This window comes from Vipera ursinii (genome assembly GCF_947247035.1).
Source record: "Vipera ursinii genome assembly, chromosome: 10".
NCBI lineage: Eukaryota > Metazoa > Chordata > Lepidosauria > Squamata > Viperidae > Vipera > Vipera ursinii.
Genome location: NC_139520.1, coordinates 3,714,665 through 3,951,912, shown reverse-complemented (window position 1 = coordinate 3,951,912; position 237,248 = coordinate 3,714,665). Strand labels below are relative to the sequence as shown.

Here is a 237,248-nt window from a genome sequence, read left to right as displayed (position 1 = left end):
CCCTTCCTCCTTCCCTCCCTCCCTCCCTCCTTTCCTTTCTTTCTTTCTTTCTTTCTTTCTTTCTTTCTTCTTTCTTTCTTTCTTTCTTTCTTTCTTTTCTCCCCTTCCTCCTTCCCTCCCTTCCTCCTTCCCTCCCTCCCTTCTTCTTTTTTCTTTCTTTCTTTCTTTCTTTTCTTTCTTTCTTTCTTTCTTTCTTTCTTTCTTTCTTTCTTTCTTTCTTTCTCTTTTTCTTTCTTTCTCTTTTTCTTTCTTTCTTTCTTCTTTCTCTTTCTTTCTTTCTTTCTCTCTCTCTCTCTCTCTCTCTCTCTCTCTCTCTCTCTCTCTCTCTCCTCTCTCTCTTCTTCTCTCTCTCTCTCTTTCATTTTCCAGTAGTTAATTAACAGTGAGGAGATGGACTCTCTACTTTTTGGAAGAAACTTATCCCTAATGATTTCATTGGTTTCACAGACTGAGTACCTCTGACTTTCATGTTGGAACACATTTTTCCCTCTTCAGATAAGATTATCTCCTAAAGAACTCCCCGTTTGATCCTCTGGCTGGTAGCCATTCCCTTCTCTGGAATTGGCTGCAAGTTACTGCTTTCCTTCTCTTCCTTCTAAAATGTCTGTCTCCACTCTCAGCGATCAGCCCACAATCCCAGGCTGCCTTCAACCATTCTTCTTTACACGTCTTCCAAGAGGAACAAAAATAATCATGACATATGGAGTGTTTTCTAGGTAAAAGAACAAGATCCTTGATAAATAAAAGGTTGAAAATCTTTGGGAGCCACCATACAACATAGCTATATCTCAGTGACTGTCACGGAGCCAAGATACATTATTAACAACTACACATCAGAGAACTGGAACTAGAGACTGAAATATATCTTCTTCCACTTATAATATCAGGGAGTCCCACCCCAGACTATCAATCAGGACGTTCATTTTTCCGGAGCCTGAAATAAACTCTTTTGCAAGCAGGTCTTTTATAAACTGAAATCAAAGAAGCTGGTTTGAATTAAGCCTCTTGGTGTCCAAGTCATCCATGCTCCATGTACAGGTAGTCCTTGACTTATGACCACAATTGAGCCCAAAATTTCTGTTGCTAATTGAAACGTTTTTAAAGTGAGTTTGTCCCATTTTGAGACCTTTCTTGCCATAGTTGTTAAGAGAATCTGGCTTCCCCATTGATTTTGCTTGTCACAAAAGGGGGATCGCCTGACCCCCAGGACACTGCAACGGGTCATACGTACGACTCATTTGCCAAGCGTCTGAGTTTTGATCATGTGACCATGGGGATGCTGTGAAAACTGGTCATAATAAGTCACTTTTTCCGGTGCATTGTAAGTTTGAACACTCACTAAATAAACTATTATAAATTGAGGACTATCTCTAGGTGGACAAATTATTGCCCAAATTGGGCAGCTCTTTGCTACAAAGCAAAAACTCAGCCGAAACCGTTTCAGGATTTAGCCACACGTAGGCTCAACCGAATGCTGGTTGCCGATCTGTTGGGTCAGAATTGATTTGTGTCACAAACGCTGATAGGGTTGAAACAGGCAAAGCTGGCTTTTATCTCAAGGGATGTCCTTGGTTTGAGCATCTGGAATTTTAGCAAGTTCCAGCTTGAAGATCATAAAATCTTCAGCAGAATCCAACATACAAGGAAGGAAAGGAAATATATAACTAATGGCTCCCCTCTGCCCATTCACCACAATTTTCAGACAATCTGCCCTAGATGTTTTGCAAGTCCTGAGGAATCGAAATCTGTTTTCCTTGCTTCAGCCAGTTGTCCGTGGAAGAAAGCACAGGGCCAACTTTTGCTGATGACGCTAAACTAATGGAAAAATGGAAACTTTCTACATCAGTGTTAGTCAAGCTCAACAACTTTTAAGATGTGTAGACTTCAACTCCCAGAATTCCCTAGCCAGCATGTCACATGAATTCTGGGAGTTGAGGTCTACAGGTCTTAAAAGTTGTTGAGGTTGAGAAACACAGTTCTAAAGAAGAAGCGATTTCAAGCTTGTCTGGCTCTTGAGGAGTATGCCAGGAGCTACACTGCAAAATATGGATTGTGAGAAGCCTAAATCTGACTTCTGAATGCAATTTAAATACAATTAAAAATGAACTAATTAAAACCAATGGATACAATTACAACATGTGTATTTAATACTTACCCTACTATGATAGAAAACCCCTTCCTTCCTTCCTTCCTTCCTTCCTTCCTTCCTTCTTCCTTCTTCTTCCCTTCCTTCCTTCTTCCTTCCTTCTTCTTCTTTCTTTCTTTCTTTCTTTCTTTCTTTCTTTCTTTCTTTCTTTCTTTCTTTCTTTCTTTCTTTCTTTCTTTCTCTTTCTTTCTTTCTTTCTTTCTTTCTTTCTTTCTTTCTTTCTTTCTTTCTTTCTTTCTTTCTTTCCCTCAGCAATCTTTTAGGACATTAAAACAAAGATCTGGAACTCTGATCAATTTAAACCAAGCAAAAGAAATGGTTTCTGCCAGTGATTTGTTGCTAGTGCTGTCCCAAGCTAGAGCATTTTAGTTCCTGCAGCTTCTGCTGAGAAGGGATCTTGTGGGAAAACAAGTCTGTAGGTTGGGGAGGGGTACAATTGTCCACTTCCGGGAACTGCCAGCAAAGCCATTCTCTTGCGACACAAAGGAGTTGCTCCCTCTGGCCTGATCTTCACACGGCTGACAGCTCACACACATGGCGGCAGGACGCAGGAGAAAGCTCATGACATATGTGGGGCCTGTCAGCTGGGCCCTTCCATGACACATCCAGACAACTACCCCACCGCAAACCAAGGACGGGGATTGGCAGTTGTTATTCCTCTCAGGAAACAACGTGACGTGGGAGGAGAAAAACTTCCCCACTTGCTACCCTTAAATTGTCCTGCATTAAAAGTGGATGGACAGAAGTCACCCCTTTGTCACTCCAGCAGAATAGAGCTTAACGGTGCAAACTATGCTGGCCAGCTTTCTGCTGACTCTAGGAGGAAAGTCAAAGGAGTCTCAGCCTTTACTCGCTAACCTACCTTTATTAGAAAGCATAAGCATTTGTGAGCCTTCTGATAAATGCATTAGCTGGCAAAAGTGCTACCACTGATTTGGGGCCACCGCAGAGTAACCGGCCTCTCTTCCCGCAGTGCCTCCGAGCAGTAGAGGAACACACATTCACAGGCAGTGAAGAACAACCCATGGGCCATCGTGGCTTGGGGAGCCAGAGAAGGAAGGAGAAGACCTTTACGTCCCCTGGAAGGATTCTGCAACGGTGAAAAGCTCCGTTTTCTCGTCCTAAGCTTGTTGACGCCTGCAGTTTTGCCAGATTTGCGTCACCTTCGCAGAGGCCTCCCTGCATCCTTTTCCAGATCTTCTGCAGCCTGCACCGACAGGGCGATTTCTAGAGAGAGCTCTTCCTTTCAGACTGTCTGGGGCCAGGAAAACCCGCTTGCTAACTAGTTATGAAAATCAAGGCAACTGCAAGAGCTGAGATGCCTATCACGGGCAATTGTGTAGCTCACCCAAAGGAAAGGATTTGCGCCCAGAAGCCCAGAGTTTCACTCAGATCCCTGACTCCAGGGCTTCATTAGACTCAAGGCTCCTGGGCCTGAATCAGCGCATCAGCTGATAGGGAAACCACAGCCTTCCAAAGAGACCGCTTGGGGGGGCGGACCCACGACACCGTAGAAAGCTGGGATGGAGACTGTAACATGGCAGGTGTTAACTCTTTCTTCGCTGGCTGTTATCTCAGGGAAACCCCTTCCTTCCCAAGCCCTGCTGAAAGATGACTAACAGGTAGCCCAGGCCCAACTGCACCTGGGGTGGCATATTAAGGGCAAGGCAGAAGGCCTTTTTTTAATGCTATACACACACATCTCGCAATGATACAATGCTCGTCACGTTCCCCCCGAAAGGCTCGCAGTTACCATCCGCCCATGGTTTGAGAGTCTTGTTTTTCTTTTAACCATGGCTAGGCATGGTTAAAACCAGGGCTTCCAACTGGCAGACGCAGCCTTAAAATCCAATGTCATCCAGCCTTTTGAGTGTCTCGGGGTTTTTCTTTCAATGGTGGTGGTGGGGACTGTTTTTGCAATAGTACAGGTAGTCCTCAACTTAACAACAAGTTGTTTAGCCACTGTTCAAAGTTACAAAGGCCCTGGGGAAAAAAGTGACTGATGACTGTTTTTCACACTTACGACTGTTGCAGCATCCCCCTGGTCGTGTGATCAAAATTCAGACGCTAGGCAGCTGACTCGTATTTATGATGATTGCTGTGTCCCGGGGTCATTTGATCCCCTTTTGCGACCTTCTGACATGGGGAAGCCAGATTCACTTATCAGCTGTGTTACTAATTTAACAACTGCAGTGATTCACTTAACAACTGCAGTAAGAAAGGTCATAAAACGGAGCAAAATTCACTTAACAACTGTCTTGCTTACCAATGGAAATTTTGGGCCAATTGTGATCGTAAGTCGATGATCGCTTGTAGCCATTCAAACTTTCATGTATTGTCAATTGTCTGTTTGTTTCATTTTGTTTTGTCCCTCCTCCGTCAACAAACTCAATGGACTAGATTTACATTATTATTATTTTTTTTCCTATTTCCAGCCTTCAGCTGCAAACCAGCCCCTTCAAGTCTGGGTTGACTGGAGTCTTGGGAATTGCCCGGGGCTTCATACATCACAGCGGTGAAATTTGAAGAGCACATTTTCACTGGTTCTATAGTATCACTAGCATACGTTCTTGAAAATAAAGATTTGTTGGAAAAACATAATTGAAAAACCAATCTTTATGATTCTATAATAATTAACTTTATAGACATATTGGCCAAAGTACAATTTTTTTGTACTTTTTGTATTTTTCTCATGGATGCCAAGAAACCTAAACAGCTTGTGTGCCCTCCTTTTGCCCCCTTTGTCCTTCTCCAGGCCATCCTTTGCCAAGTCAGTTATTTGGTCACCTTAACCGCAGCCACTGGCACAGAAATATATCCTTTGGCCTAACATAGTGATGTCACTGGAGTTGCTCTAGAACAGGGGTAGGCAACCTCGGCTCTTTTATGACTCATGGACGTCAACTCCCAGAATTCCTGAGCCAGCTGGGAGTTGACATCCATGAGTCATAAAAGAGCCGAGGTTGCCTACCCCTGCTCTAGAACATCTGGAATCAACACCTCCTCGTTTTGAAGGGGCTGGCCTTGCCTTTGTTTAGTGCAAGGAAGCAAAGGAGAGGGTCAGTGTCCTGCCTTTCACGACACAGTCCTTACTCCAGCACTCTGGCATCAAATCCTTCCATCCCACCCACAGGAAACATTTCTTTTTTCTTTCTTTTCCTTTAAACTTTCTTCTATCGTCAGCATGAAGTCCTCTTCTTCTGCCTTTCAGAAGGAGCTGAAGAATCTGTCCAACTAGAGAAATTTGAAGAAATTTTCCACTGATCATGAAACCGGGGGGTGGAGGGGGGAGAGAATTTTGAGAGATCGTCCGTGTCCGTTTCCAGGACATGGTTACCCTGAGGTAGGTCTCTCCAAGAAAGGCCCCTATCTGAAATCTTAGACTCTTCCTGCCTATATTAATAAAATACAGCTTTCTCTGATTTGATACCACCCCTCTTCCGTGTTTTGAAAGGCTCGTTGTAAGAAGACAGTTTTGATTCCCCTCCCCCCGGGTAATCTCTGTACTTTCAAGTCCATGTTGACCCCTGGAAATTACATGGAGGAGTCCCTGTATGTCTTAGGCCAGGGGTAGGCCACCTTGGCTCTTTTATGACTCGTGGACTTCAACTCCCAGAATTCCTAAGCCAGCCATGCTGAGGAGAAATGGAGAGGTTTCCATACTGAGCCATGCTGGCTCAGGAATTCTGGGAGTTTTTTTTTTTTTAAATTCCATTTATATCCCGCCCTTCTCCGAAGACTCAGGGCGGCTTACAAGCTTAGCAGTAGCCTTCATTCTATGTATATGCCTGCTTATTAGGGCTTTCACACACACCCCAAGCGGCATTATTACAAAGTCAGCTTAATTGCCCCCAACAATCTGGGTCCTCATTTTACCTACCTCGGAAGGATGGAAGGCTGAGTCAACCTTGAGCCTGGTGGGACTCGAACGTGCACTAATTGCAGGCAGCTGGTGTTACTTAAGGAGGCATTAGCCCACTGCTCCACCAAGTTGAAGTCCACGAGTCATAAAAAAGACAAGGTGGCCTACCCTTGGCCTAGGCCTAGGCCGCTTTATGACTCGTGGACTTCAACTCCCAGAATTCCTAAGCCAGCCATGCTGAGGAGAAATGGAGAGGTTTCCAAGCTGAGCCATGCTGGCTCAGGAATTCTGGGAGTTGAAGTCCACGAGTCATAAAAGAGCCAAGGTTGCCTACCCCTGGTCTAGAGAGATTCTCAATCATCCAGGTTATGGTTGTTCCAAAGATGCTTTTTCCAAAACGGCAACTGGAATTTCTTGACTGAGAAGCGAAATGTTTTCAAAGGAAAAAAATCAAGAAAGGCCACTTGCCTTTTGGAAAAAAGCCCCTTTGGGATGAGTCCCTGCACTTTTCTTGGCAACCTTTCCAGGAGAAACATTCCCTGCCACCTTCCTAGGCTTGAGAGAGAAGGACTGGCTCGAAGTCATCCAGCTGACTTCCCTGCCTGAAGAAGGACTGTCTGGAACTCACAGCTTCTCAGTTTCTATCAGGGCCTTTAACCGCCACACCACAACCGGCTTTCTCATCTGAGACAGCCTTAATTCCTGGTAACGACATGGACCAGTTTCTGCCCTTTTCCTGGCGACCTTGGCAGAACTGATTTGCCCTTGCCTTCTTCCCAGGGTTGAGAAAAGGCCTGGCTCAAGGTCACCCAACTGGCTTTGTGCCCAAGGCAGGATTCAAAGTCACAGCCTGACTCACAGGTTCCCAGCCTGCTCTGCAAAAGAGATGGCAGAAGTTTGCTTTTATTTTTGTTCCCTTCAAGGCAGTGCGGACAAGTCCCTGCAGTTTTCTTGGCAAGGTTTTTCAGCCCAAGGTCATCCAGATGGCCCGAGGTGGGACTAAAACACACAGTCTCCCAGTTCATATACCAGGACACAAACTGCAACACCAAACTAGCTCTCTCTCTAAGAGGCAGTACTAAGCTGGGGATTTGGGGATCCTGTCTCAATGACCGTTCCCTGAATCTTGGCGTCAGGACTGCCATCCTGCTGCCCCAGCCATGCTTCGCCAGATGCCAGTCTGCCAGATGCAACAGGGGGAGGGGGTTGCGGGGAAAGAAGGGGTTGGGATAAGGGGGAATTGAAACTACATGTCATGCCGCCCCATGAGAGCCCCCCCCCCCGCCGCTGCTCCAAGGTCACACCATGGAATGCAACACCCTCCAGCCCTCCAAGCCAGAGACTCTTACCAAAAAAAAATTGTTTGGATGTAATTGGGCAAGGGGACATAACCGGGGGGGGGGGGGGGAAGGTGGGGAGAAGGGAAGAGTTAACCAGGTGCTTTGGGAGCAAAAAATCAGATTCGGCTTTGCTACACTGTAACTCAAGGGTGTCAAACTGCTTGCCCATGGGCCGGATGGATCATGCCGAAACCGTGACCATCCCAGCTCCGGCAATGGGGGCCCTCGTGAGTTTAACAACCCTGCGTAGCTGTTTGGCTTTAGTAAAGTGTACTTTTGCTACTGATGGATCCAAGAGTCTTTCTTTCCTAACTGACCAAGTTGGGATGGCTAACACTTGGTATATATTCGGTCCACTGTCCTGTTGCCAAAATTAGCACTTTCCAAGAAGAGCATTCTAGCCCCAAACACCCTGCATTTGAGAAGGTAAACAACAATCCAGGAACCAGCCACTTGGACACGCATTTTGAGAACAGGACAGGCGTATTTCAACTTCAGCACAGAAACCCCAGGTGGGCAAAGATAGTCCTTTTCTCCTGCCGCATATCAGGATGAGAAAATGATTGCTTTAAATATAACAAGGAACCCACTCTGGACTGGTACGTAGAACTGAACAAGGTGCTTCCATCGTCTCACTCAGATAGACTGGTGTGTGGTCAAAGAAGTCAAAATTTCAGGGAACACCTGCTGCCAGCATCAAGTTCCCTTCGTCCAGTGCGCTCGCAGAGGGAGGGTCTTCTCAGGGTGTCGCCGGTAAAAGATTGCCGGCGGATAACACCCAGGGAGAGGGCCTTTTCTGTGGGTGCGCCTGCCCTCTGGAACCAGCTGCCCGTGGAGCTCAGGACTGCCCCTGACCTACGCTCATTCCGCTGGGACCTGAAGACTTGGCTCTTTGAGCTCTCTGACCCAGGCTGAGAATTTTAACTGGGGTTTTATTTTCAGGGATAATTTAATCTTTTAATTCTCTTTTAACTTTGTATTTTATATTGATGTGATTTTAAAATGCCCTGTAAACCGCCCTGAGTCCTTCGGGAAAGGGCGGTATATAAATCTAATAAAATCTAAATCTAAAATCTAAAATGGCAGCTGTGACAGTGACCGAAGCTCTGCACTGTTGTGAAAGTGACCGTACACTGCAGAAACCCCTACAAGCAGAATAAAGTTTATTGAAATAAAACATCCCTTTGGCTACTCTGTTCTTGGTTTTAACCTTTATTTATTTATTGTTTATTGTTTATTTATTAATTTATTAAATTTATAGGGCTCCCGTCTTACCTCAAGGTAACTCTGGGCAGCTTGTTGTTAATCTCTGCTAATTGTTGTTAAACATAATTTTAATGTTCTTGTATCTCTGCTTTATACTACTACAAGCTACCCAGAGTCACCCAAGACAGCGAAGCAGGCAGCTTATAAATTTAATTAATAAATAATGACATATAAGTAAAGGTAAAGGTTCCCCCGCACAAACATGCTAGTCATTTCCAACTCTAGTTGGTGCTCATCTCCGTTTCAAAGCCGAAGAGCCAGCGCTTGTCCGAGGACGTCTCCGTGGTCATGTGGCCGGCATGACTAGACGCCAAAGGCGCACAGAACACTGTTACCTTCCCACAATAGTGGTCCCTATTTTTCTACTTGCATTTTTATGTGCTTGCGAACTGCTAGGTTGGCAGAAGCTGGGACGAGTAACAGGCGTTCGCTCACTCTGTTACGTGGCACTCGGGATTCGACCCGCCAAACTGCCGACCTTCTGATCGACAAGCTCAGCGTCTTAACCCACTGAGCCACCGCGTCCCTAATGACATATAAATTTTACCAATTTCTCCAAGTGTATGTTCTTCCAGATGAAATGAAACTCGATAGCCTAGTCAACTTATAAAGAATAAATATTAAACTACAATGGGGATGAACGTTGGGTTGTTTATAAAGCGCTCTTAAAGGCACAGGTAGCAGGCTTGTCAAAAGTGATTGTTGTAGTAGGAGCTTCTCTGCAGTTCTTTTGAACCTTGTCCTATAAACTCTTAAGTCTCCTTTGCTTTCCCTTTAAGAAGCAGAAGCCAAGGCCCTGTTTTTCTTTATTCTTACTGTCTGCAGTGACAAAACACACACCAAAAGCATGACTGTGTGGAGAGTTTCTCCACCTCGGAAGGCAGGAGAGAGTGACAGAAGAGGAACAGCACAAAGTATTACGCAACACAACACAGGGAAGAGCAAGTGTACATTTGGTCATGAAATCATCGAGCTTTGAGCTTTTGCAGGGCTAGACCAGCCACTTGCATGTCCTCTGGGAGCAGAATAGTATGTATGCGTGCACATGTGTGTCATGGGACAGAGCACTGTGGCAGTTCCATACACGCACAGCTTGAAAGCTCCATGCAGTCTTTTCAGGCTGGCTCTGCAAAGGAAACCGGGGAGAAGGGAAGTCATCCCGAGCTGCTGGCTCAACTCTTTGCTCTCTCCCTGTTCGTAACCACTTCTCCCTCTTCCCCCACCCAGGGGCCCTGGGAGAGATAAGATAACTTCTTCTTTTTCTCCTTCAGGGGGTAATTTATCCGTCCTGTCTCCATTAGAGTTGGACCTGCTGGCGGAATGAAAAACACGCCAGAGAGCAAAAGCTTGGAAGGAAGGAGAGCGGGACCCCCCTCCAGCTCCCAGCAGAAGACCAGTTGCCAGAGGAAGCTCAAGCTGAAACTTTGATGAACCCCTGCTGGATTGGCGGCTAACGAAGACCTCCCAGTTGGGATGGTGACGGTGGCTGTTGTTGCTGCAGACAGTTTTTAGGCTACCCGGGGCAGATGAAGATCTCCATCTTGTCAACTTGACATAATCTTGGCAGGAGACCAAAGTGTAATCCTTGCAAGGTTCTCCAAGATATCATGATTCATGCTGGTGAAGCTGTTCCAAGTTTCCTCTCCCTGCCAGGTCGGAGTTTCCCAAAGGCAAATGATTGATTTTTGGGAAATGAGGTAAAACGAGATAAAAAAAATAAAATAAACGCAAACATGAGTTCTTCTTTGTACGTTTGGGGCAGAGGGAACTTCTCCTTCACGCCCATCTTGGTGTTTCCCTCCTTGTTCTCTCCTCCCTTCCGCGGGCTGGGGATGGCCTGCCACCCTCCCTCCCCCCCCCCCGCGGAGAGGACAGCCTGCGGCAGGGCAGCGCCAACCGTTAGGGCAGGGGCAGAAAGAGAAAGTCCTTAACCCACCCCAATGGCTCAGAGAAACAAACACAGAGTTCATTTAAAAAGCTGCAGACGTAAATGTAATAACGGGAAAAAACAACCCCACAATTAGAGGTAATCCTTGACTTACAACGGTTCCTTTAGCGACTGTCTGAAGTCACAACAGCACTGGAAAGAGTGTCTGATGACCCTTTTTCACACTTATGACTGTTGCAGCCTCCCCGGGATCACGTGACTCACATTTGGATGCTTGACAACAGGTGTTGTGATTCAGGGTCAGCCTGTGGGGTCGGCAGTTGGGTCGGACGACTCAGAGGAGGAGGAGGGGGGTGTTGAAGACCTTGCTGATGAGAGTCCTCAGCCAGGCTCCTCCCACTTGGTCACCACGGAGACCCAGCTGTGTGAGCCTGACAGCGTGGATGAAGATGACCCACAGCTGGCCCTGTTCAAGGACGCCCGACGCAGGAGGCAGTCAATTAGGGGTAGACAGAGGAAGGCAATGGGGCTTCTCGGAAGGAGGCAGAGAGAAGCCACGCCCTGAACTCTATATAAGGGGAATGTGTGGGAGGGCTGGTTTGCTGAAGGCAACCGCTTGGATTGTTCCTGTTTCTTTAAGCTCCTGTTTCTTGGTTTGTCTTGTTCCGTTTGTTTTTGTAGTAATAAATTTGGCAGGCGTAATTCCAGCCTCTTGCCTTATTGTAAAAGGGGTTGTCCCTGCCTTTTCTGCAGGGCCGGTAGCAGGCTGGTACAGAACAACAGGTTCATATGCCGGTATATATCAGCATTACGCAGTACTAATGTGTAAAAGCAAAAAGTTGAGACTGGGGTGTTTTTATCTTGTACTGTGCTAAAAAGAGTCGGACGTCAAGGCCTTTTCTTTCTTTTTTCTCCCTTGTACCTCACATTTTCTTTGCCCCTCCCTTTTTTCTTCCCCTCATCTCTTATTTCTGTTTTCTTTGTATTTTACATGTGAAAGAAATATAGTAAAAAGAGGCCAACTGGTTCATATTTGCGACGGTTGCAGGGCCCTGCGGTCATCTGACCTTATATTGTGATCTGACAAGCAAAGTCAGTGGGGAAGCCAAATTCACTTAACAACCGGGTTACTAATTTAACACCTGCGGTGATTCACTTCACCACTGTGGCAAGGAAAGTTGTAAAGTGGGGCAAAACTCCCTTAACAAATTTCTCACTTAGCGACAAAAATTCTGGGCTCAACCGTGGTCATAAGTCGAGGATTCTTGTACACCATTTGCTTCTGATTAGCTCATCACTCTTGGCGATTCTACGGGGCAGGTCTCTCCGCATCTTCTGATCCTGCACTACAGGAAGTCCTCGACTTACAACAGTTCATTTACTGACTGCTCATTTAAGTCATTGAAAAAAGCGAGTTATGACCATTTTCACACATATGACCGTTGCAGCATCCCCGCGGTCAGGGGATCAAAATTCAGATGCTTGGCAATGGGCTCATAGTTATGACGGCCGCATTCCTGGAGTCATGTGATCATCACCTTTTCTGGACCAGGCAAAGTCAGTGGGGAAGCCAGATTCAATTTACAACCGTGTCACTAATTTAACAACTGCAGTGATTCATTTAACAACTGTGGTAGGAAAAGTTGTAAAATAGAGCAAAAGTCACTTGACAAAGGTCTCACTTAGCAACACAAATTTAGGCTCAGTTGTGCTCATAGGTTGAGGACTACTTGGACTTCTTTGAGGTTTTCTGTGCTCTGGCTGGTACAAATATCACCATCATCACCATCCTCAATCTCCTGCACTCAGGCTGATGAGACATTATATCCGTGGTGGCGAACCTAGGGCACGGGTACCACAGGTGGCATGTAGAGCCCTCTCTGTGGGCATGCATGCCATCGCCCCAGTCCTAGGCCTTCAGCTGGGTTTTATAAAACGTTTTTGTTTTAGGCCTCCGCTGCCATGCGCAAAAAAATTTAATCAATCAATTTCAACTTCTCGGAGGAAAAAAAAATCTTGCAAAGTTGGGATTGATTGATTGAACTTTTTAGTCCCACCCAGTCTGCCATTACCACTGCAGCTACGCCCACTCATTGGGCCACACCCACCCAATGGGCCACGCCCACCCAATGGGCCACGCCCACCCGGCACCCGACAATACGTAAGTAGGTTTTGGGTTGCAGTTTGGGCAAACGGTCTCTAAAAGGTTTGTCATCACTGCATCTTATGCTACCCAATTAAGAATGGTTTAGCCCCAGGTTGATAATACAGGTCAGAGTCTCAGAGAAGAAAATGCTTAATTGCCTATCACGCAGATGCCTTTGTCAAATAAGGCTGGGTCAACCTCCATGCTCAAAGCACCACGATGGCTATTTGTCTCAAAACTCAGTTGTCACCCAGGAAGTCTCCACAAGACTATATGCACCGTGCTTTTAATGTGAGAATTGGACATTACAGGAAAGCTGGAAGTGCTTAGAAGGGCCCTGTTCGTTTTTGCTGGCCCAGAGTTCTGCAATAGGCATGCGCAAGGAAGCTCAGATTGGACCTGGTCAAGGCTAAGAGGTGACCCAAGACTTCCCAGGCTTCGCTCACCGACTCCTCCTCACCTCTGACCTCCCCCGTGGCTTGCAAAAGGTGGAAGTACCTTGCCATTTGTGGTTTATTTATTTTTTAAATTCATTACCCATCCATCTTACCGTGATGCTACTCTGGGCAGCTTACAACAATAGAATGGGAAAAAAGAGATAATAAACATGTAAACATAACAATAGAAAAAGAATAAAACAATAAAAATAAACAATGGAAGTACAATAATATGAAATTAAAAAGATGGGCCGCGGGGGAGCAGAAAACGCAGGGGGGAGGTGGGGTCAGGAGCCACCTCCAGTGATGTACTCCCCTATAAGGTCCTGCCTGCCTGCCTGCCTGCCTGCCTGCCTGCCTATCTATCTCTCTATCTATCTATCTATCTATCTATCTATCTATCTATCTATCTATCTATCTATCTATCTATCATCTATCATCTATCTATCTATCTATCTATCTATCTATCTATCTATCTATCTATCTATCTATCATCTATCATAGATGATAGATCTATCATCTATATCTATATTTATTCTATTCTATTATTCTATTCTATTCTATTCTATTCTATTCTATTCTATTCTATTCTATTCTATTCTATTCTATTATTATTTGTCTCTTATTATTCTATTCTATTCTATTCTATTATTCTATTCTATTCTATTCTATTCTATTCTATTCTATTCTATTCTATTCTATTCTATTCTATTCTATTATTATTTGTCTCTTATTATTCTATTCTATTCTATTCTATTCTATTCTATTCTATTCTATTCTATTCTATTCTATTCTATTCTATTCTATTCTATTCTATTCTATTCTATTCTATTCTATTCTAGTCCAGTCCAGTCCAGTCCAGTCTAGTCTAGTCTAGTCTATTCCTATCATCAACATTTATATGCTGCCCATCTTACTGATAAGGATTCCTGTTCTTTTGCAAATGCTAAAGCAGGGGTTCCCAACTGGGGGTGCTCACAGCCCCTAGGGGTGGGTGCAAAAAGTTGGCTTTTCAAAATTATAGTGTATATTCATAATTCATTGCCGTTATTTCAAACTTTTGTAAAGGGTGCAAGAATACATCAGAAGCGTTCTAGGGATGCGGGGTATAGAAAAGTTTGGGAGCCGCTGTGCTAGCGGATGCTGCAGGTAAGCTGCACCCGCGAGTCTCTTCAGACATTGTAGTTGGCCAGGTCAGTAACATACCCAACAGTTGCACTTCCCTGCATGCTAAGTCTGGTTAGTCTTCACCTTTATGGTTCAAAGATTGTTTGTATCCAAAAGAGTTCTTTCTGCAATTTGGCTGTGCATGTTTGTACAGACACAGCCAATCTGTATTGCAATGGGATTCTCAGAAACCTGCTGTGCAGTATTACTGTAGGAAGAACATTTAATCTTAGAAATGCTCCTAGTTTGTGTTTTCTTTAGGGGAAATCAGTTGAAATGGTGGTGCTGTACCCTGGCCAAATTCCAGGAATTCATGAGATTCTGGAGGACTTTTTATTGGAATCCAAGCCTGTTGTGGAGGCTGATAAATAAAAGTAAAGATACAAACACAGCATTATCAGCTAGGCTCAAGCAATTTCCACAAAGTGTGCAGGTTTTAAATAAACCAACCATGGCTATACTATCCAAGGATTGTTAAGAACTGTGCAGGCCTCAACCTGGGAGTCTACATTCAAAAATACAGTGCAGATAGCTTTGTATGATGTAATCCAGCATTTCCCAACCTTAGGAACTTGAAGATGCGTGGACTTCAACTCCCAGAATTCTCCAGCCAGCTATGCTGGCTGGGGAATTCTGGGAGTTGAAGTCCACGCATCTTCAAGTTCCTAAGGTTGGGAAACACTGATGTAATCTACAGCTATGGAAAGGAAAATGATCTAAAATGAAAAGCTGGAAAATCCTTCCTAACAAAGTTCTCCCATTTTTCTTCTTTTTCCTTGTTTCTTGTTTTTAAAACAGTAACTGTGATGGGGACCTTGGAGTCCTAGTGGATGATTACTCAAACATGAGCTAGCAGTGTGTGGTGGCAGCCAAAAAAAAAGCTAATACAATCCTTGGTTATATAAAACAGAGACACAGAATCAAAATCACTCGAAGTATTAGTACCACTTTATAAAGCCTTAGTAAGGCCACACCTGGAATACCGCATCCAGTTTTGGTCACCACATTACAAAAAAAGATGTTGAGACTTTGGAAAAAGTGCAGAGAAGAGCAACTAAGATGATTAAAGGTCTGGAGACGAAAACATATGAAAAACAGTTGCAGGGACTGGGTTTGGCTAGTCTCGAGAAAAAAAGGACTAGGGGTGACAGGATAGCAGTCTTCCAATATTTTAGGGTTGCCACAAAGAAGAGGGGGCTCAACCTATTCTCCAAAGCGCCTGAAGGCAGGACAAGAAGCAAAGGATGGAAAGTAATCAAGGAGAGAACCAGCCTAAACCGAAGGAGAAATTTCCTGACAATGAGAATAATGAATAGAACAGGTTTCCTTCAGAGGTTGTGGGTGCTCCATCACTGGAGGTTTTTAAGAAGAGATTGGACAGGCACTTGTCTGATTTGGTATAAGGGACTAGAAGACCTCCAAGTTTCCTTCCAGCTCTATTCTATTCCAAATTCCTTGAATATCATTTGGGCGTGCTCTCAAACGATCCTTTGCATTCACAATGACAATGGAATTGTTTGATGAAAGCTACCATATGCTTTCCATGCATGCTTCTATCCAGCCTGGGCTGATTAGAAAAGCTAAGCAGGCTGAGTGTTCAGGCTAGACCACAGACACTAATTCTGTACCTTTGTTGAGTAAAGGCTGGGCCCACAAAATCATCAGAAGTTGTTGTGATTCAGTGTCAGCCTGTGGTTCCAGCAGCTGAGTCGGACAATTCTGAAGAGGAGGAGGAGGAGGAGGAGGAGGAGGAGGGGTTTGGAGAGACTTTGGTGTCAGAGGAAGGTTCTGATGCACTGCAGAACTCTCAGCCTGGCCCCTCCCGTCTTGTTCCTCCTCAGATTCAGCTGTGTGAGCATGAGGGATTGGAAGAAGGTGATCCACAGCTGGCTCTGTTCAGGGACGCTAGGAGCAGGAGGCAATCTAGCAGAACAGAACAGAGGAAAGCAATGAGGCAACTCGGGAGAAGGCAATGAGAAGCCACGCCTTGGGACTGCTGATAAAAGGGGAAGGTGTGGGAGGTGCTGGTTGCTGAAGGCAACCCTTTGAAGAGCTTCTGTGAGAGTCCTGGTCTGTTATTCTTGTTTAACTCTTGTTTAACCTTTTGGTTTAAGTCTTGTTTGAACTTTTCGTTTAACATTTGTTTGAACTCTTTGTAAATAAATTTGGTTGGGTTTTTTCCAGCCTGTTGACTATAAAAAGGGGTTGTCCCTGACATTCAAACAGGGCCGGTCATAGGCTGGAACAGAACAGAAGATGAGTTGGACTCTGAGATGGATTTACTTACTCTGTAGGAATTGACAGCAACTAAGTCTAATTAGCCCAGGTGTGGAGGTTAGTGGGTTGTGTGAACCCACCCTAAGGAGGGCTGTCGCTACCACTTAGCAGCTCCTGCCCAACAGGGAGTTCAGAGGCCAATGCTTGTACAACTTGCTCAACCAAGTCCTTGATTTGATCCATTGTCTAGGTTTGTGCATTATATTGAAAGTAACTAGACGGGCTTATTTAAACCCCTAACCCACTCCCCCCTATTTTGACCAAGGGAATAACATGTGTGTGTGCAAGAACAGGGGCGGGGGCATTGAGGGGCTGGCAGGCTGCCTCTCATGTACCAGCCTTCCATAAGACACCACAAAAAGTGAGGCCTTCTTTTTTCCAGTCCTGCATTAACATTCATTTTGTGTGGGGAGGGGATTGGGGATTGGAGATGGAGTGGGATACCCCCTTGAAGGACCTGCTCCCATTTCCACCCATGGAACCAGGCCATGGAGCAGAATCACCTGTAAAGTTGTGATCTTGAAGAGCAGTCTTTCTCAACTCCAGCAATTTGGAAATGGGTGGAGTTCAACTGCTGACTGGGGAATTCTGGGAGTTGCAGTTCACTGTTCTTAAAAGTTGCTGAGATTGAAACCCACTGTTGTAGACCCCAGCTGGGCTGTAGACCCTGACTTGCACATCCTCCATCTGCACTTTGAACTGGCCTGCTTAGGCTCGCTGTGTGAATGTGGTCAAGGCACGAGAGCATTTCCTGATCCTTCACAGATGGTCTTGCCAAGGTGTTTACATTAGGAGCTCAGCTCTAAATCCCCTGAGCAGCTTCACTTGGATCAACATGGTTTCTCCTCTCCTCATCTGCCTTCAAAACAAGGAGTGTTGAATTTCAAGCATGCATTAATGAAATTCCACATCGCCCTGGTGCTTCTAAACAAAGCAATAATTTTACTACCTTATCAAACTCCAGGAGGCAGGTTGATTCTCCTCTTGGGGTGAGGGAAATATACACGGAATGTGTTTGTGCACCTGCATGGCTCTCTGGCTCCACTCCTTTGTGGTCCCAGGTGTTTATTAGCCATCTTACCTGATACCCCTCCGAAGAAGCGATAGGTGGCACTTTCAAGCTTTCACCCAACATCTCTCGGCAACTCTTTCAATGGGTGTATCTTCAATTTGCTCTTTAGATCAGAACTGTCGGGTTGCAACCCACTTATCCCAAATTAAACTGCCTCTGAGTTGCTGCTGCTGCTTCCTCACTCTCATCACATGCTCTTCAGGACTTGGTCTTCATCCATGGCCCCAAATCCATCACCGGAGCCAGTGTCTTGTCATGCTGTGTCAGGGTCAATCTGTCTGTCAGGCAGATGTTAGAACTATTAGATCTGGGATACAAAACTCCAAGTGACCACTAGATGGAGCAAAGAGACGTGTGGAGCTAAAGTCTCTTTGGTGCCACCTCGTGGTTGTCTAGGCTTCTGCAGCTCAGGTTTGGTGGCCCTAGAAGGCTTGGTTTCCAGGCATGCAAACCTATTGTAGGGAGTCATTAAAAAAGGCAGTCTAGAATATTTCCCCTGAAGGAGAAATGGGGTGTGTGTGTGGGGGGGGGGGGAGAAATAGGCAGAAACAGCCCCAGTTTCCCTTTCCCCAAGCAGAAAACAGCTTTTAGAAATGCAGATTTGGTAATTCATTCAGGAAGACTGGGACCATGAAGGCTGGAGCTGATGGGATCAAAAAAACAAAGACTCGTAAAATTTACATTCCCCCACCCGAATTCTAAGGACAGGACATGACCTTCAGGACATAACAGAATTAACCCACCACCATTAGAATACCAAAAGGGCACACTCAAGCTCAGGTCAAAGTGCATTGCACAGGGACACACACCTCAAATACAAGGCCTAAAGAAGGCATAAAAACCCACCCACTCTCAACTCCATTTGGCCAGCTGTCCCAGAACTGCATCCTGTTGCAGGTTCTGCTCATCAATAAACTGGGAACCTTCTTTCCTAAGTAGCCTCCATTTTTATTTCCAGTGTCTTAGACTCCATTTTATTTACGCCCAGCTTTGAACTGGACCTGATTTTTCTTTCAACACTATGTATGCCAGCCTGGGGTGGGAAGGTGAGAGTTGGCTGGAAGTTGTGCTTGTGTTAATTTCCAAGATACTTCTCGTGACCTCTTCCTGTTGCCCTTTCCACCACCTTTGAGGGGATGTCTTGGTTCCATGCTAATCTAACACTGGCAGCAATACTTTCCACCTTTGTGCTAGTTCAAAACTGACTCTGGATTGTCTGGGCCAGGGGTAGGCCACCTTGGCTCTTTTATGACTGGTGGACTTCAACTCCCAGAATTCCTGAGCCAGCCATGCTGAGGGGAAGGGAGAGGTTTCCAAGCTCAGCCATGCTGGCTCAGGAATTCTGGGAGTTGAAGTCCACGAATCATAAAAGAGCCAAGGTGGCCTACCCCTGGCCTAGGCCGCTTTATGACTTGTGGACTTCAACTCCCAGAATTCCTGAGCCAGCCATGCTGAGGGAAGAGAGAGGTTTCCAAGCTCAGCCATGCTGGCTCAGGAATTCTGGGAGTTGAAGTCCACCAGTCATAAAAGAGCCAAGGTGGCCTACCCCTGGGCAGATGACAGACCCTTATAAGGAGCACTGATTTAACCTTTTTCTGGCTTAGCACTGGTTTATTTTAAAGGGGAAACAAAGCTGGGTTTGGGGGCTTTATTTAGTTTCTGTTTTGTTTTGTTGCAACTCTCCAGAGCTTGTGAATGATCTATTTCCCACTCACTAGGAATGTTTTCATCTCTTCTGGGCACCCGCTTCCTAAGCTCATGGGGCCCCTTCCTTTCAAGAATCAAATTAATGGATCGGTTAAAATTCTAGTTGGTTGATATTTCACATTCCACTGTTGACAGATCTTTATACTGTGTTTGATTTCTGGAGCAGTGTTTCTCAACTGTGACAACTTTAAGATACGTGGATTTAAACCCTCAGAATCCTGTAACCAGCATGTTGCCCAAGGAATTCTGGGAGTTGAAGTCCACATATCTTAATAGGGAACGGTTGCTGGAATTGGGTATGTGTAGTTTAACGAAAAGAAGGGTGAGGGGTGACATGATAGCAGTCTTCCAGTATCTCAAGGGCTGCCCCAAAGAAGAGGGAGTCAAGCTATTCTCCAAAGCACCTGAAAGCAGGACAAGAAGCAACGGATGGAAACTAGTCAAGGAGAGAAGCAACTTTAGAACTAAGGAGAAATTTCCTGACAGTTACAACAATTAACCAGTGGAACAACCTGCCTCCAGAAGTGGTGAATGCTCCAACACTGGAAGTTTTTAATAAGAGACTGGACAGCCATTTGCCTGAAATAGTATAGGGTTTCCTGCCTGAGCAGGGTGTTGGACTAGATGACCTCCAAGGTCCCTTCCAACTTTTTTTAAAATTATTATTATTATTATTATTATTATTATTATTATTATTATTATTATTATTATTAATATTAATATTACTAAGGTTGAAAAACACTGCTCTGTGGTGAGATAGTTTATAGATGACATAAATAAATTGATGGATGTAATTTCAGGAACATGTGCAGTGATCTACAAAAGATAGAAACAGTCTGAATTTAACCCTGAATTTAAAATGGAATTCTTGGAGCTTTTTTGTTTGGTGGAATATTTATTCATTTATCCATTTCTTCTATTTATATAGCAACCCATTTTGCAAAAGAGGTCTCTTGGTGGCATACAATAAAAACACACCCTATAGCAATTAGAATAGAATAGAGCTGGAAGGGACCTTGGAGGTCTTCTAGTCCAACCCACCGCTCCAGCAGGAGATCCTATACCATTTCAGACAAATGGCTGTCCAGTCTGTTTAAAAAGGGCTGCTTCCAGGCTCCTGGGCCTTCCAAGCACCTGAGTCGGAATCAACACCTTTCTTAAGCAGAGGTGCTCAGTATGGCAGCTGTAATGGGCCATAACCTTTGAGGCTGGGGTCTGACCGACACAGAATACCGTGCAATCACTACTTCCTGAAACTTGGAAAATAAACGACTATCAATGACTCTTGATCATGAATCCGAAAAACCACACTAGCCTTATTTGCAGCTATGGCATGGGGCTGGCTCATATTCCTAGGGTCATATCCTGGATTGTAGATGGAGGACACAGTCCTGCCACCAATATTGAGAGAAGGGCCCTACGCAGACTTGGAATTAAAAGGCAGGTCACCATCTGCTCAGGTGGAAAAATGTTTGGAGCCAACTGCTGTTAGAGATCTTGGCAGCAGGCATGCATTCCTCTTAAATTGCCTTCACTGGGAAGACAAATTGGGCCAGAATCTAGTTACCTCCACATTGCCCCCATCTCCCATCAGAAGGAAAAAGAGCCTTTACCAATTATGTGGACCTTGTTACTAATTTCTTCCCTTGGATATCTGGCAAGGGGCTCGCTTAGAAGCCCATGGCATGATCTTCAACCTAATTTGAAGAGAACAAAGATTTCATGGGCAGACAGACAGGCAAGCTTCTCTCTCTTCTGTTTTTTGCTTTTTCTTTCGCTTTTTCTACCCTTGGCAGCATAGTCCCTGGGGCAGGCCAGCTGACAGCCAGACCAGCCTAGGCAAATGGGAGTGATGCTGGTTGAAAACAGGAAGCAAGTATAAGCCAGTTTCCTAGGTGCCAATCCTGGTAAGGCAAAATAATTCAAATCCCTCCCTTCCTTTTCCTCCCTTCTCCCTTCTTCCCTCTCTCCCTTCCTTCCTTCCTTCCTTCCTTCCTTCCTTCCTTCCTTCTCTCCCTGAGACCCTTGCTCAGAGGTGAGTTGGGGGGAGTCCCCACCCTGTGACCTCTCATTCTCCCACTGCTCTAATCCCAGATGGGGTCCCCCTTTGGGAAGATGGCACCATGCAACCTCTGAGGGAGCAAAGTCGAGAGCACCTGGCATCTTTAGTCATAAATCCGGCTAAAGAGAAACTAGAAAGACTTGAATCGCCAGAATGAACAACTGGCAGGAAGTGATGGGGAGGACTCAACGCCAAGAAGGAGCAAAGAGGAGCTGGGAGCGCCAGCCGGAAGTTGGGAAAGGCATCTTTTCATCGGGGACCCTCTCACTGCGTCTCCAAATGCGCAGCATGGAAGCCCCCTCTCTCCCTCTGCCCTTCCCCATTCCTGCATCTGGGGAAGGAGAAGCCACCTCCACTGCCAAGACTGTCCCTCATTGATCCATTTGACTGATGCTTGCCTTTCACTCAGGAGCAATAGGAGCCTCCCCAGCGTTGGGTCCCCTGGCTTGGCCCACAACAGCCTCACAAAGGACGTCAGGCTAAGCAATGTTTCTCAACCGTGGCAACTTGCAACTCCCAGAAGTTGTGGAGTTTGAAGTCCACGCATCTTCAGGTTGCCAAGGTTGGGAAACTCCGGGCCAAAAGGGAGGGATGGCCCAGGGCCTCCCAGGGACCCTCTTCGGGGGATTCAAACCTTCCCTCTGTTGCTTCCTCTGCCCTTGGGCAGAATGTGGAAAACCAAGGGACCCAGGAGCCCAAGAGGGATGCTTGGCCACCAGTGGGCTGTGGCCAACCAACAGCATCTCACCTTTTGGCCAAGCCTGGCCCAGAGCTGGATCTCCTTTTCAGGAGCCCCCCCCCCACTTTGAGGGAAACTTGCTCTCTATCTCCCCCCCCCCGGCTTTCCCTTTGCAGCACTTCCTGGTCTTCTTCCTGGCTTGTGGTGGTGGTGGTGGAACTTCCTTCTCTCTTCCTTCTCTCCTCAGGCTTCTGGCTCTTTAACGCAATGACGGAAATTTCTAACACACACACACACACACACAGGCAGCGAGAGAGAGAAAGAGATGAGCAAAGATCAGCAGACTAACTGCTGCTGTTGCTCCCATTCCTGTCACTCAACCCTCATTTCCAGGCCACACGATACCTGCGCTCTGCAATCCGGCTTGCCACGCTAGACTGGCTGAACGTCACTTGCCAGACTTTCCGTAAACCTTCCGTAAACCTCCCTTTCTTGGGAAAAGCTCAGTGACAGAGCTGGACGGAACAGAGAAACCAGCTTTCCCTTTTAGCAGTCTGTTTGGGATTGCAGTAATCCCAATGGCCCTTAGATGGCAGGGGAGAGTCTATTTTCTATTTTGTTTGACTGCCCCCCCCCCAGTGGCTGACTAGGTTTTTGCAGTTTGGATCTGCTATGCAGGCCTCTCTTAGACTTAGGGGGTCAACTTCTACAAAGCCTGGCTGGTGTTCTCAGTTCTGTACAGTCCCTGGCAGAAAATGTGCATGTTGGACTTGGTGAAGAATTCCAGGAAGGAAAGTTGGCTGCAGGGACTTGGTGAAGAACTTCTAGAGTTCCAGTGTATAATGCAGCCATTTTCCTTTTGCCTTGTCTTTCTCTCATAGTTCCTATTCACTTCACCTCTTCCTGGCAGGCCTGTGTCTTAAACCATTTGCTATGATTGTGTCAATCCAGTTGGGTTGCTTTGCACTATTCTCAGGTCTACCAACTAGCCACTCTGACCGGATTCACACAACATAACTAACCAAATTAGTTGATTTAGCTTAACTGCAAGCTCAGGGCTTAGTTTGATGGCTTAGTTTTCTATGTGGACTCGGTTTGCTGAGTTTGTGCATGTGTTACCTGTTGGTTGAATCCAGACAATCAGTGAAAGTAGGGTGAAAAACGAACTGCTCCATTTCCGCTTGGGATGCTGTCGGTGGTGCCCCCAGTCATTTGGGTAGGGTCAAAGAAGACAAAATGGCAGGCGCAGTAGTGCAATCAAAGTGATGCAAATAAAAACCAGGTGGAGGCCAGCCTCTCTTTTCCTACCAACTACAGCAGGGCTTTTCAACCAGTGGTACGGGTACCCCCTGTGGTACAATGGCACCTGGCAGGTGGTACGTGACCGTCCTAGGAAAGCGGTAGTGGAAGAGGGGAATGGCAGCACCGCACACGCCTGAGTGAGAGACAGCTGGAGCTGCAGGGCTGTCAGGGCTCAGCGGAAGCGCCAGGATCAGCGCCAGGCTCCAGCTGGAGCTCGGTGCTGATCCTGGCACTTTTGCTGAGCCCAGAAGAAGCGCCAATCAGCTGGAATGTTGCAGCATCTCCAGGGTCTTGTGATTTACATTCAGATGCTTGGCAACTGATTTATATTTATGACGGTCACAGTGTCCCAGGGTCATGTGAAGTGACCAAAACCTGCTGCAACCACCCAGCAGAGGGGGGGGGAATAAAAACCAAACATTCCCCCCACCCCTCCCCCGCTGCCAATCCTCAACAGAAATGCTCACAACGATGAAAACCTTGGACAGGAGGAAGAGCGCCGCCGGGCTGGCAGGCAGGTGTCTTGCTTGGCTGTGGCTTGGCGGGCACTTTTTTCAGTGCCATTGTAACTTCGAACAGTCACTAAGCGAACTGTTGTAAGTCGAGGACTACCTGTACTTCATCACTTTTTTCTTTTTCTTTTTTTTTTTTTGGGTCATCAAGTTTTTGACCCCTTGCTAGGCGACTGGTGGTACTCGGATATTGCCATATCCTAAAAGTGGTACAATGGGTGAAAAGGTTGAAAAGCCCTGAACTACAGAGCTCCTGAGTCCACACACACAGCCCCCCCCTTTTTTCCTCACCACTGCTGACTTCTGACAAGTTGCGACGATGTGCTCGGTCTGATGCCCTTTTCAGAAATCGGAGGTGGCGTTTCACTCCTTTTCAAAAAGGTGACCGCCCCATTGAATGACCACAATGCCAGCTGTCTTCTATGGCCCATTTTGATCCTTGGACAATGATCAGGGAACTCCCAGCACACTTTTTTCTGGCATAATATAGAATAATGCACATGCTGAAAGGAGCTTCCATGTCTAGGAGCAGTCTATGGGTATAAGGCGAAGAATTAGGAAGAGCCACTGGCTTCGGGCTCAGCCTGTCAGGTTCACAGAGGCCTTAGGAGAAGCTGCCGTGCTGATCATACAAGGATCTCGTTCAGAAGAACCATCAGCTTCATTCAAAGGAAAGGAAAAGGAAATGTTGCTGTTTTTGTCTCCTCTGAATTCCTGGAAGACGAAATAGTGGAACTTGTGCCTGTATGGGCTGTGTTGCCTTTTTTTCTCATCCTGGGTGTTGTGGGCTGGCCGTGGTTGTCTGGCAAGGGGCAGACGCTTGGCACATGCTAAGAGGCACGTCTTCTCTCTTAGTCATCTCTTGCCAAAAAGGGCTCCCGAGACTTGTATTTATACACTTGGTCCTCACCTCAGCTACTGTAACAGCAAGGGAACAAACCCAAACGCATAAATATTCATAGTTAAGCCCTATATTTGCATCTCAGGTTCAATTATCGGTGCTTTATAACATGGATGACAATGAGGATGAGGATGAAAATGGAGGAAGAGAAATGAGAAACGGAATCGGAAACAAGGAAAATGCAAAGGGACAAAATTTCAGAAGAGAATGCAACTCGCCACGCTTCTCCTTTTTTTGCAACTAACTCCAGCGTACGTTTAGTTTTGTATTTTAACAGGGGTTTTTTCTATGAGATTTCAAGTCTTTGTGGTTTGTTTCATTTAGCGTATATACCATTAGCTGCCTTGAACAAAACGATGCTACGCAGTTCTGAAAGTCAGTCTTTATGTTCAAAATTCAGACAGGCCAAGTTTAGAATATTTGTTATCATCTCTGCCACACAGATATTACTGATAATATTAGAAAAATGTAACAAATGTTGATATGCAATTGTATGTTTACCAACAACAATAAGAATTGTATTTGTTTTATGCGGAAAAATGGTTATTACCAGAAGAAGAAGAGAAGATGTACTGGTGGGTGTAATATTGGACTTAGTTGGAAGAAGCTTATATTGAGTCCCTTAGGGAGAAGGGCGGTATAGAAATCTCAATAATAAATAAATAAATAAATATGTACCACAGAATCACTATTGGACACAGTCATCACGTTGTCTATTGAGCACTTGTTTGTGAAAATAGAAAATTAATAAAACATTTATATATTTTTTTAAAAAAGAATGCTATGCAGATGGTCCTCGGCTTACAACCACAGTTGGGACCAGAATTTTGTTGCTAACCAAGGTGGTTGTTGAGCATCCAATTTTGCCATCGTTTTTGCCATGGTTGTTAAGTAAATCTCTGCAGCCGTTGAATGAATCACGCAGTCATTAAGTGAAGCTGACTTCCCCCGTTGCTTGTCAAAAGCCGTCTGGGAAGGTTGCAGATGGTGATCACACGACCCCAGGGTGCTGCCACCATTGCAAATATATGCTGGGTGCCCAGCACCCAAATTTTGATCACGTGACTACAGGAATGTTGCAACGGTCACAAGTGTTGCAAGCACCAGGTGTAAGTCACTTCTTTTGATGCTGTTGCAACTTTGGTCACTAAATGAATGGAGGATGTGTCATTTCTGCACCTGGGCAGCGCATGGGAGACACATCCATCAACTGAGGTGGGATGCCACCTGCTTCCATGAGTTGAAACATCTGCTTGAGAAGAACTGGACCAGCCCCCACATCTGTAACAACTGCCCATCTCTGCTACTTTGGGTCTTGTATCTGAGGAAGATACAAGATTTTATGTTGCACACTGTCATCCAGTGCAAGCTATAGTGATGTCATGTGTGCTATGACAACAGCACACAAGGGGTACCACACATACCATGTGCGTGATGCCAATTACTTAATCTGAGTCACAATGCATGTGATGTCACTTGTCCCTTGCCTCCCACGGAAATGCCCATTGCATGTTGTGTAGGTTGCATCAATGTGTTTTCGAATCCTGCGTTTTCCAAAGTGCAAGCAATGGTAGCCGAGGATTTTCTTCTGCAGCTCCCAATTTCTTTCAGAAAAGCCTCTTTTTCAAATTCTCCAGTTGGGACCTGCTCCCTGCCCCAGAACATCCAGAGGGCTGAGCATCGGCCCAAGCCCTGATCTTTCTCGGCTTCTCAGAAGAGTCTAGTGCAGGGGTAGGCAACCTTGGCTCTTTTATGACTCGTGGACTTCAACTCCCAGAATCCCTGAGCCAGCACGGCTCAGCTTGGAATCCTCTCCCTTTCCCCTCAGCATGGCTGGCTCAGGAATTCTGGGAGTTGAAGTCCACCAGTCATAAAAGAGCCAAGGTTGCCCACCCCTGCACTTCGGTGGAAAATGAGTGCCTTTGCACTCATTTTCAGATATCTCACTGAAGGCTGCTTGCCTGAGATGGGAGTTTCCCCGTCACTTAAAGGATGGGCGGGGGGGGGGGGCATGATAGCTGCCTTCCAGTAGTTGAGGGACTTTCACAGAGAAGTGGGGATCAATTTTTTCTCCAAAGCACCCGAGGGCAAGACAAGAAGTAACGGATGGAAGCTCATTAAAGAAAGCTCCAACCTAGGAGAAGTCTTCTGACAGTGAAAACAATCAATCAATGGAAGAACTTGCTTCCTGCAGTTGTGGGAGCTCCATCACTGGAGGTGATCAGAAATAGGCTGGACCACCATTTGACCAAGATGCAATAAGGGCCCCTGCCTTGAGCAGAGGGTTGGACTAGAAGACCTCCAAGGACTCTTCCAGCCCCATGATTCTATGTTCTAAAGGAGCAGCTCTTGTGAAGTGTATTGTGTGAATGGCCAACCTTTGGGGGGGATGCAGAGGGTCAAGGCACTTGTGAAGATGCACACTGGGCAGGGCTGCATGGAGGTCTTGAAAACCTGGAAGCGTCTCAACCCGGTATGTCTCTCTTGGACACACAAAAACTCAGGAGGCACTTCCTCAGCTTAAGGATGAAGGGACAACATACCACACCTGTGCTAAGCTTGGCTGAAAAGGTCTTTTGTGGCTACTATGTTATGCAGCTACTGCACAGTCCACTGGCCTTGTGGTTCAGTATGTTGTATGAACCCAGCCAATGGGTCAGTGCTTGAATCAGGTCAGCTCTCTGGTGCCTGCGCTTAGGTTCGTTATGTTGCGTGAGCCAGACAAGGGGGTCGATTCCCATTCTGGTTCATCCCTGTTTGAATGGAGTTGTTGAATTGATTAGTGTGGTACAGCAACGTTTCTCAGTCTCAGAAACTTTAAGGCCTGTGGGCTTCAGCTCCCAGAATTCCAAGGAAGCTTGCTGGCTGGGGGATTCTGAGAACTGAAGTCCGCGCCTCTTAAGAGTTGCTGAGGTTGAGAACCACCCCTGCAGAGCGTGTCAAAACTGGTCCCCGAGAATAATCTGGACCTCCGCCTTCTCTGCCTTCCACCTCCCTTCCCTTCTCCTTTTTGGCAGGACAGCCAGGACGGACGGGGGCCACGTTCTGGGGAGCGGTCCCAGCTCTACAAACTCCCCAGACCGATGGCCGTAGGGAGGGCACAGAGACCCGGCGTTCTCCCCTGGAACGCAGCTGCAGCTCTAAGAGAAAGTGGACTGACTCTTTATTTGGGACCACCCGGCCTGGTCCGTAGGAAATGCTCAAGGCTGCTAAGCTGATGGTTCCATCTTATTTAGGCTGGACACGAGCCCTGCTTACCCACGAGAGACACACGAAGGGACGACAGAGGGAGGCAGGCAGAAGAGCCGCAGCCTAGACAAGGGGTCCGATCAAGGCAATTTGAATGCCAAGGAAGAGGGGTGGTGCAAATGTCACACTGGGACTCTCCTTGTTTCCAGGAAAGTAAAAGTGAGGGGCAGGAGAGATACATTCAGATTTGCAAGATTCTGTTAACGTAACCTCACAGTCAAGGGAAAGCTGCTGCTCCTGGTTGGGCTTCTCCAATGGACTAAACCTCTTCTCAGAGCCAGCAAAGCAAGCAGAAAGGGAGCCCCCCCCCTTCCCACAGCAGGGTGGGGTTTGGGACAAGCAAGCAGCAGGAAGCCGAAGAGCGGCACCCTCTGTGCCACTGGGAAAGGCAGAACGATGCTTCTCCCCAGAGATCAGATCGGTCTCCACAGCCATTACAGGTGGTCCTCAACTTACGACTACAATGGAGCCCAAAATTTCTGTTGCTAAGTGAGACATTCGTTAAGTGGGTTTTGCCCCACTTTACCACCTTTCTCGCCACGCTCGTTCGGTGAATCCCTGCAGTTGTGAAATTACTAACGTGATTGTTAAGTGAACCTGGCTTCCCCCCATTGACTTTGCTTGTCGGAAGGTCACAAAAGGGAATCCCTTGAGCCCGGGACACGGTGACCGTCGTAAGTCTGAACCAGTCGCCAAGCACCTGAATTTTGATCAGGTGACCATGCGGATGCCGTAATGGTTGTTAAGTAGGAAAAGCAGTCCTAAGGCACATTTTTCCAGTGCCGTTGTAACTTTGAATAGTCACTAAGTGAACTGTTGTAAGTCGAGGACTATCTGTAAAGGCTGCAAGCACTTGGGCAACTAGCATTTGCTCACACCCCCGGCACCCACACTTGTGGTCGCCTGCCTTCTCTGCTCCTCCTTCTTTCTTGCCCGTCTACTGTAGACCTTGCATGATCTCAAAAAGCTAAGCAGGCTCAGGAGAGGTCCATCCCCGGATGGGCATCCGTCAAGATGCAACCCAGGGCTGGAAGATAGGAAGTGGAAGGTCCTCCATTCTAAAGGGCTGATGAGCCTCTTCCACCTCGCTGGTGAGAAAGGTGAAGTCACCAGCCTGGAAAAAAGAAGCTTCGTCTTGGGCCCAGCCTGGCTCCCACTTTCATGGGGTGGAGGAGATGATCAGGAAATCTTAGCTTTGATAGAGGAGAGGAAAGAAAGTAGAACCAAGTCAGCAAAGACACAAAACTTTAGCTGAAAAGCTGGAATGGGATTCTGGGAGAACACCAGGAGGGGAATGACCCGGGATAAGCACAGCGGCATAAAGAAGAGCAGAGCAGAGACAGGCCCAGGTCCAATGTCTCATTCTAAAGAAAGCAAAACGCACGGACTTCAGCAGGGAATGTGCCAAAAAGCGTAACCTTAAATATAACGTGCAGTTTTTAAAAGGTTTAAAATTTTGAAAAGGCACAGAAGTTCCAAGGGCAATGTTGTTTTCCAAAAATCCACCTGGAAAGGTCTTTCTCCCTCTCTGTTCTGTGCCTCAAGCACAGCAATTTGTTAACTTCATCAGAAGCAAATTAAAATGTTTATTCAAATCAAAATTGGGTCCTAAGCAGCAATTCAGCTGTTCTCTTCTTCCACACAGTCACTTGCAACCTCAAATTACTTATTTATACATGCTTTGGTATTATATGTACACCTAAGCCAGCTTTCAAGGCAGAAAGCTAACTTAAGCTTATGAACCTGAAACAGCCGCACTTGGCAAAACAGAGAAAACAACTAGAGAAGGATAAGCAAAGCAAAGAGCAGTTAATATAATTTAAAGCAAATTACAGAAGCCTACAAAAAAACTGCCTTTTGAACGGTTAAACTTAGCAAGAGGTTCCTTCTATGGCCTCTTGGGAGGGCCACACTGGCACCCTCTGAAAGAGTTAACAATGAGACACCTATGAAGCCTCAATCCCAGGACACGGAGGAAGAGACCCACGCCTGGAATATCTTCCAAAATACAAGGCAGGACAAGGCAGTTTGTTTAAGCGAACTAGCTATCCTATAAAACCCCTTTCTCAGCAACCAGTCCACAAATGCACATAAAACTTTATCCAGAACAAGTAAGGATAAACACGAATACCCTGAATAATATAAAGTGACTTCACGGACCGGCTAAGTCCCATTCAATACCATGGGGTTTACTTTAGGTTTAGACTGCAACAGAAGGCATTTGGGATGGCACATAAGCTCCTGCAAGACCTTCGGCTCACAGGGGAATCTGCAAACGACGGACAGGAAAATAAAGGTTTATGACGGAATGTTTGCATTTTATTTTGGGATTTTAAACCAGAATTTCTAAAATGGTCTTGCATCTTTGTTTAATCCCCCAAAATTCACCTTACAAAGAGAGTTTTCCCGGGTATTAATTCTTACAAAGAGGGAGGCAATGTTGGCACCTTGTAGAGTGAATATTAAAAAAAATTGGCACTTAGGTGAAGATGTCCATCCGTTGCACGAGCAACTTGAAAGTGCTGACTGGGAGGTGGAGTCCAAAAGGAGCTCAGCGGTCTCCCCAAAATGACCAGTGTGTGTGTGTGTGTGTGTGTGTGTGTGTGTGTGTGAGCACACCTGCAAATGCACACGCGTGAAGCCCTTCAAGGGCCCATCCTACGTAGGTTAAAGTTCCGCACCCGATTCCAAGCCAAGTCTCCAAAGTCAAGGAAACGGGCTGTACAAAAAGAGGAAAAGGTTGCCAAGTTTTTCCTATGGCTAAAGAGGGTCCTGGGGCAGCGTTAGCCTCCCCCGCCCCGGCTGCAGAGACGGCAAGGCTCCGAGCAATAAAATAAAAATAAAAATCACCACCACGACGGCAACTACACCAGACGCCTTTCACAGTACAGGGCGGGCGGGCGAGCGGGCGGCGGAAGAGAAGAAGCCAGCCGAAATCCCGAGCGGAGAAGCGGAGAGTTCAGTCCGGGCCGGCCGGCCCCCGGCTCTCCCCCTTCCCGGCCAGGCTTCAAGGTCGCAGCCGCGCCGGGCGCCGCGCTTCCCGCGGCCCCAACCTTCTGTCCGCGGCCGCCCGGAGGAGGCGGAGTTCGGGAGCAGTCGGGGAGCCCGGTCCTCCGGCCCGCGACGCCCGCTCAGGGGCAGCTGCCCATGGCCTTGACCAGCGAGCTCTCGGGCAGCTGGCGGAAGATGCCGCGGAGGGTCTCCAGCTCGCGGCTCAGCTGCTCGACGCGCTTGCGGAGCCGCTCGTTGTCGCTGCTCAGCTCCAGCACCTTCTGCTGCGTCTCGGCGTTGCGCTGCTTGGCCTTGTCGCGGCTCTTGCGCACCGCGATGTTGTTGCGCTCGCGCCGCACCCGGTACTCGCTGCTGCTCTTGTCCAGCGCCTTCTTGCCCTTGCCCGACGGCGCGGCCTGGAGGCGCTGGGCCGGGTGGGGGCCGTGCGGGCTGGGCGCGGGCGTGGGCGGCGGGGTGGGCTGCCCGCCGGGCTGCAGGTGCACCGTGGTCTGGGCGCAGTGCGCCGCCTGGTACTGGAGGTGGCTGCAGGGCGGGCCGGCGGGCGGCGGCGGCGGCGGCGGGTAGAGCGCGGCCAGCGCGGCCGCCTCCTCGTCCTCGTGCGGCTCCTGCTTGATGAGCAGCGGGCGCAGGCCGGGCAGCGGCGGGGCACCCGGGCCCAGCCGCTCCTCGGCGTAGCAGTAGAGCGCGCCCGGCGGGAAGCCGGCGCCCGGCATGCCGGCCCCGGCGCCCTCCAGCCCGGCCTTGGCGGCGGCGCGCTCCTGCTGCTGCTGCTGCTGCTTGCTGTGCTGGAAGAGGTCGGCCAGGAACTCGTCGTTGAAGGCGCCCGGGTCGATGTAGGCGCTCAGGTCGATGGACGTCTCGTGCTCGCAGATCTCCGGCAGCTCCGGGCCGGCCAGGTAGCCGAAGGGGCCGGCCGGCGCGGGGAAGCCGAGCGCGGCGGAGGGCAGGTGCGCGGCGGCCAGCGGCGGGCGCTGCTGGGGCGGGTGCGCCTGGAGGGCGCTGGGCATCGGGGGGCGCGCGTCCGCCTCGTAGAAGTTGCCCGGCTCCATCGAAGCGCTAAAGCGGGCCGCCGCGCATGGTCGGAGGCCGGCGGGGTCCGGTGGCGGCGGCGGCGCTCGACGTCGGGCGGGGCGGCTCAGCTGGCTCTGGGCTGCGGGAGTCGGGCCGGGCCGGCTATTTATACCTGCCGGCCGAACAGCGCCCCCTGGCGCCCGTCTCCTCCCGGCCCCGACGGTTCCTCCCCGCCCCACCTCCGGCGCCGCCTCCGGGCCGGCTGCCTGGACGGGCCCGTTGGCAGCGCCGCGCGGGAGGGGGCCGTCCCTGCCCGCTCTGCAGAGGCGCCGAGAAACGCCCTCCCGCCGGCGCTTCCCTGCCTCGCCTCTCCGCCCAGATCGCCCGCCGCCGCCGCCGGAGCCCCCCGGCCCGCTCTGCGAAAGCCCGCCGCCGCCGCGCCAAGACGGGGAAAGACGGGACGCCGCCCCCGGCCCTCGCGGGGCTTCTCCTCCAGCGGGCCTCGTCGAAGCTTCCTCTCCCGACCGCCAGCGGGGCCCTCCCCCCCCAGCGCTTCTGGTGCCAAGAGCCGGGCGGGGGGGGGGTGTATTGGCACGACCTGCCTTGCCCAGCGCCTTGGAGGTGGGCCAAAAGCACCTTTTCCCCTTCTGAATGACCCGGCAGATTAGGGCCGTCCCAAAGGCTCAGACACCTGGCAGCAAAGATAAGGAGCCTGGCAAAGGGTTGCCCAGAGGCCCAGGCGCCTTTCAGCAGAGCCCGAGGGAGGCGCATTGACGGGCAGCCTTTAAATAGTCCCTACCCATTTCGTTGCAAACTACAGGTAGTCCTCCACTTAACCAGAACAACTGAGCCCAACATTTCCGTTGCTAAGCGAGACGGTCGTTCAGGGAGCTTTGCCCCATTTTACGACCTCTCTTGCCGCAGTTGTTAGGCGAATCACTGCAATTTGCTAAGTTAGTAGCACGGTTGTTAAGTGAATCTGGCTTCCCCATTGGCTTTGCTTGTCAAAGGGTCGCAAAAGAGGATCACGTGACCCCGGGGGATGCTGCGACCGTCGTACATATGAGTCAGTTGCCAAGCATCTGAATTTTGATCACATGACCATGGAGATGCTGGGCTGGTCATAAGTGTGAAAAATGGTCATAAGCCCTTTTTCAATGATGTTGTAACTTCAATTGGTCACTAAATGAACAGTTGTAAGTCGGGGACTACCTGTATCTTTATGGCCAACATCATCATCAGCAAAGTAAAAGTATAGTTAAAAACAACACAAAGAGTAACAGCTGATTGGCTATTGGCTATTGAATAAATATATAAATCCCCAAGTAATCACCATTATATAATTCCCAGATGATAACTTCCAACTTTTAGTTATGACTAGTCCAATCCTACAAAGATGTTTCTCACAAGGCGTTCCATCACCCTTTCATCAAGGAGATGCACAGCCCAGCTGGATTTTCTCTGGCCACCTGTAGGTTGTGGGATTCTGGACCAGCCGCCCTCAGTGGTCCAGAGCTACCTGCGGAAGTGTCTCTTAGTGGCTTCGCCCTTCCCTCCCATCCGACCAGCAAGTTGGAAACTCGGAGAGCCAAGACGCCAGTGCCGCTTCTGTGTTGCATTAGTACCCCAAATGTTTTTTGGAAACAGAAAGAGTGCCCTCTATCTGTTGATGAGAGAACTCTCACATAAGAGTAAATATGATCTCTGGAGGCGTTCAGTTCATCAGCAGATGGAACAGAAATGAAGTGAAAAAAGTTCGAGGTGGACATTTTTGATCGCTGGACGTTTGTGGGATGGACCTTGTCAAGTGCACTGAAAAACTTCCACACTGAATTTCAGACAATCTTAGGGGGCTTCAAAATCACGAGAAGTGACAGTGGTACTATCACCACTCCATACTGCACTGGTGAGGCTACACTTGGAATATTGCATACGGTCCTAGTCACCATGATACAAAAAAGATGTTGGGACCCCAGAAAGTGCAGAGAAGAGCAACAAAAATCAATCAGAAGGGACCTTGGAGATCTTCTAATCCACCCCCTGCTCAAGCAGGAGTCCCTATATCATTTCAGACAAGTGGCTGTCCAGTCTCTTCTTAAAAACCTTGAGTGATGAAGCACCCACAACATCTGAAGGCCAAGAAGTTTGATTAATAAATGATTGGGAGACTAGAGGATAAATTGTTTGATGAACAGTCAAGGGAACTGGGTATGTCTAGCCTGTTGAAGAGAAGGACTGGGGTGATAGCAGTCTCCAAATACTTGAGGGCTGTCACAGAGAAGAGGGGGTCAGCCTATTCTCCAAAGCACCTGAGAGCAGGACAAGAAGCAATGGGTGGAATCTAGAGAGAGGGGGGGAGGGAGAGAGAAAGAGAGGGGGAGAATAGCTTTTCACCTGGAATTTGCCCATGATGGTATAAGGTCTCATATCTTAATCAGAAGGTTGAACTAGAAGACCTCCAAAGTCCCTTCCATCCATATACGTCTAAGTCTAAGGCAGTTTTTCCCCATGAGCTTTTCCAGCCTTTAGCCTGTTCCATCCATTCTAACTTTGAAGAGTGGTTGGGATTTCACCTGGGCCAGGTTGGACACACTAATCTCCACATATTGTTGATTATGTGCAACCAAGTTGACTCTTAGTGACCCATAGATTGATTTTCTCCATGATGATGCCTTGATAATTTTCTTCATAATGCTGATAAAGTGAACTCCTAGCCCCACAGGTTGACATCTAGCTTGAAGTATCTTACAAATCTTGATTATGTGACATCAAATCATTTTGGACTCATAGTGACCACATAGATTTTTCTCCAGGACCAACCTGTTGCTTCAAGTCTACCAATAGAGTATCATCCTCTTCTCTTTCCTTATACCTTTCCCAGAGCTGAAACTTTCTCCAGAGAGTTGGATCTCTGCATAGTGTGTTAAAAGTAGGATAGGTTGAGCCTGGTCATTTGTACCTCAAGGGAGAACTCAGGGTTTGATAGACTTGGTGAGTCATTGGTTTATTTTCTCAACTGTTTGTGATATTCTCAGGAATCTTCTCCAACACCAAAGTTTAAAAGTGTCAGTACTCTTCATCTCCTGCTTCTCCAGTGTCCACCTTTTGCTTCCATGGAGTGTCCCAGAGAAGACTATGCCTTTCACAGGGCTGATCTTCCTGCACTCCTGTGGCACCTAACAAAACATCCATCTACATCACTGCATATGCCCCCGTGGGGCATCTCAGTGGGATCCATGAGCCATATGTTCCTCTGTTGCTCTCTTTACAAGATTCCCTTGTACACCTATCCTGTTTACAAGATAATGTTAGAATAGAATATATCTGGAAGGGACCTTGGAGGTCTTCTAGTCCATCCCCCTGCTCAAGCAGGAGGACCTATCCCATCTCAGACAAGTGATTGTCCAGTCTCTTTTTAAAAACTTCCAGCGATGGAGCGCCCACGATTTCTGAGGTAAGCTGTTCCACTGGTTGATTGTCCGCACTATCAGGAAGTTTCTCCTTAACTCCTTAATTAATTATTTAGGGCGATGGTTGTGTTGATATTAGTACAGGTAATCCTCGACTTATGACAATTGAGCCCAACATTTCTGTTGTTAAGTAAGACATTTGCTAAGTGAATTTTGCCCCATTTTACGACCCTTCTTGCCTCAGCTATTAAAATGAATTACTGCAGCTGATGTAACCTGGTTGTTAAGTGAATCTGGCTTCCAATTGACTTTACTTCTGAGAAGGTCACAGCAACTGTCTGTTGCTTCTGACTTTTGGAGACAGCAACCGTCATAAATATGAGTCAGGTGTCAAGCATCCAAACTTTGATCACACGATCATAGGGATGCTGGAAAGGTCGTAACTGTGAAAACCAGTCATAAATCCCCTTTTTTCAGTGTAACTAGTCGCTAAACTGTTGTAAATCGAGGATTACCTGCACTGTGCTTGCTGGGCTGAATAATGGAAAGATGTTGGTGAATCAGGAACAGCTACAACGTGTGATCAAGAACAAACTGGACAGCCTTTAACAGCAGCTGCTGAGTTTTACACAAGAAAGATCAATGAACTGATTCAGGACAATTGGCAGATCACTCAGGGGGAAATTGCTGCCAATTTTGGGACTTTACAGGCATGTATGTGTCACATTATTGATGTTCTTTAATATCAGGTTCCTGCAAGATGGGTTTCTTGCATACTGACGGCAGAAATAGAAACCTCTGAGTTTATACAGATTTCTCACATTTTTACAATGAAGGTGGGAAATTTCTAGCACTGTGACAACAGATAAAATATGGGCTCATTGTTATGACTCAGAAATGCAATGTTGAGCACAGTTTCACTGCAAAAACATGTCAAAATTCAAGCATTTGCAGGAAAAACCATGGTTATAGTTTTGGGGGATGTAGCTGGCATTATTCTAAGGGATCTCCTTGAACTATCATCCCAGACCACTATACTGTGACATTCAGAATTGTGAAACAATGATTAAACAGAGTTTCGACACAAGAAGGAAAGGTGCTGCAACTTGACAACGCGAGGCTGCGCACTTTAGCCAATCAAGAGGCTTGTGATATTGGATCCAACCATTTGACCCCACCTGGGGTCCAATTCAGCGCCATGCAGCTTCCATCATTTCCCAAAACTGAAGCAATACTTCATGGGCATCTGCTGATTCAGATGAAGAAGTGGAAAGGACTACGGCTGAGACACAACTTAGTATTATTTCGTGATGGTTTTAAAGAAGCTTATCCACCATTGGCAGAACAGAGTAGAAAATGATGCGATTACATGGAGAAGTAGATGCAGGTAACAGAAGAGTTCATTTCAAATATTTGTCAAGCTACAAAGATTTATTATCATTAGGACTGCCATAGTGCTTCTAGCTCGCCTACAGTTGCAAGTGGGGGAGAGAAGAGCTTGGGATCCACAGGTGTTCCCTATCTTTGTGAAAGCCGAAGCCGCGGAGATGTTTTGGTGAACGGAAGCTTTCTTCTCATAATAATTGCTGGAAGATTAATTGGACAATTTGACCTGAAGTGTCAGAGAGGGAGGGAAAGTTTTACTCTTTTAATTATCTCCAACCATATTGCCAGAGCTAGCTTTCCTTCTATCGTACCAGTATGCTATGCATAATAAAATTTGCGTTAGAGATGGCCATGTCTCCAGTGTTTTACTTCGTTGAACTGTTCAGCCGGAACTTGACAATATTTTCGTTTCATTTATCAAAATACCCCTATTTAAACTAAAGTTATGGAAATGGGAGCATTATTTTTCATTCATCCTTCACAGACCTCTCCAGAGAGAGCTAGGTCTTTGCATAATGTATCTAAATCACGATAATCTGAGCCTGGTCATTTGCTCCTTGAACGAGAATTCTGGGTTGATTTGTTTGATGATGCATGAGTTTGCTCTCTTGGCCACCCACACTATTCTTTAACATCAAAGTTCAGTGGTGTCAATTATCTTCCTGTCCTGCTTCTTTAAAGTCCAACGTTCAGTTCCACAGAAGAGTCACAGGGAATACTATGGCTTGAACAATTCTGATCTTTTTTTTCAAGATATGGACACATCACAGCAGCTGAATATATTTTCCAAGGGCTTCGTGGCTGCTCTACCAAGTGTTGGTTTGTAATATATTTCTTGACTGCTTGTTCCTTTATTGTTGATGGTTGATCCTAAAAGGCAGAATGTCTCCACCAATTCAATATCTTCAGTGTTGAAGGTGGCATTTCGATTCCAGTAGTTCTTAGAGAAACAGAATGACAGGAGGTGTAACTACCTGTCCCGCGCAAACTGGGGTGGCAAGGAGCATCCTAAAGGAGGAGGCTGTAGTGGTGGTGGACAAACTTATGAAAACAAATTGGTCAGGAAGCTTAAGGCTTCCTCTTAAGCTCTGAAATGTGGCCTACTCCTGTGCCTGTGTAGTTTCTAAAAAAAAAGGAAAAGTTTGGAATGATAAAAGCATTATGAAAAGAAGCTGCAGAATCCCAACCCTGGCATTTGGACTGTTTTCAAAGATCAGCCGTGAGCTTTTATCAGAAGCATCGGCTGCTCTTCTTGCCGTTCCCATGGGATCTTTACTGATAACACCACTCAGCATGATTTTATTCTGTCAAAAGTATAGATAACTATATAGGTCCAAAGTCACAACTGAAGAGTATCTTTACGGTGGCCAAGCAAATGTCATAAAAACCGGCTATTAAGCTTTTCAAAGACTTTGTCAGACTAGAAGCTGGTGGGAGAAGAAATTGAACTAGTACTTACAAAATGGTTACATGTTATGACTCTAAGGTTGCACCCTGGACCTCAAGTGGAGGCTACAGGTTTAATGAGGGTGCTACATCATTCAAACAATGAAAAATTGTGGAGTACTAGGTGTAGATGACAGCAACAGTGTTCCTGCCAGGAAGCACCTCCTATGAAAGCCACAGGCTTGGTCAGATGTGGGATGTGTACTTGGAGACTCGGGGAGATATAAAAAAGATGTTGAGAAGAAAGTGTGCAGAGAGGAGCAACAATAATGATAAGGGATCCGGAGGTAAACCATATGAAGAAAAATTGAGGGAACTGGGCATATCTAGTCCTAATAAAGAGAAGGCTGTGGACATAGTATACTTGAATTTCAGTAAGCCATTTGACAAAGTAGACCACAACCTACTTCTTGGTAAGATGGAAAAATGAGAGATAGACAGCATCACCACCAGATGGATTTGTAACTGGCTGACAAATCGCACTCAACGTGTAATCCTCAATGGAACTACATCTACATGGAAGGAAGGAAGCAGTGGGTACCACAAAGTTCCATCTTAAGCCCAGTACTCTTCAACATCTTCATAAACAATTTAGATGAGGGAATAGAAGGGGAATTCATCAAATTTGCAGACTATACTAAACTTGCAGGAATAGCCAACACTAGAAGATAGGCTCAAGATCCAGATGGATCTTGACAGACTTGAACATTGGGCCTTATCCAACAAAATGAAATTCAGTGGTGAGAAAAGCAAGGTTTTACACTTAGGCAAAAAGAATAAAATGTACAGGTACAGATTAGGTTCAATAGCAGTAACTGTTAAGAGGGACAGTCACTTAAATATGAGCCAGCAGTTTGTGGCAACAGCCAAAAAAGCCAACACAATCCTAGGTTTCATTAAGAGAGGGATAAAATCAATATTTGGTATTAGTACCATTTTATAAAGCTTTAGTAAGACCACAGGGAGAATACTGAATCCAATTTTGATAACTATATTTTTAAAAAGACGTAATCTGGAAAGAGTGCAGAAGAGAGCAATAAAAATGGTTTAAGGGGCTGGAGGATAAAATATGTGAAGAACAGTTGCTGGAGTATCTAGTCTAGTGAAAAGAAGAACTACCGTAGGAATGACATAATAGCAGTACTCCAATATTTGAGGGGCTGTCGCAAAGAAGAGGGGGTCAACTTATTTTTCAAAGCACCAGAAGCAAGACAACAAACAATGGATGGAAACTAATCAAGGAGAGAAGCAACTAAGGAGAAATTTCCTAACAGTGAGGGCAATTAATCAGTGGAACAGCTTGCCTTCAGAAGTTATGGGTGCTCTTTTAAGTCTTTTAAGAAGAGACTGGACGGTCAATTGTCTGAAATGGTATAGGGTCTCCTGCTTGAGCAGGGGGTTGAACTAGAAGACCTCCAAGGTCCCTCCCAACTCTGTTATTCTATTATTCTGATAAATGCTATATCTAATAATCTCTTATCTCCTGCTCAGACTTGGCATTATGGTTAATGAATGCTGATCCAGCAAAAACTGTTTGGAGAGAGCCAAAACTCTCTCTCTGCTCCAATATTAGAATAGAATAGAATAGAATAGAATAGAATAGAATAGAATAGAATAGAATAGAATAGAATAGAATAGAATATAGAACAGAACAGAATATAGAATAGAATAGAATAGAATAGAATTGTTGTTGTTGTTAGCTGCGAAGTCGTGTCCGACCCATCGCGACCCTATGGACAATGTTCCTCCAGGCCTTCCTGTCCTCTACCATCTTCTGGAGTCCATTTAAGCTCACGCCTCCTGCTTCAGTGACTCCATCCAGCCACCTCATTCTCTGTCGTCCCCTTCTTCTATTGCCCTCGATCTTTCCCAGCATTAGGCTCTTCTCCAGTGAGTCCTTCCTTCTCATTAGGTGGCCAAAGTATTTGAGTTTTAGCTTCAGGATCTGGCCTTCTAAAGAGCAGTCAGGGTTGATCTCCTCTAGGACTGACTGGTTTGATCGCCTTGCAGTCCAAGGGACTCGCAGGAGTCTTCTCCAGCACCATAGTTCAAAGGCCTCAATTCTTTGGCGCTCAGCCTTTTTTATGGTCCAGCTTTCACTGCCATACATTGCAACTGGGAAGACCATAGCCTTGAATATACGCACTTTTGTTGACAGGGTGATGTCTCTGCTTTTTAGTGTGCTGTCTAGATTTGCCATGGCTTTCCTCCTGAGGAGCGTCTTTTAATTTCTTGACTACAGTCCCCATCTGCAGTGATCTTGGAGCCCAGGAAAATAAAATCTGTCACTACCTCCATTTCTTCCCCATCTATTTGCCAGGAATTGAGAGGGCCGGATGCCATGATCTTGGTTTTTTTAATGTTAAGTTTCAACCCAAGTTTTGCACTCTCCTTCTTCACCTGCAACAAGAGGCTCTTTAGTTCTTCTTCACTTTCTGCCATTAGAGTGGTATCATCTGCATATCTTAGGTTGTTGATATTTCTTCCAGCAATCTTAATTCCAACTTTTGATTCCTCTAGCCCTGCCTTTCTCATGATGTGCTCTGCATATAAGTTAAATAGGCAGGGCAACAGTATACAGCCTTGCCGAACTCCTTTCCCAATTTTGAACCAATCAGTGGTTCCGTGTCCAGTTCTCACTGTTGCTTCTTGGCCCACATATAGGTTTCTCAAGAGACAAATAAGATGTTCTGGTACGCCCATCTCTTTAAGAACTTGCCACAGTTTGTTATGATCCACACAATCAAAGGCTTTAGCATAGTCAATGAAGCAGAAGTAGATGTTTTTCTGGAACTCTCTAGCTTTCTCCATGAGCCAGCGTATGTTGGCAATTTGATGTCTAGTTCCTCTGCCTCTTCGAAATCCTGCCTGTACTTCTGGTAGTTCTCGATCCACATACTGCTGGAGTCTAGCTTGTAGAATTTTAAGCATAACTTTACTAGCATGAGAAATGAGTGCAATGGTGCGATAGTTTGAACATTCTTTTGCACTGCCTCTCTTTGGAATTGGAATGTAAACTGATCTTTTCCAATCCTGTGGCCACTGTTGAGTTTTCCAAATTTGCTGGCAAATTGAGTGTAGCACTTTTACTGCATTGTCTTTTAAGATTTTGAATAGTTCAGCTGGAATATTGCCACCTCCACTTCATTTTGTACTCCAAGGCCAAACTTGCCTGTTATTCTGGTTATCTTTTGGCTTCCTATTTTAGCATTCCAATCCCCCATGATGATAAGGACATCATTTTTTGGTGTTAGTTCTATAAGGTGCTGTAGGGCTTCATAGAACCGGTCAATTTCATCCTCTTCAGCACTGGTGGTTGGGGCATAGACTTGGACTACTGTGATATTGAATGGTTTGCCTTGGATTCGAACTGAGATCATTCTGTCATTTTGGGGATTGTATCCCAGTATTGCTTTTCCTACTCCTTTATTGACTGTGAAGGCTACTCCATTTCTTCTGAGGGATTCTTGCCCGCAGTAGTATACCTGATGGTCATCTGAATTAAATTCACCCATTCCTGTCCATTTTAGTTCGCTGACTCCTAAGATGTCGATGTTCAGTCTTGTCATCTCTTGTTTGACCACGTCCAGCTTTCCTTGATTCATGGATCTTACATTCCAGGTTCCTATGGAGAAAAAATCTTTACAGCATCGGACTTTCATTTCACCACTAGACACATCCACAGCTGAGTGTCCTTTTGGCTTTGCAGTCGCTTCATTCTTTCTGGGGCTACTAGTAGTAGCCCTCTGCTCTTCCCCAGTAGCATATTGGACGCCTTCCGACCTGAGGGGCTCATCTTCCAGCGTCATATCGTATTGCCTTTTGGTACTGTCCATAGGGTTTTCATGGCAAAGATACTGGAGTGGGTTGCCATTTCCTTCTCCAGTGGATCACGTTTTGTCAGAACTCTCTGCTATGACCTTTCCATCTTGGGTGGCCCTGCACGGCATAGCTCATAGCGTCATTGAATTATGCAAGCCCGTTCACCACGACAAGGCAGTAATCCATGAAGGGGTAGAATAGAATAGAATAGAATAGAATAGAATAGAATAGAATAGAATAGAATAGAATAGAATAGAATAGAATAGAATGATGGAGCGCCCACAATTTCTGGGGATAAGTTGTTCCACTGGTTGATTGTCCTCACTGTCAGTAAGTTTCTCCTTAATTCCAGGTTGATTCTCTCCTTGATCAGTTTCCAACCATTGTTTCTCCTCCTTCCCTCTGGTGCTCTGGTGAACAACCTGACACCCCCCCCCACCTTGTGGCAGCCCCTCAGATACTGGAATACTGCTATCATGTCTCCCCTATTTCTTCTTTTCTTTAGACTAGCGAAATCCAAGTTCCGCAGCCATTCTTTGTATGTTTTGGTCTCCAGGCCTTTGATCATCTTAGTTGCCCTTCTCTGAATTTTTTCAAAACTCTCAACATCTTTTTTGTGATATGGTGACCAAAACTGGCTGCAGAATTCGAGGTGAGGGCTTTATAAAGCGGTACTAATACTTCACATGATCTTGATTTTTTGCCTCTGTTTATACAATCCAGGATTGTATTAGCTTTTTTGGTTGCTGATGAACACTGCTGGGTCATAGTTAAGTGATCGTCCACTAGGACTCCAAGGTCCCTCTCACAGTTGCTGTTTTTAAGCCACATCTCGCCCAATCTGTACTTGTACCTTTGATTTTTCCTGCCTACGTGTAAGACTTTGCTTTTCTCCACATTGAAACTCATTTTGTTGCATAGGGCCCATTGTTCAAATTTGTCAAGATCTTTTTGAATACTGAGTTTGTCTTCTGGGGTGTTGGCTACTCGTGACACTTGGGTGTCATCTGCAAATTTGATGAGTTCTCCTTCAATTCCCTGGTCTAAGTCATTTATGAAGATATTGAAGATGTTCTGTACCAGCCTGCTACCGGCCTTGCAGAAAGGCAACCCCTGTACAAACAGCAGAGGCTGGAAAACGTCTGAGGCTGGAAAACGTCTGCCAAGTTTAATACACAAACAAACAACAGAACATGAAACAAGATACTGGAACTTTGATCCTCAAACGGAGCGGTTGCTTTCAGCAACCAGCCCTTCCCCAAACACTCCCTTTATTAGAGTTCAGGGCGTGGCCTCCCTGTGCCTCCTCCCGAGAAGTCCCACAGCCTTTCTCTGCTTGCTCCTGCTTGACTGCCTCCTGCATCGGGCGTCCTTGAACAGGGCCAGCTGTGGGTCATCATCATCCGCACTGTCGGGCTCGCGCAGCTGAGTCTACACCAAGTAAGAGGGGCCTGGCTGGGGGCTCTGCGAAGCCTCCAAGCCATCATCAGCAAGTTCGTCTTCAACACCCTCCTCCTCCCCCTCGTCTGAGTCATCCGAGTCATCCGACCCAGCTGCCGGACCCACAGGCTGACCCTGAATCACAACACTATCCCGCACCACAGGGCCCTTCCCCCGGGGCTGCCGATCCGGATGCGGTCGGGATGGGAATTGTTCGTGAAAAGCAGTCACCAACGCAGGGGCATGAACGGCGGTCACGTCTTCCCAGGTGAAGTCCTCCGGCCCGTAACCTTTCCACTCGATCAGGTACTGGAAATGACCTTTCAGCCAACGGGAATCCCTGATGCTGCCGACCTCATACTCGGGGGTGCTGCCTCCATCACGAGGTCCTGATGGGGGAGGTTCCGCTTGGCGGAGTGGACAAGCCGGTTGCTCGGGGACCAACAGAGACCGATGGAAGACGGGGTGCACGCGCAGGGAACGTGGCAGAGTTAAGCGATAGGCGACCGGATTGATGACAGCCTCGACTGGGAACGGTCCTAAATATCGGTGATCTAACTTCCTCACCGGCCGTGTGGACGGTAGGTTCCTGGTGGACAGCCAGACCCGATCCCCCACCGATAGTGGAGGCGTATCCCATCTTCACCGATCAGCAAATCTTTTGTAATCGGCCTTGGCCTTCTCCAACTGCCGTCGCACCAATCGATGGATCGCCTGTAACTCTGCCATGAAGTCGTTCGCTGCCGGCTCCGGTGAGTCCACGGGAGAAAGGGGGAAAAACCGGGGGTGATAACCCACATTGGCCAAGAACGGTGTCATCTGTGTGGAGGTGTGCTGCGAGTTGTTAAAGGCAAACTCAGCTATGGCCAGATAGTCCACCCAATTGTTCTGCTCCAGATTGACGTAGCAGCGCAGATACTGTTCCAGGATACCGATGAACTTCTCGGTTCCCCCGTCAGTTTGAGGATGATGCGCGGACGAGAGGCAAACCTTGATATCCAACGCATGCATCAACTCCTGCCAGAAGCGGGCTGTAAACTGGGCCCCCCTATCGGAGACGACTCTATCGGGGAGGCCGTGCAGCCGAAACACCTGTTGAATAAACATATGACTAGTGGCGCGAGCTGACGGTAAGCCGCGACAGGGGATGAAGTGCGCCATCTTGGTCAGCATGTCCACCACCACAAACACTGTCGTGAAACAGGAGGATGGGGGTAAATCCGTCAGAAAGTCCATGGACACAGCCCCCCAGGGTCTCCTGGGTGTTGGCAAAGGCTGCAGTAATCCAGGCGGGGCCCCTGTCGCTGACTTGGCCTGCCTGCATGGGATGCAGGAGGTGACATAAGACTGGACGTCGTGTCGGACTCGGGGCCACCAGAAGGTACGGGAGACCAGGTTCAGAGTCTTGAACAGGCCAAAATGTCCCGCTGCCGGGTTATCATGACACTGGCTGAGGACGAGTCCCCTGAGTGGCCCTCCCGGAACATAGAGCCAGTCACGATAATACAAGAGTCCATCCGTGACCGTCCAAGGCGAATCTGGCCCCACCTCCTCCTTCCGCTGAGCCACCCACGCCTCCTGCTGCTGTGCCTCCCGGATCCGAGCCCGTATATCAACCGGCTCCCGCACCGCAGCAAAAGACTCGACAGGGATCACTGTCCTGGGCAGAAGCTTGTCTTCCACTCGGGTATATTCGGGCTTCCTGGACAGAGCATCCGCTCTTTGATTGTGCCCGCTTGGTATGTACCGAACCCGGAAGTCAAACCTCGCAAAGAAAAGAGACCACCGGATCTGGCGTTGGTTCAAATTCCGAGCGGTCTGCAGGCTTTCCAGATTTTTATGGTCCGTCCGGACCTCGATTTGATGCCGCGCTCCCTCCAGATGATGCCTCCAGGCCTCAAATGCCGCTTTGATGGCCAGCAGCTCCTTCTCCCAGATGGTATAGTTGCGCTCCGAGGGGTTCAATTTCCGAGAGTGATACGCGCAAGGGAAAAGGGTACCGCTGGGCGTCGTTGCCTGGAGTAACACTGCCCCAATGGCAATGTCGGAGGCGTCCGCCTCCACGACAAACGGCCGTTGCGAGTCGGGATGCTTCAAGATGGGCTCCTTCATGAAGGCTTCCTTCAAAGCCTGGAACGCCTGTTGTTCTGGTGCGTTCCACTGGAACCGAGTCTTCTTCTGCAGGAGCCGGGTGAGGGGGGCTGTCAAGGCAGCAAAGCCAGGGATGAATGTTCGATAGTAGTTGGCAAATCCAAGAAGTCGCTGAACATCCTTCACGCGACGTGGGGGTTGCCAACTCTGCAACGACTCAACCTTACTCGGCTCCATGGCGATGCCCTCAGGAGAAATGCGGTGACCCAGGAAATCGATGGTCACCTGGTAGAACTGGCACTTCTCCAACTTGGCAAACAGCCGATGTTCTCGGAGTCGTTGCAGGACCTGACGGAGATGCTGATGATGCACTTCACGCAACGGGGAGTAGATCAGGATGTCGTCCAGGTAGATCACGACAAATTGGTCCAACAAATCCCGGAAGATGTCGTTCATAAAATGCTGAAACACAGCGGGGGCGTTGGTCAGGCCAAACGGCATCACCGTGTACTCAAAATGTCCATAGCGAGTACCAAACGCCGTCTTCCACTCATCACCCAGCCGAACCCTGACGAGGTTGTAAGCTCCACGCAGGTCCAGTTTCGTGAAGATCTTAGCCTCCCGGAGTCGGTCCAAGAGCTCGGGGATGAGGGGCAGCGGGTAACGGTTACGCACCGTGATGGCGTTGAGTTTCCGGTAGTCGCAGCAAAGCCGTAATTCGCCCAACTTCTTTTTGACGAAGAGCACGGGTGCAGACACTGGCGAGGACGAGGGCCGGATGAAACCGCGAGCCAAATTCTTCTCCAGGAAGTCCCGCAATGCAGCCAACTCGGGCTCCGACATGGAGTACAAACGCCCCACTGGGAGAGGCGCATCAGGGACTAAATCAATGGAGCAGTCATAGGGCCTGTGCGGGGGTAATTGATCCGACTCTGACTCACTGAACACATCAGCAAAGTCGGACAGTTCGGGAGGCAAGGAAACCCCTGGGGAACCCTCCACCTGGCCGGCACAGATATGGCGGGAGTGGTCCACGCACTGCAAGCTTGGGAAGGTGACCAAGTTCTGTGACCAATAGATCTGTGGGTCATGCGCCCGGAGCCACGCCAGTCCCAAGACCACGGGGAAGTGCAGATCTGAAGTGATGTAGAACTGGATGGCCTCCACATGGGAACTGATGGCCATACATACGGGTTGCGTGGCGGCCGTAATAGGCCCAGACAGGAGCACTCGACCATCGATAGTCTCCACTAACATGGGCGGATCCACCGGGCACTGGGGAACAGCCCATTTGGCCACAAAGGCTGAGTCCATAAAGTTTGTGGTGGCCCCAGAGTCAATTAAGGCATGGACTGGAATCCCCTCTGGCTTGCCAGGAAGGATCAGACGTGCCTCCAAAATCAAATGCCGTGGAGGTTCACAGGCACCATCGGAACGGCGTCGCTCGGTGTTGTTGTTGTGGGACGCCCAATCTATCACACTGTCTAGATCGGGCTCGGGGCGTTTGCCGACAGCAAAGTAGGGGACTGTCTCGGGGCAGGCTTGGTCACTGATTCCCGCTGACGCTTCTTTGGGCAAGAAGCAGCCAAATGTCCAGGGTCCCCACAGTAAAAACACAACCCCCCCGATCGTCGTCTGCTCATTTCCGTCACCGATAGACGAGACCTGGCGGCACCCAGCTCCATTGGCTCCTCCCTTTGGACTGGGGGCTCACGCACAACAGGGGCGGCAGGGGTCTGTGGGGTGGCACGGCGACTCTTTCGCTGCTGCAACCGGGCATCGATCCGCAGGCAAAGATGGATCAGCCCATTCAGGTCTGAGGGAATGTCCACACGGGCCAGCTCATCCAACATCTCCTCCGACAATCCATCCTGGAAGGCATCCACGAGCGCAGCCTCATTCCAGGCGGAATCCTGGCTAAGCAGCCGGAAATCGCTGATATAGCCCTGTAGGGGGCGTTGACCCTGCCTCAGAGCTTTCAGGCGTCGGGTAGCAGTCTGCGTCTTAATTGGGTCCTCGTACATTAGACGCATATGGTCACAAAACCCCACAAAGTTGTCCAACAATGGGCTAGGTTGAGCCAGCAGAGGCGTGCCCCAACGAGCTGCATCCCCCGAAAGAAGGCTTAACACAAACCCCACCTTATCCTGGTCAGTGGGGAAATCAGCTGCTCTCACGCTGATAAAGAGCTGGCATTGTCCCAGGAAAGCAGGAAACAGTTCTGGAGTACCTGTAAATTTATCCGGCATTGCTACCTGGCATTTTCTCCTGGGTGGGGGTGCAGCACGAACCTGTGCTTGCAGTTGAGCCACCTGAGCTGCCAGCAAAGTGAGTTGCTGAGTGAGCTGAGCATTCTCGGCACGTAGCTGCTCCATAATAGTTGTAAGGGGTGGGAGGCTGAAAGCAAACTGTTCTGTACCAGCCTGCTACCGGCCTTGCAGAAAGGCAACCCCTGTACAAACAGCAGAGGCTGGAAAACGTCTGAGGCTGGAAAACGTCTGCCAAGTTTAATACACAAACAAACAACAGAACATGAAACAAGATACTGGAACTTTGATCCTCAAACGGAGCGGTTGCTTTCAGCAACCAGCCCTTCCCCAAACACTCCCTTTATTAGAGTTCAGGGCGTGGCCTCCCTGTGCCTCCTCCCGAGAAGTCCCACAGCCTTTCTCTGCTTGCTCCTGCTTGACTGCCTCCTGCGTTGGGCGTCCTTGAACAGGGCCAGCTGTGGGTCATCATCATCCGCACTGTCGGGCTCGCGCAGCTGAGTCTACACCAAGTAAGAGGGGCCTGGCTGGGGGCTCTGCGAAGCCTCCAAGCCATCATCAGCAAGTTCGTCTTCAACACCCTCCTCCTCCCCCTCGTCTGAGTCATCCGAGTCATCCGACCCGGCTGCCGGACCCACAGGCTGACCCTGAATCACAACACTATCCCGCACCACAGGGCCCTTCCCCCGGGGCTGCCGATCCGGATGCGGTCGGGATGGGAATTGTTCGTGAAAAGCAGTCACCAACGCAGGGGCATGAACGGCGGTCACGTCTTCCCAGGTGAAGTCCTCCGGCCCGTAACCTTTCCACTCGATCAGGTACTGGAAATGACCTTTCAGTCCTGGGCCTAAGATGGAACATTGTGGTACCCCATTGCTTACTTCTCTCCATGTGGATGTGGTGCCATTGAGGACTACTTGTTGAGTACGGTTTGTCAGCCAGCTACAGTTGTATCTGGTGGTGATGTTGTCTATTCCAGGGCTTTTTAACCTTTTGACTGATTGTACCACTTTTAGGATATGGCAATATTCGAGTAACACCTAGCAAGGTGTCAAAAACCTGACCCTCCCCCCCAAAAAACCCCTGTTGAAAGTTGCAATTGCACTGAAATAACTTATGACCATTTTTCACACTTATGACCATTGCAGCATGCCCAGGGTCATGTAATTTATATTTGGATGCTTGGCAACTGATTCATATTTATGATGGTCACAGTGTCCCAGGGTCATGTGATCTCCTTTTGCAACCTTTTGACAAGCAAAGTCAATGGCAGGGCTGCTGGTGGCCAAGTGCTAAGATGGGACTTCCCTCCCTCCCTCCCTCCCTCCCTCTTTCTCATGCCCAGTTCCTTCTGAAGGAAGAATTTGGAACACCCCCCCCCATATTTTCTCTCTTCCATATATTCATCAAATGAGGAAAAGCATCCAGAAAGACAAACTGCTGAGTGAACTAGCTTAAAAAGGCACATTCCCCTTTAAGAATTAACTACTGGCTAGAAAGCAAAGTTAAGGAGCACGGTCCCACTTAAGGAAGAAAAAAAATGTAGTAAGTACTGTCTGCTGGCTAAGGCAGCCACCCCAAATGGCTTCATTCATAAGTAAAGGAATACTACAGGCAAAATCCATTCAGGAGAAAAATACTTCAAAATCCCTTGCAGCAAAACTTACAGCTAACAATAGCAGAGCAATAGAAGCTAACATGAGACATCAGACATCAGTTAAACAGAATTACCAAACACTCCTTAAGAACACAAAGCCCCCATTGCACAAATCCCAGAAAGTCACAAAAGTACATAAGAATCCTTCCACTCTCCATCTCCCTCCCTCCGTATCTCACCTCCAGTTGATGCTACCTTTCTTCATTCCTGTGGAGGGCAATCCCTCCTCTGCTGCATTCCTTGCCTGTTTGTTGCTTCCAGCACAGGTGGCTGCCACAGCAGTTGTAGATTGGCTCGTGGCCAGCCTGCTTGATCTCCTCTCCCCCTCCCACCCTCCTCCTTCCCCTTCGTGCAGCCAGAGCTGACTCCACCTTCTCCCAAGGCTGCTTCTTTTTTCTCTCACTTTCCTGCCCAAACTGCCTCCTTTTATAGCCTCTCCTGTATCCGCCCCCCTCCTCCTCCTTTCTCATGTGGGAGGGTGAACCAGAATTGAGCCTGGGGCCTTTGCCTCACCCCAGCCACTCTGCAGCTCCAGAGGACTCTCACAGTAAGTCCTTGCCTGCACTTGACTAGGCAGGGCTGCATACCACCTGCCACTCGTTAATGTACCACAAGTGGTACTGTACCACCGGTTGAAAAGCCCTGGTCTATTCCACCTTTTTCTAGCTTACCAAGGAGTAGGTTTTGGTCTACTTTGTCAAATGCCTTACTGAAATCTAGGTATACTACGTGCACTGAGTTTTGCTGGTCTATTAGTTTAGTAACTTTATCGAAGAATGAGATAAGATTGGTTTGGGATGATCTGTTTTTAACAAACCCATGCTGGCTGCTAGTTATGACTTTGTTTGCTTCTGAAGTAGATACAGCTAGATCTCTGTGAGATTAAACATTCTGTTAAATTACTCTTAAAAGTTAATTGTTAAGGTCAATTTAAGGTACAGCAGGCTATAATTGTCCTCCAGCCATGGGCTACAGTGTAGCTTTTGAAACCCAGAACTGGAAAAAAAATGGAAGTAGGGGGAGAAAACCTGCCAAGATGTTGTGCAGGGTTAAAGGGTAGAGATCGAAGGGACAACTATGGTCAGATGTAAGCTCTGGTGCAAAATTGCAAGAATCTATAAAGCTTCAATTCATTGTTCAGCATGTTCTTTAGGTCTTTTCAAAGTCCAAGAGAGGCCCAGGTGCAGCAGAATAAAGAACCATTGTACACAGACAAAGATTTGGTATTTTAGAAAAATCATGATCATAGTTGTGGACAGTGCTTTTTTTGTAAAAGAAAAAGGTGCCGGAACTCACACGTCATACAACCCACCTTGCCTACCCTACAATGTTCCATCCAAAAAAGGTGCCGGAACTCCGTTCTGAGCATTCTATGAGAAAAAAAGCCCTGGTTGTAGATCTCTGGATACTTTCCTTTGCCATGGCATCCCCTTGCCCATGGTGTTCCTCAACTGGCCATGAATCTCTCCAATGGCTCAAGGGTCTCCTTGTCCTTTGGCCTTCTTGTTAAGAGGAAATTGGGAGTTTAAAGGTTGCTAATAGGTCAGCACCCATCTCTGAAACGTGGCTGCCCACCTGCCTTCCTTCCAAAGGGAAAACTAAATCAGAGATGTTGAGGAGATGGTAAGGGCTTCTTTTGGGATTTACTTTCTGGCCAAACTAGGCTGAGAGTCAGGACCCACCCCAATCCACATCTTAGGAAAGAAAGAACTCTTGAACCAGAAATTGTCCAAAAGGAGCTTTTATTAAAACATGTTTGGAGATGGAAATACTAGACAGGATCTAGAACTGTGTTACAGTTTGGTACTTTTTAAAGAGTCCCCGGTCGAACCCCCTCCCTTCAAGCCATCTGGTTTGTCCCAGATCAATTAAAATTCAGGTGTCAAATCCTTCCATGGGAAAGAGGGAACTCTCATGTCTTTAGGACAATTACTCCCTTCCTTTAGAGATTTAAATCAGAGATACAAACCAGATCTCTTTCCCCCCACCCTTTGTTGTTTTAGTTCAAAGGTTCTCCCCCTGGTCTTTGAAGATAGCCTCCCGGCAGTCTGAATAAACATCCTTGCACCTATTAACATCTTCTCTTCTCCTCCTTGGAAAAATGTCAGAATCCAGTGGGGTTGTAAGATTTTTAGAACATACATATAGGATTTTATGAATGGGATATAAATGGATTCTGACACTGAGTTCAGATAAGATACTACAGTAGGCTAAAACAGGATTGTCACTCTGTCTTGGTCCACCCAGGCAATTCAAGGTTTTTGTTTTTAATTTTATTGCTGTTAGTTTTATATTGGTTTATATTGTTTTACAGGTTGTTTTTAAGATGGGTGGCTATATAAATGTTTTAAATGAATAAGCAAAATAAAAAGATCTTGGTAGATTTGAACACTGGGTCCTATTCAATAAAGTTCTGTTAAAGTGGCAGAAAATGTAAGTCAGCCCAAAGTCACTAGGAGTTAGTACTATATAAATATAATAAGCTATTATGCTTATGAAAATTCTTGCAAATAATCCAATACGTTGTTCTTACTTCTTTGTCATAGTAATATTTGTGCTAAGTTTGTACATTCTTCTTGCAGTAGCTAACTAGGTGGTCCACTGTTTCTTCAGCTTCTTTGCAGAGATGCCATTTGCTATCTGTTGTAGTCTTCTGAATTCTGCTTTTGTATGCATTTGTTCTTAAGGCTTGGTCTTGTGTAGCCATAATTAGTCCCTCTTTCTCTTTCTCCAATTTTCCTGCTCTTAGCCGCTGGCTGGTCTTGTTATCTGCTTTGCTTGCTATTTTTTTTTAACATACTAACCCTACTATGTCTCTTTTCTATTCTTCCTTTGGTCTTTCTTGTAGCCCAGTTTGGTCTCTCCAGGATTCAGTAAACCTTCTTGGTATTCGGTGCATATTATTTACTGTCCTTCAGTATTCTTCCAATGTCCCCTTTTCTTCTTCCACTGTCTGATGTAGTTGCAACATTCACTGCCCACTTGGTTTCCTTGGTAGGTAGACTCTGTCAACATTGCTGTGTGGCTGAAGGACATGATTTCTTGTAATTATTTTTCTGGTCTTCCTATCCAAGGTTTTTAGTTCTTCTTGAGTCTAGTTCACTATTCCAGTGGGGTTAATTGCCTTGATGCTATTTCTACCACTGAATTTGGACTTTAAGATTTTCTTCATTTCTGATGTACTGTATTCTACTACCCTTCTTGATTTAATATTGTCAGCTTGAAGGATATCCAAGTATTTGAAGTGAATGTTTTCATCTAGACTTTTGATTCCTTTCCTTTTCACTATTTTCCCCTACTGATGTTGGGGGTGACACATTTGTCCAGTCCAAAGTCCATTACAATATTTTGCTGTGAATATGGGCAGTATTTGAGCAGTGATTCTATTTCAAATGGTGTTTCTCCATAACGATTCAGAATCCTATGTAAAGCAGAATAGCTTGACAGATGTTCTTGATGTTTCATAGGCATGGTCTGACTTGTTCAGTATTGATGACAGAGGACTCAAATGCAATAATGGTAGTAATGATAGCGAGTCTCCTTGAAAGATTCCTATTTTAATATTAAACTCTCCCAGTATATCACCATTGCCAAAGCAACCATGTCTCCCATTGTGCACAAAGCTTTTTGCACAAAGTTTCTGACAGTTCTACTGACTCATATTATTTCCATGTGTTTGATTATCCAATCATGTGGCACGAATCGAATGCATCCTTGTAATCAATCCAAGCTACATTCAAGTTGATTTCTCTTCTGTAGTTTTCCAAAATCATCTTATCAATTAGAGGCTGATCTTTTGTTCTTCTGTTTGGACAGTTTCCTTTCTGTCAAGTGGAAAGAGCTTGTTTTCAATTAGATGCTGTTGGATTCCCATCAATTGCCCTACCAGTTAATAATCTGAAAGTTGCTGGTAATCAATTAATTGACCTATAGTTGCCTGATGCTGCCCCTTTTGTTGGATCTTTCATTATCAGGTAGGTTTTGCCAGATGTTAACCAGTCTTCAGTTTCACTTCCTTGCAGTATGCTGTTAAACTGCTTGGCAACGAGTGGGTGCGGACCAGGTAGATGTTCCAAGCAAAAACCATGCAGTCCATATTAAATACTTTTTCTTCCAGTAAGTCCTGCAGATGCTGGCCCTGATTGCTCAGCCAATAGTCCCGAGTCCTATAGCCCATTTGTCACCAGATGTCCAGGAACTCCAACATCTAGCCTGGTCCTTGTTGACCCAGGCAACAATCAATCCAGTACAAGTTTGTGTAGTTTACGTCTCATCATATAGTAAACCAGCCGTCTCCAAACTTTCCAGTTCTGTAGACTGGCAGCAATGGCAAGGAGGGAGATGGTTTCATGCACTCTTCCTCCAGTTCCTCTGATGAGACTTGTGCACTGTGGCTGAATCTCTGGCACAGCTCCCATCTTCCTCAGAGCATGCAAGACCCGCAACTGTAATTATTGGAAAGAGGTTTAGGGAAACTCAGAGGGCAGCATTCTTGACCAGTCTAAAATGGAGGCCTGTTGGAACCCAGTCTTTGTATGTTGCGTAAATTGGGCCATCATGTGACGACTGTATTGTCATAGGTATTACACGCGTGAACACAGATTTGGGGTTTGCTGACTCGCGTTACGCGGGTTGTGTAAACGCAACTCAGACAGGCCCTCCCGCTCGCCTCAGGAAGCACAAAGGAGGCCCCCGTCCCCCCTCTCGCTCAGTCATCCCGCCTAATTCTGCGATTGGCGGTAAGGAAGGCGCATTCTTGAACAGCTGATCTGCCATTGGGCCAACCACCTGCCAGTTGCAAACGGGCAGGGAGATTGCATCAGCCCTGAGGTAATCCGGCTCGCGATTGGCTGGCGGACATTTCGCAACCTCTGGCTCCCGCCTCTCCGGAGAAAGGACGGCGGCGGCGAGCCGAGTCGGGACTGGCGGGGCTGGCGCCTTCCTCCCGGGCCAGGTAGGTGGCTCGCCGCATCCTCCCCGCAGCCGGCAAAGGCTTCGGCGGGCGTCTGGCGGCACCCGGGCCGAGGGGGCTTCGGGGGACGAGACCCTGGGCTGGGCCTACCCGGCCGTTCCCCGCGCGTGGGAACCGGCGCCGGCCTAGGGCTCTGAGGCCAACTCCCCCTCCGCACCGATTGCCGCTGGACTCCGCCTCCCTTCGCCCCCCCCCGCCCCGCGGCCTCCTCGCGCGCTCCCCCTGGGTGGGCGGCGGGGCTGTTGCCACGGCCGCGCCCCCCCTCCCCTCCCCCTTGGCCGGAGGGGTCCCGGCAGGTAGGGAAGCGGGAGTGCGCATGCGCGCGCGCCCGGCGGGATGATGCAAGCTGGGAGCAACCGCGGCCGGTCCCTGCTGGGATGAAGTCATGCTTGGCGGGCGGGGAAGGGCAGGCCTGGGCTGGGATCCCCGCTTGGCTTCCTCCGGGCTGAGCCCCTGCTGGTCGTTGAGGGTGGTTTGGAGTGCGGCGTTCGTTAGGGATGGGGCTTGGAAGGGAAACAGTCCGGGAAATGGTCATTAAGCCTGGCTGCTTCCAGCGGGGAAAAGGGAATATACAGCTGTGCTGCTAAGTTTACATACCGCTGGCCGAGTTTGCAAGGTGTGGATCATTTCGTAAGTAAACACGAGTGATCGGCAGGTTTTTCCCCTCTTTTTCTTTTGCCTGCAATATGCTCGTTGGAGGTTTTCAAGAATAGATTGGATAAACATTTCTCCAGGATGCAGTAAAGACTTGGGCAAGGAGTTGGATTAAAAGACCTCCAAGATCCCTTCCTGCTCTACGATTCCACGATTCGGATCAAATTTTGGGAGTCGTAGAATAACACAAATCGTTAAACCATAGTAATAAAGGAAGTAATAAAACGGGCCCGTTCCAAAGTTTATATATCATAGAAGGTTGGACTGATAATTTAGGTGTACACAATTTGAGATGTCAGTGAAGGATGGGTACCATACCTCTGCCTTGTTTGTAATTGGTGTCTGTGTATAAATAGCCAGAGTTTCTTAGCTCTTTGATAAGCTCTTCTGCAGTTCATTTAGGGCTGCACTGAATTTGCTGATTAGTGAAGCAAAGCAAAAGTGAAAACTGTCAAAGGAACTGCGAGGAAAAGTAGTTCAACTTTGTAAATCAGGAGAAAGGATATAAAAATATATCCAAATATTTGAAAATGCCAATAAGTACTGTTCAAATGCTGACCAGGAAGTGGAAAAGTAGGGTTCTATTAATACCAAGTCCTGGTCAGGTCAGGTAGACCAAGAAGGATGTCGGACACAATTGCCAGGAAAATGGTTTGGGATGCTAAGAAAAATCAAGCAAGTTTTCCTGAAATACTTCGCTGAAGCAAAGTAGCACGGCTGTTTCAGCAGGCACAATAATATGTTTGAACAAAACTGGGCTGCATGATGGAGTTGGCCAGAACAAAGCCTGCTTGCAATAACCAGAACAGTTCCTAAAGAAGCCTCAAAACTGAACAAAATCATTTGGAGTGATAAGATCACAATAGTATTTTATGGTCACAAGTATAAACACCATATTTGTAGAGGAGTCTACAAAGGCTACAAAGAGAAGCACATCATCCTTGAAGCTGCTGTTTTGAGGTATGTGTGTGAGCTGTAGCATTACAGGGAATTAAATAAACATTGATGGCAACATACATTCAGCATATTAGCATAAAGTTCAGGAGGAAAATTTGCATTCATCGGCCTTGGTCCTGGGGGGCACTTGGACTTTCCAACATGATCAGAAACAAAAGGCCAAGTTGATCCTTGGGTGGCTGCAATAGAACAAAGTGAAGATTCTGGAGTGGCCATCACAATCTTCTGACTTCCGGCATCCTTGAGCCACTTTGGGAGATCTTACATCTGCAGGCCATGCCAGACAGCCAAAGAATATATAGGACATGGAGGCTTTTTGCCAAGAAGTAGGGAAGCTTTTTACCATGTGAGGGGGAAAAAGCCTCACTCACCACTGTAATGAAAGACTGCAAGCCATCATTGAAGCTAGAAGGGGCAATGCATAGTATTAAAAGCTAAGAGCATGGAAATCTTTAAACCTTTAAATAGGACCATTTTATTTCCTTTATTGTGCTTTATCTGATTGCTCGTGTTTATGTATAAACTCTTACAAATTCTGCAAGGGATATGCATGTTTAGGAGTATAACTATGTCGATGACTACTAGTTCTAAAGAACTTCAGTGCTGTGGCTTGTGTTGGAAATATCAGCAGTCAAAGTATTCAGAGTAAAGACACATTGACAGTGGAATTTAAGCTGCTTCATGTGTATTGCAATTCCTCAGTTTAAGCTTTGTTAGCTGAACGGATTGTCTCAAAAAGCAGTATCATGTGTTCCAAGAGACAGCTTCTATCTGGGATATTGTAATTTAGATTTCTGCACTAAAAAGGTTAGGCTTAATGCCCCTTCCAACTGAAGCATTCTGTCTTAACCTGTCTTACAGTAACTCAGGATGGTTACAGTGTTATGATTTGTAAAATATTGCAAGCTCAGAAGCTAAGCAAGGTCATGCCTGCCCAGTGTTTGAATGGGGGGCCATGGGGAATCCCAAGGTAATAGACTAGACTGAGAAGGCAGTGATAGCAAACCACTTTTGTGCTGTTGCCAAGGAAATGTGCTTATGAAGTCCCAGGAGTTGTGTTCAATTTGGAAACTTATTTTAAAAGTTTTAATAGATTTTGGAAAAAAAATCCAATTGTCCTTTTAGATCTTAAGATCTAACCAATACCTTCAGAAACCGTTGTGGAAGACTGTGATGCTGTATTTTAAATCTATTCCCTATGATTAGGTATTACCTGTTTTTCATTGTGTAATTTTAAAATTAGTAATTTAAAAAAACCTAGGGGAAGGGTATTGGAGTCACTGATTATAATGAAGGCTGTTGCCTTGTATATTCTCAGGGGTCAGACTATTCTCCAGGTAGTGGTCCTCAGCTGGAAATATGTGCAAACACAATAGTTACCTCTTTACCATAATAAGGTCTTTGCCACGTAAGGCAAAGATGGCAATGTAACCCCAATGTTTTCTTAACAATTTCCTCAGATTGTGCTGATGAAATTTAATAGCAAATCATAGAGATAAGATTTCCCAACTTTTTTCAGTGAAGGACAGAAAGGTGAAGTCTGTAAGCTGTTTGATAAGCTTCAAACGAGGTAAAAAACAAACTTTTTAAAATTAACTCCACAAATTGATGACAACATTGCATCATCTTAAACATTTTAATATGTTTTTAGCAGCGGAAAGGGAAGTGATCTCATGTAGGATAAGGCTTTTGGGATATATGTTTGGATATTCATGTGTTTTTGTGTTGTACGTTGTTTCTTACAACAGGAAACAATGCAGATAGCTTTTATCACTCCTTGCTTTGTGTTTGATAGGAGCAGGAAGATAGCCTTGCATGTGGATTTCCATGTGGACTTAGGGCATCTCCAAATTTGCATACCTTGTCCATTAAAAACCTTTAGAGGAGTGTTTTATTTTCTATTATTAGTAATACAAAAAAGCAACCTACTAAGCTGACTGCTAAAATGCATACATTTAGAAAAAAAAATCTGAATAAAACATTCAGGTAAAGGGATGCATGTCCAGATATGCAAACCTATAAACATATGAAGTATTTATAGAAATGGATTTTTTAAGCATGTTGCATTGAAGATTTTAGAGAAAAGTAAGAATAAAGAGGTTACTGAACGGTAATATGAATACCACAGAAAGTATAGTTGGACTTTCTTAAGATTTAGGATGGAAATTTGTATAACTTACTTTGTTAAAAATACATTACAAGAAGTTGTTTAGGAAATGTCATGATCAAGGCAACAGGTATATTAAGATAACTTAATTGCTTACTATTTGACAAAAAGATAAAACAAATTAGTTGGTGGAGTGAAAAGAAGCTATGTCTGCATTCTGTCAAAGGTTTATGATGGAGGGTAGGGTGACAGCACTTTATTTCACCCTGAGAACCATTCTGTATGTAATTCGCACAAAATTAAATTTAGTTCTTCTGAAAAGGGATCGTAAAAATTGAGGAAGATGATTTTCTGTTTTCTGAACTTTACACTTGTGGAATAGGCTCCTTCCAGGTTTTAGGTACTCTATCCAGTTAGGCTTCACTTGCTTTTTAATTCAGTGACTATCAGCTTTGCCAACTTAGCAAAACTAATGCGATGTTTCCCAAACAGATTTGGGACAAGCACTATATGTAAGATACCCCAAACTGTTTCTGGCTTGGAGGATTTACTTATTAAAACTGCCACATTGTCCCTAGAATGACATATTTTAGTGAGGGAATGGAATGTTCTGAAATTGGGGAGTTATGCATAGTTCTACACACTAGGAAGCTAGTTAGATCTAGGCTAGATGGCCTGATTATTTAGTGCAGGGGTGTCAAACTGCCGGCCCGCGGGCTGGATGCGTCATGCGGAAGCCGCGTCCACCCCATTGCCGGCAGTGGCGAAACCGTCCCCATACGTTGCGTGACGTCACACGATGTCGCGAGATTGACATGTCTGATTTAGTGGATACAATGGTCCAGCAAGTTTTGATAATGATTCAGAATAAATACTCCAGCTTGTAGAAACACAGCACCGGTGTGCTTTTCAATAAAGGAACCGTGGCTTTTTTCCCCAAAATACTTTGTGAATATGGAAAAGGGGACTCTTTAGTGGTTCTGTGAAAACAGGCAATGTACTTTTTTGACCAAGACTGTTATAGTAGTATCCTACAACTTTTCCTCAAGTTAAATTTTCCGTCCAAACATACTCTGTTAATTATTTACAGACCTTAAAGCCGTGTCCGGCCTTCCCCACCTGGTTCTATTTAATGTGTTCTGACTGGAACTTGGGGAATTACTTTACGGCATACCTGAAAGCAGAGGTATGTGGGAGAGGAGAGAAGGTTTCCCCCCCCCCGTCTGCCTCTTTCTTTAAAATGCCGCAGTCTCTTTGATTTTAAATCTGCATTTTGGTCTTGTGGGACAGTAATACTAGCACAGGTTTTTTTTATAACGTGGCCTGAAAAAATGCTTTATCTTTCATGTTCTTCCTATTGGTTCTGTTGGTTATTTTCTGCCTTCTTCAGGAATGAATTCATAAGTATGTGTTAAGCATGAACAACTAGACCAGGGGTCAGCAACCTGAAACAGTGAAAGAGCCACTCGGAACCGGTTCCCTCACAAAAGGAAAAACTGCGAGCCGCGAAAAACATGTGCGCATGTGCATACATGCGCGCATGCACAGAACAGGGTTTGACTGAAGAGTAGAGCCAAGGCAAGATATGCACCTGCCCTGCATATTTGAATTGATTGGTTGAACTTTATTTATTTTATTTTATTTTTATTTTTATTCCATTTATATCCCGCCCTTCTCCGAAGACTCAGGGCGGCTTACAAGCTTAGCAGTAGCCTTCATTCTATGTATATGCCTGCTTATTAGGGCTTTCACACACACCCCAAGCGGCATTATTACAAAGTCAGCTTAATTGCCCCCAACAATCCGGGTCCTCATTTTACCTACCTGGGAAGGATGGAAGGCTGAGTCAACCTTGAGCCTGGTGGGACTCGAACCTGCACTAATTGCAGGCAGCTGGTGTTACTTAAGGAGGCATTAGCCCACTGCTCCACCAAGGTTTTTTAGTCCCACTTTTTTTTTTTGACTACACATGGCAGAGGACTGGGAGCCACAGGAGACGGCTCCGGAGGCGCGGGTTGCAGACCTGTGAACTAGACCCACGAATGTAGAGTTCAAACTAGCTATTTTGCTGTCCTATGCCTATTTCACATAAATCTATGCCTTTTTCACAATTAAAGTTGCAGTGGAAACATTCTGACCATATTTGGACAATACTTGAGGATTAGCCAAACGAACATAAGCTTCTATGTCTCTTGTCATTTAAATCAGCGGTCCCCAATTTTTCCAGCTCCCCGGACTGGCAGGGGGGCGGGGGGCAGACAGTTTTGTGGTATGCCTGCTGCTTGCACAAGTGAAGCTTTGCGCGCTCACTCGCTAGCTGGGCGGCTCAGTTCCCCATGGGCTGTGGACTGGGACTGGTCCATAGACCAGGGGTTGGGGACCCCTGTCTAGAGGTCGGCTTTAATGTCTTCATTTTGATTTCTAGTCTCTAGATCACTTCCCTAATTAGCAATTATTAGTAGGTGGATTAAATAGAAATTGGAGTCCTTTCCGTTAGGCTTCAGGCTTGAAACTATAGCAGCATGGGTTTCCCTTTTGTATGACCTCTGGCGGAAGCAGGATGGGGTTAGTGGATCCCAGCAGCCTTTGATGCCATTGGCAGCCTTTGATATATATATGATTGACCAGAGTTGACTTCCCAATAGGCTCTGTGCCTTGGGAGTAAGTGGGACGGTATCATGCTGGTTTTCTTCCTATAGAACTGATTCCAGTCAGGAGTGAAAGCTACCACACTGGGCCCCTACTTTGTGGGGTTCTGCAAGGGTTGGTACTCTCTCAGTCCTGCTTGAAGGATGATCTTACAAGAAATGGTTGGGTGAGATCATCTATCCCCGTGGGGTGAGGTATAATCAGTATGTTGATGATACCCAGTTGTGCATCTTTGTCCCAAATAAACTAAGCAGTGCTGTTGATGTCTGGAGGCCGTGGGTGCCGGCTGGGAGAACAACGTGCTTCAGCAGAATCGTGGCAATATTGAGTGGCTTTGGGTTTTGTAGTCTTCCAGATTTCGGAGTTTATCATCTTTAGTGCTGGATGGGGCTTGCATTGCCCTTAACAGATTGTGCTGGGGTTCTTTCTAGATTCACGACCCCAGAACTGCCCATTTATACCTTTGCTCCATCAGCTGCATTAGCTGTCAGTTGGCTTCCAGATTCAATTCAAGGCACAGTTTTTGACCTTTATAGTCCTACCTACGTGGCATGGGACCGAATTACTTGAAGGACCACCTCCTCTCCCCCAGTTACATGATCTGCCTATCCCATCTGCTCAGGTGTTAAGAGGCCTTGTCTGCTAGCATCGTCCCCCCACCTTCCAGGTGAGATTGGCCCTGACTATTGTTTGTCTGGAAATCTCTTAAAACTTAGTCCTGTCAGCAAACTTGGGGATCCCATGAAATAGGGAGTCGGCAAAATTGTTATATTATGTGCAAAACCTTTCAGACACGTTCCTGTGGTTTTGTTTATATTTGTTTCTTTAATAGTTTTTAAGGCTTTGTTTAAATTGTGAATGCTACTTGGTGTCAGCAATGGGTAGTTACCGGTATATAAACTTACTAAATAAATAAATACAGCACTGCTTCCCCCAGCACTGGAATAATATTCCATGCTAAAAAGGCCAGTGTGTCTGAGCATATGGAGATGAGTGTGTGTGTTTCTCTCCTCCCCAAGTCCTTAAACATTACATCACATTCTGCGTTTTAGAGGAAGTAATTCTTATGCAGCTTGAAGTTTAGATGGTTCTCACTTTAACAGCATCTCTTACTTGTTAGTGACATAGTACTGGAGCCATATTAGATACATGTTGACCTGAGGCCATTTGGAAAGGGGTGTGTGTGCAAAATTCTTCACACTTAAATTTTAGAAGGCCAGATAGCCTTGTTCTTGCCTCCCCCCTCCACACTGGTTTCAACAATACATTCCAGTTGGAAAGAATTTGGTAAAGATCTTTAAAATAGAGCAGAAGTTAAACAGTAAGCACAGTTGCCAAGAGAAGGTTGTGAAACTGGAAACAGTTCAGGCCCTGGCTAGACGTTTATCCACTAGGGATATCCCTTTGTGATAGCGGAAAGCATCCCGGCATGTTGCTGAGAGCGAAGCAGTAATGCGATCAAGCAGCTAACATGACTGCTTGTAACTAGAGCATTTACATTTGAGAGTTAATTTCCTGGATATAAAGTTGCAGTTTTCAATAGGAAAATCATATTCACTGTATGGCTGTCAAAATATAATGGCACTGAAAAAATTTAAGCAACCTAAGATAGAATGCAGAAAAAATGCTTTGCATATAATTTTTGAATCTGCTTGCCTCTGGAGGCCAAAATGTGGGCACTCAGAGATGAATATCACACTCGGTACTGATTTGTTCACTTCAGAAACCTTGTTGTGAGTAAAGATGGCCCTCTTAAGCTCTGTTGCTAACAGCTTATGTAATTCAAGCCAGATCTTAACTTTTCTGAAGTTTGTCCATTTGGAGGGGATACAGTCTTTCTTTGAGCAATAGCGCAATAACGGTATTGGGACTTTTGACTGTGCATAATATTTTAAAGTGACACGGTGGCTCAGTGGGTTAGGACACTGAGCTTGTAGATCAGAAGGTCGGCAGTTTGGCGGTTCAAATCCTGAGTGCCGCGTAACAGAGTGAGCGCCTGTTACTCGTCCCAGCTTCTGGCAACCAAGCAGTTCGAAAGCACGTAAAAATTCAAGTAGAAAAATAGGGACCACTCCGGTGGGAAGGTAACAGCGTTCCGTGCGCCTTTGGCGTCTAGTCATGCCGGCCACATGACCACGGAGACGTCCTCGGACAAGCGCTGGCTCTTCGGCTTTGAAACGGAGATGAGCACCGGCCCCTAGAGTTGGAAACGACTAGCACGCATGTGCGGGGGAACCTTTACCTTTTAATATTTTAAAAATAAATTCCAAATGGCATCTGGGAGATAGATGAGATCTAAGAGCAGCAACCCTGGGCCCCTGCAGTATCTTCTGTTTTAGTGTGGCACTCATTCCACTTGCATCCCATTTTGTAAGAAGGAAGAACCTGACAGAATTGGATTAAAAGCTTGTGTAATCTTTTTTTTCATGGTGTGGCAAATAGACATTGAATGTAACCTAGATCTGGAGGATCTGAGATGCTCCATCTCACAGAGGATCTAAAAACCTATTTCTAACTCCCATTATCATTCTTATGTCCAGCAATTTAATTATATCCATTTTTTGTATAAGAATTAGAAACTGAGTAAGTAGTTTCTATCAAGAACAGAGAAAATTGGAATAACGCTTAAACAAAAGAAAACACTCGGGCTGGAAGCTTGTTTGAATTGCCACAATTTTGCTAACCATTAGAAGCAACAGAGCGTGAAGAATTTCTCCTGACATTTCATTTGCTGTGCTGCCATCTAATCCTGCTGCAGTCAGTTTTAACATAAAGCCACTGTAGCCCTAGCCTTGATTTATCTTGTGCCCACCCACAAACCTATGCCTTTAAATCTAAAGGTGGTAGCCTAGCATGAGTGGTAATAATTTTGTACTGGAATGGAGGTTGGTATTCATCTTACGTTGGTATTCAACCCACGATTGAGTCACAGTTTGAGCTATTGTTGGTTTCACTAATAGCACATGTATACTAACATAATGAACGTTAGGCCCTTATTTGGGCAAAATGTTCATCTTATATTTGACAGCATATAATTTAAGATATGGTTGGCACAACTGTGAATGAATTACAATCCAAATATGGTAACTGGGAAATGCAAACAATATACCTGCAGCAAGCAACACCTATGACATTTGCCTGGACAGGCACCCACTGTAGACAATGGAAAACCATATTGAGGGGATGTCACATTGTACATTTTGAAAAACAAAACAAAACTGTATTTTCCTTTCTTTCTAGATTTAGCGTGACAGTCTGTGGAAAGCCGCTCCAGGAATATCTTGAAATCCCAGAACTTCTTTTCTCATAAATCACACGGGGTCTACAGAAGAGCTTGTCCAAATGAGCAAGACATCACAACAGAACCCAGCAGCAGAAACCAATGGAGTAAGCGTCATCTATACCCAAGCGCACACAAGTGGGTTGCAACAAGTTCCTCAGCTGGTACCTGTTAGTCCTGGAGGTGGGGGCAAAGCTACACCTCCTAGTAAGCAGGGCAAAAAGAATTCCATTGTTGATAGAAACAGTGATGAATACCGCCAGCGCAGGGAACGTAATAACATGGCGGTGAAAAAGAGCCGCTTGAAAAGCAAGCAGAAAGCCCAGGACACTCTCCAGAGGGTAAACCAGCTAAAAGAAGAAAATGAACGCTTGGAGGCCAAAATCAAGCTCCTTACGAAGGAGCTGAGTGTACTGAAAGATTTGTTTCTTGAGCACGCTCACAACTTCACAGACAGTGTGCAACCTCTGGGCACAGAAAACTCTGCGACACATTCAGATGGATCTGGACAGTAGATAAACTCTGAACTTTCCTTTACCAGTTGGATAATAGAATGGAAACGAATCCGCTTTAAATTTTGTATCATCTATCATTTTTGACATCGTTTTTCAGTAGACTTATCACTCTGTTTGATGCCAGGAAATTGAACATTTATGTTAAGTATTTAACTTGTTAATGTATTTTCTTGTTGGTTTTTTAATAAATGAAAGAAATAGGGAAACATCCTCAAATTACTGTCACTAAAATTAGGACTGCATCATTTATTAAATTATTTAAATCTTTTCTGGGCATGATGATTGGGCAATATTTTTTTCCCCAAAATATAAAGTGTTTTAAGGTAAGAATTTACAGACATTCTTCTTAGTCTCCAGTTTATCTTGCCCAGGAAGAGATTCTGCAAGGCAAGTGTGGTTCAAAGAAAGTGTGAAGAATCCTCAGATATTCATGTGCAAATTTAACATACTTCAAATTATCTTTATAAAATGGTTGAAAGCCTTAAATTAGTTGTTCGGTTGACAGCTTTTTTCCCCAGCAGGGTAACAAATAAATATCCACATACTGATAATCAGTTGAAGAGTTGATTAAGCTTTAAAATTTTCCTTTTCCACTTATTTTTGGTAATGCATGAATTATTTTGTAATATAGGTTGGGATTTTCAAATACCGTATGTAGCCCAAGTATTTGCTGTGTACGACTCCTGTAGTTGAGGTTTGCTCAGTAGCGGTGCCTAACAAATTGTTTAGTTAAGGGAATGGCAGGCTAACACAGGAGGGCTGTGGTCTTCTCCAAGCCCTGCCTTATCTGTGGTCTGAAAATGGGTCTGTTCTCAGTGGGAGCAGCTCCCATTCATCCCTGTGGCCAAAAGGAATTGGGCAACAGTAGTGACTGTCTACAAATGTCTGCACTGTGTCTGACCAGGAAGTTTGTTTCTTTTGGGGATGGGTGGGCAGGATTTTCCCAGCTGCTGCTGCTGCTTTTCTAGCAGTCTCTAGGTGAATTGCCTAGAGCAGGGGTAGGCAACCTGAGTCAGCATAGCTGACTCAGGAATTCTGGGAGTTGAAGTCCATGAGTCATAAAAGAGCCGAGGTTGCCTACCCCTGGCCTAGAGTGTGGATGTAAATGGGTGCCTGCATGCAGGTTCAAGACTCACTGCATCACTGGATGGATTTCATGCAGTGTCAGGGTTCCCACAGAGGCATAAATGACCTATGGCTCTGTGTTTGGGTGTGTTTGTGGCTTGCTCAGAGATCAATTCTGCTTCAGGGTCACATGTTCAAAGCTTGCAGTGGTTTGGGGACAGATACCATTCAAAATAATTGAGAGCTAGTTTGGCTTAATGGTGAAGCGGCAGGATCGGAAAGGTGTGAATTCCAGTCCTGCCTTGGGTGACTTTGGGCCAGTCACTCTCATTCCGTCCTGGCATGAAAGTCCAGCTCAGTTAACAGGGTGGTTGTGAGGAAAAGAGTATTAGGTATGCTCGCTGCTTTTTTTAATAAAAATAATAAAGGCAGGATGGGGGGAAAAGGTAGTTAAGAGTCACCTAGAGTTGCTCTCGATTGTGAGATGGGTGGCATATAAATTTAATGAAATGAATGAATGAATAAAAGCCACAACAGAAGAACCACATCGTGCCCTTCTCTCATCTTCAGCAAGGTCTTAATTTTGTAACAGTCCATGGCAGAACTGCTTTGCTTTTGAGATTTCTGACCAGAAGGAATTCCTTGTTTGAGAAGGAAAAAAAAGATATATTAAAACCTTGCTATTTATTATCCAGGTTCAAATTTAATTCCACAGTGAGCCAAAAATACATAATCATATTTTTAACAGAGTCCATATTATTTGAGTAGAACAAAACATATTTAATAGCAGGGAAGTTCATGAAGCGTTAATTTATTTTCTTTCACAATCTCTCCATTCATAGGATGTTTGCATATGACTGGACTAGTGAAAATGACTTTTATACCTCCTCTTTTTTGAAGTTATTGTGTTTGTACATGTATTTAGAAAAACTCAATTGTGGTAGAAAATGTTAATAAAAAGCCTTACGACAATATGCTGACCTACATTTCTGTAAAGCTAATATTTTGTATTTGAAGCCTAATAGTTTCAGGCTTACAAGCTGCAGTTCCAATAATACTGACTTTGGAGAGACTAGGAAGGGGAATGGAGATTTTGGTTAGAAGATCACCCTTGAGAGGTATAAAAATGTACCTGAGTACATTATGCAAGAACCATTGCACGCAGAATGGTTTAAAAAACCTACAGAATCCCTCTTTCATCCAATAAACTTCATGTTTTATGTATAAAAAATTTCTTACTATAGAAGTCATTTATGTATTTGTAGACCAAATGTGACATTTAAAAATGTAAAATACAAGTAAGAGATTATTTTGCAATCCATATCCATTTGTGTGACCTGCTTCCATAATTTCCTTAAAAGTCAGTCATACCAAGTTTTCAAATACTTTTTTTTAAAAAAATGCTTGCGACATACTTGTTTCATTTTATGTGAAGCTTCTGTTGGGGTGGGATATCTACTTTCTTCTTTCATGCCAGGAGAAAAGTTCATCTAATTTGGGGATCCCAACTTAGCTTGTCTGCTCCCCTTCTGCAATTCTGGCTTTCATTTAACTCTAAATGTATTTGTGTGCTCAGTTTTTCGTATTAACCATTCTTATTGCATTTTAGCATCACTTTTTAAGATTTATCCCTGATAAACATTTATCTATTACATCATAGAAGCAAAAAAGCTATTTATATCTTTCCGCCCTTTACAAATCTATTGCAACACAGTTGCTAAGCACGCTCACATTCTATTTGGTTCTTTTAATTAGTATTTTATTTATTTTAATTCCTTGGCATTTTATTTTCCTACTTGTGTTCTGTAAATATTTTTGAAAATCTGATACATATTTAAGTTGCTTGTGATTTATTCTTCTTGTATAATTTCCTAGTCCTACAGGTTCCATACTTTCTTATCTCTCTGCTTTTTAAAGAGCCATTTTTCAGATTTTTGTTGGCAGGCTTTTCATTTAAAAGGTGTAACAAAAGGGAAAGTATATAAGGAATTGAAACTCTGTTTTGAAGTAAAACATTACAGGAAGTCCTTGACTTATGAAGTTCCCTAACCATAGGTCAAAATTATGATGGGCCCAAAATGGGCACCTTAGGGCCCATTAAGCACTTCTGGCCTGCCAGCCCTGCGGTCATGTGACCACATTTTGGGTACTTGGTAATCAGTTCACCTTTGCAACCAGTTGCAGCGCCCCTGTGGCCACAATTGGCAATATTTTTTGCTAGTTTCCAGCCCCCCCCCCCCAAATTCACACCGTCGTGGATATTCACTTAACAACTTCGTAAAAAAAAAATGTCTGGTCCAGTCACAAAGGTGCCATGACTTAGGACTATAATGATTTATGACTGGAAATCTGGTCATAGGTCAAAGATTACCATAGTGTTCAAGCATATATGCAAATTGCAAACTATAAGGCAAAATGAATATGGATTTCAAGTGAAGTTTTGCCTCTCCATTGCCAAGGATAGTTGGGCATAATGTGAAGCTGATTTTTCCATCCTAATTGGGCATGCTTTCTGGAGGAAATAAATGTTGGGAGTTGCACGCTTGAGAAGAACCCAGCAGTCACGAAGCTACTCCCGTGAGCAGGCTGAGGGCAATCCTTGTCTGGAAGTTGAGTGGCAAGACGTTGCTTGCTTCTCTTTCTCCTGGGCTAAAGGGAAGGAGGAGACCGGGAGTTGTGGGAAGCGGGGCCAAAGCAGACTAGGGGGGGGGGCTCTTTCCCACCTCTCCCTTTAAGGCGACTGAGACATAGTCAAACCTTTCAAAACCTGAGCACTGAAAAGAGGATCTCAGAAAAAGATACGGAAGGCCAAAGTGATCTTCCAAGCAACACTTTTTATTCATTCATTTCATTGGCAGAACTTGTGCTCTTTACTGGCTATTAAGAAAAAGGAGAAGATTCTATTGCACTGATTCCTGTATTTGCTTAACGGCAGTTGCACCCATCATTCAGGGCAAAACTTGCAAAGAGGCAAGATGGAGAATCAAGTCAAGCATAATCAGATTTGGTCGTTTGTGCCATCACCTTTTCCCATGGAAAAAAATTAGTTTGATTTTGAAGGCTTCTTCCCTTTACAAGCAGGCTTTTCTTAAGGTGCCGGGCAGGCTGCAACCGCAAATGAGGAGTTGGCACACCTAGCCAGAGGCTGAAGCAAAAGATTTGGTGCTGCCCTGAGCCTCGGACAGGAAAGCTTCAATTTCCTCAACCGTACGAGGGACACAAGTCAGCAATTCCATTCCCCTGGCTGTCACCACAATGTCGTCCTCAATTCGTACCTGGGAAAAGACAGACACACCTGATCAGAGGTAGTGACAGAGCAAAATGACATGGCTCCATTTCAACCAGGCTTAGTTTAAGCCTTGGCAATTGTTTACTGAGATCAAAATAATTCTGTTGCTTATGCTTCCTCCCTGCCTCCTAGTGGGATGATATACTTCCACAAAGAAGCAGCAGGAGATTTTCTCTAGGTCAGGGGTCCCCAAACAAGCAAAGCCCCATCCACGGGATGCAGGCAGCACACAAAGCCACGCCCCCTCCGGTCCACGGAAAAACCTCTCTCCACGGAACCGGTCCCTGGTGCCCAAAAGGTTGGGGACCTCTGCTCTAGGTTAAAAGAGAAAACCTGGGTTCTCAATACCCTTCACTTTAGGGGGGGTGGGGGTGGAGACAGTTCTTTGCCACCAGTACAAGTACTCCTCAACTTACAACACATAGTGACCATTCAAAGTTACAGCGCCACTGAAAAAAGCAACTTAATGACCATTTTTCACTCTTAAAACCTTTCCAGCATTTCCATCATCCCTTGATCAAAATTCACATGCTTGGCAACTGACGCACATTTATGACACTTGCTGTGTCCCAGGGTCACGTGATCACCTGCAACCTTCTGACAAGCAAAGTCAATCGGAAAACCAGATTCAGTTAACAATGTTGTTACTAAGTTAACAACTGCAGTCATTCACTTAGCGAATGTGGCAAGAGAGGTTTGTAAAATGGAGCCAAACTCACTTAGAAATGTCTCGCTTAACAACAGAAATTTTGGGCTTGGCTGTGGTCGTAATGATTAGCAGGGGTGAAAATAGCCGACCTGCAGACACACCTGTCACTTTGGGGTCCTGCTCAGATAACAGGAGCCACGCGTGGCACATTTGCATGAACAGAATTCCTACCCAGCTCAAAGCAAGTAGTGCTACGTTGTTCTTTTATGAAGCCCTGTTCCATTCTTAGATTGTATCATGTGCTTGTGGATCACTATTTTGTTAAACCCCCCCCCCCCAAATTAATCTGATTACACAGGGTTAGAGATATAAGGTAAAAATATAACCAACAAAAATTATGTGCTCAGCACTGAAAATATGCTGCCTGCATAAAATGTTATCAGCTCCAGTTGGATCAACCGCCTCAAATAAAGATCCAGCATAAGTACAACTTTGGGGCCACAACATAAATATGTTCCTCTTTCCCATTATCTGCTTGTTAAGCTCTATTCGCCCCTTTGCATTTTAAAAAGGAGGCATTGCATGGGATGCTTTGTAGCTGATACTGTTACTAAGATCCTTGAGACCTTTTCTATTCTCATTGGGTGTGAATGAAAAGGCCACACCGTTCTGTACCCAATCTCTGGGCTCGGCCCTAATCTCTCCTGGTTAAATATGCAGACTCAGTCATTATCCCTTATCTTATCAGAAATGTGCTAATAAGTCTCTAAGCTGCAATAAAAGCAATTTCATCCAAGTGTCAAAGCCAAAGGAACACAAACCCTGGTAATTCCCACTATACAGTGCCTCTAATTGTTTCTGACCTCCTAGCATTTTGATCTAAAAATAATGCTAGTTTAACATTTGTCCTGCTTGCAAAATAACCCATTTATTCAAACAAAGCCAGCCATTGAGTCTTATTAAAGTGCTCAGTGAGCTGACTGTCAAATTATCTTCATTATTTAAGATTAATTTAAGTGTTATTATGGACCAGAATTAAATAAACTTGGCAGAATGTGTTCAGCAGGCTGCTGACAGCTGTTCAGGCTAAATCTACAAGTTCTCTCTCTTTACTACCCAGGAAACACAGCCGCTCTGCTTTAATTGACAAAAAGAGACCTTCTACCTGGACAAAACGTTGATCTCCACTTTCTCCCCTTTCTAGAAATCAAAATGAGCCAATAGTAATACTTGCATTTCTAAATTTCTCCCAACAATAAACCTGTAATTGTCAGGATTTGGGATCAGCTCCTTGAAAGTCTTCACAGAATGCTACAGAGCATCATCTCAACCATCTACTGTGGAGACTTTGCACAGCTTCTTGGGCAGCAGATGCGCAAAAGCAAACCATTTTGAACTTAATGTCGCTTTTCCTTTCTATGGGACCATGTATCACAGCGTTCCTGGCCAGCAAGGCCTTTGGCAGACCTGCAGAACTTGGCATTTGGTGAAGCCAACTGCACAACCGCACATTCAGATCGGTATCAAACCGCCCTCTCGATCCCCCACGTGGTTCCTGAAGAAGATTCCCATTCCAAATTACGTTTTTTGGAATGGCTTGAGAAAAGCCCTTTAAATGAACGTTAACCATACTGAGGGTGGATGACCATTTGGGATGGTCTGAGGACCCCTACTTTGGTCAGTGGGTTGGACCAGTGTCCTCTAAGGTCCATTTTAACCTATAATTCTGTGAAGTTTCTGACTAGAAATCTGTCAGCATTCTTATTTTTCTCTGTAGAGAACCAGCTCTAGACAAATCTGGTGGCCATTGCTTCCTTGCCTTCTCAAAGAGATCCATTCTCCAGCCATTGCTTGAAGAAGGTGTTTGGAAGAGATCTGCCCCAGATACATGGGGGCTTCAGAAGGACCACCTGCGGAGGCTGTCCCAGGACAGCGGTCTACTTGGGCGACCTTCAGAGAGTTCCTCGCTACGAGGAGAGGAAACGAGCTCCAGGCAAGGGCCACTGTGCTCTAGGCTGGTTGAGGCAGCAAAATTTGCTGGAGCACTTAAGTAGCCCTGCAGACGGAGAGCGCTCGGTGACACACGCTTTTCAGCCCCAGAATCCTGGTTGGCTCAAAGGCACTGATAAAGAAACAGCCCCGAGCGGAGATAACCTTTCCAACCTAGGGAGAGAATTCAGCAGCAGAAGGTAAAGTCCCACCTGGCTTGATAAGACTGTATACTCTGCACACACGGCTTTTGAGCCGTGGAGGCGAAGCCAAGACGGGATGACTCAGAGAACTCCCAGCCAAAGAGCCACACTTTGACACAGTGCTACTCTGGTGGAGATTTCTGACAAGAGGAACGTTCGGTGAGCATTGCAGCAGATCACTGGGCGGCGTCTGCCAAACATTTCCTCCCCTGACGGTCTGCTCCCAGACAGCCCTGAGACGGCATGCCTTCTGCCCCTTCTGGACAGCGTCTGGGATCCAGTTGTAGGGTGATTCCACAAACTTGCCAAGGTCTGCAAGGCTTGCCAGAGACGGCTGCCAGAGCTCCCGGAGGAGAGGGGAAACCCTGGCTTGGTATTCTGCCCTCGGCTGACCCTTTATGGCCTCCTCCACCTGATGTTTTCCAGCTCAATAGCAAGGCTGCTGCTCTGACGCCTTCCTCGTTTTACTTTGCTCCTTCCCCCCCCCCCCCAACAGCTGACTGAGGCCCCTGGAGTTACACAAACGGTTCAAAGACGCTGCTGCTACTTTTGGAACAAGAACCGGAGTTCTAAGCCCAGTTTCCCAAAATGGATCCACCTTGCCCAGCTGCTACAAACGACTTCCATATTGCACTGGTGTTGCTTAGGAGACTGGCTGATGAAAAGAAAATGTTCCCTAAAGGCAGAGCATTTAAAATCACTTCCTAGAACTGCAAAGAGGCCAAGTTCAGATTTAAACTCCAGTCAGGCGCCAACCCTCTGGGTATTTTTAGGCCATTCCTTGTCTCATTCCACCTAAACTTGTCTACTCCACAAGGCTGTTGTGCGCTTTCATGGCATTCTGCATGCACTTGTGTTTTGAAACACTTTCGCATCGATGCCACGCTTTCCCAGCCCACCTTTGCGCCCTAACGAAGTTACTCACCCCACCAAAATTTCGGAAACGTGCCAGGACTTCATTGTTGATGAAACAGGCCTGAGCTGGATTAGCCAAGGCCTGGTCCAAGACGTGGTCAATGAAATAGATGCCAGGCTCCACGGTCAGCACCATGCCTTCGAGAAGGGAACGGGCGGTTCGCAAACTCCGGAGACCCGGCAAGTCAATGCGATCGACTCCCTGGGAAAAGGAACGGGTGCATAAATTCAGGGAGAAGCTTGTGGTATCTTTCAGCCCTCCATCCACATGGAAGTGCACAAGAAAGGCCACGGTAGCTGAAAAGACTAATGGATTGGGCCAGGATGTTCCTTACTGCTCCGAGTTCATGACAGTAGTTATAAGATTAAGCCTTCCTGATAAGCTACGTGCTCAAAGGTTCCTGGGAGGAATACTGATCTACGTGGGTCCCCCGAAATATGCTAGACGTTATGATGCCTGAATGGTTCCGATCCAGTCTGGTCTATGAAAGTCCTTTCGTGGTTTCAGGGTTTGCCTGCAGCTCCCCCACACGGCCATTTGTTAGCAGACATAACCTAGGAGTACACGGGGGTTGCTCAACACACCTAATGAGTGGGCAAAATGCTTCAGGAACAGATCTGAATTGGATTGGCTGCACAATGTGGAGAGTTCAGAACTGACCTCTGGGTAGCCGCCTACATCGTGGACGTCAATTCCAAGAAAGTGTCCCAGCCCGTGAGGCATAAATACGGCACCCAGATGGACCTTCACCATGTCATCAACGTTGCCGTGGAGAATGCCAATTTTCTTAAGTTCTTCCAGATGGACTCGGTCTGCCAGACGGTGCATTTCAGGCCAGGCCACCCCTTAGGGGAAAAAAGAAAAGTCCTATTACTTAAATATTCTTATAAATAGACATTTTCTTACTATGCATGTCCATTTTCTGAGTCCCACCAGAGAGAATTCTCCACCCCACAATGGAGGGTTCGTCTGGAGATAGTAGGCAGGGCCCCATCTTGAATGCCTTGTCCTGGGAATGGAGCCGTTTGCTTGCCTTTCAAACTGAAGTTACTGAAAAAACACGGGAGGTTCGCAAATTCGCTCTCCTAGTTAAAGCCCTAGTTAACTCCTGGGCTGGTGAAAGCCCTAAGACACTTGTGTCTGGCCCACGGGGCACATGTGGCCCTAGACAGCTGGTAATTCATGCCCACGAGATCATAAACATTTAACATTATGTGATTTATGCACATTAATTATATATTTTATATACGGCCCAAGACAATTGCTCTTCACTCAGTGCAGCCCAGGGTAAGCCAAAAGGCTGGATACCCATGCCCTAGCATACGCATTCATACAACACGCCAAAGTTTCTTGTGGCTTAGCGTGTTGTATGAACTAGCTTCTTTATGGTTTATGGCTCAGGATGTTTGGTAAATACATAAGATGTGTCAGTTTTAGATTTAGTTTTGTTGGGCAAGCCTAGTCTGAAAGAAACATGCAACCTTTGCCCAGCTGGAAAGAAGAAATAGGGGGTAAGTTTCAGCTCCCCCTTTATGTATGTATGGCACAGGCAGAAGCCATAGGTGGGTCAGAGGGGAAAATGTCGTAAGAAAAAAAAAATCTTTGAGGGCTTCATCTTAGAATCTGACCTGGTGATTCAAGTAGGGTCAGAGCAGCAATACTGGCAGACTACGTTGCCACTACGTCCCAGAAGATGCCCTTGCCGAACCTGGCACATCTTTATCCACCTTGTGATGTTTTGTGGATGTGCACTCTGAGGTCTGCGTGGCGGCCTTACAAAGCTCTTGCCCTGGAGAATTGCCTTGAATCTTCAGAGCAGCTTTCCTGAGTCTGCCTCAGCCGAGTTTGGCCAAAAGAAGCTTTGCCCATCTTTGTCTGTCTCCTTTTACGGTGTATTGAGGAGGAGCTCAATCTTCAAATTCCTACACACCAAGGACCTGTCTAGTTAAAAAACTAAGTGCCTGGACAAGGCTCCTCCTGGTGAGGATGATTTAAAACAAAATGATTGCAAAGTGCTTTGTGTGATTTGTGAAAACGAGAAATAATATTTGGAATAAAAGAGTTGGATTAAAGCTCCACATGATCCTTGCTTGCAACAGATGTCCTGGGTTCACTCTTCAGATGCTCGTTTTGTTGATGGTTCTGGATGTGAGGAGAACATCTGAAGGGTAAGGCCAGGCAACTAACTACAGGATCACTGAGTGGGTGGCGCTGATGAGTACAACGAAGGCTCTGTCTGGTTCCAGATTTGCGATCTAGAAATGGCAGGTGGGTAAAACAGCCCCCATCCCTTTAATTGATTTCATAATTTAACTCAGCCCCCATCCCAGCCTTGAGAGAAGGCACAGCAGACTGAAAAGCTATTGCTTTTGCTCACAGACTGGCAGCATCTGGGATTTCACTGTATTTAAAATAATTTAGTATTTAAATTATTGGTGGCACAGTGGTGAGAATGCAGCATTACAGGTTGACTCTGCCCACTGCCAGGAGTTCGATCCTAACCGGCTCAAGATTGACCCAGCCTTCCATCCTTCCAAGGTTGGTAAAATGAGGACCCAGACTGTTGGGGGGAATGGGCTGACTCTATAAATCGCTTTAGAGAGGGCCGTAAAGCACTATAAAGTGGCATATAAGTCTTAAGTGCTATTGCTATTTAGCCCCCACGTAAACCCCCTTAAGAAAAAAGATCCAAAACTCATGACTTGGTCTTCAATTTAGGACAGTACTTCAGACTGAAATTTTATCAGCAGAAGCTTTCTTAGAGTAAAGCAAACTCTGAAGGACTTTGAATGCTGTATCAGCTTCCCATAATACTGTATCTTAGCTTCGGGGAAGGATTCCAGTTGAGGAGGAATGTGTGGGACCAACAGGGGAACACTGCTACTCCTTGGAATCCCCCAATATTAATGGTCAGGAAACCAGCTTCCGTGAGGTCCAGGGAATGCTATTAAAATCACTGCCTTTCATTTTCTAGCTCACTTTAGGTGCTAAAGAAGAAGAGAAGCATCAGAAAAGGATAAAGAATTTGGCCACTTGGGCCCCAAAAGCATTTACAGAATACAGAATATAATAGAGTTGGAAGGAAGGTCTTCTAGTCCAACCCTCTGCTTGCGCATTTCTCCCTTTGCTTTGCATAGTGAGCCTTGCAGAAGGACTATTCAAAAGCAAATCTACACTCAAGACAACCAGCCAATGGTGGAAAACTGATGGTGAGATGGACAAATTCCTGTGAGCCAATCGGCTACCAGGTTGGGGATTTATGCCAGAAGGCCCACCTTTATTGCTTTCTTCTACCCACCATGGTAATTTTCCAGGCTACAGGAGCTGCAGTAGTGTCTAAATGGGAAGTAAGACACTTCCTCTCTCAGTAGACACCATCCAAGGAGAGCCCCTGCTCACTAGTTGCAGGAAGAAGCCTCCAGGAGACTCAAGGGATTGTATCTCAGTCCCCCCCCTCCACATGAAATTAATATCAGTGGGAGAAGTAGGGCCACTACTTAGGCTGAATTTGCAAAGCAAAATCATGATTTCCGCTTCCAGCCAGCAACTCCTATCCATTATTAGACAGAATCCCGAGAATTGAGACATCCCCAGGAGTGCCAATAAACTATTATTTCAGACATCTGGGTGACCTGCAGCACACTGCTCTTTCCTCTTGGACACACTGAGGTTTCACTTGCACACCCAGGGGCTTTGACACATTTCTCCTTTTTGCAGTGGATGAATCCTCCCCAGAGTCTGGTTGCTGAACCAAGACAAGGAGCCAAGAAGTGAGCCGTGCCTGGTTCTGGTTGGTGCAGAATCACCAACAGTCGGCAATTCCTCAGCCATGGAGAAGGTGCAATTTCTCTGCACCTTTTCAACTTGCTTTGTGCCCCCTCAGTGAAGGAGGCAGCTTCTGGAGGCAGCTGAGGAGGCAGTGAAGCGTTCTCCCATCAATGAGCATCAACAGAAATTGAGCCCTGCCATGTCTCTGGGAGGAAGGCCAGGAAGAAGAGAGGCAGGCCTTGCACATCTATTCCACAGGAGCATCTCGCCCAGCTAAGAACAACTCAAGGTGGTTTGCAAATCAGAGGAGCCCAGGTGGTGCTAACAGCTCAGCAGCCAAGGCCTGCTTGAGCATAGCGACTGGGAGCAACATGCTGAAGAGACGCCATGCGTGCACTGTGCTCTGTGGGGGTCACGGCCAGAGCCAGAACCAGCCTCATGTGCAGCTGCCACGTGACAAGTCCTGGCGTGGCTCTCTTTGAGCAGATGGCCTTGGTGGGGCTCCGGGCACCCTTGTGGAAAGGTTTGTCGGGAGTTTATAGGCTGAAACTGGAGGAGTGAAGGGCTAATGTTTTTATTTAGGCGCTACATCAATGTGCTAAGGAGATGGCAGACTACAAACTGCTGGTCTGCAGGAGCACAAGAAAACAACCCGTGCCAAGAACCGTGGTGGTTGTGGTTGATCAAGTCAGTTCTGGCTCCTGGTGACTGCAGGGACAAGACTCTTATGAATTTTGGGGCAACATTTTCAGAAGTGGCTGTCTAGTTGTAGACCTGGCCCCAAACCACCCAGCTGGCTTTATGCCCCAGGCCGAACTGGACGTCCTGACCTCTTAGCGTCTCATTCAGCACCGTAACTACTAGTAGAGAGATTCCGGTTGGGGGCGGGGGAGGGAGGTGTTTCTTGTATTGTTTATGATTCATTTTCTGCCGTTCACATCACCAGATTATATCAATACACTTGACCTGTTTTCTAATCAACTTTCTCTACTAATAGCCCGTGCAAGGTCTTACATATTCGCTAAAAGAGTTGTAAGCCCATCTTTTTTTGATTAACTGTAGGTGTCGAAGATCGAAATCACAAAGCCTAATAAAACACATGAACATCTGCAATAATAATAAAAACAATAAGGAAGTCTCATTAAATAATGCCGTATGCATAATGGCACCCATAAACTTTTTATCGCTCTGAGAGACCAAGGTGAAGAGATAAAACTTTTAGGGCAAGAGCAGGTAAGTCTTGGGGTCACGTGTGACCCTCCAAACCACAATTGCTGAAAACTGCCAGCAAAGTTCTCACCAATTTGAGGTAGACAGAAAAAAAAAACCAGGGTGCTGTAAGCTGTAAAAAGAATTGCCTCGAGGTGATTCCTGAACCCAGAAAGGATCCTGGCCCTGCCTAGGCATGGACATCATCCAGACCACCCTGCGTGGCTGACCCAATCCTAGCTGCTCTGCTCTTTCAAAGCATGGGAATTGTAGTCCAAGCCATGGGGAGCTGCCACCTTTGCACGGTGGGCTTTAGCAACTGGAGCAAAGCTGCTGCTTCCGCAGGAGGGAAATCCTAAGGGCTCCTCAGGGTTAGTTCTAAGGAGAGCTTTGTTTTCTGGATGGAGGTAGGAAATCATATTTCAGTGAATAAAACCTTAGCGATAAATATCCTTTCTTAACAGTCTTGTAAGAAAATTGCACTTTTCACCCTTTTCAACCGCACGGCTTTCTAAGGGCTGGTGTGGACAGGACAGCGTGGGATTAATTAGCAGAGTACACACAGGCTCTGCAAATACCAAGTCAACAATAATTTCACGTAGAGCTTGCAGATTTAGCAGAAATTTGCAGGGGTGCCAGACTTTTATCTTTCTAAAGGTTCTTTTCAGCATTTCTGGAGAGTAGCAAGGATCCTAGCTTTAACCTCTTGCTGTAATTATACCACTGACGATGTACAAGTAGACCCAAAGGAGATTTTAAGAGCTGTTTCTGGATGTTAATCGAGAAGTAACCTTGGTTACTTCAAGTAACCAAAAAAGAATACTTAGGGAATCCTAGTTCTAAGCCCAGCCTGGAATTAATAACAAGCGAACTACTCCTCGGTGCCAGTCTCTCTCCAAGCAAACGATTTTCCTGCATTAGCAGCTCCTCTCCAGAACGAACATCCCAGACCAGCCACAGGCCAGGCCAGGCCACGATTCAGCACAGGTGGACTGTCAGCTGTGTGAAACTGAGGAGGAAGAAACGTCTGCTGTAGAAATCAGGCTGCCAGAGTTTGAAAAGCTAACTGAACCATCGGGTCTCCTGAACTATACGTGAAAACGTGTGTATCTCTCACTGAGACTGCATTGGAGATGCCGAGAACTACCAGCTGAATAAGACTTTCAAGCTGGAAAGCCCTCCCTTACATCATTCATCTCATCACAGCACAGCAGAAAATCCCAGTTAGGTATAAAGGTAAAGGTAAAGGTTCCCCCGCACTTCCATGCTAGTCGTTTCCGACTCTAGGGGCCGGTGCTCATCTCCGTTTCAAAGCCGAAGAGCCAGCGCTTGTCCGAGGACGTCTCCGTGGTCATGTGGCCAGCATGACTAGACGCCAAAGGCACACGGAACGCTGTTACCTTCCCACCGGAGTGGTCCCTATTTTTCTACTTGCATTTTTACGTGCTTGCGAACTGCTAGGTTGGCAGAAGCTGGGACGAGTAACAGGCGCTCACTCTGTTACACGGCACTCGGGATTCGACCTGCCAAACTGCCGACCATCTGATCGACAAGCTCAGCATCCTAACCCACTGAGCCACCGCGTCCCTGTCAGTTAGGTATAATAAACGCTAATAAATACTTCCTTGCAAACTCCAGTAGAGATCAAGGACACTGGAAGTTTTTGTTTCTCCAAAGGAAGAAAGGAAAGGCTACAGGAAAAAAAAAAAGATGGAGAAAGACAGCTTGTCGATCAGAAGGCCGGCAATTTGGCAGGTCGAATCCCGAGTGCTGCGTAACAGAGTGAGCGCCTGTTACTCGTCCCAGCTTCTGCCAACCTAGCAGTTCGAAAGCACGTAAAAAGGCAAGTAGAAAAATAGGGACCACTCCGGTGGGAATGTAACAGCGTTCCATGCGCCTCTGGCGCCTAGTCATGCCGGCCACATGACCACGGAGACGTCCTCGGACAAGCGCTGGCTCTTCGGCTTTGAAACGGAGATGAGCACCGGCCCCTAGAGTCGGAAACGACTAGCACGCATGTGCGGGGGAACCTTTACCTTTACTTTACCTAGAGATTCAGCACAAGCATTTCAAGCATTTCATTAAAGGGAATGCCAGAATATCAAGAAAAGCCAAAAATCAACTTAGAAGGCCGACAGCTCCGGATGAACCATCGACGCCTCCCAAAACTCTCATTGTTTCTGTTAGTACAATGTACAATTTCTTTTAAAGGGAGAGGTTTTCAGTATCATACAACCAATCAATTAATCAATCAATCAATCAGAATGGAGCTAGAAAGGACCTTGGAGGTCTTCTAGTCCAACCCCTTGCTCCAGCAGAAGACCCTATTTCATTTCAGACAAGTGGCTGTCCAGTCTTTTCTTAAAAACCTCCAGTGATGGAGCACCCCCCGATTTCTGGTGGCAAGCTGTTCCACTGGTTCATTGTCCTCACTGTTACATTTACATTTATTGGATTTCTATACCGCCCTTCTACCTAGGGACTCAGGGCGGTTCACAGGGCATATATAAATAGGTATACAAAAATTAAAAGAAAATTAAACTATGCCCAATTAAAATACAACAATAGTAAAATGATAAAACCAATTAAAAACCCATATTCCCCTTCAGGCCAGACCAGATAACTCAAACAAGTGGGTCTTCAACCCGTGGCGGAAGGATCGGAGGTCCGATGCCATCCGGAGCTCAACCGGCAGTTGGTTCCATAATGCCGGGGCACCCACAGAGAAGGCCCTCCCCCTGGGGGCCACCAGTCGACATTCCCTGACTGGAGGCACCCTGAGGAGGCCCTCTCTGTGGGCACACACAGGGCGGAGGGGAGTTGACGCCGGCAGCAGGTGGTCCTTGAGGTATCCCGGACCCATGCCATGTAAGGACTTAAAGATCATAACCAAGACCTTGAACCTCACCCGGAAGACAACTGGTAACCAATGCAGCTCGCGGAGCAAAGGTGTAACATGGGAGTACCGGGAAACTCCCAAGACAACTCTCGCGGCCGCATTCTGTACCAGTTGGAGCCTCCGAGTGGTCTTCAAGGGAAGCCCCATGTAGAGAGCATTACAATAGTCTAGGCGAGAGGTCACGAGCGCATGAGTGACCATACACAGGGCATCCCGGTCCAGGTAGGGCCGCAACTGGCGCACCAGGCGAACCTGGGAGAAAGCCCCCCTAGTCACGGCCACTATGTGATCTTCCAGGGTAAGCCGTGAATCTAGGAGGACTCCCAAGTTGCGAGCCCTATCCACGGGGGGTAAGAGCTCACCCCCCATAGAGAGCGATGGAACATTTTGAATGTCCCGGGATGCCGGAATGTACAGCCACTCAGTCTTGTCAGGGTTGAGTTGAAGTCTGTTCCTCCCCATCCAGACCCGAACCGCCTCCAGGCAACGGGACATCACAGCGAGGGCATCACTGGGGTGGTTTGGGGTCAAAATAAAAAGTTGGGTATCATCAGCATATTGATGATACCCAACTCCAAAACCACGAATGATCTCACCCAGCGGTTTCATGTAGATGTTGAACAGGAGAGGCGAGAGAACCGACCCCTGAGGAACTCCACAAACAAGAGACCTAGGGGCCGATCTCTGCCCCCCTGCCAACACCGACTGCGAGCGTCCCAGGAGATAGGAGGAGAACCACCGAAGAACTGTGCCTCCCACTCCCAATCCCCTGAGACGCCGCAGCAAGATACCATGGTCGATGGTATCGAAAGCCGCTGAGAGGTCTAATAGGACTAGGACAGAGGAATATCCCCTATCCCGAGCCCTCCAGAGATCATTCACCAGAGCGACCAATGCCGTCTCCGTGCTGTACCCGGGCCTGAAACCCGATTGGTAGGGGTCCAAATAATCCGCTTCATCCAGGACCAGAGGGAGCTGATGCGCCACCACACTCTCAACAACCTTCGCAAGAAAGCGAAGGTTGGAGACTGGACGAAAGTTGTTCAATACAGCTGGGTCCAAGGCAGGCTTCTTGAGGAGAGGTCTCACCACCGCCTCCTTCAAGACGGTGGGGAAATAACCCTCACTCAAAGAAGCAGATATAACCGCCTGGAGCCAGCCTCGTGTCCTCTCCCTAGCTGCATAAACCAGCCAGGAAGGGCACGGATAGGAAATCTCTCCTTAATTCCCGGTTGCTTCTCTCTTTGGTCAGTTTCCAACCATCGTTTCTCGTCCTGCCCTCTGGTGCTTTGGAGAATAATGTGACCCCCAATCTTTGTGGCAGCCCTCAAATACTGGAACCCCACTATCGTGTCCCCCCCTAATCCTTCTTTTCTCTAGACTGGCCATGCCCAGTTCCTGCAACCGTTCTTCCTATGTTTTTACAATTACAATACTGCCTCTTCTCTGCAACCACGAATGTGTTGGACAACAGAAGCCATCACGAACTATTTGGGCTGGGGAGGATGGCACCGGTGGTCCAAGAACTGCAGAAAGTGCCACGGTGAGGGAATTCGCCATATAGAGATCCCACAAAAGGGAACGTGCGTTCATTTATGACAGATGTTTTTATCAGAAAAGGGAGGAAGCACAATATTTATTCTCCTTAGTTGCTCTATATATTCCAGTCCTCTGGGTGACCGCTGAACTTTCTTAAGTATATAGCTTCCTATTTTTGTCTCCACATTTCTTCACTCCAATCCCGACCCTCCCTCCCTAACCCTAACCCTCCCTCCCCCCCATCAATCATGGTGGCTGGCCATCTGAAAGCTGTCCTTAAGGCCAAGGCCCTTCAGGATCTCCACTGGATCTGGCAGGAGAGGGCCTTTGCTGCCCAGTGCTCGCCTCCTGGGACCTCAGCCACAGTCTCACCCTGACCCTGCTGGCCTTTAGCAAGGCCTTGGAGACCGGCTTTGCGCTGCATCTGTTCCTTGGTGTGATGACTATTGACGCAAAAGCGGGCTAGTTAATGTCTGCGTGAAAAGAGAACTGGGGATGAACAGGCAGCTCAGGAGACTCTCTGCTCCTGCTTTTTTTTATTAGTTTAGAATACAAAATACAAAACAAAATGGTGGAAAAATAAGGAAAGGAGAAGGGAAGAGAAAAGTATAGGGCTAAAGGGAAAAAGAAAGAAAAGACTCCCTCTGGTGCGGTGGAATAAGACAACAGCATCAAATCTCAACTTTTTACTTTTACATAACGGTATAAACTAACCGTTTCTATAACAACAAACCTCCCTAATCAGCAAAACCCAAAATCAAAGTTTCATTTCCCCCCCACCTCAAGCATAAAAGTCCAGAAGTGGTTTCCAAGCAGAAACAAAAGTATTTTTTTTCCTTTAATCAAAGCAGTCGATTTTAGCCATCCCTGTTAATTCAGTCAACTTTGGCCACCATTCATCCACTATGGGAATCAAAGCGTCCTTCCATTTTTGTGCAGGAGGCCCCCTGCTTCAAGTCCAAGGAAGGGGGAGCCTCTCAGCTGCCCCCCCCCAGAAGATGTAAGAGCTGAGAGAGAGCAAGGGAAGAGCAACAAGAGAAGGGGACAGGACTTCTGCTTTGGGCTCGGCCCCTACAAACCGGGTCCCTGCTCATACCTGATCTACAGCTCCCAACATAAATGCAATCTTTGTTTGGAAAATAGTCCCCTAGCCCAGCATTAACCACAGGGCGCTATACCCAAACAGCAAAAGGGCAGAGAACTCACGCAGAAACTAACATGCAAAAGTGGAGATGACGCACCTCCTCCTCTGCACTAATCCTTCACTTCTCCCTCCCTCTCTCTCTCTCTCTCTCTCCTCCAATTGCACCAAGAGTGCCATATCCAAATGCCAACCTGCACCTGGAATGATCATACACACCCTTGATTTATTTATAGATCTATCTCCTCCTCTCCCTGCCCCATGAAATCCCGGGCAATTAACCTTGGCCCCCTCGACTCTGGTTCGAAGCTGGCCAACAGTCAGCCAGGTTTGCACAGCCGAACTGGACTACCTTTGGACTTTTTTGCTCGAGACATCTGTACTCTGCAAAAATCTGCTGATGGGGCGTCTGCTTCTCAATTCCCTGCCAAGAGAGACGCAGTGCAGTGCAGGCCAGAGAACCAAGGGGCGGCCTCCTTGCCAGAGCCAGAAACAGACTCCGTCTTGCTTTATTGGTGAGCTTCGGTGGCTCAGCATCTACAGAAGCAGTGGTCCAGACCTGGCGTATTGCCAATGGAGACTCTCTTTCTCAGTCCCTTCACATATGTGGAGTCTTGGAGAAACTGAAAGAAACTCTGCCCCGCTGCATTAACGTTAGCTGTATTAAGAAAACAAATACAAGCGTGTGAACAAATCAGCGGAGAAATCCCAACGTTAGAGGCTCAGTCGGAAACACAGCAGCTTCCCACAAATGTGAAGGACAGCGCTGGCATCACTCCGACCTTCTTCCATCCAACACTTTTCAAAATCGAAAGGATCCAACGGTCCTTTTCGCTTTTTTCAATCCAAACTTTCAAGATTCCTAGCTTTTCAATTAACTCTTATTTACTTCCTGCGCTCTTTATTTTTGGATATGCATTGCTTTAGGAAAGAGAACGGAAGCACACGCCACTGCGAATAAGCGGCTCTATTTGTCCCTGGGAAAGCTACGCCAGTTATTTTGTCCGAAGGCATCGGGAAAAGCTTCCCATTTTCACCACTGAAGGAAGCTGCTCGCAGAAACCGGCACCGAGGAAGTCACCCAGCATCTCATTTGCCCAGCCAGGGGGAGGGAGGAGGGTGGAAGGGAGGCAGGAGGCGCTTCCTTCCTGGCCAGACAAAAAGTCTAAAGTGAGGAAGGAGGAGGAGAAGGAGAACAGCATGAAAAGCCAGAGAGCCCATCAGGCCTGGAGGTGAAAGCACCAAACCTAGGAAGCAGGAGGGGCTGAGTTCAAGTCCCGCCTTAGCCAGGAAAAACAGCAGGGTGGCTTTCTCAGCCCAACAGGGGGAAGAAAGCATGCTGTATATATTCACTGCCTTAAAGTGATTTGCGGAAATAGTAAGGGGGCCCAAAGCATGAGGAATTATCATTACAGTGTTACTCCCAACAGTTCGGGACTGAGGAGTAAATGGACTGCCTGGGGGCTGCCTGTATTTTGGGCTCCCTTGAGGGCTGGTCTCGCCATCTGAAGCTTCAACAGGGACCATCTTTCTTTCAAAGGAAACAAAAGGCTGGAGAAGGCCCAGATCTAAACTTGGCCACAAGATGGAAGGTAGATCTCACCTATGAGTTTGTGTGCGTGCGTGTGTGTGTGTGTGTGTGTGTGTGTGTTGGGGTAAGTGTGACAAAGGCAAAATCCTCATTGATCACTTTTGACAAAAGCATCAGATCCAACAGACGCCTCTGCCAATTTTTCATTGATTGAAACCTAGGCTTTTAACTGCTTAACTGCTTCATGTATGTTAAACTTCTGCTTGGCTGTCTCGAGTTCTAGCCAAAGTGCACAGTGGAATAAATCAGGTACATTTGTTCCTTAAAACAGCAGCTTGGCGGCGGTGTTTGCAGAAGGTGCTTTGAGGCTGCAGATGACTTGAGTGTTGTTGAACAGCCAGCTGCCTTTTGGCGTCTGCTCTGCCTCAGCGTCCATCCAGCACCTGCCCCCTTGTTCCCATACAAAAGAAGAAATAAAAAGGAAGCAGAGACACTCCTTGGGGCTCCCCTGAACTTCCCTTCCTTGACCTGAAGCTGCTTTAGATCTCAGCAGAACTGAAGAAGCTTCTTGGATGAGAAATGAAACATCTTCAAGGAAAAACAAAGTCCAGTTGCCTTTAGAAAAAAGCACCTTTGGGCCAGGCATGACCTACATCAGGGGTAGGCCACCTTGGCTCTTTTATGACTCGTGGACTTCAACTCCCAGAATTCCTGAGCCAGCCTGGCTCAGCTTGGAAGCCTCTCCCTTTCCCCTCAGCATGGCTGGCTCAGGAATTCTGGGAGTTGAAGTCCACGAGTCATAAAAGAGCCTACCCGACCTAGATGACTGAGAATCTCCATAGACAGTCCTTTCCTTGAGTTGTTCCAGAACAACTTCAAGAACTGATCTGTAATTTTTTGTCTTTTCTTCTCCCTTTTTCTCTTCCCCCCTTACATTGTGAGTCTGAGGAGAGAGGCTCATTCCGGTGGCTAAAGTAAGATTGGCCAGCTGGGGTTTTGCACCACAGTGCTTGGTGGAAGGGGGGGGGGCTGCAACTTTAAGCTCGGCTGTGGCAGTCACTTGCACACCATCCCACCCCTGGCAGTTGCCACCCCAGCCCAGGACCCCAACAGAGCACTCTTTTCTTTAAAGTAGTACAACAACGAAAGAGACGTGGTGGCGCAGTGGTTAGAATGCAATATTGAAGGCTCACCCTGCCGACTGCCAAGAGTTCGATCCTGACCGGCTCAAGGTTGACTCAGCCCTTCCATCTTTTTTTTAGGTCGGTAAAATGAGGACCCAGATTGTTGGGGACAAGAGGCTGATTAGAGAGAGCTGGAAAGCACCGGAACCTTTTCTGGTATCAAGAAAGCAGAGCTACTGTCTACTAGTGATCATCGGCTGTCGCAGAAAGAATTGGACGACAGGCAAAAGGCCATCAAAGAGGTGCCAGAAAGAGGGCATTTGAGGCAGGATGACCACAGGTCAAAAAGTCAAGAAGGCAACCACAGTGGGGCAGCTGAAGTTCTTCCATCTTGATTTTTTTTATTGAAAAGTTTTAAGATACAATTTTCCTTTAAAAAACCCCCCTTCCCCCTCCCTCCTCCCCCCCTACCTCCCCCCTCCCCCCCTCCCTCCTCCCCCCCTCCCTCCCCCCCTCCCCCCCGACTTCCCAGAGCTAAATACAAGGTATATATATATAAAAAAGCAAACATAAACAACCATATACTAACAACTATAAATTCTAAAATCCATCACTCTCTAGCTTATATAGGATAAAACAAACCTTAGCAATATTAAATATATATAAAAAACTAAAATAAAAAAGAAACACTCTCTAGCTTATATAGGATAAAACAAACCTTAATAGTATTAAATATATATTAAAAACAAAAGAAAAAAGAAAAAAAACCCAAGATAGAAAGAGAAAAAGAAAAGAAAAAAAAGGAAAAAAGAGTTATTCAAATACTACATAATACTTCTCAACCCTATACTTATCCTAAATAGACTCCATCCATTTTGTCCACTCCATGATATAACGTTCTTACAAATAATCTTTCAAATTAACCAAAATCTTCGCCACCTCAACCAAATCAGAAAACTTTAAAGTCAACTCTTCTATAATCGGCCGTTCCTCTTCCAGTGCCACATCTATAATTATTCCAAACAAAAAAAAAGATTGCGAACAAAACTTTAACCTCCATTTGAGAATCTTCTGTATATTCCACCAAACTTTAATCCAAAAAAGCTCACCCTTTCCACAAAACCACCACATATAAAAATATATTGCGTCTACACCCAAACCTTTTCCCACCTCCCATACTTGACTATAAATACGTCGTAGAAATTCCATAGACTTCTGCAAATCCTGCTATTTTCTCTTCTTAGATCGTTTTGCAGCAGCACGCGTCACCCTCTGTTCTATAGAATCATCCGACGAGGTTATATCTTGATCTCCTCCAACACCGTTGTCTTCTATCTGACCATCTTCGGCCTCTTGATGCACTCCTTCTCCAGATCCCTTTTCAGCTTCCAGAAGTGTTAATGGCGTTGCATTTAAAACATTATTGTAGAAATCACGCGCTTGCATCACAGTAACCAGACGGTACCTTTTACCTTCGTGCGTCACCATCAACCCAACTGGGATCTCCCATCTGAACCTTATATCTCGTTGCTTGAGCTCTTGCACAAGAAATGTAAAATCCTTCCTTCTCCTTAGAATCTTTGGAGGAATTTCTTTTAAGACCAAAACTTCTTGATTAGCAATCACAACTTTAGTATCATAAGCAGCTCGTATAACTTCATCTCTAGTTTCCCTTTTTGCAAAATATACCACCACATCTCTAGGCAACTTTCTCTGTCCAGCAATCCATGAATTCACACGAAACACTTTATCCATGCCTCCTTTTATTTCAGATGCTGGCTGTTTCAACACTACTTCGAAAGCCTCAGAAACCAGCTGCTTTAGATCTTCCTTGACATTCTCCTTTAAGCCTCTAATTCTAATGGCAAACTGCATCTGGTAATATTGAGCAAGACTCAGTTCCTTTTCCATTTTATCTTCATTCTCCAATACTTTTGCTTCTAATATAGCATTCTTTTGAGTCAAATCTTCTAGCTTTTCCTCCAATTCTTCCACACAACGAGCCACTTTACACACTGAAGACAAGATGTCTACCTTCATCACTCTGAACTTCTGTTCCATCCTCTCCTCCATTCTCTCCTCCAATTTCTCCAATTTCTCCTCCATCTGTACAAATCTATCATTAATTGATTCCAAAATTACCTGAGTGTGTTTTTCAAGAGCATCTTGTAAGTCCTTTGATGTCAATACATCAGGAGGATGCAGCGCCTGCAGTAATGATTGTTGTAATGATCCAAAAAAGTCCATCAAGCTGGAGAGTAAAATATAATAATCCTCTTCACCTTTTCCTCTTGTATCGCTCTGCCTGCTCCTTTAATCCATAGTCATTCCTTCAGGCAGGGGTGGTCGCAGACGCCTGGCTCTGCTCCAAGAAATCAGGAGCAGAGGCGCTGGCCAGCTGGGAACAGCCCAGGCTACGGGGGAGTTCAATCCTTCAGCCGCCCAAGCCATAAGCTCAGGCGGCCCTGGAGAACTCTACCCCTACCTGGGAGCTCACCCCCTCCTCTTCTCCCGAGGAGGGGGCTTCAAATTCGCCCGAACAGCTGATCGGCGCTGTTTCGGGCGAAAATAACTCAGCTGAGCCGCGGGCAGCCCAGAGAGGCTGTCTTCGGCGCCGCGCCGCCACCGGAAGTCCATCTTGATTTTTTTTTAATTACCCCCTTGGACCCCCTGACCAGAGAGACGGGTCAAGAACAGGCAGTGCTAGCCCCAGTCGGAGGGCACTGTGAAGGGGGGCTGGCATACTCCTCCTCTCCCCACGTTTATGTTGGCAGAGACTGAGTGTTGTTGTTGTTGTTGTTTTACCTGGCTTGACGCTGCTGAACACTGCCCGCGATGATTTGTACACGGCCTCGTAGATAGCCTTCTGGTCAGGAGTGAATTTTCCGTTGGCTGGAAAGGTGCAGGTGATGTCTGAACCGTAGCAATAATACTCTCCTCCCATGTCAAAGAGGCTGCAGAAAAGGAAAAAAGAAAAAAAAACCGTTTGGGTCTGAATTTGAACTGCAGCATTATTACAAAGTTGTCTATGCAGTGAGGCCGATTATAGATGTCATCAGAACAGACTCCATTGCAAAGATAAAGCCGGAAGAGTTGCCATTTTTCCTTCTTGAACAAATGAATGTCAGGATGGTCCTTTCCCAAGGCCATCTCGACATTCCTTCATAGCTGGAAAAGCAATTAAATATGTGTGACAGGGGGCTGTTTCCCCCTTCAGTCATTCCCCCAGCTGTTTTAAATAACTATTGTCCGGTCTCCAACCTCCGCTTTCTGGCGAAGGTTGTTGAGAGTGTGGTGGCCCATCAGCTTCTTCTGTTCCTGGATGAAACTGATTATCTGGACCTGTACCAATCGGGTTTCAGACCCGGACACAGCATGGAGATGGCATTGGTCGCGCTGGTGAATGATCTCTGGAGGGCTTGGGACAGGGGTTGTTCCTCTGTCCTGGTCCTATTAGATCTCTCAGCGGCTTTTGATACCATCGACCATGGTATCCTACTGCGGCGTCTCAGGGGGTTGGGAGTGGGAGGCACCGTTTTACGGTGGTTCTCCTCCTATCTCCTGGGCCGCTCGCAGTTGGTGTTGACGGGAGGGCAGAGATCCGTCCCGAGGTATCTCATTTGTGGAGTTCCTCAGGGGTCGGTTCTCTCGGCCCTCCTGTTCAACATCTATATGAAGCCGCTGGGCGAGATCATTCGTGGTTTTGGGGTGGGGTATCATCAGTACGCTGATGATACCCAACTTTTTTTCTCCACCCCATACCAACCCAGCGATGCCCTCGCCGTGATGTCCCGTTGCCTGGAAGCGGTCCGGGTCTGGATGGGGAGAAACAGGCTTCGTCTCAATCCTGCCAAGACTGAGTGGCTGTGCATATCGGCATCTCGGGTCAACCAGACTATTCCATCTCTAACGATGGGGGGTGAGGTGTTACCCCCCGTTGATAGGGCTCGCAACTTGGGTGTCCTCCTGGATTCGCAGCTCACTTTTGAAGACCGTATAGGAGCCGTGACCAGGGGGGCTTTTGCCCAGGTTCGCCTGGTGCGCCAGTTGCGACCCTACCTGGACCGAAATGCCCTACGCACAGTCACTCATGCGCTCGTGATCTCCCGTTTAGACTACTGCAACGCTCTCTACATGGGGCTGCCCTTGAGGACCACCCGGAGGCTTCAGCTGGTGCAGAATGCAGCCGCGCGAGTTGTGATGGGGGTCTCCCGATACTCCCATGTAACACCTCTACTCCGCGAGCTGCATTGGCTTCCAGTTGAGATTCAAGGTGCTGGTGATGACCTATAAAGCCCTAAATGGCGAGGGTCCGGGATATTTGAGGGAACACCTGCTGCCAGCATCAAGCTCCCTTCGTCCAGTGCGCTCCCACAGGGAGGGTCTCCTCAGGGTGCCGCCGGCGGGTAACACCCAGGGGTAGGGCCTTCTCAGTGGGTGCGCCTGCCCTGTGGAACCAGCTGCCTGCGGAGCTTAGGACTGCCCCCAACCTCCGTTCATTCCGCCGGGACCTGAAGACCTGGCTCTTCGAGCTCTCTGGCCCAGGCTGAGAATTTTTTAATTTTAATTTTAACTGGGTTTTTAATTTTCTCAGGGTTTTATTTAATCTTTTTAAATTTGTTTTAACGTTTGTATTGACTTTCTTTAAAATGCCCTGTAAACCGCCCTGAGTCCTTCGGGAAAGGGCGGTTTATAAATCTAAATAAATAAAATAAATAAATAAATAAATTCAAAGATGGAAAACTTCCAACAGTCTGTATGTAGAGGTTTCACTGGCTGTGTTTTCACAACACAATTAGCCTAGTTACTGAATTAATCCATTTTTCTGGATATGGATTACACCCAGAGTTATAAAATATCCAATCAGGTTGGTTTACATAATATGCTAATCTACAAAAAATAACAATGTATACTGTTTTGTGAATGCTATGCCTTCAGTCTAGTTAAGAATGTTGCCAGCTATCCATTCCTCATCTCCATACTTTTAATACCACAATTAGGAAATAAAACGTTACTTAGCAATAGAATTGCTGCAAAAAATTAACTTAGTCTTCTAAATCCAAGTTTTATCTCCAGCCTGATTAAGGAAATGAAAAACTGGTTCTCTGATTTGGTCACCTTGAGGCCATTTCACTTTGTCACCTGAATTTGGCCTGGAAGCTAAACACTGATATACATACATACACACATACACACACACACACATACATACATACATACTGTGTGTGTGTGTATCTATATGTATATCTATATGTGTGTGTGTGTGTATTATGTATGTATGATGTATGGATACACACGTGTGTGTGTGTGTGTGTGTGTGTGTGTGTGTATGTATTCATATTCTTTTTTCTTGGCTGCAGTCTTTCTGACAGAACATCTTACCCAGCCTTAGCTACAAAATACCTATGATTTGACTCTTTTGACATAAACTGTTTCTTTGGCAAAGCAGTTCAACATCCAAAGTTATTACTAGTCCCTTAAGAATATCTCTCTCATCTCCCTCCCCCCCCATGAATCCCTGCCATCCAAAGAATCAATGAGCAGCTGCTGATCTGACCCACTCTGTAGCAATGCAGGCACTGAGAGTGCCACCCCCCTCAGCCTCTCTGCCCAGCTCCAGCGATCATGGCCAAGGGTCACAGGGGACCAGCACTGCAACTACACAGACCCCCATCCCCTAGGACACAGGTCTGCAACCCGTGGCTCCAGAGCCGCATGCGGCTCTTTCAGCCATCTCCTGCGGCTCCCAGTCCTCTGCCATGTGCAGTCCAAAAAATAAATAAAAAGTGGGACTAAAAAAGTTCAACCAATCAATTCAAATATGCAAGGGAGGTGCATATCTCGCCTTGGCTCCACTCTTCAGTCAAACCCTGTTCTGTGCATGCGCGCATGTATGCACATGCGCACATATTTTTTGCGGCTCCCAGTTTTTCCTTTTGTGAGGGAACCGGTTCTGAGTGGCTCTTTCACTGTTTCAGGTTGCTGACCCCTGCCCTAGGAGCTTCCTTGTCACAATACACAGGCATCATGAGGACCCAAGAGAGACATTTATCCAGTGACTCAATAATTGGGGGCATTCCTGTGGCGGCAAGGGACACCCCAAAGCATCCATGGGAGCCTAAGAATTACTCCAAAAGTGGGACGAGAGCTTAAGAATTGAAATGGTGCCCCATATGCTTCTTCTAGTGCCCTGAAACTCCCACAGCCCGCCCCCAAAGCCTGCATCTTTGGCCTCTCTTTCTCTGGGCAAACCCTGCCCCCCCAACATAGCCCAAATAACCATCAAAAGCTCACTGCATTGTGTGAACCCAACATAAAGTATCTGTGGGTTCTATTCAACTCGGCCTGAAATCCTGCTCTACTGATTCAGTTAGAAAATCAGTGGCACCACACAGGTGGCTGTTTCCATTGGCATTCAGCTGGGAGGCTCGATCTGTTGTCTTCAATGCCACACGGCTGCCACCGCTTACAAATTCCAACTGGAATGGCAACCTGCCTATGAATCTTGGCCATTTCAAGGCCAGAAGGGGCCCAACAGGAAAGGGCTGGTGGACACCTTGGGCTCATGCTGAATATTTCAGCAGCCAAGAGTGATCTGCATGCACCTGACCTCCATAGTTTGCTTACTTCCCACTTGCGTTTATGCCCTGGGCACATGTGTGCACCGGCTTATGAAACTCCTGCAGCCCTTCATCAGTGAGCCTTAGGTGACGGATGAGATGCCACGAGGGTCTGCTGGTTACGCAAGCAACGTGGGCATCCTGTGAGAATTCTCTGGGCAGCCCATGGAGAGTTATGTAAAAAATGAAATCTCTGCTGAAATACTGCGTGATCAGAAAAGGCCACAGGGAGCTGTATTGACGGCTTTCATTCGTTCCAGGGACTTTCAGGAGCTGGCCTGGGAGTGGCAGCCAGTTTGGCCAATCTTTCCCCTGGACATCTGTGCTGGAGTCCCGGCACCCGGCTAGAACATTTTGCTCCCAGTGCACTGATCAAACAGTTGGAGATTAAACTCCCAGGGCAAAAGTCATTCTTTTGATGATTGCCTTTTACTGTAAATAGCACCATGCCTACCCCATGTATGGAAAAGGTCATCGCTTCCATTTCTGCCATGAATGGGAGACACAGCACACAAAGTGTTGAATTCCATTCCTAGAACACCAAATGAGTTGTCTTTGGCACGGGACCAAGCTGTGATGTGCTGTGACTTAAGCAGGCCAGCTTCCAAAGGCCAAGGTGCTTGCAGGGCTCCTGAAATCAAGGAGCCTCATTCCTCGGCCTTTGAGGGCAGGAACCAGACATCTGGTCCCCTGAGAAGGTTGGTTGCAGAAGCCAACTTTGGGCCAACGGAGAAAACAAGTCTGGTTTTCAGAGACGATCTCAGACTAAATCCAAGTTCTCCCTCTCCTTAGCTCCAATGGCATTTGCTCCTCAACAGGAAGCTCCTTGCAAAATCCTTTCGGCTCAGCCCTTTAAAGTCATCCAGTGTGGGATGTAAGTCCAAGTCCTGGAACGGACGAAAGGGGAGGCGGCTGGCGCTGGAGTTTTTTTTTTAATGAGTCATTGCTTTGGCTATTTCGCCATTCAGTTAGACCAGAGGTAGGGAAGGATGGCCCATTTATGTCTTGTGGATTTCAACGCCCAGAATTCCTCAGCCAGCATGGTTGGCTCCGGAATTCTGGGAGTCGAAGTCTGTAAGTCATAAAAGGCCATCGTTCCCCCACCGCTGAGTTAGATCATGCTGAGTTGCATCTATGTTGGCTGGAAGCAGTGCATTTATGTTCTCATTGTATCAGTGGGCTGCCATGGAAACACAGGGGGGGTGTAGGTAGTTTTTAAGAGGGAAAAAACCCCTCTTGTAATGGAACATTTGAGGGGTCTAACAGTAAAACGCAGAGGGTAGAACCATTCTGTAATTGTTCTGCAAGGGATAAAATTGCAAAGGGAGGTGGAGAAAACTTGAACTCCACAGTGCACATCCAAAGCTGGGGCTGCAGTTTCACTGGGCACCCTGAACAGGGAGAAAAGATTTGTCATTTGACAAAGGGTGGCATGGAAGTGGGGTGTTGATGCGGGGGGGGGGGGAGGGAAGAAAGAAGCCCAGTGAGGATTCCTGAGAAAAGGGTTCCCTCAGCTGAGGAAATCATTCTGGAGATCAATGGATTTCATGCGTTTGAAGTACAGGTGGAGAAAGAGAATCTGGGGCAGTTTCTGTTTTCTGGGCTGTACAATAATTTATTCAATTCTAGGCATCCGCGTCTTTTCACATATCTTTAAATACTTGTTTCAGCATGCTCTCATTTCATTTCGATCCCCAAACATTTCCTTGCTTTGATTTTCAATTCCATTCGCTCTTCCAGAGGGCCCTTTTTAGCCCTCTTCCAAAATAATACTTTTATTTCCATCCTGACTCTTCTGCAGCCTGGTGGATTTGCAGCTGAAGGGCTGCTGCCCAACGGGGCTTGTTAATGGCTCTGGTTTCCCCGGAGAAAAAGCTGAGTGGAGTACCCCAGGGCATAGTCCTTGATGCCGTGCTATTTAACATCCTTATAAGTAGAGGATGGACTGGGACGGGTCCTTATCCAATTTTCACATATTTAGTTGGGATTAGCTAATACCTTACAGAGGGACACGGTGGCTCAGTGGGTTAGGACGCTGAGCTTGTCGATCAGAAGGTCGGCAGTTTGGCGGGTTGAATCCCGAGTGCCGCATAGCAGAGTGAACGCCTGTTACTCGTCCCAGCTTCTGCCAACCTAGCAGTTCGAAAGCACGTAAAAATGCAAGTAGAAAAATAAGGACCACTACGGTGGGAAGGTAATAGCATTTCGTGCGCCTTTGGCGTCTAGTCATGCCGGCCACATGACCACGGAGACGTCCTCGGACAAGCGCTGGCTCTTTGGCTTTGAAACGGAGATGAGTTGGAAACGACTAGCACGCATGTGTGGGGGAACCTTAATACCTTACAGAACAGCTGGAGACTGACCTTCACTGGGCAGGGCAGGGCAGGGCAGGGCAGGGCAGAGGTGTGTGGGGGGGCAGATGGCCTGGAAGGGAAGGGTTCCTGCACTGAGATTTCTGTTGGACAAGACAACCTACACACTCTCTGATCATCACAAGTTGCTTGGATGGAGCAATGCATCTGCTAGTGCAAAGTGCCCTCAGATGCCTTGGTTCAGTCTGCTCAACAAGAGGGGAATTCAGCATTGGGCTCTTCTCCTGGTCAACCTACCCCCTGGAGTCTGCCCTTTCTTGCCTCTGCTGAGGGTGAGGGTGGCGTTCCAGTTTGATTGGCAGGGAGGGATCTTCAGTTATTTGGGTGGGTTGAGATGCCCATCTCTTTTTTACGCTCAACCTCTCAACAAGCCAAGGATCCTTCTTGACTCTTACACCACATTTCAATGCAGAGGTAGGGAAGTTTTGGTCACCACGATGTAAAAAAGATGTAAAAAACCACTTATATATCGTCGGGTGCCAGGTGGGTGTGGCCAATTGGGTGGCCATGGCCCACTGGGTGGGCGTGGCTGCAGTGGTAATGGTAGACTGGGTGGGACTGAAAAGTTCAATCAATCAATTCCAATTTTGCGAGATCTTTTTTTCCCCTGCAAGAAATCTTTTTTTTTTTGCACGCAGCGGCGGAGGCCTAAAGCAAAAAGGTTTTATAAAACCCAACTGAAGGCCTAGTAGTGGGATGATGGTGCGCGTGCCCACAGAGAGGGCTCTGCGGGCCACCTATGGCACGCAGGCCATAGGTTCGCCACCACGGTTCTAGAGAGAACATTTAACAGTGAGGACAATTAACCAGTGGGACGGCTTGCCTTCAGAAGTCGTGGGTGCTCCATCACTGGAGGCTTCTATGAAGAGACAGGACAGCCATTTGTCTGAAATGTTTGAGCAGCAGGTAGGACTAGAAGACCTCCAAGTTATCTTCCAACTCTTATGATGAGGATGATGAAGGCACCTCTCAGCATGGATGCTTCTGGCTGCCTTGCTCAGCTCTCTGCCCTCTGGGGTTCAGAGGGATTAAGAAAGAGCCTTGATTCAATGGAATCACCTTCCCCACCAGAGGCTTTCCAGATCCCTAGACCCCCTCGATCCTACAAGATGTTCTACAGAAGAGTAAAAGAAGTCTATGACTCCAGATTTTGTGTATTAAAGAGCGTCAGCACTACATCCATGTAATCTTAGTTAGGCGTTGCCTCCTTTTTTGCTTGGCCTGAGTAAGAGAGACTGTCCCTTCGTAGATTTCTTTCTGTGTCTTTCAAAGGAGCTTCCGAGGCACCAGATTGCGCAAGGAGAATTACACAGTTTATCCTAGTTATATGCATATACAGGCGGTTCACACAAAAGGCAGTCTTGGCACGTTTAGGGGTTACACACATTATTGTTATGAGACAGGCCTATAACCCATTACGGGGCTAATCAGGGCACATCGTGTGAATGCAGCAATTGGGTTTGATTAGTTTTAAGCATGCGGCATTATTCTAGGAATCATTTGATTTCTGAGATGTGGGGTGCTAGAGGATTTTTAAAAATGTGCATATGTTTAGGGGCAAATGAAATTTACCAAAAAAGATGCATCAGAGGAGAAATCTAGAAAGGGAATAGACAGAAGAACAAGAAGACATAAAAGCAGCAGATGATATATGTCAGTAAATCAGCTTTCCTTTGAAATGAATTAGTCTACAACACTCATAATCTCCAATCTTTATGAGGGGTAAATATTGGATTTGTTCCTCAGATGTTTTTTCCTTGAATTTAAACTTCCCAGATGAGAGGAAGTTGCAGTGTTTACTCCAAACCCCACCCCCCATTTTAATTTTTTTTTCCAAAAGAAGAAAGAGATGAATGTACTTAGAATCTATTATTAAGTAAGAGTTTGGGTCTTGACGTTATTGTAGGGGGGGGGAAGTTGCTTTGAAAGGAAACCAGGGCACCTTTTAAAAGGAAAGGGAGTTATTTAAAGCTCTCCACAAGATGGCAGAATGCACTAGGAAAGTATCTCAAGCTTTTCTTAGCTACATCTAGAAATTATCCATTTTGCCCAGAGATGGAGACGGCATGCTGTTGGGTACAAAATGCCAGGGAGCCTCAGTCGAAGCACTGCCTCTCTCTGTTTATCACAGGGCTCTTCAAACTTAGGCCTTTGATGACGTGTGGACTTCAACTCCCAGAATTCCTCAGCCAGTGCGCCTGGCTGAGGAACTCTGGGACTTGAAGTCCACACACACCATAAAAGGGCTAAGTTTGAAGAGCCCTGATTTATCATAAAGACAAGGCGGCCAAAAACTCAGCATGTAATTTTTTCTTAATAAAAACCCAGGAGGAGCCTGGCTGCACCTCTTCCAAGAAGAGGAGACTGGACAGTCACTTATCTGAGATGGTATGGGTTCTCCTGCTTGAGCAGGGGGCTGGACTAGAAGACCTCCAAGGTCTCTTCCAGATTCTATTGTACAAAAACCAAGGGGAGGGGGGGAAATCCTCTCGGAACAGAATCATAGAGTTGGAAGGTACTAGAGCATCTCTCACAGATGACCCCATCCGGTCACCAGCCAGGGCAGGGTTAGGCCACCTTGGCTCTTTTATGACTCATGGACTTCAACTCCCAGAATTCCTGAGCCAGCCATGCTGAGAGGAAAGGGAGAGGTTTCCAAGCTGAGCCATGCTGGCTCAGGAATTCTGGGAGTTGAAGTCCACGAGTCATAAAAGAGCCAAGCTGGCCTACCCCTGAGCCAGGGCAACAAGGCCCAGCATGATCAAGCCAGACAGCGGAATTTACGTTTCTTATCCATACCTGAATCTGATGAGTCGGCGTATGGACAAAAAGGAAATGTTTTCATTTTCCGAGGCAACAGTGCCCTCATCCGGAGAAATAAATCATAGCACGGGAATAAAGAAAGGATGTGTCTCTCCATGCGTGCGTGTGTGTGTGCGTGTGTGTGTGTGTGTTGTTTCCAGAGATTTTTGGAGCTTCTCTGACAAAGGGAAAAAAGCTGCATTGTTTTAACGAAAACATTCTGGAGTTTATAACTGGCCAATACATTTCAACTGCAGAGGGATATCCTGTTCAGCCTTTAGCAGCATCCAGCCGCTGAAGCACCCTCGGCCACAAATCCCCGATGCTTGTGGCACGCTACCCTTGCAAGGGAGAACGCGGAGAAGTAGAGCAGGATTCCCGTCTGCCTTCTGAGGCTGCCTGGAGCCATCCTGATCTCTGCCAGCCCTGCGGGAGGGAGGCAGCGGGCTCCGATTTCTCTCTGTGTGGGCAGAGCAGTTGGGGAACTGGGGAGACTCAACCCAGAACGAGGGAAGGAAGCCCTCTTCTTGGATTAATGCAGCAACTGTGTCGAGAGGTGTGCAGGTAACACCCAGCATGTCCTCGCTTCAGGTACGCTGCACTCCTGGCGACTGGCAGGTCAGAAAGCCCTTAATGATGTCGGTCCACTTAGATCTGCGGCCTGGCTTCCCTGCTGCCATCAAGACTTGAGTTTACAGTTAATAAATAGATCAAAACAGGTAGCAGCCGGGGAGGAAAAATACTCCTTTCTGGAGACATCGCCTTCCTCCTCTTCAAAGCCCCAAGCAAATGTGCGGGCGAGTGTGCGGTAGTCTACAGTACCATGGATTAAATGCCACTTCAAAACTCTTTAAGATGTGCGGGACCCGCTGAGAACCCCACACATTTCATCCCATAATACTGTTAATGAGTAATAATGCTAATAAAAAGCTGCTGAGCACCAAGACCTGAGGAGGCAATGAACAATTCTTTAAAAGCCAAGCCTAAATAAAATGTGAACATGTTTTCCAAGCAACTCTGTACCCAGCAATATTAATATTCTGCGACAAAAGAAAATGCTTTTGAACAACAGCGGCAAAAGACTATCGGCTTCGGGCCAGGAAACCTACCAAACCTAGCTAACACAATGTTGAATTTTCTCCTGAATGCACCGATCAAAAGCAAACAAAGGACAGGACTACACAAAACGGCAGGCTGCACATCTAAAAAGAGCCCCTCGTGTGCCCTTTCGAAATGGGCTGCATTTCTTCTCCCTCCGTATTTCCAACAGCTCCGTGCAGAAGCGATCTTTTTATCCTGGGCTCGGAGGAATCATTTGCTCCCTCTGGAGCACAAGAGGAGCTCTGCCGATCCATTTGGAAAGATTCAAACAAAGAACCGTCATCGACCCCAACCAACTGGCGTGAAATGCCCCAGTGTCAGGCCTGCCATCCCGTTGCACCGGCCCTGCTTACCTAGATGCCAGGCTGTCGGGAGAAATGGGGAGAGGGAGCTACGGGGTGACATGAAGGGGGGACGGAGGAAAGGAAAGCAAAAATCTTTGTGCCATCCAAAGTCACCTGAGTGCCACTCCCTCAAGCTCTGGGGACTGTCGGCGAAATAAGTAGTCTGAATATGATTGGACACTTACTGATAACCATGGGGAGTGGGATGGGTCCCAAAAAGGAACGTTGACCGTATGCTTTGGGCACAAAATGCCAGATTCAGCTTTCGTAAAAATATGCTTTTGGTAGCCCTGAGACTGAGAGTCTTGCTCTGCTAATTGACCAAGTGGGGATGGCTGACACCCAGACACAATCATGCAACCCCTCGGGCAAATCCCAAACCAGTCCGTCTTGGGTTTGAGCTGAGGGTGCATCCCGCAATCCCTGCAACTCTCTTGGAACCCCAACAGACCCAAATGAGGGTGAACCTGCAATTTGAGGGCTGGTTTAGCTGCAGGACCAAAAGGGGGGTCTCTTAGTAGAGGAACATTCATCAAGTCTACCTCACTCCCAACCTATGGCCTCCTTCCCTTCAGCTACAGGGGGTCTGAGCCCCATAGAAAAAGATCTGGCTGATGAAAAAGATTTGAAGGACGAAACCAGAAACATGCTGACCCTGGGGGCCAAGGGAATACCTTTCAGATGCATTACAGCTCAGCTGCCATAATGCCCATTGGTTGAAGTCCAACCCGTCTGAGGGTACTTGGGCTGGGCTTCTCTGATGAGATACTTTTTTTAAAAAAAATCCCATTTATATTTATATCCCGCCCTTCTCCGAAGACTCAGGGTGGCTTACAATCTAAGCACAAATCAATGTGCTTAGCAATAGCCTTCATTCTATGTATATGCCTGCTTATTAGGGCTTTCGCCCCCCCCCCCAAGCGGCATTATTACAAAGTCAGCTTAATTGCCCCCAACAATCTGGGTCCTCATTTTACCTACCTGGGAAGGATGGAAGGCTGAGTCAACCTTGAGCCTGGTGGGACTCGAACCTGCACTAACTGCAGGCAGCTGGTGTTACTTAAGGAGGCATCAGCCCACTGCTCCACCAAGGCTCTTTTCTACTTGAGCCCACAATCCAAAAGGCATGGCAGGAAAGGAAAGGAGACGAGGGAGGGAAGAGAGAAAATATTAGGCACACCTGATATTTCACCAGAGTCACGTGGATAGATTCTAATTACCGAGAAGTGCAAAGAAGGGGAGGAGAAATTGTTCCTTCCCTTTTCCCACCATGACAAGATATACATTCTGGGCAAATTTTTAGCCACAGGCAGCCAACAGTTTCTGCAGCAGGTGAACTGAAGGCAGCAAAGGGCCACCAGCCAACGATCGCATGGACCATTCAGCTTCCGACTCCAAACACGCAGAAGGCGCGCATGGCCTGTGATACCCCGAAGCAGCCTTGGGGTCTGGACAGTCAGGCCAAGAGATTCCAGGGCAAGCGCTTGGAAAAAGTGGCAGGCATTCCACATTGCACAACAGATTGGCTCCTGGAGACTCTGGAGGAAGACGGAGCTTGGAGTTCACTGCCAATCTGAAGCAGATCAGCTCCGAGTTAAACTTTATTTCCCTAATGAGATGCACTTGTAAACAGGGGATTGCTGATCTCCTCCTGTGGGAGAAAAAAATCTGCTTCCTCCCTGCCATGGCTGGTAGCTTGAAAGGAAGTTGAAGAATGAGTTCCAGAGGACCAGACAGAATCCTCTTCCTATGCCTTCTCCCCACGTAACTCCCCGTGGAGGTCTTTCTGCAAATAGCAGAGCCTCAGTTCCCTCTGAAAGAATCCAGCATTGGTGAGCCCTGGAAACATGTCCTGGGAATTAAGTGGGAAGCCATTTTGGTTCCCATTTATATGTTTTATTTCGACTAACAATATTTTTTGGTCAATTGTGGGTTCACCATTTGCAATGTAAGACTGAATGGAGTGGAGTGGAGTGGAATAGAATAATGAAGAAATAGAACAGAACAGAACAGAATAGAATAATGAAGAAATAGAATAGAATAGAATAGAATAGAATATAGAATAGAATAGAATAGAATAGAATAGAATAGAATAGAATAGAATAGAATAGAATAGAATAATGAACAAATAGAACAGAATAGAACAGAACAGAACAGAATAGAATAGAATAGAATAATGAAGAAATTTCTCATGCTAGTAAAGTCATGCTTAAAATCCTACAAGCTAGACTTCAGCAGTATGTGGATCGAGAACTACCAGAGGTACAGGCAGGATTTCGAAGAGGCAGAGGAACTAGAGATCAAATTGCTAACATACGCTGGATCATGGAGAAAGCTAGGGAGTTCCAGAAAAACATCTACTTCTGCTTCATTGACTATGCTAAAGCCTTTGATTGTGTGGATCATAACAAACTGTGGCAAGTTCTTAAAGAGATGGGAGTACCAGACCATCTTATTGGTCTCTTGAGAAACTTATATGCGGGTCAAGAAGCAACAGTGAGAACTGGACACGGAACCACTGATTGGTTCAAAATTGGGAAAGGAGTCCGGCAAGGCTGTATACTGTCGCCCTGCCTATTTAACTTATATGCAGAGCACATCATGAGAAAGGCAGGGCTAGATGAATCAAAAGTTGGAATTAAGATTGCTGGAAGAAATATCAACAACCTAAGATACGCAGATGATACCACTCTAATGGCAGAAAGTGAAGAAGAACTAAAGAGCCTGTTGTTGCGGGTGAAGAAGGAGAGTGCAAAACTTGGGTTGAAACTTAACATTAAGAAAACCAAGATCATGGCATCTGGCCCTCTCAATTCCTGGCAAATAGATGGGGAAGAAATGGAGGTAGTGACAGATTTTGTTTTCCTGGGCTCCAAGATCACTGCAGATGGGGACTGTAGCCAAGAAATTAAAAGACGCTTGCTCCTGGGAAGGAAAGCCATGGCAAATCTAGACAGCACACTAAAAAGCAGAGACATCACCCTGGCAACAAAAGTGCGTATAGTCAAGGCTATGGTCTTCCCAGTTGCAATGTATGGCAGTGAAAGTTGGACCATAAGAAAGGCCGAGCGCCAAAGAATTGAGGCCTTTGAACTATGGTGCTGGAGAAGACTCCTGCGAGTCCCTTGGACTGCAAGGCGATCAAACCGGTCAGTCCTAGAGGAGATCAATCCTGACTGCTCTTTAGAAGGCCAGATCCTGAAGCTAAAACTCAAATACTTTGGCCACCTAATGAGAAGGAAGGACTCACTGGAGAAGAGCCTAATGCTGGGAAAGATCGAGGGCAATAGAAGAAGGGGACGACAGAGAATGAGGTGGCTGGATGGAGTCACTGAAGCAGTAGGCATGAGCTTAAATGAACTCCAGAAGATGGTAGAAGACAGGAAGGCCTGGAGGAATGTTGTCCATAGGGTCGCGATGAGTCGGACACGACTTCTCAGCTAACAACAACAACAATGAAGAAATAATAGAATAAGAATAAGAATAGAATAGAATAGAATAGAATAGAATAGAATAGAATAGAATAGAATAGAATAGAATAGAATAGAATAGAATAGAATAGAATAGAATAGAATAGAATAGAATAGAATAGAATAGATCTGGAAGGGACCATGGAGGTCTTCTAGTCCAGCCCCCTACTCAACCAGGAGACCGTATAGCATTTCAGGCAAGTGACTGTCCAGTCTCTTCTTAAAAACCTCCAGTGATGGAGCACCCACGATTTCTGGAGGCAAGCTGTTCCACCGGTTAATTGTTAATTTAATTTCATTGCTACCCATCCCCCACCTGCCCCCCTCCGTCTTTGTGGACAATCACAGCCTGAATGCCGAGAGTGAGAGAGAATTCAATTTCAGAGCCTCCTCCAGCCAAATCACTGCACAAGAGACATCAACTCTTCTCTTTTGTTAGAGAGGGGCGGGGGGAGCAGTGGAACACGCAAGCCACGGGCTCTACAGTTCATATTTCGAAAGTGACAAGCTCTTGCTTTTGCAGCTGAAAAAAACACTTCCCTGCCAGCGACCTAAGAAGTTTGCTATTCGGAGGATCATAAGCAGAACAAGGAGAGCTGCAACAAAAGCGCAACGTGACACTCGTTTGCGTTCCCCCGTTTGCTTTGGGAACCCCCTTCCCTAAATAGGCAACCCCGTTACTGGTGGGAGAACTCTGTAACCCCAGCCGGTAGGCCAGACGAGCAAAGGCAGCTGCAGAAATTGCTGTGCAAGAGCAGAAAACATAGAATTAACCTTTCCTTTTTTTGGCAGCAGGCCCTGCGTGCCCCCAATCTCTGCTCGGGAGCCAGTGATTTGGCAAGTAGGAGAAGAGGGGGAAAGAGCCGCCTGTAGCAACTCTTCACAGAGGCAAGTTACAGCTACACTTGCACACGGGAATGTTCACTAGGCAGGCTGGAAAATGAGCACATTTTTATTTCACGGGAGAAAAGTCCGAGGTTAGCTGAGAATGACCACAGCAGGCAAAAAAGCAGAGTGGGATCAGAAACAACTTCCGACTTCCTCTCAGCTTCCCCAGTGACTGGACTCCGCTTGTGGGAAGCTTGGCGGGGAGGGGGGGGTCAAGGACAACTCGCCACGGCCCAGTCGCCACGGCCATCTCACCGCAGCCATCTTACTGTGGTCAACTCGCCGCTGGACAAGAGTTACGCTAATATCGAAGAAATAGTCGAATAGTTAAAGAAAAGATGCCAAAGGAGGGACAAAATAAAATGTGAATGACAAAAATTAAAATTATTTTCAAAATTATTTTAAATAATTGAATTGTTGAGTTGTCCCGCAGCGAGTTGTCCCATTCCGGGCAGGGAGTGTTGGAAATCATGCTCTCACGTGAACATGGCTGGCTGTGGTGGCTCCGCAGTCTGAAGATCCTTCAAATTTCAATCCCGTAAGAGATCCTGGATTTTGGACACCTTTGAGGTCTCTGGATCCAAACATGGCTGCTCCACGAGGCACCAAACCCTTTGGCATCCTGGTTGCTCTTTCCTGCCCTCTGTCCAGTTCTTCAGCGTCCCTTTTTTTGTCTTGTGGTGACCTGGACTAGACACACTGTTCCCTTGGCCAGCAGAGCAGTACTCTTTCCTTGGATTCCCTGGAATGAATCCTCTCTCTATAGGTAGTCCCCAACTTATATCCCTTCGTTTAGTGACCGTTCAAATGGCCCTGAAGAAAGTAACTTTTGAGTGCTTGCAACCGTTCCAGCATTCCCGTGATCCAAATCTGGACACTTTGCAACTGGAATGTATTTACGACGGTCGCAGAGTCCTGGAAGTTGTGATCCCCTTTTGACAAGCAAAGTCAACAGGGAAGCCGGATTCACTTAACCACCATGTAACTCTCTTGCTTAGCAATGGAAATTTGAGGCTCCATTGTGGTCGTAAGACGAGGACCACCTGTATTGATCACTGATGGCTCTCCAACCTTTTAGATAGAGCTATTTTCTAACCTGACCTGGAGATCGTGAGAGCTCAATACCCATGAACTCCTCCGCAAATCTACCCCCCCCCTTTGTATCTATAAAGAGGTGCTGGCTTGTCTGGCAAACAGATGAGAAAGTTGGTCCCGGCTTGTTAACAACTGCCACAAAAAAAGTCATAAAATTGGGTGTGGTCATATGATAACCCACTTAGCAACCCTAATTCTAGGCTTAATTATGGCTGTAAGTTGAGGACTCTCTGCACACGGGAATTTTTGAGCCTTCTCAATGCCATTCACATCATTTTAAAAAATCTTTATCACGTTTCCCTTCGTCACGAAGAGAAAGATGAGATATAAATAAAAAAAACATTAGAACTGCTTTTGCCTATGTTACCAGAGTTCAGAAGAGGAGAATGTGCATCTAAATCCCAGTTCCACAAGAACACAAGGCCTAGATTCCTTTTTGGTTCAACAGCAACAACAGAGCCACAAGCTCAAAAAACAAGATTTTTCTTAGGACTGCAAAAATATACTTGACCATGTACAGGCCTAATACCTGCAAAAAACATTAAGAGCTGAACAGGATTTTCTGCAGGAAGACCGGGGAAGGAAGACAGTTGATAAATTAGAGAATATAAACTAAAAATGATGAAGAGTTAAAATCTATGCAGCTCATGGAGTAGCTTTGATGTTGTTGCTGCTGCCACACTTGCATTCCTTCTAAGATTTTCTTCTAAATATTTATTTATTTATTAATGGGATTTATATCCCGCCCTATCTCCCGAGGGACTCAGGGCGGCTAACAACATCAAAACTTAAAGGTCTCTGTACAGTAAATTTAAAAAGTAAAATTTGAAATAAATTAAAGAATAAAGTTAGAATTGTAAATATAATTAAAATCCCTGTCAGTCTAGGTCAGCCAGGTGGAAAAGGAGTGTTTTGAGGCCGCGGCGAAAGGACCGGAGATCTTGGGCCATCCGAAGCTCAGGGGGGAGCTGGTTCCACAGGGCTGGCGCTCCCACAGAGAAGGCCCTCCCTCTGGGGGTCGTCAGCCGACATTGTCTAGCTGACGGTACCCTGAGGAGGCCTTCTCTGTGTGAGCACACTGGGCGATGGGATTGGAATATGGATTGGAAGGTTAGGACAAAAAGGCTTTCACTCACCAGAGATCTCCATCTTCAATGGTTTTATCATTTGGTGCTCCAGCATGGCCGTAGTGCAAAACCGAACTGTTATCTCCACTGAAAGAACAACACACATTGTAAATGTTATGTGCATTACCAATGCAGAATGAAAGAGCTATTACATGCTAAAAATCTGTACAAAATATTACATCTTGCAAAAAACAAACATTACAGTTTTTGCCCTTTTCTACTGCTTGGTGAAACTATTAGCCCCAAATAGTATAATTTGATCTCTTAAACCGGGGGTTCCCAACTGGGGCTGCGAGACGCTATTCCAAGCGGTGCGAAAACTTGGGTTTTCAAAATTATAGTGTATACGCATAATGCTTGGCCGTTATTTCGAACTTTTGTAAGGGGTGCGAGAATATATCAGAAGCGTTCTAGGGGTGCGGGGTATAGACAAGGTTGGAAGCCGCTGTCTTAAACGGACAATCTCGACATTGAAACAAAGGAAAAGCAGGCAGGAGGGAAATAAATACCAGTAAACCTTCAAAGCAAACTTTGACTAAGGGAAATAAAAGGGGGGGGGAAGGAAAGAAATCCCTGGGGATTTTGCTCCACTAGTCACTGCCGACTATATGGGGCAGCTCTCATCTCTGTTTCAAGGCCACTGAACCATTGCTGTCCGAAGCCATTTCTGTGGCCATGTGGCCAGCATGATGTCGCAGAGTGCTGTTTCCTCCCCATCAAAGTGGTAACTATTTATCTACTCGCATTTGCATGCTTTTGAACTGTGAGGTGGGCAGGAGCTGGGCCAGAGGTGGGGAACGATGGCCCCTTTATGACTTGTGGACTTCAACTCCCAGAATTCTGGCAACTGAAGTCCACAAGCCACAAAGGGGCCACCGTTCCCCACCCGAGCTAGGCAAAGACGGACGCTCAACCCATGGTGTGGTGCTCAGGTCTTGAACCCAGACCGTCGGATATTCAGCTAACAAGCCCAGCATCTTAACCACTAAGCCTTCATGCCGCCACATTCTCCCAAAACTTAGAATAAGTTACTACAGGTAGTCCTCAACGTACGACCACAATTTAGCCCAAAATTTATGTTGCTAAGTGAGAAATTTGTTAAATGAATTTTGACCCATTATATGACTTTTCTTGCCACGGTTCTTAAGTGAATCACTGCAGTTGATATGTTAGTAACCTGGTTGTTAAGGGAATGTGGTTTCCCCATTGACTTTGCTTGTCAGAAGATTGCAAAAAGTGGTCACATGACTCCAGGACACTGCCACCGTCATAAATGTGAATCGGTTGTCAATCTTCTGAATGGGGATGTTGCAACGGTCATAAGTGTGAAAAATAATCGTAAGTCACTTTTTTCCGTGCTGTCGTATAAAGTTGTTTAATTCTTCTCTTTCTTTTTTGATGGTTTGTTTGGAATTTCCACTCCATCAACTGAAGAGGTGGGCAAACTCATTGCACGGAAAGCTGGGGCAAAAGGAGAGCGATTGGGCCCTGCCAAATGCTCTTGCTTGAATAAACATTATTAGAGGTCCAAATTATGTACTATTTTACTAGGGCTGATATCTTGCCAGGGAACACGCAGGTTGGAAGCGAATGGTCACGTATGTAAGGGACTGTTGCAGCAGAACTCTGAGTCACAAAGACAAAATGCTCAAACGGCCTGAGACTTATGACTTCCTCCAAGGCCAGTTGTGTGCCAGCAGGAGAGGGATGGCTGCTTGTAGGATGGGTGGGCCACTCACAAGGATGTATGTTGCTTTTGTTGATCTGATCAACAAGTTCTACCTGTCAACTTTGAAAATGCGCGTGGCTGCAGCCATTTTCCCTACTCACTTAGCACAGAGGGAGGGGGTTTTACCAGGTGATTCGCTAAACTAAAAAGATTTTCTCCCATGGGAACCAAGGTCATCGGCTGCTCCCGGGACTGCAGGCTGGGCGTTTCGTGAAAACCCGCCAAGGAGATGTATTGGGGGATGTAGTAGCTCACATAGCTTTAGTGGTGGGATTTCTTAACTTTGTATTGGGGATTGTTACGTGTCTATTCAGACTCAGTTTCCCTTTTGATGTGCTGATACTTTGTATCAATTAACAGGTTCTTTGAGGAACTTGCAAGCCCCGGAGTTCCGCTTTATTTGTCTCTGTCTGTCGGAACCACGACTCTACCATTCTCCTTCCAGTTTGGAAGCCTGCCCACAGCTGGACTAGATCAGGAATGGACAACCTGTTACCCCTCAGCAGCAGCCTGATAGGAAACATGCCAAATTAGGTATTGGCACCAAAATAGGCTTAAGTGAGTTTGGAAGAACAGGGTGTTAGATTTTTAAGCTGTAAAATGAACATTTTGGGGTGAAACTTATTTTAAGTTGTTCTTTTACTTCTTTAAAAAATCTCTGGAAGTCAAATAGCTGGCATACCAGGAGAAATGTTTGTGCTCTGAATCTCCCCGTATGTATTAGTCTTCTGTCTGCAAGAAGACAGTTTTCGTTGCTCCAGAATGCCTTCTCCCAACTCCACCAGCACTGCTGTCTTAGCCCACGGTTCCCCATCTAAGGCAAAACCAGGCTGCCTCTAGCCAGCCTAGGGTGGAGAAGAAGCCCTTTTCCAGGAAAAAATGCTCAGTGGCACATTCCGACCTGGGAACGTGCTGGAATGGGATAACTTGCCACGGTCAATTTGCCGCGGCCAACTCACCGTGGCTGACTTGCTGCAGGACAGCTCGCCACAGGACAATTTAACAAATCCATTTAATTATTCCAAATAACTAATTTTCATTTTTGTCATTCACGTTCCATTCCGTCCCTCCTTTTGCATCTTTTCTTTAATGATACCATTCCGCCATTTCTTTGATGTTAGTCCCACAGCAAATCTCCCGAGGCAAGTTGGCTGTGGTGAATTGTCACGGGCCTGGAATCTATGCTGGTGACGGGGACCTTAAGAGGCAAAGATGCTTTCAGTCTGGCACACTGAGGAAAGCCAGCCTCTATCTGAAGCATTTGCTCAACTTGAATCTGGACACGCTACCGTTTTAGCCTAATGTCTTTTCTGTAAAAGTCTTAAGAATCTTTCCCAAGTTTCACTGCAAGCCAATTCAGTCCAGAGAAAACTAGGAGCTGCTCTTTTCCAGTCCTTAAAGAGCTCATCAGAAAGAAAGAAATTGGAACCAGTCATAGTACAACAAAAACTTCGGCATCTCAATTAAGGGTAACGTTTTCCAGACTGCTTTGATTCTGGACAGAGAGGCTCTAAAACAAAGGGCTTACAGAAAAGTGGTTAAGGAGGTTGTACAAATTACTAGTTTACAGTCTACAAATTAACTTTCCAAGAAAAGTGGGAGAACTTCCATAAGAGAAGCGCCAAAGGTTTAATTGCTCCCCAAGATCCACATTTCCTGGACAAACAAGCAAAACATCTCTGCCATTGTTTTCCTCATGCATTTTTCATCCAGGATCCACTGAGAAATATTATTTTGCTGCTTTGACTAGTTGGCTTAAAAAAAATCATTTAGATTGTCTCCCTAAAGCAAACATATGTGAGTCTCTCTGCAAACACACTATAAATGCCAACACAATTTAGCCCAGCGGCCCCCAACCTTTCGGGCCCCAGGGACCGGCTCCACGGAGAGAGGTTTTCCCATGGACCAGAGGGGGTGTCAATTTACGTGGTGCCTGCATCCTGTGAATGTGGCCTCACTTGTTTGCGTGGTCCAATTTTTGGCAGGCTGGGGGTTGGGGACCCCTGATTTAGCAGACAAGGAGTATTCCAGGGATATGCTAATGAAGAAAAAAAGGCCCATACATTTTAGAGAGGTAATAAACTTTGGAGAATCTGAGCTACGCAACCTGGCATAAGGTAAATTCCCATTACAGAGCTAGCATGATCAAAATGTTTCGAAAATAATTCGGTGAGACCGTTAAAAGTCATTGGCACTGTTTGAATTTGTTCTGCCAGCAGCAAGATCTGACTGCTGGCCCAGTGATGGATTGTATTGCAAATCAGGGCTGTTTCCAGAGGAGGCAGAGAGGACCTGGAGCTTATGGAGTGAAGGAACTGGATGAGGCTGTCGGCAGGCCCAGAGGAAGAGAGAGAGGCTTTTGGAGGAGTTGGTGGTGGCGGCAGCAGCGTGCTCCAGGGGCGAAAAGAAGCAAGGCCTCTTTAAGGAAAGGGTGGAAGAGTCAGGATCAGAAAAAGGAAAGAAGGCGAGGTTGTCAGAATACAAGCTAACTTGAGGGCTAATCCACATGGAGCCCCATTTCCATCTGTCCTGTGTGTCATCGTTCACTCCCTAGAGACTAAAATGGACAATGTGAAATTTGAGTGGGCCCCGAACAAGGAGTATATATCGGAGGTGGTGACCCTTTGAGAGCTGTATGCAACGAAATTTCATTTTGATGTATGCCGATTGGTGTACATTCAAAGTGACAATAAAGTTATCATTATCATTATCATATGCCAATAAAGTATGAGAGTCTGTGAGGTGGAGAGTTTGGAAGTCAGCTGCAGGATCAATCAGAATAGAACTGGAAAGGACCTGGGAGGTCATCTAGTCCAGCCCCTTGCTCACGCAGGAGACCATAAACCATTTCAGATAGGTGACCATCCAGTCTTTTCTTAAAAACCTCCAGTGATGGAGCGCCCAGGACCTCTGGTGTCAAGCTGTTCCATTGGTTAATTGTCCTCACTGTTAGAAAAATTCTCCTTAATTCCAGGTTGCTTCTCTCTTTGATCGGTTTCCAACCATTGATTATTGTCCTGCCTTCTGGTGCTTTGGTGAATAACGTGACCCCCCTCTTCTTTGTGGCAGCCCCTCAGATACTGGATCACTGCTATCATGTCTCCCCTATTTCTTCTTTTCTTTACACTAGCCAAACCCAAATCCTGCAGCCGTTCTTCATACGTTTTAGTCTCCAGGCCTTTAATCGTCTTAGTTGCTCTTCTTTGCACTCTTTCCAGAGTCTCAACGTCATTTTTATAATGTGGTGACCAAAACTGGATGCAGTATTCCAGGTGTGGCCTTACTAGGGCTTTATAAAGCAATAGTAATGATTTTGATTCTATGCCTCTGTTTATACAACCAAGATTTGTATTGGCTCACAAGAGGATTTTTCTTTCCTAAGGAGCATCTACTATCCACAAATATAACACAATTCTTTCATTAATATGCCCGATTTGATCTTCTGAATATTTGGCCTTCTGATTCACAACACCCTTCTATTTATCCACATTTTTAATTTGCAATGAGCCAACACACTCAAAATGCTGAGCGAGTCGGAGTTATTGAAGAATGAAAGATCATGCTCCCTGCTTGGTAGCAAGACCTCTTGCAAATCAAAGAATGGCGGGAGGAGGAAATTGAGAAGGAAAAATCCTCCTTCGTGAAACAGTGAGAAATGGAGGCTTTTACCTTGGAGACGCATGAAGTTTTTTAAAAAGGGGACTCTACGTTCTGAACAAAACCATATTTAGCCTGACTCATAAGGTAGCACAAGCAAGGTTAAAGTGAAAAGAAAATGTATTTCACCAAGCGTCTTTGAAATAGGAAGGGAAAGCAGTGTACTTTTTTTTAAAAAAAATCCACCTATGTCCAGATTTAATTCACGAATAAGAGACGATCCCGAGTGCCTGAAATAATCTTGTCATTAAACTTTCTAACCTCCTCCAACAGTCTCTTGACCTTCAAATGTGTTGGAGCCTGTGTCAAATGCCAGGTTGTGAAAGGGTGAATAAGTGAGGGAAAATTTAAACTGGATTCCAAAGTCCGTCCAAAGCCTCCTCTGCCTCTGTCCAGACTTATCCACGAGGCAGCCATACCTGAACATCAATCCGATCTCTTGTAAAGCCTTTGTCCGAGGGGCTGCTATAGCCAACATGGGATCTTGCATCAGGACTCTGGTGTCTGAGGGGCTGAAGTGTACAATATTGTGCTCACAGGATTCTGGCTAATGTCAAGACCAGGGGTAGGCCACCTTGGCTCTTTTATGACTCGTGAACTTCAACTCCCAGAATTCCTGAGCCAGCCATGCTGAGGGGAAAGAGTGAGTTTCCAAGCTGAGCCAGGCTGGCTCAGGAATTCTGGGAGTTGAAGTCCACGAGACATAAAAGAGCCAAGGTGGCCTACCCCTGGTCAAGACCATCCTCGATTAGGAATTAGGAAATTCTTGGAAACCGCTTTTGGACTTTGTGCTTGAGGTGGAAAGAAAAAATAATTTTGGATTTTGCTGATTAGGAAGGTTTCTTGTTATGGAAATGGCTATATAGGTAGTCCTCAACTTAAAACAATTGGCTTAGTGACTGTTCAAAGTTACAATAGCACTAGAAAAAGTGACTTATGACCATTTTTTCACGCTTTATGACCATTGCAGCATCCCCACGGTCACATGATCTACATTCTTGGCAACTGACTCACATTTATGACAGTGGCAGTGAGCAGCTTTTATGACCTTCTGGCTGGCAAAGTCAATGGGGGGAACCCAGATCCACTTAACAACCGGGTTACTAATTTAACAACTGCAGTGATTCACTTAACAAATACGGCAAGAAAAGTCATAAAATGGGGCAAAACTACTTAACAAATTTTTCACTTAGCAACATAAATTTTGGGCTCAGTTGTGGTCCTAAGTTGAGAACTGCCTGCATTATTACATAAAAGTTAAAAAAAACGGAAGTTTTATGTTATTACCTTATATTACTATGCCGAAAGGAGTCGGAAATCGAATACTTCTCTTTTCCCCTTCCCCCTACACTTTTTCCTTTACCATTTTCTTCCCCCATTTCCCCGTTACCTTTATTGTTCTTTGTTATTTCTGTTTTATATTTTGGTAAACTAATAAAATATTTACCTCAGCAATTGTGAATTAGAAAATTAAAACTATCAGTCTGCATTGTGAACAGATTTCCAGTCGCATGATGGTGAAGAGGCACGTAGAGGATTAAAACAGTTTTCCCCCGGTCGTCTAGCTGAAGACCTAACTGGTCTGAAATAAACTATCCCAGCGGTCTGCAACTGTCTTTGGAGGGCTGCAACCTCTGTGCAGACTCCCCTGGGCCAACAGGCTAGCTTTTCAACCATATTAGGGGAAGCTAAAAGTAAATGCAGTAGTTTCGTAAAGACCTGTACACAGAGGCCCATTTTCAAAGAAGGCAGGAATCATTTACTGCGCCATAAATTAAGTGAGAAGGGGAAAAAGCTTCTCTTTTCTGCTTTTCTTTATTTCTGCAGGAACTGGCATCTTTATTTAAAGCCCTTGCCAGCCAATCCTGACTCTGTTTTGCCATGTAGCTTCGTACTGTTGAAATCATGCTCTTTCTCAGAGTTCTGCACTCTTGTTATCTTGCCAGAGACCAAATCTGCCCAGCAGCTGGAGTTTGCAACAGCACCTACCCACCTCCTCATCTGAGGGACATTACTATCCAACCCAACCAGAGAACATGACCAGCCTTTAGGCAGGGAACAGCAGCATCCAAAAAAGCAATAGCAGTTGCCCTTAGACTTATGTACCGCTTCGCAGTGCTTTACAGCCCTCTCTGAGCGGTTTACAGAGTCAGCATATTGTCCCAAACAATCTGGGTCCTCATTTTTACTGACCTTGGAAAGATAGGAGGCCGAGTCGACCTTGAGCTGGTGAGAATCGAACTGCTGACAGTGGGCAGAGTCAGCCTGCAATATTACCCTCTAACCACCGTGCCACCATGGCTCTTTCCAAATCCCACGATGGCTTCAATATCATTTTTTAAATGGTAGGATAAATCAAAGACTCTTCTTAATTCCATCTGTGTTGGTGGACTTTTGCAACAACCAACTGAGGCAGCAATTTCTATTCCCTCAAACTGCACACCAGTGCTGAAATAATGGAGGATAAATGTTTGGGGCACCTCCGCCTTCCAGCCTCTCTCTCCCATTTCACTGAGCTGGTCCTTCAGGTGGCAGGGCCAATCCTCAGCAAACAAGGGCTTTTTGCTGCCCCCTCTTTACACTGTTGCAGCAGCCCAGCCAGGAGAGCTGGGGGTACAATTCTCCAATCCTTTAACACGCTGGGGGAGAGGTAGGCGAGGGAAAGCTGAGTGCAGAGGAGCCATAGGGAAGCTTGTTGCTGCCCCATACATAAGCTCGGGTGAGGGAGGGCGGGTGGGCGCACTATTCCTTCTCTCTGCTTCTCCCCGGAAAGAAGAGCAAGAGGAACAGATTCCCCCTCCCTCCCTTGGTAGCTGTTTCCAGATGGAGCTTGGAAGCTCCTCATGTAGGGCTGGCTCTAAAAGAAGCCAAGCTGTTTCCCATCATTTAAGGGAACGTGCAGCTTCTGGCGTGGCCAATCCAGTGCAGGCCAAGCAAACCCGCCCACGTCCCATTTGCACTCACAGGATGTTTTATACAGAATTCGGCTAATCAATTAACCCCAGATTAAATATGCATGAAAGGATTTCAGCACTTGATGGCTGCTCAGCCATCTCTGCACTTCCCCTAATTTTGCCAGCATGACTTCTTTTATTTTTAATGAAGACTCTTTAAGTCCCATTTCCTTCTTGCTGGAAATATTGATCAGCGAGATGTTATTTTTATTGTGCCAACTTAGCAGCTTTACGATGGCACAAGTTAGTTCAGCTCAGCTCTCTGCCAGGAACCACGGCAACAATTAAAAAGGTGCCCCACAGAAGCTGCTCAGTGGATTTGACAGCCTTCTGTTGTGCCGTATGACAGGTTATGGCTGAATCCCCCCCCCTATTTTAGAAAAACAATCCCCCCTCCCCAAAGAAGAGCTAATTGTGCTTTCCAGACTGAACACACCGGAGGAAAAGCTCCAGGCCAGTTCACTGAATACTGAGTGTTTTGTAACCTCCAGCCTTCTCTATAGCCCCCAAGCACCAAATCCAAAAGTGACAGTATGTTCCACTGTGAGCTGGGAAACACACCTACACCCTGTAAGCCACAAAAGATGTTTCTAAGAATTGACCTTGCAAAGAGTGTCACCCTAATCTCAACCCCCCCACCGCCGCCAAAGCCCAAGAAAAAAGTATCAGCAAGACCCAGCTCAGCTGATCCCCATCACTGCCTTGCCTCTTGGGGCCCTCAGCCAGCCAAAGGTTGCCCACCCTTTGCAATGGAAAGTCACCAGCCACTGTCAGGTAGATGTTGTAGGAAGAGAGCTATGATAGTGAAAAAGAATCCAGAAGTATCTGGTAGCACCTTTTCTAATGAGCAAATGCTGCGTTAGGCACACGTTTTTGTGAGTTGCAGAGAACAAACAACCTGAAGGGCTTTATAGCGGCCACCCTCACCCTGAATTGCACCTACTGGGAGCCGATGTAGCTCATGGAGTACTGGAGTCACACGGGCGTACCGAGGTGCACCCAATCTGCCTGTCATGACACATTCTAGACCAACTGCTGCTTTCTAGTAGTCTTCAGGGGCTGCCTCATGCAAAGCACATTGCAGTCATCCATTTGGGAATTGACCAAGGCGTGAATGATTGTGATTGGCACTTCTTGATCCAGGAACAGGCACAGCTGGCCACAAGACAAATCAAGCAGAGGACTTCCTGGCCACTGATGAAGAATCCCTGCTTCCACGGGATCCTGAAACCCAAAGTCAGGCTTGCTTGGGATGAGGTGAAGCCACTTCCTCCCCACTTGGACAGTTTCCCCGCCCCCCTCACCCTCCTCTCTATTTAGGCCGCTTGGCACTGCTGGGAATAGAGTGGCATAGAAATGTGAGTAATAAATAAATCATTGGCAGTTTTACGCATCAGAATAAATCACACTCTTCAGATTGCAAAAACACTGTGCAATGGAATGGAATGGAATGGAATGGAATGGAATGGAATGGAATGGAATGGAATGGAATAGAATAGAATAGAATAGAATAGAATAGAATAGAATAGAATAGAATAGAATAGAATAGAATAGAATAGAATAGAATAGAATAGAATAGAATAGAATAGAATAGAATAGAATAGAATAGAATAGAATAGAATAGAAAATATGGAATAGAATAGAATAGAATAGAAAATATGGAATAGAATAGAATAGAATAGAACAGAATAGAAAGTATGGAATGGAATGGAATGGAATAGAGCTGGAAGGGACCTTGGAGGTCTTCTAGTCCAGCCCCCTGTTCAAGCAGGAGAACCTATACCATCTCAGACAAATGGTTGTCCAGTCTCTTCTTAAAAACTTCCAAGGTTGGAGCACTGGAAGTTTTTAAGAAGAGACTGGACATGGGGGAGCAGACAAAAACCAACCCTGGTTTCTGAACAATGAAGTGATGCTTCTAAACTGGTAGGTGAGTGCTACCATTTGGACATACTGTACGTACAGTAAATTCTATTTTGTAACAGCCACAGACCACAGAAGAGGGTTAGAGCTGCGTGTGCACGCTTGGCTGTTCTGGAACCATCCCCTCTTCTCCCCCCCCCCCCACATCCTCGCCAGTCTGCAAAGCTGGAAGTTTGGGGAAATCTGCCTTAGAATCAAGAGTGTCAGCAGCTCTGGAATATGCAAGCCATCATCCCAGCTCTCTCGAATATGCAAGCCATCATCCCAGCTCTCTGCATGGCTGTGCCAGATTCAGTCACTCCAAGGCCTTCCATTATTATGGGCCTCATTCGATAAATGTTCCCTTTTTTCCCCCACTGAAGTATTCGATCTAGGCATGCTAAATAACCTGCACTTAATTTAAAAGCTTCCCTACTGCTATGTACAAGCTCCATATTAATCCCATTCTTTGGAAAATCAATGTTCCTCCCCCCCTCCCCCCAGTGCTTTACCTGCCACAGATGCAGGTGTAGGAAGTGTGCCGCATGCCTCCTTGCTTGTAGCAATAGTGCTGGAACAGGCTGAAAACCAAGAAAGCAGAGAATTAATCGTTTGTCCAGAAGCTGTAAAGCAATATCTCAAGAAAAGCAGCCCCAATCTGCCTCGTGCTACTCAGTTTTTAGCACAGACTCCCCATCTCTTCCATTCAGATTTTAACTCACAAAAAGTTTAAGAAATAAGTAGCACACACACACACACACACACACACACACACACACACAAAGCAACACTAGGAAGAAGAAAGCCTCGTACCCTTGGGCAGGTGAATTGATCCCTTCCTTCTTAAGGTTTACGTAGCTCTGAACTACAGGTAGTCCTCTACTTACAACGGTTCATTTAGTGACTGTTCAAAGTTACAAAATTCAAAGCACTGAAAAAAGTGACTTATGACCGTTTTTCACACCCCACGGTCCCTTGGCAACTGACTCCTATTTATGACGGTCCCAGGGTCCCGGGGTCATGTAATCCCCTTTTTGCAATCTTCGGACAAGCAAAGTCCACGGGAAGCTGGATTCCCTTAACAACCATGCTACTAATTTAACAACTGCAATGATTCACTTAACAACCGTAGCAAGCAAGGTTGTAAAATGGGGCAAAATTAAAAACTGTTTCCCTCAGCAGCAGAAATTTTGGGTTGAATTGTGTTCATACATCGAGGACTACCTGTAATATAAATTAAGCCATTTGAATTCCTGACCCTTATAATAGCAGAAGCAAGATATCATCAGCTAAGCATTAAGAGCAAAATCCCCCCAAACCAGAAGGCCAAATCCAGGACGGGCTGCTTCGCCACACCCCAGGCCAGGCCAGAAGAAGCAGGAGCAGTTGCTCACTGCTGCCTCGGCACCTTCTGGGAAGCAGCTATTCTGATAGTAGGCTGTGCAAGCCACAGGATTTATTTTAGGGCTTCTGTTCAGATACCGCGTGCGATGTGAACAAGGCTACTGTGTTTTATCAACTCAGGATCAGAGTTTTGTGACTTTCTTGAACCCAGGCAGAAAAAGAGTATTTCATCTTTGCAAATCTGAGAAGCCATGCACTAAAGGAAGAAACCTCCTTTCTCAATGTGAAAATGTGTGCACGGAATTACTTGCTACCACATGCTGTGGAGGGAAAATTGCATACATTGGTTAAGAACACAGATACGCATACCATCAATAACTTTCACACCATCGGACATTACCCATAAATATATCGGATTTATATTGGGTTTTTATTTATTTATTTATTTATTTATTTATTTATTTATTTATTTATTTATTAGTTTTTATAAACCGCCCTTCTCCCGAGGGACTCGGGGCGGTGTACAGAGGAAGGACGAAGAATACAGACCGAACAATAAAATAATAAGAAACACTAACACAAACTGGGACCCCAATTAACGCTATCATGCCAGGCCAGCCTGCTGGAACAAAAAAGTTTTTAAGTCGCGACGGAAGGTACGGAGGTCAGGGGCCATCCGGATTTCGGTAGGTAAGGTGTTCCAGAGGGCTGGCGCACCCACTGAGAATGCCCTCCCCCTGGGGGCCACCAGCCGACATTCCTTGAGCGGTGGCACCCTGAGGAGGCCCTCTCTGTGGGAGCGCACAGGACGGTGGGGTGCTGACATCGGCAGAAGGTGCTCCCGTAGGTAGTCCGGACCCATGCCATGTAGGGCTTTGAATGTCATTGTTAGCACCTTGAACTTCACACGGAAGGCAACCGGAAGCCAGTGCAGCGCACGGAGGAGAGGTGTGATATGGGAGTATCGGGAGGCTCCCAAGAGTGTCCGTGCCGCCGCACTTTGCACCAGTTGAAGCTTCCGAGTGGATCTCAAGGGCAGCCCCATGTAGAGAGCGTTACAATAGTCTAGGCGAGATGTCACAAGGGCATGGGTGACTGTACGTAAGGAATCCAGGTCTAGATAAGGCCGTAGTTGGCGAACTAGTCGAACCCGGGAGAAGGCCCCCTTGGTCACAGCTCCAATGTGGTCTTCCAGGGAGAGCTGCGAGTCTAGGAGGACACCCAGGTTGTGGGCCCTATCAACAGGGGGAAGTAACTTGTCCCCAATGTTAAGCAGTGGGACGTTCTGAATCTCCTGGCTTGCCGGTACGTACAGCCATTCAGTCTTGTCCGGGTTCAGTTGAAGCCTGTTTCTCCCCATCCATTCCCGGACCGCTTTCAGGCAGCGGGACATCACGTCTAGGACATCACTGATATTGTTAGGAGTTGAGATAAAAAGCTGGGTGTCATCAGCATACTGATGGTACCCTACTCCAAAACTGCGAATGATCTCACCCAGCGGTTTCATGTAGATGTTGAACAGGAGAGGCGAGAGGACCGACCCCTGAGGGACTCCGCAAGCGAGAGGCCTCGGGGTCGACCTCTGTCCCCCTGTCAGCACCGACTGCGAGCGACCCTGGAGAAAGGAGGAGAACCAACGCAGAACCGTGCCTCCCACTCCCAGTCCCCTGAGGCGTCGCAGCAAGATACCATGGTCGATGGTATCGAAAGCCGCCGAGAGGTCTAATAAGACTAGGACAGAGGAATGGCCCCTGTCCTGGGCTCTCCAGAGATCATTCATCAGAGCGACCAATGCCGTCTCCGTGCTGTAGCCCGGCCTGAAACCCGATTGGTACGGGTCTAGATAAACCGCTTCATCCAGGATCTGAGGAAGTTGGTGCGCCACCACGCTCTCAACAACCTTCGCAAGGAAGCGAAGATTGGAGACTGGACGAAAGTTATTCAAAGAGGATGGGTCCAAGGTGGGCTTCTTGAGGAGAGGTCTCACCACCGCCTCCTTCAAGGCGGTGGGGAAGTGACCCTCACTCAGAGAAGCAGAGATGACCGCTAGGAACCAGCCTCGTGTCGCCTCTCGAGCTGCATAGGCCAGCCAGGAAGGGCACGGGTCCAGTAAGCATGTGGAGGAGCTCAACCTTCTCATAATCCTGTCCACTTCCTTAGGAGTTACAGGATCAAATTCTTCCCAGATGACGTCGACAAGACTGTCCATGTCTTGTTCTTCCATCTCAGCCCAGTTGGAGTCCAGACCAGTTCGAATCCGAGCGATTTTATCCAGCAGATATTGACCAAATTCCTCGGCTCGACCCTGCAAGGGTTCCCCCCTCACCTCTTGGTTTAATAGGGAGCGAGTCACCCTGAACAAGGCAGCCGGGCGATTATCTGCGGACGCGATGAGGGTGGAAAAGTAGTTGGATTTTGCCACCCTTATCGCAGCGAGATAAGACCTGGTGAGGATTCTTAGTCGCAATCGGTCGGATTCGGATCGACTGGACCTCCAACGGCTCTCTAGGCCCCGTCTCCGACGCTTCATCTCCCGGAGCTCCTCGGTGAACCATGGGGCTCGCTGGGATCTGCGCCGGGTCAGAGGCCGCAAGGGTACAACTCGGTCCAGAGCCTCCGTGGCTGCCTTATCCCAGGCTTCCACTAAGGCTTCCGCCGAGCTGTGAGCAGGGGGTGCATGCGAGTCCCTAAGCGCTGCCTGGAACTTATCAGGGTCCATTAGGCGCCTAGGGCGGTACCATCTGACTGGCACCGTGCACCCACGGTGGGGGGTGGCAAGGGGGAAGTCTAGCCGCAGGAGGTGGTGATCGGTCCATGACAGGGGCGTAATAGTTGTGGCACCCCCACCGACATCATCACGCCACCGTCCAGACAAGAACATCAAGTCTGGGTTTCCTGTCCAAAGATGAAAGCTCACATTCTCACTTAACCATGGAACTTCCTGTGTGACCCAACCTACCTCCCAAGATGGACAAATTAGGAGAGACTGGTGTGAATCTCAGATTGGAAAGACTGCTGAAATCATGGGAGGGCAGCTATAGGGTTATAAGTTAAAGCACCTTGAATGGAGGGCCATCTACCTCCACTTAAAGATGTCCAATGAAGGCGATTCCACCATCCTTCTGGGAAATGTTATTCACTCTCAAATGAAGGAACCTAGTTATGTAAAACAGAACAGAACAAAAGCTGCCTTCCTAGGGTTGCATTGTCATTTCCTACTGGACTGCTCTGGAATGGTAGGGGGAGCAAATCTTGGATCATCTTCAGTGCAATATATTTGAAAAGTGCAATCTACTCCCCCAAGTCCTCTCTTCTCGAGTGGTCGCGCAGTGGTTAGAATGCAGTGTTGCGGGCTGACTCTGCCGACTGCCAGCAGGAAAGATGCTACCAGATACTTATTCGATTCTCACTGGCTCGAGGTTGACTCCGCCTTCCACCCTTCTGAGGTCATTAAAATGAGGAGCCAGATGGTTGGGGGGCAAATATGCTGACTGTAAACTGCTTAGTAAATGTTCTGTTCCAGCTTATGACCGGCCCTGTTTGAATGTCAGGGACAACCCCTTTTTATAATCAACAGGCTGGGGAAAAAACAACCAAATTTATTTACAAAGAATTCAAACAAAAGTTAAACGAAAAGTTCAAACAAGACTTAAACCACAAGGTTAAACAAGAATAACAGACCAGGACTCTAGCAGAAGATCTTCAAACGGTTGCCTTCAGCAACCAGCACCTCCCACACATTCCCCTTTTATCAGCAGTCCCAAGGCGTGGCTTCTCATTGCCTTCTCCCGAGTTGCCTCATTGCTTTCCTCTGTTCTGTTCTGCTAGATTGCCTCCTGCTCCTAGCGTCCCTGAACAGAGCCAGCTGTGGATCGTCTTCTTCCAATCCCTCATGCTCACACAGCTGAGTCTGAGGAAGGAGGGGTCAGGCTGAGAGTTCTGCAGTGCATCACAGCCTCCCTCTGACACCAAAGGCTCTCCAAACCCCTCCTCCTCCTCTTCAGAATCATCCAACTCAGCTGCCGGAACCACAGGCTGATGCTGAATCACAACAGTAAAGCACTGTGAAGGGGTATACAAGTCTGAGTGCTATTGCTACCGTCAACTCACTCTCTTCCTTTCATCCCTTTTCACCGAGCGTTTGTCCCTGATCGCCCTTGTTGCCCTTTCTGAACCTGTCTCTGCTGAGAAATTCTTAAAGTCTGAACCTGGACCAAACAGGTAGGGTCTGATCAAAGCAAAATAAAGGGGAATGAAATGACAGCTCTTAAAGAGAAAAAAGTGGGATATAAACATACTAAATGTATACACAGCGTAAGTCTATGCCAGAGCACAATTTCACAGAGAGCTAGGAAGGAGGTTTTCCATCTGAGCCTGAGAAGGCCATGGGAAAACAAGCTATAGATCTTCAGGCACTGTGGAATGGCAACTCCTAGCATTCCTTGTTTGCCATACATGGTGAGAGTTGAGTTTCAGCACATCTGGAGGACCATGAGGTCCTAGTAGCAGAATAAGTCCTAATCTGCTCGGCTCAGATTTAACAGGGCTCCTACATCATGTTCCTTCAAACCTGGCCTTGAGATATTTAGCTGAGTCACCAGCCATTTTCAGGTAGATTTTGTAGGAAGAGAGCTATGATAGTGAAAAAGAATCCAGAAGTATCTGGTAGCACCGTTTCTGATGAGCAAATGTTACGTTAGGCACACATTTTTGTGAGTTGCAGAGAACAAACAACCTGAAGGGCTTTATAGCGGCCACCCTCACCCTGAATTGCACCTACTGGGAGCCGATGTAGCTCATGGAGTACTGGAGTCACACGGGCGTACCGAGGTGCACCCAATCTGCCTGTCATGACACATTCTAGACCAACTGCTGCTTTCTAGTAGTCTTCAGGGGCGGCCTCATGCAAAGCACATTGCAGTCATCCCTTTGGGAATTGACCAAGGCGTGAATGATTGTGATTGGCACTTCTTGATCCAGGAACAGGCACAGCTGGCCACAAGACAAATCAAGCAGAGGACTTCCTGGCCACTGATGAAGAATCCCTGCTTCCACAGGATCCTGAAACCCAAAGTCAGGCTTGCTTGGGATGAGGTGAAGCCACCTCCTCCCCACTTGGACAGTTTCCCCGCCGCCCTCACCCTCCTCTCTATTTAGGCCGCGTGGCACTGCTGGGAATAGAGTGGCATAGAAATGTGAGTAATAAATAAATCATTGGCAGTTTTACGCATCAGAATAAATCACACTCTTCAGATTGCAAAAACACTGTGCCTTGTCCTGCATCCCAATCAACCATAATCAGATTTGTACCCCCATCCAATTGCAAAGACCAAATTCAGAAGCAAGAGGGGTATTCGCACCTTTTTGCCAAAACCAAATATGCTGTATGGACTCCATTCTCAACAAGTGAAAATGGAAATAACTCTGCAAGTACTGAACTCTTGCCTCCTGGGCAGAAAGTGAAGCAACACATTCCACGATAAGTAGTAACTCTGTCAGTTCAACTCAGCTAGTTTTTATAATTCAGCTATTACAAAACTTCCAGGGGGAAAACATGACGGGGGAAATTCAAAAATCTAAAACTGAGCCACTAAAAGCAACAGAAGATTTTAAATTAATTCCACCTCTGTAATCAACCACAAACTGATTACTTGGCTGACATCATTACGAATGCAAGAGCTTTATTGGATCCCGAAGCCATTATTATAAAGCAAACAAATGTATGCTTCCCCTCCTGGAAATCACACCAATTAATGCTTTCCTTTAATGCATCAATAGGTATTTTTCCTCTAGAGAATGGGAGGAGAGTGAGATATATGTCATGTTTCAGTACTTGTCAGACCTGGCCTAAGCCTGGTCTCTTAGGAAGGAAACACTCTGGACTCCTTTTGTAGGGAAAATGTTACTTTCACTAAAAGCCAAGTGGCAGATCTAAGAGTTTGCACACAAAGATTCCTAGTTAACTTTCCCTTCCATCCCCCTTATCTCCCCATCGTCACATTTGAAGATGTTTTGGTGACTGTCCCAGCATTCGGCGGACTAGATGGGTGAGCAGTGGCATCCCACTCCCAAGTCCGCGGCCTCAGGATGTCTTGGGACTGTGCCAAGATCACTTTCGTTTCCCCCCTCATCTTCCCCCAGCTCCCTCCCCCCAAGGCTGATTGCAGAGTGGCCTCTAGCAAAGCATCTGTGAGCGAAGGAAGGCAGCTCTGACAATAATCCCCGCTCAGCAGCTACCAATACTCCTGGAATACAGTGTTTAGAGTGTCCTTCCAGCAAGGTCTACAGCTGTGGTGGTTAGGGAATGATGGGAACTATAGTCCAAAATACACCTGTTGGGCATGGTGTTCCATTTCCTAGGTTCTAACAACATTTTTGGGACGCGGTGGCTCAGTGGGTTAGGACGCTGAGCTTGTTGATCAGATGGTAGGCAGTTTGGCGGGTCGAATCCCGAGTGCCGCGTAACAGAGTGAGCGCCTGTTACTCGTCCCAGCTTCTGCCAACCTAGCAGTTCGAAAGCACGTAAAAATGCAAGTAGAAAAATAGGGACCACTCCGGTGGGAAGGTAACAGCGTTCCGTGTGCCTTTGGCGTCTAGTCATGCCGGCCACATGACCACGGAGACGTCCTCGGACAAGCGCTGGCTCTTCGGCTATGAAACGGAGATGAGCACCGGCCCCTAGAGTCGGAAACGATTAGCACGCATGTGCGGGGGAAACTTTACCTTTACCTAACAACATTTTGACTTATGCTCTGACACCCTCTTAGTGCAAGTTCTAACGATCCTTCCTCTTGCCGAGTGGTTCCAATGGAAGAGCATTCAAGAGACAGTCAAGTCCATGTGCCCATTCCCTGACCCGTCTTCCCGACATAAATGCTTCTCTTCCTAAATCTTCAGGACTTTCTTTACCGGAGCTAGATAGAAGAGATAGTGTGGCCAGACATGCCACAAAGGGTTCAAATGCTCAAAACAGAGCTTTTGTCTTCCCTTAAGGTTTTAAAACAATTCAAGCCACGGAAAGCATCCTTACGCTTTGAAAAGCCAGCCAGAAAGATAATTGTGGGGTTGGGGGTGAGGAAGTGAAGACGCCTTGAAGAGGGACTTCACGGGAGGTTTGGGTAGGCTTCCAAAACCTGGATGAACTCATTGTCCAGAAGAGAAAGTACAAGTAGTCTTCGACTTACGACAGTTCATTTAGTGACTGTTCAAAGTTACAGCGGCACTGAAAAAGTGACTTATGACCGCTTTTCACACTTACGACTGTTGTGGCATCCCTGTGGTCATGTGATCAAAATTCAGATGCTTGGCAACTGGCTCCTATTTACGACGGTTGCAGTGTTCCGGGATGGGTGGGTCACGTGATCCCCTTTTGCAACCTTCCAATAAGCAAAGTCAATGGAGAAGCCAGATTCACTCAACAACCGTGTTACTAACTTAACACCTGCAGTGATTCGTTTTAACAACTGTGGCAAGAAAAGTCGTAAAATGGAGCAAGGGCCACTTAACGAACGTCTCGCTTAGCAACAGAAATATGGGGCTCAACTGCGGTCGTAGGGTGAGGACTGCCTGCCTAGGGGAAACATACTAGCCTTCCTTCCACGATCTTTCCTTCGATCCAACATTAATCTCGGCTGGCGTCAGAGACGTCCTGCAGGGGGAGCTCTTCCGCCTTCAGAGACGCTCCAGCGTTTCTCGAGCGATGAAGGCTTCACATCCGACAAGGACAGATGGATCCCAACTACAATTAATATAGGATTAACTGCTTTAAGAGTCAAGCACATATTAGAGTTCCTTTCCATCTTTGTGAAATATGCTCTAATAACAATCCAATTCCCTTTAATATGGAGAGGATTGTGGAGGGACCTCATTTATTGTAATATTAAAATGGTTTCATTAACACAGGAGTGGCAACGCAACCCGTTCAGCTTTTTCGGAGACATTTGCTACTGTCCTTCGGCAGCAGCTATTGGGAGTTTACGATACCAAGCCTGCTGCACATAAAACCAGATATAGCCAAACCTTTCCAGTCGTGAGACAGAAAAACATTGTTGTGGGGGTTACAGAATTGAACCAGAACTGGAGAAATCCAGGTTCAAAGGCACCAATCAACCATGGAAATTCACTAGGATGATGGCTGGGGAATTCTGGGAGTTGAAATCCACATATCTTCAAGTAGCCAAGCTGGAGAAACACTGCTACCAGAACTAATTTTCTATTGGCTTCAAAGGAAGACAGGTTGCCATTCAAACCTCTGAGTTCTAGAGAAAAGGCGGGATTTTATGTGTATATATAAACACACACACACACACACACACACTGCAACAAATACCTAAGACTTGTTGATTAGGGAGCACCAGGCTTTCATCTGGGGTCTGTATCTGACTTTTAATCATTTTTCTTGGAAATGATTGTGGCAGGAAGACAAAGTATATATTTCACGCGTGCTTCCGAGATGCAATCCAACCTGAAAAGCATTTTATAATAAATGGCCTAAACTGGATAATAGGCCGGAAATGGGAAGAGTATCACAGTCAGGGATACACCAGGGATCAATTTGGAGTAAGCATGTCAACAGGTTAAGCTCTTAGTAAGGAAGGGAGCCGACAACACAGAGCTTCAAAACCAGGCAGTCACGTGGAGCATCCCCTTTTTCTGAAAGACTTTTCTTGCCACAGTTGTGAAGAGAATCACTGCAGTTGTTAAGTGAGTAACCTGATTGTTGAGTGTATCTGGCTTCCTCGTGGACTTTGCTTGCGGAAGTTCGCAAAAGGGGATCACGTGACCCCGGGACACTGTGCCCGTCATAAAGGTGAGTCAGTTGTCAAGCTCCAAATGTAAATCAGGTGACCCACGGCCGTAAGTGTGAAACATGGTCATAAGTCACTTTTTTCAGTGCTGCTGTAACTTCAAACGGTCAGTAAGTGAACTGTCGTAAGTCAAGGACCACGGGTACAGTATGTTCACAAATAAGTTTCCTCTTTGGCATCTTAGCAAGGAGACTAAGGCTAAGATTGTGTTACAATGAAACTTTGACAACAAATCAGATTTTTCTGACAAATTACTCTCGCGTAAATGATGTACAATAAATGAGCTGATTTGCACCCAAATGAGGCAAATCCTTTGGTTTAAGAACTGATAGTATTATGCAAATGTTATCATTATCATCACCATCGCCACCGTCATTTTAGCCATTGTCTATCCACTGCGGGATGAAAGCCTTTTCCACACGTTTCCAGCCCTGCGGCCCTGAGCTTTCCTTTGCCAATTGGACCTGCAATACTTACTGATGTTGTCGCTCCATCGCAAATGTTGTGAATTGGTGCAAATGACCTAAATCACCACAATGCATCCTTTTGCATTTAGTGGACATTTGTCAATAACGGAGTCACAGTTAATCTGTTACAATGAACCTTCATTTCCAATTTGTGCTTGCAAACTGGATAGTTTGTCAATCCTACCTTCACCCAAGAACAGTTAGCCCTGTTTTGAAAAGAGAAAAGACGATGCCAGGCTGCGTTCCCTGCCTTAAAACACATTTAGCAGATCAGTGATATTATCTCTCTGCAGGCCAAATGTTGAGGAATTATCCCTGAACATATATACATCCAGCCTATTGCAAATTAAACCATTTTCTTTCCTTTCTAAGACTCGCACAGCTGCAGTGATAGATGCTAACAAAGCTTAATTAGGAAATCGGCAGATGCCCTCCAAAAAAAAAACCTATCAAAAGCAGCTCATGGTTCATAAATTAAAAGGAAAATAAAACACATCCAACAACATTCATCACTGGTGATTTACAGGGGGAAAAAACCAACAGATCGTTTCAGGTTAAAGAGCAGAGAGAGCTGGCTAAGCCATAATTGGCATTTTAATTGTATACCAGAGATTTACAAATCTTTTGGCTGATCTGAGGTACAAATAAAATCCCATCAAATAACATATAGTTGATCTGGTGAAGAAGCCTGCTTCTGGCACCCTCCAGATACGTATATTGCATTGCAGGTTCCATCATGATGAGCCAATATGGGGAGAGGGCGGTTTCTGTGCATCACCACATTTCCTCTCCAAATGGATAGGTTAGCAAAGCAAGTGGGTTAATTGCTTTTTTAAAAAAGTGTTTACATTTTTTTCTGCAGAAACAGAAAAAATATAAAAAAATTATAATCTTATATTATATTATTATATTATAATTTTCTGGCCATATTTAATGAGCAATTAAAACAAAATAAAGAATGGGCTAAAAAACAGAACAAAATTTTAGAACTCCTAACACATCATAAAACAAGCCAAAATATTAACAGTTTTGATTGCTATTCTAATTTTTCAGGGAGGAAGGAACCTATCTTCCCTCCTCTGGAGAGTATCCAACAATTAGATGTGGGATGGAGAAGAAAAGATCCTAGCATTTAAGAATCAATCGGTGTTTCACAATTTTATCTACTTTAAGATGTGAGGGCTTCCATTCCCCATGCTGGCTGGGGATTTCTGAGATTTGAAGTCCACACATCTTCAAGTTGCCAAGTTTGAAAAACACAGGAGTAAATTAACGTTGGAATGAATGAATGAACCTTTATTATCAAAGTACAACATGTATACACTGAGATTGGCTGAGCCTCCCTTCCCACCCCAACTCACAGTGACAACAAACCCACCATCTTGTTACACCATGGGAGCTAATTGCACACAACACACCGGCCTCGCAAGTCAATCATACATAGTTATTTCCCGTTCAAGAGCCTGACAGCCCATGGATGGAAGCTGTTCTTCAGCCTGTTGGTACGGCTGGCTATACTCCTGTATCTCCTACCCGATGTACCGACCAGGGTGTGAGTCGTCCCTGAGAATTTTCCTCACTCTTCCAAGGCAGCGGGCCCTGGCGAGGTCATCCAGTGGTGTCAGGGGACAGCCCACGATGTTTTGTGCTGTGCTCACCATCCTCTGTAAGGCCTTCCTATCCGCGGCTGTCAGACCAGCATACCAAACCACGATACCGTGCGAGAGGACGCTCTCTATAGCAGACCAGTAAAAGAGGGTCATTAGCCGTTGTTCTACCCTGTTCTTCCGCAAGACCCTGAGGAAGTGGAGTCTCTGTTGGGCCTTTCTGGCCACCTGGGTTGTATTGACTTTCCAGGTAAGATCTTCGCAGAGGTAGACTCCCAGGAATTTAAAGGAGGAGACTCTCTCCACACAGCCCCCCCCCCCGATGTAAAGTGGGGCAGGTTCCTCTCTTTTCCTCTGGAAGTCTAGCACCATCTCCTTTGTCTTGCCAATGTCCAGGTGCAGGTTGTTCTCTAAACACCATAGGGATAGTTTTTGCACCTCCCCCTGTAGGATGTTTCATTTCCATCTGTAATGAGACCCACTACAGTGGTATCATCTGTGAACTTCATGATTGCAGTGGATGGGTTGGACGATACACAATCGTATGTGCACAGTGAATACAAGTAGGGGCTAAGCACTTGCAAGAAAAAAATGGTGGTGGTGGTGGGGAATCCCTCCAATCTAAATGAACAATGGTGCGTCAAGAGGGAAAATGAACAACTGAGAGCAAGTTTACCAGAGGTGAAGCCACGGTTTTTCTGTAGCCGGGAGGCCATTCTTTCTACAGATAAGGGGACGTAAACTGGACGGTACTAACCAGGGGAAGGTTGGCTTCAAGCAGCCTATTTGGGACCAAAGGTCACACCTAGCCTTCGCTGCCAGGTTGCCCTCCCCCAAAGGACAGGACTGATTTAAAGTCACATTAAATCACGTTTTGATAGCAACATTTGGGAAGTGCCAGAGGCCAAAGCCAAGTCTTTCTGGGGATCCACATATGACCTTGTAAGACTCCTGGAGGGTGTTGGAATTAATCAAGAAGGATGCAATTGGTTAAGGGAACTTCAGCAGCCTTCTTGGATGTTCAAGCAAGTATCCTCTCCCCTTCGCCTCTAAAGGTTCTCTCGTGTGTTTCCTCTTGTAGGTATTGGCAATGACAAAAAACTCAAAGGATTAGCATGGCATCACAATTTCACGCTCAATTTAATACTGAATGAAAGAGCCAGCACCTAGTCTGAAGACCCATTACTCTCCTGATTACATTAAAATTCCGGATCTCAAACAGCACTTTTTTGTTTATGACTATTTATTAACATCTAATTAATGAGGGCTAAATCCTTCAGTGACACAATGATTAAGTGGTATTTTAAGTAATTCTTCTTTTTAATTATAATTCTGTCAGAAAGGAGCCCAGTTTTCAATGCATAAGTAGGAGACATTTATAAGCACCCAGTCTTTAAATATGCATTCACGTAAAACCAATAATTAAAAAAAAGTCAAAAATGTAATTATACTTTAATAGCTAACACACATTAAAAAGCTTTAATGTGTGTATACCAGGGGTAGGCAACCTTGGCTCTTTTATGATTGGTGGACTTCAACTCCCAGAATTCTTGAGCCAGCCATGCTGAGGGCAAAGGGAGAGGTTTCCAAGCTGAGCCAGGCTGGCTCAGGAATTCTGGGAGTTGAAGTCCACGAGTCATAAAAGAGCCAAGCTTGCCTACCCCTGGTGTATACCAATACATACTTTTTATAAATTATTACTGATTTGTGGGACAAAAGTTAAATTAAGGCACTGCTACACACCCACTCAAAAGTCAGGTCACCCTTGAGAGGAGCTGAGGACTGCAGGGTGGTGGCTGGTGGGCAAGGAAGAGGCTTGCCAGGGCCTTATGCTGGCATGCTTCCCAAACTTCCCTATACCTCTGGTCTTCTTGCGAGTATTCCCATAAAAATGTTATTTTACCTAGCTATCCAGTTTGGGCCTGGGTTACTTAGGGATTGATAGCAACACACAGAAAGACAGATACTCCTTCTTCCTTTGGGCGGTGGGGGGGCATTTTCAGGTCTTCCTGCCTGCAGAGAAAATTCACTAGATAATATCTGACATCAAGGAATAAAATGGAGCCAAAGCAGGCCATGTCATGCCATAAGCATAGGGTCTTCCTGGAAAGTTCCACACGTGGACCTTCAACGATGCCCCATTCGCCAGCTTCCTGGACTTGCCTGAAATGTTTTCCCTGTAATTTATTTTTTCTTTTATAGAACCAAAAGCAGGAAATGGCATGTTCATAGGCTCATAGGGCTGGATGGGACTTTAGAGGTCTTCTAGTCTAACCCTCTGCCCAAGGCAGGAGTCCTTCATTGTCCAATCTTTTCTTGAAAAGCTCCAGCGGTGAAGCACCCACAACTCCGGGAGGCAAGCTATTCCACAGATTAATCACTCTGTCAGGAGATTCAGTTATCACAATAAGCACACTATACCACCCAATTTATGAAATGATAAGCAATGACTCTCCAGTCGTTCATCAACATCCCTTCTATCTGAAGATGTCAAAAATTCCTTTTCTCTTACCAATCAGTCTATGGTCCACCATTTTCTAAGCGTACTGATAATTTCCTGGCTTAGAGCAGTGTTTTTCAACCTTTTTTGGGCAAAGGCACACTTGTTTCATGAAAAAAATCATGAGGCACTCCACCGTTTTCCGCACCATTGGACCTCCCCATGGTCGCTATACGAACGGTCGTAAGTCGAGGATGGCCTGTGTTCTCAAGGGGTTGGACTAGATGACCTCCAAGGTCCCTTCCAACTTCTTCTTCTTCTTCTTCTTCTTCTTATTATTATTATTATTATTATTATTATTATTATTATTATTATTAGCCTATTTTATTTTATTTTATTTTATTTTGGGGCTTTTGTTTGTTTTTGCTGTGAAGGAAAAGGAAAGCTTGCATTTCTTTTTAATTTATCTTTCTGTATTTTCTTTTTTCTCTTCTTTTCTTTCTTCCTTCCTTCCTTCCCTCTCTTCCCTCCCTCTCTTTTCTTTCTTTATCTTCCTTCCTTCCTTTCTCTCTCCCACTTTCTTTCCCTCCCTCTCTCAATTTCTTGCTTTCTACTTGTTGTGGAAATTGGAACCTACTTGCATTTCTTTTTAATTTTTCTTTCTGCATTTTTCTCCTTCATTTATTTTTCTTTCTTTCTTTCTTTCTTTCTTTCTTTCTTTCTTTCTTTCTTTCTCTCTTTCTTTCTCTCTTTCTTTTCTTTCTTTCTTTCTATCTTCCTTCCTTTCTTTCCTGCCTTTCTCTCTCCCACTTTCTTTCCCTCCCTCTCTCAATTTCTTGCTTTCTACCTGTTGTGGAAACTGGAAGCTACTTGCATTTCTTTTTAATTTTTCTTCCTGCTTTTTTTCCTTCCTTCCTTCCTTCCTTCCTTCCTTCCTTCCTTCCTTCCTTCCTTCCTTCCTTCCTTCCTTCCTTCCTCTCTCTCTTTCTTTTCTATTTTCCTTTTTTTTCTTTCTCCCTCCCTTTTCCCCTTCCCCCTTTCTCCTTTTTTCCCTTCCTTTTTTCTTTCTTTCTCACCTTTACCATCAAAAGCACTTCACTCCAGAGGGGGGGAAACCCCAAAGGTTTTTAATTGCTTTGGTCCAAAGGACATTTTATTATGCAACGTATCAAAAGGACAGGTTAAAAAAAAATCAGCCATGTAATTTTTCAGACGCAAGCGAAGCCACCAAGAGCGAAGCGGTCAGATCCCTCTATTTCGGGCTGGGGCGAGGGGTCGCGGCGAACAAAGAAAGCGGAGCCAGGCAGCCGACCAGGCGGGAGTCTCGCATCCTCAGCCGCGCGGGGAGTAAGGAGTAAGCGGCGCGTGCTGGGGAAGAAGAGCTTTTTCGAACGTTGCAGGCAACCAACCACGCGACAGCTCAGGCGAGCCGGGCTGGCCGTCCGTCCGTCCTCTTCCGATAAGCGAGCTGGTCGCCTCTCCCCAGCTTCTCTCTCTTCAGCAAGAGACCCTCCGAAGCCAGAGAAGGGGGCGGAGCTACGCTGCCGTGGAGCCCTGGTGCCTAGAGAGGTCGAGCCCACTTCTTTTCCCGGGCTTTTGCTTCCAGCAAAGTAGGGCCGTCAGCTTAGCTAAGGCTCCGGTGCCCAGCGATCCCCGCCAGAGAGTCTTGCAGCGCCGCTCCGCCCGCGGCTGTTCCTCCTCCTCCTCCTCCTCCTCCTCCTCCTCTCACCGCTGTCTCCTAGGTCAGTGTTTTTTCAATTTTTCCCACAGCACACCAGGCAACATCTCGCGGCACACTAGTGGTTGAAAAACACTGGCTTAGAGTAACCCACAGAATATTGAAATAGACAAAGACTGCGTGTCTAACCAGTTTTATCATGCTGTAAGCTTTTCTGAGCAGCAGCTTCCTTCATTTCCAGCAACATCTTTCCCCCCATCTCCAAAGAACATCATTTTTTGGCACCTTCTTCCATTTCTGTTCCCCAGTCATTTTTTTCCTCTACCTCTACATTAAATGGTCAGAAACATCATGGGAGGTCTGCTTGAGTTTATTAAAATGCAGTAATTTAAAATTTAAATGGTTCCTTGGGCTATATATTCTCCAATTTAGAAATAGCTATTCTCCACTGTGTGCAGGCTAGGCTATTAGAAAACAACTTTAAAATCTTTTTAGTATCCATCTGTAAATATATGTATATTCCAGAAAGTGTATGTGTGTTCATCTGGATGAGTGGCCCTCATTGTTAAAATTATAGGATAGATAGACTGCAAAGTTTAAAAATAGGAAAAGGAAACAGCAATGCGCTTCCATATTGTTGCCAGGAAACGTGTTCACGTGTAATAATAAGCAAGAAGTCTTTATCATGAGAGAAAACGTGAAAGAAAACCCAGACAGTTGAGGTGGATCACCTCCTGAGGATTATGGGAAAGGATCAGCCCACAACAAATATAAGTATGTAATTCAAAATTAGTTTGCAGAATCCTGAGGATATATATAACACTAATTCATTAGCAGGACATCCTGGAGAAATACCAGCTATGTGGTCACTAAGAGTCACCATCATCTCAACGGCACATAATCAGATCAGAAGCATCTGCCTGAAAGAAGATCCTTGAGCTTATGAAATGATGAAAGTATGATACAGTTATGCAGGAACAGAAACGGGTCTCTTGGCCTGAGAGGATCATGCAATCAAGAGTGGTCCAAGAGGCATTCCTTTTTAAGGTCCCCTCAGCCAATAGGAATCCTGAAGGTTCTTGAAAAAAGGCTATAGGACAGGGGTATAAGCAAACGTTTACGAAAACCACCTGATGTCAGGACAAGGCAGTAAGTTAAAAACATTACTGTTAATTGTTCTTAAACCCACCAATTCCCAACCAGCAAGACCTTCATGTCAGGACAGCAAATCCAAGGATTCTCCCCTCCCCCCCTCCCCCCTTCAGCCAAACTGTCTGGATATCTGGAAAATTACAAGGTCATCACATCTGGAGGACGTCATGATGGGAAAAAGCTATTTGCCATAGTCTGAGAGAAATGCAGGAGAATCAAATGTCTCAATCAATCAGAATAGAGCTGGAAGGGGCCTTGGAGGTCTTCTAGTCCAACCTCCTGCTCAGGCAGGAGACCCTATACAATTTTAGACATGGCTGTCCAGTCTCTTCTTAAAAACCTCCAGTGATGGAGCAGCCACAACTTCTGAAGGAAAGTTGTTCCACTGGTTAATTATTCTCACTGTTAGAAAGTTTCTCCTTAATTCCAGGTTGCTTCTCTCCTTGATTAGTTTCCATCCATTGTTTCTTGTCCTGCCTTCTGGAAAATAAGTTGACCCTCAAATTCTGGAACACCACGTGTCCTTCTTTTCTCTAGACTGGTCATACCCAAATCCTGCAACCATTCTTCATATGTTTTAGTCTCCAGGCCTTTAATCATCTTGGTTGATCTCTTTTGAGTCTCAACATCTTTTTTGTAAAGGTGGTGGCCAAAACTGGATGCAGTATTCTAGGTGTGGCCTTACTAAGGCTTTATAAAGTGGTGATTTTGATTCTATGCCTCTATTTATATAACCAAGGATTGTATTAGCTTTCTTGGCTGCTACCGCACACGGCTGGCTCATGTGTAAGGAATCGTCCACTAGGATGCCAAGCTCCCTCTCACAGTTGCTGTTTTTGAGCCAGGTCTCACCTAATTGTAATAAAATGTTCCTCAACCATGGCAACCTAAGATCAGTGGACTTCAATTTCCAGAATTCCCACAATTCATGCTGACTGGGGAATTCTGGGAGCTGAAATCCACAGATCTTAAAGTTGCCAAAGTTGAGAAATATTGCTTTAGACTGTTCATCATTCCTGAATATTATTAATGTTAGAATGAGTGACAGACGTATTTACCGTAGTTTTCAAAACAGAAGTTTTCCTAATCAGAACAATAACCAGAATGGATGACTTTGAGACTCTTTCTTTCTGTCCCCCAAGTAATAACGTTCATTTTAACCTTGATGAGAAAAGTAACTAATTTATGAAGTAATTTAGGTAATAACTATACATTAATTTTATATCTCCTTTTCTGCCGGATGGACCTCTTGAAATTATGTAACGTTACACAATAGGCTGCTAGGGATTTCCAGTGAATAATGCGCTGTATTTAAAATCTTTCAGTCAAATTAATAATACGCAGAGCTATGCAGTGTGTAATTGCTTCTAATATATTCAGATTTAGAAGTCAGCATTAATAGACTGTATAGATGATATTTTTCCTTTAGGAAATTATGCTGGTTTAATTTCACATTCCAACTATAAATTTCCAGCCAGAATGGCCTCTCAGCTATCTGTGGGTCACAATCAGAAATCAACGTTTCATGAGCAAAGTCTTCATAATAATTTTATAATGTCATTCTTCACAGAAGGAAGACACCTGGGCTTTGAAATTATGAGGGCAGAAAGAATTAAGCAGGAACAGAAAAGAGTCTCTGGGACTGATGGACTCACACAATCAAGGTGAATCCGAGACAACTTGTGGCATGGGCTGTAGGACAAGGGGCCATCTGCCTGGAGGACGACAGAAAGCAACTTCTAGAAGTGGAACAATACTCTCTTGGTCTATAACTTGCTCAGGAGTAACAGAGCTCTCTCCACATAGGTGTCTATTCCCCCCCCCCATTTGCAAGAAGACCTGGACTTGCTTCACTTTGCTTACCGTAATTTAAAAGCTGAATGCAGAATAGTGCTGATGTGAAGAGACAAAGGTTCAGATCCAATCCTACAATTTGCAATTACCACAAATTTCCTGGGACTGCCACGTTTTCCCAAGTGCAGTTGATAGGCCAGGAAGCACCGTCCACAACTCATGTCTTCACTTATTTGAGAATTACCTTTTATTTTTTTACTCTACCATTTTCCGTGATTATTTCAAACCACACTTGCCTGAAACTATGAGTACCGGTAATCTTCAAGTTAGGACCATAACGGAGCCTGTTCTTCACAGTCGTTAACTGGTGATGGTCATAAATCAGGTCACCCAGTAACTCAAGCCAGCTTTATGACTGAGGGGTACTGCAAACAGAAGTAAATGCAGCTGGGTTTCCAAGAATGGTATAGGTCAGGGGTCCCCAACCCATGGTCCACAGCCTGGTACCAGGTCCTGGGAATAGCTGGTGAGCCCCACCCCACTCGCAGTAGTACTGCCGCGTGGCACTAGCAGCCCCATTTGCGCATGCACAGGGATGCCAGCACTGCTGCCAGCATCATACGGGTGCTGGTGGCCCGTTTGTACATGCGTGTGCAGCCATCTTGAGCATGTGCGCATGCACTGGTGCATGTGCCATGGATGTGCATGGCCCACTTGCTTATGTGCACAGATGCTAGCGCCATTGTTGTGTGCACGCCCATTTGTGCATAAGCACGTGCACATATTTCCCTGCTGCTCCCTTTCTTTCCGGGCCGCCAAGCCAGAAAGGTTGGGGAACTACAGTATAGGGCAGGGGTAGGCAACCTTGGCTCTTTTATGACTCGTGGACTTCAACTCCCAGAATTCCTGAGCCAGCTTGGAATTCTGGGAGTTGAAGTCCACGAGTCATAAAAGAGCCAAGGTTGCCTACCCCTGGTATAGGGTCTCCTGCTTGAGCAGGGGGCTAGGTTAAAAGACCTCCGAGGTCCCTTCCAGCTCTATTCTATTCTATTCTAAACTACAGACCCCAGGGTGTGTCTTTGTGTGTCAGAACTTTAAATCTGAGTCGTAAGTAAGCCACGGAGGTCCGTCTTAACTTCAAAGGTTGCTAAGCAACCAATCATAACTTGAGGACTACCTGCACCATCAAGTTTTAATCACTATTTTTGGAGTTCATCCCCTAACATCCATCCTTTCTTCAAGATTGAGAAACTAATGCCAACATTAATATTTTCTAAAGAATCCTGATTGAAGTACTCGATTTGGAATTTCTAGTATGTTGACTCAGGAATTCTGGGAGTTGAAGTCCATGAGTCATAAAAGAGCCGAGGTTGCCTACCCCTGTCCTAGTCCTTCCCACCTTTCTGTCTTCTCTGTAGGAACAAAACCTTGAAGACACGATGAGACTCAATGGTGGCGTCTCGGATTTAACCACTTGCTTTTACATTCTTCACCTGGGGCTCTGCTGCACATCATTTATTGGAAGGAGGAAAAACATAAAAGACAAATTGCCAATTGTCTCAGATTTCACAGACGTTCAATTGTTCCCCTTTTACATCAAAAGTCAGGGAGCTCCAGTGTATTCAGGCACCATCAAACATATGGCAAACTACAACTTACATCTGGTGAACAGATGGAAAGGGGGCACTCCAATCAGAATGCATTCCAGAGGCGCATCCACAGGCCGCTTACGAAGCCATTCATCTGGGAGGACAATCACTAGACAACCTTGATACAGCTAGCCCAACTCATCCTGCAGTAAATTCCTATTAAAATAAAGAACTCCAGTGCTCCATGGTGGCACAGTGGTGAGAATGCAGCATTGCAGGTTAATTCTGCCCACTGCCAGAAGTTCGATTCTGACCAGCTCAAGGTTGACTCGGCCTTCCATCCTTCCGAGGTCAGTAAAATGCGGACCCAGATTGTTGGGGGGCAGGAGATAGGCTTAGAGAGGGCTGTAAAAGCACTGTGAAGCAGTATATAAGTTTAAGTCAGGGGTCTTCAAACTTGGCCCTTTTATGACTTGTGGGCTTCAACTCCTAGAATTCCTCAGCCAGGCACGCACAAGTCATAAAAGGGCCAAGTATGAAGACCCCTGGTCTAAGTGCTATTGCTGTTGCTCCCCTCTTTACCATCATCAAGATTATTGCAAAGATGAGATGGGAAGAACTCTAGTCTGTTCCATTTTTTCCATTAGGTTACATGTATTGTTTACTGGGAGTTTTCATACATAATCAAATATTATGGGATATCTTGAGTAAAAAACTCCACAAGAAAATTCAAGGAAATGTGATGAGTAACCAAGTGGGATCCGAATATTAGTCCGGAAGGGATGGATACAGTCAGTTGAGATCAGGATTTACAAGCCAGCTTTGCTCCAGAAGATGCTGAGCTGTAAAAAAATCCCCAGAAATTCTGCATCCGCAACAGCTATATTGGCACAGCACCAGCGTGGATAATAATCAATGATCTTTTAAAAAAATAAAAATAAAAAAGTTTGTTTTTTTAATTTAAATTGGATTTTTTTTATTTTTATCAAATTTATTCTAATAAAATGCTTTTGGAGTAAAAATCTATCTAAATATAGTTTTCTATTTAAGATACATTAATAATTTAGTTTATTCGGCATGAAATGGAGCTTAGTTCTGTAGCAATGAGGCTGTATATTCTGCAATATTTACATTTTTGGTAAACTCATTCAATGAATCCAAGCTCTGCAAGCTGAGATAACATGCAGTGTGTTGATGCATTCACACAATTTCACAGTAACCATGAGATAAATCATAAAACAAAGTTCAGGAATATTCCTCTATCCCATTGTTTTGCAAATCTATGTACACTACAAACTGTATGATTGTTTGAGGAGAAATGCACCTTTACCAGGCTCTAAGTGTTTTAATGAAATAAAAGAATTTGATTAGTTCTCCAACTATGTGTGATTAGCCTATTAACCTAAAATCAGTTCTGATATCACTGTTTTACTAACCTGATGACAGCTTATTATTCTAACTAGGAAACCTTCATTTTGTTTGGAAATAATAATATTAAAGATTCTAACTACCAGCAAGAATGAGTCCTTACGTTTAAAGAGCACCTGTCATTTCAGATCCATCTTGGCAGCGCCTGCTAGCGGGCCTCCACTCGACCTTGTTGTGTCGCTGTCGCTGCCGCATCACCAGCCGGCCCATTAAAGTGAATGGGACTGTCGGTGAGTCAACAGCAGGTCAGAGGAGGGGCTGCTACGGGACAGAGATGACAGGTGCTCTTTAAAAATTATGATCTAAATCGAGTCGATTTAAATCAAGCCTGTTTACTAGTGATTTCAATCATGATTTAAATGGTGATTTAAATTGATTTAAATCAAATCCACCCTACACAGCACACACTAACTTCTAGTTACTTTCCTGCGCCATCCACTCGACAAGCTTACAATACCTCACTCAGTGTGACACGGTGGCCATAATTACACTGAGCATGCAAATTCTGGGCTGTTTTATCTACTCCGATGCACGGAACCAGGAAACCAGCCCTGCACAGACCTCTTCTTCTACAATTCATCTTTTTTAAATCAAACACTACTATTATGGGCATTTTAGCTTCCTGAGACAGTTTGATAAACTTGATAAATTGTGGTTATTAAATGTGTTGCCAAATGCTGCCTGCTACAGCACGATTAGTTCTCTGCACTGCATTTCCAATGTTGAGACATTCCACGATTGCAGACTTGGCAAGATGGAGCCGGAATCGGCATGGCTGTGGCACAATACCGTTATGAGCCATCTCTGGCAATGCATTGGACAAAACGTCAGAAGATGACGTTCATGATCCTTCATTTGCTTCATGCAATATGGGGAAAGAAGTAGCAAGTCTGTTCTTCTGGTGTATAAACAGAGGCATAGAATCAAGATCACGTGAAGTATTAGTACCGCTTTATAAAGCCCTAGTATGACCAGATCTGGAATACTGCAGCCAATTTTGGCCACCATAACACAAAAAAGATGTTGAGAGTTTGGAAAAAATTCACAGAAGAGCAACTAAGATGATCAAAGACCTGGAGACCTGGAGACTAAAACAAAGAATGGCTGCGGGACTTGGGTTTGGCTAGTCTAAAGAAAAGAAGAAATTGTTGTTGTTAAGTTGGAAGGGACCTTGGAGGTCATCTAGTCTAACCCCCTGCTCAGGCAGGAAATACTATACCATTTCAGACAAATGGCTGTCCAGTCTCTTCTTAAAAACTTCCAGTGTTGGAGCATTCACCGCTTCTGGAAGCAGGTTGTTCCACTGGTTAATTGTTCTGACTGTCAGGAAGTTTCTCCTTAGTTCTAGGTTGCTTCTCTCCTTGACTAGTTTCCATCCGTTGCTTCTTGTCCTGCCTCCAGGCGCTTTGGAGAATAGCTTGATTTCCTCTTCTTTGTGGCAACCCCTGAGATACTGGAAGATTGCTATCATGTCACCCCTCGTCCTTCTCTTCGTTAAACTAGACATATCCAATTCCAGCAACCGTCAGTATTCCAGTGTTTGAGGGGCTGCCACAAAGAAGAGGGCATCAAACTATTCTCCAAAGCGCCAGGGGGCAGGATAAAAAACAGTGGTTAGAAACTGACCAAAGAGAGAAGCAACCTGGAAGAAATTTCAGGAGAAACTTCCTGACAGTGAGGATAATCAACCAGTGGAACAGCTTGCCCCCAGAAATCGTGGGCGCTCCATCACTGGAGATTTTTAGGAAGAGACTTGACATCCACCTGTCTGAGATGATAGAGGTTCTCCTGCTTGAGCAGGGAGCTGGACTAGAAGACCTCCAAGGTCCCTTCCAGCTCTACTCTATTCTATTCTAACTAAAAAAAACAACCCATACCTTTCACTATTCCCTCTGTATGAGTCGATCTTCTTGAGTCCCGCCATTTACTAAATCCATGACTGTGGAGTTTTCTTTCAAGAAAAAAGTTGGAATCCTTGGGAGAAGCTCCTATAGAAAAAATCATGACCATCTAAGAAGAAAATTGTCACTTGCGCTCTTTTAGAAGATTACATATCCAGGATAAGAAAAAAAGAGCTAACCTCTCATTTCAAATTCACCTCCACAATATAAATATCTGGAATACATTTTTTTTTAAAAAAATCCTTAAACAGTTGTGCCTTCTACAAGTGTCATGTGTTAGGGAGATAAATGTTTGCCAAGGGTAAAAAAGGATATTTTTCAAGTATAAAATGGCCAGGGAGCTTCTGTTCCTTTCTCTCCATTGTTGAGTTTTGAGAATCCTGGACCTAAGAACTGAGTGAACAGCTACCAAAAGGATTAAATCACTTCCCACATATAATGGGGATAATTTTACAGTCTCTAAAATCTCAGAGACCTGGTGTTTCAATGGAGCAGACTTATTCTTTGCAGAGTCAGAAAGAAGCTGAACCAGGGAACCCACAGCCATTAAGCAGCTCACAGGCCGTGGAGGTTTTTTCCACAGTCCTTGAAAAAGAGGCCTATGAAATGAAAAAAAGCACGAAATGGCATCTTCTAGAGGATTCGAACAATGGTGACTGGAAGAAAACACCCAGAGGAAAAGCAACCAAATTCAAAATTATGATAAGAAGTATAGGTACACCTCAGAAAACTAGCAAACGTCTGGATTGTGTAACAATTCCCATTCTACATTTTTTTCCCCCAAACTGGAAACATTTCTGATAGCATTATATTTACAACTGAAAAGGCACAGTTGGAAAGCCAATTTCCACTTCTGAGATGCAATTGATAAGAAGGATATATCTTTAAGCACCTTGGCTTTTAAAAAGTTTGAAATCTCTAACAAAGTCTCTAACAAAAGGAACACTGTATCTCTAAACATTAACAAGAACTTACTATTTGTAGATCTATCACAATTCTGAAAATGCAAAGGAAGGGCTTAAGAAGATTTCCGACTTATTTCCATATGATGCGCTGTAGTCCTAATTGCTAAATATGCATTGCCACAGTTTCCCTTAATGCTCAAGTGAGTGTAACACAATTAACCTTTCCATAAAGACAACTCTGGTCCAGAGTTGGCTCCAGAGGAATTTAATAAATCACAGTCCCATTGACATAACCAAACTATTACAGGCTTACAATTTAATTAATCTTTTATTTATTTTCACAACTGCTAAAGTAACAGAGAATTGTAGAGATTTAGGATAACTAGTAGAAATTGAGAAAAATGTTTTTTAAGGAGATATCCTTGGTTCCTTCTCCATGGACCTCATATGCTATCTTTTGCACATTAGATGAAACTCGTTTGAATTCTAAAGAATTAAAGGCAACAACGCAATTTAATCAATGAAGAAATAATTTGATATGATTGTCAGGTATTATATTTGTTTATTGTTTGCATTTAATCTCTTTTGATTTCTCTTTTTGTATGCCACCCAATCACAACTATGAGACTTCATACATCTTTTAAATAAATAATGATGAACACTCGTATTAACACTCATATGCAATATACCCATATTTACCTCTGTCAACTTAGAATATCCACCTATTTATATTATATATTATGATTTCATCAGACAAGTACACTTGGTGTTCAGGGAAAAAAAGTCTCATAATTACAATTTTAAAATAAGCATCACATTAGCTCTGTTTTAAGTAAACAGTAATTATTGTATTTGCCAATTAAGGTTTCTGTACTGAAGCGCAAGCAGCAATTTGTTTAAAATAAATTACAGAAACGGATTTAAGAAATCAGACATTTAGAAGAGGGGTAAACAGTAAGAATAAATTAGCTTACTTCCTGATTGTCTATGCAGATTCTCTGTCATCCAGGTCACGGCTGTCCCAAAGGTGCTTTTTCACGAGGCAACTGGACTTCCCCCCCCCCCCTCTTTATAAGATGCTTTGTTTCTGTGAGAGACGAAGGAGCTTCTTGGATGAGAAGCAAAACGTCTTAGAAGAGAAAAAAGAAATTCCAGTTGCTTCGCGAAAAGCACCTTTGGGGACTTACTTCCTAATCTATAACAAGGGTTCTTAATTTTTTGCATTTTGAACTGTGCCAGTTAGGGCCACAGCCTGGGGGTTGGGGACCCCTGCCTTAAGTGATCCTAACTAAACCAAGACTTATTTACCAAAGGTAATGATGAGTGTTTGTAAACTTTTATCAATGACCAACACAGAGATGAGGGCTTATAAGAAGACTGGCTCTGTCTTGATGCCATTGAGGATATATCCGTTTAGAGCCAGACAATGGTTCCTGCATTGGCTACCTAGAAGATGCAGCAATGGAAAAGGGATTCCTTGGTTAGGTCTAGCTTAAGACTTGCCAGAAAGCCTTCTCCGGGCACACGTCGTGGCAAAATCCAGTCCAAAGCAGATTTCCTTTTGCTTTCAGTCAGTTGGACAAAGTCATAAGACCGCTGTGACCTTTTTGGCTAGATACACTATACAGGCAGAGATAGATGTGTCCAGTGACTAAAGCCAAAAGACCAAGACTGCTGCTGACAAAACAGTCAATAGAGTCCCTGAAAAGGAGTGAGCAGAATAATCAGAAAATCTCTGGTAACCATAGGAGCTACAGAGACAGATGTGCCAATTCAGTTGGAGGGGACTGTTTGGGGAGAAAAATGAGTCAAAGAAGGGAGATAAACTCTGTAAACCCTAACCTTGAGAAGCCTGTAGGATAAAATCTTAATAAAATGGAATAAAGCAAGAGAATAAAAAGAAATGCATAGACATTCTATTACCCAAGTTGCAAGATATTATCTGACCTCCATAGGACTCACAGTTAATCTTAAAATGCTTTCTTGATTAAAAAGAGAATATGAAGTGGAGCGTGTCTCATCTGAGTAAGACTTCACTCTTGTTTCTACAAATCCAAAATCTTCACTCTCAGCTACCCAACTAGTTTAGCATTCCTTCCATGATTGCTTCTCAGTGACTTTCACAAAGACAGCAAGGAAAGGGGCCGTCTGATCTCTAGTCTCTTGTCGATATTTACTTCGGCAAATCTGATTAACAGCCTTGTGACTTGGACACCGCTGGGTCCCAATATGAATTATCTTCTTTCCCTCTGCAGGACAACTCATCAAACACCTTGACGTGTGGTTCTGATGCGCTTCCATCTTGTTCCTATCTCATAGCTACAGGAGGACACACATGAATTAATGCTATTGTAAAGCAAAGTGGGACTTTTTGAGAACTGGAGCTCTGGCGAGCTGGAAGAAAGGTTCAACTGAGATCGTAAAATAGTTTAGACACCAAAAATGCTGCCTTGGTGGAGGATTCTTGCCATGGTGTCTTGGAGCTTTCCAGAGGACTTGATATTCTGCAACAGGAGGATCGGGGAATTCTATGAGAATTTCTGTAACTTGTGCATCAGGGCCCTTCGGTGGCCCATATTATCCTCAGTTGACATGAAACTCCCAAAGCAGGTCATTCTGAGAGTCAGTTTGAAGTACGGGTTAAAGCAATAGGCTAGAAACTAAGAGACTATGATTTCTAGTCCTACCATAGGCACAAAGACATCGGAGTGACCATGGGCCAATCGCTCCTCTTAGTCCTAGATAAAAGAAGGCGGGGCAAAATACATCTCCCAAGGTTGCAAGAGGGGGACTTACCCAGATATTCACCAAGTCAAGAAAGTCAGTTTGGTGTAATGGTGAAAGCACCAGGCTGGACAGTGAGAGACTGAGTTCTAATCCTACCTGAGGCACAAGGACAGCTAGGTGACCTTGTGCCAGTCATTCTCTCTCAGCCCTAGGAAGGGGGCAATGGTAAACCTTGCCAAAAAGCTTTACCGACATTCTCAGGCAATTGCAGGAATCTAAACTGATTCGAAGCCATACCCGCACCAAGCAGGTTGTTCAGAAATGCAGTCCATGCCAGTATGTTGATGGTATGCAGAGCTTTCTCTTTCCTTACATTTTATTTATTGACTGTATTTATATCCTGCCACAATCAAAAATGACTCTCGACTACATGCTATGTGGAAGGGCTACACGGAAGAGATACACCCATCAGTGCCTCTTTGTCAAAAGAGACAGGTTTGGAGCCAAGAATCCGAAGGCGTTTGTTATGGGTTAATCCAAAAATGGGATCTGGGTAAACTAAGATTCTTTAAAAAGATGGTTCCATATAAATATGTCATACATATACTTTTCAAACATTTTTAAAAAAACAAAGTGGAACTACTACAAGTGAAAATTAGTAACACGGATTTAAGTTACTTGGAAACCTATTCACCACAGATTATTACTAATATATTTCAACCTGAAAAATTGTGCAAAGGACACTCAACAGTGGACCAGGCAGGAATAACAAGTTTGGTAGATCCTCACTTTCTGGGTAGAAAAAACACCAACGCACAGACACACACACACATGCAGAGAAACTTGCAATCACTTGTTTCTCCCATGTAACTATCCTTCAAACTGAAGATTTTATTTTATTGATTTATTAAACGAATTTATATGCCACCCAACGTATACATTGGTGAGTCCGGGAAAGTTGCAATATTTAAAAATCTACCACATAAACCCCTGCCCTTTACGCTTTAGAGTTGTGTTTAGTTTTGCACAAAATCAATATCAACACTGGACGCTTCCAGACTTCACCTTTTGTGACTCAACTACTTTATTGCAAGAGTGAAATAACATGCAGGGTTGGGAAATTACATTTTGTTTGGACGTTGCTGACATGCAGAAAAAGAAAAAGCAAGTCGTAGCAGGAAATGGGAAAACCTCAGCCACAAACAACCCCAGGCAGCAGAAACTCCCGCAGGAGTGGACGTTTGCTGAAATAAAGATGCAGGATGCCGATCCTCTCTTCAGCATTCATGGAATTCAGTGAAAGTAGAAATAACCCAACCGGCTCCCTTTGTGGCTAAGAGCAAAATCAATCTTATTCAAAGCAAATTCATTATTATAATGCACAGCTGCTAAAAACATACTGGAAAAAATGCTCAGGGCATTAGAAGCATTTCACCCAGGCTAAAAAAATAAGACTGCAACACATGTGCACCTGTGTCTACCAAGATGCTCAGTTCTCCAGGTTCTGGTTGTCCCAAAGATGCTTTTTCAAGAGGAGGCAACTGGACTCTCTGGTTTTTCTTTGAAGACATTTCACTTCTCATCCAAGAAGCTTCTGCAGCTCTGACTGGATGGCGGGGAATGGAAGGATTTATATTCCTTGCAGACCGCTGGTCCTTTGCCTTCTTTTAGAGAGATGTTGAGGCCACCTGGAGGTCTATCTGTGTCCTCAGAGTCACCTGAGTGGTGCAAATGGGTGAACCTTGTCCGGATGGGTTTGTTCTCCTATGTTATGTCATGTGTTTATGAAGTGGTTGTTTTGTTTCCCCAATGTACAGATGACTCTCTAAAAGAAGGCAAATGGCCAGTGGTCTGCAAGGAGTACAAATCCTTCCATTTCCCCACCATCCAGGCAGAGCTGAAGAAGCTTCTTGGATGAGAAGCGAAACGTCTTCAAAGAAAAACCAGAAAGTCCAGTTGCCTCTTGAAAAAGCACCTTTGGGATGTCCACCTGTGCAAACTCATACATTCATTTTATTAAGTCTTCTCCTATTCCTTTATCCTGCTGAAGGACGGACTGTTCTGTTCCAGCCTACGACTGGCCCTGTTTGAATGTCAGGGACAACCCCTTTTTATAGTCAACAGGCTCGAAAAACCCAACCAAATTTATTTACAAAGAAATCAAAAGTTCAGATAAGAGTTAAACCAAAAGTTCAAACAAGAGTGAAACAGGAATAACAGACCAGGACTCTAGCAGAAGATCTTCAAACAGTTGCCTTCAGCAACAGCACCTCCCACACATTCCCCTTTTATCAGCAGTCCCAAGGCTTCTCATTGCCTTCTCCTCCTCTCACTGAGTTGCCTCATTGCCTTTCTCTGCTGGATTGCCTCCTGCTCCTAGCATCCCTGAATAGATCCAGCTGTGAATCATCTACGTCCAATACCTCGTGCTCACAGGGCTGAGTCTGATGAGGAACATGACGGGAGGGGCCAGGCTGAGAGTCCTGCAGTGCATCAGAGCCTCCCTCTGACACCAAAGGCTCTCCAAACCCCTCTTCCTCCTCCTCTTCAGAATCATCCAACTCAGCTGCCGGTATCGTAGCCTGATGCTGAATCACAATGCAGACAGAATCTCATAACCTTTTCTATAATTTTAGAGTTCAATTAAAAAAACCCTACTACTTACAAAGCCATATGCTAGTTTCCAATATCAATTCCCAAGAGTGCTGCTGGGTACCTCTGGGGGTCTACAGGGTCTAGGGCAGGCAACCTTGGCTCTTTTGTGACTCGTGGACTTCAACTCCCAGAATTCCTGAGCCAGCTATGGTCCACGAGTCATAAAAGAGCCAAGGTTGCCTACCCCTGGTCTAGAGAAACAAGCAGACCAATTTGCCTTCTGTCCATGTACCATGGTAAGTAATTTTGGGACAAGTGGCCTGGCTTTCCATGATGTCCAAAAATGATAAAACACAATTAGGAATATCAAGCTTAGATTTACAGGTAAATTTATAAAGCACATTTTGGTAAATTTGTATAGCTTCTGAAGATTTGGGAATGGTAGTCACACACATCTGCAGAACACTAGGCTGAGGATAGCCAATTTGGCATATATCACTTATTTATGCAGGTGTGCTGCACTGTGAAGATTTAAGTAAATTCATAAACCGGAGTTCTGAAGCCATCTAAAAGCAAAAGGCATATGCAGCTCCATTCATCATTTTGCTGTGTGCTTTTCTAAAACATAAAAAAACATGGACTAGGTTCTCAATGAAAACTGTGATTTGTGCAGCATCAAGATCAGAATTAGGGGAAATTCACAAACCTCTTGGGCCAATCCTGACCACAGCCCCTAATGCAGAAGGAGGTGGCAAGGGTTAAAAAGGAGCAACTACACGAGGCCCAGTCCCTTAAAACAGACTGATTAGATCCTGCATCTAAAAACAACATTTATGTGTCTTCACCTAAGAAGAGTAGAAATGGTACCAAATTCCTATGCATTGCACTCTCTTAACTTATTGAAGAGGAGGGAGTAATGGCCAGTAAACCCTACTATAACCTACATACATGCAGAACTGCAGGATATCAGTTCCCAAAGCTCCACCAATGTCCTTTACTGGATTGCAATGGGATATGAACATAGGAAAAATGTCGTTATCTAGGTAACCTCAAGGCAAAAGGTAGCAAGGACGATCCAATACATCGGACACTTGAGGGCCAGAGCAGGAACTCTTTCAGAATGGCAGAAGCCATCCAGGACATCAAAGGCTTTTTTTTGCCACCACTTCAAATGGCAAAAAAAGACCTCTTTTTTTGGGGGGGGGGTGCCTTGGCTGAAAAGATATGATTCTCTTTAAATTGGAAACTTGAGGATGTAAGAGCTGTGGGGAGATACTGATTTTCCAAAAAACCGGTATTTTCGTGAACAACTCTTAACAGTACATTGTGTTTGGATGTACGAAAGTCTCTTGCTTTTCCGCATCCTGCACTGGGCCGCCTCCGTGCGTCTGCAGGAGTCGGACCATATCAGAATCTAAAAGAGGGTGGCACTATCAAAGCCCCGCCCCCGCATGCACAAACTAGAGGGGCGTGGCTTCAACTGCAACTCTAACAGCCCCCTCTGGTGGATTTTGATCTCCGTTGTGGAGACTCATTCCTTGAAGTCATGACTGAGGGCCAGACTGGGTTTTTATGGGAAATGGGGATCTTGCAGATATTCCATAAAGGTGTGGGTTTCTTTAGGAAATCTCTTTGAGGTGCTGACGCTGCTCGTATCTGGAGAGAGAGGGAGAGGGAGAAAAAGAAGGGGGCGAGGGAGAGACCCACAGTGGAGGAATGGATTGTGAAGATGATGGCATTTATGGAAATGGTAAAAGTGACCTGTTTGATCAGGGATAAGACAACCAATACTTTTCTTAAAGACTGGACTCTTATGGATTTATTTATTTTTTTGCTGAAAATGAGCAAATGAAGAATTGGTGATTTTAGATTTGTTGATTTAAAAGGAAGGAATATGAGAAGGGAATATGATGTAATTTTATTGAGGGAGGAGAACCATCAGACCTTTAAAGTAGTCATGTTTGAAACACATATAGGAATAAAAAAGAATTCCAATCTTTATCAGAATGGGCCGAATCACAACAAGAAGGGCTGCAACTGAATGCAGTCATGTGTCAGTCTTGTGTTATAAACATTCTGTATGTCAAAATACTGAATGTTACCATCGCTAGAATTATGACAGTTTTGCCAAAAGATGCTGCTTTTGTGTGATTAATCTGCTTTGGCTGCCAGTGACAAAATGGGGGAGTTTTCAGAGCGTTCAGGGATTCCCAACTGCTACATCTACCTTGTCTTCTCTTTCACTTTAGAAATGTAGCCAGACAGGCACTGACCAGACAAAAGTCCAGATGCTTTTAAGACATAAAGGAGAGAATCTCAAAGTATCTGAAAGCAAACCTAGCTAGCACTAAATGCTGGATTTGAGAGAATATTGTGTGGAGCTGCCAAATACCCAGCCTGCATGTGTAGCATAAGTTGAATTCATCAGGAAACAAAGAATAAAGTACACATAGAGCACGGATATAAACAGATTGAGATAGCCTTTATTGTCATTTCTTACTGTGAGCACACAGTAAAAATGAAATTCTGTTGCCTGCTCTCAAAAGAAAGCATATATACACCCATACACATATATACACATGCTATATATATTGTATACAGACACACACACACACACACACACACAGATATTAATCAGTCCATTTTGAATATATATTGGAAAGAAGAAACTTGGGAGTTCACACAAGGCTGATGCTCTATGGAAGAAAATTGTGACTGAATCTGGATGTTCTGCTCCGGGTACCACGAAGCCCCCTCCTCCCAGAAGGTAACAAAGAAAACAGGTTGTGAAGAGGAGGCGTAGTGTTGCAGACAATCCTGCTCAAGCATCACTTATATGCTACATCCTGGATAGAAGGAAGTGAACTACCCATCATCTTTTCTGCCATCCTCACCATGCTCTGCACCGCCTTCCTGTCCGAAGCAGTGATGCCTCCAAACCAAAGATCTGGTGTGTTTCACACGTGTCACCTCTAAATGGTTTTGAATAAGTGTTGCATGCAAAGTATATCAGGCACAGTGCAAATGGAGACCTGGGCAAATTCATTGAGCCATAAGCAAAACATTCAACAATCACAAAACCTGCCTGTATTCCTCTGATGCAAATTCTCCACCACTGTTCCCCTCTCCCCCAGTTCTCATTATTGCTAAATTCAGGCAGTTGCATGAGTGCATGTCAGAAGGATGTACATCTTCTTTCAAAGCCCAGGCATCAAATCCAGAAGTGAGACCACCTGAGACTGCGACAAATTGGGTTGCCCCACCCATCCCCCTCCTTCCTGTTCAAAAGCTTCCAAATAGCTGCACTGCTTTCAAAGCAAACCGAAGTCACTCCCTGTTATCGACTTAAAAATGTCTTTGGTTCTCAACAGGGATGCTATTTCATTCTCGCGTTGATCCCCAAAGCCATCAGCAAGGATTCGAGATACAGGGTAGCAACACAACATCCTAGGCTCATTGCACCTGACTCGCTTTTGTATCCCGATGGATTTCCATGTTCAACTTTTCTGAAACAGCAATAAAGAAGAGGAGAGCTGTCAAAACAATCACTTCTAAGATTGGACGGGGGTGGGTGGGTAGAAGAGATACATAAAACCAGCTTGCCATAACCAGCATTATAAGAAGCAATTGAGAAGCTGCACCTAAATCCCTATTTGAAATATACTGTAATCCCTCCCTGCTTAGCGATGGGGCAGTCCAATCCATTTGAGGAGGAAGACTTTGCAATACCAGCACCGACCCCTTTTAAGGAGTGAGGCTGGATTTATCAGAAGACTTGAACTTGCAGCCCGAAAAAGCTGCTGCCACAATTAAGGATGCGGGGCAAAAAGATACGAATCCACAGGCTTTACGCCAAGCAGCTGTTCCTCATTCTGCTGCTAATTAAGATGCTTCGCATCCTCCACATTCAGCAGCAAAAGGCTTGAGAAGAGACAAGCATCCAGTTTGTGTGACATAACCCTTGTCCAATGAGTGCAGAGAGCAAGGCCACACCTGCTCTTTTGCTGGGGAGGCACCTGTGGGCTCTCCAGAGCAGGAATCGGATGCATACCACCATCTCCCCAGCTGTATACGGGTAGTCCTCGGCTTATAACAGTGACTGTTCAAAGTTACAGCAGCACGGAAAAATGTGATTTATGGCCGTTTTTCACAGTTACGACCTTTGCAGCATCCCCATAACCACATGATCAAAATTCAGGCGCTTGACAACGGACTCACATTTGCGACAGTTGCAGTGATCCCCTTTTGCGACCTTTGGCAAGCAAAGTCAAAGTCACCAAATCTCCAGCCTCTCATGCCCGTCTCCCTCTCGCCTTTCTCTAAACACCCCTCCACCTCCACGCATCAGTCTCCACACTCAATAAACTTTCCAGAACCATCTCTGCCGGACTCTTCAGAGCACCATCAACAAACACATACAGATGCTGTCGCCATCTTAAAAAAAGATATACGGAGATCTCATTTCAGTGCTTGTCCTGAAGCTGGACAGGGAGAGCCAGGCTTCGATTCACCTTTTCTGTGAAAGCTAAATGGATGGTTGGGGCAGTCATTCTCTCTCATCCCAATCCACTTATGCCTGGAGATTGCAGGCAAGCTGCCTTGGGGAAACCTCGGGATGGGGGGGGGAACCATCTAACTCACTTATTAAATAGGTAAATGGCCCAGGAAAATCTACCTGTCTTGCAGGAGCAGTCCAGATTTCGAAGCAAGCACATTTTCCAGCCTCAGTAAATATGAGGAGGAAACGCTGTTCATTCTATTTCTTTGTTCTGCTCCTGAGCCAGTCTTTGGACCCCCAGAGGGAAGATGGTTCTGGTAAGGATTGGGAAGGCATTTCAGTTGGCTGACTTTCTGCAAAGGGAAAGCAGGACTGGGCTTATAAATAACCAAAGGGGAATGGCAAAGCCAAAGTGATTTTGCTGCAGCTCATTTTTAAGCCTCTGACAAGCCGCACTGTGATGGAGGGCCCACGATTTCTGGAGGCAGGCTGTTCCACTGCCAGGAAGCTTCTCCTTAATTCTAGGTTGCTCCTCTCTTTGATCAGTTTCCAACCATTGTTTCTTGTTCTTCCCTCTGGTGCTTTGGAGAATAAAATAAACCCCTCGTCTTTGTGGCAGCCCCTCAAATCCTGGAATATTGCTATCATGTCACCCCAGTTTCTTCTTTTCTTTAAATTGGTCCCTTTTTCATCTTCAGCTACTGATCAACAATTTTTTTTAGTGCAAAGAAGGGCCTGAGTAAGAGGAAGAAGACATTGTTCCCTAAATGAACATTGACCAAACTTCTCAAGAACAAACTGAGCTCTGCAAATGGACAAATCAGTTTGATGGGAGCAAACGTCAATTTTCTTTATTGCTTTATTCATATTATTTGTTTCTCATGCTTATCACCAAATCCTAGGCAGCCTGAGACACTCAACAGTGCGTGTCAAATTGACGCCCTTCAGAAGTGCCAGACTAGAGTTACACTGTCCATTGACAAACATCAGGCATGGCTTGGCCCTTTTGCTCTTTCCTTTCACAATGTAGTGTTTAAAAAAATAACTAAGAGGGGACTTAAGGATCAGGTTCCTTCATAATCTGAGTTCAGAGAATTAAGTCTACAAGCAACTCAGCAATGAAGGACCCCAAAGCTCTGAAGAGCTGCAGGAAGCTGGGGAGAAGAAGTACACTGCTAATTTAATTGTAGGGGAATTTCATTGCTGAAGAATTTGATGTAAATGTCAATCACTGTAAAATAAGATGAGGAATATTTGAAGAGAGTTGAGTCCACTTGCCAAGCTGGCTGGGAGATGCCCTGATTGCTTGATTGGTAATATAGATTGAGATAAGAAAAAATTTATCTTGAGACCACAAGGAGACAATGAATACAACATTAGCTTGGACTTCCAGTTCAGGATGTGCTTTCAAGGTTGCTCTGGAGACTGAACAGTGTATGATCTGCTTAAAGACTGCAATTGAAAACTGTAAGATGACGTTGGTGGAATATATGTATTTAGTTCACGGGACCTCTCTCTCAAAGAGGAAAGGAAAAGTAATCTCTCTCTTGCTGTCTTCTTCAAAACTCCTCTCCCTAAATGAAACTTTCTAGGAAAGAAACTGGCCCAATTCCAGCTCCAGCACTTCTGGTTGAGAAGGCCTGAAGGTTTTTTTTTTCCAAAAAATTAAAAACACCAACCATGGAAAAGAGTTCATTCAACAGCCTTCATTGAATTAGACAAAACCAACCACGAGAAAATAGTGTCCTCCCAGGAACCTGTCAAATGCAAAAGAGATTTCTTGATGTTCCCGCAGGCAAAAAGGTCAATGCAAAGCAATCACTTTCTCCATTCTTTGCTGACAGGGAGGAGAAGAAAGAGTCAGAAAAACATCACAGAAGTTTCAAAATACAGAAGTTGGAAGAATGGTTAGATGCATTTTCCCTTGGGGTTGCGAAAGAACCCTCAAAGATTTAACCAATCTTTATTTACTTTGTGGGGTAAAAAGGAGATGCATTACCATCACTCAAGGAAAATGCAGCCCCTAGCGGAAAAGGACCCCCTGTGATGTTTCAATCTGAAGTCACACTGGGCACAAAACAACTCACCTCTCACCCTTTCATCACTAGCCGCTGATATGTGTGTTTCGTAGCTTTAATGAATATAATTTTGCATTTAATTCACCTTCACCCTATGCCTCCACAGTTGTCTGCTTCCCTCCAATCCTTTCCCTTCAGTTTTTCTTAAAAGCTGCGTGCACTATTTTGCTGATCCTAATCCAAAAGTGGTACTTGCAAATTTATGAACAGCTTTTCTTTTTTATTTCAAAATTTCCATTATATTTATGTTTTACTCTTTTGTAAAGACTGGTAGATCATATACATAAATGCTAAGTTTCCCTGAAAATAAGACCAGGTCTTATATTAATTTTTGCTCCAAAAGATGCATTAGGGCTTATTTTCCACTTAGGGCTTATAATCGGGAAAATACGGTCCTAAATGCATCTGTCGGGCTGATGATCTTAACTGGGGCTTAATTTGGGGGTGGGGCTTATATTACGAGCATCTTGAAAATTCATGCTAGGGCTTATTTTCTGGTTGGGTCTTATTTTCAGGGAAACACAGTAGTAGTCAACCATGCTTACTCTTGACAGACTTGAACATTGGGCTCTATCTAACAAAATGAAATTCAATGGTGAAAAGGTAAGATTCTACATTTAGGCAACAAAAGCTAAATGCACAAGTATAGGATAGATGGTTTCTGGCTCAACAGTAGAAACTGTGAGAGGGATCTTGGAGTCCTAGTGGACAATCACTTAAATATGAGCCAGCTGTGTGTTGCAGCTGCCAAAACAGCCAACATAGTTCTAGGCTGCCATTAACAGGGATAGAATCGAGATCACATGAAGTGTTAATACCACTCTATAATGCCTTGATAAGACCACACTTGGAATGTTGCATCCAGTTTTGGTCACCACAATATAAAAAAGATGTTGAGAGTTTGGAAAAAGTGCAGAAAAGAGCAACAAAGATGATCAGGGGATGGGAGGCAAAACATATACAGAACGGTTGCTGGAATTGGGTATGTTTAATTTAATGAAAAGGACCAGGGGTGACGTGATAGCAGTGTTCCAATATCTCAGGGGTTGCCACAAAGAAGAGGAAGTCAACCTATCCTCCAAAGCGTCCAAAGGCAGGACAAGAACTAGAAGCAACGGATGGAAACTCGTCAAGGAGAGAAGCAACCTAGAACTAAGGAGAAATTTCCTGACAGGGAGAACAATTAACCAGTGGAACAGCTTGCTTCCCAAAGTTGTGAGTTGTGAGTGCGCCATCACTGGAAGTTTTTAAGAGACTGGACAGCCACTTGTCTGAAATAGTATAGGGCAGGGGTAGGCAACCTCGGCTCTTTTATGACTCATGGACTTCAACTCCCAGAATTCCTCAGTCCATGGGAGTTGAAGTCCATGAGTCATAAAAGAGCCGAGGTTGCCTACCCCTGGTATAGGGTCTCCTGCTTGAGTAGGGGGTTGGACTAGAAGATCCCTTCCAACTCTGTTATTTTGTTACTCAAATTGTGAAGGAAAAAGATTTGATAGAAGAAAATATTTGTAATCGAAAGTATGTGAGACTAAAACATTGGAAACTTGCAGAAGGCAACACAGTCAACAGTGCTTTGTTATTTACCATCTTGTTGAGTTACTAGAATGAAGGAAGGAATTGGAGTGGATCCCCCTCATTGTTGCACACAACAAATATCTTCAAAGGTGTACCCTTATGAGCTTTGATCGCACTAATGTGGCTGCCATCTTGACTTTTTCACCATACACTGTGGACGATGCTGGTTGCAGTAAAGTTTAAAAAAGCTTTCAGGCTTGTCAGCCAAAATAAACTGACTGTGACTCTCCAAAGGGACAAGTCTCCAAGCCACAAGTCAACAGGAGGGTTGTCCAGCAAAGTTCTGCAAGGACACAACTTTTGCTATTCGAGCCCACAAGGCAAGTTGGGCAGCAAGGCAATTGTTCTTGCTACCTAAAATGGATTTTCTCATGGAGGACCTCTGGCTGGTCAAAGCAGGGACCGCTCTACTTCTGTACGACTCAGAAAAAAAAACCATTAATTGTGCCTGCAACCATGGAAATGCTCTTTTAAAGAGACTAGGGTTGAAACTTGCTCCTGACATTTATACTTCCTGGGGCTAAAAACATGTTAGAATAATTCTGAAAGGAATAATTGGTCCCAGAGGGACCAATCCACAGGTCATGGGGCTAAGGGAATGGGAGGGGGAGATCTGAGGGCGTGGCACTTGACCCCAAGGGAGTCTTGAAGTAATTTTGACGGGGGGGGGGGGGAAATAGAACTTAAGGTTGTAGTATAATCAAGGTTTGCCCTAGTTCACAAAGTTGAAGGGGAAAAATATAAAACAAACCTTATATCAGGAGCTTGGAACAGATGGGAGATGTTTTACTATTCAGAAAATATCATAATAAATAGAGGTGAAAATAAATGGCTTTTTAATTTAACCATTTTTAATAAGACAGATTAGTTTTCATGTTTCTCATGTTTCATTAGGAGATACCGAAGGGGAGAGTTTTGCCCCTAAGAAATAATTAATTACTGGAAATTTCATTAGTCATGCTTATTAGTACATGCAGAATTTTAAGCTCATAATGCACACATACATTTAAACTACGCTATCAACAAAAACAGGGCAACCAGGCAAAGTTCTTCAAGCTAAACTATACAACTTAAACCAGGCGCTCCTCTAGACCAGGGCTTTTCAACCTGTGGTACGGGTACCACCTGTGGTACATTGGCACCTGGCAGATGGTACGCAACCATCCTAAAAAGTGGTAGCGGGGGAGGGGAATGAGCTGAACCGGTGGCAGCACTGCACAAGCCGGAGCGAGAGATGGCTGGAACTGCAGGGCTGTCAGGGCTCAGCGGAAGCGCCAGGATCAGTGCCAGGATCCAGCTGGAGCTCGGCACTGATCCTGGTGCATTTGCTGAGCCCAGAAGAAGCGCCGATCAGCTAGAATGTTGCAGCATCTCCAGGGTCTTGTGATTTACATTCAGATGCTTGGCAACTGACTCATATTTATGACGGTCACAGTCTCCCAGGGTCATTGGCTTCCAGTTGCCCTCCAGGTGAGATTCAAGGTGCTGGTGATGACCTATAAAACCCTAAATGGCATGGGTCTGGATTACTTACGGGAGCACCTGCTGCCGGCGTCAACTTCCCTTCGTCCAGTGCGCTCCCACAGAGAGGGCCTCCTCAGGGTGCTGCCGGTCAGAGAGTGCCGACTGGTGACCCCCAGGGGGAGGGCGTTCTCTGTGGGCGCACCAGACCTTTGGAATGATTTACCGGTTGAGCTCCGGATGGCTCCTGACCTTCGCTCTTTCCGCCGTGACCCGAAAACTCACCTATTTCAACAAGCCGGCCTCGTCTGATGGGTTTGAAGTATTTTAATTGTAATTTTAATTAACTTTTTACTGCAATTGGGCTATTCTATTTAATTCTAATTTTAACTTTTGTATATTGTATTTTTATTGCGTTTTATTGCCCTGTACACCGCCCTGAGTCCTTTGGGAGAAGGGCGGTATAGAAATTAAATTAATAAAATAAATAATAATAAATAAATAATCTGAAGTGACCAAAACCTGCTGCAACCACCCACCAGATGGGGGGGAAATAAAACCCAAACACCCCCACCCCACCCCCGCTGCCAATCCTCAACAGAAATGCTCACAACAATGAAAACCTCGGACAGGAGGAAGAGCGCCGCCGGGCAGGCAGGCAGGCGTCTTGCTCAGCTGTGGCTTGGGGGGGGGCACTATTTTCAGTGCCATTGTCACTTCGAACAGTCACTAAGCGAACTGTTGTAAGTCGAGGACTACCTGTACTTCACCCTTTTTTCCTTTTTTTTTGGTCAAGTTTTTGACACCTTGCTAGGCGACTGGTGGTACTCGGATGTTGCCATATCCTAAAAGTGGTACAGTGGGTGAAAAGGTTGAAAAGCCATGCTCTAGACATTTTTCACAAACTGCCCTTGAAAATCCAACTGAAATTAGCAGGAAAGTGGTTCAGGAATGATCTTTTTCCTTTCTTTGTTACAGATTTCAAGAGACAGGATGATGGAGATAAGGGAAAGTTTGGCTTGGGGGCAGAGGATGCAGGCCTGCAAAAGTGAAGCCGTTATGGTAACAACTGTATCCTTCTCTCGCTCTCTTTTTTGTAATATTTTATTAATTGTCTAATTTTACATTTAAGTATTTAAAAAGCAATGTGGTGGCTGGGTTAATCGATAATTCAATAACATACAAAAATCTTTAGTACAAATCTCAAGCTACCACATCAAATATTTCCTCTCTTTTCCCCTTAATATCTACCATCTCATATTTGAGCTAATCAATTATTATATCAATGAAATAAAATAGCATTGTTACATTCATCAATATTTTTTAGCTTATACATATCCTAGTTACTTTAACATTCAATCTTTATAGACAAAATGTCCTGTTGTTAGTTTTTCCCAATCTTTAGTTTCCCATCAATATTTAAATTTAACATTTGATATTTATAATTTCCAAGTTTTAGGTAACCAAAGTTTCCTTTATAACAAAATCATAACAAAGTCTAATATCCAAGATACACATCTTATCTATTCGAGTATATTCTATTTCCCACCATCTTACATCATCTAGTTAATAATACAGTATAACATCCTTATTTTCAACTAATTTCCAAATGTCTTAAGTTTAATGACTAAAATTTCCCCTATTTCAACATCAAATATTTGTCAAGGTTGAAAAAGTCTTATCTGTAGTCTGGACTTCAAGCCAAGTCTCCTTTAGACAATAACAAGTTGTAATATCAAACCTGGCCACAGGATGTCACCAATGCCGTTTAAGGTTTTTTAAATCCAAAATTTTTATAATTCTTTTTCCAATTTTATTTCTTTTTTGTAAATAAAAACCAAAGTCTTCAGTAAAGATAAGAAATCTTTTGGTCTCCAAATTTTAGAAGCACATAAATCCAGTTAGATTCTTTCAGTGTTTTAACTCCCCTGGATAATCAATGGTCCTATTCTTAGAGGGTGGGATAGAAGTTCCCTTCCCTCTCTCCTCACAGGGGGAAGATACTTTGGGCAGCTTTTACAGGAAAAGAAAATACTTAGGATTGAAGAGAGGTTCAGGTCTTACCCAGTCTTATCCGCGATGCTTTAGAAGTGCCTGGTGGTAAGTTTGATTTCAGCTGTCTGCAGCCTAGTGACGAGCCATATTTCTATGGCTGGTCTTTTGTCCACCGGTTTGGAGGGCTGCCCGGATCATGCGGAAGGGCTACAGCCCTCCTGCGATCAAGCGGAGGTCCCCTCCTTGCTTGTCGCCCCTACAGGGTGACTCTCAACCCTATCCAGGGTCCCCCAGCAGAGCGAAACCGAACGCGGAAGACAGAGCTTGCCTTCCAGTGTCCATGGTGGCCATGATGGCAAACCGGAAGTCTGTATCCCTGTCTCTTGAGTTAGGGCTTCAATCACAGCACCATGTCCACCATCTTGTAGACTCTCTCTGTCTCTCACCCCTTGTGTGTAGAGGAGCATGGACATAGCTGAAAAAAGTATGTAGTAGCTGTTACAGAAACATCAGCTTATCACAGGAAGAATGGGTCAGGGAGGGACTACTGCTAAGCTTGTAAGCCGCCCTGAGTCTTCGGAGAAGGGCGGGATATAAATGGAATTAAAAATAAAATAAATAAACTTCCGGTTCCACCTTGTAGCGATCCAGCCAAGGGATCACAGAGCTCTGCATCCCACATCTGATTTTGCCCTGCCAGGGGACCCTAAATGGGTCAAAAGTTGCCCTGGAGAGGCAACAAAGAAGGAGGAGCACCCCGATGATCACAGAATGATGGCAGTTGATCTGCTTGATCCGGGGGAAGCCCTCCAACCCAACAGAAGAAAGACTAGCTGCATATCACTGTCTAGCCCAAGCTACAAGTAGACAAAGTCCAAAAGCACAAACCAGAACAACAATGAACAGCGTGCTTGAAAATGGGTGAGAATATTGATCTTCTCTCTTCTATTTTGTAACTGATTCCCTGAAAAAAGTTCCCAAAGCAAGAAATCCTCCAAAAGTGAGGAAGGGGACTAAATCCCCATCCTTCCATTGATGGAAGCAGCGAACTAACTTTTAAGGGGGAAAGAAATATACTGAAATGAAATTAATAACACTATAGTCTGTATAAATCTGAAAATTAAGAAAACCATTAAGATTTTACACCCTAAAGAGTTTTGATGAATTTATAAAAAAAAAATAAAACAATGTTTTTGATTGAAGAAGTTGGAAAATAAATAACTACTGATATCTAGTAGAGAATCAGAGCATAGAAAAACAGCGACTCTGGCTCAGAAATTGGCAAAATGCCCAGAAACAAAGAATAATCTGTTCTCTTGAACTTTAATAACCTTCAGTCAAATAGAAAACAAAGAAAACAAAGAAAGAAAAATATACTGGGCAATTTATAAGCTTAAAAAAGTGTCTACAGAAAAAGAAAACTTCAGCTGTTGTCTAAGCTCAAGAAACTGTTTGCAGAAAAAGAAAAAAAATGGCTCTTGGCTAATCTTCTAGGGGGAACTTACTAGAAGGCTTCAAGGTGGCTAAACACGCTGGATTGCAACTTTGACGGGTTGATAACTGACCCCTGAATAGAAGAATTGTTATAAAATACTGCTTTCACTGATACCTTGACAACTGGAAGCACACTGGATAACAAAAACTATACATAAAGATAAGAACTATATAAGATTTGGTAGTTTGGATTTTGAGATTGGCTGGCTCGATAAAGCTAACTACAGAGACTATGGTATTGGTGAAAGATTATTTGGAGGGAGGAGACGAAATGGACATTGCATATTTATCTAAAAGGGACAGGAAACCACACCAAATATTCTCTTCTGAAAGATCTAGCCTGGAACATCAGAGATCTGCAGGAGTAATACTCCAAGACGAGACAAGTACTTTTCAGGAAGAAATGTACGCAATGCTATGAAAGATTCAAATGACAATAGTTTCAAACAATGACGAGATCAAAAACAATCTTGATGACATAAATAAGCACATATTCAATCTAAACTTACAATTTAAAAACTCTGAGATAACGATAATAAAGAATGAACAAATCAGATAACAGAACACAAACTAGAAGAAAGTAACTTAAATAGGGAAGCTACAAATGAAAAGAACTATAACTTAATACAAACATTAAAAAATCTATAAGATTTTACTAAAACGATGAAAATGGAAAAGATATTTTATTTGACAGGACTTCCAAACAAATTTGAGGATAAGAAAGAAGATTTAACAAAATGGATTATAGAGCTGCCAGGAAAATCATCAGAGTCTGGGAGACAAAAAGTGTACATCCTACTCAATCTATCCTTTACACTCCCAATAACACCTAGCAAAATAAAGAAATTTCCTGGCAAGCGGATTATACTAACTTGGAAAGCTATTTGGCAAAAGAAGAAAGCTAGAGTTAGACTTAAGAGATCTGACTCGATATACCAGATGGAGTACTACATGATTAACATAAGTTAATTAGAAAAGATGTTATATATGGATGTCATTGTTACCTGTACAAACACAAAAACTATTTATATCCAACCTTGTATATATTGAAAATATTATTATATTTATCTAATGTTGACAAAGGAGAATCCTATTGGAAGAAGGGAAGATCAAGGAAACATACTATTAATTAATATATTGATCATGGAATTATAGAAATTAATTATTATTGATAAGTTTTTTTCAAATATATGAACCCAGACAACATGCTGTTTACTAAGCACTAAAGACTGCTATTGCAAAAAACCGATCAAATATATTAAAAAAAAGAAGAATGGGTGAGGGAGAAACTCAAGACTTGCCCACCTTGACCCTCTTTGGTTTAAGAGAGAAGGATGGAGCTTCTGGCCTCTACCAACCAAGTCCCCTTTTTCCATTTCCAGAAAGGGGACACATCTTCCAACCAAGTCTCAGGCTGCAATCTACCCCACTCCTCATTTTACCAGGATGCCTTCTGTGCGGAATGGGACAATTTGCCACAGACAATTTGCAGCAGGACAACTCGCCATGGCCTAGCCGCCGGTGGACAACTCACTGTGGGACAAGAGTTACACTAATATCAAAGAAATATTAGAACAGAATCATTAAAGAAAGGATAATTAAAATTGAAACAGAATATGAATGACAAAAAATTGAATATTTTTTTTAGTTATTTTAAATCATTAAATTGAATTGTTGAACTGTCCCGCAGTGAGTTGTCCTGTGCCGAGATGTCCTGTGTCAAGTTGTCCTGTGCCAAATTGACTTTGGCAAGTTGTCGTAGACCCCTTCTGGATCCAGAGGTGGTGGTATTAATACTGATACTAATAATACTAATAATAATAACAATGGGATCATAAAATAGAGAAAGTCATAGAAAATGATAAAGTTAAACTGCTCTAGGACTTCAGAATTCAAACAGACAAGCACCTACAACATAACACCCCGGACTTAACAATTGTCGATAAGAAAGACAAAAAAGTCTGGATAATGGACGTGGCAGTGCCTGGAGACAGCAGAATAGATGAGAAAGAACTGGAGAAGATAACAAAATACAAAGACCTACAAATAGAAATAGAAAGACTGTGGGCAAAGGCAAGCAAGGGTAGTACCAATAGTAACAGGCGCCTTGGGTGCAATCCCAAAACAACTGGAGCACCATTTGAACACCATCATCGGCACTGACAAATTCGCCATTAGTCAATTGCAAAAGGCGGCCTTACTAGGAACTGCCTCCATCCTGCGATGATATCTGTAATACCATCAAACATCCACATCTGCCTATCCCAGGTCCTTGGTAAGGACTCGATAGGTAGTCAAAAATGCCAAACCCAGTATGAACATCTGGCTGACTGTGCGATGATGAATAACAATAACAACAACAACAACAACAACAACAACAACAATAATAATAATAATAATAATAATAATAATAAGCACCTTGGGTGCAATCCAAAAACAACTGGAGCACCACTTGAACACGATTGGCATTGACAATTTCGCCATTAGTCAATTGCAAAAGGCGGCCTTACTAGGAACTGCTTCCATCCTGCGATGACATCTGTAATACCATCAAACATCCACATCTGCCTATCCCAGGTCCTTGGTAAGGACTTGATAGGTAGACAAAAATGCCAAATCCAGTCTGAACATCTGGCTGACTGTGCGATGATGAATAACAATAATAATAACAACAACAACAATAACAACAACAACAACAACAATAATAATAATAATAATAATAATAATAATAATAATAATAATAATAATAATAAAAGTTGGAAGGGATCTTCTAGTTCTTGTCCTGCTTTCAGGTGCTTTGGAGAATAGCTTGACTCCCTCTTCTTTGGGGCAGCCCCTGAGATATTGGAACACTGCTATCACGTCACCCCTCGTCCTTCTCTTCGTTAAACTACACATACCCAATTCCAGCAGCTGTTCCTTATATGTTTTAGCCTCCAGTCCCCTAATCATCTCAACATATAAGCCTGCCATATCATGGGGCGGTCTTCAACTAATGAAAAATTAAAGAAAAATTTATTCACTGATGGTACTGAATTTCAGAGATGTTGTTATAGCCATAGACCTCCTTCTGAGTTCATTCTTTGTTGCTCTTCTCTGCACTCTTTCTAGAGTCTCAACATCTTTTTTACATCATGGTGACCAAATATTGGTCACAATGATTATGCTGGAAGAGGCTGCTTTTACCTTGCAGCATGCCAGTGTTCCCATTTTATTATCATCTAATTAAAACTATATTTAAAACTGAACAGGCAAGCCTGATGTGCTACAGGGGTGACCTCTGCATCTGCTGTCGCAGCTTCGCCTTCCTTGATTCCAAACTGTGGGATGCTTGAAGAACAGCCACGTGACTCTTCAGCACACTGCCCTGTCTGCAGAAGCAGGCTTGACAAAAAAATATCAGCATCCTCAAGTAAATCCCACAGAAGCTTTTCCTCTGTGGTGAGGTGAAGGCTGGAGGAAAAGCACAAGATCTCCCTCACCCATACATCTCTGTGGTTGACTTTAGTAGCACTGTTGGGACACTGTTTGGTGGAGCAGTGGGCTAATGGCTCCTTAAGTAACACCAGCTGCCTACAATTAGTGCAGGTTCTAGTCCCACCAGGCTCAAGGTTGACTCAGCCTTCCATCCTTCCGAGGTAGGTAAAATGAGGACCCAGATTGTTGGGAGCAATTAAGCTGACTTTGTAATAATGCCGCTTGGGGGGGTGTATGAAAGCCCTAATAAGTACATAGAATGAAGGCTACTGCTAAGCACATTGATTTGTGCTTAGAGTGTAAGCCGCCCTGAGTCTTCGGAGAAGGGCGGGATATAAATGGGATTAAAATAAATAAATAAATAAATAAATAAATATGGAGCCCAACCACATGCGATCCTCTTTGCTAGCATAATAATGTGTCATGGCTGCAACTCTGCTCTCCAAGCTTTTGCAGGCTAACAGCAAAATTAACATTAACAGTGAGGGGAGGGAAGACAGGATTGGAAGATAGGGAGGAAACAGGGGAGTAGTGGAAGCTAAGCTACGCCAGCCCAAGATGTGAAAAGCTCCAGCCCAGGAAAGCAGGGAAAAAGGGAAAATTAATTGCACTGCTTGAGCACAGCTTTTGCTACTTCTGTAACCATTTAAGCTTCAGGAAAATATACCCTTGGCAAAAACAAGGCACCTGGCGTCTTTCGTTGCTAGATGGCTGAGTGGGATGGTTGACATAATAATTCCTTGTCTATTTTTGAAAAAAACTAAGTCTAATTTTGGAAGATTTCCTTTCTTTTTCTATATAGTTTTTATTAAAATTTACAAAGAACAAAGGAACTAACACGAACTAATTAAAAGAAAAAAGGTGGGGGGGAGAGAAAAGAAGAGAGATAGGAAAGAGCAGCTTCCAATTTCCTTTACAGCAAACACAAGTATAATTATAAAGTTATCGCTTCCTCTCTGGTTACAAAAAAAAGCTCATTCTTTTCTACAATCCACTTTTTTTAATCATCAAAACCACAAATCTTAGGTGCATTTTTTTTTACCATTTTATGCAAAAAGTCTATTAAGGGGTTTCCAGCCAGCCATAAATGTAGATATTGTTTCCTCTCTAAGCAAAGGAGTTAATTTAGCCACCTCTGCAAGTTCCATCATCCTCACCATCCCTTCCTCCGTTTGCGGATATTAGCAAGATTTGCTTTCTCATAAACACGGCAGGCCAGAAACTCAGCTTGCACCCTTTTCTAAGCGGCAAGGGGGCTTGTGATGTTGTCCCCCAGTGACTTCCTAGAAGTGAAATCCCATTTTGCTGCCTCTTAGGAAAACCCTGAGGGACCAGGAAAGTTACACCACCCACAGAAGTGGAGAGGGGGTAAGCGCTACACGAGCGAGCGAAATGCTTCAGTAAAGTGGTGCAGATACATTCTGCTAAGAACTGTTTAGTGGCTGTGAGTGGCGTTTCAAAGCTTGCAATATCCGCTTCATTCAGCTTGAATCTGAAGGCTTCGCCATCTGAGAGTGACATTTCCGAAGGTAAATGTTCGATATTCCATTAAAACCGAGGAAATGACACTAACAAGAACTATAGCATTGGAAACCAGCACACACCAGGCACTCAATGACGGAACTAAACCAGTTCTCAGCCATTGTGATCAAATCCAATACTTATAAAAACCCATCATCTGGTTCATTGTTACAGCTCATTGACATGATTCTGTGATGAGATTATTTCCCACAGAGGTTTTGGGTAGATGGAACTCATGAGGATGTTTAGACTTGCATTTGCCGCACAGGCCCATAAGGGATGGGCCAACAGCCACGCTGGGAAGAGATTTCGGGGAGAGGAGGTGTAATCTGGCCAAAGATGGAAGGCACGTCTGCTGGCAGCGGATCTCATAACTAGCAACTCAGTCCAGATGGGGGGAAAAATCTGAGAAGAAGCATTTCCAAGAAACAGGTCCTTACTGAAGTCTTAAGGGAACGCTGGCCTTTAAATTCTTAAGAGTTGAATTACTAACATTAATGGCACCTTATTGAATTCTGTGTAGTTTCCCCTAGCTTTTGGGGGAAAGGGGGGAGGGGTTTTGAATGGCAGGTTCCATGAAGACAGAAATTCATTTTCATTTAAGCTTACCTTAGTTGGAGGTTTAATTATTTGCCATTGTTTTTACTCTATTTTAATTCTGTTTGCTGCCCAGATCACTCACTGAGATGAGGGATGGATGGATGAAGTTGGTATTATTTAGTACTATTTGCGTTTAATACTGTCCCTGCTCAAGGTGCCAAACTGATTTGGGGGATCTCAGTGTAGCTCCGTTTCCTTAAATGTCATAGCAACTTTGATTTAAACTGTCAGTCATCCTTGAAATGTTTGTCCACAAAATTATATAAGACACAAGAGAGGTGGTAGCAGGTATGGAATAATCTCAGATTCACAAAAGCAAAGGGGAGAAATCCAAAGGAAGGGATTACGTCAAAACTTTTGAGAACTGGAGGGGACAATTTGAAAAAAAACAAGGAGTATTAGAATGGTATTGGAAATCAAGAAAATTGAGCCTGTAGATCCTCCTTTGTAGAGGATCCAGATTTTAGTCTGGAGTTTAAAGGATCAAATCTTTTCCATATACACAGATTCTGCCATTCTAACCCCTGTCCCTGAATAAATAAATCTTGCAAATCCATAAAAGCAGCAGGGTCAATGGATGGAAAACCAGATGCAGGACCTACTGACAACCAGACCAGATTCTCTGGAATAAGAACTTCCTCAACCAACCCTGACTGCTCTTTAGAAGGCCAGATCCTGAAGTGGAAACTCAAATACTTTGGCCACCTAATGAGAAGGAAGGACTCACTGGAGAAGAGCCTCATGCTGGGAAAGGTTGAGGGCAAGAGAAGAAGGGGACGACAGAGAACGAGGTGGCTGGATGGAGTCACTGAAGCAGTAGGCGTGAGCTTAAATGGACTCCAGAAGATGGTAGAGGACAGGAAGGCCTGGAGGAACGTTGTCCATGAGGTCGCGATGGGTCGGACACGACTTCGCAACTAACAACAACAACAAAACCTTCAGAATTCTTCAGAAGTGGCAACAACCATTGGACTACAAAATCATCATCAGTCAGAAGTTGGAATCAACATCTGTGACATCCTAATCTTATTTAACAGTGAAACGCTTATCCAGTTTGGCTTCTCTGGGTTCCTTAGCACTTGCTCTGAAGCTGGCTGAACCCCAGCTGGCTAGCTCAGTTCCTCTCCCCCTCCCCCTTCCCCTCCCCCTCTAAGTCTGCAAGATGGGGAAGATCCTTTACAATTTCCTAGCATTTCCAATGTGGCTTCATTTCGTGATACTCCTAAAAAGGAGAAACATATTCCCCACCTCCTCCACTCCACTCCTGCACATGAACAGATTATTCCTAATTTCAACTTGGATTTATAACACTTCAAATGAATAGGCTATCTCAAACATGAGAATGTTTCCCCTCAAGCTGAATGAAACCACGAACTTAAATATCTGAATAAGCCAAAAAGCGGTGTCTCTGAAATGATGAGAAATCACCGCCTCAGATAAAAGCCAGACAGGAAAACAATGCACTCTTTGGATGGCTGCAATCTTCATTTTCTCTTTGCGCCCTTGAAATAAATGGAATAAATGAAAAATGTGAGTCACAATCCACAAGAGAGCTGCAGAGATACAAGGCAACGTAACGCCAGCCGATCTTTGATGGCCTGATCGCCCGAGGCCCATTTTGGGAATCAGGATGGCCATGAGCCGAACAGGCTGACCTCTCAAACTGTCAAGACGCTGTGTGGGCGGCAGCAGAAGGGAAGGTACACAATCAATATCCAGAGCGAAAGGAGAACAATAGACAAGCGAGGCTGTGCGTTAACATCACTGCTGTTCTACACAAGTCACCAAGGAGCCCTCACCGTTTCTGCCTTCCTGCCTCTATTGATTTTCAGGAGGCGAGGATGCATTTTTGACCAGGAACCTGAAAAGGGAGATGGCAGGACAAGAAAGAGAAGAAAACATTCAGGCTGATGACATCTATCTTGCCTTATCTGGAAAGGGGGAGAGGAGTCTTGCCCCCGGAAGATGGGAGAGAAGCCATGTTAGGTGGTGATGCTGCACCCAGTACCAGGATTTCAACGCTGCCTCTTTGAAGAGCTACCTGGACAGAGAGATGCTTGTTCGACACCTCATTTGCCAAGGTGCCTCTTGTTAATTTCCAAGGTGTAATTCAAAGCACAAGATAAAAGATGACATGGCTAAGCTGTTCATCTTCATCCATCATTCTGATTCCTAGCTACCTTTGGGTATGTTCTGTTCCAGCCTACGACCGGCCCTGTTTGAATGTCAGGGACAATCCCTTTTTATAATCAACAGGCTGGGGGAAAAAACAACCAAATTTATTTACAAAGAGTTCAAACAAAAGTTAAACAAAAAGTTCAAACAAGACTTAAACCAAAAGGTTAAACAAAAGTTAAACAAGAATAACAGACCAGAACCCTAGCAGAAGATCTTCAAACGGTTGCCTTCAGCAACCAGCACCTCCCACACCTTCCCCTTTTATCAGCAGTCCCAAGGCGTGGCTTCTCATTGCCTTCTCCCAAGTTGCCTCATTGCTTTCCTCTGTTCTGTTCTGCTAGATTGCCTCCTGCTCCTAGCATCCCTGAACAGAGCCAGCTGTGGATCATCTTCTTCCAATCCCTCATGCTCACACAGCTGAGTCTGAGGAGGGAGGGGCCAGGCTGAGAGTCCTGCAGTGCATCAGAGCCTCCCTCTGACACCAAAGGCTCTCCAAACCCCTCCTCCTCCTCCTCTTCAGAATCACCCAACTCAGCTGCCGGAATCACAGGCTGACGCTGAATCACAACAGGGTAGTCACTCCAAGGACAATTCAAAAATAGGAGAGGCAGAAGAATGCAAACTGCTAAACTGGTGGTTCCCCACCTGAGGCTACCCAATTACATTTGGACTGCAACTCTCAGAATTCCTAAGTAACTGGCTTAGAATTCTGGGAGTTGCAGTCCTGGTGGACGCAGGCTGCCTTAAACAGCTCGGAAGTAGCCCCAGATGCTTCTGCAGCATTTGTTCTTGGGTGAATCCATCTGGTCTGCAACGAGCTGGGGAGGATTCACTCCCTTCTGCCTTCAACTCAGAGTAATATCCACAGTAAAAGGGGTGGGGGTGGGGCGACTTTCAGTGGCTGCTCCCTTTCTGTGCAATTTCTTACTACCCAAGTCCTCCAGCTCCAATTTTCTCTCATTTCAAATGCAAAGTGACTGCTTAGTATCCCTTCTCCCTAGTCTTATCTACCCGATTTCCGAACTCCTGTCTCCTTCCCGGGTGGGTGATTTAAAACTGTAGGGTAAAAAAAAAGTAAGGCTCCACAACCAGTTACTTTAATAAAAAAAGGGCTAGTTTGTGATTTAGGGCGCAATCTTAGCACGTTATAGTAACCAGGCCACCACATTAAGCCAAACTATGACTGATGACACGAATGGTGCCACCGCCTGACATCAGCAGGGTTTGACCTGAATTCTCATCTTGCTTTTAAATAAATACTAGACAATAAATAAATACTAGACAATCCATGTCCATTGGGACATCGTTTCAGAGATATTTCCTTACCTAAACAAAGAAACAGAAGGACCGCAGGTGGTCTAAAAAGCAGTGGGAGCAGGAGCAACTTCCGACTTCCTGCTGGCTTCCCCATTGAGTTTCATTGTGGGAATCTGGCAGGTAGCATCAAAAACCTTCCTTCCTTTCTTCAATTCCCTTCCTCACTCCTTCCTTTCTTCCTTCCTTCCTCCCTTCCTTCTTTTCTCTCTCTCTCTTTCTCCCTTTCCTTCTTTTCTTCCTTCTCTCCCTTCCTGTTCCTTCTTCCTCTCCTTTCCCTTTCCTTCTTTCCTTCCTTCCTTCTTTTCCCTCTTTCCTTCTTTCTCTTCCTTCTTCTCTCCCTTCCTGTTCCTTCTTCCCCTCCTTCCCCTCCTTTCTCTCCTTCCTTCCTTCCTTCCTTCCTTCCTTCCTTCCTTCCTTCCTTCCTTCCTTGCCACAGTTAAAAACAATTGCTAAAGTAACACATATAAGTACGCTTATTTGACCATTATTGCATACTTATTAAATTTATCCTGGCTAATAATGAGATTTTTGAAGGTTAGCAGGTGCAAACCAAACCTGAATGATTCACTGTGCAAAAACAGAAAGTGCCTAACCGCAGTAGCTACTTTTTGTAATGTGTATGCACTGTGCAAAGGCAGCCAATTCATCACTTTTTAACAGCCAAGCAAACCTTTCCCTAATACCAACTTTAAAAAACACACATAATAAATGAGGATTATTTGCACACCCAGTTCAGCTTTGTGACATCCGTGATTTGGCGTTATTTATGGCAATTTAAGAACACAGCATATTGCCAACGAGGCTTCTGAGTCTATAACAGAAAGAGCAATCATCTCAAAGGGGTCTTGGAGGATTTGGCTATGCCACAGTGTCACAAATAGTTACGGTGAATTCCATCGGCTGGGTTTGGACTCATCCAGATGGCAGACACTTACCAAAGGAAACAAATGAGGGGAAGAGAAACGGAGCAGACTTTCTCCCAAGCCAGTCTGAAGGACTCGGCAAATGTCTGCCAACATTTGCAGTCAGCTCTCTCCCATCCTCCCCATTCCTTAATCTGTGCCAAGCTTACCCTGCAGGCAATAATGAGCCATTACAGATGACAAGAAACCCAGGAATTTCAAATAAGCAGAATTTATTGAAGAAAGGAAGAAGCCTTTATAAACGATTTTCATCTGTGATTCAAAAGCATGCACAGAAAGCGTGTTCAAACTTTGTGTTTCCTTCCTGCCCTAGAGAACCAACTATTTGGCCCCTTCTTTGGAGAGGCTTGGTTTGAACCACCACCCCCAATCTGTCCTTCATTGGTTTTCGCGGGTGTTTGTATGTGGATCTTTGGTCATTCGGGTTTTTCCCCGCGTAGAATTGAAGATGTAGGAGCAACGTTTCGACGGAATCCCATCCGTCATCCTCAGGCTGGTGGCTTCAGCCCAGAAGAAGGAAGCTGAAGCCACCAGCCTGAGGATGACGGATGGGATTCCGTCGAAACGTTGCTCCTACACCTTCAATTCTACGCGGGAAAAAACCCGAATGACCAAAGATCCACATATATACAGGGAGTGCAGAATTATTAGGCAAATGAGTATTTTGACCACATCATCCTCTTTATGCATGTTGTCTTACTCCAAGCTGTATAGGCTTGAAAGCCTACTACCAATTAAGCATATTAGGTGATGTGCATCTCTGTAATGAGAAGGGGTGTGGTCTAATGACATCAACACCCTGTATCAGGTGTGCATAATTATTAGGCAACTTCCTTTCCTTTGGCAAAATGGGTCAAAAGAAGGACTTGACAGGCTCAGAAAAGTCAAAAATAGTGAGATATCTTGCAGAGGGATGCAGCACTCTTAAAATTGCAAAGCTTCTGAAGCGTGATCATCGAACAATCAAGCGTTTCATTCAAAATAGTCAACAGGGTCGCAAGAAGTGTGTGGAGAAACCAAGGCGCAAAATAACTGCCCATGAACTGAGAAAAGTCAAGCGTGCAGCTGCCAAGATGCCACTTGCCACCAGTTTGGCCATATTTCAGAGCTGCAACATCACTGGAGTGCCCAAAAGCACAAGGTGTGCAATACTCAGAGACATGGCCATCATCAAATGTGAGATTTACAAGGAGGGAAAACAGTACACCTCTCTGAACAGTGTCTGGGAGGCTGTGGTTGCTGCTGCACGCAATGTTGATGGTGAACAGATCAAAACACTGACAGAATCCATGGATGGCAGGCTTTTGAGTGTCCTTGCAAAGAAAGGTGGCTATATTGGTCACTGATTTGTTTTTGTTATGTTTTTGAATGTCAGAAATGTATATTTGTGAATGTTGAGATGTTATATTGGTTTCACTGGTAAAAATAAATAATTGAAATGGGTATATATTTGTTTTTTGTTAAGTTGCCTAATAATTATGCACAGTAATAGTCACCTGCACACACAGATATCCCCCTAAAATAGCTATGACTAACAACAAACTAAAAACTACTTCCAAAAATATTCAGCTTTGATATTAATGAGTTTTTTGGGTTCATTGAGAACATGGTTGTTGTTTAATAATAAAATTAATCCTCAAAAATACAACTTGCCTAATAATTCTGCACTCCCTGTACATATATATATATATATATGGGGAATGAACGCTTGTAAGACAGCCAAAGTATTCAAGATTCCTGCTTCTGTGTGAGAACTGGCAGGCTGTTCTCAAAAGGAAGCACAGCCGTGATCATTCTGGTATCAGTTTGAGAATATTTTTACTTAGGACCCATGAAAGTGGTTTAGAACTCGTCAGGAAAGACGATGTTAAGTAGTGGCCATCGGGGAGCAAATTCCCCAAATCTAAGCAAAACTTTCAAATGAATTTGGGAACAGAATGCATTCGTCAGCAGTAACCTCTCAAAAGGGTTGCTCCGTACAACCAATCCTCTCTGATTATTAGAACCAGTATGATCCAGCTCTGCAAGCACCCTTATTCCAAGGCAGGAGGATTCATAATTAGAGGTTGATAGGCTAACACAGAGCCTGTTTGGTGCAGTGGTGAAGACCCCAGGCTGGAAACCAGGAGACTTGTGAGTTCTAGTTGCATCTGAAGGCACAAAGCCAGTCAGATGACCTTGGGCCGGTCACTGTCCCAACCCTAAGGAGGAGGAAATGGCAAACCACTTCTGAAAAACCTTACCAAGTCCATGCCATTGCAAAGGATCAACACTGATCCTTTCAATGCGGGGTGTGTGGGGGTGTGTGGGGGTGTATAGAAAAGGCCTTAAGGAAAGAGCTACAGGTGCAGCTTTGCAGTATGGCTCCTTCAAAAGGTACACATCAAGCAGGAATATCATTCCTGCAAAACTAAAGGGGGTGTGTTTGTGCACAATGACTCTTTTGTGTAAGCCTCTGGCAAGGACAGGCATTTCATCATCTGTGTAATCACACTCATATTTGGTACCCCAGCACACTTTTTTCTTTTGCTGGCTCAAGCTGGGAAGAACTGTTCAAAATCATGCAGCAATTCTGTCTCTCCAAAGAGCTATTAGGATGTCTCCTTCCTTCCTTCCTTCCTTCCTTCCTTCCTTCCTTCCTTCCTTCCTTCCTTCCTTCCTTCCTTCCCTTCCCTTCCTTTCATTCTCTCTCTCATACACACACAAACATATTTTCCACTTCCTAAGACAAATGCTTTATTCATATGCAGATACATACAAATGTCATGGACAAATTAATGGATGGCTTAATGCATTATGCTAAGGCAATAACATGGCTTGCTTGTGGTTTAAAATAATGTTGGCTAAGGATTAGCACAATGCATGAAAGAGGCCAATAAAAACACATGGTATTAATAACCTGTTAATAAGTGGCATTTAACTGCTTAAAATGTACTATTCCATTGCCATATGGGAAAGTCAACCATGCACTGGGTATCAAAGCTGCATCAGCATGACTACACACATACTTGTCCTATTAAGTAAAGCAGAGTGGTTCAAGCCAAGGTAAGTGATCCTCAATTTCATTATGAAAACTAACACTGTAGATTGAAATAAAAATACATCAGCAGAACCAGCAACTTTTCCTCCAGTTTTAAAAGAGATTGAAACAAAAAGCTCCAGATTATTTTATGGTGGCTATAAATACTTGTGTAATGTAACAGGAATAACCATGATATTTTCACCTATAAAAGATGGTTTACTGAACACCATCAAACACTAATAACAGCTATTAGGAATTGTTTCTGTAAATTACGTAACACTCAGCAAAGAGAATTATACAGCTTTTAAGAGGTAGCTAAAAGCAACTGTCATCTAATAAAATGAAAGGAATTGATGGAATTCCTTTTCTGTATAACAGAGTAATACACCAAGCACAACCTCAAAATAGTTCCTATAATTGTCATTAAATCAATGTCATTTGCCCTTATCTGCAGTATTTCTTGTTAACCTAGAAATGTTTTCCCATTGTTTTGCCATAAATGTCAAAAATGCACTTACCTCTCCAACTCATATTCTTTCATTCCAGGTTTTACGGCCTTCATTACCTATAATCACAAAAGTAGATATACTGTAAGAAATTTGGCCATTCTTTAGAAGTAGGACAGCTCTGCAGTAGCTACAGCCCTTCCACCCTAGAATAATGTTTGCTACAAAGCCTGGAGTAAACAGGACTATATATGAGTACCGGTGAAGATATTCATCAGCTACAGTAAAAAAAATACAGCCATATCAGCAGCCGAAAAAGAACAAGAATTCTGATTTGCATCTCAAGAACTAAGTGATTAAGTTCCAGAGATGCCAACAGAGACCTGAATAAGAAGAAGCTTTCAAGACAGCTAATTTCTTGACATTCCGAATCAACTGTTTGTACATCTTCAATGTCTAATCCAAAAAATCTGAATTATAGGTCAAACAAAAGATCAAATAGATCTAAATCTACCAGGGGCCATTCTGCGTCATCAAGACTGTATTAAAGAAGCTGCTGCAAGAACAGGCAAACTTGGAAAGAAGCCCCCATGGGCCACATTATAGGCAATGCTAGTCTTCTCACTGCTCTTGCCATTCTGTGAAGAGGTCATTTGCTGGCCCAGGAGATAAAAAAACAAAAGTTATTTGCGCAGTACTTCATTAAAGGTAAAGGTAAAGGTTCCCCCACACATGTGTGCTAGGCATTTCCAACTCTAGGGGCCGGTACTCATCTCCGTTTCAAAGCCGAAGAGCCAGCGCTTGTCCGAGGACGACTCTGTGGTCATGTGGCCAGTATGACTAGACGCCAAAGGCGCACGGAATGCTGTTACCTTCCCACTGGAGTGGTCCCTATTTTTCTACTTGCATTTTTACGTGCTTTCGAACTGCTAGGTTGGCAGAAGCTGGGACGAGTAACAGGCACTCACTCTGTTATGCGGCACTCGGGATTCGACCTGCCAAACTGCCAACCTTCTGATCGACAAAGCTCAGCATCCTAACCCACCGAGCCACCGCGTCCCTTACTTCATTACATCATGCCAATCATGTGCCACTCCACCTCACAACATTTGCAACATTTGTCATCTTCCCATCACATACAAATTGTATTCACTTCATGCTTCCCCGCTGAAGTGAACCCAATTTGCAAATGATGGGAAGATGGCCAGGATTGGGATGAGAACTGGGGAGAAAAAAAAATAAAGTTTCCCAACTATCCTATTCACAAACTGGCGCTGGTTCCTGTGAAGCCCCCTGAAATTATTTTGGAATAAGAAAACAAACTGCAGACATCACTGTGATTCCGTGAAAACTTTAAAAGCAGAATTTTCCCCTCTGCAGCTGACTAGAGTTACAAACATGGAGATGATTTAATGGACTGGGTTGCATCCAGGGAAACCCAGAAGGAGTTAAAACCGGGAGATTCTTCTGGCTTCTCCCAATTATACTGCAGCAACGAGGTAAGTGCAATTCTCCTTCCGGCACTCTCTCCTGAACATCAAGAAAACTGCAGCTCTAAAAGTTTATGTATCATCTCTGTGACTCAGGTGATCGAAGCACCCGGTTAAAAACGATCAGAGAGAACTGCAGCAGAAGAAACAGGCTGTGGAGCGGTGTTCATTGGCATCCCGGAATCTTCTCTTGCTTTCTCCAAACAGTCTAAGTGGAGCCATTTTGTTCTCCACACATCAACAGTGAGTTCAAGGGCAATGCAAGACGTATTGTGTGGCTCTGTTAGGATGAACATTATCTCCCAAGTTTGATCCTAGCTCTTCATTACTCCATTACTAAGCAATCCAAATAGCTGAGAACATTTTCTGGGGGGGAAAAAAGTGGAGGGCTGTTACACAAAGAAGCAAAAAATTATTACCTCTTTATGAGCTTCACTGGAAATTTTATTGGTGTATCGGAGGACTTCCAACTCCATGTCCGTCTTAATCACACGGCTTCAAAAGGAAAGGGGAAGAGGAAAATCAGGTTAACAATTTCCCCTACAGCTCACAAGTGATTAACTTGAAAGTATAAAGAACAGCCAGCAAACTGAACTTGCAAAAGAATAAAACTATTATATGAGACTTCAGCAAATAAAAGATAATAGGAAACAGAATGTTGACTGGGCATTAATTTACCCAGTAAATGTACTGAGAAGTGTTTGCAGATATGTTATAACAGACCACACTAATTCTAGTACAGAATTGGATTTTGGTATTTTTAAGAAGAGACTGGACAGCCACTTGTCTGAAATGGTATAATGAGGTCTCCTGCTTGAGGAAGGGGTTGGACTAGAAGACCTCCAAGGTCCCTTCCAACTCTGATATTCTATTTTCCATGTTTAATTTTTCTGAAACAGGTTCCAAAGCAAGAATGCATCCTTGGGCTTTCAGGTATTTCTCTAGGCATGTTGGCTTAATCTTCTCACAATTTTACTCTCAGCATGGCAACTGTAGCCCAACAAGTCTGAGAGATGCCATCTTGGAAATATTGATGCCCAGACTTGCAAGCACCGTGCTTAAATCCAGACTAGGCACGTCATGAGTCCAAAGAATTACCTGGGCACACTTGATTGGATAAATGCGCTGCCATGAATTCTGTGGCTCATCGCCTCAACACAGTTTTAGAGAAGGAAAGAGAAAGAAGCATTATACATGGAAGCCCTCAAGACTTCAAGCAAGCAAGAGGGAAGGATGCACTTTATATGCTATGTACTCATTTATTTCAAGAATGGGAGAAAAGACATACAAGAATATGTTCAACTTCCGGCGCAAATGAATGGGATAATTTTAAAACAGTTTACAGGAGTAGACAAACCCCTCCTTCCTTCCCTTGCAATGAACTATGATCCCAATTAGAATAAGCAAGGATTTCTGATCTGCCTGCTACCTTTCATCATGAAACTGGTACAAAAGGCCCCAAACAGTTACTGCAACATCCTGGATGTCTCTAATTTTCTATGGGAAATCATCATTTCTCTGCCAAGGAAGACTCTAAGTCCCCGCCTTAAATGATGCAGGAGACATTTATAAAGCAATAGCTCACATTGGCTGCAGAAACAGAATGTTAGTTTATCACATTTATCACAATCAAGGAAGGACCCAACATTGGCAGGAAGGAAAACCCTGCAGGGCTGCTCTGATGCATTTCAAACCTGGCAAAACAGAGCTCTCAGATTTAAGAAATCTTTCCTGACATATTATCCACTAACAAAACAGATCCCAGGTAACCTACTCACTCAGATTGAAACTACATTTTTTGCAGAAATTTCTCTATGTCCTAATTAGACACCTACAATAAAATTTTTTTATCAAACTGTTTCCTAGAAGAAGAGTGTTTTAAAAGTACAATTCTTTTTTTTTTGTTACTTGCAAAAAGCAGATCTCACTGATGCGAGAAACGGATACCTCTGCATAAAAGCCCAGAGGAAAAGTTTGGCTTAAAAAATGTGCAGAACTTGGCAATTGCTCACAAACTATGGTAATCTTATCTCGATCTCAGTAACAGTAGTGCTAACCTTCCTCACAGACTTGTTGCAGGAACAAAAAGGTAACTACTTACAGGTAGTCCTCGACTTACGACTATAATGGAGCCTGCCCATGACGATCGTAAGTCATGACAGTCATAAAGCGGGTCACTCATATGACTGATCCAATTTTACAATCTCTTTTTTGCATCAGTCATTAAGCGAACACTACAGTCATTAAGTTCACTGAGTATTTTTGCCAAAAACCAAAAGTAAAATGCCAGTTTTCAGCAAAATGTCATAAATTGCAGTCACCATGACTACAGAACCCTGCAAACGGCCAAAAGGGCAGGCCAGCTGCCCAGGGCCGAGGATGCCGCCCCATGACTGACGGGGGCAGACGCCAGAACTGACTGCAAGGAGCTTTTTTGGGGGGGGCCCATTGTGACTGGTTGCTAACTTGAGGGTTAACGGCAGTAGCTTTGGCTTGAAAATTAATTGATAATGAACATTTATCTCACGAATAACCATAAAAGACCCAGTGTTGCCAAACAGTTAACCATTAAAACTGAGTCCACGTTGTTCTTTGTAGCAAAGCTATACAATCACAAGTAGTCCAGTACAACAAAAGGATAGTTGAGCCATGCAGAAACAAAATGGGTCAAGACAATCAAGCGCTTCCTAGCAACTTTCATATTTTCAGAAGCATAACTCTCGAATGAATGAATGAACCTTTATTGTTAAAGTACAACCATGTATAGAGATTGGCTGAGCCTCCCTTTGTGCCCCCCACCACCACAACTCACAGTGACAACAAACCCACCATCTTGTTACACCATGGGAGCTGATTGCACAACACACCGGCCTCACAAGTCAATCATGCATAAAGTTTATAAAATTATTTCCCGTTCAGGAGCCTGACAGCCCATGGATAGAAGGTGTTCTTCAGCCTGTTGGCACGGCTGGCTATACTCCTGTATCTCCTACCCGATGGGAGGAGAGTAAAGAGATACCGTCCAGGGTGTGAGCCATCCCTGAGAATTTTCATCACTCTTCCAAGGCAGCGGGCCCTTGAGCCCTGAGTTGTATTTGGCAGAAGGATTTTCTCTTTAAAACCCAGAATGATCTGCCTGAATTCCCTTCAGATGTGTGCCCCAATTCCCAGTACGGGCCACCCTTACTGGGGAATGCTGAAAACATCGGGAGCGTGCCAGATTGGGGAAGTTTCAGAGAAAAAGCCACAGATCATGTAGGCTTCTGGGGGAGTTTACCTTTCTATCTCTGACTTCTCTGGCCATGACCGCAAAGCTGTCAAAAGCTGCCCAAAGGCTCATGGACCCCTCCCACAGTCACTGCTGCTGTTGAGTCAGGACGGCCCATTCTACTCCCGGGCATGTGGTTTTTCCTCCCTAGGCGCAAGGCCTGGCTTCTCTCGCCACTGAAAGCAAGGCTCCCAGTTGGTTTCAAATTCTGGCTCAAGCTATTGGGGCATGTCAGGTGCTTCAGGACTGGATGACAGGCTTAGTACTCTAATTAAAGGGTGGGTGTCATTTGGCATGACATTTCTCCTTTTATCGAAGCATATAATCTGATTGTGCTCAGGACCAGGTCCAAGCAATAATGCGGCTCACCAATCCATCCTAGCTACACACCAAGCAGATTCTGCAGTTTCCAGACAAGCTGAACAAGAGATGAAGAGGAGGAGTTTGTCCTTCAGAGGCAATCTGTCACAACCACTTCAGCCCTGCTTCGCTTTGATGGCACCCTGCCATAAAGAGGGGGGAGAGGGGGAACGGGGGAATACAGGGCGGGGGGAATGACGGGAAGCAGAAGTGCCAAGCAGAGACAATGGATGAACGATCCAAGGGCACCGGCCTGGGAAGGGAATACAAGCACCCACCAAAGAGGCATCAAACCTTAGAACGGTTAGCAAAACACCCAGTGTGAATATCATTAGATACTATCAAGATGACCAAGCGGGGAAGGGAAAAATCACTGGGTTTACGGGGGATATTCAGATCTGGCTTTGGCTTTAGTGAAAGTATACTTTTCGCTACATATGGAGTCGAGGGTCTTTCTTTCTTAAGTGCCTAAGCCGGGGCAAGCCTGACACAATCTCAGTAATCAAGCACTTTCCTTAAGCAGCACAAAAAGAGTTGTGCTGTTTACAACTGTTTCCCATAAACGGCTGGGTCTTCCATTTGCTTTGTGTCTCCTGACTGAGGCGCTTGTTCCAATTCTGGACTTCAGCCATAAATCCTTCAAAGCCTTGGTCCCCTCTGCATAGGGACATTTTAAATTTAGAGAAGATTTCTGCCCAATACATGGGCTCCAGACGTACATCAAGGGTCACAAATCTTAACGGGCACCTTCAGAATTTCGAAAGCGGCTCTCACAAAATGGGTATCGGGTAGAGTGTGGACACAAAGTTGGTGAGATTATCCACATAATCCCTTCCAGATCTCCCAGGTGTTGCCTTTCATTTCATTTCAGCTTTTTCTTTTTTTCTTTTTCCAGGCCACGGACTTTCATGCGAAGCATCAGCTGTACCCACCAACTAGTTTCTATTTGAACGAAGGCGTATTGGGAGAGGGGAATCTCAAATAATCTGTTTGCTGTTGAAGGCTAGATGTCAGGCCTGTCCCAGCTTGGGCATCTAGGAAAGGAAGACCCTCGACTCCACTTGTGGCACAAAGTATACTTTTACTAAAGCCAAGTGGTTGCAGCCAAGCAAAGCCAGATCTGAGGATTCCCACGTAAACCCCGTGATGTTCTCTTCTCCCAGGCCGTTCCCCCCTTGGTCTTCTTGTTCGTGTCCAATAAGGTTCAAACCAGTTGCTTTGGTAACAGTTCTAAAGTTTGGCGCCTCTTTGGTGGCTGTTAGCCACCTGTTCCCATCCCAGTGTCCTTGGATCTGTTGAGCGTTATCTCCAGTTGACACTTCTGGTTCGTATCAACCCCCCCTGCCTATTTCCTCCCGTCCCCCTCCCCCTACTTTATGGCAGGATGCCCTCAAAGAGAAGCAGGGGTGCAGCGGTGTGCTGGCAGATCTGACACTGGCATTTCCCCCCTCTCATTTTACCATCATTTTTCTTATTAAAAGAATCAAAAGAGTAAGACCAGGTGGGCATAGGATCTGAAGAGCCCTGCACAAGGCACTACCTGGTCCATTGGGTCTGTGGTTGTTATACAAAGAACTCAAGCCATAAATGCTGTTTAAGTCTAAAGATCCAGAATGCAAATTGGCAGGAAAAGTAGATAGAGTTGACCTGGCTACTTTTTTTAATAGAGCCCCCCCTTCCCCCCCAGTAATCTTAAAACTATATATTAGTCTGAGAAGTCAAAACAGCATACAAAGAAAGCAAGAATGCACAAATTTTTTCTATAGTCGAGAAAACTACAAGGGTAAGTCCAGTTCAACTCAAAGGACATTCCACTTTAATAGCTCTAAAGTACAGGACGACGACCCTTGTCCATCTAAGAGCCACATTTAGCATCTTGGGAAGGGTGAGGGATTTAAACTCGGTGAGAGGATAGCAGACCTACTGTATCAGCAGCACTATTGCTCAGTCAAGGCTGAAAGATAATCCCAGCAAGGATGTTTAATGTAAATTCGATGTAACGTTTTGTTCTGATACTCACAGCTTTTGTCTGGCCCTTAGCTTGGGAAAAGTTATGCATAATTCCCAAGGATAAAAAAAACAAAACGCCCAACTCCCATTAACCAAATGCTTCCCTACCCATGCGACAACACAACTGCCCTTAGGAGAACCTGAACATTATTCATCTAAACAAGAAGCACTGGAGCAGCCCAGAACTCTAAAAAGGAAAAAAAAACAACCTGTTCAACATCTTCCAAAATAATGGATACCCATGTACAAGTAGTCCTCGACTTACGATTAGGCGAGGCGTTGCTAAGCAAGGCAGTTACATCAGTTGTGCTCTGTTTTTGCCATGGTTGCTAAGCAAATCACCGCAGTTGTTAAGCGAATCATGTGGTTGTTAAGCAAATTAGGCTTCTCCCATTGACTCTGCTTGTAAGAAGCCAGCTGGGAAGGTCACAAACGGCGACCACGTGACCCCAGGATGCTGCAACCACCACGAATACATGCTGGATGCCAAGATCTCAAATTTTGGTCATGTGGCTGTGGAGAAGCTGCAACAGTTGTAAGTCTGAGATCCGGTCATGTCACTTTCTTCAGCACTGTTGTAACTTTGAACAGTCACTAAACGGATGTTTATAAGTCAGGGACCACCTGTAGGCACAATTCTTCACAACATTCAGCTTGGGAACAAAATGTCTCCAGGGAAACAACCAAGTCAGAGAACACCAAGGACCTGAGAATATTCATGGAGAATGGCATCAAAATCAGACTGAAAAAATGAAGGAAAGAAGTCAAGATCACCACAAAGGACAGGATCGGACAACTCACCACGGCCAACTCACTGCAGGACAATTCAACAATTCAATTTAATTATTTAAACTAATTAAAAAATATTTTTGTCATTCATATTTCATTTTGTCCATCCTTTGGCATCCTTTCGTTAATGATTATATTCCACCACTTCTTCAATATTAGTGTAACTCTTGTCCCGTGGTGAGTTGGCCCTGACGAGTTGGCCGTGACGACTTGTCATAGACCCCACAAAGGAAGAACGGCAAAGCCACAAAAAACCCATAACTGAGTAGTCCTGTTCAGTTCACCAGATTCCTTGACCAAATAAGCAGCCAGTTTAATCAAGTCACTGATCTAGTCTGGAAAGTGAGTACAATTAGTCCAACAATCTCAATCAGAAATTGCTGGCGGAATACATGAAAGCCAGACCACAGAGATGCAACAGTGGACAGCCATGGCGTGTTTCTCTTTTGCTGCCTGTGAACTCTATGCTGTATTTTGCTTCTCCTTCAACTGTTCTACATTGTCAACCTGTGTACTGCAAGGGAGGGACCGGAGAACAGAGGTTCAAAAATGCCCACAATGATTATCCTGCACCAACTGATGTGACAACAGACTTAGATCTTCTTTTGTTTGTCACTTCAAGTATCCTCCTTTGAGCCACACAAAACTGACCAGTTTGAACAAAAGGGCCTTTATTTTCCAACAGCAGAAGGCAGTTTAATAAGGTAAGTCTTTTAACAAAGAATTAAAAATTAAGCAATATCACCGCTGTGCCCCTCTTTAGGACTCTTGATTCTTCTAGGTGGCATCTGCTAATGTCAGACACCACTGACATTCAAGTGTAATTAAAGAGAACATCTATAAATTTGCCAGCAGAATGCATCAGAATTAATGCCTTTAAAATGAATCCCCGAAGAAAGCAATAATAGGCTGACATTTATATAACATTGCCCATTCTGCCAGACATTCAATTAATACTTCCTTGGGTAGTCAGTGAAGGAACATTAATTATAATGAATCTATTTGTATTTGTACCTACACAACAGCTAACACTAATGAATTTTACAGCAAATTAACAAGAATCGTTAAGTAGTATTTCATTTTTCTTCCTGTGCTACTATATAATGACCGCTGTCATGAACTGGGCAACAGAAATACTTCCTTGTAGGCAACAGAAGCACTCAGAAGATGGTCAGAGCACTCGCGGAACACAAGAGCCTCTTCTCAAAGAGCTAATTCAGTAGAAGCTGCTTTCCAAAATTCCTTGGCCTTTGATAATCCAGCCGTTCTATTTTCTCCTCTCTTTTTTTTAATTTAATGGCAACTGTAATTGGATGCTGCCTTTCAGAACAGTATTTAGAAAAATCAATTTTAAAACGGAAAGCAGCAATTCAATGTACAATACAATGTGTAAGCAATTTTGCTTATTTATTTATGGTCCCAGACTCAAACTATTAGACACAGACTCTCTGGAAAGCTCCACTGTTACATACAAATTTGAAATATTAACGTACTAATGAATTGAGGCCTCGGATGGCAATACATCTTTGCCCGGCGTCTCACGTGGACGGGTCCTCAAAGGCAACCAGCCCTGCTCTGCAAGGTGGACATGAAGGGGGGGCGAGGAGCAGCAGGGGAAGAGCATCTGACATTTCGGGGGCTAAATAAGTTGCTTTCCTGCCTGATGAAATCCATGGCAGAAATCACACCTATAACATATCTCTATCAAAAGGTCAAGAACATTTTAAAACTGGACATTTCTGAGATATTTCAAACATAGAGCAAAGAACTGGAATTTCCACAGAAATGGCTTCAGGTCCTTGAAAATGTGAAAATGGCATCTACAGATTGGCGACGACGGATGATTTATCAAAAAGTTATATTTTGGGTGTGTTGGACTGCCCAGAAAATGTGAGCATCAGATGCTGAGGGTTAAGAAATCTGAGGGATCCCTGATCCACAGGATATGGTCAAGTGATCATTTAATGTCTTTTGGGGATTGAAGTAGATTAGTATACTTATGGGAAATCTTTAAATCTTAAAAGTCGTTAATGTAATGATGAATTATATCCCAAAAATGTTAGAATTTGACTATTTTATCAGGAATTATGTTTGCATCAAGCAGTCAAAAGGAAACTGGGAAAATTATATTATTTCAGATATTAAGGAAGGGTTGTCAGAAATGTGTCGTCTGTTGGGGAAAAATTGTTTTTAACTAATCAATGGATGTAGTAATATGTGTTATTATGGCAAGGATTCTGTCATATTTTACAATAATGTCTTGCATTGTTCATACTATAGTAATGAATTCATTGCTAAAACAGTAACTATTGATGAATATAAAATATTAGCTGTTTTTTCTTTTCCTTCTTAGACCGTCTTTTCAGTTTGTACTTTTTATTTTTTTAGAGTTATTTTCTTTTTAAGATTAAACTTTGCTTGTTACAAAAATAAACAGAGAGTGGGGAGGCTGATTCTCCACTCCTGTCCCACGTGCACCTCGACATCCCACGCCCTTAGCCCCCCCCCCCGTCTCCTATGAAAACAAAGACACAGTAGTTCTCCGCTCAAACACAGAAATGTCAAGGCAACAACTGGAACACAGATGTGAGGAATGACTTACCATTCTGCAATCTCAGGATGGAGAATTGTATTGTTTACCGTAAACCTACAGGAGAAAAAAAAGAAAGGGTCAGGGAGAAATAAAAATTAACTCTATCAGTGGTTCATCTGGAATTTATTTCTACTCAGGAATTCATACAAGACTTGTACTAATATGCAGAGTAACTGACATGGATAGGATAGATTTTTATTTAATGAAAACAAGGACAGGGGTGACGTGATAGCAGTGTTCCAATAGATGAGGGGCTGACAGAAAGGAGGGGGGGGGGAAATGTCAACCTATTCTTCAAAGCACCCAAAGGCTGATACAAAGGATGGAAACTAACCAAGGAGAGAAGCAACCCCGAACTAAGGAGAAATTTCCTGACAGTGAGGACGATTAATCAATGAAACAACTTGCCCCCAACACTTTCAACGCTGGAAGTTTTAAAGAACAGATTGGACAACCATTTGCTTGAAATGTTATAGGGTCTCCTGCCTGAGCACGAGGGGGGAGGGTGGACTACAAGACCTCCAAGGTCCCTTCCAACTCTGTTATTCTGTTAGACCTCCAAATAAATTCCCCCTCCCAGAATAATTTATAATGTTAGCGACAGAACTGTTATAAGTCAAGGTCTATCTGTACTGGAAAAAGCAGAAGGAAGGAGAAGAAGAAAACAACCACAGCAAGGTGGATGGACTCGGCTATTCATGGTGGTGATGAATGCACGATGGGGAGACTTGAAAGAACAGATTAAGAGAATAGATTGTCATTCATCTATTTATGTGATCACCTGGAGGCAAAAATGTCTTGGTGTACATAAATCAATCCAAATGAAAGCTGGTGCAGATACAAGGGCTCGTGTCTAGATGTGAGGAAGCAAGAGAATGAACACCTGATCTCTGATCTATTATCCAGAAAAGTGTTACATTTCTTCTAGACCACGGGTCGGCAACCCGCAGCTCCGGGGCCGCATGCAGCTCTTTGAGCCATCTCCTGCGGCTCCCAGTCCTCCTCCGCCGGCGGAGGTTTGGAGAGCTGCGCGTGCAGCTCTCCAAACCTCCACTGCCCCGTTTGCAGAGATGCTGCCTTCGTCCATGTTTGACGAAGGCAGCAGCTCTCCGAACAGTTTGCAGAACTGCTGCCTGCGGCGGAGGTTTGGAGAGGTGCGTGCGCACCTCTCCAAACCGCCGCCGTCCCGTTCATACAGCTGCCGCGCTCGTCCATGTTTCACGAGCGCGGCAGGTTTCCAAATGGGCGGCGACGGTTTGGAGAGGTGCGCGCGCACTCTCCAAACCACCGCCGTCCCGTTCGGAGGTCTGCCGCGCTCGTCAAACATGGACGAGCGCAGCAGCTGTACGAATGATGTTGCCCAATGAGTAATGAAATGTCTGCAAGCTCAGAGAGCACCAAGGATCCCTTCATTTCAACGCTGAGCTACAAATATTCTCCTTTATTGAAAAAAGGATACCTTATTCTCTCGCCGTGGTTACATTCGCGCAAACTGCAAAACTAACCAAAGTTAATATTAACTACATTTTGCTTTTTGTGCAAATGCATTTGCACTTCGGCTTTTAGCGAGTTGTGGGAACAAAAAACGGTGCACGATTACACCGATCGCGCCTATTCCTGGCTTTTTCTCTCACAGTTCAAGGCAGCTAATGCAGACCTGGAAGGCGTGACTTAAGTAGCCTCCCAAGGCTCTAACCCAGGCTTGATTAATGCACTCTTCACAGGACAGGATGGGCTGCGCAGAGATCGATGGAGGGCAGCCGTTCGGTTCTCTGCTAAAAGGTCTCCCGAGATACTTCCTTTCGGAAGGAAAACGGGCGAAGCGGGAGCAAGAAGACCTGCTTGGAAATGAAAGAAGACAGGAGGCAATCAGAAGCGAGAACGTTTTGGTGGCTTCAGGTCCCACTACTTAAATTTTACAGAGGAAAATAACTATTTTTTTAAAAAAATCATTGATTGTAGTATTGCATTTTATTTTCTTCCAAGTAGATGTGAGCGCGCGTCTTCGTTCTTTTAATTAATTCTTTTAATTAACTCCAAACTACCACCGCCCCGTTTGCACAGCTGCTGCGTTTGTCCGTGTTTGACGAACGCGGCAGATCTCCAAACGGGACGGTGGAGGTTTGGAGAGGTGCGCGTGCACTCTCCAAACTGCCACCGTCCTCTTTGCACAGCCGCGCTGCAGAAGACGCTCGTACAGGTGCCTCACGGCTCGAGGGAGCCGCGCTGCAGGAGCCGCTCGCGAGGCTTCCTTCGGCCGGGGAAGGGCCCGTTGCCTCCGAGGGGGGGCGGGCGGGATCCTCTGAAAGGCCGTTTCCTTCCTCAGCCTGCGAATCCGTCCCTCCCCCCCCCTGTAAGCTGGCGGCACTGGGCAGCGACAGTTGCGTGCGGCTCAGGATGCGGTGCGGGCGTAGGGGTTGTGTATGTTTTTGCTTGTTCTGCGCATGCGCGTGCGTGCCCACATGCGTGTGCACATTTTGCGGCTCCCACTTTTTTGTGTGTATGACAGAACCGGTTCTGAGTGGCTCTTTTGCTGTTTCGGGTTGCTGACCCCTGTTCTAGACCATAGCAGGATGATGGAACTTGAGAGATGCAAGAAGAGAGGAAGTATGATGGGATGCAATCTGGATTCCAGGAGGCAGGGGTGCATTCCAAGGAGCAAGAGACAATCACTTTCATCTCAATCTGTATGAGAGAAAGAGGGGGAAGACAGCTCCTCCTTAACAGTTCCCAGAGTATATGCTCTATGGGGGTGTCAACATTTTTTTTAATTCTGGTAAGATTCTGTCTATGGATATACAGTATATAGCAGTATTCCAGTATTTGAGGGGCTGCCACAAAGAAGAGGGGGCCAACTTAATTTCCAAAACAACAGAGGGCAGGACAAGAAACAATGGATGGAAACCCATCAAGGAGAGAAGCAACCTGGAACTAAGGAGAAACCTCCTAACAGTGAGGACAATTAAACAGTGGAACAACCTGCCTTCAGAAGTTGTGGGTGCTCCATCTCTGGAGGTTTTTAAGAAGAGACTGGACAACCACTCCTCTCAAATTGTATAGGGTCTCCTGCTTGAGCAGGGGGTTTTATTTTTTATTTTTTTACTTTAATTCCATTTATATCCCACCCTTCTCCGAAGACTCAGGGCGGCTTACAAGCTTAGCAGTAGCCTTCATTCTATGTATATGCCTGCTTATTAGGGCTTTCACACACACCCCAAGCGGCATTATTACAAAGTCAGCTTATTGCCCCCAACAATCTGAGTCCTCATTTTACCTACCTCGGAAGGATGGAAGGCTGAGTCAACCTTGAGCCTGGTGGGATGCGAACCTGCACTAATTGCAGGCAGCTGGTGTTACTTAAGGAGGCATTAGCCCACTGCTCCACCAAGGCTCCACCAAGGTTGGACTAGAAGACCTCCGAGGTCACCTCCAGCTCTATTCTGATTGACTGGATGAGGAACAATGAAGACATCTGCTTGGAAGAATTATGTGTCTTTCTTAAGTTTTTGGAGCCTGACGGGAAGGTTGAACAATAATAAAGAGTAATCCATAGGTGATTTCTCTTTCTCAACAGAAATGAAAGGAAATTCCTGTAAAGTCAGAAAAGCTCAGGTGTGAATCAATATCTTCAAGAATGCCAGCTAAGAAATTAACTACTTCTGGTAGCATTCAACATTTGAGACTTTTTTCTGCCAGCCAGACTGCAGAAATATATTTGATTACTATGATCTCTGCTCCATGCCTCGGCTACAGTCCTACACGTTTTCAAGACATGCTACCAAAGCTTAAGAGGCGACATTCAATTTCAAGAAGAGAGCCAGATCTGCCCAGCCCTGCTCTCAACACGCCTCTGGAAGTTGAGTAAAATTGAGTAATTTTAGCCAATAATCACTTGAGCACCTCAAGGCCATGCAATTCTGGCACTCCGCAGAAAAGAGTCACCATGGGGGTGAGAAAAAGAAGCAGAAGTAATGAGATTTGCCCTCTCTGAACATCAAGGAATCCTTTTTTGCAAGGGCTTAAGGCCATTATATCCCTGGCAAATAAAAAGCTACAGTTTAGCACAAAGGCCGAAAATGAAAACGCAAAAACGAATTAAACATAAAGGAAGGCAGCCACGCAGCTCACTGATGAGAGAACTGGTACATTGAACAATAATGAGCAAAAAGGTGGATCTTTGTCTTTACTCCAAGCATCTCACTACGTTCCTCACAAGCGGAGAGGAAGGTGTGCAATGAAGGCCAGCAGGCTGCATCAGGAAGATCAGAAAATAATTGTAGAATTGAGATCAAGAGGGAGTACAGATCATTTAAAGAGTATGTTGGGAGAACAGCCTGTCTGGGAGCAAGAACAATGGAAAACCACCCTGGCCCCTCTGCCAGCAGGCTGTCTTGTTGAGGAAAAAGCTGGGAAGACCGTTCAGGTTGGAGAAAGGCACAACACACAAAGCAAACTCCGGACGTCCACCTTCAAACTTCAATCCTGAGGTTGTAGTAACATTTCCATCATTCCTGTGAGCCTGAGAAGAGATCCTTTTCTGCAAAGTGCTGATGAAATGTAGCCCACAGAGCCCCTTCCTTGAGGGAAAACACGATTTTTTTCACCAGTGGGGTGTCATTTGTGACATAACTCTGATGTGCATTGGCTAATCCTTCCTGTATTGGCTATGGAATGGGATAACTTGCCACAATCAATGCGCCGTGGCCAACTCACTATGACCAACATGCCGCAGGACAACTCACCATGGCCAATTACTATGGGACAGTTCACTGTGAAACAATTCAACAATTCAATAAAACTGTTTAAAATAATTAAAACATTATTTAATTCTGTCCCTCCTTTGGCATCCTTTCTTTAATGATTCTGTTCCACTATTTCTACGATAATAGTGTAACTCTTGTTCCACGGCGAGTTGGCTGTGGCAAGTTGTCGTAGACCCTATTGGCTATCTCTTTTTATATATTCATTTCACTGAAACATATTCACTATGTTCACTAACACAGAGAGAAGTAAGCAGTGGGGTACCATAAGGCTCCGTCTTAGGCCCAGGTCTATCTTCATAAATGACTTAGATGAAGGAATTGAAGGGGAACTCATCAGATTTGCAGATGACACTAAACTGGCAGGAATAGCCAAGACCCCAGAAGACAAACTCAGGATCCAAAAAGATCTTAACAAACTTGAACAATGGGCCCTATCCAACAAAATAAGTTTTAACATGGAGAAAAGCAAAATTTTATATTTAGGCAGGAAAAATCAAAGATATAAGTACAGATTGGGCGAGATTTGGCTCAAAAACAGCAATCGTGAGAGGGACCTTGAAGTCCTAATGGACGATCACTTGACTATGAGCCAGCAGTGTGCAGCAGCAGCCAAAAAAACCAAAAACAATCCTGGGTTGTATAAACAGAGGCATAGAATCAAGATCATGCAAAGTATTAGTACCGCTTTATAAAACCCTAGTGAGGCCCCACCTGGAATACTGCAACCAATTTGGTCACCATATCACAAAAAAGATGTTGAGACCTTGGAAAAAGTTCAGAGAAGAGCAACTAAGATGATCAAAGGCCTGGAAACTAAAACATATGAAGAATGGCTGCAGGACTTGGGTTTGGCTAAAGAAAAGAAGAAATAGGGGTGACACGATGGCAGTATTCCAGTATTTGTGGGGCTGTCACAAAGAAGAGGGGGTCAAACTATTCTCCAAAGCACCAGAGGGCAGGACAAGAAACAATGGCTGGAAACTGACCAAAGAGAGAAGCAACCTGGAATTAAGGAGAAACTTCCTAACAGTGAGGACAATGAACCAGTGAGGACAATGAACCAGTGGAACAGAAGTTGCCTTCAGAAATAATGGACGCTCCATCACTGGAGGTTTTTAAGAAGAGGCTAGAGCCGCTAGACAGTCAGTTGTCTGAGATGGTATAGGTTCTCCTGCTTGAGCAGAGGGCTGGACTAGAAGACCTCCAAGGTCCCTTCCACCACTATTCTATTCCATTCCATTCCATTCCACTCCATTCCGACATATATTCTTGGGGCATTTTTCCCTATTAGATTTTTATAAAAATCATAGACGTCCCCAAACTATAACATTTAGAAATCTATATTGAAGCTCGTGTATCTTAAGTTTGCATAGCAGTTTGGGAAATGCAAACTAAGTCATAAAAAATGTAAAAGAACCCTCCCACCACATTACCCATCTTCAGTGATCAGAACAGTGATAACACCGCCATCGAATTCCTCCAAAGAAGACAAGGAGTTGTGGTTTCCTTTTTCCAAAAATGCGCAGCAGCCTCTGTTATCCTTTCTTAAGTACAGATCGGTTTGCACGTACATCAGTCCTAAGATTCTTACAGATGCAGAAAGTGAGAAAAAGACTGGGAAGGTTTCTCCCTGATAGCCCAATTAGGTGCCATCACTCCGTATCAAAGCCCCCCCCTCCCCCCCTTCCCCAGCGTGGACAAAGAATCGGGAGACTGGCCATCAGCCAAGAACACCGGGCCAAGAGGCTGGAAGAAGCCTAGCGAAAGATTGAGGATGTGAGTCTTGACAAGTGAGAAGCTGCAAGCTGTTCTGTACCACGTCGCGGGGGCTCTTGTACTGACAGAAGGCCCAGATGATCCACAGCTGTCAAAAGGCAACAGGAAGATCAGTCGATGCCCCACGGTTAGAATGCAAGGAAACCTCTGCTAATCCAGACAGAGAAAACTGCCAGAAAAGATGGAAATCTCTTTGCAAAAAATGAGCAAGGCACAATATATAACATGGAAATGGAGGCTATACACTACAGCAGTGTTTCCCAACCTTGGTCACTTGAAGATGTGTGGACTTCAACTCCCAGAATTCCCTAGTCAGCTATGCTAAGTGGGGAATTCTGGGAGTTGAAGTCCACACATCTTCAAGTGGCCAAGGTTGGGAAACATTGCACTACAGTATGCCTAATGTGTGTGCAGGGGACTTTTAACATAGCATCTGGCCCAAGTCAGAGGTGGAACTGGGATCCATTTCTGCATTCGAGGACATTCTGCACAAAACCGTGAGAGAGTTTCATGTTCAGGCAGTCCTCGACTTACAACAGTTCATTCAGTGACTGTTCAAAGTTACAACGGCACTGAAAAAAAGTGACTTATGACCATTTTTCACACAACATCCCCACGGTCACGTGGTCAAAATTCAGATGCTTGGCAACTGACTCGCATTTACGACGGTCGTGGTGTCCCAGGGTCAGGCAATCCCCTTCTTCAACCTTCTGGCAAGCAAAGTCAATGGGGACGCCAGATTCCCTTAACAACCAGCTTGCTAACTTAAGAACTGCAGTGATTCACTACAACTGTGGCCAGAAAAGTCATAAAATGGGGCACAACTCACTTAACAAATGTCTCGCTTAACAATGAAAATTTGGGGCTCAACTGTGGTCGTAAGTCAAGCACTACCTGTGTTAGGGAAATAATTCTCTAGGTTTATGATATCTGAGGGATGACCTCTCCTCAACTGCATCGTGGTGGAGAAGGCAGGTCACAAGGACCCTCTGCCAGGGACCTAAATTTGGTTGGTCCCAGAATCTGCACCTTCTCTGCCACGGTGCCCACCTTATGGGATATCCCCCCCCCCCAAGTCGGGTTAGTTCTAATCCTGTCATCATTCTGGAGGTTCCTCAAGACCTGGTTATGTTTTGGGATGGTGGGTTCCCAAGACCCCACGGGTTATGGGATCCCAGGGTCCTAGAGGCATTCTTAGGTGGCTTCATTGTGGTTGGCCTTTTACTCTCTTCATTTGGTTTGCATATTTTAATTTATTTTAATGTGATTTTTTTATATTTTTACAATGATTTGTTTCTATACATTTGTTGTTCTACTTATTGTTGTGCAGTGCCAGAATGACTGTTTATGAGATGGGTGGCACATAAATGTGACTGATAGATGAATAAAGCCACAGCGTTCCAAGCAAGTTGGGCAGGGCAAGAGGGAAAGCAGTTGTCACACAAAAATGGGGGCAACAAAGCAAACACACACACACACACACACATCATAGCTAGAGTAGCATCATACACAGAAATAGAAAAGCCAGAGACCGCTGTCACCCTGGACTCATGGCTAATTAATAAGTTTTCCACTGGCATGTTGTTCTTTGCACTGCAATATAACTCATTCATCTTACAAAGGATTCTCCTCTGGAACGCTTAGATGCGCTGCAAATATACTGTAATCTATCATAAAATGCTAAAATGCTCCATTCTTTTGGAATAAAGAGATTTGATTCACAAATTTTCACCATGGGTCTATACACAGAATCAGGCTTCTTTTTCTTCTGTTTTCTGCTACCATGAGAAAAATACAATCGAAGTGAGATCATCTGAACTGGGAATGGCAGGCTTCTATTTTTGTTTATTAGATATTTCAAATAATTAGTCAACTGGGGATTCGTCTGAACATTTCAAACCCAGAAGATAACTTACTGGCTGATTTTGTCAAAGGAGGCTTCCCTGGTCACGCTTCCACTGTCGGTGTTAACTCCTCGCTGGAAAAAGAGAACAAAATGTAAGTTCTAGAGCATTTGCTCAGTCTAGAGGCAGCAGATAAGTCTCTCCCCCAACCAGTTCCCCCTCCCCCCCAGCTGAATTTCCACTCTGATCATTCCCCCACCTTCTTCTTAGTGCTAGGTTGGAAAGATGGACATACGTGCAATACCTACTGAGCTAAAAGGAAGAGAGCCGTGCATTTTAGACAACCCACTGCCTCTCTAGGAAACTTAAGCAGAAAAATGTCTAATCAAGAGCATCCTCCATTTATCATGTTTTTCATGAACCTACAATGACTCTGCTATTTTAAAGTGAATTATTTGGGAGGAAAAGCCACCCTCCTTTTCAGACAAAGACGTACCCTATGGCTTTCTCTGCAGGCTCCAGATGGAGCAGCCACCTCTCCTAAAGGGCTGATAATAGGACCAAGGAGTTCCCAGATGTGTCACTTCCATCTGGACGGAAGAAGCTATGATGAAGCACGCACCAAGCAAGCTAAAGGCACCTCTAAACAAAATACAGGCTGCACATACGTTACTCTTCTGTCTTCTGCAGTTCAAAAAAATTAATCACGCTCTTTAACGCCCAGGAATAGTTCTTAGCCCAGAAGGAAGGGGGAAAATGATTTTTTTCCCACAGCTGGTTCTCTGGCACAAGGATTACACCGAATGGGGAGGCATTAGCAGGCAGAGCTCTTTCACCCTAAACAAAGGAGGAAGGAAAGATCTCTTCTGTTCTGCAACCCACACCCATGAAGATGGCTTGCCTTGAGAAGTTGTGGGTGCTCCATCACTGGAGGTTTTTAAGAAGAGACTGGACAGCCATCTGTCTGGAATGGCATAGGGCCGTGGGGGTGAACCTATGGCACGGGTGCCACAGGTGGCACGCAGAGCTCTCTCTGTGGGCATGCAAGCCGTTGCCCCAGTCTTAGGCCTTCAGCTGGGTTTTATAAAACCTTTTCGCTTTATTTTTATTTTATTTTAATTCCATTTATATCCCGCCCTTCTCCGAAGACTCAGGGCGGCTTACAAGCTTAGCAGTAGCCTTCATTCTATGTATATGCCTGCTTATTAGGGCTTTCACACACACCCCAAGCGGCATTATTACAAAGTCAGCTTAATTGCCCCCAACAATCTGGGTCCTCATTTTACCTACCTGGGAAGGATGGAAGGCTGAGTCAACCTTGAGCCTGGTGGGACGCGAACCTGCACTAATTGCAGGCAGCTGGTGTTACTTAAGGAGGCATTAGCCCACTGCTCCACCAAGGATCTCTTTAGACCTCCGCCACCATGTACCAAAAAAAAAAGGTTCAATTAATCAATTTCAACTTCTCTTGGGGAAAAAAAAAGTTCTCGCAAGTTGGAATTGACTGATTGAGCTTTTTAGTCCCACCCAGTCTGCAGATACCCCTGCAGCCACGCCCACCCAAAGGGCCACGCCCCCCCCGGCACCCGATGATGCATAAGTGGGTTTGGGGTTGCAGTTTGGGCACTTGGTCTCTAAAAGGTTCGCCATCACTGGCCTAGGGACTCCAGCTTCAGCGGGGGCTTGGACTAGATGACCTACAAGGTCCCTTCCAACTCTGTTATTCTGTAATCTGAAGCTTGCGGTGGGTGGGACCAGTGCCAACAGCAACCGTGTGCACACTCACCGACCTTCAGAAAGTCATTTCTCTCTTCCCAGAGCAAGTTGCCAGGAAAGGAGCAGAAGTTAGACTAGACATTGTGACGCAGTGGTCAGAATGCAGTATTGCAGGCTAACTCTGCTGACTGCCAGGGGTTCGATCCTCACCGGCTCAAGGTTGACTCATCTTTCCCTCCTTCTGAGCTTGGTAAAATGAGGACCCAGATTGTTTGGGGCAAGAAGCTGACTCTCTACGCTACTTAGAGAGGGCTGTAAAGCACTGAGGAGCGGTATATGTCTAAGTGCTAATTGCTGTTACTTGCAACGGAACTAGAAAGTGAGTGGAATTACTTACTAATTTATTGTAAAAAGAAAAGAAAAGACTATAGCCTTTAGTAAAATGCGCTGGAGAAGCATACCTCTAAGTCATATATCAGCACCAGCGAATGCATCTTAGCACTTACCAGAGTAAGAAGAACTGAAGGGTTTTTCGAAGCCAAAACACTGGCAATCTGACAAAATAAATGAAAAGAAAATAATCTTCACTCTGTTCCATCAATTTGCAAATAGCCCTGGGATCCAGGTTCCACTGACTCTGAACTCTTTCCCCACTCATTCTCAAACACTCTCTACTTAAATATTCCATTTGACATTAATAAGGACAACCCCGTTTCCATTTCCTTTCCCCTCAGAGGCCAACTCTTTGGGCCCAATTTGTAATCTTTTTTCCCCTAGGGGGTTTTAGTATTATATTACTATATGAGTGTATAGTAGTAAAGCAGCACGTTTGGCTACAATTCGTGTTTTTCCCTTCTGCTTGAGCGTCCCACCATCCACCAAAAATTGTAACTAGTTCATAAGATCCACTTTATGATTTATTTTTATGAAGGTTTGCTAAATACCTGCCAGCGGTCTCGGTTCGTATCTAACCAAACTATCAAACACAATTACAAAGAACAGGGGAGGGGTGCACTCAAACACTTGTCATTAGGATTAACACTTGTCATATGTTAGGATTACAGTCTACAGCCAGAGTGAACACAGCTTGGCCCACAAGTTGCAAGCACCTGGGGACACCACACTAAGGAAGCTGGCTTCTTGCAATGCAGGAATCCAGTCTATTTGGCTACATATTATTTCTCCATAATGAATTCACTAACAGTATGATGGAAATGGTGAAGATTTCTACACACAGGAAGATATTGAAAAATTGCTTTAAACGTTTATGCTGTACCTTAATTTCACTCCAATCAGAATCAAGCTTTGGGTTGAAAAAAATGGTGCCCCAATTAAAAAAAATATTGTCTACCTGACTTAACCAAGAATTATTAATAAAACTATTTGGTGCCATAAATGGACTCCCAAATGGAGCTATGGAGCTACAGAATCTGAAAAGTATCTATTGATCTGCCACCATTTATATACAACTGCAAGGTTAAAAAAATCAATCAGTTGAAACTCAGACAAAGTATTGACTAAAATTTTGCTAATCTGGCTGCAATCCAATTTATAACTTGTCTATCAATGTAAAATTTTCAAGCCAGGGGCAGGGGATGGTGGAGGAAGAGGCAATTTAATAAAACAGTCAATTCAGCAAAAGGAATAGTAAGCAAAAAAAGCAGCCCCAAATTAAACAAGAAGAAATCAATTAGGTGCATTACATGCAAAACGTCTGTCTGAAGAGACAGCTGTTTGGAGCTGCTTTTAAGAAGAGGTGAAATATAGACAACCCAAGAGAGATGGGTCTGAAATTCTGTCCTATTTCTGTGCAGTGGATTGGTGCTTCTATTTAACAATATTTGAACTCAGGACACGCACATGGATTTGCCCGTGAGGGATTCCAAGGGCTGTGAAAAGCAATGACAGAAGTGATAAAATGGACGACGTCTCACCTATGAACTGTTTCTCCGTGCCTGTCCACAATCCATGAAAATCTGGTGGCAGCGTATGGCTATGAAGTCCCAATCCTCTAAAAGGACATCAGGTTGGGGAAAGAAAGGTGGTTCCCGTATTTCCACATGTTAAAGGAAAACTACCTGCCTTACATTTTCCAAAGGGGAAGCACTATACTTGTATACAGCACTCCTGACAATTTGCCAATGCTTGTGATCTCGGTACTCCCATGTTACACCACTCCTGTGCGAGCTGCATTGGCTTCCGGTTACCCTCCGAGTGCGATTCAAGGTGCTGGTAATAACCTTTAAAGCCCTACATGGCTTAGGCCTGGGGTACTTGCGAGACCACCTGCTGCCATTGTCAACTTCCCATCGCCCGCTTCGCTCCCACAGTCGGCCTCCTCAGGGTGCCGTCGGCCAGGCAATGCCGGCTGGTGACCCCCAGGGGGAGAGCCTTCTCTGTGGGCGCACCGACCCTCTGGAACGAACTGCCCCTGGAGCTGCGGATGGCCCCTGACCTTCGGTCCTTCCACCGTGACCTGAAGACCTGGTTGTTCCAACAAGCGGGCCTGGACTGACTATGTTTTTTAATTAGGCTTTTTACTGGGTTAAATTGTCTCGTAATTTTGCATTTATTGTTTAATTCTCTTTTAAAAAATTACTCTATGTTTTTTAATTTTTATTGTTGTGAGCCGCCCTGAGTCCTCAGGGAGAAAGGCGGCATATAAATTTAATCAAATCAAATCAAATCAAATATGAAGCACAAATTGTCTCCACTCTTGCAGATAAGCAATCCTTTAACTAGCATTTTGGTGTCTGACACCTGAAATCAGATAAGAGAACCACTCGATTCCAGTCCAGATAGGCTGCCAGCCACCTTCACAGGCAGCACAGGGGGGAGAGAGACTATTTCACAGGCATATATTTGTTTCAAGGATCAAACTGCATTTGGTATGTCAGCTGGAGGGTGGAAATTTTCAGACAGATAGTCAAAGTGGGGGCTCCGAGAGGTATAAATAATTGTTTAAGAAATACTTTTATTTATAAACTGTCTCTCTGCCCAGTGACCAAACCTGGGAAATTCAGACCTGTTAAGGAAAAATTATATGCTACAAAAAGGGATAGGAGTGGGGGGGGGGGGAAAGCTTCTTTAGTTGAAAAAGTGAAAAAGAAAAAAGAAAAAGAAAGAGGGCTTAACTATTAAAAGCCTGGCGGAAAACACACATCCGTATCCTTTGCTGGGAAGGAGGAAACTTATCCCATCGAAATTAGGACTGAGCATTTGAACTGAGCAGATGAATCAATACTTTGCTCTTAAGGCAAGAAAATACGGTTTTAAATTATTTCAATAACTGGGGTTTTTCTACACCCCAGTGTTTATTTGGCCATTACGTTCAAGCAACATAGAAAAAACAATATTGCCATTGGAGGGATAGTATAAAAAACAAAAAAAAGAATTAAACAAACCCTTTAAGAAAAAAAAGAGCTGCCAAGATCAGTGGGGTATGCTTGGCACACATTAGATTATTTAAAGAGAGGTAACCCTACTGATACAGAATTGTAATTCCTTACATCCCAAAGCCATACTAAACAGGGCAGAATTATCCAGAATTTTTTTTAAAAAAAATCCCTGTTAAATCCCAAACTCTATAGCAGCGTTTTCCAACCTTGGTAACTTTAAGAGGCACGGACTTCCGTAATTCCTCAGCCAGCATGGCGAAGTTCACTTCCTGTCTTGGGAATTCTGGGAGTTGAGGTTCATATATCTTAAAAGTTACCAAGATTGGAAAAGACCGCTGCACGGGAACTGGGTTCCTCTGCTAATTCTAGGCAAAAGTCTGTATTTCAGAGCAAGCCCTGAGGATGGCAAATTCCCAGTCGGCCAAACTTTGGAAGAATTAACCTCTCCTTTCCGCTGAAGCCAGGGCAATGGACTACCTTGGTTCAAGTTGCCAGAAAATGAAAATGTTGATGTTTTCTGGGGTATGAAGTTCTGATGGCAATTAGCAGCTATGGCTCTGCTGGGAGTAATCCAGCCTAGGAAACTGGGTTGGAACGCTTCCCGTTTAGGGAGATCTACTTCCATAAAACTTCAGACCATCCCCAAAGTGGTCAGACTGCCATGACCTAGATCAGGGCTTTTCAACCAGTGATACGGGTACCACCTGTGGTACATTGGCACCTGGCAGGTGGTACGCAACCATCCTAGAAAAGTGGTAGCGGGGGAGGGAAATGAGCTGAACCAGTGGCAGCACCGCACAAGCCTGAGCGAGAGACGGCTGGAGCTGCAGGGCTGTCAGGGCTCAGCGGAAGCACCAGGATCAGCGCCAGGTTCCAGCTGGAGCTCAATGTTGATCCTGGTGTGTCTGCTGAGCCCAGAAGAAGCGCCGATCAGCTGGAATGTTGCAGCATCTCCAGGGTCTTGTGATTTACATTCAGACGCTTGGCAACTGATTCATATTTATGACGGTCACAGTGTCCCAGGATCATGTGAAGTGACCAAAACCTGCTGAAACCACCCAGCAGAGGGGGGGAAAAATAAAAACCAAACACCCCCCCCACCCCACCCCCGCTGCTAATCCTCAACAGAAATGCTTAAACAATGAAAACCTCGGACAGGAGGAAGAGCGCCGCCGGGCGGGCAGGCAGGCGTCTTGCTCGGCTGTGGCTTGGGGGGCACTTTGTTCACTGCCATTGTAACTTCAAACAGTCACTAAGCGAACTGTTGTAAGTCGAGGACTACCTGTACTTCATCACTTTTTCCCCCCTTTTTTTGGTCATCAAGTTTTGGACCCCTTGCTAGGCGACTGGTGGTACTCGGATGTTGCCATATCCTAAAAGTGGTACAATGGGTGAAAAGGTTGGAAAGCCCTGAGCTAGAACACAGGTGTCAAACCCGCGACATCACGTGACGTATCGTGACTTTTTTCCCATTGCCGGCAACGGGGTGGGCGCGGTTTTGGAGTGACGCATCTGGCCTGAGGGGCAGCAGTTTGACACCCATAGCCTAGAATGTTGTGTCATTCGATGGAACATTCCACTGTTCTCCAGAATATTCTGAGTATCCCATAGCAGAGTTATATTGCACATCTCTAAATTCTGGCTTCAATTCTCCTTTTCCAACAGGTAAACTCCAGTGATGCCATTTAATTCTGGCTTTGACAGCATCCCAGCTTGTGATGTGGTGGGGGGGGGGGGAGAAGGGAGAGGGCAATCACATAAACATCTGAGGCCAAAGCCTCTCAGAGCCTGGTTGAATTGTCTTAGACAATGAGGCATCAGCTGATCGAACCACCCTGGAAAGGGAGTTGATGGAGACAGCACACGTTTGAAGCAACCATCCTGATGGCTGTGCAGCCCCATTCTGCACATGGAGAGGAGGAGAAGGTGGATCAAAGCCCTTTAAGAACTGGTCTGAGCTGGCTCACTCCTCTCTTCTCTCCTCACCGTGTGTGCTTCTGTGTCATGCCATTCCACGGTGCGTCATTCACGGACCACTATTTTCATTCTCTTTAACCTGCAAAGTCAGTTATCGACCTGAAAGTTACTTATCATCCACCCATCTCCAATTATTGTTTCAACTTGGCAAAAGGTAGGAAACTCACCTCATCTGTATAGTGTACTTCATTAACACCGTATTTCTCCTTGTAGTACTCAGGAGGGTGGATCCTTTAAAAACAAAGCAAGCGAACACGCATTGGTTATTTTGCAATCAAGAGCAGTTTTATGCACTGTTCTCTCTCCTTTTTAAATTCCCTTTTTATGCAGGAATAAACTTGCTTGTTTCGTACCAGATGGCCCTACAGTTGACCTGTCTGTCATCTAAGGAGCTAAGCATATTTCTAACCTATAGAAGGTGGGCTCTGACTTGGCCCACTATTTCAGAAGGCATCTCTAGGTCTCCCTACCCCAATTTCACACAATACCTTTTAAATTTCAACTTATATAGCCCCTTAAAACCAAAGGAGGAAGCATGATGTACAGACTGTAAAGAACAGCAAAGCCATAAAAGTCAACTCAGAGCTACTGCTGGCCTCTGAAGCCCCACAAATCATCCATTTCACATCACTGCTTACATGTTGCGGCAAAAGTTCCATACTCAGCAGGAAGGAATTGCCCACTATTTCACTGCAAGCTTGCCTCCCCTGCCCCTGTTTCTCATAAACCTGAGGTAAATTTATCTCAGTCTGAATTCATCCTCATTTCCCTGTGCACACACAGCCGAAGAGGAGTGGGTTTTCTCCGCCTTTGCTTGGCCCCTCTCTTATCCTTCTGCTTGAGGTTGGATTGTCTCTGGTGAGAAGACGACACGGTCTGGGCAGCAAGTCAGATTGGCAACTTCTTCCGAAAGCCTCCATTGAAATTTGTGCCTTGAGAGCAATTCAATTACCCACCCACCTCACCCCACCCAACCCCAACACACACACACAGAGAGAGAGAGAGAGAGAGAGAGAGAGAGAGAGAGAGAGAGAGAGAGAGAGAGAGAGAGAGAGAGAGAGAGAGAGAGAGAGAGACTCCAGCCAAGGCGATGACCAGAATGACAACCTAGAACAGGGGTAGGCAACCTTGGCTCTTTTATGACTCCTGGACTTCAACTCCCAGAATTCCTGAGCCACCCTGGCTCAGCTTGGAAACCTCTCCCTTTCCCCTCAGCATGGCTGGCTCAGGAATTCTGAGTCATAAAAGTCCAGGAGTCATAAAAGAGCCAAGGTTGCCTACCCCTGACCTAGAAGGATTCAAGGCAGGCAGAGAAATAAGGAACTCTTCTGGAGATCCAAGATCAACTATTTTATCACTGCTGCCAAGAGGCCTATCTGGAAGTCAATCTTAGGAACCAAGGTCAGTTCAAGAGCACCTCTTTCTCCCTTTATTTGTAATGGTATTCTGGGACAAGGCTTCTTCCTATGGATTAACCGTAACTGAGTGGATAGCACATTCTTGGTACCTAGAAGATCTACCTCCCCTCCAGCCCCATTATTACATGTTCCAACGATGCTTCTTTTAGCACAAGGCTCCAGCCAGAGCACCGTGACAGACCCATTTTCATCCTGGGTGCCAACCTTTTAAAAAAAATTGCCTACAACCATGAGCAGAATTTGTAGCTATTTACCAATTCAGGAAGCACCATCATAGCCACCTGTCAAAGAAGTCTTTCTCTCCCAACAACTAGCCTTTGTTGGTCTTTGGTCCAGGAGGGGAAGATTCCCTAACTCATCAGCAAGGAAATTATTGCCCAAGATTTTAAAAATCTCCTTTAAAGCTTTTCCAAATCCCACAGCAACTAATTTCACATTGTGTGGAGTAGCAAGTTGAAAAGCAGCTAGCTTCTTCTCAGTACTAATTGTAAAAATGTCATTTAAATGTCACCTCATCAGCCAAACAAGAGACGGGTACAATCTATCAAAAAGGGAGCAATATAATACAAGCAGACCAGGGGAAATGTTGAAAAGAAAGAAAACCTAAATCAAATTACTAGTCTTTCTTGTTTCATTCTGCTACAAATATTCTGAATTATATCTAACCTTCACGGAGGAAAATGAGCCTCTGATTAATGTAGCTTTACCTTAACCTGGTGCTCAGCCATGCTTACTGGAGATGATACGAGTTGCAGCCCAAGACTTCTAGAAGGTGGAGAATTTCTTTTTAATGGAAAAGCTATCACCCACTTTGTAAAATCCTAAGAGGAAAATCCTAAAAACAACACCATTCTTTCCTAATAGGAATAGGACAAAATACTGTAGAGGCAATTTAAGGTTTTGTGTGCCAGCAATGCACATTCTCATCTAAGTGGCTAGGGCCGTGGTGGCGAACCTAGGGCACGGGTGCCACAGGTGGCATGCAGAGCCCTCTCTGCAGGCACGCGCGCCATCGCCCCAGTCCTAGGCCTTCAGCTGGGTTTTAGAAAACCTTTTCGCTTTAGGCCTCCCCCACCATGGGCAAAAAACAAAAAAAGGTTCAATCAATCAATCAATTTCAAATTCTCGCAGGAAAAAAAAAGATCTTGCATAGTTGGAATTGATTGACTGAACTTTTAGTCACATCCAGTCTGCTGTTACCACTGTAGCCACGCCCAGCCAATGGGCCACGCCCACCCGGCACCCGATGATAAATAAGTGGGTTTTGGGTTGCAGTTTGGGCACACGGTCTCTAAAAGGTTCGCCATCACTGGTCTAGGGTCTAGATCTAAACCTAGACCTTTAGCAATCAATATGTATCCTTGGCACACATCGTGGGCACTCTTGCAAAACGACTGCCCCACTGAATTACCAGAAACAAATTCCTGAGAATGTTCCTTACTTCCCTACCGCTCACTTTCCCGTGGTATTTTTCCCCAGGGCAAGGGACAACTCTTTCAAATAAAAACAGGGCTTTTTGTTTGTAATATCAAGATACCAATTTCCCAATTATTTTTATTCATTAAAACAATTCTTGGGGCAAAAGAAAAAAGGTAGAAGTTATATGGCAAAGGAACAGCCAATCCCAAGGAAAGTTTTTGTGACAAGTGGGAACTTCAAAAACAGTACTGCACTTTTTTTAAAAAATAGAGTTGGATTTCTAATACTACTGTGTAATTAATAAGTTGTTCTAATTTAACTAATCTCCAGAGAGGGACAGAAGCTGTGAAGAAATTAAGAATTCCTGTTTCCACCCACCTCACAAGCTTTTGGAATGCTATTTGCAGTTTTCTCAAATATTTTTCAAAGACAGGCTCAGAGGCTTTGTGGTCAAGAACCTTACTAGTTGACAACATTTTGGGATAAACAAATTAATGCACATTATGGTGCAGTGCAAATTTAAAACCAGCCTAATGTACTGTTTTGTGAGAGAAACTAGAACATCAGCAAATGTGTTTTAGGTAAGGGGGTAATTTAAATAGGCTCACGCAGAAGGAAAAAAGCACGAGGACTCACCTAAGGAGAGCTTTAGAATAAGAAGCGACTAAATTAATGTCCTGGTGGACAAGTTTGAATGGGAAAGTTTCCAGTTTGTCTGTTTCTCAGCATGCACTTATTAACGGACACACAATAAGGCCGAGATACAACTGTCTCTTACAGTGACCGTTTGCCAAAGGATCTGCAGGGCTAAACGTGCCCCTGCCATGTTTGGGGCACCTTTAAAAACAAAACTTGAAAAGTCACTTTGGGTGACTTTTGGATGATAGTTGAATGTCAGCGTGAATTCTTGGATGATAGTTGAATGTCCGCGTGAAAGTATTCCAGACGGTTCAAAGTGGAATTATTTTGAACTACTATTTAACAAGAACGGGGCAATGCTGGGTGTCCTCAGGATGTGGTCAGAAAAGTCTAGATGGCAGCCATGATAGTCCACTCAACCCTTTGCCCATTTCTAATGTGTATCCCATATACAACACATTTAAAGAGATTTAGTAAGTGGATGTAACACTAGAGAGAGCTAGGAATGTATTTGTATTTATAATTGCTGTGAAGAATATCAGAAACCACTTAGTTTATATTAGTTTTATCTTTTATAATTGTTTTAATACAATTATATACAAAAAATTAAAAGGATTGAGTTAAATAGTGGCATTTTAATCAACGTTTGGTCTAAATAGAGTTTATGGAGTTTACTTGTTAACTCTCAAGACTTTTTTTCTGCTATGTATTCTAAATGGTCTGTGGTTTGTACAGTATATAATAAATTATAAGTCATTATTATGTGTGTTTGTGTGTCTGTGTATAAAATATGTGTGCATGTTTGTGTACACAGCATATGTATGTGCATGTGTACACACACACACACCCCAGAGCAGGCATCCAAATTTCATTTTTTAATGTTATCTTAAGAGTTTGTGGAGCCTAAGATGCATCACGGAGAGTGCAAGAAAAGACACTGCCAATTCTGTGCTGTGCAAGCCCAGTTGTGGGTCTCCTCAGAGTCTTGCAAGCAATTGCACTACATATCCTTTTGGAAATGCATCCACAGAATTAGGGTGAGGCTCACACACAGCACGTGGCTTTATTGGTTAAACAAGCACCCCACCCCCGTCCACCCCCCAGCCCATTTAGTCATTCTTCTATGCCTGTCCACTGGGAGACATTTTGAATTAGGGGTATCAAGTGAGCAGCAATTTAGAGGCCTGTTTGTGCTCTGAATAACAATGGATAAATTGTTCTGCTTACTTGTCTGTCACACAACAGTCAGATTCAAACCAGCCATATCTCAAATTGCAATAGCCAACCAATGATTTAAGGGGGGGGAACACGCACAGATAAACGGGGCCACTGTGACTCCAATGAAGGATCTAAGGTAGCGGGAAAATCTTCCTTTTCAGTTATCCATTTCTACAAAACAGTGAGCCGTGTCATGTCTTTATTATGAGGACTAACCATTTTTCAGCATTTTTTACTGGGAAAAGTAGATAAAGCTTTTTATTTAGTAATTCCCTGGACTTCTGCAGAGACTTCAACCGCATTTGCGTTAATCCCACATTCCGGCTTGGGATAACTTTGGGCCGTTCCTTATTACAGAGCCGCATCGATTCGCTGATTTTTTTTTTAGCAGGGTCTTGCATGAAGGAGGTTGTTTTTTTAAAAAATTCCATTTATATCCCGCCCTTCTCCGAAGACTCAGGGCGGCTTACAAGCTTAGCAGTAGCCTTCATTCTATGTATATGCCTGCTTATTAGGGCTTTCACACACACCCCCAAGCGGCGTTATTACAAAGTCAGCTTAATTGCCCCCAACAATCTGGGTCCTCATTTTACCTACCTGGGAAGGATGGAAGGCTGAGTCAACCTTGAGCCTGGTGGGATGCGAACCTGCACTAATTGCAGGCAGCTGGTGTTACTTAAGGAGGCATTAGCCCACTGCTCCACCAAGGCTGTTTAAACTGAGTGTGTAAACTACTCATGATTATCTTTGAATTCACATCTAGCAAATAATGCTTAGGATCAACCAATGAAGCTTAGAGTCCTACACGGACAAAGTGATGCGTGATGTTCAAAAGAACCAAGGAGCACAAGGCATTCTCAACTGATGCCTGCTGGGTAATTGAAAAAGACAAGAACACCAAAAAGAAATCACTGCAAACTTGTCCTCACTCGACAACTGTTTCATCAGCAACTGTTTGAAGTTACAGCGGCTCTGGGTAAACGATACTTACACCCCACACCCACCCCAAAGTTATGACTGTTGCAATGCCCCCACAGTCCTGTGGTCAAAATCTGGGTGCTTGGCTTGTCTCAACCCCCTCTCCATCTCTACACCCTTTCAGCTGCTCTGCACCATGGCAGTCCTTGCCAGACACTAACATCCACTTGACAGTAACCTCTTTAGCTGGAACATCTCATTCAAGCATCTAATTATCCCAGGGCCTCACTTTTTTTCCAACACAGAGAGCAAATGTTGGCTCAATGTGCTTAATTAACACACGTCATGTTGCACGCTTGGATGTGTTGTTTGTTTAACCAGAATCTACTTACATACTCGTACTATTTAGATTAACCTCTGATCTCATTGTAGACTGCAATATGTACAATTATGAATATCTCCTTGGGGGTGGGTGTTAATGATCTGCAGCCCAACCTGAACGATGACACATTCTTGACTTGTTGAAAACTAACTTAAGACAACCACTAAACAACAGCAACGCTACATCATCAAGCAGGCTGCAACCAAACCTTGTGGCAAGTGCCAATTCCCCTCTGTATCTACTCCAGCAATGCTCTCCTGGTGACCCCGTAGCATCAGAGGAACATCAACTGACTCCATCCTCCAATGTCCCTTTGTATGCAAGCAGTGCTCCATATGAATATGTATCTCTGTGTGAAACAAGAGACCAAGCTAACACCAAGGAAGGGGCTACTGTATCTAAAAATTGGAGTGGAGTTTCCCTTCTTCAGGACATCTTTGAGAAAAAGAACAATTAATAAGGGGTTCCAAGGGTGAGAATGGAGCTAGTGTTTGTAATAGACGTTTCTCAGGAATTGAACAAAGATCAAGGTTTCTTAAAAGTAAGTAGCTAGTCAATGGGGGGGGGGGAAATCACATATCACATCTAATCTCTGCTTTGTTCAAGAACATCAGTGCAAATAATTCTCCTTACATCCTGCCTCCCTCACCCTTCAACCCTCCCTCCCCAAAATAATACAGATAATTCTGTATCACAAACAAGTCCTCCATGCATTTGATAGTGAACGTTGAGCTTATACGATAAGACCTTTGTTAATCATTAAAAGTGCCCACAAGTTTCTTTCTTGAATCTATCTTGGTCATGCTCCCTCACGGGTCTGCTCAAATCTTTGCAGCCCCTTCTCAACATTATTCTTTTTAGTTTGCAAGGGACATGTGTCCAAATGTATATTTTTATCTATGTATCCTCTGAAAGTACAGATTTTTAGCATCTGAATCAAAAAGGGTACTGAAACTTTGGAAAGAGCAAAAGTTGATACGTAACAAAACACTGACATTGATCTGTGTCTCACAGATGGGATAGTGGGTTCGTGGGGGAATTCAAAGACTGAATTCATTAAATATCTATATGAAGAGCCACTTCGATGAACAACAGACAGGCGATTATGCACCCTTAATTAAACACAATCTTTGCTTGCATTCACTTGTAACAGAGACCTGACACTGCTCATAACTACCTGCAAAATAATAACATAATCATAACAATTTTGATACATTTCATTACCAGTAGCTCCTTCTCAGCTTCATATAGTCATAGATACATGTATCTCACACAGGATCTATATACCAATTGTTTTAGAGAAATCTGCTTTTTTGCAGGGGGGGGAGGAGTCTGTCCATTTCATTTTTCAATCCAGCTGCACCAATAAAAGCTCATCAAGGATCAATCATCTCCACACAAGGTACAGGGGTGGTGTCTATATTTAAAATAACTATACATCACCCTGATATCTCCTCAGGGATGAGAGATGTAGTAGCATATTCTGGAGTCTCCGCACAACACTGCTGTCAGGTGAGGTGGGCTGGTGTGTCACCCAAGGTGTTTCCAGCGCTAAAAGTCGCCCTGTTCGACACATCCCCAATTCACTAAACTGGCTTTCTTCTGGACAGATGGCAAAAGACCTGCTTTACAGAGCTTCCCCATCATCCATCTACAAAGATTTAGAAAGTGTCAACTCACTGCAGATCAGATTTTACCAGTCTGTAGGCAAAAAAGTCACCCGAAACAATTTGCAGAATCCCAGTATATCGAAGGTGGCCGGACCCTGTTTTGCAGTTGCAGACAGCTGCCTGCAAGGTCGACTCCTGCAAAGCCAGCATGAGTGACAACGCAATGTGTGATTCCCAACATCCTCCCGAGATGCCCCTCAGCTTCCCTATACCCTGCATTACAGGTATGTTGGCTGCACCCCACAGCTGAGGGCAGCAACCTTTGGGAGAAGAGAAAATCAACATGGGGGGAAAAAAGAAAGATCAGATAGAAAACCTTTATTGTCGTTTATTTCCTGTGGGCACAATGGCACACATTAAAAATGAGAAGCCATTAACTGTCATCCAATTAAAGGACTCCTAGGGACATATTAGTTGGGTGACAGTGCTAGTCAACAGTGAATGTGAATTTTAAAATGCTGAAATATGTGCACGTACACATTTTATTATTTAAGCTTTCTCAAAACTCCCTCCAAAAAGAAATGTATTCCTAAGACTTTTTTTTTAAAAAAGATTAAATATATTTAGAGAATACCCAAGAATCTGCATTACCCAACAAAAACACAGGAAGAAATCCTTAAGATGGTCCACCCCACTTGTATTTTTTTAAAATACATATACAGTCCTTAAAATGCATTTATTAAGAAATATATGCCACTCAGCCTTTGTTTCTTATTTTTTCTTTTCTTTGGCTAAAATATTCATAGGCTGATCTAGTGTAACTCGGCCTTCCTCCCTATGGTACCCTTCCAACGTTTGGAGAAAGAAACACCAAGGATTGATTCCCAGTCAATTTGGCTGGGTGTTGCAGTTAATGGGAATTGTAGTCCAACGCATCTGGACTAGATCTGTCTGTCAATGACATCAAGGTAGGATAGCAAATATCCTTCTATGGCTGAAAAGGCAGTCTTCTCAGACTACAAATATAACACACGTATTTGGGGGCGAGCGGGAACAGCTCCAGCAAGAGAAGCAAAACCGGAAGCATCAGCAGAGGTTTCCAGGCCCCTTAATTTTTCTGTGTGAAAAGCTACAAAAAAGAAGTTTGGATGAAAGGGCAAGAAAACGAGATGGGAAGCCACGAACAAAGCATGAAAAATCCGAGCCAGGCAGAGAGGGACATCTAGGGGCCATCGCAGGCCTGCCAATCCACCCACGCCTCCTTACACGAACATCAAATGCACAGATGGCAGAGTGTTAACTAAACAAGAGGGTGTCAAGACCAGCTAGGAGAACAACACCGGAGATTTTAGGAGCCACTAACAGATGTTTCTGACAGAGCCAACGTTGTGGGTATTTTTTAAAAATAAACTCTTCCATGTGCAGCCAAGGCAGCTTTTCAGTTTTGCCAAGAACAAGAGAGCGAAGAATACGGCAGAACAAAAAAGGAAGTCCAAGGCCAATTTCCACCAATTACCCGCCATAAATAAACAAACACATATACACACAAAGGAATACTCAATACACACCAGAAAATAAACAAATGCACAAAAGAGTAGATAAGCAGTAGCCTGCTGCATGCTTAATCTGCCAGAAGCCAAAGGACAAAAGTGAATGTGATTTCACCTCATTCATAGTTTACAATGACGGACACAGAAATACTCAGGATCTCTGGGGGAGGGTGTTTCACAACAGCAAAATGTGCTATTTCAAATTTTTCATCTTAAAAAAAAGCAGCAAAACCATGCCCAGATGGTGCGTGTGGACCCAGGAATTCTCCAAAGAGGAATGCAAGTCTCAGTGACACAGCTGAAATAGGATTATGAAATTCATTTTACCAGATCATGTAACATCAGGAAAGCAGTAGCCAAGCATTGCTAAAGATGGCATTCTTGGCATCCCAAATTCCCTTACATCAAATTCTGTAGCTGGTGTTTCTCTGCTCTCCAGTTGTGCTTAAATCAATTGGATGCTTTTTAAAAGCCAGTGTGGTTCAGAAAGAAAACAAATGCCGAGAAACAATATTGAAGTTTTTACTTCTGTCTGAACTTAGCTTGTGCCCGTAGAATCTAAATTCTTTCACCCACAGCATCTGTCTGTCTACGGAGGGCAGGTGTCTCTTGCAGGGCTTTGCAAGGTCAGATATGCAACACTCTTGACTTAGGCAGCACCTCTTCAGTTCAAAATGGGTCAGTGGCTGAGAAATGGCCTGGAGGTTCTGCCGTCTGCAGCGTAAGAGCCGAGCTGACTCTGGCCTAACGCTTGCGATATTTCGTTTCCTTCTCAGGGTCTGAGAGCAGTAGAGGAGCAAAATCTAAATGATGATGAAATGCTGTGCTTACAAAAGTGACAGCTATTCACTCCCCTTGTTGGCCCACCTGAAGTCACCAAACACACCTACATTCTGCCAATTGAATTTCGATAGCATCCACAGCGGACACCACCTCCTGCTTTTCAAGGTCTCAGGATAGGAATCGTTTAATAATGAGACATTGCAGAATTTTACTGGGATACATTACAAGAATATAACACAATCCGATTACTCTGGGCAACTTTTCTGATGAAACCCCAAGCTTCTCTCCACTCTGATGCCGAATCGAATATTCTGGGGAAAACGGACAGCCCGTGCACACGAAGGAGGGGAGGCCGTGGGTTATAATACAGAGATACAGGAAGCCTGTCTTGCTGTGTTCAGGCTAGAAAATTCAGCGCTTGCCACATTTTCCATTTCTTACTTCAAAGTTCCTTAAAAGGATAAATTGACTGCACTCTAGAAGCATCTTTTGAAAAGCATCTTCTGGAACAAACTAGAGAGGGGACAATGGCCAGACAGCCTGTACTTTAAAAATATGCAAATTTGGACACAGATATTCACCAGCTCCAGGACATTGCAGGCCAAAGATAATTCCCTGCAAGCAATTACATTGTTTTGCCATATGTGGTACACAGACCAGCTGTTGTACATTATGTTTTGGTTCAGAAAATAACTTTAATCAATACACTGACTCGTTCTGTCAGTTATAATTAAATTGAGGTAAACGGCAGGTGCAGCATTCATTAGCAAAATAGAAGTCTGCAATATAATATGCAGGTATGTGGTCTTAAGCCCTAAATTGTGCAATTACATTTACTGTCTCCCTAATCCCAAAAGATTGGCAGCGGGCAGAGAAGGCAAGTGAATAGATTCCAAGGCTGGTAATCTGCTCCAAGGGTAGACACAGCTTCTCATGGATTTCCAACAGGGGAACTTTGCTATTTGGGCCCAACATTCAATTGTATTTCACTGTTTCTTAATAAACTTTGGGTACCTACCCAGCCCACCAGGCATGATAGCAAACAGAGATTAAAAGTTTAGAAAATACGATGAGGATGTTTATATTTAATTCTGTATGTATTAATAGCAGCAAGATTTGTATTTGCATAGGGTTGGGAAAATGAAAACAATTTTGGAAGAAAGGAGGATCAGGGAAAAAAATACTGGATTGTGCAGTATTGAACAGATTTATATTGAAGACGTTAATGTCAAATATGTGAATCCAGACAACATGCTGTTAACTAAACACTAAAGATTGTAACTGTTAAAAATCAATAAAAAAGTTTTTTTTTAAAAAAAGTTTCCATTTTTAACAGACTACAGTTCACCTTCCCCCCCCCAGAAAAACCCTGAGCAAATTAGCCCTAGCTCAGATGGACTTCAACTCCCAGAATTCCTGAGTCAGCTGAGTCAGTCATAAAAGAGCCAAGGTTGCCTACCCCTGCCTTAGCTGTATGTAGATCCTGGGTGGGCAACTTCAAGTGTCAGATTTTACATTCTCTCTTTCCAAGCTCCCACGGAGCAATAAGGGAGGCGAGGTAACCCATATTTTCTTGGGTAGGTTGGGGGAAAAGAGAAGAATTGCACCCACATTGTTTGTACTTCAGGAAGAGAATTTAAAACAGACCACTAAAAGAAAACCCCAAAGGAGTCATGAGTTGCCATGGTTTGGAAAACATGTTAAGTTCAAAGGTAGGGGTATAATCTTGGCTTCTTCCCATGAACCATAGTTAACTACTAGTTTGGAATTTGGGCATGACAGACCAGCCTTTGTTTACCAGGCCAAGCTGGAAGTGAGAGACAGAAAAAGAGAAGAATTCAACTCTAGCTGAAGAACTCTACATAAGAGACCACAGTTAACTGAAAACAGAAGCCTGAGAGCACAAATATCCAGATATTTAAACATTAAGCTGAATTTAGGTTCTGGGTCTGAATCAGTTTAACATACATGTTTTTTTCCCATCACATGTGCAAACTAACTTGCTCCAAAGACAATAGCATAAACCCTCAATTGACGCCAGGTTATGGATTGTGGTACCGGAAGGCATTTATTAAAATACTCCCTAAGAACAGGTGATATACAGAGGGGTATCCACACTGCACATAAAACACAGGTGCAGCTTTAACTGCACAATAGTTGGTGTCGTCTTATATTTTGATCCCGCCTTGAAGATACTCCTGGATATACAAGAGCATTTTCCAAGGGATTCTGAATGGAAAAAGGTAAAGGTGTTGATGTGAAGAGCCTTACCACGATGGTGTGCTCATTTTCACCTTGAAAATATTTTTCTTTCCTAGCTTTCGTTACATATTAATATCTGATTTAGAATTCATGTGACATGCTGTGCTCTGGTCTCACCAATGGGCCATTCCACCTCTTTTGATGACAAAAAAATTCTTTAGGAGGTTTTAGATAATTTTCTTCACTGGATATTTTCTCCCAAACAAACTGCTTCCCCAAAACTTGAAGAAATTGCAGATTGGATGTGACAAGCTCTGAAAATTGAATCATTCAAGAAAAGTTCTTGTTTTCTAACCAAGACAAAGCAATCCTGACAAACTTCCCCCAGTTGTTCTGCCAATGCACTTCTTCATTCAGGAGCTGTTAAAAAAGCACACTTTTGTCTAGGTTGACCTTTGAAAAACCACTTGGATTATCTGTATACGCGGCAAGCGCTGAACTTTCCACTAAAACCTATATCCCATTTTCAATTGTCAGCCCTTATAATACGCTTCCCTTTTACAGGTACTATTAACATTATTATTTTGATTGTTATTTTTTATAGCATTCATCTCGCGAAGACTAACTCATCTGGAGATAAAATGATGCCCAAAATGAAATGCAATGCAGCTGGTAAGAGAAAGATAATTGCAATCCCCGTAATAAAATCTGTAATCTAACTCTGATGCATCCATCAGTAGCCAAGTTCTATTTTAATATAGTTAACTGCCTTTCAGAAGCGGCAGGGCACAGTGGGGGGAACCAAAACTCGACACCCGTTGCTGGCTATGAAGCAACAATTGAATAAACAGCTTCCTTTGCATAAAATTCCACATGTGAGCTTTTATTGCTTCTGTTCTGATAGATTAAAGAACAGCACATATGTTCAATTGTGAAGAAAATGTTAAACAACTGGAAAGAAATTGACTAGGAATGAACTAGATCTATACAACTAAATGTCAACATTAAGGCCTGATGGGAGCAACTTAAAGAATTATTATTTTTTTTGCCAAGATGTTAATTGGTGAGCTGTGCTCAAAACCAACTTTTTCTTTTATATGCAGAATCATAGGGTTTGCAGGGACCTTGAAGGTCTTCTAGTCCAACCCCCTGCCCAAGGCAGGAGACATCATACTATCTTGGATAAATGGTCATCCGTTCTTTTCTTAAAAACCTCCAGTGACGGAGCACCCACAATTCTGGGAGGCCACCGTCAAGAAATTCCTCCTTGTTTCCCGGTGGGAGTCTTCTTCTGATGAGCTTTCATACATTGCTTCTTGTCCCGATAGCGGTGCTGTCTATCCTGAATTATTCTGCCTCACCAAGAAGTAGGGTATAGTCTATCCAATGCCTTACTGAAATCTAAGCATATTATATCCACAGTATTTCCATGGTCCAGTAATTTAGTCACTTTATCAAAGATTAGTTTGGCACGAACTGCTCACAGGAATTATTCACATGGCATCTGCAAGTGTTGCATCTACAGACTCAAAAGTAAATGTTCTACACAAGCATGAAGCCTTCAGATCTGACTTTTATTACAGTGCAAGCAAAAATGTGATGTAAATTCCAGCAAATGATCTACAGTCTTTTCTCTTTAGGAGCACAATACAGCTATGCATGATAGGACAAAATTTTCTGATTCTTCTCCTCAAGGCCCAACAGCTTAATAGGGAGGCTACAGGTCTTTTCTCAAAAACGGTGTGGGTGTCTGCATGTCTGCAACTGTGAGTTGTTTAGGACAGGGCTTTTCAACCAGCGGTACATTGGCACCTGGCAAGTGGTACGCGACCATCCTAGAGAAGTGGTAGCGGGGGAGGGGAATGAGCTGAACCGGTGGCAGCACCGCACAAGCCTGAGCGAGAGACGGCTGGAGCTGCAGGGCTGTCAGGGCTCAGTGGAAGCGCCAGGATCAGCGCCAGGATCCAGCTGGAGCTCGGTGCAGATCCTGGCGCTTCTGAGCCCAGAAGAAGCACCGATCAGCTGGAATGTTGCAGCATCTCCAGGGTCTTGTGATTGACATTCAGATGCTTGGCAACTGATTCATATTTATGACGGTCACAGTGTCCCAGGGTCATGTGAAGGGACCAAAACCTGCTGCAACCACCCAGCAGAGGGGGGGAAATAAAAACCAAACACCCCCCACCCCACCCCCTCAACAGAAATGCTCACAACAATGAAAACCTTGGACAGGAGGCAGAGCACCACCGGGCAGGCAGGCGTCTTGCTCAGCTCTGGCTTGGGGGGCACTTTTTTCAGTGCCATTGTAACTTCGAACAGTCACTAAGTGAACTGTTGTAAGTTGAGGACTACCTGTACTTCATCACTTTTCCCCCCTCTTTTTTGGTTATCACGTTTTTGACCCCTTGCTAGGCGACTGGTGGTACTCGGATGTTGCCATATCCTAAAAGTGGTACAATGGGTGAAAATGTGGTCTTAATTTCATTCCTCCACTGAAGACATTAGCCAGGCCTTCCTGTCTCGCATCATTCCCATGTTTGACAACAATTCCCTTCTCTCTCTCTCACAAGAAGAAAAAAAGAGAAGACGCCTCAGGTCTGATGTCCACCAGTGGGCAACCTGCCCCCACATTCCTGGGCATCCTTCTTAGCTGTGTCACCAATTTCCAGCCCCTCTAAAGACCTGCTTGCTTTTCCTCCATAATCCTTTCTCTCCTTTCCCCTCCATTACCTTTTTTTCTTACTGATCTAAAACATTACAGGGATACTTAACTGCACATTTCCATTTATTCTATTTCTAATTCTAATTTGTTAAAAAAAAACGCAAACTTCCCTAAGATTGTCTTGTGGTCGCTCCAATTCCAGCAGACTGGTTTTGTCAAATTACTTCATTCCATTCCAGCTGAACTCCTGAAATACTCAGATTTTATAGAGAAGAGGTCAATACCAGTCTTTTCAGGGAATTTCCTCCAAGAGGCCAGACAGCATTAAACCTATGCCCAACGGATGCCCAATCCACCATCCCTCGTGTATGAAGCCAGCAGAAGCAAAACAGAAGTATAGCTGAGATTCCTGCTAACAAACATGGATTTAAAAAACAACAACAACCCCAACATAAACAATATTGTTCCAAAAAGGAAATACTGGTGATTTCCCAAAATTATAGAACACCTGTTCTCCAAACGATTCAGATTACAGCATTTACAGAAACATTTTCTAAAAGCTTCAATTTTGGAGAAAAAGACAACATCTTACTTTCCCATCCAAACGGCATAGCTCTCTGGAAGCCTCGGGATGAAGAGGATGGTATTTCCATTGTCAACCTCAATGGCTCCATAGCAGTCGGCCTCTGTCACCCCAAAAGTCCAATGAAAGTAGGATTCCTAGAGAAACAGAAGGAAAGAACCACATCACTGGTCCAAATCACCATTTTCTGACATGCTGGCACAACGATTCATTAATTCTAAAGAAACTAATAGAAATGAAATGCCTATAACATTATCATAGCATGGCTTTCAACACACAATTTAAATATAAATGTGTGCCGGATAGTAAAAAAAAATATTGATATGATTGTAATGTCCAAAACCCGAACCTGAAAGTTAATCAATTAAAAGTTAATGAACGAGCTGTGGTGGTGCAGTGGTTAGAATGCAGTATTGCAGGCTAACTCTGCCCACTGCCAGCAGTTCGATCCTGCCTGGCTTAAAGTTGACTCAGCCTTTCATCCTTCCGAGGTCAGTAAAATGAGGACCCAGATTGTTGGGGGCAAGAGGCTGACTATGTAAACTGCTTAGAGAGGGCTGCAAAGCACTGCGAAGCGGTATATAAGTCTAAGTTCTATTGTGCTAATCATGAAGCCCAATATGGACACCACACTGAACCAATTATGGACTCCACACTGAAAAAAAAACTATTCTCTTCACCCAGCCTGTTTTCTCTATTACCAATACAACCAGTGGTGGGATTCAGCCAGTTTGCATAACTTCGGCAGAACCGGTAGCTAATTTATTGTTGCCCAGGCCCCGAATGGACTTCCGGAAGTGGCATCCACACAGAGAACCGGTTGTTCACGTATTTGAATCCCACCTCTGAATACAACTAAAAATAACAATTTTTACATTTCATTTAGTACTGATACCAGAGACAATAGACAATAGGAAACACTGGGATGTTTGGACGTGCATGTGAGGATCTGCCCATCAAATTGCAAGGCATTGCTTATCTTACACCATCATGCACTAATCTGATGCCACTGCTCAGCTAGCCCGGCAGGATTTGGCCTTGTTGTGTGACACCGTTGGAACACAACAGGTTGGGAAAGATTGATCTAACGTACAGGACTTTAAGTCAGTGAAAGCGGCCTGAAAGGAATCTGGGAATGTAAATGTCTGGAACTGTTGTCAAGCTATTCCTGGGCTAATTTTTGATAGCACATTTTCGATTATCAGTGAGGTCAAACATCTCTGGAACCCTGAAAATCTGACGTGTGGATTTTTGGTATGTTGGAATATATATTCCTACACCAAACTGGCTCTCTCATATAGAGAGCCAGTTTGGCATCGTAATTAAAGCACCAGACTAGAAACGGGCTGGCCATCTGTTTTAGTCCTGCCATGGGCACAAAAGCAGCGGGGTGTCCTTAGGGCTCTGAATCCTCTCTCAGTCCTAGGAAGCAGACAAGGGGAAACCACTTCTGAGAACCTTGCCAAGAAAACTACAGGAACCTGTATGAGTCAACACTGACCCAATGAATCCGCTTTCCCCCAAGAATATATAAATATGTCTTCATGTCTATACGTCTAAGAACTCATTCTTTCTCCCAACACAATACTCCTGTGAATTATCAAGATAATGTCATCCTTTAGTGATTCATACAATCCTAAATTGGTTAAACGATTCTCTTTGGAGAATCATTTCTCTACAATAAGCTGTTCAGTCCGTCTTCTCTCCCTACCTCAAGATCCATTTTGGGATAGTTAAACATTATGTATAGCAAACTTAAGAGCTCACTCAAGAACGTTTTACAAAGCAGAAAGCCTAACGGAAGATACAGACGGTATCAGCAGGAATTACGCTGAATAAGTCAGAGTAACTGGATGGCAAAAATTATAGTCAACTTCAAGAATTATTGCTAAATTATTGCTAAATCTCCATACTGAGGCTTCCTACCCAAGTGATATAATGTCTACACATAATAGCAAGCCCTGATTGTTGCATAAGACCATGACAAATGGTTTATATTTGCATTGTTATTCATTTATCTTAGTTCATTCCCTCCACGTCTTAACTGATTAGGCAACCTACAAATACCATTAAATAAACAAACTACCACTTCAACCAAACCGAAGATACAGGGAAATTCTTTCCCAATACCTCAGTGCTGTTACTGCTAATCCAAATGGGGAAACAGACTTGGGCTTTAGCTGGGAAGACAGAGGGGCTGTGAATTTGGTAGGGGACCGATTCTGGAGAGAGTCCACCTTTAGCCCTTTCATCCAGGGGTTATGCTTCCCTGGACAGAACTGACCCTCAATCTGAGATTCACAGAATTGAGGTGGAGAGTATTTTTGCCAACTGCAACCATTCCTGGAATAGGAGGCTTTCTTGATAGCCACACGTGCTCTAATCACCTCGTGTGTAGACTGCTGCGACGTGTTCTGCAAGGGGCTGTCCCTGAAGACCATTCAGAAGATGCAGATAGTTCAGTGTACGGCAGCCCTGGGGGTTATGGGCATGCTAAGGCTTGACCATGTGACACCTCAGCAGCAGGAACTGGCTGCCAGTTAGCTTCCAGGTATGTTTCAAGATGGCAGATGTCACTTACAACAGAGGCCCCCTAACCTTTGCGGCTTGGCAGCCTAGTTTGGGGGGGGGGAGAAAGGAGAACCGGGCCGCGCGAGCAGTGGACCGGTGCACATGTGCGCTCGCATCCCAACTTGTACTCGCAGATGTGCATGCACATGCAGCTGGACTTGTACAAGTTGAGTAGTGTGCAGGTTTGCACACGCACCAGCTTGCCACTTGCGCAAGTCTAGTTGTGTGCCCGCCGGCCCACTGCTCGCAAATAGGCCACAGCCCGGCAGCGGGTCGTGGCCCAACAGTTGGGGACCCCTGACTTAGAAAGCATAAAGGGGCTCACGTTCTAGGCGTTTTAAAGACTTTCCGGTCAAAGTGGAAATTGATGAGATCACTTATGTTAAAGGTACTGCCACAAAAAGGAACGCCATCTTCAGGGACCTTGAGGTCAAGACTTCTCGCTGATGAAACAGCTCCAAGGTATAAGAACTGCCCCTTTCAATTAAGTATCCGGAGTTCTGAAGACCTGCTTCTTTTGGAAGTCTTTGGAGATGGGGTGGAAGGTTGAATCACCCACCAAGGGGATAGATACATGGACTGCTTTGGTTTTGGGTTTTGGCGTCGCTTTTATGCTTTGATTAAAGATGTAAACTGCTCAGAATCATCTGACTGAAGCAGTACAGGAGTCCAAATAAAATAGTCTTTAAAAAATAGCACTACAGAAATTTCCTACTCCATCTGCAATACTTCAGTTTCCCCCCAAATTTCCCCTTAAGAATGAATCAAGAGTTTCTCCATCTGGTTTCAAAATGACACCTCTACACTCGCGGACCCAACCCCTAACCTCTGTTGAAGCCTAGTTCACGTAACGAAGTCCTGACTTAGATCCCTAAAATAAGCCAAGTTCATTGTACCGCTTCACTCTTCTCTTGGTCAGACGCCTCTATGCACTGGGCCATGTCCACATGCTCTCAAAGAGGAAAGCGTAGCGAAATGGCGGGAAGAACATGCAAAACCTCTTTCCCAGAAAAGTCTTTGGGTTTGGCCCAGGTAGACTGTTTTTAAGGGGGGGGGAAGAGGGGAAGGAGGTAGCCGCACATCCGTCCCCTGGAAGAGCAGTAGAAACCCAGGCTGTTGGTTTTTCCAAGGGAAAGGAATGAGGAAGAGCAGCGGTCCCTTCCCATGTCTAAGAACAAGATGGGAAGACTCAGAGGTCCTGCGTCACTGAACTTTGAATGCTATTAATTGATACCGTGCAAGGACAAGTAAGTGACATTGTAGGAGAGCAGGAGACCTTGGACTGATAAAGCCTCAGCGTATCAGCTGAAAAGAACAACGAGCAAAGACAGAAGGGAGATGAAAGTCCATGAGCCCATCTCAGCCATGACTCTTTCTTAATCCTGTCAGGAGATGCCAGGAGCTGAATCTGCATACAAACCCATTGCCCAACTATTACGCCAGGCCGGAGTTACTGCTACAGTCATGGGAGAAATCCATATAAATCAATTTACGGTCTGATCTATAAAACATGTCAGGGCAAAATAGCAATAGCACTTAGACTTATATACCACTTCATGGTGCTCTCTAAGAGCCCTCTCTAAGAGGTTTAACTTTAGAGAGTCAGCCTTTTGCCCCCAACAATCTGGGTCCTCATTTTACCGACCTCGGAAGATGGAAGGCTGAGTCAACCTTGAGCCGGTCAGGATCGAACTCCTGAAGTGAGCAGTGAGATAGCCTGCAGTACTGCATTCTCACCACTGCGCCACCACGGCTCTTATTTCTCTCTAAAGCTGCACCAAAGAGCCTCTGGTCCTTAGTACTCGTCTGACATTCCCCACACAATTATTGCTCTACCGTCTACTGTACCTGTACATTCTGTCCATTTATCGTGGCAGGATAAGAGGCAAAATGGCAGCTTTTTTCCTGGAAGCTACGTTGGACCTCACCTCCTGCAAACTAGAATATGCCCATGTGGATGGTTTTAGCAGTAGATCCAGTATATCCCCATCACACCATAGCTATATGCACATTGAGAACAATGGTCTCCAAGCAAGAAAACGTGTAGGCTCAATGGCCAATTATTACAGAAGTCTTGTGATTAGCAGATCTGCATTTCTGGCTGGTCTCAGGTCAAGCTGCTATAGTTCAGCCAGTGGGTTCATAAAACATGCTTATCCTGGTCTCTACATTAGCTAATTTTTAGGCTTTGCACAATATCTTCCACCATAAAACTAGCTCCCCTGGCTTGTTTCACATGGCACTAAGCTACAAAAACTAACCAAGGTTAAAGATAAAACAAGCTTTCTCTGGTATGAAAATTTACCTGCTTCATCTTTAATGGATCTTTTTTCAAGTGTTACAACTGCTACAGACCTGTTCACTATGAGCCTGTATGAAGTCTGACAAAGTGCTGCAGAAACAGAATGTTTGGGAATAGGGAGGTCAGAGCCTGACAAAATCAAAATCACTCAAGCTTGGCCTTTGAACATTCTCAGTTACATTTGAACACAAGCCCTACAAACCTGGGAAAATGTCACTTTTTCAATGTTCGGTAGAGCCATATTTGTGCTATATGTTTTAAGTTTTTATTATTATTTAGAGTGGCAAGATGGCAGCTATATAAACTGAAATAAATAAATGCTAATAAGCAAATATTTCCTTAAGCATCATGGATAATTATACACCACTACACTCACTTCCAATCCTCTTGAGAAGTTTCCAAACTTCCATGTTAAGGGGAAAAGCTAAACATTTTATTAATTTGCATACAGACAAAACTAACATATTCAAATAGACTTTGGTGAGGGCAGAAAGATTCTTATCAGGGGCAGATCTTTACCAAATGCAACGAAGAATGGAAGTTTCATGCTGTATAAATGAAGATTAAGTACATCAAAAATCCTTGTTTGATATTGCCAGAATCTACTAAAGAATCCAGCAAAATCCAATTCTTTTGGCTTGAAAAGTCAAAGTACTATTAAATTTGTATGCTTCAGAATCATTCCAAAATAATTATCAAAGCAATGTGAGAATCTACTAAAATTATACTCTTTAAAATGATATACAAGGACTGATTCACTTTTTAAAATAAGGCTTAGAAATTAAAGAAACAACTACATACACCTGCAAAGGATCAGGAAATGTTATTTGAATTTTAGCTATGTCCAGCTACTTCTTCTTTGTCAACATAACAGAAGGCTTTTCTAAAATTAATCTCATAATAAATGCAAGGTATTGGGTACACCCTCAACAGTAAAAGAACTAACAGTCAAGAAATGCATTAACCGAGGGATAGAATCAAGATCACGTGAACGCCACTTTACAATGCCTTAGTAAGGCTACACTTGGAATACGGCATCCAGTTTTGGTCACCACGATGTAAAAAAGATGTTGAGACTCTAGAAAGAGTACAGAAAAGAGCAACAAAGATGATTGGGGGACTGGAGGCTAAAATGTATAAGGAACAGTGGCTGGAATTGGGTATGTCTAGTTCAGGGGTGTCAAACTCAATTTCATTGAGGGCCACATCACCATTATGGTTGCCCTTGGGGGGCCGGGTGGGTGTGGCCAGGTAGGCGTGGCCGGGTAGGCGTGGCCGGGTAGGCGTGGCTGGGTGGGCGTGGCCAGATGGTCGGGTGGGCGTGGCCAGCTCAATGTTGCTCACTCAGCGCAGCTGACTCTTGGCTTCCATGTTTGCTAACTTAATGTTTTGTAGCATCATACCAGCAAAGTTTTGATTTTAACTTACCTTAATTTTCATGAATAAAATACTGTCCGGATTCATACACTCTGGGAAGTGATGGATTATTTAAAACATGAAGTACCAAATGAGCAATTGGCTGCATGTAGACCATCAGGCTACTTCATAAATCATGGTTCAAAAATCCGAATGATTAAAGACTAAGAAATATCATTATGTCTAAACTCATTTTACAGATCCTTCCTCTAGCGTCCCACAATAAACCTTAAAAGTGGGCCTTTAATTCTAAGTTAAGGTGGTGACTTTGTCAATTGCAGATAGTCCTCGACATACACCATTTCATTTTGTAACTGTTCAAAGTTGCAATGGCACTGAAAAACTTATGAATGTTTTTCACACTTATGACCATCAAAGTATCCCCATACCCATATGATCAAAATTCGGATAGGTGGCAACCAGCTGATATTTAGGAGAGTTGCAGCGTCCCAGGGTCACATAATCACCTTTTGCAACCTTCTGACAGGCAAACTCAATGGGGAAGCCAGATTCACTTAACAACTGTGTTACTAATTTAACCACTTTAACAATTGTGGAAAAAAAGGTCATAAAATGGGGCAAAACTCACTTAACAATGGTCTCACTTAGCAACAGAAATTTTGGGCTCAATTGTAGTCATAAGTCAAAGACTACCTATATTGGCAAAATAACTTCAGTTTTACACAGAAAAAAACCCAGATGCATAAAAGTAGGTCATGTTTGCGAGTTTGGAAAAAATACAGACACAAGTTAAATTATAAGATACCTATTTGGGCAATACCTAAACACGCAATAGAAAATATAAATGTGGGATTTAAACATGATGTGACTACATATAAGGAAATGTTAAGTTTGGAAAGGAATGTATGGCAATTAAAGCCATATAATATTTAAAAAAAAGAAAAGATTGTACAAACTTGGTTTCAGTATGGGCAATTACAAGCTAGGTGGAAAGAGAACCAGAAAACTGGTTTTTCAATGATTGATGAAAATTTGGTAAAGCAAATTAGAGATCAAGGTCAAGCACATATAAAAAGGATATATCTTGCATTGATAGAAATTGATTCAGAGACGGAACTTGTTAAAGATTGTATGATAAAGTGGGCTCAGAATTTTCAAGAAGTTATTACAATGGATACTTGGGAAAAGATCTGGGTGAGAAATGTAAAATTTACACAGGCCCAAAATTTAAGAGAGAATTTTTATAAAATGTTTTATAGGTGGCACTTAGATCCTAAAAAATTAGCAAGTATGTATCCGAACTGCCAGCCCAAATGTTGGAGGTGTGGTTGTGAGGATGCAACGTATTTTCATATATGGTGGACTTGTAAAAGGGTTAAAGCTTTTTGGATTAAAATTTGGTGGAATATGCAAAAAATATTCAAGAAAAGAATAAAGTTTTGTCTGCAACTGTTTTTATATACTACCGTTGTGGACACTAAGTTGATGTTGAATTTAATTACGGCAGCGAGACTTTTAGTAGCGCAATATTGGAAGAAGGAAGAACTGCCGACTATAGAAGAATGGACTTTAAAAGTTTCCAACTTGGCGGAAATGGCAAAGATCTCAGCGTATTTAAAAGACCAATCGCAACAGAGATACATTGTGGAGTGGAGAAGATGGATTGATTATATCCAGAATAAATATGGGACTAAAAAGTTTCACTTAGCATTTGAATAAGTAGTGGATTTATATGATGTATAACTAGCTTGTAGTTATTTTATTAAGAGTTAAAGTGCGATAGAATTTAATATTTTATTGTTGTTTGCATATTTTAGATTATGTTTGTTTGTACTTTTATACCCTGTATTTAGCTCTGGGAAGTCGGGGAGGGGGGAGGGGAGGGGAGGGGAGAGTTGGGGAGGTTTGGGGAGAGGGGAGGGGGAGGGGAGGGGTTTGGTATTCAAAAATGTACTGTAAAACTTTTCAATAAAAAAAAGTAGGTCATGTTTGGACTATCTCATGGGTTGTTCAACCATCACAGAAGTCTCTATACTGGGATCTACTCTTCAAATCTATGCAAGTTACCTCTTGCAGGATCCGGGCTGGGCCGGCCGGGCGCCTCTGCTCACCCACTTTCTCACCCTCGGCAGCACCCGGCCCAGGAGCCCGCACGCCAGAGCAGCCCGGCAGAGGAGCCGGAGCGGTTCCACTGCTGGGGGCGCACCTCGGCTGGGGCATCACAGGATCTGAGCCGGGCCAGCCAGGCACCTCCGCTTGCCCACTTTCTTGCCCTCAGCAGCGCCCGGCCCAGGAGCCCACGCACCACAGGAGCCGGCAGAGGAGCCAGAGTGGCTCCACTGCTGGGGGCACGCCTTGGCCGGGGTGTCGCAGGATCCGGGCCACGCCAGCCAGACGCCTCTGCTCACCTACGACATGCCTACCAGGGGCTCCTGCCGGTCCACACTCCAGCAGGCAGAGCTTAGCATCACGCCACATCCGGTCTATGCCCAGCGCTGCCGCGGGTCACACTCAGGATAGGAAATGGTACCATGGAGTGGCCGCCGGGTCAACTCCAGCCTGACCCGCCACCGCAGGCCAAGCTGCTGGGCCGACTGCTGGTCTTCTTCCAGTACCTGCATGTGCAGCTGGCCGGCGGCACGCCCTGGGGCTTCACCCCACGGGGCGGGCTGAAGCACATCAAGCCCCTTATCATCTCCAAGGTGAGTCTGCGGTGCAGACTCCCCAGGGAGCGCAGGCTGCACGGATCCGTGCGCCTGGAGGTCTGGAGCCAGCCGCGGCTGTTTCTCTGGCCGCCTCGAGTCCACTTTCCCGCCCGGGCGCCTCTCCCCCTCGCCGACTGGGGGTTGCTCGCCCTCCCCCCGGTGTCCCGTCTCGCTCCCTCCTGCTCGGGCACAACTTCCCTGCATTTCTGGGCTAGGTGACGCTCCGCAGCTCTGAGGAGACCCCAGCACTCCACGGCGAGTGAGAAGGGACGGTGGAGCAGGGCAAGGGGAGACCTGCCGGGCAGGGAAGAGGCAGGCCTGGGGAACCCAGAGACTGTCCGCCCCCACCCGCACAGCAAGTAGAAAAAGGTCCCACTCTCCTTTCCAGTTTCTTCCTCCGCTGACTCCACGTGCAGTCCAAAGAAGCAAAGAAGTTTGTGGGCAGTCCCACAAACCAAAGAAGTTCAATCAATCAATTCAAACTTCAAGAGTTTTTTTTTTGTGTGTGTGAGCAGTTTGAATTGATTGACTGAATTTTTTTAGTCCCACTTTTTTTGGGGAACTGGGAGGAGGCTGCCTGGGAGCCGCAGGAGACGGCTCTAGCCAATGAGCTGTCGAGGGGCTAAAGAGCTGCCAATGTTGCTGGGCTCCACCAGCCCACGTGCACTTGCCTCCTACTGAACAAGTGCTCAGCCGGGCCGGCACCAAGGTGGTGGGGGCCGGACCTTTGTAATTTCCAGGAGAGTTGTGCGAGCCGGATTCAATCATTTAGCGGGCCATTTGTGGCCTGCAGGCCTTGTGTTTGACATGTCTGGTCTGGTTTAATGAAGAGAAGGACAAGGGGGGACATGATAAGAGTGTTCCAATATCTCAGAGGTTTCCACAAAGAAGAGGGAGTCAAGCTACTCTCCAGGGCACCTGAAGGAAGACAAGAAGCAACAGATGGAAACTAATCAAGGAGAGGAGCAACCTAGAACTAAGGAGGAATTTCCTGACAGAACAATCAAACAGTGGAACAACCTGCCTCCAGAAGTTGTGAATGCTCCAACACTGGAAGTTTTTAAGAAGAGACTGGACAACCATTTGTCTGAAATGGTATAGGGCAGGGGTGTCAAACTGCCAGACTGCGGGCCGGATGCGTCATCCGGAATCCGCGCCCACCCCATTGCCAGCAATGGCAAAACCATCCCAATACGATCCGCGACATCACGTGACGGCGCAAGTTTGACATGTATGGTATAGGGTTTCCTGTCGGGGGTTGGACTAGATGACCTCCAAGGTCCCTTCCAACATCATCATCATCACTGCTGCTGCTGCTGCTGCTACTACTACTACTACTACTATTAAATAACCTCAAAGTAGCACTTGGTAAAAAAACAAGCCTTGTATTCTCTGTGACTCTCCATGAAGTGAAAGTTGAAGAAGCAGGATAGGAAGATGAACCTTGAAGCTTGGTGTGGAGAAGACTCCTGAAATTACCATGGGCAGCCAAGAAGAGAAAGACATGGAGCATTGTACAAATCACCCTGCAATTCTCACTCAAGGTGAAAATGACCAGGCTCAAATTACCACACTTTATGTGAAGACTTGGTTCTTTAGAAAAGGCTCTGATGCTGGGACAGGTGGAAGGGAAGACAAAGTGGACGGACTCTTTTAGAGGGGCATCACTAAAGCGCTTGACGAGCCAGTTTAGGGACAGATCACCTTGGGTAAGAATCAACATCAAGTTGATGGTACGTAATCAATCACTATGTGTGCCCAAAGGCCTTTTTAAACCCCAAATTATCATTCACAGAAACAGTATGTAGAAAAAAGATAAGATTTGTGGCTTGCTTTATTTATTTATTTATTTATTTATTTATTTATTTATTTATTTATTTATTTAATTTGTATACCGCCCTTCTCCCGAAGGACCCAGGGCGGTGAACAGGGCAGTACATATTAAAAAACAAAATACAAAAATTAAAAACGATTAAACAAAATGCCCATGAATAAGTTAAAACACATTAAAAAGTAGGTTAAAACACATTAATAAAACCCAACCCCATCCCATCAGGCCAGGCCAGCTTGTTCGAAGAGGTAAGTCTTTAGATCGCGCCGGAAGGAGCGGAGGTCAGGCGCCATCCGGAGCTCGACCGGAAGATGGTTCCATAAATCCGGCGCGCCCACAGAGAACGCCCTCCCCCTGGGGGCCGCCAGTCGGCATTCTTTGACCGGTGGCACCCTGAGGAGGCCCTCTCTGTGGGAGCGTACTGGGAGGAAGGAAGTTGACGCCGGCTGCAGGTGCTCCCCATTAGGATTTTATAAAGCTAAATATGTACACCAGCTCTTCATAATACACCCCAGGTTGACTTAAATACAAACATATAGAAAAAGAAATGCTATTACTAAAGGCACCTTAAAAAGAGTTCACACAGAAAGTGGCTCTAAAAATAAAGGTAGAATCAAAACCCTTTTCCTCAGGACTCAAATGACAAGCAAGTAAAGGTCCAGCTTTGAAGGTCTGCAGTCCCATGGCTATGTATCCCCCTCCAAAAGAAATTTCCCGTATCTCCAATCGGGAACCTAAGGATGAAAGATTCATATCAGGGCCTTCCACTTCGACTGCACCGCAGGTCCCATAATTCCTAACCAGGACGTGGCAAGATGTCAATTTAGTTTTTAATCTATTAAGCATAACGATTGTCACACTGCAACTTTAGTTGTCTACCATAAAAAGCTTTCTCTACAAATGTCACATCTGATGTTGCTGGCTAACCCATCTTTGCCAATTGCAAAATGGTTATGTGATCATCTGGTCTCTGCTGCTTCCAGATTCCTGCAAACTGCCGCCTTGCAGCAAGATGGGTGGCAAATAAATTTAATTAATTAAAAAATGAAAATAAACTGTCTATCTATTTTATACTTAAGCCAACACATAAGCTCAGATATCACAAGGCTGATGGACCCGTGGAAATAAACCAGAAGGGTTTGTTATCTTACTTGATGCTAGATTTTTACAGTTCATTCTACTTAGGCTCCATGCATTTTTATTTTTTTGTTTTAAATTTAGTCTCTGACACACACACCCTGCAAAAATATTTATGACCATTGCTGTGTCCCAATGTCATGCGATCCCCTTGTGACCTTCTGACCAGCAAAGTAAATCCAGATTCACTTAACAACCATGTTGCTAATTTAACAAATGCAATGATTCACTTAACAACTGTGGCAAGAAAAGTCATAAAATGGGGCAAATTCACTTAACAAATGTTTCCCTCAGCAGCTTAAGTTTTGGGGTCAATTGTGGTCGTTAACTCGAGGACTACATGTGTAAGACTTGGCTTAAGCTGCTGTGTACAGAAGGCAAAGCAACTCGCACAAAGCAATGATTCGGCTAGTACACCTGGACTGATTTAATGAGCCATCAGTGCTACAAGACTAAATTATTAATGGCAAGAAAAATTGGTTTGATGCATTTTATGCACATCCTTCAAGACATGCGCTTTTAGGACGCAGGCTCAAAATAAGTGCTTTACAGCATAAACAAGCACTGGAAAGTCACTAGCAACCGAGAGAGAGAGAGAGAGAGAGAGAAAAAAAAATCTACCCAGAATTTCAACAAATGCTGTTAGCAAATCCAGAGAGAAGAGCTGCAAGAACAGAAAAAGAGAAGCTTGCCACAAAAGCTCACCTGGCGAAAAACGATGCCTGTATCGGTACAGTAGCGGTTGGCCTGCTCTCCGCCCTGCAAGACGACAATGGCCTCCTTGGGAACAGCCTCGTTGGCTCTCAGCCGATCACACAGGCGGGTTCTGTTCAAGGCAAAAAGGGCTGCCGAGACTCTCAAGGTGTCATTCCCCAGCCAAAATGTTGCCCTGCAAAAAGGAACCCAAGTTAACCTCTGGGTGCTTGACAACATTCATGGACTGAACAGCGGGAGGGGACAACTCGCCCTGGCCAACTTGCTGCGGCCAACTCACACCGTGGCCAACTCACCGTGGGGCAGCTTGCCTTGCAACAAGGCAATTATTTAACAATTTAATTATTTAAAATAAAGCAACATTTTAATTTTTGTCATTCACATTTCAGTTTGTCCCTCTTTTTGCATCCTTTCTCTAATGATTCTATTCCACCATTTCTTTGATATTAGTGTAACTGTTGTCCCGCGAACGAATTGTTCCGCGACGAGTTGGCCATGGCGAGTGGTCATAGAGCCACTAAACGGGGGCAGAGAAAGGCCACCTTCAATCGGGAACTAACAGGACTCACTAAGGAGGATTCAAGTCTCGCTGCTTAAGCAGCGGGGTAACAACCCTGCAGATCTCCTGGTGTAGAAGTCAAGCAGGACCCCAAAGAAAAATGACTCACAGAAGAGTTTGCAGTTTTCTGAGCACGTTCAACCACCAAAAATCAATTCTCCCAAACCCTGAACATGCCCCAAACAAGGTTAAACCCAGTACTATCAAAGGTCTTTCAGAAATCCAGAAAGATCAAGAAAGATACATTTTCCCAGGCTAACCCTAACCCACACAAATGTCCAGTTTTAAACTTCCGTTTTAAAAATTGAATCTGAAATCATATTACATGTCCTCAGTGGCTTCAGGACAACTCGCTGCCACCGGCTCATCCCAGCTGCCTTACCGCGGTCACCTTACCCCGGCTAAATCAACACAGGACAATTTCAAGCTATGAGGAAAACCCAAAAAATGGGTTAATTCATTAACCAGGTTAGAATGTGGTGTGTATGCAGCCCTATCCTTTCAAGCAGCAGCTTCTGTTCTTTCCTGGCCTTTCAGTCTGGCTGAAAGTTGGGGGAGAAAAAAAAATTAGGGAGCACTTTTTCTGCCTCTCCGCCTTCTGCCTATATGCCCGTGGTGGCGAACCTATGGCACGGGTGCCACAGGTGGCACATAGAGCCCTCTCTCTGGGCACGCGTGCCATCGTCCCAGTCCTAGGCCTTCAGCTGGGTTTTATAAAACCTTTTCGGTGTAGGCCTCTGCCACCGTGTACAAAAAAAAAAGGTTCAATCAATCAATTTCAACTTCTCGTGGGATAGTTCTCGCAAAGTTGGAATTGATTGATAGAACTTTTTAGTCCCACCCAGTCTGCCTTTACCACTGCAGCCACGTCCACCCAATGGGCCATGCCCATCCCTGGCCACACCCACCCAAAGGGCCACGCCCACCCGGCACCCGATGATACATAAGTGGATATTGGGTTGCAGTTTGGGCCCTCGGTCTCTAAAAGGTTTGCCATCACTGCTATATGCCAAGCAACACCACTGCAGCGATGGGCAGTGTAGGGAGGGGGCACAGCGTTCAAGGGATATTAGTGTGCATGTGTGTGTGTGTGTGTGTGTGTCGGGGGAGGGGGGTAAGCCAGATCAAGGAGGGAAAGAGGGAGGGAGGGAGAGAGAGAGGAGTAGTAGGAGGAGGAAGTTCCCCTCGCCTCCAGCATTCTCCAGTAGTGAGTTGTTCCGCAACAAGTTGGTTGGGGCGAGGCAACAGTGGTGAGTCTTCCATCCTTAATGACTGTTGGTAGTTACAACAGACCCCCTTAAAGGTACTCACAAGACAGTTCTGAAGTTATGACAGGTGGCCCCCTACACACACACACACACACACACACCCTAAAGTCATATGATGATATTTTGGACACTTGGCAACCATTCTGCATACAGCTGTTTGCAGTGTCCGATGATCATGTGTCCATGATTTGTGACACCATATAGTGAACAAGGGTTCACTTTATGGCCACGTTGTTCACTTTACAACTGTGATGTTTGCAAAAATGGTCTAAAATCAGGTCTAATTTAGAAGAAACATGACTTACAACCATAATGGTCAGGCTCCCTTACAGAGCCATGATAGCGCAGTGGTTAGAAGGCAGTATTACGGGCTAATTCTGCCAACTGCCAGGAGTTCGATCCTGACGGTTCAAGGTTGAGTCAGCCTTCCATCCTTCCAAGGTCGGTAAAACGAGGACCCAGACTGTTGGGGGCAAAATGCTGACTCTGTAAACCACTTAGAGGGTCCTAGTGGACAATGACTTAAATATGAGCTAGCAGTGTGCCTTGATAAGACCACACCTGGAACACTGCATCTAGTTTTGGTCACCGCAATATAAAGAAGATGTTAAGACTCTGGAAAGAGGCTAAAATATATGAACAGAGATTGCAAGAATTGAATATGTCTCTTCTAGTGAAAAGAAGGACATGGAGTGACATGACAGCAGTGTTCCAATATTTGAGGGGTTGCCACAAAGAAGAGGGGGGTCAACCTATTCTCCAAAGCAGCAGAAGGCAAGACAAGATGCAACGGATCGATACTTATCAAGGAGAGAAGCAGTCTAGAACTAAGGAGAAATTTCCTGACAGTGAGAACAATTAACCAGTGGACTGGACTGGACAACTATGTGTCTGAAACGGTATATGATCTCCTGCTTGAGCAAGGGGTTGGACTAGAAGACCTCCAAGGCACCTTCCAAGTCTGTTATTCTGAATTGTGGCTTTTCATTTAATTCAAAAAGGAGACCAACTGATCTATTTTCATCAAACCATTCAGATGAAAAGTGACAGGTGATTAATAAAAATTAGCAGAGTCCATCAAAGTAGGCTGGTCAAGAGGGGTCCCCAATTACAAGGATCTGTCTCCTCTTCCATTCAATGTTTTTACTGTCTGTTCACGACCCGCCAAGGCAGATCCCACAAAACAGGCACAGGCATTTCTAAATTTGGTGGAATAGTATTACCAAGAAATAAAAGGGGAACTGGCTAATTAGTATGTGTTTATTTACCAAATGTGTATCCCACCAAATGTTCCTGGCAGCTTACAATCACACACTAAAACACCCTAAAATAACAAAATACTGATGCTCAAGAGATCGAGTGTTTCTTTGTATCACATGCCCCACACTCACATGCCCCACACTGAAGTCAGAGGGAAGACAGAGAAGGAAAACAGCAGGATTTCCAAACCTTAGCCTGCTTCCCAGATGTCAGCATTAATCAGCTTCAGAGTTAAATACACTACCCCACATCTATGTGTTCGTCTACCGCAGGGGTGTCAAACTGCCGGCCCGTGGGTCGCATGCGTCACGCAGAAGTCGCGCCCACCCCAGCTTCAGCAAGGGGGGAAAAGTCGTGATACATCGTGACACAGCGAAGAAGCAGCGAGTTTAACACCGCTGATCTACTGTAATAACTGGCTGGTTTCCTGAAGCACATTTTATCAACTAAAACACACTATGTCAAAACTACCTTCTGGAGGAAACAACAGTTGCATTCTTAAGTTTTCTGTTGAGGACGCTTAAAAGAAAATAAGAATCAAACCCCATTAACCTGAGCATGAATACTCCCTGATGTATTAATTATTATACAGTTTTCTCGGAATACAATCCTGCAGATAACCTTTGCTTTACAGCAGCAATAAGGAAACTTCAGCTTCCGAAGTCCAAAATGCACATTTTAAGTTCTGCATCAGACAACGCATTAAAAAGAAACTGTTAATCCTGCTGAGTTTGCAAAGCGTGCCAAGGCAAAAAGGCTGGGTTTTAAACAAATCCGGCCAGTGCTACCTACAATGTTGCATGAATTATACAACTAAATTCAATGAACTAGGATGAATCATGGCTTACTCTTTTGTATACCTGCAGATTCACAAAGTGTAATAAATAGGGTCTGTTGGGCTTCAACTTAGCATGCAGTGTTACCTTATTCATAATGGTTTGGTAAACCATCATTTATAGTTTAGCATTCTATGAAAATTCATGCCATGGCTTAATAAAGTAACCATAGTTAAAATAAGTCATGACTTCACAGGGCGCCAGACCCCAACCTACATAGGGGAATGAACACCTCAGTTTAGGTCTAGTAAATATCTCTGAAGGATGCCTTGCCTGGGCATGAGGTGGAACACCCCAGAGAAGAGCTAAGAGTTGGACAGCTGATAAGACAGGTCATATCTGGGTTCTCGCACCCAACGTGCTCTCTCTCTCTCTCTCTCCAGATAAATTTCAGCCGATTCTTGTTTCTGCTGCCCTGGTAATTTAGGGGTTTGCAACCGCAACACTTCTCCACAGGATGGTATCATGGGAAAAGCATACTCATTCTGGTTATAATCAGTTACAGCTTCAACCATTGGGTCAATCCAGCCAATTATGACTTACGCAGTAAATCATGGGTAATCCAACCACATATTTGCATAATGTGTGAAGACGGTCTTTGGACAACTAACTCACAGCAAGAATCAAAAATGGAAGAAGCTGGAGCACTTCCTGAGCGGAGACAAGCACATGACTTACTCCCCAACTTCTTCCCCAAACGTGGTGGGGCCAAAAGGATTCCTACATCTAGATCCACAAAATACTCATCCAGCTTCTTCACAATTAGAGCCTCTAAGGAGAAGCAATTCACTTCCCAGAAGCCACTTCTATTCCCAAAGATGGAAAAGGTTTTGTCATGGCTAATGTTTAGGCCTCACCAGAGCTTCTGGGCTGAGAGGAAGTAGGACCTAAGTCTCCCCACTCTTAATCCAGCATTTTCTCCACTCGACCACACTGCCTGTTGGGTGACAAGTAATCATGATAGCTTCCGTGGTGGAGGAGAGTCTAGAACCCAGCCAGCCCAGTCCTAATTGGGGGTCCCAACACCATCATCCCTGTCCTTACACTGGCTCTTACAAATTCTGTCTTTTGAAAACCCGGGTTTACAGCCATGTACAAGCCTAAACAATTGCAACTCAAGCAAACATGGTTAGGCAAACGTAACATAGGCAAACAGATGAATCTTTTCTTAGGTCGGACTCTGACCAACAGAGATTGCTTCAATAAAAATACATACGATTATACCAATTTACTCCAAAGCAGTGTCATAGAATATTTTCTGTGCTCCCTCAAACTCAATCCTACACGTGAATATAATATGTATTTCTGCCACTATGTATAACAGACCACCTGGAACACTTTAAGGAGTGTCGAGGTCAGTGCTACTAACCTTTATCAACAATGTTTATAAGGACCCTGGGCTCTTCATGTAAAGCTGAGGAATTCAGTTGAAATAGAGGGAACATCTTTTATATACTGTAGGACAAATTTTATTTTTAAGTGCCCACTTGGCATCCAAAAAGCAAGATTTGTTTCCTAAATCTTGAAAAGAAAAGTACAGACGTACAACCATAAATGAGCCCAAAATTTCTGCTGCTAAACAGGACAGTTATTAAATGAGTTTTGCCCCATTTTACAACCTTTCTTGCCTCAGTTGTAAATGAATCACTGCAGTTGTTAGGTAGTAACACGGTGGTTAAGTGAATCCGGCTTCCCCATTGGCTTTGCTTGTCAGAAGAACGCAAAACGTGATCACATGACCCCGGGACCACAGCAAACTTCATATATAAAAGTCAGTTGCCACACATCTGAAGTTTGATCACGTGACCGCAAGGATGCTGCAATGGTCATAAGTGTGAAAAACGGTCATAAGTCACTTTTTCAGTGCCAGTGTAACTTCAAATGGTCACTAAGTGAACGATTGCAAGTCAAGGACTACCTGTACTAAAGAGATAAAGCTATAAAGAAGCAGCTCCTGGTTGAGGAACAATATTTCACAAGCTCTACAACTGGCTTGAACTGGATCCTTCTTTCCTGTAAACTCTACCACTTGAACTTGGTGGGATTAGGCGTAAATTCAGGGCTGCCTGGTCACCTGCCTTCTCCAAATCTCCCTCTTTCCCCAAGACCTTCTGCCTAGAACTGCAGGGGCCTATCCAAAGCAAGTTGCAGAGATGGGGCTCTTCCCCCTGGGAGTGAAACCTGGAAGGCCACCGCCACACCCGAAAACCCCCAGTTTCCTGGAAGAGAGTGTTACAGGACTCATGTTCTCAAGTGGAGAAATAGAGGCCCAAAGAGATCTCTGTTCCTGGACACATCAAGTCCAACAGGTTTCCATGGGCACCAAGACAACCCCCCCTTTCCAGCTCCCATAGCAGGGCTCTTCAAACTTGGCCCTTTTATGACTTGTGGACTTCAACTCCCAGAATTCCTCAGCCAGGCACACTGGCCGAGGAATTCTGGGAGTTGAAGTCCACAAGTCATAAAAGGGCCAAGTTTGAAGACCCCTGTCCTATAGGAACAGGCTGGGTAGAACAAACTGGGCAAAGCTGCAAAGTTATGAGCATGCAATTAACACATGATACACTCAAGATTTTCCTATCTTTCCTCTTGTGGTTTTGTTTTTAAGCTGTTTCCTGGGCATTTTAGGTCTCACATACTGTTTTCATAAATATCCAGCCTCAAAATGGCAGGAAAGCACACTGCAGCATGACAGTAACCATAAGGAGTTTGGCAGGCTGCCCATCAAGATGGCAGAGAAGCCAGAGAAGCACTGCCAGAAGTCCGAGACACCCAGCACAATTTTGCAAATGTCTTGAGTAAAGCAAGGATGGAGGAGAGCAGGAAAGGAAGATCGGAATTGTGCTGGCTGAGCTGCTGCTTCAGCAGGATCGTGCCAGGGTCCTGATCAGAGGAGAAGTCAAAAGTTCTCAGTACCAGTAAGAGAATCAAAGAGACAAGCCCTTTGCAGGTAGCCAAGTGTAATTGTGCACATGTACATCAGCTGTCAGGTTGCACAAAAAAAACAGCACAGAGGGTAACGGGTGTGCTACCCTGAAGGATAAGCCTAAATGGCAGAGATTTATCCCTTACTTGCAATCAACAGTGCACAGAGCATGCACATACACAAGTGGTAACACAACAATTTCTCATCCCACAGACCTCAAGGCTCAGCTTTCTTTCCTTTTCAAGGGCCCAAGGGTGTCCTGTTACCTATTCATTAATGCAGGGGTTCCCAACTGGTGCTGCAAGATGATATTCCAGGGGGCGCGAGACAATATTCCAGGGGGTGCGAAAACTTGGGTTTTCAAAATTATACTGTATATGTATAATGCATTGCCGTTATTTTGAACTTTTGTAAGGGGTGCAAGAATATATCAGAAGCATTTTAGGGGTGCAGAGTATAGAAAAGGTTGGGAACTCCTGCATTAATGGCTACTTTTGCTCTGATTTTCAAAAAAGGGAACCTCAGGGACTGCTCCAGAAAAGCTCGGTTTTAAAGGGCCTTTAAAATTTTCACATGCAGCTGTGGCTTCCCCATTGTAGAATCACCCTTAGCTCAAAACGCATTCAACAATATTGACATGAATTCTGACAGCAAGGAAGCACCCCAGCCTTTGTAGTCAAGGTTACATGTCCACCCTTCTTCTTGCATAATTATCTCTCTAGAAAAAAAGGGCTGAACCAACCCTGAAGCACTCCAATACAAAACTTGTTCACCAACATTTTATAAAAGACAAGCCCCAAATTTGCCATGGAAGCAAGGCTAGGATAGTTAGGGGGTCTCTAAAACCTTTAAGTGGATTTAAGGTAAGAAAATTAAAGCCTTAATTATACACAACAAGAGGCCCTTTCTGAATCCATAAAAGAGTTTTCCTAAAGCGTGTTCAGAGGAGATGGGGAGGGGTCACCCAAGTCCCTCACAGGGGTATGCAAAATCAAAATTATTTGCCAAATATTAATGACATTTGGACAAATTTAAAGCAATGCCACTTATTTTTTTGTTAAAAGTACAGGGTTTTTCAAGAAAAAATATGTTATTTACATTAATACCTAGTGTAATTAATACGGTAATTTTTCACAACTCAATAAATATTCTGTGAATGTGTCCATTTTAGTTTTTAATATGGTAAACGTTGATAAATATACTCCAAACAAATAAAAGTTCTTCAGGGGTTCAGCCCAAAGTTTTAAAAGTGCCAAGAAATCCTGAGAGCAAAATGTTTAAGAAATACTACCTTAGAAAATAGTTTATATGGTATTTATTAAATTTATATGATGCCCATTTTGCTATCCAAAATTAACTCCAGAGTTTACAATGCAATAAAAATATTAATATGAAAATCATGATAGCAATTAAAATTAACAATTAAATAACAATTACAGCGGTGAGTCGCACCACACGCTGAATCCTACACTCATCCCACCAGACAGGCTGGGCTTGCCCTGGTAAGGACAGGCAGGTCCTGTTTGAAAGTTGTCACTAAGACACAAAGAAAGAGATTTCACTCTGGTACCAGGTAGTCCTCGGCTTACAACAGTTCATTTTGTTGCTGTTCAAAGTTACACCCGCACTGAAAAAAGTGACTTATGACCATTTTGCAGAGTTACGACTGCTGCAGCATTCCCCTCTCTCTCCCCCCCCCCCCGCCCCGTCACAAGAATTACATTCGGATGGATGCCTGACAACTGACTCACATTTATGACGGTTGCCGTGTCCGGGGTGGGGGTTATATGATCCACTTTTATGACCTTCCGCCAAGCAAAGTCAGGTTCGCTTCACAACCGTGTTACTAATTTTTTTTTTAATCCCATTTATATCCCGCCCTTCTCCGAAGACTCAGGGCGGCTTACAAGCTTAGCAGTAGCCTTCCTTCTATGTATATGCCTGCTTGTTAGGGCTTTTCACATACACCCAAGCGGCATTATTACAAAGTCAGCTTATTGACCCCAACAATCTGGGTCCTCATTTTACCTACCTGGGAAGGATGGAAGGCTGAGTCAACCTGGAGCCTGGTGGGACGCGAACCTGCACTAATTGCAGGCAGCTGGTGTTACTTAAGGCAGCGTTTCCCACCCTTTAGGAACTTGAAGATGCGTGGACTTCAACTCCCAGAATTCCCCAGCCAGCTATGCTGGCTGGGGAATTCTGGGAGTTGAAGTCCACGCATCTTCAAGTTCCTAAGGTTGGGAAACGCTGACTTAAGGAGGCATCAGCCCACTGCTCCACCAAGGCTCTTTTTAATTTAACAGCTGCAGGGATTCGCTTAACAACTGGGGCAAGAAAGGTTGGGGCAAAACTCAGTTATCCAACGTCTCACTTGGCAACGTAAAACTTGGGCTGAATTGTGGTCGTAGGTCGAGGACCACCTCCCCATCCACCGCAGGAAGGAAAAGCCCGCCGAGGGGGGCGGCCAAAGAGAGGCGCCGAGCGCCGAGCCCGGGTCGGCCGTGCCCGGGAGCGGAGCCGGCCCTCGCCCAGGGGGCCTCGGGGCTGCCGGGCACGGCGTGTCCAAACCTCGAGACGGGCCGCCGCAGCCCAGCCACCCGGCGCCGCTCGGCTTTGCCCATCATCCCCAGCCCGCGACCCGGCGGCTTGGCAGCTCCGCTTCTCCCTGCCGGCAAGTCCGGCTGGCCTTACCGCAGGGACGCAGCCATGGTGCACCCAGGAGGAGGAGGAGGAGGAGGAGGAGGAGGAGGCCCGCGCTCAGCTGAGGCCGCGCCGCCCCGGCGTCGCGTAGAAAAGGGCCGGCCCCGCCCGGAGGCGCGGCCGGCCTGCCTGCGCGCGCAAAGGGGCTCCGCCGTCCCGGGAAGCGGGGCGGGGAAGGCGGGCCGCGGCTCCCTCTCGGCTCCCGGGACTCGCCCGCCAGATTACTGCGAGCAGAATCCGGGAAGTTGAACGTCTGAACCGTGGCTGAGGGGGCGAAAGACCCCCACCCATCTTTCAAGCCTTGGGGTCTCCCTGGGACGCTCGCCCAAGTCAGGCTCCGGGCAGGGGCGGCGTCCCTGCCAGCCTCCCCTAGCAAGAATTCATTCATTCATTCATTCATTCATTCATTCATTCAACTTGTTACAGCCGTTCTTCCCCCCCCCCATTCCAGTGGACTGCTTTCCACTTTAAAGAATTTTACAATATTATAGAATTTATTTTATTTATTTATTTTATTTTATTAAATTTATATACTGTCATTTCCCGAAGAATGATTGATTGATTGATTGATTGATTGATTGATTTGATTTGATTTGT

At 44.9% G+C, this 237,248-nt stretch overlaps 3 protein-coding genes across 3 annotated transcripts; 1 reads left to right on the top strand and 2 right to left on the bottom strand.

Annotated features, from left to right (window-relative positions):
- Positions 1 to 30,153: 30,153 nt before the first annotated feature.
- CEBPA (CCAAT enhancer binding protein alpha) lies at positions 30,154 to 32,158 on the bottom strand. Its single transcript, XM_083370306.1, has one exon. The coding sequence runs from the start codon at positions 32,072 to 32,074 to the stop codon at positions 31,145 to 31,147; it is 930 nt and encodes a 309-aa protein (XP_083226432.1). The 5' UTR covers positions 32,075 to 32,158; the 3' UTR covers positions 30,154 to 31,144.
- A 22,251-nt stretch (positions 32,159 to 54,409) lies between these two features.
- Positions 54,410 to 64,965, top strand: CEBPG (CCAAT enhancer binding protein gamma). Its single transcript, XM_083370727.1, has 2 exons — positions 54,410 to 54,509; positions 64,135 to 64,965. Exon 2 carries the CDS (start codon positions 64,237 to 64,239, stop codon positions 64,687 to 64,689), a length of 453 nt encoding a protein of 150 aa, XP_083226853.1. The 5' UTR covers positions 54,410 to 54,509; positions 64,135 to 64,236; the 3' UTR covers positions 64,690 to 64,965.
- A 3,590-nt stretch (positions 64,966 to 68,555) lies between these two features.
- On the bottom strand, positions 68,556 to 236,732 carry PEPD (peptidase D). The gene is made up of 15 exons (XM_083370686.1): positions 236,643 to 236,732; positions 227,091 to 227,274; positions 214,472 to 214,599; positions 199,246 to 199,309; positions 194,210 to 194,257; positions 192,060 to 192,121; positions 183,614 to 183,658; positions 175,004 to 175,079; positions 173,167 to 173,213; positions 116,585 to 116,653; positions 105,840 to 105,917; positions 88,817 to 88,965; positions 73,461 to 73,645; positions 72,810 to 73,001; positions 68,556 to 69,029 (listed from the first exon to the last, which is right to left on the bottom strand). The coding sequence occupies exons 1-15, from the start codon at positions 236,657 to 236,659 to the stop codon at positions 68,889 to 68,891; spliced, it is 1,485 nt and encodes a 494-aa protein (XP_083226812.1). The 5' UTR covers positions 236,660 to 236,732; the 3' UTR covers positions 68,556 to 68,888.
- Positions 236,733 to 237,248: the final 516 nt, after the last annotated feature.

Bases quoted from the DNA above. Each gene is read 5' to 3' on its own strand.
- CEBPG (XM_083370727.1), top strand. From the start codon at position 64,237: ATGAGCAAGACATCACAACAGAACCCAGCAGCAGAAACCAATGGAGTA.
- PEPD (XM_083370686.1), bottom strand. The intron at 192,122-194,209 runs GTAAGTGCTAAG...CTCTTTTTCCAG, and splicing joins CTTCAGTTCTTCTTACTCTG to CGAGGAGTTAACACCGACAG. The intron at 88,966-105,839 runs GTGAGTGAAAGC...CCTTTTCTGCAG, and splicing joins ATTGAAGATGGAGATCTCTG to CCTCTTTGACATGGGAGGAG.
- CEBPA (XM_083370306.1), bottom strand. From the start codon at position 32,074: ATGGAGCCGGGCAACTTCTACGAGGCGGACGCGCGCCCCCCGATGCCC.